Source organism: Gambusia affinis, linkage group LG10 (genome assembly GCF_019740435.1).
Source record: "Gambusia affinis linkage group LG10, SWU_Gaff_1.0, whole genome shotgun sequence".
In the NCBI taxonomy this organism is placed as follows: Eukaryota; Metazoa; Chordata; class Actinopteri; order Cyprinodontiformes; family Poeciliidae; genus Gambusia; species Gambusia affinis.
This window is the reverse complement of record NC_057877.1, coordinates 14,645,139-14,875,335: the sequence shown is the minus strand read 5'-3', so window position 1 is coordinate 14,875,335 and position 230,197 is coordinate 14,645,139. Positions and strand designations below refer to the sequence as shown.

Genomic DNA, 230,197 nt, shown 5'->3' with positions numbered 1-230,197 from the left:
CTTGGGAATATATGCGAGAGTTTTTCCTCTCTCCTCTTTTCTTAATCCTCTCTCTCATTCTTGTTGTGCTCTGGACTGAGAATTGTGACCACTTAACTAATTGTGTGGTGAAAGATGTTCTGAGGGTGATTATTAGGGTTCGGTTGCAGAAAGTTTCCAAAGCGATGAGACGGGTTTTCTGCAAGAGGAGCACTCCAGGCGCCTGTTAAAAACAAGAATCCACAGCCATCCCAGCAGCTGCCCGAGGCTTACGTGTTCTCATAATAACACACTGGTTTCAAGCAGTCGATGGTTATAAGACTGGAGTATTTCAACAAGAGGACAAATAACGTTTTTGACTCATATTCTAACGTCTTTTTTCTTGTATTTTGGAAAAAAATCGCAGAACCCAGGAGTCAGAAAACCAAACCTTTTCCTAAACTCAACCACGTTGTTTCCTGAGTGTAACAAGTTTTTAATGCCTGTCAACAAACCAATCCTGAATGATTTGTAACCTTTCCATCCTCACAAAAAAGCAAAGCACAAAAACTGGCAGAAAGTTTTATAGCATCCTTTCTTGTTTCATGGAGAAAACAGTTAGTCATGGTTTTCTATGATTTTATTTGTTGGGAAGGAGAAGCTGGATGATCAACTCCTGAAGAAATAAATATTCTAAATCAAATATAAGAGCTTTAAGTTAAGGTAAAAGCATTATTGTCATCTTGGCCAATTAGACATTGAGCTTACAAAGATGAAACAACTACACTTGGTGTGGAGATTAGTGGAGCTTTATACTAAATATTCAAAATGTTACCCTTTTTTTAAATTCAATAAGCAATTACAATGGAGCTAATATTGTGCAAATGTGACGACTATGCAGGTTTTGTAGAACTCAGTTGTTGTGAATCAATGTGATATTTATATATTAGAAGTAAAAAGTATTTGTTTCTCAAAACTAAAAATTAAAACTATGTTGTTTGTGTGGGTTTAGAACATGTCTCAAACCTACAACCCTACATATGAAGCCAATAAAGAGTATTTAATTTCACCGCCAGCTGAGTAATAAACCCTGCCCCAACTTCGCACATTTTCACCCCGCACTTCAAAGCGCTGTCACTCTTCTCCTCTCAGGGCTCAGATTGGTCTTGAGAGGATTTGGACCGGCAGGTTCTGAGGTTCTCGCTTCTCTCCATGAGGCCCAAGGAGTGGAAGGAGCTGCAGCTTTGTAAAACAGATGTTCCCGCTCAGCTCTAAACCAAATTACGCAGTAAGCTCGGAGCCACAGGCCACAACCACATGGATACTGATTGAACGGCAAAGAGGGGGCAAGAAAAGCAGATCCGGCTCAATAAAGCGGCCACATCACGAAATCTGGTCAGCCTTTGAGACGTGAAGATGAAAGGGATATTGATATCACTATGGAGACTAAAAGGAGAGCTGGAGGATTTGGCGTTGGTACCCCACTGCAGTTTTGTTTTCAATGTCGATGCATTAAAAATGTGACAAATGTGTCACAAAAATAAAGTGGAACCTCACAATTCTGATGATGCTGAGTTTCATTCCCCAGGTTTGCAGGGAAAATTACATTTTTTTACCAAATTCTATAACAAGCAGAAAAAAAACTGTCATTTCATGGTGTGGAAGCATTACTTTGAAAGGTGTAATACTGCTGAGCTGATTGTCTGTCTTGAGAATAAGTACCAACATAACGTTTCACCATCTCTCAATTCTGTTATGAAATATCAAGTTCCAGTAAGATATGTGGCTTAAAACGTTCTCAGAAAGGTGCAAATGAAGTTTCTATTACTTTATTTAATTTTCATGTACTTTCTAGTTTTAGCACATTTTGGACGACTGGCTTTGTATTTCCTTTTACATCAAATCACTGTTAGAGGGTTTGAGCTTACATGTACCGTCAAACAAGCGTTAGTGTAAAAATGGAAGGAATTAGCTTTAATGTAAGGTTTCTGTGAGGTCTTGATACTTGAGATTCAACAAAAGTTTTCCTTAAGAAGACCTGGCTAGCTTTGTTTCACATCTGTTGACCATTTATGTTTTATTAAGCTTGTTTCTTAATTCTGCATGCATTGTGTTGTGGCTTTTTTCCTCATAAGTATAGAAGGACATAAGTTGTATTGCGTACCAAAAAATCATCAAAATATGTTTAAACAGCAGTTTATCTTGAATAAATGTGGTCTGGATAGGGTTGATTTCTATTTTATCAATAGTAAACATTCATCCTGTCATCGTAGATATTTTTCTGCACAGATTATTTTCTGCTGATCTAAAGTGACCATTCTTTAGCTTTAACAGGGAAATCTAAAACAAACATGCTATGAGAAATTGGTCAAAATATTCAGTTAAAATACATAGAAAGTGCACAAACACTGCTGTTCAATATTTTGCCAGCACCAAAGTATAAATGCAGATTATTCTAGAAATTTAATAATGGAAGGATATAAACTGTTGTTTATTTTTATTTTGTGAAGGGAAGTTGTTGTTTTTTTTTTGGTACAGAATTTTAAAGATTCAAGAAAATATTTCTCAGACTTATTCAAACTTTATCAATTTAAATTATTACTGGACTAGACCTGGAATGAAAACATGGCTAGACCTTAAACTAAATCATGCATCAAATTGTTGAACTCTGTTGAAAGAGTCCTGACATTTAGAATAATAGACGTTATGCACCATTGTCTAAAGCGTTTTGTTAGACTGAACGCTTACAAAAATCACAGCTAACTTGTCAGTCGTGCCACCTAGTCTGAACAAAACTCTACAACCATCACCTCCCTCTGTCCTTTTTTACCTGATGATCTCCTTTAAGCTGAACAATTATCCTGTGAAATTAAGCGCAACAACAACAAAAAAATACTTTTACAGTCCCTGTCACGAACAGTGAAGCTACTGGATTAGAGAAGATTCATCAAGCTTAATGAGCTTCCATTTTCCTCTGGGCATAAAATGCACCATGATGTTCGCTTCCTTTAGTGACCACGGGAATCTGAAGAGCCGGCAGGAATCAGCTTTGCACACATTCCTCATCAGTGCAAATGGGAACTGCTGGGTGACATCGATTACCCAAGCATAACAGACTGGGATTACTCCAGTCTCAGTGGAAAGAGTGGGAAATAAAGATGAAAGTTGTGCAAAACAACAAGTTGTGGGACTTTGTGACAAAAACAGGGATAGACTTGCAAGTATAGGTAGCTAAATATGAATCATTCGTGTTTAGGTCAGAAGGTGCAGGCTGCTGATTGACAAGTTCAAGAGCTTGACTGTGATTTTCATGGCTGACTCAAAGCGAGCCTTCAGTCTGTTCGGAAAAGGGTGCGGCACCTTAACCCAACTGAAACACTGAACTTGGGTTGGGTTTACTTGCTGCATGCAGGACGTGTCCTTCAAGTTAGTGAGCTCCACTCCTGTTCCTGCTGAACTGAGCCAGTTTTCAGGTAAAACACTGATACCAGTTCAGTAGGCACAGGAGGGCACAGCCCGGCACTCTCTCACAGGGCAAACCTCAGCGTACGAAATTCTGCAGAAGTCAGATCAAACTTATTTATAAAGCACATTTAGAACAACAGGGTTGATTACGAAGGTGATGTACAATAAACCCCCTGAAACAGACAAAAGGATTTAAATGAAAACAGTTGTTTCTTTGCCTTATACATAGGTCTGAGTTTTATAGTTTGCTAAAAGCAATCCCACATCTATGCTTGAATGCCAAACTGTTTTAAAATACAGTGAAATAACACAATGCTGTTTCTAAATCATTGCACAAAAGCAACCGAGAATTTGATTTGTTTTTAACTTAGTCTACAGCATATTTAGAAACACTTTTAGTTAATTGTGTGCAAATAAAACTTACAGAAAAAAAAAATTCTCATGCTTCATGTACTTAGTGTTTGTTTTGAATGCTCTAAGACACAGGCATCAAACTCCAGTCCTGGAGGGCCGCTGCCCTGCAACTTTTACATGTGCCTCTGCTGCACCACACCTGAATACAATAATTAAGTCATTAGCAAGGCTCTGGAGAACTGATCTACACAAGAACAAGGCAATTAAGCCATTTCATTCCAGCGTTTTTTTGTACTTGTGGACATCTAAAAACTGCAGAACAGCGGCCCTTGAGGACTGGAGTTTGAGACCCCTGATCTAAGATGTAATAATTAGTGTTTTGGTTGCTGTCTGGACAAAGTTTCCAAAGCATGTTCAATGAAACAGAAAGACCAGAAGTGCTGAGACAAAACCCGCATTTCTTAGCTCAATCAAATATGCTTGGTGTACATTTCGCATGCCATGCAAGCAAATATATGTCATGCTTTTCATAAACTGTCTGCACAAATTGTATTTTCACAGCTCACTGCTGTTGCCACAAATATTAAATCCCAGACATTTTTCTAACAACAAATGGTCTCTGAAGTCAGAGTCTCCAGCAGCAATCATCGGAAACAATTCCCAGCATCATAACAGCGTAATTTCCTGCTTCAAGTTAAAACTTTTACTATCGTTTTTTTCCCCCGCATCTCATCTTGTTTTACTGCCATGTTTTTAAAAGCTGAGAAAATATCTATTGAAATAAGTCACTGATTTCCGTACGAGGAAAAATATTTCAAGCTTACACTTCTTATGTGTATGACAATATCTCTAACTTCAACTAGACTATGTGAAACCTTTACTTTGTGCAACTCAAAATAAGATTAAAATAAACTATTCATGTTAATGAAATTTTTTTTAAAGTAACATAGTCACAAAGGAAGGATACAAATGTTATATATTCTGAGTTTATCACTCTAGGAGTGTTAATATCACTAAAATTTACCTGTAGTTTCTATTCTTAAAGCAGAGCTGCACAGGAAGGACTATGACAAACTTCAACATATATTTAAGAATCTTTTTGTTTCACTCCTTTGCACCAACCCTGTAAAAAATGAGTTTAATACTGAGTTACACATACTGTGACATTCTCACAGATAAAGATTAATGGCGTCACTGTGAAATGGCTCCATTTCAGACTAAAGATGAATGTTACCATGAGTCAGAAAACACAAGTGCTCGTGTGTTGGCTCCAAAATACCTCAGACTCTGAAAGTGGTCAAATCATCAGCAAACTCAACTCTTGGATCCATTCGGTCACGATGTACAGCTTTGGGTTGTGTTAGTCAGCAGAGTGGGCTGGAGCGAGAATATTAGAAAATGCTGGAAACTATAATTCAAACTTTTGTGGTCAAGTGAATGTTGTGATTTCCATCATAACAGGAAAGTGTTGAGTCTAGTAAGTGGATAAAAGTACACCATGAACATACCATAGGCTAATAAAAATTTGATTTTTTTTTTATAAATTAAAAACTAAAACTGCCTTAAGTAAAATTACAACTTGTCCCTTTCTTGAACTGGGTTGGTATTTCCTTCTTTCCTTCCTTCCTTAAAACATCAGTAAAACAAATGCAGGCAAAAAATAGCAACAAATAAATGAACAATTTGTAAAATCAAAAACAAAATATGTCTGAAAATGAGCAGGAAGAAGCAGAAACTTATCCAGTCACAACAAACGTTTAAACTTTCAATCAATAATGACACTCTATTCCCTTTATGATGATATATATTTAAGATTTTTGAATTTTTTGCACAGTCTTGAATGCTGTTAATGCAGGGATAAAATTAGAGACGTCATGAGCTAGCTTAAATTTTTTTTCCAATTGCATAAAGTTCATATAGTATTTTAAATTATTGTACATGGGTCACATGGTCAGATTTTTGGGTCAATTTATGAGAATATACTGATCTAAATGACAAAAGTTTCTTTCATGCACAAGGAGAGCAGTACGAGTTCAGAAATCACACTTCAGGCCATAATCGTGACCTTCTTCTCCGTACACGTCATTTAATCTCCTCCTGACCTCTCACTTTTCCTTCCTTCCCTTGATCCCTCCTTCTTTCAGCTTATCCGAGATCATCAAGTTCAGTCCATCCACCGGAACAAATCCTCCACGTTGAATCAACTATTTCACCTCGGGCACTGAACTTAGCCACTGTGAACAACACATTGCAGGGATCAATGCTCACCAATTAGCTAAGCTCTGTGCCTTTAGCAAGTGGGTGGCTGGCTGAGATTTATGCAGACCTTTACGTGAGACGTCGGCAGTGAAGTCAGTGGTTTCAGATTCTGCGGAGTGTTCAGAGGCTGCAGTGGAGGCATCTCCACTTTTATCTTAGCTCTCCAAATAAATTCCTTGTTTATAAACCCTAAAATCCAACATCTGAAATATAAACCTTCTCCTGTGTGGCTCTGGCTTGCATTTACATCCATTTCCTGGCACATTAGAGCAGCGAGTGGTGAGGATAGTTTAAATTTCAAACAGCTGCAACCTTAAATACACACAGACACAACTTAACCTTTTAGAGGTCTGCAGAGATAGGTTGATAGCATTTCGGTTTAATTCCTTCAGCGCTCCAGAATCCGGCCTCAAAATGAGTCCCTGAGTGGAAATGTGAGGTCGGGACAGACGTCCTGCTGAGCTGTGAAGGAGTGGAAATCCCTGGCAATGTGATTTTTGTTTCTCTTTGTGCATCAAATCACGGTGCCAGGAACCCTCCCCTAAACAGCGAGACCAGCGGCCCGGTCTCCACCTCTCTGCCCTTTACCGCCCTCCGCAATATTACATTGTTTTTGGACTCCAGATGCTTCTTTTCCGCAGCAGCTGTGGAACACCTGTGATCTGGAGAAAAAAAAATAGAGAGAAAGAGAGAGAGAGGAGATTTTAGATCCATTATTTCTCTCTGTAAAACAAAACCTTCATATCAGACCTCACAGTGTTTTGATGACAATATATGATGCACTTATGAGCACTCATCCAAGCCCTGCATTGGAAGATGACGCAACGTAATGTGCGTAACAGAAAAATCGCATTTGTGAGATAAGATTTTAAAAAAAATAGAAAAAGCTCTGCGGACTTTTTGTTGCAGTGATCAGCAGGAAGCAGCAGATGTGGAGTCTAGCTGAAACATGCAGAGCCAGCTACCTGCTCAATTGTCTTAACGCAAACCAGGAAACTCTGGCAGTGCACTGCCAGTGGGTGTGTGTGCAGCCCCGGTTTCAGTTTAGACAGAAAGAGTTGGTTTGTTTTTCCACTGTTTAAGGCTTAATGTTGCTTGTTGAGGACACAGGAAAAAAAAAAAAAAAAACACTTTTGCCGTTTTCACAACTTCCTCCTTGCAGAATTGTAAATGTCGCGGTGTACATCTATTCCATCTTTTGTTGTTTTAGTTTTCGTTGTTGTTTTTGTTTGTGCTGTTTTGCAGAGAAATTTTCCGGCCCACCCGTGTGAGGAAGGAATAATGACAGGATTGTTGAGCGGTGAGGAGGAGGATGAGGTTAGGGCCGAGTCTCGGCGGTTTTTCCTTGATCACTTTTTGTGCATCATCTCTTCTCTTTCATTCTAGACTTTAAACCAGCTGGGCTGGCGCAGTTTCCTAACAACAGGGTGAAGATGCCGCTTGGAAAAGTCTGAAATGTTTTAAAACTTCATTCAAGTGTTTTCTATAACTAAATACAATAACTAAGAAGAAAAGTATGATGTTTTCTTCTGTTGCAGGAGAGACAGTCTGTTTTACTTATGCTTTAATTTATTTATGTAAATAGAAACATATTAGAAAACAATCAAAGTCACAGTCTTTAAAAATGAAAAACCTTAGATATGCTCTCTGAATAAAGATTCATATTTAAATTTTTTTCTCCATAAAGCCTTGGTATTCATGCACAGAGCCTCGGTACACGTTGTACAACCTTAAAAAAAGGCATGCAGACGTCTTCCAGACAGAGAAATATGCCTGTGCTGTCAAGCAGTGTGTTAACAGTCAGCCACTCCCTGCACAGGAATCATGAATAAAAATGTTTGTGTAGATTGTGGGATCTGGAACATAAAGTTGCGCATCAGTGAACAGCAAAGGCAGAGTGAGGGAATGCCTGCATGTGTATGCTTCATTTGCATGCACAACTTGTGGCGTGTTTGTCTGACAAAGGAAAACGAGAGAAAACGCTGAAGATGTGTGAATGATGGGAGTGGCCGCTGCCTGTGAGTCAGTGTTTGTTTGATGGGCGTGAAAGTCAAAACGGGAAACGAGTGACTAGTGAGGCTGTTGTCAGACTAAAATGAACAATTCGTCACACCTGGCATGAAATCCAGGGTAACGTGGCAAAGTTTTAAGTGATTCAAAGTTCCTGTTAGTAAAAAATAATAAAAAAAAGCATGTAGAAATGTATAGATATATGCTGTTATTTTTAGATATATTCATTCCTAATCCAGAGCCCACATGTGTGCAGGAGTTACTCATCACTTTAGTTGGTTTGTGAAATGCCAGATTTAATAAGTTATGTCTGTGTGTGTCCAGTGAAGAAGATTTATAGCCTGAAGGAACTTATTATTGCATAAAAGGCTGAAGATGTAAGCAAGTCATCAAATTTAGAAAGCACACGGTTTGCACGCTCAGCCAAACAAACTGACCCCATTCACGCTTGTTGGGAAAATCAGTCAACAAAAGGGAGTTAAGGCAGCGTAGCAAACTGAAAAATGCCATAAATACCTTTTAAGATCTAAACATCTTCATGTGTCTCACTTTTTAATGCTCTCTAGCTGCATTTCTTCCCTCAGAGGAAGACAAAAACTACAAACCGTTTACTGAAAAGCACTTTCTCATGTAGCTCAGCTCTGCAGTTGGCAATGTTTACACAGGAGATGTAGAGATAAATGTGGTGGTGACTGCGGGTGTAGCATTCACATCTGAATCTAGCTGCGCCGTGCTGATGTCACGCTGTGTTTCTCACTTTGGTGCCACTGTGATTTGTCACCTTTCTTAAAACAGAGCACAAGGAAAGTGTTTGGATGGAGATGGTGAAACAAGAAAATATCTGAAAAAGGTTTTTAGCCAATTGCTGCCATGAATACAACACCTGGTTGATGCATTTTTTAAGTTAACATTTGAGTTGCTGTCTGTTTTATGCATCTAAGCTTGACAGCTTGTAGCTTAGAACATTTCACTTTTTTAATTAATTGCTCAATGCCATATTTTGAGTTACTTAAAAACAAAATTATTAGAACAATGGACACCGTAAGCTTAGGAAACTTACAAAACCCAACCAGTAAACAAAATCATTTTTGTTTACCAGCTGTATAGAAATCACAAACCGTACATAAATCAAAAACATTTAAAATTGGAGATAATATAGTTTCTGATTTACTGGCTACAGTAAAAGAAAGTGATTTGTCAATGCAGAAGCACAATTTTAGAAAAATCCAACCTTTAATTTGCTGCAGATCTAACACACAAAAAATAATAGCTTGGAACTGAATACCGTAATTGTTGGTAGCCGCAGTAATCAATGTAACTGGGGCATTTGGATTTTATGCCTTTAATTATTTGCAAATAGACCTAAAAATTCAGGACATACTCTTTCTGAACATTTTCAAAGGACTTTTTAATGACTCTGAGACAGAGACATCTGGCTGTAGATGCTTTCCTGAATTAATTTTGAGAAACGTCTGTGTGTATCTGTGCCTGTGTTCTAATTTTTGTACCTTTTTCTACCTTAATTTGTGCCTGTTTTGCCCAGAATACACAGAAGTACACAACAATTTACTTGCTGTCTAGAAACTTTTAATTATTAACAATAAGCCGATTTCTAATAGCCACCCTTCAGACAAAAGAACATGTGATTCAAAAAAGACACATCTGCGATAATCTCTATAAATTAGAAAATAAATACTAAACCTCCCCACAGAAATATCAATACAGTCAGAGCGATTAGCGAAACGTTTAAGTCATCTGGAAATGTGATTTTAAAAAAGGTTGGACAAAGAAAAAACTCTCCGAGGTTCAGCGTTAGAATTGAGTGTACAGTGACAAATCAAAATGAGACATTTTCACCCCATTAAATATGTTCAGTAATTCTTAAACTAAAACTAATATTGAAGAAAAATATAAAAGGAAACTGAATGGGAATATAAATCGGTGGTGCAAATATTAAAGTTTTATTGGCAGTCTTGAGCTTAAATGTAAATAAGGCCAACATTAAAGTTCTGCTCAAATCTAAACTTTGATGTATTTTAAAATAAAAGTAATTAAAAATGAATGTTTTAAGTAGGTTTGCAAAAAGACCTATTTTTTCCAGAGTTTAGTTGTGATGAGATGCAGATTTAATACTTTTATTAGAGTTTGCATATATACTGTCTGCAGTAGCTAAGACTCTTCAAACCCGACCAGCCGATGACTCACTGCAGAAGGAACTTTAATAACGGGTGACTATAAATCACTGGTATCAAAGTATTGCCCTCAGCAACATCAGTATTCACCACTGAACAACTGAAATCACAAAGTAACAATAATTATCTATCATGGTATTAAACCTCACAGCTAACCATAAGAACTCCTGAGTTTCAGCAGCTGCTTTTCTAAGTTCCTGTAGCATGTAGTTGAGCTTTGTTATGTTAACAGGAACAATAGGTGGAGATCAACTGTCAGCTTAAATAATCAACTTGATTATTCCCTCAGCTTAAAAGAAAACACAAACTTTCTCTGCAATACCACAGCTCCGTCTGCGTCCATCGGTAGGGATTTCAAGTCAGTTTTAAAATTTGTCACAAGATGTTTGAATGAGACATTCAAACATCTCGTAAAATGACTTTACATGAGCTCAGATCTTAAATAAGATTTGAAAATGATTTTTATCCTGGCAGCATGGTGGTACAGATGTTAATACTGTACCACCAACCATATATATATATATATATATATATATATATATATATATATATATATATATATATATATATATATATATATATATATATATACATACAGTACAGACCAAACCAAAAGTTTGGACACACCTTCTAATTGAATTCAATTAGAAGGTGTGTCCAAACTTTTGGTCTGTACTGTATACGGATAGATGGTTTTTCATCTTAATAAAACTTAACTCTCCTTTTACAAAGGGTGAAGATCTTTGAGTCTAATGGAATAATATATTGTAAGATAAAAGCTGTAAAGTTTTCAATTTCCTTTATCATAACAGCCACAGCTGTCTTTTCCCCCACAGCAACAGGAATCGCCTTCGTAGCCTATTCCAATGCTCACTTTATTACAAAAAGTTCAATTTTCTCTTTTTGTGCGTCCTCTTGATACATTCTGTTGGGACTTTCAAGATGAGTAAAGCTAGTAGAGACGTCCTTTAAAACATTTGGGTCTGTAAGAGTGATACAAAAGTGCTGAACATACTGAATTCCTGCTTAGAAAACAGTCTGTGTGTCTTTTCAGCCCGACATTTAACACTTTTTAAAAGACTCCTAATAGACCAGCGGAGGTCAATCTTTACTGTTCAGAAAAGCATTTTCACTCTTTTGCTTATGACTACAGAGCAAAAATTGTTCAAAGCCACAAAACCAATACGTTCATATACGACTCATCACATTTTATAAACACCTCATGCAATAAAATCTGTCTTTAAAAAAAGAATAAAAAATTTTAATTAAGGAGTAATAATACACTCATAGGGTTTAGAGTGATACAAATATAACACAGAAAAAGAATCTGTATAAAAAAGCGAATTTAATCCTGTTCCTCATTTATGAAAAATAAATAAATGTATAACTACCAAGCCATTAGTATTATTTTGCTATGGATAATCTGTGTTGATATTACGCAAAAAAGGAAAGAAGGGCTGATAAATCCTTTCATGTGCCTAAATAAAAAATTTGGGTGACCAGCGCAGAAAGCCGAAAGAGCCACATGTGTCTCTGGAACCGCAGGTTGCTGAACCCTGACAGAGACAACATTGTGTACAAGCATTTCCTACACGATGGTCACAACTGACCAAGCACAAAGGCCTTATCTGAACCAATCGCACCTCTGTAGGTAACTAAAGAACCCACGAGCATTAAAAAGTCATTACCCGTGTTGGCTGGGGCTTGGCTTCATTATTTAGCTCATTAGATCACTCACTCTTGATAATCCAGCCCTCCCATGTGACTGATGATGGGGGCGAGCATAATGCGGGTGCTTTTTCACATGTCCCATTAACAATAATCCACTTTACATAGTTAATGCAATTCGGCGGAGATGTAATTTCATGAAAAAAAAAAATCAATCATTACCAACCTTTTCTTAGAAAAGACACAGAATAAGACACAAGAGAGCAAAAGAAAAGGAAAAAAAAACAGAATTGGAGAACATTATGCCACATAATAAAAACACCAGGTGTTAAATCACATGAATGTGATCTTTAAAGAGGCAACAAGTCACTGGTTAAAAGAGAGATTACAAAATGAAAAAAAAAAAAAAATGAAAAAACGATCCAGCCCTCCTCGTTGACAGGAACATGATCGGTTATAATGCATGAGGGGAAATGGCACAGCTGCATTAAAACCTGACGTTGGTTATCTCTGAATCTGATAGCTTTAGCTTTTGCAGCTATTAGCTAAAAGCTGCGGCCGCTCTGATAACATTTGCACTCTGAGGGGGACGACTGTTATCGAGGATCTGAGAGGAACCCAAGAAGAGAGAGGAGCGAGACGGCGAAAGCAATGCTGCGAGGAGGGTAAGACCCCGAAGATGCGACGAATGTGTGAGATCAGGTGACGTAGCTGTGGAGAAAATAAACCCAGACACAACAACGTGGGAATGCGAGGGAACACTATGTGGCATTGCTGCTATTAGTGGAGCCAAAGATAATAAAGTGTCTCCTGCTGCACGTAACTAATCCTTCCTAAATTTCCAACACACCTCCTCTGCTTTCAACGCCATGTTTGAAAACAAAAGCATGTTCTGACGAAGCTGAATAGGTAAAAAGAAAAAAAAAGAGGCTGATTCACCTTTTAAAATAACTTCAGATTAAGGCGCAGAGGGAGTGGAAGAGGTTTGGGAGGAACTATTGAGATGCATCCGTCAGCATGGCGTGTGAGAAGGGCCAAGAGGAGTTGGCGTGTTCGGCTTGTGACCTCTGTAACCAGCAGGCTCCCTCCCACTTCAAGCATGCGATCCCTCCACAAACTCGGGCCTGTTTTTCCACCACACATGGCTTCAATTGGAGTTTACCGCCACCGCTGCCGCTGCAGTTGTTGCTGCATCTGCAGCAGCCAGGCATAGCACAACAAACCCGATTATGAAATCAGAAACTGGCAAAGACTACGAAGCATCCAGCCAGTGGTGTCATTCGGTCACAGAGAGTTCTGTCTCTCCCAGATTCTATTTGTGTTTTGCTTTAATAATTCCTTTATTTTCACATGCTTACTTCCATTCAAATGTCGTGCATGTGTATATAAATGACCCTTCTTTTGGAATCCCGCAGCAGAGCCAACAAGGCAAGCTGTTTACTACTTCGTTGCTCGTAAAAAGAAAATATGCATCTGCCGGGGCCTGTATCAAAGGCTCCTTCATTTGGTTGCTGGCTAAGATGGTTTTGAATGTGTGCTGCCTGTGATTGCCTCGGTTCAGACGGAAATTCTCTGCGGTAGACGCAAGGCCGGGCAAAAAGGGCTGAGGGAAACCGCGCTGTCCCAGCCACTTTAACGCTCTGCATTTGATCTAAGCGAAACCCACCTACCTACTGAAAGGAAAATGCTGCATGCTTATCCATATTTCCTACAAATTAAAATGCATTTGTTGTAGTTAATTTACTGTGATAAAATAAAATGGCCTTTATGGAAAAGCAAGAAAAAGCAAGAAAAAGCCATAAGTGATTAACTTTAAGTCTAGTTCGTTGTTTGCCACACACCATGTTGGAGACACAACAAAACATGAGAACAATGTTCAGGAGACCAAAACTCAACTTTTTGTCCTCCACCAAAAAAACAAACACATTCTCACCACCTTGAAGGAGCAAACTACAAAACACATGAAACCGGAGTTAAGGTTCTCCTTCCAGGAGCATAAAGATCTCACACTACAGCCAGAGAACCAGTGGCCTAGTCAAAGACCAGAGTATTCATTCAGTATTGAATTTTTTTAATTTTTGTCACTTTAGAATAACAGACAAGGAGAAAATATGTGACAGACCAACAAAATGTAATCCATCCATCCATCTATCTATTGAACTCTAATAGAAAACATCTGTTCACTGTTGTCGAGCCAACGCCCATATCAGCATCTGTTAAAATGTAAATAGGCCCTTTTTCTAGATTAAATGTTGATTTTAACCCAAACTTAAAGGCACAGCACTGTTGTATTTTGTGTTAAATTGTAGCACAAATCACGGTGTTCTGTTCACTTCTGAAACTGAACCAGATATTTTTTTTATTGATCCAAGAAATATCCCTCACCTGGCTCGTCTAAATTCCTTGGTATCCAGCAGCATCACCCACGATCCATGCTTATTCTTTATACCCAACTGATGTAAATCTATTCATGCTGTCTGTGCAACTAAGTCTTGGTGTATTAGTTTTGTTCTGGTGGAACAAGTTCCCTCATACATGGGAACAGCTCACTGATCTAGCAGACACAGATAAAGGGTTGGAACATGCTCAACTATTTGAACTATTTGTCCAGAAATGTTCTAAACTTTTGACTTTAGGGTGAGTTTATCAAGCTCCTTTTCCAAACAGCAGTGAGATTATGGCGCTACACAAAACCCCCCATAGTCATGAGACTCGTGCAAGAAAGTGCTGGTACAGCAGCCTCAAGTCATGCAGGTGTGTGAAATGTCTCTTTTTCTCTGTTCAGGGAGATTTCAATCTAGTAAAAAGTTCTGTAGCTTTTGATTTGGTCTTGAAAAGTTCTAGAAAAAAAAGAAGGACAACAACCTCTTGTCGAAACAAGCAGATCCAATGCCTTCTTGTTTCTCACCATCCAAAGACCAAAGCCAGGCTGAGACGACTGCACAACACGTCTGAGGCTGAAGCTCTGATCGGATCTGTTGTCATGTGTTTGTGACAAGTCAGCAGCCGTGAAGAAAAAAACAAGAAAAGGCACAGCAGAAGTCAGCTAATAAGATTTGTGAAAAGAATGCTGCACCCATACTGAGAGGAAAGTGTGTGTGTGTGAGAGAGAGAGAGAGAGAGAGAGAGAGACAGAGAAGAGTGTTTGCCACTCACCGTACCCTCTGGCGGTCCTCTGGTGGTCCAGGACGGCGTCTGAGTCACATCAGAGTTCAGATGAGGATATTCACAGAGTGGAAGAGACCCCGGTGACTGATTTACTGGCTGACAAACTAAAAATCTGGCTAATAACTGACAAGAAACCCGCCCGGCTGTCTGAGTGACGGAGGCGGCTCCAGAACTCCTTCTGCAGTGGAAATCCTCAGAAGGCTCGACTGCCAGAGCTGTCTTGTCCTGTCATGTCCCGGTCTGTCCAGTGCCAGTTCTCTGAGCTCTATGGCCCAGCAAGAAGCGGAGAGAGGTGGGGAGGTGGTGGTGGTGTGGAGGGAGGGAGGATAAAGCTCTGTCCCCCCAGTTCCCACAGTCTGCTTGGAGAGGAGAGGAGGCAACTCTGCTCCCATAGAGGTCAGATGTGGAGTTAACACACCCAGCCAGCTGCCTGCCTGCCTGCTACCGGACTCGTCTCTCCTTCTCTTCCCTCCGTCTCTCCTCCCTGCAAGCCTGATCAATCACCCTGAAGACACAGCAAGTGAGCCACTCAGCCCAGAGTTACAGTACAGACTCAGAGAGACTTTCACCCATTGTCCCAGGAGATTCATATGAGAGTCTGAAGGCAGAGCTGCCGGTCCTCCCTTACCCTCCTCCCTAACCTAACGCGCCCTCCTCCCTCCTTCCCTGCCTCTCCTCTTACATTCCCCTCTCTAGTTCTTTTTACAGCCTCCGCTGAGACGCTCTTATTGTGTGGCAATTGCATTAGCCTTTAGCGAGCAAGGAATGGCTCTTAGTGTCTAATGCAATGTTGTGTCTCTTTGTCTTTATCTTTCTCCTTATCTTTCTTTCCTCTGTCACTTCGTTTTTCCTTGTCTATCATTTGCACTGCCAAGCGTCCACATGGACACTTCTTCTTCTTCTTCTTCTTCTTCTTTCCCTACAGTTACTCCATCTTGCTCTATGGATTACTTCTTAAAGTGACGCCCTGTCTCTCTGTTGCAGGTGCTTCTGTACTTTTAGTGAGTCAAGGGGGAGGATTGGGTTTCTGCAGGCTGAGAGGCATTGATTCTGTGTTTGCCTTATGATTATCTCAAATGTTTGCAGGCTGTTGCAGAGCTATGGGGCAATCCATCACTGCAAAAGATGCAGAAACTATGCAGAATGAAACAATGAGCAGAAAAACAAACTCCCAACGAAAGTTGCCACTATATAGCCTTGCAACAGTATTCAGCTTGACCTTTCTCACATTTTGTCAAATGCAAAAAGCTGAAAAGGCAAAGCAGTGTTGGGACTACACAAATCAGTAACTGGATTTATGATATTTGTAGCAAAATGTGTTCTCGTGAAAAAAAAAAACAGTTTGGGACAAGTTGGGGATCATTTCATCTCACCATTTTGTGTCATTTTTTAAGCCTTTTTATTTGCTGGAAAAAATTGCCATGCGTCAGTTTGTGTTCCCTTTTTGACAAGTGATGATTTGAGGTAGTTTTCTTTAAACTGCTCATAATAGGAAAATGTGGTTTTGTGAGTCAGATGAATAAGAGCTACCAGAATGAGGTTGCTCATAGTCATTTCGGTTTGATCGGGGTTTATAATCTGTCATATTTACAAAGAGTGAACTGGTCCAAAACAGGAATCAGAAATTTGAGCTAACATTAATTTGATGCCTTGAAATTGGACGTCTGTCTCTTTAAGAAGCCCCTTCTTTTTCTCTGCCCTCCATGCGTTATCACAACAATGCTCCTCCACTATGCCATGTTTAACCATTCCTACCAGACTGAAAAGTTGCTTGTATAATGAGCTCAGCAGATGAACAGTTTTATTAGGTGTTTGCTAATTGCTGCTGGCTAGTCTGAAGGAGTTGACTGCATTAGGGAGAAGCTTGGCTGGAGACAGCAGCTCAGAGGACCTTTGAGGAAATAAGGGACGCTTTATATGAGCAAATGTTTAGGTACACCCAATGGGTTTCAAGGATTCTACAAACATGCATGAAAGAATCAGATCAACACTCCAGGTATCTTTTTGGTGATGGAATAACAGTATGACGTGATATAAGGCTCAAAATGGTTTACATCTAATTTTACATAATTGTGTCCCTTTAAAGACCCAAATGCAGAACGAAACTCTGATGAAAATGAAGAAATTTAACAAAAGAAGAAGCCTGTAGGACATGGTGACAGATCCAGTGAGGATCACAGAAAAACTGAAGCGCTTAAATACAGAGACAGGGCGGAGATAGACAAAGAATCAGATGAGTTAATCAGGGTGAAATGCAGTCCAGCTGTAGCTCTGGGAAGACTGGGTTATTCAGGAAGAAGAACCCAATTCACACAGAAGGAGCTGAACTAAAAGTCTAAGGATCTTAAAGCCAAATTGGGAAAAGCATGTTGCTTTTCCCAATTTGGTTTTTGATGAAAATCAATTCAAACAAAAACACAAGCGTAAGCTAAGACGCTACGTACAAAGAAATAAACTGATACTGTGCTGTGATGAACTGAAATTGGATAGACTTGTTGAACACTAATAAGCCACAAGGAAAATAACAAGAAAACCAAAATCCAAACACTCAAGAATTGCTACATTTTCGTAATTATTTCCACAATTCATCAAAATATTTACCTACCATGACAAGTAAACTGATATGCAATGGTTAAGTTTACGGATATGAAAGTGCTTGCAGTAGGAAATAAAAGAAGTTTAGGACTAAATGCTGGTTTATGGGTGGATAATGGAAGAAAAGATCAGCAGAGAGACACCAAAGAACTGTGTTGCAGCTCAGAAAACATAGACCCTTGTCACAATAGCTCAGACATCAAACTGATCATCCCTGTAAACAACTCAGCCATCAAGTACAATAGAATAGGAGCGCTTCACAAAGCCACTGTCTAAAGACCCTTCAGGGTGACAAGAAGATCACTGGGTAAAAACACTGAATCTCAGTTTTATCTCCACTTTTATAACTCCCACGCGTCTGTGGGCAGTCTGTTTGAATGTAAACAGACTAGCAGCCTTTAATTTCATCCAACTAAACCATTTCTATTTTATGTCACAGAGGATTATGAAAACAATTAATTTTTAAGTGGATTTAAAGTTGGAAGTAATTCAATTAAGTATGAAAACGGTAAATTTTCCCAAAATAAAAGAGAAGTCATTTTGTCCAGTGAGGTCCCTGCAGCCCGACTGGTTCCTCTTGGCTGTAAATCCAAAATGTTTAAAGGGCAGCAGGAGAGATTAGACTCTATTTCAAACAGCACAGTGTGTCCAGACATATCATTCATTAATTAAACCCTCTTTGAAGTTAGATAATATCTTACACAAGCAGTTTCTAGGTCCAGAACAGCCACTGCAATGCTTACAGTAACTCAGTCACATAGTTTAGTGGTGTGATTTCATTTCACACTTTTAATTTCCTAGTTACTATCTATCTATCTATCTGTCTGTCTGTCTGTCTGTCTGTCTGTCTGTCTGTCTGTCTGTCTGTATCTGTTCACTGTTGTCAATCAACGCCCATATTAGCATCTAAAATGTAATGTTAAAATGTAAATAGGCCCTTTTTCTAGATTAAATGTTGACATGAACCCAAATTTAAAGGCACAGTACCATTATATTTTGTGTTAAATAGCAGCATAAATCTATCGAACTGGTCAACCTTTTCACTGAAACTTCAAATTTCCATCACTGTGGAGAAGCAGCAGAGACCATTTATATATATATATATGTATATATATATATATATATATATATATATATATATATATTTATCAGATTTGACAAACAAGCCATGACTGCTAGACGTTGCAGCCTGATGTGAAAACTAGAGGAAATTAATCATCACATACGGTGGAAAAAAAACAGACATCACGACAGCATCAGTCACAGATCACATAGGTGATACAATGTCAGCAGAAAACAAGCCAAGTTCTCAGGCTGAGATGTTCATTGCTCAGGCCAAGGTGCTAATATTTGGCTGTATTTATCTTTCCCCTCCCTCCTCCTGTTCTTGTTTGTTTGTTTAAAGTTGTCTGAAAGCGTTCAGACTTTCCAGGAGACCGAGCCAGGATAGAGGAGAAAAACCAGGGCGTCTGACTGGGATCGTACCCTCATTTTCAGTGACTAAAACCAAACATTCACTGAAATATCAAGCAGAGAGATTTTCCAGCCTGCAAACAGTTTCACTTAGTTAAACATGTCTGTGTTACTGTACACACACAGTGTCGCAAACTGTTTGTGTGATGTAGTCTCAATTTCAGGAAAAATATACATTCTCAAAGTCAAGGTCGGTACTCCGAGGTTACTCACATGTCTTTCTGGGATCATTTGAAGGGTTTCAAGAAAATGTTTAGACAGAGACTGTGGTTTAAGGTTTTTTGTCTTAACCTTTAACATAATGTCTACAAATAGAGAAACCGCACATTTAACTCTAGTCTGGCTTCAGTCTGGTCAGATGGAGCAAGCAATATTGATTTAAGAAAAAATGTTCTGTAAAGTTTGTTACAGGTGATTATTACCCATCCAATATTTTTTTAAAAAGCGTGATGTTACTAATATTTAACTTGGAAAAACTACAAAATAGCTTCTTGTTACAACACTAGGAGTCCTCCAGGGTTGCCTCAAGGTAAAACATTTTATTTCAGCAAATAAAAACAACATCGTCCTGAAATAATCTGATGAACAACTGAAACAAGATATCTCCACACTGTACAAAAATACACTTTTCCTTCATGTCTGAGATTATATAAGATTACATTTTATCTGTTTTAGGTCCAGATTATTAAGGCCCCGTCCAAATAGAGATCATTTTTGCTGCATCCACAAATGTTTCTTGTCACGTAAGCTGTGCATCTACACAGATATCATATTTGACTTTTTTTTATCATATTCTGCCAATCAAAATATCTCTCAGATCAGATAAAGAAGAATGATAAGTTGTCTCTATTCTGTGTGCACCTGCAGACAGAGCTGCTGCAACATCATCGCGTAAAGTTTATATAGTTCACTCTCATTAACTTTGAAATGCTTTTTCTTTAGCATAGAAAAAGTGTTTAACCTTTAACTAGTGACCCATAGCAAACTGAAACTGACTGCATTTTGTTATCACTAGGATTGAACTGAAACATATTTAGTTACATTTGTACTTGTTTTGATTATTTATATTTATGTATATAAAATGGATCTCAGATATTTTCACAAACATTTAATCTAACTCCTTACTATCAAATACGTTTTACTTTTTTCACAGCCATTCAGACTTGCACATGTTTTCTTTAAGAAAAAGGACACACAGCCATATTTGTGTACACATTTGTGTAAATATTGTGTCCCTTTTGCTGTATCGTCTCATTTTATATTTTCATTACAAACCGTGGACTGCTAGAGCGGAAAGATTGAGCTGATGACAGACTGAGAGCGAAATGCAACAGGGTGGGCCGATGACAGTGCCAGCGGGGATGCCACGGAGGCTGCTCTGCCAGGAAAAGAAGGCTAAGCTTGAGGCGAAGGAGGGAACATGCCACACACACACTGACAAACACACCGGCACACACACCCATACAGAGCTTTTATTTTTGGAAAAAGCTCTGTATGTGCACATGAAAAGAATGACAACAGATCTCCTTGGAGACAACCATTTACACTGGAAACACAACCACACAGCAGACACCAATAATACATGCAAATGAGCTCCAGTGGCACCGTAGCATGTGGCGGAGGTCCAAATCTTCTGCCCACATCCTGTTTCCAGACTGAACCGGAGCTCGCCTCTTCGCACAAGGCAGCAGCACATGAATAATGGCACAAAAAGAGATTTTTTTTTTTTTCTTTTAATTAAAATTGTTTCCAGTCATGTAGCAGGGCACATGTTTGGTGCATTTGCAGAAAATGAGAAAATAATATTCAGATGTGTTTTAATTTCCCTTTATTTTGCCCAGAGGAGGAAGGGGTGCCTGAGTTTTCAGAATTATATCCCCCAATCAGGCCCAGTATGGGGTACGAGTCTGTATCAGCGATAACTCCAGTGACCGTTAGAGCACCCTCTGTGCAGCTGTGCTCCATTGTTATCCAGATATAGAAAAGCAGCAACACATACACACTCAGATGATATGTCTTCGGTGAATATATACACATATGTTCCCCAAAGCTCCAGGACTTTTTGGTGTAAGTCCATAAAGAGAGGGATTGTGTGTGATGCATGCTGCCTGGAGGGTCTACTGTTGGACCTCTCACAGATTTTTTTCCACATCTTTCTAAGCCAGAAGGTCATCTGTAGCTCAAACACACATGCATGTGCGTGTGTGTGTCTGTCGGCGTGGACCGGTCAAATGCTTTCATTTTTCCACTGTGTCTGAAACATAAATATTCACAACCCTTGAAATTTTTCTGATTTTGCCACGTTTCAAATGCAAACTCCAGTGCGACTTATATGCATTTTACATAATAAACTTGCACATGGTGCATAATTGTGAAGCTCGGCACATCTAGAGAAAGATTTTTTTATTCGTTCTTAGATGTTACAGCAAAAAGTGTTTTGCATTTAAGATAAAAAGTAATATTTTGGTATAATCTGACAACAGCAGCTTCTTCACTATTCTGTTGTTTCACCTACATGGCAAAACATCTGTGGCCTTCACAGAACAACTAATTCATAACTGAGTTCAGAGTAAACGCAAACCATTTTCAAGACCATTTGGTTGCTCAAATTTTACAATTCTGCACAGATTTGTCCTGGTTCATCACTGGTTTTCATTAGCATTAAAATGAATATTTTGATTGTAATCATTTCAACTTCTAGGGTCTATGAACACTTGCTTTCTGTTTTGATCATTTCCCACAACAGATATTTTTGATTGTTCACAGCAGGAAAAGCCCAGGTGTGTCCAATGACATTCATAATGGCTCTGACTACATTCTGGTGTCTCTTTGAGCCGTGACAGCGAGTCTGCAGTAACAGGGCCCTGGGCTTCATATTATGAATCACACCTGGGCTTGTCTTGCTCCAGAAGACAAGCCTCTGCCCACATCCTGTTTCCAAACTGCAGGAGTGATGATATAAGGAAGCTACTTCAAATCAGGATCACAGGGAAACACATGGAATACTTTCAGCATATCCTTGAATCGAGACAGCAGGTCTTTGGGTAATAATTACCCCGGCGAACATGTCAAAAATCACAAGCAGCTGAAAACATTAAAGGCCTTCTAAACTGAGAGAAAAAAGATGAGATACCTGGTGACAGACTTGAAGGAGGACAATGCAGCGGTAAGAAGTCAACTGTGTGAAACAAGGAGAGGGATGTTGGAGGGGAGCACATATGTTGGCTGTATGTCTGTTCCCAGCAGCCCTGCTGGTGTGAGGGGCTCAACGGGGAAAATCCTCAGGGACTAACTGAACTCTTGGCTCTTCGACCGTCACATCTGGTGGACACACCGCTGGCCTGCATCAAAGGAGAGGACGCAGTGTTACAGCTGCACAGGTGGTGGGAGAAAACAACGGGACTCAAACGTGATCCACATAACTTACATACATTTACATACGCTGTATGACAAAAAATATTTTCTCTTCAGTGTCGTCTCACCTGACCAAACCTTTCCTGTTTTAGGTAAGACGTTGTGAGCACCTTTTCACAATAGTTTGCTGATAATTTGGCCCATTCCTCCTGACAGAACTGGTGTAACTGAGTCAGAGCTTTGTGATAGAAACTCCTAAACACCGACTTTGTTCTTCTGAAGCTTTTAACCCATCTGTGTCGAAGCTTTACCTTCCTGATGTTGTGCAATGTTATTTTAATATTTCCACATCGCGTTCATTAATTATAATCCCATTTATTATGCTGAGTGCACCATTAAGTCCCACAGCATAATTTTCCTAGAACATAATGCTGCCATCCCGATACTTCCAAGAAATTCTGCTTTTAGCCTCTTGCTTTTCCCTCCATATAGTCAGATAGTTATTTTGGCCAAATGATAAAATTTTAGGGTACATTCACACCTGCCATGTTTAGCTCAACTCCAATCTGTTTGCTTGGAAAGTCTACTTCATATGGGGAGGTGTGTGTGGACGCGCAATCAAACTGATACAATGGCTCTGAAATCAGGAAACGTGACACAGTGCAGAACATTCTGGGCAAACGCAACCAAAACAAATGTGTGAGTCTTGCACCGGAGAGAGAAATGGCTCCTGTTTTTGTTTTCTGTTTTTTTTACCAAAGAGAAAACCTACAACCGCTAAACTCTGACACCACCACATTTTCTTTCACATTTTGTTAGTGTAATGAAGGTCTTCATTACTTGTATGAAAACACTTAAAAGGTGTTGAATGATAAGAGACAGATACAGATTGAAGTATTTTATTGTTTGTGTGTTTTTATGCAGTGGCATCCCAGCTGGAACTGATGGCGTCCTGTTAAAATAAAACCAAAAAATGGATGGGTTTTGTAACTGTCTGAAACACACTGAAATGTTTGTGTAGATATGGTTTACCTCTGTCTCTTCCTCTGCAGGGTGTTCAGGCTAAAAGATTCCCTGAACACCTTATAAAGGTTCCGGAAGAGACCAAGTGCAGATGGAAGAGGAGAAGCGATGGAACTCTGCATTTTAGAAGTTTAATGATTGGATTTATATTTATAGGAAGGTATTTTAGAAATGAAATGGCTGCTTAAAAGTTAAGAGTGTTGCTATTATAATGCTGAAAATTTGGTTGTTTTGTCAAGATTATTTGTGTATAGGTATTTTGTCCTACCCTGTTTCTTGGTGGGGTTGTTAATTGGAGCAGCCAGGGACTATAAAAACCTGCATGTTGGCCACATTGCAGGTTGGTAGATGTGGTTGCTGCTGAGACCCATGGCCGTTGTAAGCAGGATTGTCTATGTGTTAAATGATGGAGAATTAACACCTGGTTGGTCTGCACTATTTCTCTACCTCAAGACTCCTCTGTAAACCAGCTGCTAAGGGCCATTTTAACAGTTAGGAAGGACGTTGAGAGAATTTCTTCAGTGGTCCTTAGTGCAGCACTACTACAGTTCTTCCTCATCTGTATGGTCTCTTTCCATTCCTGTTTTTCCTTGCTTTTAGTGGCATAAACAAATGAATGTCATAGCTTCAGGTTCTTGAAGATTGTACCCAGGGTTTATGGAAATCTGCAGTTTTCTCCCAGATATCTTACCTGATTTCTTTTATTTTTTCAATTTAATTGGGTGAAACATGGACAATGGAAACATGATATATATATATATATATATATATATATATATATATATATATATATATATATATATATATATATATATATATATATATAGACGGACAGAGAGAGAGAGAGAGAGAGAGATTTCATAGACTTTTACTGTTGTGTGAATGTTTCTATGTTGGTTTTTTTCCCCCTAACTTATTTTCTTTTTCACTTTATTATTGTCTAGAATAATAATAATATGACAATTATACTCATACAGTAAGTGTATATTTTCCATTACATATGCAGACAAAGGAAATAAAACAGGAACTAAACAGGTCTTGTTGACCCTCGAATATTTCTGAAAAACTGGAGTCATTGTCATGTTGCATTTTTTCAAGTTGAGATCATCTTTTTCAAGTGTTTGTGGTTGAAAACATTGACCAAAGATGAAGTAAAAGCTTTGTTGGAAGCAGACACTGTTCCTCCCCAAGGGTCAGACTCTTGATTACATGGAAAGCACTGTGGTTGCAATATTTTAGCTCCAAGATTAAAAAAAAACTGTAATTATTATTGAGTAAAACCTTAAAACTCGAGTGTCTTGGTCAATGAAAATCCCCGACTTTTCGTCCAGGTGAGTAGTTAGATTGTTTTAACAACACATATTATTTTCACTGTCTCCCATTTTCCTGTTTCTCCCCATCTATCTTGTGGAAGCTGTGGAGTGTGATCTAACCACGGTTCTGTTCTGCAGGAAACTCTCTGAAGCCCGTGTTGGACCAAAGCAGAGTGCTCTCCAGACCCTTCCCCTCCCTACAGCCTCTTCCTGCCGCCGGTGATGGATTGCCTGTGAGGAGTGATGAATCTTCTTCTGTCAGGTCCTCAACACTTCCTCATCTGGGATTCAGCCTTAAGCAGAGATGAGCATCAACATCACCCTGCAATGCACTCAGAGTACATCTCGCACGTCTTAGAGCAAGACAGTCATGGTCGAGGATTTCAAATTCAAATCAAACTGAAGCATGGTGGACCGCTGTTGAAATGAAAAATAAAAAACCATCCGTTGGGCAGACCATTTTAAAGCAAACAGAGCTAACACCAAATATATGATTGACAAACGAATCATCACTTCAGGTTCACAAGCAGAAATACAAAAACAGACATGATTAGAGCTCTGATTTGATGTCTTAGTCAAATTTATGGTTGATTTCTCTTTTGTTCTGCAAACTTTCCTCCTTTTGTCTACTTAGTTGTGCACTGTGCAACTGCTTCACACCTGTTTTATGTTTGTCATCACTCATCCTGGTATTTGCAATGTTCCTCTGGGTTTATTGCATTTTCGGGGTGATCTTTATAACTAGTGTCAAGCTTGTCAGTGTCGGTTCTGGTGTTCTGGTGTCATTTATGATCTTGTTGTTTGATCTCTGGTTGTTCTTGGTTTTCGTCATGGTCTTATTATATTCCACAATGATTTACCTTTGGTATGTTTGAATTTGTGTTTAAGTATTTTTTCCTCTTTGTTCTTTGTGATTATTAGCTGAACTTTGCGTGGTTCTATTCCAGTAACTCTCAAATGTTATCTATATAACAAGTACTGGCAGTCTAGGAAAAGGTTTCCAACAACCATCATATACAACATTTCTAACCGTAACATAGCATGATTTTTATGTTTGTGTGTGTGATTTTTTTTTTTTTAATGCCATAAAAGAAGACAAAAAATTACTGTTGCCATTGTTTGGTTAAAAGATGCCTGATTGTGCTTCAGTTTTTACTCAGAAGTCAAAATCTTCAAGAATGAAGTTGGATTAAAAGCAAAAAAGCTCCTTGAAGTCTCACCTATTGAAATAACAAAAATCTAACATGTTGCCAAGGAACTAATTTTGCTAAAGTATTCTGATAAATGAGTAATTTAAGCAGAGACAACACATCACGTCTATGATGAGTTTTCAAGTTTCTTATAGATCTGGGGAAGAACTTAATCTTTTAACAATTTGTTCACAGGTTCCAGGAGGGGAATAACACCAAAGTCTGCTTCATTGAAGTAAGTAGTGGTTTTGATTTGAATTCATTGGGCACTTGCCCAGGGTGACATTAGAAAAGGGACATAAATTCACAAAAAAACAACTATAACTTACCTGTGAAGTGATTCCTGATTAAATGTTAACATGCCGATACTGGGCAGGTGGAGTCCCTGCTTGCTGATGAGAATAGGGAGACTAAAGGTGTTTTAAGGAGTGGATTATTTATATTGGGAGCATGAACTTGATCCAGTGCAGCCACCAGGTGAGTGTGCAGCAAGCATAAGCCAGATGCCTTCCTGTGCATTGCATTGTGAGATACAATAGAGAAAACAAACTAAAGCTTATTGGCTGCTTATCTCTTCCTAAAGTATAAAACCTTGTGATACTTTCAAGACATGCATCTACTCAAAATCACTTCTTCTTAGATATGTTTGCCTGAAACAGAATCCAGAAACAAACAAATGATGTGATGAAATTCTTTACCTGCTCAGAACACAGCATCTACTTCCTGTATTTACGTTTACATTTCTTCCCCCAGACACATCTGACCAATCAACAGACTGAATGTTAGTCTCAGATTTGTACTGACAATTTTAATGATTCTCTGTTTGAAAACAAACCTAGACAAAAGGTTGCAAGTTAATAAAATCATCAGTGGATTCAAACCGCATTAAACAAACAAACAAGTGTAAAAACTCACTAAGAATTTCCCACCTGCTTGGTAGGAAACTGGACAGCACTTTATCCTGTCCCAGGATCTCAGACTACTTCCTGCATTTTAATTGGCTGAGAGGGCAGCACAAGAAGAGGCTTGCCCAGGGTGCCATTCATGCAAGAAAAACCACTTCTTCAGGGTTTTCACTTTTACATTGTGTAATGAACAAAACACTTTGCTTAGAGTTCAGACACCCGGGGAAACTACCACATTGTATCTACACTGTGATAATAACCCAGAACCAGGCGGAAAAAGTCAGAATCGTACTCTGTGATGGCACTCCCTTTTTGTCCCATTTGCACTTTACACTCACTCTCTTTCCTCACTCGTTTCATCACGTTTTCTTCATTTCCTGTGTGCTGTAAGCAAGTAAGTGGATAGATTTGAGTCTTGGCTAAGGCCCCGGTGTTATGTGTACTGAGTGAGAGAATGGCTTCCTGGTAGCTTCAAAGCCAGAAGATTTTGAGCTCCTTCAAACCAAAAAGCCTCTCTGCTACTCTGAGTGCTGTTTTTCACTGTGGTGGTCAGCTGGCTTTATGAGAGGCAGCGGCACAGATGTTTTGTGTTTGTGATGGGGAGTTCGGGCGAAAGGCCCCCACTGATATCATGGTAGCAGCCAAATCGATAAACTGCGGGTCAGTGCTGAGATATCCACTAAAAGAAATAAAGTGTGAACCATGTGGTGAAAAAGTCTCATATCTCAGAAATCTCAACATGAACGCAAACAGAAGCAGACGGAAACCTCTGTGCGCTCGGCCCAAATTACTTCCTGGAGCTTGACTAGAGTTTCAGTTTTGCCTTCCTCCCTCACGCTCTCAGACTCGAGCCAATTTCTGGACTCATAGCCAAACAATGAACCCAGGAGCAAAGGAGAAAATGATTCAGAATAACTTTTGGTTACAGCAATATCGTGAGTAATGGGATGCTCAGATCTTAATTCCCCACTGCAGGCTGGCTGGAGGACAACAAAACCCACAGCTGTTGCCTCAGCTGCAGCAACACACCCATGTGCACACTGGATGTAGTGAAATCCAGTGGATCAGGCCTTCCCGATTGAAGCAAATTAACGTCTCAAATTTTCTCTGCTTAGCTTAGCCAAGAAAGAAAAGTAAGAAAATAAATTCAGTCTCAATAAAATGGCTTTGGAGAATCCCAAATGATAACTTTGTTAAAATTTATGACAGTTTAGTCTACAACATTTGACTTATTTAGAGACCTGGATGTGGAAGGTGGATAGAGTAGTATTTTTACTTCAGTAAACATACCCTAAAAGTAAAAAGTGACCATCCACTGGATTATGAGTCCAATATTTCTAGTTTGAATAACAAAACAGTATTTTCTCTTATAATCTTGTACAGTATATTATTACAATTATTATTATTAATATTATCAAACAAACAAGTTGTGTGCAAATGTTGGTATTTTAAAAACAAAAATGAAAAACTTACACACACAAAAAAAATACAACATAACAGATTTTAAGCACAAGAAGCAAATTAGTGTTCTTAAAATAAAACTTATGTTAGCAATTTTGTTCTTCATTCAGTGAAGTTCAGAGTAGGTAGTATGTCCAGAAATTTTGATCAAGTAAGAGTAGCGATACTTCATAATAATATTTGCCAAGTAAAAGTAAAAAGTAAAACTATTCCTAAAAGTATTTTTCCCCAAAGGATTACTCAGGTAAATGTATCTGAGAAAAGGAAAGAAGATAATGAGGGAAAAGTGACCAGGAAACGTAAGCTTGGGCACAAATGGCTTGACCAAATGGACAAAAACCCAAAACCCTTGATTCAAATCTTACAGTTTAAAAATTGAATTTGACTAAAAATCATTTTATGTCCCACAGTATAGAAAAATTTTGTCTTTTATTCAAACTAGAAAACCTTTTCTTTGTTGTCATCATATTAATCAGAGTGCCAAATACAGACTTATATGTTTCTTAATGTGAGGGTAAATGGGAATATATTTAGAGGATTTTGAGACAATAACTTTTAATTACTTGTAAGGTATAATCAGTTACACTGTGTGTTTTAGTACATTTGCATAGCATAGTAAATACATTATTCCAAGGGTTTTACTATTAAGTGGTTCAGTGTTTTTGAGTTTATTTTCTCAATTACCTTAGTTTGTTTCTTGGAGCGAGGTTTGTTCAGCACCTGATATTTTTCACCAGACTGTCCATTAAAATATTCCTTTTAATGAATAAAAAAGTGCTCAGTTAGTGACATGTTTGTCTTTTGCTATTCACTAACGTGTCTCTGTTTGCGGGGAGAACCAAGTGTTGAGCTCCAGATTCGTGAAAACACATCCCTTCACTGACACCCACCCTCCGAATGAACCAAAGCCTTTCTGAAAACAGCTCTGCAATCAGTCCAATCATGCCAACAAATGACCAAAATAAACAGCAGGAGTGTGAGTGATGGGAGGACACTGCTCCTGCTGTCCTGATGTGACCTCTGGATGAGGCGGCCTCATGACTGATTGTCGTTTAAGCCCAAACCCACTCAACATACTTCCTACTCTTCCTGGCCTTCTCAATGTTCCACTTCTCTCTTCCAAGCTCCCTCTTTCTCCCACCGATGGGTCCCTCTAACGCCCTGACCCCGCCCTTTCAGTCTGACCGTCTGGGCCCTGAGGGAGGCATCGTGGGAGTTTAATTGCCTCGTACTTCCAAGAAGCCAAGTTCATTACATTAACAGCCCCGACCCACGCCGCATACTTCCAACCTGGCGCAATTTGTTTTTGTACTTATTAAGCTGGCTGAGAGGCCAGCTTACTCTCAGCTGGGTGAGGGAGAAGGTCAGAGGGAGCTCGGCGTGCACAGGCATCCATTGTGGAGAAAATATGAGCAGGGTCTCAGCCGTAGAGCGACTGGCTTACTCCGACTGGTAGAAAAAAAATGTAAATGAGGTCTCCCTGGTTGGGATGAAAAATCATGAGGCCTTGATGAAGCGATGAGAGGAAGGTTAACGGCAGCACTGACTGTAAGTGTAAACATCAATTTCTGAAGGGATGGGGGAAACTTTGAGAATAAATTTACACCAATGTAAATACATAAATAGAGGAAAGGAAGCTTGTACCAAACACATAGCCTTCCTTAGAAAGTCACCAAGAAAGAAAACATTGGTATCTTGTCTGTTCTTTGCTAAATTGCTCAAAGGACACTTATTCTGCTTCCCTGAACAGGCTAGGTCTCTGGTCTATACTGAACATGTTCATTATATATATATTTTTTTCACAAAGTTCCTCTTAGATAATGAAATTTTAGTCTGGTTGATTCTGCTTATTTTGATCTACTGTCAGAATCAGCCATTTTAGGGCCTCTTGTCACTTTAAGTCCAAATAAGCTGCTGCTGGTCCCCCAACTTAACACACTCGCATGAGAAAATATCTCCAAACAGATGAGCAATTCTTCCGTAAATAACAAGAAATTGACTAATAGGAGGCTGTTTCTCCCAGCTGTGAATTTCTGCAGCTCCTCCAGAGTTACCTGGAAGAACCAGAGTCTTGACTGTTCCTCAGTGTACTTGTGCAGCCTGTCAGATTTTTATGGACAGCCTATTTGATAAGCTTCCAGTTGTGTTATCCTCTTTCCTTATATAGATGACAGACTGAGAAATGTGTAAATGATGTTCAAAGACTGGGATATTGGTCTGCTTTGTCCTTCCTGTCATGTTATTTGGTCTTTATGATGCTTGATTGTTCTCTAATGTTTTCTAACAAATCTTTGTCATCTGAAAAGAATCCCTGAATTCAAACTGAGATAAAATTTCACACAGATGGACTCCGATTACCAGTTTGATGACTTCACAAAGGAAATTGTTGCACAAAATTTTATTAGGGGTATGAGACTGAAGGGAACTAAATATAGATTTTTACATAAACAGTGCATCATTTTCCTTTCACTTTACTTATGTGCTGCAAATCTGTCACATAAAATACCGTCAAAATGACATTTGTGGCCATGATGTGACAAATCTTCACAAAATTCAAGAGGCCTGTGAATATATTGCCAAGAGTGAAAAAGGCAGATGTAATATAATATAGTATACTTCACAAATTTCCTCATTAAAACAAAGAAAATAATAACTGAGACTCACCTGACCTGAGTAAAGTAATGCATGTGTTTTTTCTGTTTTAATATTTTAAGCAGCCCAGAATTAAAAAAGTGTAAAATGAAGAGAAAAAACAACAGGAGAATCGTTGACAATCAGTTGTGTCATGTTGCAATGACTTCTCACAAAAAGTTTGAGAAACGCTTTTCAGAGTGGAAATCCACTAAGGTGTGCTTTTTTTTTTCTTTTTTTTTTTTTTATGTCCTCAGATTTACACAGCAGTGGAGCACATTTCAGCGTGTAGTGTGTGTGATATGTTACAGCAATTGGCACCGTCTTCCCTTTTTTTCGCAGCAGCACCAGTGAGATCATGTTGGTAAGTACAGAGAAGTGATGAAACCATATACAGTACCGGTATATACTTTTCCCATCAGCATTTTTAGGTTCCCAGCATTATCCATTAAGCAATTGCCTCATACAGTTCATGTAAACACACAAGCATGTGTCTCCATTCATGAATTTTGCTCGTTCACACCCATTAAATGTACAGTTGAGAGAGTCCTGAATGACGGACATGACACATGCGGCTCTGTCTCAACTCTGGACTTCCTTCTCTGCCACATGTGCTAAACTCGCATGCATCTATTGCATCTGAAAAATCTAAGTTTAAAACCATGCTTCTAAGAATCCTGGGTTACAAAAGTGCAAATCTGCTGTCTCCGCAGTAATTCAGAGACAATATGTACGGTACTTAGCACTTGTGCAATTTCTGCTGATGTTGTAAGAAAACCACAGAAAATGGGGTCTGATCCATTTCTTCTGAGATTTATTGGAAATAGTGAAAGTAGTAAAGACAGAAGCAGCAAAAAAAAGAGTGAAAAAGCGAACAGGAGAGAAGAAACACTAAGACGTACACTGTAGGACTCAAAGGGAAGCATAAAGAAGGCAATAAGGAGAGAGAGACAGGCCAGGTCCAGTGGCCTGAATGAGTGAGCGTCTCTGAAAGTGGATATGAAGGCGGATGAGCCACGCCAGCCTCCTCTGACTGCATTAACAAAATCTAATGGAACGTCTGGCTCCAAGAGGCCTCGTCATCCATTATCTGACTGTTGCCCCATGCAACCAAAGAGGCTCGTCGTCTCAGAGGCTGCAAATCAGCCATCACACGTTTTGTTCTCGCTTTTCCTTAGTCTTATTTCCACGAGCTCAAACAAAAATGATACCTCAATCAGTTGTCCTGTACACGAAGAAGCCGTGATGTGGGGGCGGGGTGGGGGTGGGGGGGGGACAGAGAGGATGTTGTCTCCTCTGAGCCTGCGGCCACAAATCATGTTGAATTAAGAGGTGAAGAAAAGAAGATGATAGTCATGTGTCATACTTCGAGACATGAACTGAGGCCACACGTTGCTAAAAAGAACAGTTCGGTTTTAGAGTGACCTAAGAATCCAGAAAATAAGCACAGTGTTCTTCACACTGGCAGACATCACTGGAAAATATCATCATTAGAGATTTAATATCAATATGCCAGAAACCAAACCAATCTTTATAAAACAATAAATAAATAGACAACCTTTAATCTGAGAGCATGTACTCAGCAGAGAATCTTTTCTTGCAACATTTAGTTTTACCCATGACAATTCACATGAATGAAATGGAACCAAAACATTTCAAGAGTATCTTTGATGTTTTAATAAGCAATCTCTGACTTCCCTTTTCCCTGGGTGTAAATAAGACATGACGCAGAGGGCTATTTCTTTTGGCCAATTTGATTGGACAGAGACCCACATTTATTTTATTTTGTCCCCATGCAGAGGATGAAGGATAGTAGGGGGAGTTTAAGAAAACAGGACCCAAGACATTAAAGGAGCTATGCAAAGAGCTCTCTCTGTATGTTCTAACCATGTGTTTTGTTTTTGTTTTTTGTTTTTTTGTTTTTTTAATGTGTATTTCCCATTGGTTAGATCTGATCTTCATTTAGCGCAGCGAAATGTGTCGCAACTGTCCATTTTAGCTCATGTTTCCTGTCCAAGTTTAACCAAAACAAAGATGTTGAAAGTCAGGCTGAGTTATCGATTTAGAGCAGCCCCTTCTATCTTTAAACCAGATTCAGACATCCATAAATGTCTTTATGTGGACAACTTTTAACCTTTTAAATAAAATGTAATGTTGGTTAGGCAATACTGTGTTTTTTATGTCCAAACGTTTGGACACACCTTCTCACTGAGTTCAATGAGAAGCTGTGTCCAAACATTTGGTCTGTAATGTATATGTAGAATTTTCTTATATGGAAAAGTTCTGTCCTGTTGCCAAAATGGGTTTTTACAAAACATAATCTGCAGGGGTGCTAATACTCGCAGCAATGGAAATTTTGTCAACAATTATTTTTTTCCAACATATTTTTCTTCTGCTGAATAACTGTATTGAAGCTAAGTGGTTGATTTTTTTCCCAGAATGAGTGTCAGATTATTGCACTACAGTAAAATATTAATTTGTTTTAAGGGATTTAACACATATTGACCAGGATGCCTTGAAAAGTAGGTGATTCTATATTTATCTTTATAAAAATATAGATTTTACTTTTTTTCAGGCAGAGACCAAACATTAAGCAAGTTGTGACCATATCAGGGGAGTTCTTAGTGTTTTGGTTAAAGCGTAATGAGTTTGTGCCTCTAAATACTTTGGTGTTTTTTCTGAGCAAAATTCCAGTTTTAGTGACTACATATATCAACAAAATAAATTTGGATTATTTGTATTACATTTTTAACAGATTTTTTTTCCTCTTCCTGTTAGTTATTTTTGTAACTTTTGGGTCAGTTCTCTTTAGTAATGATTATTTTCCTAGTAATTGCTATTGAAACAGATCTGATTCCGCAGAGAAAATTACCATTTCACTGAAATAATTTATTAAACCCGTTTTTAATTAACAGTTTTTGGCTGCAAGACAACTTACGCTGAATTAATCTCTACACTTCAGGGACCTGAGCTCAATTTAGATAATTTTAGATTGATTCTAAGTGCAAGAGCTTCTGTATTTCATCACATTAAAATCTAATTTTTGGAGAAAGAAACATCTATAATGGTATAGGACTGCTTCAGTTTTCACTATGTGGGTAATTTACAGAAGGTTAATACTGCATTGTTGGTGATTAATGGGTGTCAGCCAAAATAAATGTTTCCATCTGAATTAACGTTCACACTTCACACCCAAACAAATCATCCAAAAGCCTGGAAGTCCTATAAACGTAGATTAATATTTTTTAATCTACTTTGATGGTATTTATAACCCAGATTTAATAAAGTTGGTCCAGCAATAAGGATTCCATCACCAGATATTCTTTTTGTAGAGCAACGCTACTCCTGTAACATGAAAGCAACAAACTTCTCGATTTCCCTGAAATGCTCAAAAAAACTGCAGAAAAAAATACTGCAGAGTTTTTAAATCATCAAGATTCTTCTTGTAAAAAAATAAATGTTAAAATCCTACTATTGTTCTAAAAAGCACTAGAGGGTTTTTGGCCCTAAATATTTCTCAAAGCTGCTTGTCAGGTATGAATTACCAATTCCCCTCAGGTGTGCTCAGGACCTGAATCTAACAAGGGGAAACAGTATAATTTTTTATCATCCTCAGCTCTTTAAAAAAGAAATGCTGAGATGTGCAAAATCAGTTGGCTCCCAGAAATCAGAAAGAAAAAATCAATATGTGCTGCAAATTTCTCAATAAGGCCATTTAATAAGCTTATTTAATCATTTTAGATCTAGCATGATGTTTACTTATTTTATTTTGAATTTCTGTTTTACTGTTTCTTAAATTTTAAGAAACAGTAAAACTTATCTCTTATCTATGAAGATAAGAGATACAGAATGTATCTTATTAAAAATCATAAGATCTATTATCTTCTATCTGCTCCTTTTTGATTGTGTAAAATTGCATGTCATGACTGTCTTATTTTCGTCATGACTGTTTGTCTTATTTTTTCAGTTTTTATCTTTTATTCAGTTCGAAATAAATAAATGTAAATTTTAAAAACTGTTTTCCCCTTACTTCAGTGACAGTGCCGTACAACAAACGTGCCCTGCAATAATTGTGATGTTTGAATGAAGGACCATGCTGCGTTCACTCTCACAGTGTATTTTTGGTATTGTGTGATTCTCACCCTGAAGCGAGTCAGTGTGGCCAGTGTTTGAGCGGGGGTGAGAAAATGACAGCATCCTCTGAGAATGAAAATGGGCAACAAACCAGGAGGCGAGTGGGTGGTTTGTGGACAGGTATATAATCTCTCATTAATCCATGGCACTTAACCCAACATGCACTGACTGCATCCTTTGTGTGCCAGCAGAGAGAGAAAGTGTTACAGGACCTGAGGCAGCTCTGATTCAGGACATTCCCAGGAACGCCGTGAGGAAATGAGGACACTGAGAAGCTGATGCATAGAAGTTCTGTGTCTATTTGTTCACCTTTGCAGGGTATGAGGGGGAAAAAATAACAGCACAAGGTGATAGCAGGTGGAAAATGCGGCCTTGCTTCTGCTGAGCCACCAAGTCCAAATGGTCATGTGACGACAGGATGATATGAATTTTAAGGAATTCAACTCATGTGATTTGGCTGCTCACGCACCAACCACACAGGGACATTTTTTCGCCTCTGAACAAATGTCCCTTTCTGCATTTGTCTTCAGCTAGCTTGTTTTCCTTCAAGCGAACAGTGGCTTATGTCAGTGGATCTCCAGATAATCATTTCTCCATCATTTTAATTCAACATCCACCCTCAATTGGCTTTGTGCTTTGTTTGCTTCTTGCAGTCTTCTCACCAGCTTGGGTACGGATTACTTGTAGTACAGGAAATAATCACGCCAAGGTCCATTAAGTGGGATGGCAGGACACCATATCAGCATTAATCTCCCACTTAGCAGAGCAGCCCCAGGAGGGAGAACAAGATGGAGGGGAGACAAGAGAGAAAATTGTTTGCAGCTCTTCTCTATTCCATTTTTTTTTATATCCTAATTTATTTATTTTTTTTACATTAGCACAGCTAAACCAAAGTTTCTATTTTTAATGCAGGTGTTATACAGTTTTGATGGGGATTTTACATACAGTCATATTTTGTAAGATTAATTTTACTTGTATTGACAAGTCATATTTGACAAGCAAAAATGACTCAGCAGAACATTTAATTGTTCTGTATAATCAATAAATTCTAACATTAGACATTTAAGGATTTTTAAATGTAAAAAGTGCCTTTACATTTTTGAGAAGCTGAAAAAAGCATTATGAGGCAGCTGGTTATGTAAATAAATTTGCTCTACTCTGAAAAGGGATGCTGGAGAACTCATCTTTTAAAATGGTACCTCAGGAAATAATTTGCACTACTCACTCAGTCTCTCACTGAAAGGTCAATTATGATCAGAAAGTCCAAATATGTGTTACCTTTTAGACACAAATCAAGTTAAGAAAGTTCAGTTCTCTTGCATATGGCTGTGACATCCTGGAGAAAATAAAACCAGTTTTTTTTTAATAGCATGAGAAGATATTTGTACTTTAGGAATAACTGACAAGTTAGTTTAGTTTAGTTCTTTTTGTATCTGTTGTTGGTTGTTTAACCAGTTAGAGGTTGGATGATTGGTTGGGTAGTTACATTGGTAGGTTAGGTAAAACTTTTTTTTTTTCAAATCATGTATCCTAAAACTTTTGGTACATGAATAAGATGAACATTTGCCTATTTCAATAAAACAAATAAATTGATTTCTAGTCATATTTTCTAACATTATATCAACACTGTTATTTGGGAAGTTAGTGGTGACATTTTACTTTTATAAAACTAGAAGAAAATAAAAGCCATCTGGAATAATAGGGATTTCTATGTATTTATAATTGTCAAAAAATGTGCAAAGTACTCCTTTCCATTTTTAATGCCAGTTTGAACTTTTCGTAGAAGGCAGTTTTTCACTAATGCTGTTTTTGACGAAATACTTTCTAAAAGGCAAGTTCATGTCAAATTTTGTCTGGGCTGACCTTTATAACAAGGTTAAACACAATTTTTCATCCAAAAACAGAGATTGGTTGATGTTATGGTGCCTTGCGCCATCTAGTGTCACTTACTACTTTTTAAGTATAGTTGCCCTTTAAGATCCCTGAAGAACCCAATGATCAACTAAGTTTTTAATCTTTTACGGATATTTTTCACAGATAATATTGTAAATCAAATTAATTTTTAAAGTTTGCTATGCATTTTGTTTTTTTTTTCTGTAAAATACCAAAAAGGATTTTTTTTTAATTGTCTGTGTATTTTTCACAGTGAAATGGGTCGTCGTGTTTGGTGCCTGATCACAATTCGCTGCTAGTAACCGTCAGTGGCTGAGAGTGGTGACAGCTGAACATTTAGTCATCTACTGTACCCCGACTACAATCGCCAAAATGTTCGAAGAAGCCAGTGAAGTGTTTGACAACATGTTCAAATCTTCATTTCCCCTAACCTTTATAGTGTTTATCCCCGCGGTGCTTATTCTGGTGTCTCCGCTCCCGGCCGAGGCGGCTCATGAGTTCACGGTGTACCGCATGCAGCAGTACGACCTCCAGGGACAGCCGTACGGTGAGCCTGCTGCTCTTCTCCTGTCTTATTTAAACTAAACGGATCTACTTGTTTGTTAACAGGTTACAACTAGTCATTCAGCTGAAGTGCTCCGTCAGTTTCAGACACCTTTAATGTAACGTTTCATTGACAGCTAACTAGCTGCTAATGTAGCCTAGCTTTCCGTTAAAGCAGGGTTGGTGTGTGACAGTACCTCCTTCCCTCTCCCATTGTACTACTCATGGTGTTAATTATTAATTAGCTAAGTTCATTTAAAATATGAGTTATTAATACTAACAGAACATGCTGAGAACTTTCCACTCTCTGTCAACTCATTAAAAAGCTGAAAGAAAATAGGAAGAGAGTTAAATGTAAACTTACCAGCCAATTAAAGATTTATTTACAAGAATTCACTTTTATTTCAAGGTTCAGATGTCATTTTCTGCTTTATCTTCCATTAAAATTCCTAAATTTTTGCAGAACATGTTGCTCTGCTGTGCTCAGATTTCCGTCACTAACCATGCACCCTGCTTTTTGAATACAGAGAATATGCTTTAAAAAGACAGAAATTAAGAAAATATATAAGCTAGAATTTGCTGTCTTGCCTCTTTTTTTTTTACAGAGATTGTTAGTAACAATGTGATTTGAATCTGACTTGAACTGTATTTGATTGGTTTTTAGTGGACTGAACTGGTCTGACTCAAATCAGTTTGGACTAGTGTGTTTTTAAAGTTTGTGATTTTGATCAAACCTGTTTGTCCTGTAAAGTGTCTTGAGATGTTGTGTGTGTAGGATGTGATTATTTGCATACCACCAGACGTGGTGCCTAGGTTAGGTTTATGTAAACTTTTTCACTAGGACAGGACAATATTGGAAGTGTACTTTATTGTAATTCAACACTACCTCAAAGATATAATGCTGAAAGAAATGATGTTGCATAAACCTACATAAAGACATAAAAAAATGTCAGAACAGTTGAAAAAAGAAACAAGTAAAGTAACTAATGTGCATTAAGTCGGATATATTAGACAGTAGAGAAATTTAATTATTTCACAATAGAAATGTGAGGTTTTAACAGACTTGTTGAGAACATTAATCAACATAATAGCAGCTCTTTCTGCATGTTTCAACAGTCTGATAGGATTTAGGACGAAACCTTTTCAATCTGCAGACTACAGTGTTTAACTGAATGAGAACAGACCATTTTTTCTCAAGGACAGCACAATATGGGTGTCCCAGTCACTCAGTTTTTTCTTTTGTCCCCATCCCAATACAATCAGTCAAGTAAGAACAGGCACAACCAGCTGATATTGCGTCCAGCCTTGATACTGGAATAAAGTGAATAGAATCAATGCCTTGAGTATCCTTGAAAAGCTATCACAGTAAAATAGCACATTATATTTCAGCAGTATCACACTTACTCATAAACTACTGACACTTTCGGCCTCAATAGGTTCTCCAAGAGGTTAGCCAGGAGAAGAAAGCTGCTATAATGTTGTGACCATGTCTTATGTTTGCTTACAGCGTCCTAATTTGTTTTTAAATGTGTATCTGGCTCAAAGATTCACCTACACATTTGTACGGTAGTTTGGCTGACGTGATCCCAATTAATCGTATGCAGGTAGAACGTTTTTTTTATTTCCGGCTTGCTGTGCTTTGAATGACTTCAGATTAATGATTAGTGTTTTACTTGTGCTGAGCGCTGCATCCTCTGCTACACTTCCGGCCGCTTCAGCCTCTCTCACTGTGAATCCCGTTTGAAAGGCTTCTGTGAAACAAACTATGACTGTCATTTGCAGTCACATAAGCTCAGAAACACTGAGAAAATGGTGGTAAAAGCCATTCAAATAATTTAAATGAGTAAGAAGATAAAACATAATGAAAACAACAGTTTTATTCAAAGCTGTTTTTTTTTTTTGTTGTTTTTTTCTTTTTATTGTCAGTTCCTATTTGACAAACATGACAAATGAATGACTGTTGCTTCTGTCAGAGTTTATCAGCTTGCCCTTTTCCTTTAGGTACCAGGAATGCCATCCTGAATACAGAGGCGCGTACTGTGGAGGCAGAGGTACTAAGTCGTCGCTGTGTCATCATGCGTTTGGCAGATTTCTCCTATGACAAGTACCAGAAAGCCCTGCGCCAGTCGGCGGGGGCCGTGGTCATCATCCTGCCCAAGAACATGTCCGCCATGCCGCAGGACATAGTGCAGGTATTGATGCGACTCACTATTCTTTGTTGTTGTTTTTTAAATATTCAGTCACTCTAATCTGTTTATCTGACTAATATATTTTAAGAGGATTCAAAAGTCATTTCTTGGTACACAATGCTCCGTCTGATCTCTTGATGGTTTCCAATCTGTCACAAGAGTCAGAAGCAAGTCAAAATTTTAAATGTGGAAAGCGTGACAAAGCCAAGCATTTGTTGTGTTTCTAAACCAGGGGTGGGCAACTCCAGGCCTCGAGGGCCGGTCTCCTGCAACGTTTAGATGTATCTCTACTTCAACACACCTGAGTCAAATAATGAGATCATTAGCAGGACTCTGGAGAACCTGACTGCACTTAGGAGGTGATTCAACTGTGTTGGATACGGGAGACATCTAAGAGTTGCAGGATACCGGCCCTCGAGGACCAGGATTGCCCACCCCTGTTCTAAACTCTTAAAAGAGATTATATTTGAAAAATCGAAAGCATTTCTTTCGTCCCCTAACTTATTATACCTCACACAACATGACTAGGCATCTTCTAGAATGTGAAAGATAAATTATGAATGAACTACTTTATTGGTCTATTGCTTGGGGGGGGGATAATTCCAGTAAATTTTCTTGAAAGTCATTTTTTGAAGATTAATTTCTAACTCATCTGTCAGGGAAAATTGAGATTAGATTTTCCTTGTCAGCTTATTTTTTTTTATTATTTTTTTATTTTATTTTTTATTTTTTTGCTGTCTGCGTCTTTCTCAAGGCATCTGTCTGATCTTATAAAGCCTGCAATTTTTCACTGTTTGCCCACTGTAGCAGTTCATGGAGCTGGAGCCAGAGATGCTGGCCATGGAGACCATCGTCCCCGTCTACTTTGCCGAGGAGGACGATGAGCTGCTGTCCATCTACACCCAGACCCTCACGTCCTCGTCCTCTCAGGGCTCCTTATCTGCAGCTGAAGGTAGAGACACCCGACGAGCAGAGGAGACTATGGCTTATGTTTTAAACATGGTTTGATTAGATATCGACTTACTTGTTCAACTTTTTTGTCTTACTGTAGTGCTGCTGCACACAGCCACAGCAAATGGCTTTCAAATGGTGACCAGTGGAGCTCAGAGCAAAGCCATCAGTGACTGGGCCATCACCAGTTTGGAGGTGAGACGCAGAAACATGAAAGCATAAATCGAGTAAAAATGCCTGTTCTGCAGTTTTTAAATATATTTGCTTTGGGCAATTCTGTCAGCTGCATTCAGAAGTATGAGGTTAAATGACAATACTTATATGTTGGGAGATAGTGAGAACATTTCTTGTATAGAATTCAAGTATAATTAGAAAAAGGGTTTGAGGTTCAATGAATATTGGAGTAGAGGGAGCTTTAGGGGAAAGGTTTCTAACCAGTCTCTGCTTTCTAGGGCCGTCTGACTGGAGTTGGAGGAGAGGACCTTCCCACCATCGTGGTGGTGGCTCATTATGATACTTTTGGTGTTGCTCCAGTATGTTGACCTTTTCTATTTCCTTACTTCATGGTCTATTGTAATTTTAGCACATTCAGCAAAACCCAGCAGCACAAATGTCTCCCTAAATGTTTCGCAACAACAACATTTTGCAACAAAAGGCCAGCAAACTAAACCCTGATCTTTTATTGCAGTGGCTGTCATATGGCGCAGACTCAAACGGCAGTGGTGTGTCCATGTTGCTGGAGCTAGCTCGCCTCTTTTCCAAGCTCTACACCTACAAGAGGACGCACGCTGCGTGAGTCAAACCATCATTAAGATGATTTTGATCAGATGTGATCAGAGCTAGCGGTTCTGTGCTGCTCCTCAGTGAAGCTCTGCAGATATGCTGATCTTGTTTTTAGGTACAACCTGCTCTTCTTTGTGTCTGGTGGAGGGAAGTTTAACTACCAGGGTACTAAGCGTTGGCTAGAGGACAACCTGGACCACACAGGTGATGTTTAGTTGTCCAAACTCTCACACCTGGGGAACTCCTTTCAGAACAAGTTTCTCCATTTGGATTTGACTTATTAGGCACATTTGTTTACAAATATTTGAAACTAATTCATTGAGATAGACTGGATGTATTTACAAATGTATTACTAGTTGGTCCCTCTTATTCACGCATTTGACTTTTTCTCTCTTTTTTTGATTACCATCTTCAGACTCCAGTTTGCTGCAGGACAACGTAGCGTTTGTGTTGTGTCTGGACACTCTGGGGAACGGCGACTCGCTCTACCTTCATGTGTCCAAACCTCCAAAAGAGGGAACCCCTCAGTACTCTCTGCTCAAAGAACTGGAGACTGTAAGAGTTCAAGTACCCATCATGCATCAGTCTTGTCAGAATAACCACATTTACCATTGAAAAAAAGCCCGTGATAAAATAAGCAGCGTCCTGTGCTGCAGCGACTTGCAGAGACATGTTCGGCGCTCACAGTTACAAAAATCACATTTATTTGATACTGTATGAGTGTCAAGAGTTTATTCATTTTACCTGAAGTCCTTTCTGCTAACAAGGCTCAGGATGCCTTTCACTACCTTTAACAGGCGACAAAGATTTGGTTTCAGTTTGTATTTTTGTTTCTTCTCCCTTCCCAGGTGGTTGCAAGTCAACACCCTGAAGTAAAGTTCTCCATGGTTCACAAGAAAATCAACCTGGCCGACGACATGCTGGCCTGGGAGCACGAGCGCTTCGGGATCCGCCGGCTGCCGGCCTTCACTCTGTCCCATCTTCCCTCGCACCGCTCGGCTCAGCGCTCCAGTATCATGGACGTGCGGTCAGTGTCCCCCTCCTCTCGCCATGGAGCGGGAGAGCCCCCTGCTGGGTGGGTTCATTACTGCAAGTTACATGAATTCCCTAAAAGAAAGAGTCTTGCGTTGCAGCTCCTAGTTTCTTCCATCGTCTGTATGTCGCTTTAAAATGACGTTTCATCTGTGTTGCCTCCAGATAGGTCTGACTGATCCGAATCTGAGCATTTCTGGGGTGATATATTTTATTTGTTAAAGGAAGGGTGATTTTTAAATATTTTGTCCAGTATAATAAACTGTTAAAGGGTCTGTTCTTCCTCCCAGCATTTCAAGGTACACATTTAAAACAAGAAATCCTGTCCAAAGAAGAAAGTTTATTGCCGTTATTTGGCAGAAATATCCAGCTCCTTCATTAGTGAGCCGCTCAGTCTGCTGGCTCAGTGTTTCAGTCCTTAAAAGTTTGGGGGGTTTTTTCTCCTAAAACCTGGCTTGGATGAGGTGCAATGTTTCAAATGTTCTTTTTATTTATGTAACTTTATTCTTTTAGCCATCAGAGAAGAGATAAACAAGCTTATTTCTAACCCCGCAATGTAGCGGCGCCTTAAAATCTCTTTGCTCCTCGTTTGTATTTCTTTCCTCATCTCTCAGTAGATTCTCAATATTTATATTCCAGTAAACACAGGGACCACCTTGATTTAAAGCAACATGTCACATCACAAAACTTCTTTTTTTTTCCACCTGTGAAGTAGCACAGAGTGGCTGCACAGATTTGCCTTTTGGTTTTGGCACCATGGAGAAGCTGATTTATAAAACATGGAAGTAAGGCTGCAGTATTTCTGATTCAAACTGTGATATGAGTTGTGATTAGTTTGCATTTTTCTTAACTGATTCTGTCCTTTCCATCATCACCATTTTTCTATCACTCTTCTTGACTGTGAACCTCTCAGCCACCAAAGGCTGCAAAAGTTTGGATCGGGTGTGTGTACCAAGGACCGTGCTTTTGACTAAATACATCATTTGCTTAAAATATATCAACTTACCAAATGTTGCAGGTCTTTTGGATTGTGATAAATACAATTTGACTTATTTTTCAGCTTCACTCAGAAACAACTATGCATGTTGAGTTGTGGCCCTGTTGGCCCTCGATGGCCCTACAGAACTTATCAGCTCCTGTTATTCTAAGTTGGCTGAGTATCTGTCTGCTTGGGCAGCGTGTCGAGCTCCTCTGCTTTAAAAACCCGTTTCTTCTTACAGCCCTCATGTAGATGTCAGCAAGCTCAGCAGGAACGCCAAGGTGGTAGCAGAGGCTCTGGCGAGGGTCATCTACAATCTCACAGAAAAGGTAAAAATCCACAGTGAATAATTTAAGTGTAATTCGTTCTGCTTATTTTCTGCATGTAATGCATTCTGTCCGTTTCTCTTCTGCAAAGGGAGCTTCTGGAGATCTCCAGATCTTCACAGAACAAATGGTGTGTAGCTACTGAGTCAACAAGAAAACGAGTTTAACCCTCTGTGTATAATTTGAGACACTGAATGGACTCTGTCCAGCGGTAGTGATGTACTTGGTGTCCCACGTCAGCAGGTGCAGGAGGAGCATCTGTCCGCCGTGGTGGACTGGCTTACAGCGCAGCCGCGAGCCGCTCAGCTGGTGGACAAAGACAGCAGCATCGTCTCCACGCTGGAGTATCACCTGGGCCGTTACCTCAAGGACGTCAAAAGGCACTACGTCAAAGCTGACAAAAGGTGACGGTGGAGCAAGGAACACTGATGAAGCACAGATGAAAATGGTGACGCTGTCAGTTAAACACGGCGCCTACAGTCTGGAATTTCACTTTGGTTTCCAGTTGTGGAGAAGTATGGACAAAGAAAATAAGAGTCTGGAAAAATATTTGTGCTTCCAGAGTTTTGATTGTGTAAATGTTGTACTTTTATCCTCTGTTGTATACTTTGAATGCTGTATGTTAATACTTTTATCCTTTCAGCATTTCTGATGATTTTTTCCTTCCTATTGTCTGTCATTGTCCCCTTTTTTTATCCTTCTGTTTTCACTCCTTCATCCCCTTCTGTCCATCTTGAAGTCTTTATTTCCTTCTCTCTCTCCTTTCCTTTTATCCTTATTTATTTTCTTTCTGCTGTCCTTCCATCCTCTCCTTCCTTGTTTTCATCTGTCCTTCTTTCATTTACTCTTCCTTCCATCCTTTGTTTTTGTGCCCTGTCTTTTTCAGATTGCCATGAATTCAAATTGACAGTTCTTGCTGTATAATTAACATAAAGGATCGACAAATCATCCTGGAAAATGTTTATCTGATCTATGGAAGCCAAATTAAACCACACAAAGTAAATGAACCACTTTCTGTATTACGCCAGCAGTAATGGGAATCGGGTTTCTTCAAGCTGCTAGAACATACTGTCAGACCTGTTGGTGATCTGTTTACTCTAAATATGATCTTAAAATAAAAGTTTCACTTTTCTCCTTTTCAGGGATCCAGAGTTTGTTTTCTACGATCAGCTGAAGCAGACTATGAATGCTTACAGGTACGGCATCATCTCCTCTGAGATGCTTCAGTTCGTCTAAAGCCACAGTGTTCGTCTCAGATGGTTTTATCAGCAGTTTGGCCCCCGGCTTCTCCAACCTCCATATTCACCATGTTGATTGAATACATTGGTAGAAGGAGGATTTCTGCTCCTTCTAGGTTGTTTTAAGAGATCAACCTTACTTTAAAGTTGTAAAAACTCTGCAGCTTCCAGCTAATTGTAACAAGCTCTGCAGTTTTAGTTTATCGCCGCTGATATAATTAATGTTCGGATCATTTTGAGATGAACTGCCTTCAGATGCCAGAACTGCTGATGCTCCTCTCTCAGTCTTTGCCATTTCCCCCCCCTTTTTTCTCAGAGTGAAGCCAGCTATTTTTGACCTGCTGCTGGCTCTCTGCATTGCAGCCTACTTAGGGATGATGTATCTGGCTATCCAGGTAAGTCACTACGTTGTCGCAGTAGCTTGTTTCTCCTTAGGGACCGCCATTGAGAAATATGTGGAGCATCGGTTTAATGGAAGGTCAAAAAAAGAAAATTTCAGCTTTTACTTTTAGAGCTGCTTATTAAAATGTAGGTCTTCAGTTATTTATTATTATTTTGTACTATTAAAGAAGATGTTTAATTAAATAACAGATGGATCATCATGAATTGAAACTAGAACAGAATTGCAATAGTGGAGTTTTATTTCTAGTTTATTTTACTTATTGGTGTTTAATGTCAGAGTGAGGGGGAAAAGCTTTTTGTAGTTTGTGAATTATCTGGTTTCTGCTGTGTGAACAGTAGCAGAACGTGCCGTCTGTAAGTCAGAGATTAATTTGTCTCCTTTCTCTTTCCGCAGAACTTTGGACTCCTTTACAGCGTTGTCCGGAGAATCACGCAGCCCAAAGCCAAGGTCCACTGAGGTTTCCTGTTCTCAAGATCTCACTGTACCTCCTTCCTCAAATCCAGACACTCTAGCCAGTAAGAACGCAGAAGCTGGACCGAACTGCTGTTCTGATCAGGCCCAGAAACGTCACTTCCATTTCCTTCGCCCGGATGCACAAACTATGATGTCAGATCCTGTCTTGCTGCCAACCTTTTCCTGGTCTCATGGACCTCGATATTCAGGAGTCGTGTTTTGAGATGTTAACAGTTGGGTTATGTTTTTCTGTGCTGATTCCTTGTTTATTTCCCCGTCTCTCTTTGAGCGGGACTGATGTGTCGTATTAGGCAGCTAGAAACTCAAGTCTGGAGTTTCTGTGATCACAGGCCTGTCGAAGGAAAGATGCAAAGTTTTCTAGTTTCTTTCAATATCCATTTTACGTGCTTATGAGATGTCCTGCAAAATGCGTAACTATTGTTCTTTGTGTTTCAAAAATTCCTCCAAAACAGAGGGTCAATTACCAAGCATTTAATGTCTCAAATCAATAATATCCAACGTGGAATAAATTGCCTTCAAAGTTTTTGTGCAAATTTAACCTTTATTTTTAGCTCGTGGCAGTCGGTCACTTCTCATTTCAACGCTGGATATTTGACAGCCTGGTTCTGCTGGAAAGGGAGCTGAATTTGAACAAGAAGAGCGATCAAAATTAATCGAACACATTCTGAAATTTGAGTAGGTGATTGTCAACACTTTGAAAACAAACAAAAAAACTCCCAAGAAACACTGTTTACAGAAAAGACGATCTGTGAAATGTGAAGATGCTTTTAGAACTTTCTTTTTTCTTACCACTTGATTTGTGAATCTTTCACCAAATAAACTGTTTGTGGATTTCTTCTTTATTCTACCATTAATTACTTTTTTCTTTCTTTCTTTCTTTTTTTTTTTACTTTTTCATGTTGCTGTGACTTTCTATGATTTATTTTTGATTCTTGAATATTTTCCTCCCTTGATTAAAAGAGATTGTTCAATCATGTGATGGCAAGTATTGGAAAAATCTTGTTTTCTTATATCAGAGCACGCCCAAATCACATTTCTCGGCAGAAAACGATTTGATTTTTGACTCCTCTTTTTTTTTTTTCTCTCTGAGCAACAATTTCAAACCTGGAGGGTATTTAAAACACTGGGCTTCTTAAAAATGGTTAGAAACCAGACAAATGAGGCAGAAATGTCCTGAATGGTTTTCTCTATGGTGTTTTTGGTGTTTATCTGCTTTGTTTTCTTGTATTCTTTTGCATCACTGCATGACCCATGGCAACAATTACCGAACTTCTTATTTACCGACGGAAAAAACTGGTACAAATAAAATCTAATTTATTGGAGTGGTTTGTTCTTGTCTGCGCACTGAGATGAACTTTCCTCTGCAGCCCGTTTCACGTCAACCGCGGCACTTGGATCTTTGCAATGAAAAATTGTGATTTTAAAAAATAAATGACAAAATGGGACTTGTCTTTTTTGTTTACTGACATTGTTTATTTCATGAGAACAAAATGAAACATTGGCTGAATGGCATTAAAACTGTATTACAAAAGAGCAAATACAGATCTCTAATCAAGTGTTTCAAAAAAGTGGTCAAATTCAGACTGGGAAAAAAAGTTGAGGGAATTCATTTTTTCTTAACTTTTGTAGTTTACAGTGTTCACCAGTGGTCCAAAAAAAAAAAATCAGTAAAATGCATTTCAATGCCTGATTTAGTCAATGACCCTTCAGTCATGGTAAAAAGTCTCAATTGCTCTCTTGTTCTTTGTTTTAATCTACTAATAAGCGATAAAAACAATACAATTAGAAATACCCACCGGGCTTCTGTGCCCGACGCTCAACCAGCTCCTCAGCTTCAATCACCAACTCCCACATTTTGCCTTTATTGTTTCAGTGGACATTTTTTGGCACAATTGAAGCACTGGTGGAGCTGACACATGCTCCATACAGTTTCTGCGCAAAATTTCATATTAAATGGTAACAAAATGTGGACTGGGCCTTGATTTCATCATTGCTAAATTATTTCAGCTCTTTTTACTTCAACAAAAGATTTTTCCTTCCAGCTTATTCCTGCAGAGCTGAACTTAAATCAAAAGAATGCCACTTCTTAAATCGTATTAATGCAGCGTTCACTGTTATGATAATGAGATTAGATCTGCAGATGCTACGTCATTCACAACGTGGTTTTGTTTGAGCGTACTTGAACATTTCTGTCCGATCCTGATGTTTTGGAAACATGCAAAACTCCACCACATCTCCTGTGGACATAAACATGTATTTGGTTTGTTATTACAATAAACCCCAAGGTCCTCTTTTATTAGTCTGACATTAGGCGTCGAATTCAGACTGTCCAATGTTCAATCTGTAAACTGAGCTGCACACGTGAATCATCTTGTTTTTAGTTGTTTCCTTTGTTTAGGATCATGGGAATCTCAATTCTTGGCTGTATTTTTAAAAATAGTTCTTGGCACCCCTTGTAAAGATGCATAAAAAGCCTTTAAATAAAGTAATATTTTATTACATATCACACTGAAAATATTCAGTCAGGAAAATAAAAACTTTTTATTTTGAACAAAGCCACAGGTGCCTGGTGTATTGATTCTCCTATTTTTCTTAAATGAATTTTTTTTATGCAGTTTTCTCTAAATAGGATATTGTGTCAACTTACAGTTTGCTAAACTGCATTTTGGTCAGAAAACTCCACATTGGTCTGACTTAAAACAAAGTCAAATTGTGAATCAGCCTCTGATTTCCACTGTAAAGCACGGTGGAGGATCTGTGATGCTTTGAGTCTGTTTCTCTTCTAAAAAGCCCAGTGGACTTTTTACAGCATGAGATCTTTAAAATATAAGATTTTCACTGCAAATCTGATAAACGGGAGTGGTTCACCAACAGATCTAGAAAAAATAATCTAGAACCACAGTTTCTGGTACAATTATTTCTACACATGGGTTTCCCCCTGCCCCCATCTGAATAAATATGCGATTACAACAAACTATTCATTTATTTCAAGGTTTTTTGCACATATTTACCGATGTCAGCATCTCAAAACCTCCAAAAGGGTAAAGGTTTTCAAAAAGCTCATTGATGAAAAACGTCCACCAAAGCCAACAAACCCTGAGGTGCAATAGTGACAGAAACCATCTAGACAGGTACTTCTAGAGAAAGTTTGTTGTTTGCTCCTCGCTTCGCAGCCCTCTGATGTAGTGAGACAATCCAGATCACAGATTTCAGGGTTTGTGACTCACACTGGGATTACTGCTGTCATTAAATGAGAAACAGATTAGAGTATCAGAGCTGAGAAGGTAGTTGAGCAACAGGCGGACCGCGTTGTTTACAGCACAGATGTACTACAGTAATAAGAGAGTGATCAACAGGAACGGGTCAAAGGCTGAATCCAGATGTTGGTCCAGATAGAGGTGAGTGATGGTCCCCTGATCACATGACTGTCACCGACATCAGCAGAAAACAAAACAAAACATCTGGAATACAAACAGTGCTCTCAGAGATAAAAACAGCAGCAATTAAACGAAAAAAATAAAATAAAATAAAATACAAACATCAAATTAACTACAGCAACAATAATCATAATTTAAAGTACAATTTCAAGATAAGCTTCAATTTTTCCTGAAACATTGGTTTGAGGATGATGGAAGACAGAAACGAAAGAGAACAGATTATCAAACATCTGCGGCCTGCTCCAGCAGCACAAGCATGCTGTCCCTCCAAACAAGAGCTGGAATTTGATCGAGAAGGTAGACAAAGTGGAAACGTTCCTTATTCTCTTCTACAGGCATGCAGTAAACCAGCAGGCACCTCAGGAAAATGGTTCCTTTGGGTTTTCAATTTGTGGTTCAAGTTTTGAAAAATATTTAAAATTCTAATTGCTTCTGGTTTCAAGATGTGCATCTTATACAGCTGGAAAAATAAGCATTGAACGCAGCAACGTTATTACGGCGCATTTATTTTTAAGGTGACTCAGCCCAGATGTCGGTAATAACATGTAAGGGAATAAAACCAACTTAGTGGAATGACACAGATAATAAACAGGAAACAGAAAATTCTGTTTTGGTGGAACACCTTCACAGAGTCTCCTTGATGGATAACCTACGTGGTTTCGATGCATTCTTTCAAACTAGTTAAAATCCTCAAGGTTCTGGTGAGATATTCTCTCTTGTTTATAACAAATGTCATTGTATAATTTGCTGTAAAAAGACTGCAGAGACCTTTCAACAATTTGTAAATGAGAAACATTTTTAGAGGCCATAAATTACGACTGAACCTTGAGCAACAGATTTCCCAAGTACTAACCGATTTCAGCATTTTTGCATTTTTACACCTCCTTTTTTTTCTTGTGTCACTCCACTTTATCACATATGACCTAACTAGCAGATTAATATGTGTTTATTTCTCTGTAAGTGTTTATTAGTTGGGATGTTACTGAAATCCGATGTGAATTACATGCTAACAACACCATTAAAAATACATTTACCGAGAACACTGACAACGCTTATTTTCTCCAGCGTATAGTTTGATCACATTTATCAAGAAGATGCGTTTAGGTGCCGCTGGGAGAATGTGTAAAATACTGACTTGTTTGTTAGGATTTCCAGGAGCAGTTTTAGTTGTTGGTGATACAGCTAAAAGATTTGTGAAAAATACGTCACACATTTCCAAAACTCATTTTGACTTCATGCATTCCTGAATAGTAGAGCGACTGCATACACTGTGTTTTTGATTTTCCACCACCGTCCGTCACCTGAACACATTGAATATCATTTAACAATATTAGAAATCTCTTTCGTAAGCAAATCAAATTGCGGTAAAGACTCTGTCAATCAATTCTAGCTGCTTGCCGTCATTAAACCAGCAGTGAGCTTGTGTGCCTTCATGTCAGTGCACCAACAGATGCTATGTAGCCTATACAGAGACAAAACAGCACAAGAAAAAGGAAAAGGAGCGCTTTCTGGAGAGGAATCCAAGGGAATATTCAAAGTTCATGTGGGTCAGAAGTCTCACGGAATAAATTATTCCTGTTACTTTAAAGGTTGCGGAATCTTGGCGTCCTAAAACATGCAAACGCTGCGTCTGGCCTCTCAGTTCAAATGAATGGTTGTAGGAAACTGGGAAGCAGATGAAGGATTAGCAGAGATAATCCATCATTTCTTCTCATACAATAAGTCGGAGCGGATGGATGGAAGTTAACGAAGTGGAAAGGGAAGAACGACTAAACAAATAACCTCAACCTGATGCTGCTGTTGCTTGTTCCCTTGGTTCCTACAGGTTATTCGAAGACAAGAGAACACATCTAGACTGGGTCCTATCCTCATCTCTCCCTCAAGAAGGTTCGCTTCCACTAGATCTATCACATGTTAATCCGACAACAGCAAGACAGGAAGTCAGCTGAAATGACATTCACAGTGCTCTAATAAAATAAAACTGAAAATAAAATGCTCTAAAACAAATACAAAATATAAACTGATTGCACCCTAACTTTCCCTTCTCTTCTTCTTGTTTTTTTCTTTTGTTTTGTGATTGTGATGCTCTTTCCCGTCCGGTCACGTTTTGAACGTCTGCTGTCCGAGGAGCGCCTGCAGGTGCAGTCCAGAGCCAGGAGGGGGCGCCCGAGAGCCTGTTATAGATGCTTGTCCTTGATAACGCCGTTCTGTACGTGCTTCCTGCGGGAAGAAAGGCACACACAGACAGAAGAGTGCGGGATAAGAAGGAGTGCACACGGCAGGAGGGCTGATGAGCAGATGTGCAACATTTGGTTCAGAGGATATCAGAACGTGTTCAAGGTCGCCCACATAAGGACGTAATCACATCTCAGTATGGTCTTAGGCTGTTTCAGACCCCCACCTGTGCAAGATTAGCTTGTTCAGCACCAGCCTTCCAAGAGGACAGGTAGGCCAAAACCAAACCGTTAGATTATCTCTCAATACATTATTCAGGGTTTTCCTGAAACTGCCCTGGGCAGTGAGATGGACTGGGTGAAGAGGAGACTTCAGGTTTGCAAGTGTCTGCAGAATAGTGATGTTACGTGATGAGCCGAGGCTTCGAGGCGTGTGTCGAGTAATGGAGGGGGCGTTTCCGTAAAGCGCGTGTCGAGGCTTGCTTCATTTAGGGGAGGAGCCGAAAACGATGACGTCCGAGGCCTCGCTGCCCGGCTGTACCACGTGACTGCTTCGGGAAATGGCTCAGATTTTGTCGCGCGGTGTGACAGCTTTATAAACCCCACAGGCTCCATTCAAAATGTGGGTTGTTGTAGGCGAGTTGCGGTCAGTTGAGAGAGTGGACAGAGTTTTGATAGTTTGGATAGCAGAGTTTGGATAATGGTTATTTAGTTTGAGACAGTTAGTTTGGTGTTTGGAGAGTTTAGGAGAGAGATAGATAGATAGGAGATTTAGGAGCGCGAAGACAGGATAGGAGTAGGATGGAGCCAGCGAGAGGTAAGGTGAACTGAACATTTGCAGATGCATTAGGTTTGCTTATGAGGAACTGTATTTTTCACTGTTTCTTATTTTCTGTAAAGGTGAGGTGTTTATTGTGCACCAAGGAGTTGGGGTACAATAATAACACCTCATCCATGCTAAGACACTACCGTGCCTTGCATGAGAATAGGGAGGAAACTGGAGCTTCACCCAGCCAAGGTATTTCATTACTATACTATATACTATACTATAATCATCGGTCACTGTACCCCAATCTGTACAAACTTGCACTTATTTATTTATGCACCCCGGCATTATCTGTGCCATGTGAGTGTGTCTTTTCAAAGGCTGGAGAAGTAGTGTCAAAAAAGAGAAATCGTTTGAAACCTAAAACTGTGGAGAAATTGTTGTTTCTTAATAAAAATGAATGAAATCATCCAAGTTACACAAGCATTAGCCTATTCACTACCCCCTCCCTACTTCCACAAGCACTTTCACTGTCCTCTGCCTGATTAAGCTCATGCCATTTTTCTAGTCACAGAAAAACATTATTACACAACATGCCATATCACATGACACTACTATTTTGGGAATAATTACACACAGAGAATACATTCAAACAATATTTTATTGTTCAAACAATATTTTATTGTACACATATGTACACCTTTTGTGAAGTCATTCCCAAGATCCATAATAGACAAAAATTCAATGCATCACATGTGTTAAGATACAGCTGGCTGTGATTGTACACCTGGCCAGTAGGTGGTGTCGTGTGCACATGAAGCCTCAAGAAATGAACCCTTTCTCGAACCATTTGGCTCAAGTGGTACAATGCCTCATGAGGCTTCATCTCACCATCACTACTGCAGAAGTCAAAGGCTACTCTGATAGCGATGCACGTGGCTGTCAGCGCCTAGGTTAAAGATAAAAACAGATGCACTTCGGCTTCTGTCAGCAGTTTGTTGCTTAAAGCTCACGATTGCAAAATAGCATATTTATGGCACTGTGTTTGTGTCACGGTTTTCTGTAAAGTATCAAAAGTTACAGAATAAAAAATATAAAAGCCTCACCACAACATTTGACATGACGCCTTAGAAACTACAGAGTGGCGCTCTGATCAAAGCTTGCCTACAGAAAGCTTTAAGTCATTTCCATATTTTTGATTAGAAAAACAAACTCAAAGTACTCCTTTCTGTGTTTTGACTATTCAGCACTTGGTATTAGAGCATTGGGGGTCATGGGATACACACTCTGGACTCAGTCCACCAGATGTGCGTAACATTGACACTCTTCCCCTAATTTAATCCAGGTTTTCTTTGGCAGTTTTACTAATATAATTTTAATTGAACAGCCTGAAAAAGTTACAACTTGCCTCAGTCTCATAATATGATATGATATGATATGATATGATATGATATGATATGATATGATATGCACAATTTGGAGGGGTGCTTCCCAGAAGCTGAAAGCTTTATTCAATGCATACTACTTACTTTGAGCTTGAAGTTTGATCATGGAGCTGTGTTTACTAGCATGCAGGTTGTGTATTGCTAATTTTAGTTTCTCCTTAAGGTTCTTTTGGTCTTCAGCCAGAGCAGAGAAGGACGCTGGTGTCAAGAGTGTTACATGAAATTAAATGGAGCCCTGCCAGGCAGGTGTGGGCAAGAACAGGCTGCCCGCTTGGGAGGAGAACTGCAGGATCAGACCTGCTTTGCATTTTCTGATAAGCAATTCAAGCCCATGCATGTGGTGGACACTTAATGGATAAACTACCACTGCTGCTGCCAGCGGCTAAACCCCCGCCGATGTTCTGTGCTTGATAAAAAAAAACAGTCGATGAACTCTCAGGCCTAATCATGCATAAGTTGAAGCGCTCTGTGTTTTATATTCAGATGAGAAGTTTATTTTGAAATGGGAGTGGCGCAGCTCACCTCAGGGCTGAGTTGTGATGTCCAGCATCATCATCATTGTTTTCTGCGTCTTTTAGCAGCTCCTCTGCTGCCTTCCTGGCGTCCTCGTCTTCGTACTCCCTGACGTCGTTCACCTCCTTCACCTTCAGCAGCTTCACCACAAAAATCACAATAAACTGCAGAGAGCGGAGGAGAAAAGCACCAAGCAAAGCGGTCAGGATGAGAGTGTGAACTGGAAAAACTCGGTTTCACAGTGCACTCACCAGGAACCAGTAGATATTCATGAGCAGTAGGGCGAAGAGCAGGGCGTTGAAGAAGAAGTAGAAGGGGATGGTGGGGACAGACTGGATGCTGGACACACACGTGGCGTACAGCACTTTAAGAGGGAACCAATAGAGTCGGAACCAGAACCTGAGAAAAACGAGGCGGGAACAAAACAGACGGCGGATATTTAGGGACTCTGTGGATGAATAAGACACCAGACAGCATAATGACAGAGCTGTCAAAACTTCAAATCATTTCTGCGAGACAGCCAAGCCGCGGAGGGGGAGAAATCAGAAAGCGAGTTGAAGATTTACAGCTCACCAAGTGACGCTGAAGCTGACGGAGCCCATGTTGGACAGAACGTCGTTGAGCACGTGGTAGCCGCCTCCTCTGGCCTTCAGGTAGACGTTGAGCTTGGTGAACTCCAGCAGGACGTCGTTGATGTCGTGCAGGAACAACACCAGGATGCCCACGTTGTGGTACCTGAGGGTGAGAAATCAAAGCGAGAGGCACTTTCAGAACACGGTCGGATGCCACGCTCTCCACGCCTTTCCCCTGTTTGTTTGGGGTTTTTTTAGTACCTGAAGGCGTAGGAGAAGCTAATGAGAGCCAGGGTGATGATGTGATGCACCACCATGACAGCAGAGTCCTTCCTCCACGTGTCCATGTTGACGGTGGCGTAGATGGAGTGGCCGTAGAAGCTACCCTGGATCAGGTAGGCTATGGCGATGTCTGTAGGCACTGTCATACCACTCTTCCAGTCTGAGGGAGCAGGAGGAGGTCAGGGGAAGATGCTGGGCTAAAAAGGCTGTGATGACTGCAGCAGCCAGAGATACACAAGAAGCCTTGGCTGAAATGTTTTACAAAGTAGGTCGCAAACCCTCTTTAAGTTTATTTAGATCATTTATAAATACAATCAACGATCCCCTGCCTGTAGGTGCCAGCAGGATGACACAACCCAATGCTATAGTAAACAAAGATCCAATTTTATGCACTTTATCCTGATTTTTGTCATGATATCAAAAAGTGAAGATACATAAACATGTTTTGCAGAGTTCATGATGCTGCGTAACAAGCACACAAGTAAAACCAGATTAAATGATTTGGAAAACATCTGCGAACCACTATAGGAAATTACAAATTCGACAAAGAAATCTGCATTCATTTACTAATATTTTATATGAATTTAATTATTTTTAACTTGATGTAACAATGGGATTGTTGCAGTATGTTACATTTATATATTTGTTTAATCTTCATGCTGCATGACTCCATGTACATGGATTGCTGATGCCTTTTTATTTTTATTCTTAATAATCTAAACTAAACTGCAATAAAAAAATGTACACGGTCCACATTGTGGTGCATTTCAACAAGAAAGTCCTGGGTTCAAATCCTGAAATTAGAACGAAATAAATATTCCCTCTTTACTTTAGTTTCTGCTTAAACTGTGTTACAAATATAGCAGGAAAATTTTCCGTCATTTAAACTCCTCCAGATGTAAAAGAGTCTCCAAGGCGTGGACAGTTTGTCGTGTCTTGATCATGCTCATGCATCTCTGTAAGCACAAGTCAGAGGCACGGCGTGGTAAATACAGCAGAGATCCTGGAGGAGAAGCTGTGGTGGTTGGCGCTGTACAGAAGGAGGAAGGATCAGGTGTCCAGCAGCATTAGGAAACGTTTCTGATGAAAACCCGTCTGAATGCAGGCTGAGACTGGCTCGGGTCTCTGAAGCCTATCGGATGTTGGACGGAAACTCTCTCCTCCGATGTTTGAATGAAGTTTGTCTCCACAGGGATGGGGTTTCCTTCAGGCGTCGTTTAATGTTGATCGATCAAAGCTTCCACCATTAAACATTGAGAAGAGGCTCGAAAAATGGATCCCAGCAGAAAAGCTGCCAAGGAGAGGAATGGGAAGCAGAGGTATTTCTTCCTGCTTAAAGGTGGAGAAATTTTGATTTCTCCAACTTTTTATTCCGAATAAATAATCCAGCACCTGGCAAAAGTATTCACAGAATTCAATTTATTCATTTGTTCACATTTTTCCGTCAGTTTTCATTGGTCAAATCCAGCAAAAACTAACTGGGAAGTGTAAAACAAAAGTTTATTTTTACATTCTATACAGACGATTTTTTATTTATACAGCACCTTTCACAGCTAAGAGAGCATAAATATTAAAACACTATTAGATCAATCAAAGGGTTAATTTAAATCAAGAATGGCCCAGTCAAAGTCCAGACCTAAATTCAATTTAAAATGCTGAAAATTGCTGCTCACAGATGCTATCCAACTAATTTAATTAAAACTCTGGTAATTCCCAAAGGAAATGCATGCCACACTTTTCAGTTTTTATCTGTAAAACTGTAAAAATTATCTTCATGACCATGTGGGGCTTTTTATCGGCCTATCCCAAAAAAAAAGGCAGAAGTTTGTGGTTGTGGCCTTAAACAATGTGACGGAAAAACCTTTTGCAAGGTTTTTCCGATTATGGTGCCGTTTTTACAGATTCTCTGATCGTCCCTCTCTCCAGCTTCCCTTTCAGCTTGATTCCTCCTCTCCCTCTCTAAAAGCCAGGCCCTATTACCCTCCGGCTCCACACATCACACACTGACGGCTATTAGCCGTGACGTGGCGATCAAAGATGAAGCTGATGCTGTCAGTTAGCCCTCGTGAGCCCCTCTCGCCTCCTCCTCCTCATCTTCTCCAGGAGCGCCGACACCTCAGTGTCTGATGGAGGAGGTCCAGGGACCGTAAAAGACATGAGTGGAATATACGCGAAGTCTGGGAGCACTTCCATCGTCCTTTAGCAACACACTGAAAACTGTAATGATTCTGGTTTCCATTAGGATACAATCATAAAGATCTCCTGTTATAAATGTTGTATGAAACCTAATGTGTTCTATAGTAGTAAAATATGTTAAATAAACATATAATGTTATTAATGGACAGACTCTGAAGCATTGAAATAGAGAGCAGCTATAGGGCCTTATTTTACCTTCTGATAAAAAAAAACTGCAGCTAGGGGCGTCCAAACGTTTTGCACCAAGGGTCAGAAAATGAGCCTTTTCTCTCCAATTAAAAATAGAAAAATAATATCACTGTGAATATTTCATCCTTTTCCTGCATGACAATAAATTAAAAAAATAATATTTTAGTGAAGCAAACAATATGACATTTACCTTAATGTTTGGAGTTATTTAACTTTTTTCTTGGTCTCTTAAATGTTCATTTCCAGCAAAAATGAGAATTTTCTTTTAAAACCTTTGCTGTGTTTAGCCAAGTGCAATGGATGTGTGTGTTCCTGTGTGTAAAAAAAAAAAAAAAATGAGTGAATTTTTGTGGCCCACCTTACTAAGAAATAAAAGCAAAAAAAATAATAATAATCTCTGCATTGCACTTAACGTTTTTAGTACAAAATAATAATAATAATAAAAAAAAATGCCTAAATTATCACCATTCTTGAACTGGTGCCAGAGACCACACAAAATTATTTCAAGAGCCACAAATGGCCCCCAGACCGCACTTTGGACACCATGGACCTTCACTCTTTCTCTGCGCTGAAAATCTAGGAAGGAAACCTCTCCTTAGGTCAGCATTTATCCATTTATCTGGCTGACTTTTACTGACTGGATCACCTTCACTGACTTTAATTTTAAGAAAAAAAAAACCCCACACAGACCCAGACTAAATGAACTGTAACCAACATAATGTATCTTACTGGAGAAGACGGAGGGCGGGTTGTTGAAGAAGGAGTAGGAGGAGAAGAACAGCAGGTAGGTGCTGTAGGACCATGACATGGTGTAGAAGACCAGCTTCCACGCACTCTCTGGCATCTTGGCAGCATCTTTGGGCATCAGCCTGCACCACTGTGCAAGGGGCTGCAGGAGAGAAATCAGTAATATATCACACTCCTTTTCTCATAAGGTAGAAAAAAAAAAATGTGTAAAAGAAAAATCAGCCAGAGGAAAGTTCAAAACCATGGCGTAAATATTTCAATCCCGTCGTACTTTTAGAGGCGTTAGCATAATTTGACCGGTCCTGATTTAAGTGAACGTGATTAAAAAGAAAAGCCATGACTCAGCTCAATGAAATAAATTTCGAATGCGCTGCAGGCCTCAGAAAGCTGAGTCAGCACCTCAGAAAATAAAACCCATTCATCCACATCTTCATAAATCTATGCTTTACTGCTGCACCGCCACATTAGACTACATTAACTTCAGTAAGATCTGCAGTTTTGTCCTGAAGTTTGATTTTTTTTTAAGGGTCAATTCAGAATGATTTGAAAGTTGGGATTCCCATTTTAAAAGTTAAAGTTCCTCTTAAACCAACGGCTGTTGCTAAGGTGTTTGAAGAAATGAAACACTGCCAGATTGTCTTATAGTTGGCATGGTGACTAAGCAAACCAAATGGCTAATTTTGGTTTGTAGACGTTCAAAGAGAAAACAGTGTGGTTGCGGGGTGATGGTGTTTTAACCACAGATGTAAAGAGCCTGCAGCTTTATTTACAACATATTTTTGGTGTCCAAAGAGTAAAAACGTGTCTAAAAGCTTCAGTTGTTACTCAAAAGAACAGTTTTGTTAAACAATTATTTCCTGGACACGAGCAGCAGAAATCAGCTTCTACCGGAGGTGGATGGACCTGTTGCCCTGACAACCTGATCTTGGATAAGCTGCAGACAATGGATGGATGGATGAAATAATTTCACAGTTTTGTGTTTTATTTAACTGTTTTACCTTCAAGTTCATAAGAGCGTCTAGGAACCTTTGATCAATTATCCACAATTTTCTGTTTCCCTTATTTCTTCTAGTCCGTCTTCAAAATGGGGAAGATGAGAGAGCATGCCAACCAAACAACACATGTTGAGCTACCAACCTAAATTTAATTAGCTAGTCTGATGCTTTCTTTGATAAGCGAAATTTTATATAGTTTGACGATTAAAAACATGAAGCTGAGCACCCAATGACTCAGATGGGTGATGACTTCCGTCTGTTTTTGCCTAAAAGGTGTCTACAGACTAAAATGTGCTCAATACAGTATAGCAAGAGAAAAAACATTTGGTATTAATAAAAATGCCGCAAAAATCTTTTTGCTTTTTTTTTTTTTACTTTTTCCACACAAAGCTAAATGTAATATTTAAACAAGAGTTGATGGCAATCTAAAATAAAATGTATTTCTTTCATAAATATCAATAGTTGCAGTGGAGCAGCTTAGAAAGTGAAGTGTTACGTTCCTTTCCGCAGCACGTGCAGCTCAGGCTGGGGTTTTAAACCAGGAAGTAGTGCCTAGGTTTCGCATAACCACAACTAGACGTGCTCTTTAGCAAAGAGAAACCCAACCAAGCATCACCCAGTGTGGGCAACATTGTGTAAATAAAATAAATAGAGTTAAAAATATCTCAAATGTGGGCAGGCTGTGGTGGCGTAGGGGATAGCGCGACCCACATTTGGAGGCCTTCAGTCCTCGACTTGGCCGTCACGGGTTCAATTCCCAGACCTGTTGTCATACAGGAGTTTTATACAACAGGGTCGCCCATAATTTTTTTTGATTTTATGAAGAATCCTTCTTTGCACCGTTATCTCTGGGTCGTTCAGAGCAGCCTCCAGAACAGAACCAGCCCTCTTTATCCGGTTGGGGTTTTTTTTGTCTTGTCTTGCTGCTACCCCAACACATGATGGCAGAAGAGATTAAACTGCTTTCCGGGTGAACAGCGATGCAATTTATCGCCTTTCTTTATGTCTCTTATCATTGCATAAAAGTTTGAAAATATTTTCGGAAAAGTAAAAAATATAAAATGAAGGATTCCAGTGTTTAAGCTTTCTTTGACTGTACAGAAACATTTGGACGTAATCACACAGTGTAAACGAGACACAAAGGAGGTGAAGCAGATACACAACCGGTATACGAGCATGGCAGGGACTCAGACGGGCTGCTTTTCAGTGCTTGATAGCTGTGGCAAGACCGGAAACCAGACCCTTCTCCCTCCCCCATTGTAAACAAAATTACCCACACATACACAGTGCTGTAGAAGCCAAAGAGTGTAACTGGAGGCAGCAAAGTGAAAGTAGCCTGTGTCAGTGATACAGCCCACTCAACCTGATGGGACTGGGCTCAATGACGGCCTGCATGACAAATTCATGAAGAGAGCGTTACTCCTGCTTAGCGTCAGGACATTATTCAGTTTCTGCTTTTCCTGTTTGCGTGATACGAAACAGAGCAGCCAGTTTCATCTTCACCTTGCCTCTTAATTCCCTGCCTTCCTTTGTTTATTTCCTGCTGTTTTCGCTAAATGATGGAGTCCGTGAGTCACACCAGAGATCCGAGGGAAAGGAAGCCGACTGGGGCCGGACAGATGTGAGATAAAAATGTTACGGCAACAGACTCATTAGCCAGGACACATGTACAGAGTCCAGGACAGCTGATTGGGTCAGCCGCAGGTGGTGTGTGTTAAGTGTTTGTTAAGTCCTGACCCGAGCAAAGTGGAGCACAGGACACTCCATCGCAATCTTTAAAGTCTCCCAGTGCATCTGCATCGGTCCCACCCATCCGTCTCATCCCCTCCTCATTTCTTCCTCATTCCCGCTGTCCATCCACCACTGAGTCCCACCCACCCGTCCTCCTCCCCTGCCTGTGACATTTATTTATAGAAGCCAGCTGTCAGCACACAGTGCAGCCCCCTGCAGTCCTTTAGCACATCACCCCCACCCTTCAACACAAAGCATTCGCAAAGGCTGAAATGTCCTAGAGCTGAAGCTGGTCGAAGCCAACAGTGACTCTGCACTTCATGCTCTTGCTAAAGCCGGCAAATCCACACATCACACTGACTGCATTGTCTCTTCAGCAGCACAAAATCATTCTTATTCTCCTGCGTTATTAACAGCAGCTACTGGCTGACATTAATGCCACAAACTAACAACAGAACACTCGAGTAACCATAACACATTTTGTGAGATTCGTCACATCCTGAGTCATCTTGATGTTCAGGCTTGGTTGAAAAGTGGAGTTCCTTGTGATGACAGGACGTCCATGGAGGTTTCTTTATGGCTATTTAAGGTCAGTGAGGCCTTGTCTTTATTTAGCTCAGAGAAATATGTCGAAAATGTGACTTTTTTACATCCTGTGCAAATGTGGCCTTAATAAACAGTGAAAGTCAGGCTTGGTTAGCCTGTTTGACAATTTTTTTAAGAATAGAAAGAATAGACGCCTTTTTGTAAACGTCTTTCATTTCTTCACTGTATTTCTGGCTTTTTTTAGATGGAAGGCAACATTGCTGAGTGAATAAAGTTGTGCTTGTGCGATGAAAGGGCTTTCCAAAGGTAAGCAAATTGCACAACAAAGCATCACTGCTGTGATCACAAGGTGTGCTTTGAATAATAGATACATGGAGTGGTTTATGGAAATTAGTGATGTCACTACAGATTGTTTGGACATAGATTTGATGCTTTTACAGTGTTTATTTCTTTAAGTGAAGGTTTGTCTATATTGTTGGTCTTTCAAATGTGCTTATAAGAAAATTGGAGTTAAGAGAAAGCTTCAGTCTGTCTATACATCTGCCTCTGCACAGTACCACTGCTTTAAATGTATTTGTTAGAAACTTTTGTCATGTTTTCAAAGGCAGCCCCTGGAGAAAAGCGACCTAGAATACTTTGGTGCATGGTTCCAACTTTCACAAAGCCTCTGTCGATGTACCATGACGTTGCTGTTCAAGGATCTATTTACAGACAACTTTATGCATAGTAGGTGATAGAAAATTAAAGAAGCAAAAATGACTCGACAGATAAAAATCTGCCAATTTTGTCTGAAACAACTGGGTCAGGTAATGAAAAATGCAGCAACACCAAGAACTCTCAAAGTTTTTTGATCTGCAAATGCCAACAAGACTTGAATTTCTGTTCGGTGAAAATCTAATAAAAAAATTAGGGGCATATGCCTTAATTTATAAATCAACCCAATGTTGATTTATCCAGCCATCCATTCATCCATCCATTCATCCCAACATAAGATCCTCACAGGGTCACAACGGTGTAGGTTCGCAAATACTATACCCATTTTTATTGTACAATATTTTCTGTCGTTATCTTAATATAACCCTATCATAGCCCTCTGTTTGGCATACTTTCTTTATCTTCACCAACCTTAGAAATGACATGGATTATGATCCATAGCTTGGTCTGAAATGTAGATTGATTGATTATTTACCATTTGGCCAAAAGTTAAGTTTTGTTTCTCTCTATATCAAGCCAACCCTCCGATTTCATTGTCCATAATCCATCAGTTTTCTATGTCAGCCCCCCAAGCAGAGGTACAGTGGGTCAAGGACAGTCATCCCTCATCATCTGTCAGTTGACTGATAAGGTCTTGAACTACACTCAGACTGGACCCACAGTCTTTCAACAGATCGCCCTGGCTCCTCTTCCCCACCGACAGAGACCCAGCCCCCTCAACTCGTCCCCTCGCCTGAGGCATCGCTGCCTCTCATCTCACTGTCCTTCCTGCCTCCCTGCCAAAGAGACTCTTAACTGGAAATCGGGGAAGAAGAAAAAAAAAGAAACGGTGGGTAACTTATCAAGAAGTTACAGAAGCTGATTGCAATTTAGCAATCGATTAATCGTTAACTGAAATTGTTTGCTGAAACTCCTCAAGTGACAAAGTTTTAACTTAACAAATATCCTATCAAGCATCTTTTGCTATCCGCTATCAATAGGTAAATACAAAAACAATCAACAGATCGAGCTTACGTTTACTGATGTTGTCAAGCAGAAAGGGTTAAACTTTTCACATGCTGATGTTAGAAGTTTTTATCTGATCGCTTCCTATAAATGATTATACTTTCGCTGAATGTTATTGCTAGCTTATCAGACTTGAGGCACAATTTGCATCTTTTAATGTATTTCTAATATTGCATAAGGGGGACCTATGTGGTTTTAAAAAAAATCTGCAGAATGTTCCAATTCTTTATCCGATTAATCCTCAGAATAGTCAATAGATTAATCGATTACTAAAATAATCATTAGTTGCTGCCCTATGTGAGACATCAATCTGCTTGATAATCTTTCTCTCATTCCAGTCGTCTCTTTTCTCCTTATTCACCCTCCTTCTGACCCGACTGCTAGTCTGTTCCAGAAGATCTCCACGTTCACTTTCTAGAAGCAGGCGACGAAAGAGGAAGAGGAAGGTGAATGGACTGCGCCTTGTTGGCCTGTTGCATAAGAAGATAAATTGGGCCAGTGAGTCAGGATGCTTGCTCATGTGTGGATCTGTTAAATCAGACCTGACCTCATTTGCTTTCTTTCACTTATTTTGGCTCGTTCTAGCTTCGATCTCTTTCTGGCCGCCTGACGACGTCACTCTAGTTATCTCGGAGTACCTTTAAACACAAACCTGTCACAGATGCCCTCTGGTTTTAGGGTAAATAGGATTTGCCGGCGCTAATCCAACAGATGACCAGTTTTAGACTATATATACGTGTGTGGGTGAAAATAGCCCATTCATCTGTGATTAACGATTCCAACAATCCAATCTGAAGTGCCTTCTAGAACTTCTTGACGCTTCAAATCCACTTTTTGTCTTCAAATATTATCAGCCACCCGATAATCCGTTTTAATACATTTGTTTTTTACTTTACACTGTGGATTATCGGCCTCTATAAAAAGAGAATGATGTCATTCGCCCTCCTGTCTTGTTCTTAACAAGGTGGAGAGCGGACAGCTGCCACTGAGGATAAAGATTGAGGGTTTTAACTTTTGCATTTCTGCTTGAAGTTGTTTGTAAAAATGGGATATTGGGCTTTGCTTTTCTTCTATGGTTTATATTTCTGTCATTTGTTTCACCATGTCAAGTTTACTTTATTTTTCTCTCTATCATACAACCAATCACTTGCAATTATGCCGTCTTGTTTACATTTCCCACTAAGTCATGTTGTTTATATATTGTTGGGCTTTTTTTGTGTTTTGTCTGGTCTCTTCTTAATTGTTTCAACTTATATGTTTATGTTTTGTCAGTGGTTTTGTGTGCTGTTCCCAACATTCATCTTCAATCCGTTTCCTCCGAGGAGTTAGTGCGGATCAGCTGTCGTCACGCTATCTATCCGCGCCCGGCTTATTTATGCTTTAATTAGAAGCAACAGGAAAGGTTTCCGACGAGAAACAGCAACAATAAAAGCAGCCTCGTTGTGGGAGGGAAGCTGCTTTGTTTTATAGCTGCGAACACAGCGTGCCACCTTAAGACCATTTCCCCCAGAGGGGTTTTCTGCATGTCTTGCCACATCTTTGCTGACCCACTGAAAACAAAAACGCTTCAAGCTCACGAAGGTTGAATCACACCAGCTTTTACTGACCTCCTTATTTCCCCTTCCTGCCTACATACTTGGTGGATTGCATGCTGGGGAATGAGTCAGCTGTTTATTTGTATATCTGTAAATAAAACAAAAAATAAGGGATAGGTGCCTTAAGGGTCTCAGATGAATCAGCCCTCCACGCAGACTGAAAAAGAAATGTGAGTGATACGGAGAATAGACAGCGACTCGATCAATAATTTATCCCACTGAGAGGAAAGTTTGCAGGTATGTTCACACAGACACCAAGAAGACAAATGCTTTGAAGCACACTTAGCATCTTTTCTGCTTCGGTTCTGTCACTTTTAGCTTGAAGAACTCAATTTGACATACATTACATTGCTAGATGTATTGAGACGCTTCATCAAAATATGAAATTCAGATGAGCAGCATAGAAATAAGCATTTAGACCGATTCTGCAAACATTCCTGAAGCCATCAATAGCCCTCGAGATCTGAGTAAATTCAAGTGAAATCAGTTCTGTAGTCAAGAGCTCCAGACTTTCACATTTTCAGCCTCATTGTGTTGAGTGAAGACTAAAGTTTGGTGGAGGAAGTAATTATGATGTGAGATTATTAGGTTTAGTAATCCCACATCATAGATGCTGCAGAGAACCAATAGGTTGAAATAGAGGCTAAATGAGGCCTGTTGGTCAAAGAAAAGGGATCAAAATGTCCTTATCAATGTCCACTGTTCATCTTCATTATCAGCAACTTCGTACCAAAGGCTTAAAAATAATTTCTGTAATCAATTTATTAATTTAGATAAGAGGATAAATGACATCTTTCTTACATGAAAGAAATTTTCTCTAGAAGAGAAGTAGACCTTTTTATCACAACATATTTGCATCACGAAAAAAGGAGGTAATGGATTACTAATTAAAAGTATGTAAGATCATTGTTCAAGCTAAAATAAGGTACATATATAGATAAAAAATATATTATCTACATGTATTTTAGAGATTATAAAATCAGGACTTGTCACTAATTGTCCAACAACTGATTTTTCTAAATATTTTTTGTGATAATGTGGGATTTAATAATAAATTATTTTAAGGCTTTTAATTATGCAAGCCAATAATTAAGGTGGCTGTTGCTGGCGAACAAATCAGTTACATCTGAGGAGAAACGGGATGCAGCAGCATGTGATCTTTGACTTTCCTAAAAGAAGGAAATAGATTGTGGCTGGCAGATGGAAAACTTTGTCCCCCCGTATAGTTCACACCTGCAGCTGAACATTTGGACTTAATTTGACTAAGAGCCCGTGATTAGATGAGTTCCTAATTTAGAACGGGTCTGAGTGAGTGCTGATGATTCACCGCTATATGCACATGTGTGCAGGAGCACCAAAATCTCACTGACAGGTGACGCTGTCGGACTGGAGCTGCAATACAGGAAACGCTTTTTTCTGTCTCTGCAGGGTGAAAAATTAATATTAACCCCCCGTCAGTGTCCCAGTATAACAACATGAAGTGACTTTGCATTTCTGAATTTGTTTGAAGCAACTGGTTCAGCTATTTTTTTCTCTTTTTGCATAAGATTTAGACCAGCAGTTTCAGTTCCTGGTCCATAATTGTGGTCCTAAGACTCTGATAAGCCCTTCTCACGCTTCACACTTCATACATGACAATTTGTCAAAAACAAAATAATACACCTGCTTGGGGGAGTTTCAGCACATCAGTGAGTCCCTGAGGAGAAATTAATGCCTCGCTTGTTTATCAAATTAACGCCAAGAGCATCAGAGCAACCGCACACAGGCTCGGCAGCAAGAAAATCCACAATATTAAGTCACATTGGGGACAAATTATTTGTAAAGTTGATTCGTCTGATGTAATATTACAGATTTTCAACCTCATTTTACAACAGCTTTAAGTAACACTGTTGAATCACATCTACTGAGCGCATCAGCATCAGCGTGATGTATGAAAAGCTAATGAAAACAAAATGTCTTGATGTGTAATCATCAAAAATTAAATGTATTTCACTGATCAATTTCAATAAAACCACATTCTACTTCTCAAAGCATCACTAACTTCAGCCGTCACATATAAAAAGTTGCGCAATAATCAGAAAAGATGAGTCTTTCAGAATGGTAAAAGATTATTCTGCCATCAAATTCAAAGTACAGATGTACAAGCAGTCATGCTGAAAATAAAATATGTCAGTCAAAAGAGGCATTTTCATGTTTATTTACTGACATTTTTTTGTAATTCCTCACTTTGTGTCTTAAGAGGAAACTTGCGCTTAAAAATGGCGAAATGATGTTCCCTTCAACACCATTTCAGACTTTTTAGGAAGCAGGAATGTGAAAGCCCGTCTCACTCTCATCTCTAAATCTGCTACAATTTCCTGTGAATTATCTGTTATATTTTAGAAGAGCTGCTTTCACTTTGCCACCGCTGCTGTCTCCAGCTGCACGTTCGTGCTTTCTTGTAACAAACTCCCTGTATTATTAAGTGGTGAAATAAAGCAATCTGTGAAGAGAAAACTATTTGGAAGCTGGTACACAGTCAGGTTTAGAAAAACTATGATCAATAAAAGCTATTGTTAAAAAAAAAAAAAAAAAATCCTTTCTTTATTAATTAAAGATTTTTTGTGTGTGGAAATATTTATGATTTCCACAGCAGCACAAAGTAAAGCAAATATGTCCCAAAAGGCCTGATTTCTTTCTTACTTTGCAAATTAGAAATGATTTAAATTTGCTTGTGTGGCTTTTATTTGTCTAATGGTTTCAGTTAACTGTGTTTGTGTCAATGTCAGGTCACAAACCAAAACTGACCAAAGCGATAATGCAGCTGAGGCTTATCGGGCGGCTATAGCTTCTTTTTGAGGACAAGTTTATTTGCAGCTCTGCGGAGAACGCGACATCACCGCCTTCAAATTGAATTAACCTTAAAACCATGTCGGCACCTTAAAATGCAAGGATTTTAAGCAAACTGGATGCGTCATGTTGCATGTGTGCGTCAGGCGGTTCTGAATTTGCACACAGACCTACTTGGCTCACGGTTCAAGCTGACAGCTGGAAGACATATGGTTGTCATTCATAATACAGTAGCCACACTTATGGCAACACGGCGAGAACAAGGGCTGACACTGGAGTGGGTGAGCTTAACTGTGAGAACCAGGTCGATTTAAACTGATGAGAAAAAACATCAGGACCAGTTAATTATCTCCTAACTGCAGCATGCATCACCGGTGTGTGTTGAGGTTTCAAAGTGTGTATTTTATGGTTCAGGAGTGCAGGTGTGTGTGTGTGTGTGTGCTGTTGTTTACACCACTTGACATTTTTCACTTGCTGCCACATTTGAGCCAAAATGATCCGTTTAATTTGTTGGGGTTTTATGTGAAAGACTAACACAAAGTAGCGCATAACTGTGACAAAGAAGAAAATTTATATTGTTTTTCAAAATGATTTTTTTAATCCAATCCAGGTCCTCTTACTTTGAGACCCCTAAAATGGTACTTGGCAATTTGGGTTACAAATAAAATCTCAAATTTTGTTTTAAACAAAATCCGATTTATAATTTTAATCAACTAAAAAACTTACAAATGACATAAGATATCTTTAAAATTTATCTTTATGTCAATAATTCCTTTTGTGAGTTGACCTGAAATTCAAAGTCGGAAAAGAAAGAAGTTATTAAAGACGTTTGTTAAAAATGATTGCAGTTCTTGACAAGCATCACTTGAAGTATGGAAATCGCAGATGTGCATTGGCGAAAAAAAACTCCAGATTTTTAAAAAAATTAAATCTTCAAAAACAGAAAATTTGATTAATTGATAAACTAGAATTATAGCCCATCCTTACCACTAAATAAAACGTATTGCTTTCAAATCTTATGTAATTCATAAAGCCGCCTGTTTAGGTTTTAATAATAATATAAGTCCAGTGTCCTACGCCCTGGCCCCCTTTTGAAAATTTTATAAGTTAATTTATCTCTGCAGTTGGGTCTTTTACAAACTGAATTATGGTTATGTTACATCCAACAAGGGCACAACATATCTATGGACACGTAGGCAAAACTGAGAGTTAAAAAAAATTATATTTTATTCTGAAACTCTCTTGAACTTTTCTTTTGGTTCAGCTGCTTTAATTTTCTGCGGAGGAAAAAAGAGAGAGAATTAAGTATCCTCAGTTCCCCGTGTCCCAAAAGGAGAAAGTAAAAAACAAAAATCCCAAAAATATTAACAGAAAGTTGGATCTGGTGAGCCGATCAAAAAGAATGGTACAGCAGGGGGCCAACCCTATATAGGGCGTCGAAGCCCCTACTAGTACCGGACTACTGCAAAGAAAGAATCGAAAACAGGACAACGGGTCCCACCAGGCCAAAATCACAACAAAAACAGCAAACAAACAAAGGCTAACAAAAATACGGCATGGCAGGTTGGAGATGTCAGCTGCGGCCTACAGCTACTAGAGACGTGCCGCACCTCGTCAGGACGCATCGTTGGTGGCGGTGGAGCGAGCAGAAGGGCGGTTGGGCCGATCCCAAACATGTCCAAACCCAGCTTATGTATAGGCGGTCCAACAACACCACAAATTAACGAGACCAAGTTATTTACATAAAGGAATTATCCAAACTCCGAAGTATATTAAACAAAAAATCATTCAACTAAAGTCATTACAAAACAATCTAGAAAGAAAAAAATAAACAAAAATAATTAGATTGAGCCCAAAGCACATAACTATTGAAAAAAGCAAACTACATCTAAATCTTGCAACAGCATAGGTTTTGTTTTGAACTTTATTCTTTTGACCTTTGAAATAAACCTTTGAAATAAACCTTTCCAAGGTTTTCTAACAAGTTTAAAGACTTTCTGTAGTCTCTGCCAGACTTGAAAGAATTAATCAAAAGGTCTTATTCTCAACCACTCGATTTGCACTAACTAAGCTTTGCGGTTATGCAAACCCCAAACTGCACAGAGGATGGGGACAGACAGGGAGGACAAGACACATGAGCAAGGGGGGAGGGGAGGTGCGATGAGTTGTATATTCAGAAAAGGACGGAGATGAGAGCAGGCTGTCCAGACACTGCACTCTGCATGAGAGGGATTCCATGCAAGTGTTGCAATTTCTTCCAAGGAGTAAGAGAAAGCCCATCTGTGATGGGGAAACTCATTTAATTGCTTCCAGGGAATAAAAGGCTGTTTAGATGTTACCCATAACTACAGTGGAAGAACAACAGATCCACACAATTATGGTGCGCAAGCTATAAAACATGATGCGGTCCTTACAGAAACATTCAGCTTCCTCTGACCACTTAGTTCTCACTTGATGATAAAAAGTATCCTTGATAGAGGAGATTCATCCACCAAGCAAGGCGCTCACAGTTACAGTGCCTTCTGGCCCAGTCAAAGGCTGAGGGTGGATAGATAGAAACAAACAGGGGAGCAAGAAGGAACAGAAGAGAAGAAAAAAGACTGGGAGGGAGACCACAGACTCAGAGCTTCATGTCGGATTCCTGCTGACCAGAGGAAAGTCTGACTGTCTGCAAACAGAGCTGATTCATCCTCATGCGTTGCAATGTATAAACATCCCTGTTGCAACTATAATTTAAGGAACGCAGAATTACTCCCTGTTAAATTATTAACCAAGAACATCACATTACAATCTGTGACCAAAGCTCCAGGCTGCGGTCAATCTACGGCAGAGGAATAAGGTCATCTATGATGCCAATTAACGAAGTTCTCAGCAAAGTTCCTAAGTGTGGTTGTCCAGACTCAAAATGACTGATTTTATAGACGTCATTTTTTCAATTCCCACAGTGAAGCAACAAACAATGTATTATATAAACCTGGGTGACAAGTTGTTAAGAGTTCAACATCACATCTTACTGAAAAACTAGAAAAACTATTCATAACAGTCCTTTTAAACCGAGAAAGGAAAAAAAAAACAGCGGCCATATTGAAAAAGTCTGTTTATTCATTCAAGCCACTTCAGCTCTGCTGAGTTCACATGTGGCTGGAGTTTGTGTTTATCAGCAGGTAGGAGGTGAGTGGGAGCATAGTGAGCTTTCACTTATGAAACAAAGCTCAAAAAACAACACTTTTAAAACTGGCTTTACAAACTTGAACAAAAAGGTCAGTTTATCAGCGGTCTTCATCATCTTTTCACGCAGTGTAGAAAGAAGATCCAAAAACATTGGGAAAAGTCGTTCACATGTTGTGGTTGGACACTGAAAGGATCATTCATCCTCAAAAGCTCTTCAATGTGGATGAATTAAAACGATTCTGCAAAGATGGGTGGGTCAAATTTCCTTCACAGTGATGTAAAACACTCATTTCCAGATATTAGAAAATCTTTCATAGTGTGTGTTGTCATTGAGGGTGCAACAACCAGTCATTAGTGGTCCACAACCTTTACAGTCCAATGAGCCAGTGAGTCAGTATAGCTGAAAAACCTCATTTAGAGTAGCAACGTTTTTGTTTTGTTTTTCCTGAAAAAGACAACTTCTCATTTTTGGTAATTTTCTACAATATTAAATTTTTTTGCAATTTTTAAAGAGTCAACATTTCATTTCTAATTTTAGGTATTAAAATGAATACTAATATAATATGTTAGCAAACATTCCACTCTGTGTTGATATGAAACACCTAATTTGTTACCTAATAACAAGAAAAAATTGCTTGTTTTAGAAAATGCAATATCTGAAGGCCATTGTTAACATATCTATATTTAAATGCAGTAGTTGATTTTTCATCATCTTCCACTTGCACTCTGGAGCTGCAGGCTGCAGCACCCTGGCGTAGGGATTTTCACACAAAACCGGGTCAACTTGGGCTCTGCTTTTTAAAACTCCTCATTATCTTTGATGCTTTGTATCTGACCAAAAATGCACAATGAAGGAACCTTGTAAGGAGAAAAATTATCTTTATTGCGCTGTGTAATTTTACTCTTTGCATGCATACACGTCTTCAGTCTGTGGTTGACACATATCAAGTGACTGATATGTGTCAGCTCTCTTCAGGTGACTGATTTGTCTCAACATGGCATATAAATGGAAGCCAAGATATCTCATGAGAACTTTCTAAAATTAATCAAGGTAAATCAGCTCACCTGTCAGTGGTTTTGACACTGAGGTTAATCAATATCTAGGATTGCTCCAGATCATTTATTATAGTAACAAGCTACAGTAACTTCAGCAAGCCTGTGAAGTGCAGGACAGTTTAGTGAAGCCATAAGTTCTGTGTATGAACTACAAATCGAAAGCCAAGGTGGAAATATATTGCATGTCAGGTGACGGCCTAAGTGCTGCTCGTACGCATGCGATGCAGCAAGAAATTAGATAGCTGGGCCACAGAAGAAGAGAGCTGACAACAAACTAATGTAATAAAAACTCACTATTGCTTGCAATCAGTGTCAAAACTACAAGCAAGAGTTATCTGCGTGGGCACTTTTGGAAGAATGGATATCACTCCCTGCTAACCACAAACCCCAGAATCAGGTTTCTGCCTGTGGCTCTAATGTGCATCAACTTAATGGAAAGTGATCTGGGAACTGTGGTTGGGAGAGCCGTGGAACCAGAGGATGCTTTCCGAACTAGGAGAACAACAGAGCGCCGGCCCATTCGCCATCAAGCTCGATGCAGGAGGATAAGATCTGCGACAAAGCTGAAGCTGCAAAATTACCGCTCTGAGAGGTACTTATGAGAATGGCTTCAAACTGCTGCCAGCTTGACTGCAGAGCACACAAAGCACAAGCAGAGTGATGCAGGACGCAAACATTTAGAAAGTGAGCAGACGTCAAAGAGCATATGTCCTTTCAGACGGCATATGGATGAGTATGGGTGAATATGCAACTAAGTTAATGATTGGCTGCTGGAACTGAATCAGCAAGCGAAGCCCCACAAGCTCACTTCTACTCTTCCTTCTTCTTTCTAACTCCTCTTCATTTGTTCATTTAGTCCCCCAGATTATTCCCCTCCACTTCTCTGAACTCTATTTTCTTCTCTAATTTTGTTTTTTTTCATGAACGTTTACACTTCCTGTTGAAGCAACGCGCGGCTTCTTACAAACTGCTTCTACACTCTCTAGAACGAGAAAGAGCATGCAGATACGATGAGCATTTTGTGCATCTGAAACCATCCTGCACCCTCAGCCTGTACACACAGATGCAAATGTTGGTGTAATAATGCAAGCAAATCTGAACACATTAAAAGTTGCGCGAGCTTTCTCAAAATTGTGCAGAACAGAGCTAAAAAAAAAAAGAAAAGAGGAAGGAGTCGAAGCTGGGAACTGTAAGTGTAGCATTTACATGCTTGTTTCTCAGAAGAGCTTTTCAGCTCTTATCTTAAAAGTCACATTTATTTTTTCTTTGAGCTGCCAGTGTTACAATCCTGCAAGCTAATGAGAAAGAGCATGGTGAGGTTATCTTACATAACAGTGGCTTGTAAAAGAAATTAATTCAACCTGGATGTGTGTTGCCATGCGTCATGCAGCCATGCACCAAAGCAAATGTGAAACACCTTTGTGGGCGACAGAGCCATAACAACCCCCAACGAGACTCAACAGAAAAGCTCGGTCACATGTGAAGCAATGACAACATATGGAAGTCCCTAATTCAATGGATTATCGCACACCATCCATGTTTGGGTCGAAGCTTTGCCACTTGAATTATCTTAAAATCCCCCATCATATAAGCCCAACGATTTAGTTTTAAATGTGTAGTTCCACTACAAACAAGTAAAGAGTTTTTGCTCTTTTAACTGTTTTGTTCGACTCCTGACTGAATGAAAAATCAAGACGAGTCGGTAACCCGCAGAAAAAAACCAGAAGCATTTTCTGAGCAGGGGAGAGTAATGATTACAGTACATGATGTGCGTCTTAAGTTAGTCAACTCATCAAACCAAACTCCGAGTCCTGTAAGTAACTGACCACGAAACAAATAAAGTTTTTATTGCCGCTTGGCGGACAGACTCTGTGGAGCAACAACCTCTGAAATTATGACATTAAAGCTGACTTACGGTTTTACTCAAAACTTCTAAAACAAACTTTGTTGTTGTAGGATAGACTCACACTGCTTACAATTACAGCTGTTTAAACACAGTATCAAGAGATAGATCAGGCAAGCTTTTCACTTTGTGCGCAGTCTGGCGGGAACCCACTGACCCTGCTTGCGCTTTTACTAGGTTTTTCTTGTGGAAATGAGGGTCTGATGGGACAACCCCCAGCTTCCCTGCTGTCCGTCCGTGACATCTGCCGTTCTCCTCCTGAACATTGTGCTAATACTAAAACTTTTTATGCATTGATTTGACTTCAAGCTATTTTCTTGTTGTTATGTTTTAGGTTCATTAAATGTTATGTTTTTCTGTTTGCTGTTTGGTTAGGTGTAGATAAATGAGATAGAAGCAGGTTTTCCTGCTAACATAAATCTTCCTCAAGTGCATGGCATGTTCTCTGGTCTTTCCCATTTTAACAAGTTGCACTCAAACTGTATTTTTTTTTAACTCAGTATAAAATAAAATTAAAATGTTGCTTTAAAATTTTAAAAACTTTGCTGTTATTAAACTGATCAATTGTCAACAAATGACATTCATAAGTTTCTGACCCCAACACACATTTGCTTTACTTAGCAACTTCCCTTATTTTTCCCATTTTGAAAAATGACTAAGAGAAATGAACATCTGACTCACATCATAAATTTACTGCAGGGACACTGGAAGTCATTTATTACTAATGAAACGTTTTCACAAATGGTCATCAGCTTAAGAGTGGCAATAAATGTGGAGCGCTCTGTAATTACGGTTAATATTTTAACAATATTCCCTGTTGTTTAAAATTCAGTTCACACTAGTGCAGAAGGCCTAGCAGGTTCAGTTTTGACAAAATGTCTAACAGAATTTTCTGTGAATCAGCTAGTAAATCTTTGCAAGTTTTAAGGTCTTAAAAAGTTGAAAGAACTTTGCCAACTAATGTCCAAGTTATCAGTCGGCAATTATAGGTTCTTATGAGCTCTAACGATGTGCATACATAATTATCTATGATGTAATTGACAGCACTCGCTTTATTCCATTTAAGAAAGCAACCGCACATGTCAGCACTGTAAAAACCACACCATCAATCTTTACTAGGCAGCTATGAAACACATGCTTATTTATCGGTCTCCTTAATGAGAAACAATCTGGTTTTGTTTCAGGCTGGTGGGATGTGTTCAGAAGAAATAAGAACACAAACAATCTACTTCTGCTTCCCTGACAACTCACTTTGGTTTTATAATGTATAACAATAATACTGTAACTGAATTAGCTCTGCATGGCTGACCTACTCTGAAACCACTCGCCTCATCCCTAACATTCGCCCTCTCCAGTTGGATTTGACATGAACTCAATAACAGGGAGTTTAGGAACTAATTACCAATCAGTCTGACAATATCATAAGGGTGCTGGTAAGACATGATTATATACTGTAAAAGATAAAGCAGGCCTCATTCAGAGTTTTTTCATCCTGGATTTGCCCTGAGATCCTGCATGATGCTCTCTACCATCCGTATCTCAGAATAAGGTGCCACATCCAGGACTTCTGTGCAGAGAGGAACCTTGCTTGGCATAAACTAACAGCAGAAAGAGGAGGGAGGGTCCAGGGGTCTTGGATGAGTGAGGAGGAGAATATAGAAGATCTGGGCAGAGGTCCAGTTCTGTCAGAGGACAGCTTGAGTGTCTGCTAGACAAAATGGGGTGACATTGCTGCTTTTAGAGTAGTTGCAGTTCTGTAAGTGCATATCTCCAACCACGCCATAGTTTTCCAGCAGCACCATGTGATTTCTCTAAAGACGGTGTTTGATCTTTTTATAGCATGAAGGGATACTTTGATTGCTGCAGTGGCTAATTTTCTGGTGACTGCTAAAATTCAGCAGATTTACCTCCAACAAATGACCACAAAAAGTGCCATACCAAATCGAAACTAAGTACAGGTGACAAGAAATTCCACTTCAAAATCAGTCTCTGTTTCTGACATTTTAAACTGACCTCATCATGCTTTCAGCACACGACGATCAAAATGCAAAGAGAGTAATATGAAAGAGTTCTTTTCACTTATCTTCATGATGATAATTACTGTGTCCTTCGACATAAAATAATATATATTTTTTTTTAATTTACTGAGACTATCGTTGATTGGTTGTAAAAGTGTGTGACAGAAGAAATAGTAAAAGAGTTGTTGGGATTCGCAAACATATTTAAACTCCTTGGAGTTTTTTCAGATTTTCTTTCAATGCACTTTGAAATTTTATGTAATAGCTTAAATGTGAGGACATGACCTGGTGGCTCGTCAAACCTCTCTCACTGGAAAGCAGAAGAGGACAATAGGTGAGTTTTAGTCCTTTGCTGAAGGAGATAAGATTGGGGGTTAAGATTGGCTTCACATGTAAGTATCGGCCGATCACCGATCTCCAGAAATTAAGGAGATAACCCTGCACAACCAAATGCCTTCTGAACTAACATAATGAGTAGCTGCAGAAATCCAAAGCTCAGGAGGACGTCTGTTGCCATGACAATTATTGTTTGTGCACTCAACAAATGTGGACTAATATTGGATTTTTCGGCGAGCATTCGAAATATTGTGTAACCTAACACAACACGTCTCCCTGAATACAGTGAACTATGGTGGTGGCAGCATTGTGCTGTGGGGAGGCTGGTCTTGTTGCAGATTCAGGGAAATGAAGATGGTTAAGATGGATGGAGTTAAATACAGAGCATTCCTTAAATAATAGATTAGAGGCTGCAAAAGATTTGACACTGGAGTGGAGGATCATCTTCCAGTTGTGATGTTTAGAGGTGCAGAGGTAGCACCTGCATACAGACAGGACATAGGCAGGAGCATGCTAAAAATTATATGTAATGAGAAATGTCAAAGACATTCCAAATTGCCAAATCCACATCAGGAGCACAACATCAAGGAAGAACAGCGGACATAGAAAGAACCAAGAGAGCAACATCGAAACAATGGCAAGCTAACGTGGCAAGAATCTGCCAGGGAGTGGAGGAAACGATGTAGCTGGTAAGTTAACCAGAGATGCGAGAACCAGGACAGTACAACCAACAGAATATGGTGCAGCTGAGAGGTGACAATCTGGGTCAACCGAGGGAAAATGGAAGACAAGGGATCAGAACAGGACCCACATGGATCTACTAAATCAAAAACTACAGACCAACACAAAAGAGTCCCAAAGCAAAAGAGCAAACTATCAGCAAAACACCATAAGCAGTAAAATGCTAAATTAAAACGAACAAAAGCTAGAAAATTAACAAAACACAAAGACCCATGGTTAATAACACCAGCAGAACCAGCACCCTGGACAGTCAAAGCTACAGTAGAAGTGTTTTAGATCAGTGTCTTCAGGACCAACTTTTAGATGTCCCCCCGCTGCCACACACCTGATGCATACAAATGGATAATTAACATTCTTGATAGCATGAACACTTGCTATCAATACATAATGCAGTCAGGTGAATCGGGTGTGAAAAGGACACGTCTAAAATATTATGAAGAACTTGAATCAAACAAACTGCTCTTGACCTCAACTGGGCCAGTCAAGCCCAGACCCAGATTCAACTCAAAGACCTTAAAACGTCTATTCACAGATGCTGTCCAGTCATTGTGACAGAGCTAAAGCTATTTTTCAAAGAAGAATATGGATTGCACTTATAACTGCAGCAAAATGTTGTTCCATATTACTTACACTGAAAGAAATAAAGATATTTTTGTATATATACAAATTATTTTCACACCATTTCACAATTATTCACTATTTAGACACATAAAACACTTTGTTGCAACATGACAAAATGGGGAAATTAAGTGTGAACCTTTGTGAACGTTATTGCACGGCGCACATAAAGCCTTTCAACTTCAATATGATTCACATTTGTGCAGCACAGGAATAAATATGACCAACATTTCCTGTAACAAGTGCGAGGCCTTTTTCTCACACATTCATGATCAGAGCATGTGCATCACAGCCACACGTGGGCACACACTTCCATGCCCAGCTTGAACCGACCATCTTGAATGACTCACATTACCCAAACTAGAGAGTAAGAGCAGACTGTGAATGCAGGAGCTGTGCTTTTGCTGCACAGTGTGTGAGTCAGGTTAATATTTTATGACATTATAGTTAAGCTCTCTGGAGAGAGGGTAAGCTCTGTCTTTCAGGCTGTGTGTGTGTGAACATATGTCCCATCTGTCCTACAAGCACTGCCTCCTCTCGTTCGTGTTTTTCTTGGCATCTTGGAAGCAATGCGCCTTAGAGGAAGGAGCAATGAGTAGCGGTGTGTGTGGGTGTGCGTGTGTGTGTGTGTGTGTGTATTTAGGGTGAGGGAAGTTTTCACCTACCTTAAACAGACTTTCTGTCAGTCTCTTCCTGATTATCGTCCACAAAAAGGCGCAAAAGAAAAAGAGGGCGATTTCGGTCCAGGTGATGTATGCGTTATCCAAGAGGGTCCGTTTGGAGAACTCCAGACCGCAGTGGCTACAGTCTGTCCATGCGCTCAGCAGGGCGCTGGAGCCTCTGGTGAGGAGCTCCCAGTACCCCGGCATGGGCTCGACTTCCACCGGCCCAGCGCTGCCCATCGCTGTGACGACAGAGAAGGTAAAAACCGGGAGAGGTGCCTCCAGGAGAGGAGCAGAGGGAGCCCAGACTGACCGCTCACTAGGCTTGTTGGCTCAATAAAGCACCCAGAGCAAGCTTATCTAACAAGCTTATCCCCTCTTTAGGCGCCTAATTTTTTCTTTCCCAAATTAAGACGTGGGCCCATTCTTTGCTCTTTTATTGGAAAAATCTTCGGGGTCAGATCAAACCAAAGGCGGTGATTAAATTTTAAATAGAAATTATAACCACGCCAAATTACAGGAAGGGTTTCTTGGAGTTAATCTGACCCATCTGCGACAGCTTGGTGGTTCATCCCGCTCATCATTCCGCTACGCACACGGCTCATCTGCGGCAGGTTAGCCGCCTAGCTTACAGTAAATCAAACGGACAGCGCAGTGGAGGGAGCAGCGTCCCCGGTGTTAGCGGGACCGTTAATGAATTAACCTTTAAAACCCAGCGCAGACACGGGAACACGCAGCACGGCCAGACTATTGTTGCTGCTATTCTGTCAGAGACGCGCTCTCATCTCATCTCGGACCGCTATCCGCCTTATATAACGATCCTGTGCCACTTCATAAGGGAGCGCGGCCGCTCGGATGCACGGACAAGTTATTCCGGTGAAAATAGAATCAGACCGACATATAACCCGGTATATGCGTCTTTTCTTCTTCTCCTTGTCTTTTTCCGACGCTGGTCAACGTGTCCGACGCTGCGTTTTGACGAGGCGCTCTCAGCTCCACAGCGGAGATCAACTGGTGCGTTCAAAGAAAGGAGGACAACTGCGTTTATGGCTCAGGTGCATTTATGACAGAAAAAAAAAAAAAAAAACTAGCGTAAGGGCGTGACGTATTACTGGCCCGCTATCTTCTTTATGAACTCTCTACTTAGACCACCGAGGAACCGAAAGGATGGTTTAAAGTGACAGAACAGAGAAAACCGTACAGCGCCACATACTACCGGGGTGTCCAAATTGCGGCCCGGGGCCATTTGCGGCCGTCTGCACGACTTTGGGCGGACCACTGACCTGCAAGTTTGAGGCAGACAGACACTTTTTCATCTTTTAGGGCAGCATTTTATATACAGATTAATAACATAATCTTAAAAAAATTAAAATATTCTCATTTCTTAGTTTTTTTGCATTTATATTAATCTTTGTGTAACTTGAATCACAGTTATTGATCTGCTATTAGTCAAAAGCAAATCTTCCAGTACAAATAAGAAAAATAAATCATACCCAAACATGTAGAAACTGTGGGATTGTCTTATCTTACAAGACCCTTTTTTGCCTCTACAATGATTTACTGAGCATTTTATTTTGTTGATTTAAATAAAATATATAGATATTTTTTGTTTACTGACATTGCCTTGGTAATGTCACCACCTTCACTCATGTCTTTATTTTATACTTTGTTTTATTTGAATGTTGCTATGTGCCCTAAAGTGTCTTTTCCTCTTTTTATTTGATTTTGTTAGAAACTGTGGCGTACTCACTTTCAACCCAGAAAAGAAATTAGAAGATAACTGGAGTCCACAGACTCTAGTTTATTAGTCACTCTTTAGCTTACTTTTTTAGAAACTGTATAGTCCTCTTGTTATACTTCTTAGATAAAATTTTAGATTATTATGCAGACTCCTATTATTACAACCCAGAAAAGGGATTAGAACAAATTTATAATCCAGAAATTTTCTTTTGCAGAACAGGAACATTTCGTTTTTATCACTTAGAAACTGAACTACTCATTACTTTTACAAATTTAGAGCATACTTAGAAAGTCCAGAGGATGCTTACTTGTACATATCCACCAACCCTGAATAGGAGAATCTAGTTTATATACTTTGGATAGATCAACATTAGATTATGTTCCTTTTCTCTTTCCTGTGGTTTATTTTGTTTGTATTTCCTTTTAATTTGTATAAAGCACTTTGTATTGCCTTGTTGCTGAAAATGTGTTATATAAATAAAATTACCTTCACCTTTTTACTTTTGTCTTGTGTATTTTGGATTTCATTTGAGATTCAAGGTCCAAGAATGTGAGGGAAGAGTGGAGAGGAACAGGATCAAAGCTGCTGGAAGTAAAGCTTGAGGTTTCCACAGATTTGATGACACATGTTATCTGCTAGTGATCCACTACGTTTTATAAAATCCACTCAGTGCATCTGAATAGCTGGACAAATGAAAGCACTCTAAAAATTGCAGGACTTTCCACCTGTCCACAGTATTAAATACCTGCTTTAATAACCCTGGTATCACTGTGCTTGAGTGGCCAACAAACCTGACTGAAGGTGAGACACCAGACCCAACAATGCAGATAATCTGAAGTAACTGATGTAAGGAGAACCCAACCAAGCACTGAGAGCTACCTTTCCAGTAGCTGTTATTTATTCATGGTTATATCCTCATCTTCTAAGAAACTTAATTGTGTCTTTATTTGCATAATTAAAATAAAACTCTTAAAATAAACATTCCTTATAAGAATGTTCACCCATCTTTGGTTTCAACAAGCTCTATCTGTACATCCAAAATGACAAATTAAATATTTCAGAGTTGATTTATTTAAGTAGATTTTTACCCAGATTAACACAACCCCTCAGTGTTTTTCCAATCATTTATTACCATTTCAAAGGAATGCTTGTATAACAAATGCGGCTGTCCCTACAATAAATGTAAATTTGTAGGGTCTGAGAAGAAAGGCAGATATATATATGAATTTCTAGTGCGGTTTAAATACAGCCAAGGTTTTAAAGGGAAAAAAATCCATCAAAACCAAACATATGACAGGGAGAAACAGGGTTATCTTCATGGTCATTTCCCCAAAGTCCACTATTGAGGGAGATTTGTAGGAAAGCAGAAGGTCTATGCTGTAACGGTGGGGGCGTACTGCATTGCTAGCCTGTCAAACTCATTCTCCTGCAAAAAAACAAACAAAACAAAATAGTTAGACACCAGAAACACCAAATTCTAGTTACTAAACTGGGTTGTCTGTTTCAGTCAGACTGTAAACCCGTTTTAGGCATGTTTATGTACATTTGTAGTCTAGTGTGATTGCAACACGAAGTGACAGCAAAGGTGAAGGTTTAATGCCCTGCTTGGCTTAGATCCAAGGATACTTGCTGCTAACTTAGCACTACAAACAGTTCTGTAACTATTGCAAAACAGGGAAGTTGAGAAAGCATGGCAGAGATTCTTACTTAGAGTATAAGTGGATAAGTATCTTTCTCTAAGCATATAATCCAGCTGTTACCTTGGCAAAATAATCTTTGAGGAAGGGGTGAGATTTGTGTGCATCTTTCAGCTGGGAGAGATACCGATTGGTGACCTGAGAAAACACAAACACATGATGCTTGGTGTCAGTACAAAGGATTATTAACCAGGAAGAGCCTTAAACAAATGATTACTTTTAGCCAAAGAGACATTTGCATGGATGTTTCTGCTCTTCTATAAGTCTGAAGCAGAAGAGGCTCTGCTGCTGACACTGCCCACTGAACACAATTTTGTAAAATTTAGGCTCTAAACCTAACACAAATGATAATCTAAATAAAATTTATATTTTGCAGCATCGTAGTTGCTTCTTGCAATTCTTTCAGACAAACTGTGTCCTAAATCTAATGCAAACTGTATAGCTGGTTATTACTTGGGATCTGTGTGACCACGCCAACAATTTTAACATCAAAACCTTGATAATCAGTAGACTTAACATATTTTTAAGATTATTCTCTAATTACCTTTCCCATTTCCTTCCAATTTACTAAGAAATTGTCTCCCAGTTAACCTTGAGGGAGGTGTAATTATCAGTTGTTATCGCAACTTCAGATATGTTAATGATGTCTCTGTGATAATGGTCACCATTCTAGTACACTGCAATCACACCCAGCAAAAGAAAGTCAGATTATTCTCCCTTTTATCTCATGAACTCTGACTCTCACGCCACTGCACAGCAGATGTGCCTAAGTGATTGGTACAAGATGTTAGCAGTAAGCAATGTACTGAGATTTAATCAAAGCAAACAGAAAATTGCTTAAATGTGCATGTTTCATTTAGGCGTAAAGGGTCACAGAACCGAGATATCTGAGTGTTCTTTATAGATTTGTCCCAGGGATAGTTATCCAGCTGACGGCCGTCATTGCAGAGACCTCTACGAACTTTGGTCTCACCTCAGGAGGTTTTCCCAGGTGCTGCGTCAGCACTATGAGGTTGATCAGCGTCTCAGGATGACTGCTGTCCTAAAAGAGATTAAATAAAATACAACGTGCGTTATCAAATCCAAATACATAAAAAGGATGCTACAAACGCAACTGTAAGTGGGACACAAAACATCTCTGAATTAATCAGTGAACTATAAAATGATAAAATGTTGTCTTTTTCGGCCATGCAAAACACAAGGGCTGAAAGCCACGTCACACCCTTGTTAAGTTCTGCCTGTTAGGTGAGAGATAACATCAATAAATAACTGTCGCTTGGTAAAAATTTTACCTTTTCACATCATTGAAATGTGAAAAATGCGAGGCTGACTAGTAAACATGAAACCCTTGATTAAGCTGCTCAGGTATGAATATTAAAAGAGGACAGATGCTTCAGCTTAAAATTATGAAACAGATTTTTGGTATGACCTAACACTTTTACAGATAAAGTAAGAAAAACTCAAAAATTACTGTACCAAATAGAGTAACCTTTTTTTTTTGCAGGATTGTTTAAAATAAATGTATTTGCTGCCATCTGCTGGTAAATGACAAAAATGCATTTTATTTATATTTATGAAACACTGACATAGTAATAGAAAAAAGCTAACAAATCTGACTGATAAGGGTTATTTAATGTTTACTTTAGATTTGTACAGATACACAGAAGGCAGACACAACACAGTTGTCATTATAGACGCTGCTTAGAGAAACACATTCTGCAATTCTCCCAAACACCAAATACTATTCTATCCAAGCTCACTACTTATTAAGTAAACTGACAAGTCTATGGGATCACAATAATTTGCATGTAATATTTTGTCTGTAGAGGTAATTTAAAGCAACCAAAACCTGCTGGATTATTGCACAGTATTACAGCCCCTGTCATTAAAACAATACCTGGAGGTAAAACTGCTGACTCTGCAGCCTCACTTGAAACATAAACACAATCTGATGCATGGATAGTTTTTAAATTTAGGAACACTTCATCTCACAGTATCAAGAGAAAATTACACTCTGTTCAGGGTGTCAGCACTTTGAGCTTGGAGAACAACATTTCTATTTTCACATTAGATTTTTTAAGAAAAAGAAACACAATGTGACATTTTAAAAAATGGTAACATGTTTCTGGAAGTTTGAGTGGGTTAAATTTGAGACATTTTAAAAGACCTTCATCTAACCTTTGGACTTATGTGAATTACCTAACTTCAGTACCTAACACCAAGTTCAGTCCTCCAGTGCTACAATCCAGCAACTTTCAGATAGTTAAGTATCAAATAGTTATAATAGGCAAGTAATAACACTCACATTCCCAATCTATTAACCCAATCAGCACTAAAAGATACATAAAAATTATAAAAAAAAATATGTGAACAAATGTGCAATTTAAGACCTACCTAGTTGCAATTATTTAAAATCAAGAATGATATAATTTTAAGATCTTGCAAAAATCCTGCAAAAGATCTTTACATAAGCTTAAAAAGTAAAGTTATCTATCTTGAAAGAATGAGACAGATATAAATAAAAAATATTGCTTCAATTAAAGTAGTAAAAGTGTGATTGCTCCTTTCTTCAGAAAAATTTTTGGTAAAATCTCCAGAAGGCTACACAATTCAAAATTAGATCCGATACGTTCCACAAAAGAAAACACAATTATAAAACAGATCAAAGACTATCAACGATTTTAACAAAGGGCAGCCGATGACACCTTCTGCTTCAGCAGGCTTTCACTGAATTTTTTTTCTCATTTTCTCATGTTCACGCAAGAATGTTCAGCACATAAAACATTCAGTTTGACTAGTAGAATATAGGGGCTGTCTGACCTTATCGAGAGCCTCCTGCAGCACTCCTTCTGCCTCCTCCCACTTGTTCTGAGCCATGTAGCAGGCAGCCTGGCCGTTCAGCAGCAACAGCGTAGATGAGTACTTATCAGACATCTCTTGGAAGATGTAATAGGCGTCCTGAAGCTTCTCTCCACCCTGAAATAACAAGCGAGTGTTTGCCAAACACTTAATCAGACACAACATTAAAGCTGACAGCTTATTAAAGAAGACTTCAAATGTTTTCAAATATGACTTTTGCCTATGTTGCTGATGTTATAAAATTAACTGGTGTTTTGTTTTTTTTTTCCCACCACGGCAATGTTAACCCAGGCTGTGGCCAGCTGGGTTAGTGTGGCGTCCTCATCCTGCTCCTGCATCTTCTTCAGTTCCTTCCTGTTGAGGAAATTTCATTGAGATTTAGAGAATATTCACAACCCATAATTACCAATAGCTGCTAGAAACTGAGATTTAAAATTAAAATACAAGATTATCTTTTTTTTTTTTTTTTTTAAAAGGTATTCTTTCAAGTCATCAAAACAAAGTTCATCTTCAACTTCATTGCAAGACCTTTTGTTTATATTTCTTTAAGTTTACAGGATGTCAAACTACAACTACGAACCTTGCCAGGTCAACACGGTCCAGACTGAGAAGCACCTGAATGGTCATGGCCATGCTGCAAATAAATTAAGATTTGGGTTCAGTTTGATCCATTTCATAAAAAAGAACAATGTAAACAAACTTCGGTGCACAAAACAAAACGACTCATTGATGCTAAAGTACATTTTCACATACAGTATTTATATTTATTATAACAACCTAAATGCCAACAAGAAACTGGCATGCATTTGCAGCAAATCTTATTACACAAATCCATAGAGTGGCCTTATAGAGAGAAACTCAATAATCTTTGTGGATAGTACTAAAGCCAAACTGGTACTGCTTGATATTTTCTGTGGAGATCAATTGTTATTTAGAAATGTTGAAACTGGACAACAAGTAAAGTGCTTCTTTTGATTTGCTCTCACCACTCCAGACTTTCTCCTTGGTGCAGAGTTCTGAGCGCAGCGTCCGTGTTCATCTCATGGTAATAGATGGAGGCAGCCATGAGCAGGAAGGTGGTGTTGGCAGCATCCACACTCTTCGCCATCTTCTTGTCCAAATCAGCAACAATAGCATCCCTGAGCAAAAGCAAAGAAGAGAAAGTTTTGATGGAAATCTTTGGTTTTGTTTTTTTTGCATCTGTTAGCATCAAACTGGGTATTAAGCTAAAGCTAACAATCACCACAATTTATTAGGCTTAAATAGAAAACTTGAATAGAAAATTTTGCAAAAACGAAGTCAAACGTATAATAGGTTAGTTTGATTCCTTATGAGAGAAAGCTCATTAGAGAGATAAAACACATTAAAAAAAGTGGAAAAATGTAGTAATTACTAGGAATTTGTGGTACATTAATAGTATCAAATTCCATCTGTAATCCTACCAGAAGCACTGCATATATATGGTGAATGGAAAGTCCAGAGCAAAAGTGTTATCTTGCACTAACAAAAAATACTAGTTTAACTTACTTCAGAAAAAAGAGGGGAAATAAAGCTTAGTACATTTAAATATGCAGAAAGCAATATTTCTGTATATTTTCTCAAAAAGTATTAGTGATACTAGTGCTTTATGAGAGACAAGCAATCGTCAACTGAGAAACGCACACACAACTACATAATTTATAACCACGAACTCGTTGACGTGAATGTCAAATGCAAGCTTTTACCTTTTACTCTCATTGGACAGAAACTCTGCAAACATCCTTACGGCTTGGAGCTCAGCTGAAGAGCTGACCTTGATATCGTCCAGAACAACACCATACTTCCTCTGGGAATACACAGAAAATCACAGTTCAGGGTGTGGATAAGGCTTATATTCACAAGAATAAACTCACGATAAGTCTATGAATGGCTAAAAAAAAAACAATGAGTAGCAGATTTCTACCCGTCACTTCTTACCTGAGCAATGTACGCTCTGTACAAAAACATGTCTCTTTCAATCTCCTTCTCAGGTGATGACGGCTTAAATAAAATTGGAGATTAAAGTGGCAAAGTCATTCAGGCAAATGTTTGGCGAAATCATAAATACCAATATTAGTTCGTTTATTAGCATAGCTGCTGTTAGCCAAACGAAAACGAGCACATAATAAAACAACAGATGCGAATATTTTAAATGATAAAATTAAGTACATACCTTCACCTTCTGCGCCTCGTTAATACACTGTTGATAACTGCCGATATAATAAGCATTTTTTACATCGAATAGCTCATCAACATCTCCCTGCTGAGCCGCCATGTTGACTCCTGAAACTTCCTGACACGTCGCAAAAACACGTCTCTTCCTGCGTTCGACCGAGGATTCTGGGAAATGTATTTTCCAGAAAATAAACACAGAATTCTTGCTTAAAACATCCCTTCCTTTTCCAAATGTGTGTTTTGACCAGTGTTATTACCTAAAATGGGTTCATTTATGTTAGCAAATCTCTCTAACTCTCTAAATACCCCAAATTAAGCTCCTCAACCAGAGGTTATTATAATTAATATAGCCTATATGCTGTATGTTATAGCATCCTATATAGATGTATAAATTATACCACCAGAGGACGCTCGAGCTCTTACATTTCACAAATTTGCTGTGGTGGTTCAGTATAATTTATGCTCTTCATGTTCTAGTGTTTCTGTTCAAACGAGTGTCTTACGTGTTTAAAATTAGACTAAATGGTAAAGTTTGTAAGGCATGTGAAAAAGGGGTTAAACGAGGATAACAACATTGGGTATTTCCTCAACCTCTTTAATGTGATGGGGGGAAAAAATCCTCTGTCTTGCAAACATCCGCTCATTACTTTTTTTTCTTCATCCGTATCAGTTGACAAGCATGTTCTCATTAGACATTGTGAATGAAAATCCCAAATGTTGATCTAACTTATTATGTCAAAGTGTGCCATAAAACTTAACGAGCCATAAATTTAGTGATGAGAGAACGGCTGCTCCCCACAGTTCCTGTTCATTGTTCCCTCAGTACTATTTCCTCTGGGAAATTTGGAGCCGTGGGACTGGGACCTGGACAAGGATAATTACTGGAAACGCTAATGGGAAGGAGGGGGGCGGACGCTGATTTTAAGTGGTGTTATTCTGTTTTGGCCTTACTGGGTTTGTCCACTCCTCTGGTAGCTCGTCTATTGGCCCAATCCAACATCAATCTGCTGAGTAACCAAGTCCCCCCTCAAGTTTGAAAGTTTTTTGTTTTTTTTTTTTACGAAGAGGAGAAGGACTCCGATTACGCGAACAGCAGCAAACTTGTAACTGATCTCACAGCCTGCGAGGGAAGAAAACACTATTTTAATAATTCACAAATCCGCGCCTGGTGGCTTTACGGTTACAGAACAGCAAAAGTGCAGTGAGAACTGGACGGGTTTTTTCTTTTTTATAGCGGACATCCAACAAAAATATGAGAAGCATGTTGTGAAGCAACAAGGATGAAGAGCTGAGCGACTCGGTTGAGAATAAAGCTTGTCAACTCCTGCGTCTGACCGAAGGTGAGTGCTGTCTGGCGGCTCCGCTGTGATCTTAACGCTCCGCAGGTTTTTAATGAAACATCTCCCACCAAACAGCAGCAACACTACCCGTAAAACTTCTGTCATCACAGGCCTGGCCTCTAACAACACAAGAATTGTGTAAATCGATTAAAGGAGGAGTTCAGTCTTTAGTGAGCAAAATCTAGTCTATCAGCGCGGTTAAGGGCTGCTGGGAACGTGACGAACGCCATGTTTAACGGAAGTAACGGTCAACACTTTTGATCCAGACATCATGTTGATAAAGACAGCCCGCAGCTGTCTTGGGTGGGAGTGTGTGAGCCATCATGTTTGCTCAGTTTACTTGGCTTCTGATGAAAACTGCACTGCTGTGTGGTAAATGTCAGTAATTGATGTTGAAAGTCAGCTCCATGTTTTACCCGTGTCCTTTAGTCTCAGAATCTTTGTCTTACAACTAAACTAATCAGCAACAAAAAGCTGCCAAACTTTGAGTTTCTGGGTCATGAATCTACAGTGCCTTTGAAAGCATGCATACCCTTTGAACCTGTTAAAAACTGAACTTAAACAAAACACTGTTAACTTGAAAGTTGAGCATTAAACTCTATAGTTTCTTCCTAAAAGTAAGCAGTGTGTTTAAATATTTTTAAATGTGGGGTGTGTTTTTTATATTGCAGTCCTGTTGTACTTGGAACTGGGAATTTTTTATTACTTACAAAGGCCGGCATTGCATTTCAGTATGGTCATTCCTTACATTATTGGTGTTAGGATGTGGTGGAAACATGCTTTGCAAGACACACATACATCAGTGGATCTAAAATCAATTTGTAGTCCCTGAAACTCTAAACTGAGCAAATTAAAAGTGGTCTTCCTATAGAAACTAGATCTTAAAATAATGTTTATTAGACGTACTGCAAACCATATGTATGGGCGCTGCCTAACCCTGACCCTACCCTTTAGCTGTAGAAGCTTCTTTAGCTGTAGAGGCTAAAGAAGCACAGGTGGCAAATTTGTCATGAACTCTTCTTGAAAGTAACATGCACGTGGTTCTGTCTTTAAGGACGAGAACAAAATGAAACTTTTTAGCAACAGTGAAACATGGAGGTGGCAGCATCGTGCTGAGGTCAGGCTTTTCTGTAGCACAACAATGTTGATCAAAGTTGATTTGATCAAGCAAACATAGGGCAATGCTACTGTGGAGTGAGAAACAGGCAAAAATGTCTTTTAGATGTGCAAGGCTGGTGGAGACGCACCCCAAAACATGTGCAGCTACAACTCCAGTGAAAGTCTACAGTGTACATTAGGCTGAATGTGAATACGCACACCACACTTTTCAGATTGCATGCATCATTTTTCCTTTCACTTCACAATTATGCACTACTCTGTGTTGGTCTGCTTCATAAACGCGCAATAAAACATATTGCAAGTTGTGGTTGTAACATGACAGCTTACTACTGTAAAGTGACTTCATTTGTAGTGATTTCATCGAGACCCATCCAACCGAGGGCAGATTACGAAATGTTTCGTCCCCACCAAAATAATCCTTATGCTTTTGGGGGCTAATCCAAAGTTTACTCCAGCCAATGCTGCAGACGGGGGCAAGACGTATGGCTGGCAAACAGTGATATGTTTTGTAACACATTACTGTTTACATTGTAAAAGGCTGTACTCAACAGAACAAGGCCTGTGTGTATATGAATGGCCCCTCTGTGCAGGCTGGGCTCTGGCAGGTAGCAGTGCACATTATCATGCACAACCCAGACAGACATGTCAAATGAATTACAACCTGGGATTTGGACCCTGGAGTTGGACTCGCTCTGTGCATTAGCTGTGTCGGTGGTGAAAATGATTTGGCGTTTTTCAGCCTGCTCTGTATTTCAGTTGCCAGGGCTTCCTTTGTGTCTGGCAGCCGCAGCTGTCAGTCGGCAGAGCTGAGAGAGAAGATGAGAGCAATTGGAGTATTGTTATATAATAGCAGGTATTTTGTGTTTTTAAGGTTTATATAATAGGAACAGACATAATTCATAGATGTGAAGAGTAACACGTTTCCAATGCAAATATCATCTCGTTTGAGGTCATCTGAATCAATTGGGTTATTATTGGTACAAATAAATTCCCACCACTCGCAGTCTGTGGATGCATGACATCACGGGTATGCACTTTGAAGCTTCTTTTTAGTTTAATAAAAATGAGATAAAGGTTAGAGACACGTGCTTTGATGTATGAATGAGGATAATCTTTTAATTTCTTCATTTCTTTGAGATTCAAATCTGTTGCCTCTGTCAAAGAACCTGCAGCACATATTTCATTTCCTCTTCTCTGTGGTGCAGTCTTCAGAAAAAATTTAACCATCAGGTCATACCTCAGTGACGGTCAGAAATAGGAATAGAAATAGCCTGATTAGTCAATCTCTACTTGGTACTGTAGAGACGTCTACAGTGTTTTCGAAGCTGTGAAGACAATAAAATGATGATAGAAACTAAAGGAAAATTACATTTCCAGGTGGAATTCATTGTCAATGCTATGAACCTAAAAGTTCAAACTTAGAATAGGAAAACTTGTCACAGAAATCAGATACAAGTAAAGTCTTAAGCATGAAAGAGAAAAAAAAAAAAAACAGAAGTTGAAATTGGAAACCTCATAGTTACAATGAATATATGTGCTGATGAAACTCAATGAATTCCTGTAAATGTTTAACCTTTATGTTATTAGTATGGTTAAGGGATTTTTACTGCCACATAGTAGCAGTGGTGGTTTTTGATATCAGCTATATAGTTTCCCATCAAGGGCACCATTTTGTTGGGCGGCAACACAAGCACTTTTAGTGCTGTTCAGTCTGTAGAGATTGGCGATCGTAAGAAAACATGGCCAAATGGCACTAATAACTCCAAAATGTTCATCTGATGCAGCATTTAATTTGCAAGTACTATAGGATGCATTTAATTTGACAATTTCTATTTCCAAAGCTACAGATTTAAAACACAAATTGTGATTTATTGAAACTTTTTATTCAGATTCTGAAATGAGGTATGTTTAATGCCTTCTTGGCATCAGTTTCAAGTTACATTGAGACAGTAATCTATTTTGTAGTTATTGAAACTGCTCAGATTTGTTTTATGTGTTTTATTAGAAGTGAAATGACTTCTCTTTGTTCTTAAACGCATAGTTCAAATTCATTAAGGCTCATTAAGATCAAATAATTTGAGACAGGACAAATTCCTTCCAACCTTTCGATGCTTAAATTGTTAGTGTGCTAAAGATGTGTCAGCAGGAATAATTTGCTTGGTAAAAATAGTTTCCTGTAGAGTGGGTGATATTATGAGCTTTTTGCAAGAAAACATGATGTCAGAAACTTAAATTATGATTCTATATAAACTTTGAAATATAAGAAAAAGGTTAAAGCAGTTTTTAGTGGTTCAGTGTCTTGAAATGTATTTGACATTTAAAGTGTTTCCAGCTGAAATTAGTGGGAAGTTGTTTACCGTGCAAGGAAGATAAATGATTTGAAAGCATGCCACTTTAATTTTTTTTTTTCAAAGAGGAAATGCATTTTATAAATAGCAGAAGTCATAGATTTCAGGTCCAGCTCTAATATTGCATAGGTTTTTAGATGGTAAAAAAAAAATCTCAGTGCTCTTTTGCACTCACTCAAATATTCCAACTAGGACTACAAAAGATGGCTAATAACAACAGATCTGAAACAATTCAAATGCTTTCTAATGGGGAAAAAAAACCTTCTTAATCTGATGACTCTGTAGGCAGAAAAGCATCAGATTTAAAATCTATTTACAGTAGATTTCAGCCAGAGCTGGTTTTAATGACTGCTTGCTTTTTCCTAATTAATGAAGGCTTTGTGCCTCACAACCGCTCTGCCACTGTTTCAGCACGGCATGACTGAGAAAGACGATAAATAAAACAACAATACTCGCACAGCAGGATTAAGCAGAGGCTTGTAAGCCTCATCTATGTATATTGCAGTGTAACTGTGTCCCGAGTAGATCCCCTCTGAGCATTTTTTTATTTTTGTTTTCAAAATGGGGCAATGCCGTCGCGTTGTGCAGCACTCCCTGTGCTGCGTTATTAAGAGCAAAGCTCGAAAACCTCCACAGTAATCCTGGAGACGCTGTCGTTCCTGCTGAGGAGAATCCATGGTAACTCGTTACCACGACAAGAAAGGTGTTTGACCTTCTTTTACAAGCCAATAAAGTTCAACTGGAGGCAGTGGTGGCCCCTGGAAACATGAAACACTCTTGAGTTTTTGGAGCCTCAGCTGATCTGAAAGCACACCGCGGCCCGACGGGCTAACACCGTGACATTGTTTGGTTTTATTAGCGGACTCCATCAGCGGCTCAATTATTTCAGACTCATTTTAGATTCCACTTGAGTCATCTGTTGACTCACAGTGTCCTTCTCAATTTTCCCTGATCGCTATCTGTGCTGCTACTGCAAACCCGAGCACACTTGTATTTGTCGGCCTATTAGGCGCCAAGATAGAAAATTATGCTCTCTGTGCTTGAGGTGAGGACAATTAGTCATAATGTGTCCCGCTCTTATGGTGGCCTTAATTAAAATGTCAAAGGCCTTGACATAAGTCGTAGCTCAAGCACTGGTTAGCCCCTTGATTATGTCTCCCATGATCTGCAGAGCTGTTAAGACGCTAATTATACCGCAAATAATATATCATTTAAAACATAGACATGCCAGTTAAAGTGAAGTTATCTAAGAGTGGGCAGCTCTGGTGATTTCTTGTTATTCTTTTTTTTTTTTATTTCATATGAGCTTGCTTGTACCCATTAATTAACAATCCACTTATGCATTTTAATACATGAACAAGTGTTGTGAGTGAGCACGGTGCTGGGCCTCCGGCTGTGCAGCAGCCACTGTATTCTCAGCCTTATTACACATGCCTAACACTGACTGATGCTCCCAAATTAATGCCAGCAGCTCATAGCCACTATCTCTTCCTATATGTGCTGAGCCCAGCTTTTATCCTGGTCTCTCATCTTTTTCCCCAACCTGTTGTGCAGTGGCAGCCCGCTCTCAGCCTCCAGTCTATTTTAGTTCAAATTGGCAGGCTGAATTATTAAAAGCAGATCCATTATGTGCCCGTGTGTTAATTATTAATTGTTCAGCGGGCTTCTGGCAGATCTGAGAAAACCGTTAAAGAGAAGGGCAAAGTATTTGAGCAGAAGACACTGATTGCCTACTGACTGCGAACGGTTACTGCATTTGGAAATAAAAATGACAGAGCCATAATTACAATGCAAAGATCCAAAGCCAGGGTTTGTTTTATGCACGCATGAGTGTGTTGCATCTGTTCCGACATTGCAGTTGCTCCTCACAAGTCAGGAGACTCACAAGGATGAGTTCAGACATATAGGCCTGCCGGAGACGGTTTGTTAACACATGCGATGCTTCGAGCCGCGAGTATCCATTAGCAGTCAGCACCGCCTCCGTTACGCAACATCTCAAGAGAAGAGAGGAGAAGAGTGAGACTGCAAAACTTGATGAGAGATGAAATTGCAGCATGTGCTGTGTGCTGAAATCCTGCAGCCCGAATCTCCAACAGCAAAGTGGTTTCAGTTGTGCAGCTCACTGAAGTGGTTACGTGTCCGCTCAGAACACAAAGCGCGGATGTACTTTATAGAACAACCAGGATTTTCTATTGTGTCTTTTAAGTGGAAAGAGATTATAAAGCCAAAGGGAGGGAGAGAATCTGTGGAGAAAGAGGAAAATAATTGAGAAGACATCTAATACCTTTGGTCATGATTAAACAAGTTGCTTTTTATTGCAGCTTGATTTGGAGTTTCTGTTGTCATGTTTGTTTGTTGTACATGCAGCTTTGCAATGCAAAAGGAGTCAGAGCAGGGGTCTAATAGTTTTTATCTTTTACTAAAAAGGACCTTTTTAGAGACTTTTGTGGACCTGAATCTGTTCTGTTGTAGGAGGAACATGTCTGGCCCATCCACCTGACCATGAGGACTTGATTTCTAATTCCAGATGTCAATTCTAATCTCACCTCTGAGTTTTTACAAAAGCTGCCAGTATTTGCAAATCCAGCAGTGTGTTTCATGTCAGACACCCGTTAAAATTCAAATGCACAAAACAGCTATTTGATGCTCTTTCTTTCAGCCTTTCTGTTGTCTGCTGAACATTTAGCTCTCTCCCAGTTTTCCTTGCTTACTCGCAGCCTGAATGAACCAAAGTAGTACCTTGATACGTAGAAGAAAATACATTTTGCTTTTAAATGGCCTCTTGCATATCTGTGCTTCGTAAGACTTCCTTTTAAATTAAATTAATTTAAATTTAAATTAAAAATGGTTGTCATCACTAATCAGGTAGCATTTCCAATGAGCTGGTCACTAGACAGGGCTAATTGAGCTTAAAATTGTCTGTTTTCCTATCATCAGCTTATATATTTATATTTTATCAGTTTGTGTGGACATTGTCATTATCCCAGGCCTGTTAGACCCAGGATGATGACAATAAGAGTTGGATATCTTACTTGAAACTTACTTGCAGCTTTTTGTTCGTTTGGTAGATGCGTTCTGTTTTGCAAGGCTTTTATTTTGCCTTGAATGTGTGAAGAGATGAGCGACACCTACAAATTTGAACCAATTCATAAATTTTCCACTAAAAGGTCAAGCATGAACTTTTGATTATGCACTAAAGCTATTCAGAAGCACTACTCTGGTCTCAGAAGACAACTTTCAGGAGCTATCCTCTAATTGTGAAGAAGTATTTAACAACCTTCCCCCATTGCATTTTTAAAATCTTGCATCTTCTTGTCTCCTGCCTGATTACAGGACATTTTCCACTGGCAGTTTGATGCTGTGTTTTTTTTTGTTTTTTTTTTTATGGCAGATTCAGTTGTTGGAAAAACTGTAGAAACATTTTTATGCGGTGGTGCATCTTCTTAACAGCAGGAAGATTACATTTGGTCTGGTCTTTTTTATTTATTTATTTATTTTTGGTTATGTTGTACCCTACTGTTTAGCTTCTTGAGTTTCTCCCCATTAAATCATGTTTTAATGGGCTTTTTGTACTTTGCTGGATTCATTGCTGTTTAAAGGATTTTAACTGGTAAATCTGTTGCTTTCAATTATCTTTCATTAAGAATGCAAGATCATTGACCACCAATAAAAGGAGCTGGGAAGTATGGGCGCACTGATCGGTCAGCTGGTCAATCAACCCCATTTTCCTAAATTTTGGGTGATTGGCGAGCGCCTGATGCCTACATGTGAAACCGATCTTATCCATCAATCTGATTTAGATTTAAATACCCACAAAGCTGCTGCACACTTTATTGCACACTTTATTGGAGGTTTAAGGTTTTCAGTTACCTCAAGCCTTGTGATTTTGTAATGTAAAACATGAGAATCTAAAGAAACTGATTTTTCTACTTTAGTTAAATTAGTAGTTTGGACACAAGTGCTCTAAACTTTTCATTTATATTTGCGAGCACTACCTCATGTTCAGCTAAAACAAGTTTGCATTGTTTTACATGTACTGATCAATATTCGATAAAATAAGATTGGAGGTGTATTGTGACCTCATAACAACCCAGCAGTGTCAGTTTAAAAAGAATTGGTATCTGGCAAAATCACGAGTCAGCAGTTCAGACTTTTTTATTCAAGTATTCTCCTCTCTATCAAACTTCATCACTTCTAGCCAGGTTGCGTGCCAGCACTGGGAAAAGGAGCTGACCCTTTGTTTTAAGGACTGCTATTGTTGTAAGGTAATATGTTTTCTGTTATGCCAGACTGGAAACAGGATATCTGTTCATATGCGGACATCTTAGCCTGTGCATTATTCTGTTCTGTAATTAATGGTGAGCTGACTTCCGCTGCTGAATGAGCAACATCCGACCCAACGCTTAGTCCATTCAGAGTCCGCATGGAACAAGTTATATTTCAAGGTAGATGGTGTAAAAAATGGGATTTCCCAATCATCTATCCACTGAAAACAATCAGGAATTTAAGGGACTTCCCCCAAGCAGTCTCTTTTTTTTAACTGGATTAAATGAGTTAAAATGAAAAATAGACTGAATGCTGCCAAAGTCTTCAGCAGATTTACATTTTGCTCTAACATCAGCATGTTTTTTTGTTGTTGTTGATAAAACTCATTGATAATTTGACATAAAATTCAAAATTTTATCTAAAATTTGAGTTAATTGGAGAAAGATATTACAGTAAATAAATACAAAATGCTGTTTTTAAAGGTTACTATTGATATTTAAAATGGCTAAAATTAGTGTGACAGGAAACAACAAAATCTATAAGGAGGTAAATATATTCATAATGCTGTCCTCTTCTTATTACATCATCGCTGCACTCTTCCATCTCTACTTACTAAGCATCTTTGCTTGTTTAAATGACTTTAAATGTCATGTATACATTTCTCCCAGTTTAAAGTAGCTCTCATTAATCACTTTGATCATCTCAGCCTAAACTCAGATTCTCCTGCTTTATGTTACTGCTGTAAAAATGCTGTTGTGTAAATACACGTTTCTCCACCAAGTTTTCAAATAATTTGCTCCTGTTCAAGTGATTAAATATACTGATAAATTATATGAACTCTTTTTATGTACCTACCCACCAAGTCTTTCATTGTGTGTGTTTGACATTTGCTGGTTCAGAAACGGTTAACACCAGGAGAGAAAAGATGCTGATGGGTAAATGGAGGCAGACGCACCGTAAAGGTCACTGGCCCGGCTCAAACTGCTAACCTGTTAGACCGTACTTGAGTTAGACAACCACGTTAACCACTGCTTTTGAAATGTCAACGACTGAAACCGTGAGGGGATTACAAAGCTTTTCTGTTTGTTGTTGCGTGTTCTGGTTCTGTGATCTCCTCCATCCTAAAGAAGGGAGGATTTGCTCTGATGGAGTTGTCTCTCCCGGGGTCGCAGCGCTCCAGTCCACATGACCACTAAATCCCTGAAGAATGTGAAAGTCGTGACATTTTCTGCTGCCATCAACCAATCAATTGGTATTCTGTCATGGGAAGTTCCACAGTCCCAGCAGAAGCTCCCCCTCCCCCCCTCAACCTCCCAAAGTTGTGGTGGCCCAAGCACTTTTATATTTTTGTGTTGCCGTCCTGTTAATGCTGACTCTTATCGGCATCCCTCAAGCTGTCTGTTTCCAGCTTCCTGTCATTTCTCACCTGTCACTTCTCAGCTTTATCGTTTCTGACAGCAGAGTTGAGGTGAGAGGATTTATCTGTGACTGCTCAATGCTCCCCGTTTGTAAACAAATGCTACGCAGCCTACCTAAAATATCAGACATCGCTGTTGTGATGAATCAGTCTTATCAAACGTCTGAAACTGAAAGGAAACATTTGAAATAAACCAAAATGGCATCATATTTTTTAAAGTAAATGTTAGATGCATCGATGAGGCTTTTAGTTGGCCGATACAGATTTCCTTTTTCGTTGGTTTTACCTGCTAATTCCAATTTGCATTGCACTTTTATTTTTTTTCCTAGGACTACAGCACTTAAAAGGAAATAATATTTGTGCCTCCATTTAATTAAAATATTGTGAAATAATCAGAAAATTAGAAAGCTTCCTGGGCTTTCTCAAATTATTTAAAAGGAAATAAATGTTGACATATGTAAACTTATGGATTTGAGAAAAGGAATAAAACTTAAAAAAAAAAAGTTATTTCTCATTAATTAGCTAGTAGAAAAAAATCCTTTACTTGCCTAAAGCAGCAATAGTTAAGTCTGATTGTCAGAAAGCGAGGCAAAAAAAAAAGCCGGCAAAACCTGGTTTATATTGTAAATCCCAAACATTTATCTCATTCTTACTGAATATAGATGAAAAGTGCATCCAAACACAAGCTGCTGTTCGATGCATTTTGAGATCCAAGATGGAGGACGGCGTAATTAGTGTTGATACATTTAATGTATATAACTGGGGGACATTTTTATAGTATATTTTATCTGCCAATTACTCATCAGAAGCAATTTAAGCAAACTTGGCAGATTCCTTGACTTGGACTCATTGATTGGTGCATCTTTATTCAAAACCTTCATTGCTGGTTAAAAATGGAAATACTCAAAGATGTAATGCAACTGGATCAATGCATTAATAAGGATGGACAAAAAAAACCAACTTGTCTTGTGATTTGTCTTTCCAATATCTTCAGTATCTACCTCTGGAGTAGGTAGGGATTCAGTTTAGATGAAGAAACTTGGTTCTCATTGATTGACCAACTAACCATTAAAGACCCTAGAACCTCTAATGCTCAATTGTTCTGCTTCACATTGTTAAACAGAAGAAAAATCAGAATACAACTAACCCAACATGCCACCCAGCTCGTCGTTCAGTCAACGTTTATCTCCCGCCTTGAATACTACTACATATTTTAAATATTAGCCTTCAAAGTTGCTGATGGAACAGCTCCCACCTACTTGAATGCTCCAGCAAAGGCTTATGTCACAACTTGGCCTCCCAGGTCACCAAGGGATTGTCGGCTCGCGCTGCCTACACCACACTCAAGACAATCCAGGCTTTTTTTTTAGATGTCGTTCCAAGATTGTGGAATGAGCTAGTAAGCACTACCAGAACAGGGGCGACCTTGTTTACTGTCAAGAAGCTGTTGAAGACCCAGTTCTTCAGATAGCATTTCCTTCGCTGTACTTCCCTACCATCTCTACTGTCGGGTTCAGACATATACATATACATGGCCTTTCTACTAAGCATCATATTGGTAGCTTTGATATTAACTATGTTTTTAGATTTGTAATTTGCTTTGAATAAAAAGCGTCTGCCAAATGGATAAACGTAAATATAAACTGCACTTTTTCATTGCAAAAACACAAAATCTTACCCAAGTATTTCTGGTCTGGTCTCTAGTGCACATATCTTAGGACACTTCAAATATGACAAAACCTACTTTCAAGTAACTTTTTAGTAGTTTGTAGGAGCTTGTTTTAAGTAAATAATTAATTAATTAATATTGATGATCAAGTGCTTGTCATAAGTAAAATAATCTGCCACTGGATCAAGACATTTTTCCAGTGGCAGCCTCTTTCACTTAACTAGTGCTTTTTCTTTAATTTTAAGGATTTATGGAATTAAAACAAGCTCCTATTTCTCGTTGAAAAGTTACTTGTAAGTTATGTTTGCTTTACTTTAAGTGTATTTAGATATTTGCACTTGAACCTAGACCTTCAGATTTTGTGTTTTTGCAGTTTTGAAGTGAGGTTTGTGTGAATTTTAGTTTCTTAGTCCTGCTTTCAGCGTTTCTTTGTAACTGCTCTCACACTAATAAATGAAGTGGGGTTTGGAGTAGTGAAAGAAAAGTTCATATACATAAAACCTGCATTAGGTGTGGTCCCTAATGTGTTCTTAAAGTTTGGTTAAAATGTATTATTACTTAAGCCAATTCATAATTTAGAGGATTAGTCTCAGAGTGATGGGATTAGTTCTACATTCACTTCTTAATGGACCCTTGCACTTTTCCTGGGAATCTCTGAAATAACAGTGTATCCCCCTCATCTACAGCCTTTATTAAGCCCTGGATGGTGATGATGAACATGTGGCAATCAAGGCCTCAAACTGTCATAATTAAAGCCCTAATTGTTATGCCACAAGCTGTGGCTTTCTGTGTAATTGCAAATTATATAATGTTGGTCTCTGGGCTATTTGGCAAAATAACCGAAGAAAACCTCAAAATCACGTAAAGATCTCGTTCATGGGTGCGTTTCCGTGTCGGAATGTTTTAGTTTAAAAAAAATGTTTGAAACATTTTCTCAGCATCTGAGGACAATAAGTACGTTTTAAAACTATTTACACTGGGTAATGCTACGTTCCTTTTATAATTTGTTGAGTGTCCGTTCACTTCACTGCTCTCAAGGACCTTCTGGATGCGACAGCTGATGGATTCCATATGAATACATTGAAATGACATCCAAAGTGTCCCTCTACAAACAGCTGCTTTATCTGCTCTGAAACTCAGACGCCTCAAATTAATTATGGATATTTCAGTTTCTTTTCATCTCGCTTGAAAATCCTCCCAGACACGCTGAGGAAGGCCAGATAAGTTATTTTATTGTCTTCGCAGTCTGTTTTAAGCTCCATCCCTCAGTTGGGCTGTCACACTGACTTGACAGGGCTGTCTGTACCTGCAGCAGGGCAACAGAGTCCCTGCTTCCATTACCTGAGCTCATGCACTGTCACAAGACATCCATCACACGTCGTGTGACGTCTGGCTTCATTTCCATGAGTCACCTCTGCCGAGCCGCTGTCTCTTTTTGAGCGAGGCGTCGTCAGCCGGTCCGAGGCGACCGTGTGAGTTTGCGGCTCGTCTAATTGCTCTCATTAGAAGTGCCGAGCTCCCGGCAGCCAGGCTGTAAGTGCAGATGTTTGGTTTTTGTGCTGATCAGCATGCCTTGTATATTCTGCCACATTGCTGAGCAGCGCTTTCCCCTGTCACGTCTTGTTTTGCTTCAGATCTGGTAAAGTCTTGCCTCTCTAAATACCATGGAGACACAGTGTCAGGGTTTGCCGTCTGCAGCCACTGCACTTCACAGACCATTTAAGATTAGGTGCTCACTACCTTCATGCTTCGCAGCCACGCATGCACCATGTTTACATGGAGCATTAAGCGTTCTTTCCTTGGGGGCAGCAGGAGTGGGACTGGTCTTTGCAGTGGCATGCAGAAGGGACAACTTTAGTGAATAAAATATGATTTTCAGAGGACATTAATTTAACAGGTGAGTGTATAACCCGATGGGCTACGTGTGTAAGATCTTCTGGTTTGCCTGTAATAAATGTAAAAAAGGATCTAATGTTTTGTTGCAGCGTTAACTGGGATAATGGACTTGACTCGGGTTCAATTTACCCCTTCACTAATCAGGTCTCCCATTTTGTACTCACACTTTATCTATACAACCAACCCGTTTCGTTGGTTGTATATTCTACCACATTGCTGAGCAGCGCAATGTGGTAAATACAGGGTATCTATGCAGTCTGAAGAAGAATGTAATTTGTGCCGTTTTCCAGGTGCAAAAAAAATGAAGAAGGAAAAAATATTGGTGTTTTCAGACTTTAATCCCCATTTCATTATTCATTCGTTCCTTCCTTCTTCCTTGTGTTTAAGGATTGAGAACTCTGAAAAGTTGAATCAGGAAAAGCACAGAAATGTGTTGGAGCAGATCTGGAAGGTGGTTAACATGCAGCAAGAAGCAAAAGTGAATGGAAATTATATAAAGATGTTGATGGGGACAGATACAGAAGCATTCCCCTGCATAAATGGAGACACTAAATAAAGTCATGCAAACATTTTTACCAACCTTTTTGAAATACTCTAAATTATTTCAAGAAAGATTTCACACATATTTCAAGACTTTTATCACATCACAGTGTAATGACTCACACAATACAACAGTATTCTTATTTTTCATATGTACAGACTTGTCTTATGCTGCATATCAACATCTGGATCTTACCCTGATTGGTGATGATCCATTATGTCTTTATTTGTAGTTTGTGTTGATCCCAATTGGTTGGTTTCAACTAATTCACCTGCATTTTGGAAAGTGACCCCAAAATGCACTAGGACCCCAAGTCCTAGGTACATGATAACATAATGTTATTATGATGACATCATAATGTATAATGTAATACATTATAAATGCCAATGTAATAAATTTTTTTAGCTACTTTTTAACTTTTTCCTTTTCACACAATGCATCATTTTTGCTCAGAAATGTAGACGATGACCAAGTCTTGCTGGCAGGTTTTGGAGGAAGCTGCTTTTGGAGGAGGTTTTTATACACCTGCTTATTCCTGGCAGCGTTCTGGCGGTGAGCAAGCCCCGCTCCCTCTGGATGAGAAACAACCGCACACATGGATCATATCAGGACGCTTCTCTGTTGGCAGGACACAGGGCTCAAGGCAGCGCTCACCCTTTCAGCTCTGGATAAATGATTTCCAGATGTCCCAAGCAAATGGACAAAGGATTCATTGGCGATTTTAACCTTGCCCAGTTCTCTTGCATTTCGTGTGGAATTTCAGTCTCTTTGTTATTATTGAATAAAAGTGTTGTTCTTTGCTGCACATCTCGGGAAAAGACCGTGCAAATGTCTTGGTGTCACTTCTGATACACCTTCTGCAATTGTGGTGAAAAATACTCCACAAATCTCCTCTTCTAACCTGGTAGTAAAAGAAATGCAATGACTTGTGAGTTTGTACCAATTAAATTCAGGACTGTAACTAATTATTATATAAGTAATCTTTTATTGATTTTTTTTTTTTGACAGTTAATCGATTAATTGGATAAGAAAAATTGACACTTCTGCAAATTTTCATTTAACTACTTCAGTATTTTATATACAGCCTTAGAAATACATAAAACATGCAAACAATTCATTTTTTCAAATAAGAAAAACATATTATTGCCTAAAATGCAATAATATAGAATTCCTGTAGCATATATGCTTGATCATATGTAGCAAAGGATGCATGAGCAGCTAAAAAATACTTCTGACACCATCATGTGAGAAGCTTTCTGCTGGACTTGACATCAGTACAGAGTAGTGCTAATCTTTTTACTAGTTTTCAGGCTAACCGATTAATAATTGGACAGCAAATGGTGGTCAGTAGGAGATTTTTTTTCTTTTTATAAAGAATTTGAACTGAGTAAAGTTTTATTTTTATTTTAAATGTAAAATTATCTATTTTTTGTACAGTTGTGACTTGATTTCTGCATGGTTTATTTCACCAAATGGCCTTTTTTAAGTCTCTATACTCCAGTTTAATGATTGTTTGCTAAATTAGTTGACGATTATTTCAATAATCGACTCACCATGATCAATCTGATTAATCGTCTCAGCCTTATATCTTCATAAATGACTAGATGTTTTGTGTTGCAGTGGGATCATTTTTTGTAGAACACAATCCCTACAAAAGAGATTCCTTTTAGCTTTTTCTCTAAAACCTTCACCTCCACCTTTCAGGTTACTTTTTTTAAAAACTAAATGGAAACCCTCTTGCTGCCGATCATTCACAAGCTTTTAGAGGGCATCAACATTTTGTCCTTTTTGGAAGCTGCTTCAGGTATCACATTACGGATTGTCGAGATGAAGTTGGAGGAGTCTGGTTTTATAAACCTTCAAATTAAATGTGTCCCGGCTTTCTCCTAAAAGAAATGGCTATGAAACGAGGCAAAGCCCATAGAAGCTAATTAAGATTTTAGAGCTTAGTAAAACCCATTTGAAAGCTGAAATCTCTCGGGTTGGCTGAGCGTTTGCGCAGCTCTTCTATTCTCCTCTTTAGTGCAAGAATGTTAAAAGTGTGTTTCTTCTTTGGAGATCACTGAATTTTCTTCTGTACTACGAATAATAACAGGAAGGTTAGCAAAACTTTGACGTGCCCTCTCAGTGTTTCTCTCGAGTTGCCCCACCTGCACACAAGCCTCCATATTTGAACTGTTTGTATACACAAACCCTGACAGGCAAACACTCCACCTCCCTCTGCTCCCGTCCTCCTCATCCCTTGTTTTCTGTAGCTCTCTGGCTACACAGCTGACAGCATATGATGGCTCAGGTCCCTGACGAGAGTGGAATTTAATGAGCACTGTGAAATCTCTCTTCAATCTAAGAAAGTGGTCTATTATCCATCAGCACTTCTCAAAACTGATGCACGTCCATCATAGGGAGAGAAACGGGGAGGTGTAAGTCCAGATTTTTTTTTTTTTTTTTTTTTTTATTGAATTCTCTAAAATGTGATTCTGCTCTCAGAGTTGACCAGACCAGCCAAACACCTATCACTTAAATAGCAACAGATTTCAAACTCATCTTTTTTCTCTCGGCCCAGTCATTATACATCTCTTTTTCCTTTGTTTTACATTTCACACGCATTGCATCAGAGGACGTCTGCGGCTCAGTAAGTTAGTTAGGACTCCGCTGAAGCGGCGGATGAGGGATCTGCCGCCGCTCCTTCTTCATCAGCTGAACCAGAGACACGACTACGTGTCCGGCAGCCGCCTCAAGACGAGGCTGACGTTATATCCTGCTTTGGGACGCTCTGTAAACGAGCTCTCGTTCGACGCCTACGTTTTCTCAACGCGTCAGTATTGACTTGTAACACACCTCCACCCTCTTATTTTCTCTCCCATCTCCCCACCTTCACTCGCCCTCTCCTCGTGGGTCTCCTCTCTGGGAGGCGTCCTGCTGACGCTCTCCAAGGAGTCTTATTGATATGCTTAGAGAGGCATTGCAGACGGAGGGAAAGAGAGGAATGAAAGTCACACACTGCAGCAGGAGATCCACTGCCTCCTTTCTGCTTCCATCAACATTGAAAAAAGAAGAAGAAGAAAAATATCACAACTGACTCAGCAGGGAAATCTGGTAGCTCCTTCTTTTTTTTTTCCTGCTTTGGATTTGTAATTACGGCCCTGCGAGAGGATCGACAGTTGGCCTTTGGGGCATGTGCTCAATTAATCTTTAGGGCTCCTTTCATGCTGAGACATAAAGATTAACTCTTTATCATAGTGTCAATGGGACACTTAGTTAAATGCAACTTCTTCAGGGTTTTTTTTTTTTTTTTGCAGTTACATTTTGCAATAATTCACATGTCTGCGACTCTGAAAGGAAGGAAATCTGATCTGACTGTCGAGTCTGCTTTATTTGTCTTTTTTCCCCCTGAGGTGTAGAAGTGTTTCCTTTATTTCTGTGTGCATTTCGTCACTTCCCCAAGTTTCTCACTCTTGGGCTAGGCATTATTTATTTAACAAAGGAACGGCTGTACTTTAAAGTGCAGATGCAATTACGAACCAAGATTTACACATTTTTAGCCAAATGATTGTTCATCGAATATAAAAAAAAAAACATTTCCCCTCGACTAATACTTTTAATTTTCAGCTTGTGCTTAGAGGGCTTTAACGTTTTTTCTTTGTTTGTTTGGGGCTTTTTTTGCTTTTAATTACATGAAATTATTTGCAAAAACTTGTCAGTTTTTCCTCTGGGAAATCATAGCATGCTAATTTTACAAGTTACTTCAGTCGTATTGACAAGTCTGCCAGTTTTACAGACTGACAGATGCCAGTTTTATATCAGGAAAGCTCAGGATGAGAAGTTCTTTTCGGATGAAGATTTATTTTTCTGAAACCGAAGCATACAAATCTTTATACTCTTCTCAGCGACACAGCCGGCTTCAGCAGTGTTCTTTTAATTGATGATCCGGGTTTGGCATTTTTCCACTTCTATTTTGATGATTCGTCTTTGGTGATGAGCTCCAAGTCTTTGAGTTTGGACGGTTTCTCTGCCGTCAGCATCATCTTTAACTCCCTCTTCAAATTTTCTGTCCCATTCTGGTTGTGGATAAAACTTCAGGCAATAGAAGCATGTTTCAAAAAGTAAAATATTACTTCAACCCTAAATTTGGTGATAGAAGCCCAGCATAAACAAAGGATAACTATATATCCTCTATTGAAAATGTGCAAAACACTAGTTTGTCTTAAACCTAAGCATTTATTTAATTATTCACTTATTTGTTTTTTGAAGGGGGAAGAATTTAGTTTCATATTTAGTATCTTTGAACCGATGGGTTGGGCTGTTTAATACATTCTGAAAGTTTTTGGGTTCAGTTTGTGCTCCTCGTTTCTATGTTGTAAAAATAATAAAATATGTTAAATAAAAACTATCGCTTTGTTCCTATGAGATGGTTATAATGTTGCTGGCTAGAGCTGCGTAATATATTATTATAATATCATCTTACACAGTTTGCATTTTTCTGTTATACATTCAGGGGTACTACTTTTATAATGCAGCATAAAAAGTTTTAGGACATAAAAAAGGACTAACAGCAAAGCATAGAAGTTGAGAGGAGCTGCTGAACGCTATAATACAAACCCAGTGAAGCGCTGGTATCCCGGCGTAATAGACTGTCAGGTCGTGTCCTTGTCCCTTTCCACTCTGGGAAGGAATACTTTAGCAGTCAGGCAGTGACGGCAGCATAACACTGTTTGGATCAGCAGCACGAGGTAGATTGCATTCTCTCTTGAGTTTCCTCAGCAGCATAGTGTCTCCATCTGCCCTCCTTTCTGCAGAGCTCTCTCTCTGTAAATCATATCAGCCAGACTGATACAATCAGTATCCTCTGCAGCCAAGTGACACAGACTTTGTTCAGGTTGAGGAAACTGTGACAAACTAAACAATGCTCTCACACCATAGAGTAGAAAGTGTTTATCTGATAATAGTGTTGGATATTTTTCTCTTTTTTTTTTTTTTTAGTTAGTGTGATATGAGTTTGCAAAAATCCTTCCTATCAGGAACCCCAAACTGACTGTTAGCCTTCCTTTGGTATGTGAATGTATCTCTCTCCCCAAACTCCCCTTGATAAAACTTCTGTTTGCCACAGATAAGGTACCCAGCACTGATAAGTACAGAAACCTCATTTATAAAATCTGATTCATCCCTATAAATAACTCCACAGCACATTGCTGATGTTTCTTATGAAGTGGTTCCTAATGCCATGCACTCAACCATAAATGAACATGAGTAAAGCTTGTAGCAACAAAATGTAGTAGTAGTTGTGAAGCTACATGCAAGCAGACTGAACTTGCTGAATATTTGCATTCAGTTTCTGGGTTGCTGGAGTTCGCTAAAGATGAAATATCCTTTCTATATCATCCCAGTAGTGGTGAGGTAATAATGCAGTAGGAGAGGACTAACACATTTACTATAACATTTATAGTGGTTCCATAAAGACAAGAACAGAAAACTGACAAGGCATATGCTGTTTAGTTTAGCCATTTTAGCTGCGTCTTGATAAATCATAATACCATTAAAAAGTTTGTTTCAGTAATTCAATTCAAAAACTGAAACTCGTATACATTATATGTGTTTCTGACACATATACAGTGTATGTGTCAGAATATTTAAAGCTCTGGTTTCTGTTTTGCTAGCTTATAGCTAGTGGAAATGTCAGCCTAATAAAAAGTAAACCCGATATTTGGGTTTACTTTTTGCTGGACTGAATAGCCTTATCAGCAAATAGCTGAAACCTATTTACCTATAACTGTCTATTTTAATAGTTGGAGCAGTGAATATATCTTAAAATGCATTAGTAAACAATGGAAACTGTCTCAGAGGCTTAAGAACGCTTCCTTATCTCGGCTTTTGGACGTACAGCCAATCAGTGATGAGGAAAATGTATGACACTCCTGGATTGGCTACTTTGCAAATGCCAACCAATGGCATTGCACTTTTTCTTTTGAATATTTAACATGCTGTACAAAAAATGTTTGTGAATAGGTACATTTTCTGTAAATAATTTTGGATTCCACTGAAAACTTGGCGGGTGTCCTCTGTAATCGCTCTGGTTCTGCTGGAGTGCTAAGGAGGCTCGGGTTGCTTTAATTGCAGCTTCCTCCTTGTTGACATTATTCAGTTGCTTTCTCTCATTTTCTTCTTCACAAGGCTCTAGTTTGCCTGCTAAAAAAGAACAGGAGGTTACCAAGCCCTGCAAGAAAATCAAATCCCCAACTCCATTCAGAAGGAAGGAGGATGTTCTCTAGAAGTTTGGCAGGTCAGTACCGCCAAAGTCTTCTGCTGGTGTTGGTCAGTTATCTGCGGACCAACACCAGCAGATAACGTGGATCTTTAAATCTTCACTGACTGTGGAAGCTTCACACTCAACCCCAGTGACTCGTCAGTCCAGGTGTTCTTATCTTAACTTCTAAATAAAATGCAAAATGTCCTTTTATCTGAAAAGAGGACTTTGAATCTCCGAGCAGCAGTCCAATCTTTTTTTCTCCCCAGCCCAGGATACAGACCACTTCTGAGGTCTGGCTTAAGAGTTGCTTAAGACATAAAATGCAACAGTCCGTGGCCTGGATGCTACCAGGTGTGGTGGCTCAGTCCGTGCTTTGTGATTCTCTCCCAAACTCTTGAAATTCTTGGATGAAGTATACTGTAGTGTGAACGTTTTGTGGCTTATGCTCCTGGTGGAGGAAGTCCAGTCAGCAATCTTCCCCTTGATTGAGTAAACCATAACATAAACATATCGTTTGTATGATGAAATCATTTTTATTGGTTTTATGTGCCACAAAATTTTTATATGAGGATTTAAGCCATAATCATAAAAATAAATTCTTGAACAGAATTTGTGACATGAATCTGTATATGTCCCCCTGTTTATTTGACTCATTTGCAGAGTTTAAATGAAAATAAATGTTTTATGTCAATTTAAAGCTCCAGTTTTCAAAGGGTAGGTAGATCCTGTTTATATATAGTAAATCTGTAGACAAGCCTGTGTAAAATTAAGCTCATGGTACACCTGTTCATTCACTCTCCTGTGCTGCTAATGGACTGTTACAGAAAAAAAAAAAAAAACTTTTTTATTTTTCCACATACTCCCAGGTGATGCTGGGCGATTCGCAAAGGTTAGAGAGGAAAATAGATTCTCTTTATTTTATTCCTTTGAAAAGAGGAATGTGTAAACCTGCTGTGAAAGCCGGCAGCCCCCGTGACCTCCCACTATTCACGGGCTTTTATCATGCGTGCAGCCTGTCACTGAGTCACCTCACTTGGCACGCAAACACAAAGATTCACACATAAAGTCAAGCCACCCGTATGCGGCAACCGAACGGCTTCTGTGTGTCTGCAGCTCACCTCCATGCACACGCGTCCGCCTTGTTCCCTGGACGGCTTTAGGCTAACTAGATGTCCAGATTACACCAGCTGCTTTGCGTGGTTGTACTTTGAGCGACTTCACTCCCACACTCACGGCGACACATTCTCCTCCAACTACCAAGCCAGAGGGGTGCCGGCACTAATTTGACAGCTGCCACGGCTCATTATCTGATAAAAAGACAGTTCTTGGCCCTGCAGTTAAAACACTATCAGTGTAAATGTTATTTGCAATAACCTCACGCATTGCAGACTGCCAAGGTAATGCGCTGTCAAACAGGATGTCTAAGGAAAGGTTGCTTTAGTTTCTAATTTTGTGCCGACGGTGGAGCACCAGTGAACAAACATCGTCTTTATAGGCATGTCCTGTAAGATGAGCCATTTCCTGTTGGATATAACCATTAACCAGGCTGCTGTCCTCTCTGTGCTCCATCCTGACCCAGACTCGACCATGGACTCCTTCAGCACCAAGAGCCTGGCCCTCCAGGCACAGAAGAAGCTGATGAGCAAGATGGCCACCAAGAGCATGGCCAACCTCTTCATAGACGACACCAGCAGCGAAGTGCTGGACGAGCTGTACCGCGTCACCAAGGAGTACACACGCAACCGCAAAGAGTCCCAGAAGATCATCAAAAACCTAATCAAGATGGTGGTGAAACTGGGCGTGCTTTACAGAAACAACCAGTTCAACAGCGAGGAGCTGATCCTGGTGGAAAACTTCAGGTGAGGTGGAAGGAACCATCAAGTCTCTTTTATTTAATGTGAAACATCACATATTGTTTCGTTTTTGATTTGGCTAAGGGTATGTCCACCAGCTTTGCACATTTAGAAATTGCTAAATTTTCATATTTTTTATTGCAAAACAGCTCCAGTTCTGTCCAATTTGATGGAGAGTATCTATTAAAAGCAGTTTTCAATTCTTGCAGCATGTTTTGAATGTGATTTAGGCCCATTTTACCAAAGTTAACACGCTTCAACATAAATTATGTCATTGTAGCTGGTGTTATACGTTTCCTGCCATATACAGTGTTTTGCATGTAGGCCAAAAAGTTTACATCTGGTTTCATTTCATCAGAACACACTCTTGAATGTGTTGAAGAGTGTTTTACAAACAGGACTCTTTAAGGCTCTTCATTAGTCAGACTTTTATGTAACATTTTACTTTCAATTCCCAGTTATGCACTGCCTTGCTATGATCTGTCATATGAAATGTTGATGAAACACCTTGATTTTTGTGTGCACAAAATATGGAAAGAGCTATGAATATTTTTCTTAGGCACTATATATTATATGCTGTTAAAAAAAACTTTATTTTAAAACAGTTGGCTGGTTTCTAAACATTTTTGTCTTTACTTTGTTTCTCAAACAAGCAGTGCAACCCAATATTCAATCTCTGTTGCTGTTGCACCATGGAACAAAGCCGTTTAGTTAAAAACAATGCCATTATTTAATGTTAATATTAGCATTGTGCTGATCAGCATATTGACTTTATCAGGTCTGAACAGGAAGCACAGCAGGCCTGCAAACCTTCCTGCAGTGCTGTAGATCCAGCTTGATGATTTGCTTGTATTCTGCACAGAGGGAAGGCAGGTAGTGTTAGATTTCTACCAGAATATTTCTGGCTTTTAGCTTACTCTGCTTTCTTGCTTTCTTCTCCTTCTGCCTCAGCTTTGGTGGTGTCTGCTGTGTGAGGAAAGTTTGCAGGGTTTGCAGGGTTTTGACTTTTGTAGCATGGAAACTAATCAATTATACACTTGTAGGCCATTTGTGAGGCTAATAACAGAATTACTCAGCACTGGTGATGTTGCAAGAGAGATCCAGTTAACAGGACCTTATCCACCTTATTCCTAACATCCACTGCTCAAAGTAACATGGTTCCAAGTTTGGAGTTCCCTCAAATACAGTATGTTTAGGCATTGCTAAATCGTATTTGTCGAAAACATTTTATTTGCTTTCTTTTTGAGCGTCTTGGATTACATAAACCTTTAAATATCCTTCACCCCCTCAGCCTGTTCCTCATTCACATGAGCTGTTCTCTGTTTTTGTTTTCAGCTCTGGTTTAATGTTCAGATTTATGTGTACTTGGCTGTTTAAGTCAAGCATCTGACTGTAAACAATGTATGTCAGGAGTTGACAAACCTTGAGAAGTAACCAGGATGGACCTTTTTGTTTCTCAGAAAAATAAAACCTGCAGTACGAGGCATTTTTTTATGTGCTGATGGAAGCAGCTTAATGAAATTGACTTTTACATCACTTTGTATATTTTCCACTAAAACAGTAAAAGTCGGAGGACTGTGAAGACGACATAAGTGCAGAGTCTGGAGAACAGGGCTTGTGTTAGCGTGGAGATGTGTGGCTGTGCAGGACAGCGCTGTAACTAGTGCAGGGGGGGAGCCGTGAAAGTTTCCTCCTGAAAATCACGAGACAGCACTTTCTATTTTTTACTCCCCTCTTGCTGCTGCTCTGGTGTAGAAACTGACGGCCTCTCACTCGCTCTCCTCCTCGCAGGAAGAAAGTCCACACTCTGGCCATGACCGCCGTCAGCTTCCACCAGATCGAGTTCACCTTCGACCGCCGCGTCATGAGCGGCATCTTGAACGAGTGCCGCGAGCTGCTGCATCAGGCCATCCGCCGCCACCTGACCGCCAAGAGCCACTCGCGGGTCAATCATGTCTTCAATCACTTCGCCGACTGCGACTTCCTGGCGGCTCTGTACGGGCCCGCCGAGGTTTACCGGACCCACCTGCAGAGGATCTGCAGCGGGGTCAACAAGATGCTCGACGATGGGAACCTCTGACCTCCAGTCGCTGTACCTTTGCCTCAGCGCTTATTGTTGGATTTTGCTTTTTTTGTTTTTCATTATTGTAAAGGTGACAATCATAAACATTTGTACTCTACATGTGTTGGCTTCCAGATGTTGCTGTACTGACATTCCCTCATTACGTTTGTCCAAAGACTGCTTCTGCATTTATATACATATATATAAATGAATGTAAAACTTTACACTTTTGTTAGTATATGTGACAACTGTGCCTGTAAACTTCCTCTCCCCCCATTATATTATTGTTTTCACATTAAAAACTCATAAACATTGGCACAGGCCTAACCTCTGCTAGGTGCCTATAAGGGACGTGCACTTAAAGAGAAACAAATAACGTAAAGGAATGATTGATTTTGTTTTTCCTTGTAAGGGTAGTGTTGCACTCATTTCTGAACAAGCGCTGTATCGCTTTCTCATCTGCCGTTGTGACGCCGTGTGAAGCTCAGCAGCCGGGTAATCCTGCTTAGCCTGCATTTTCCCCACCTTTAGAGGAGAAGCCAGGCGTTTGTTTCCAAAGGCTGCCGTTGGACTGTAATGGTCTGGTTTCTGGCCATCGCAACAGATGTAAAATATGTGAGTCACAGGAAGAACTGTAAACAAGAAGGAATGCGTTGGTGCTGCACACTGTTGATTGTTTAGAACGTCTCTCTGGATGCACAATCATCCGGTCGGGGAGAATCCCAGTAAGGCCCCAGCTGCAAAGTTTGACCAGCGGGGGAAACCCAGATGTTGCAGCCCGAGTCTGCTGGTCATTCAGATCCAGCCTCGTCTGAGCTGAAGTGGCTCCTCATAAGCAGTCGGATGAAAGACTGGCTGCTTGGAGGACCGGGCCAGGTACAGAAATTATCACAGAGACGAACACGGCGCCTGATTGTGCTCTCCTGCCGCAATTACAGCTCCTCGCTCCAGGGTGGCGTAATGGCCTGGAGCTCGCCTCTGTCGAGCAGCCACTCCATTCCCCCTAATGTGATGGAGGCAGCCACCTCTGCTAGCGCAGAGCGAGGAGTCCTTTAATGGACTGAAACATGTTGTTTCTTCCCCCTTTAAGCAGCATATGAATAGTTACACCTATCCCTCTCTAAGCTCACATAATAATGGATGTCTTTCTTTTTTGTCCACCTTGTTTTGTATCAGCGCCTCTGTCTGGGAGATTGTTTTGTGCTGCGGCCTCATTTAGTATTCTGACTGTGTGTGTGTGTGTGTGTTTGTACCTGTGAGAGAATTGGAAATTGAGCTGTGTAATGAGTGCTGTGCTTTCCCAGATAGGACTGCTGAAACTTTAACTTCTTCTGCAGCAGCCCGGCCAAAGAAAACAGCGCTGATGAAACTCCAAATGCTTCCTTTTCTTAGACCAACACTCAGTAAAACTGAATGCACTTGATTATTTGACAATAAGGGACACAAAGAACATGACTGTTGTGGTTTGAGGCTATTTTTAATAAACCGTTTTTCAACCTTACGTGACTTGCTTCACACTGTCTCTCACTTTTGACCACATCATTTTGGAAGGCTTTGAAGTAAATCCCTTCTCCCTAAAGGGTTGACTCTAATTGTCTCTTTATGGCATTTTTTAAAGTCCGTCCACATCTCAGGGATAGTTTAAATCTGCTAGCTTAAAATCACCACCGCAGGCCGTTTGAGCAGCCTCATTTATATTTACAAAGCTCACGTTTAATATTCTTTTCATGTTTTTTTTTTTTCTTTTTACTTCAGTGAATTTTTGTATTTGCTGATTGTTTCGTGTCTTTGTACTGTATCCTTACGCAACTAATATAATACAGATTACTTTTTGAAGGAAAAGAATAAACTCTCCCTTGTCTCTTTTTATCTTTAATCACACACAGCGTCATCTCATCAGCGTGTTGGATGTTCTGCGTTTTTCCTGCCCGGATCGGGTCTGACTAATCTGTGTGCGTGTGTGTGTGCGTGTGTGTGTGTGCGTGCGTGCGTGTGTGTGTGTGTGTGTGTGACCTGAATTTCGTCAACTAAATCCCTAACTGTTGCTCGGGAGGGAGGGAAAATAAAAACACAAACCCATCTGACTTGATAAGCAACTCGAGTCGGGGTCACTTTTTTCCGCTTCTCCCAAGCGGACGCCTCGGTCAAAGGTAGGGCAGGAAATGAGTAATGCAGAAAGACTCTTTTTGGGCATTTAAACACTGAGCTCAGCTTCAGTTTGATTAAACTCTTCTGCGTGCGTGTATGTCCACTCTTAATGCGCCGTCTACTCTGCAAGGTTTTAGACTGAAAAGATAATTTGCCTTGAAACGTGTTCGACGGTCCTCCCTGTAGCACACTTGAAAATCTGCTGCAGAACTAAGTGGCCATTTATCCTCTAATGTGCTCATTAACTCAACATGAGGGTTTTTTTTGTGTGTGTGTGTGCGTGTGTGTGTGTGTGTGCAAGTTCAGAGCACGTTGTGACTGAGGGGCTTAAAAGCATCTGTACTTTGTTTTACACAGTCTTTCCTGCTTTTCTCCTGTGATGTTAAATAAAGCAAAAACATTAATCTGAAATATTTCTTTCTTCTTCGTCTCAGGGGAAAGTTGCGTAAGAAATGTTCAGCAGGGGTGCCAAGAGTTTTAATAATTTGCCTCTTTTTTTTTTTTTATTGTTTCCTATCTTGCCAAAGATGAAATGGCTTGCAGGAGTGTTTTGTCATGTCAAACTCAGAAACTCCATTACACTTTCAATGGAGTACAATGAAAGTACTCCGCTGAAAGTGCGTTGGTCTATCAGCGCAACTACTTTGCGTTGCTAGACCGACGCAGAGTAGTAATAATAGTTAACTGACGCATAGAATAAAAAATCCGAAACAAGGTGTATGTTTATATTTACCAACTTTGTATGTCTAACAGTTTTGAACCCCTTGAGAGTAGATTTTTGGCCTTATCTCTTTGTAAAATTGCTCAAGATCAGTCAGATTGGATGGAAACTGGCCATAAACATAAATGCTCAAGTCTTACCACAGATTTACAATTTGATTTAGGTCTGGATTTGATTAGGCCATTCTAACATAAAATTATGCCTTCATCTGAACTATTATAGCTCTGACTGTGTTTATGCCTATTATCCTGCTGCAGGGTGAAGTTCTTCTCCAGACTCTAATCTTCTGCAGCCTATTACTGGATTTTGTTTTCAGCATTGCTTTGTGTTTATCTTCCATGTCCGTGCTGAACAAAAGCACATCCACATAATGATCATGTTAGAACTGTGTCTCACAGTCCAGCTATTGTTTTTATTTAATCTAAAGTGTTTGTTTTCTAGCCCACATAGCGATTTGCATTTAAAGAAAAAAAAAAAAAAAGAGAAAACTTTGCCCTCATCTGATTAAATTACTTTCTTTAACATGTTAGCTGTATTGTTTATATGGCTTCTGACTTCATTAGGTTTCTTTCAAAAGTGTTATTTCTTGCTACTTTCTCATAGAGATTTGCATAGTGCATGACAAAAAAAAAAATAAATACCATGTTCTCCTCCCTGAGCTTTGGATCTCTGCTGCTCTCAGTGTTACCATTTTGTTATGGTTACAGTTGCATGATTTTCTTCTTCGTCTTCCATTTTTACAACTGCAAACCAAAACTATCCTATTCACTATTTTGTACTGGTTTGTCTTGATCTATCACATACAACTAAAATACAGCATTTTTTGTGGTTGCCACATCATGAAATGTGGGGGAAAAAAAGGTGTGAATACTTTTACGAGGCCCTTTCTGTGCCTTAAATATTGTTTTCTGAACTAAAACTGCTTTTAATTTCTGCAAAACTCTCCTTGAGCTGAGCTAATTGATAGCCATGATGTTGGTTCACTAATATTCTCAAGCAAACATCTAAAGCCTACTGAAGGTTACTGCAGTGCATTTTAATTGGGAGCTTAAGAATACCAGCAGTGAAATAGGAATGCATGCCACACTTTTCAGATATTAGTCCGTAAAGAAACTTGAAAGCCATAAAATCCACATATCTTTACCCTTGCACTATACACTACTTTGTGTTAGTCTTCAGCATAAAATGTAAGTACAATCTATTAAGATTGTAACATAAAACATAAATGCTTCAGCAAGGCACCATGAATACATTGTGTTGAGAGTCGTAGTCAGCCAGCTTCCACTGGAGGCATAATTATCATTTCTACATAATAAAGTCACTACAAAGGAGCTGGTCTGCATTTTAAAAAGGGAGCATGCAGATGACCCCATTACTCTTCCTGCTCAGGCTTGGTCACTGATTACCATGTTATGATCAACAGAGCAGACACCTAGAAGTCTAACGAAAGAAAAAGTTGAGTTCAGCTGCTCACTGATCATTCCTGGCTGCTAAAAAAATAACAAATTATGTTTTGAGTTTCTCTACTGTGGGCAGATATGTGAGGAAAGGACAAACCAAGCTAGACTTTTTTTTCTACACTCCATCCCTGCGAGGATAGAGTTAGTTTTGGCAACAAAAAAAAAAGAAGTCTGGCTGCATGTCAATGTGGACTCAAATACCCCAATGTTTGAACTCTGGGTGGTGCAACAAAGCAAACCACGGGACGTTGTGTTCAAACAGCAGCGTGCTTCTAGATTTTCCTTTAGCATCAAGGCCACAATAATAATAATAAAAAAGGCTCTTGGGTTTAATAAGGGTAGAGAGCAAAAAGAAAAAACAGCAATGTGATTCCACTGCTTGTTTCTGTGATCTTCGCTTCGCAAACAGAAACATGTGTTTGCTTATCCGCGCTGCAGCTTTATATTTAGTCATCACTCGTCTGTTTTTTTGTTCCTCATCTCTATGGAAATCCATGTGTCAAGGCGATCATCCCGAACCAACGACTGCATGCACTCCGTCTAAATCTCATTACAGCGTGCCATAAAGGCGAAGCCCCTTTCAGGCGAGGGCCTTTGCTGACATTTTAAGCGCTTCCAAAATTTCTGCTCCACACCAATCTCATGTAGGTTAGCTGGCAGAGCACTGCAGACTCTGTGCTGCTTATTATGTATTACTTTGCTTTTGTAGTCCCTCCACATCGTTACTCATCCGGTATGCTTAAAGGTGCTCTCCCCTCTGGCAAGCACAACTATGACAGTCAGCTTGGAAGTTAGAAGTCTTTCAAAACTCCATCTCCCTCCCTTTTTATTCTGTCTGTCTTTCTCTCTCTCCTTCTCCTTCCCATTGTCCCCACTCCTCTCTCTTCCTTCCTCGCTCTGTAGTCCTCAGAGAGCACCTGACTGACGTGTTGTTCAAGGATGAAAAGCACAGCGGAGGGGGATCCAAAAAGCAAACAACTCAAAATATATATATATATATATATGAGAAGATGTGAAAGACACAGCCGCACGCACGCGCGACTGCATTCACAGATTCCTGCACCTGAACCCCTCAGGAGTATCAGCAGCAGCGAGCTGGACACTTGAGGGACGACAGCATCTGCTCGCTTCCATTTTTAATACCGCAAAACAGAACAATATGCCCTGAAAAAAAAACTTTTCATATTCACTTTGTGTCAACGCGGAGCTAAATAGGAGCACATAATTCTCCTTGGTGTGCGCTGTTCTGCCGTCCAGGCGGCTATTGAAAGTCCCCATGTGCCCAGAGGCGTCCTCACTGTGACTAAAAACCATTTTGCACAGCACATTTCGACAGACTCCAGAGGTGTGGGGGGGGTTGGGTTTCAAAGCATTTCTTTTACATCTGACTTTTCCACCGACTTATGTAAGGGCTTCCGTGGAAGATATTCAACCTGAAAACTGTCCCTGCAGTGACAGTAAAGTTCAGCAAACACATGTAAGCAGAGGAGTGGCCCAGCGCACGCTCTGCTGCTTCTCGACGGGCAGTCGGTTTGTTGCAGCCACTCAAAACAAGAAAAGGGAGCACCGCAGGAGGCAGTGGAAAAGGTTAGAGGGAGACCATATGCTGTGTCTGCTCTCTAGCCGCTCTCAGTCGGCACATGATGGTGACAAAAAGGCCACCTGGTTGAAAAGCAGAGTCGGGACACTGCAGGTCTAAAGCTTTAAAAAGGAAAAGGTTCACTAGCTTATTTTGTTTTTGCTTTTGTCCTTCACACACACACACACACACACGCACACACACACGCACACACACGCATTCAGCTTATTAATATAATGAATGGAGAGGCCAGTCGGCATGACACAGACAGAGGCTGTGACAGCTACTTTACTTTTTATTCCACATTGACTTTAAAATGAGCAGCTATTGTGTGTTTCGCTGCCATCTCATTTACAAGCGTCGTACATGGTGGGTGGCTGATTGGGGGAAAACTGTGAATTTTAACAAGTTCAATGCCTTTAAACACCCTCTCTCACACACAAGCACAGGGTTACTAAAGTCCATTAGTCTATTATATAAAAGTAAATAAAATAAATCCATTTAATCATGTTTACTCTGGCAACTTTTTATGTTGTAAGCACATTTGCCCAGTTTTAGCCCTGTGGCATTGCTGTCATTATGTTGAAAGTCTGCAAAATTTCAATGTTGCCATTCTATTCATACAAAGGTTTGAGCTCCAAAAACAAAAAGACCTGCAAATATGAAACTGTAGCATTTTCTCCATGTCCCTCTTTAGTCTTGAACTTTACACTGGATTTCTCAAATACGTTTTTTTTTTTTTTTTTTACTTATCTGTCTACTTTACTATTAGTACCTTCTTTCCAACACTATTACAGAAACAACTAGCTAAGATTGCAGATATTAGGGTGGAAGTAAATCGTGCCATCATCGGGCTCCTTGCTCTGTGCTCCCCTTTGAATTGGGCTTCCAGGTAGAAAGTAGCACACACCCCTCCAAACTGCACATACAGCTGAAATCAGAAGCTCACACATGCTGCACAAAAGAGACATAACCTTTATACTCTGATATTAAATCAGATTACACCTTTTCTGATTTGGTCATTTATTATTATTATTATTATTATTATTATTATTATTATTATTATTATTATTATTATTATTATTATTATTATTATTATTATTATTATGTTTCTCAATTTACCAGTTTATATGAATTTCTATAGAATATTACAGGATTAATTTTTAAACCATGTGACCTTGGTCCAACATTTGCTGTTTGCTTCCACCAGCTTCATTCTAACAATAGTTTGTTTTAATTTTGGCCCATTTGCCCATACAGAAGTGGAGTACCTAAGTCAGGTGTGTAAGTTGTTATCCTCTCTCACACACACACACGCATGCACCTTATGGCTCAACACTTAAATTTAAGTTCCACCAGACAACAAGACATGTCTCCAAATAAGAACTTTTGTCTTTCTGTGTGTTTTTCTACTGTAATCTGACTTTGTATGTTACTTCTGGAGTAATGAGGTCTTCTTTATTGGGTGGCCTTTCGGCCCGTGTTGATACAGGATTTGTTTCACTGTGAATGATGACTCTGTTACCAGTGTAAACCAGCATTTTCACAAGACCTTATGCTTTGTTTTGAGGTGTATCTACAAACATATGGTTTCAACTGTAACCTGGGTGCTGAAACCGCAGGAAGTTCCAAGTCCTTCCTGTTGCCGTTTAAATGTATTCGTCTTGCACTCAAAGAGAAGTCCTGCTAAGTTGTTTCACAGTAAGAAGGGGGCAAAGGACAAAAGAAGAACACCTTGTAGTGGTTTATAATATAATTGTACACATGTTGCTTCTTGTTTGCTAGGTTTTTAAAGCCTTGGTGTGATCAGCTCACAGGGGTCAGTGAAAAAAGTGTGCATAAAGCTCTGTCCCAGTTTCAAATTGTTGCACAGCAGTGGTTAGAAATGCACTGCATCTTTCTCACCTACATCTATTCATGTTGCTGAAAATAGAATGAATTTACTGGTAGTGATTCAGCAAGCCTGAAAGGCTGAAACTGATGGAGATGCAGGAACCTACCGTATTTAAAAGGAAATTTCACAGATTCTGAGAAAACATCCTGGTCCAGATGTCATACCAGGGGATGGTGATGAAAGCAACAGGTGAAAATGTTTGTTATTAATAAAAACAAACCAGAAACGCTTCCACATTTGCATTTGAAGCATCCTCAAGATCCCAGAGACCGAAAAGTGGTCTTAATAAGGAGAGTGGAGAACTTCAAGTCAATCAAATCAGTTTTGATTTTGAAACACATTAAAAAACCTGGATTGAGTCTGTACCAAATACAGGCTTAAACTGGAAGCAAATTTTATCAGCCTAGATGCTACATAAATAAGTGCTGGATGTCATATTGTTTAAATAATATTCAGAGATTCAAACACAAAAGCAGCAGAAAGGTCCAGGACAGGTCACTAACTCTAAATACAGCAAATGATCAGAGGTGTTCACTGATCCATTATCCAAGTTCACATCAAGTTTGAACGGTTTTATTTTGTGACTTAAGATTAACCACAATTGAACTCTCAAACTCAAGTTGAGACTTCAACTTCAACAAAAATAATGAGTCAAACAATGTATGTAACAGCTAATTTGACAGATGTAAACTCATTTTAAGCTGCAGAGAAATAATCCAGTGTGTGTTGGGAGTCAGAGCCTCAGCCAGTGAGGTTTGTTGCAAACAAACTCTCTTTTGCAGCGTAGTTAAAAGGCAATTTTCACCAAGTGTGCAAAGGTACAAGATTTGAATTTCAGTTGTTGCCACATTTGAATTGCAAACAAGAAAACAACTTTTACCTGTGTTATGCTTTTAAGTGGTTGATGAGTCAAATGTCTGCTTGGATCCCAATCACTGCAGCTGGCTGCCAACATTTAGGGATTGCATGGGGTTTTTTTTAGCCTTAGAAACAGAAGCTTTTTTCTCCGTTGACTCAGTGAGTAACAATTCAGTTCAGATATTTGAAAGCCTTTCAAAACACCAAATGTAAAGAGACATTTTTTTCAGACATCATGGGCTCCTTTCATCTTCTTTTATATTAATTTGGACACTATTAATTCATCAAAGGAAAAATTAAATAAATATGTGAGCCAGAGAGAGACTGAAAAAAACTCAGTTTCTGAAATCATGAAGCACTGGGGTTATTGGCTTAATGCTTACATAAATATAAGCTAAATTAATTATGTATGCAAATAAAAACAACCGGTTTTCAGTTCAGTATTTTTTTAAGTGAAGAAAACTTCCTGCCGTTTCTAAGTGGCAGGTGTTGAAAATAGATGGTGTGGCTCGCTGCCCAGGGTGTCATTCTACTGGGGGGCAGCAGAGGTATGTAGGGGAAAAACAGGTTGGTGCGTAGAAAGGAATTTTTGCCTCTTTTTGTCCAGTGCACTATTTTAATGGACAAAAAAAATACCTTTAGAAGTTACGTTTGAGTTCTCATTAGGCTTTTGCTCATACTTTATTTTCCAAAATGCGAGACATGAAAGTCTGTCACAATCTAAAATTTTGCTGGACAATAAATTGTCCCAGAACTTATTGCGATAAACGATAACATTGTTGTTTTGAAAACATTTTCAAGAAATATAACAGCAATAATGGCATAAAAATGCAAGAACACTTTATTAAAGTTCAATAAGTTTTGAATTCTAATGAACATTCAAAGTTTGGATCCGTAAGCCATTTGGAATATCTAAGATAAAGAAAACAACAACAACAACAAAAATTAGGAAGTCTCTGTAAACAGAATTATCATTCAAAAAGGGATAGTTGAGACCAAAACACCAGACTGAAGACTTTTGTCATTCAGTTTTTGGCAAATTAAATCAAATTATTAAGTTTCTTTTAATTTATCATGAAATTAATTGATTTATTGTTTATTGGGACAGGCTTAGAGACATGGTCTCCAAAGCTGATCTAGAGGAAATTATTCATGGTTTTGTGTCATTGTGCTTAGATTACTGTAATGCTGCTTGTACCATTCTAGACAGGTGATCAGTCTTACGTCTGAAATCTATTCGGAAAGCAGCAAACACAAATACACTCACACCACCCTGGTCCTGTACTTTCTACTGTGGCTCCCAGTGGATTTCCTGTTGCCACCTACAGGGCTACGAATGGTCAGGCTCCTGATTATTTCTGTCGGGTTTTAACAAAACACTGTACTGCTCGTGGCCTTCAATCCCAATCCAAATTTTCCGTTTTTTTCCTTATTTAAAAACTGCAGGGTACATGGCCTTTCAGTCTGTGGCTTCTAAACTATGGAACAGTTTACTAACCGCAGCTTTGTTTTGCTGACTCACTGGAGGTTTTTGAAAATTGAAACCTGTTTTGTTCTCCCAGATTTTTTTTTTTCTCCAGAGTTTTTGCGGCGCTAGTGACTTGTATTTTTTGCGACAGTAGGCAGACAGGAAAGGGGGCGAGGAGAGGAGGGAGGACATGTGGCAAAGATTGCCGGGACTGGGAGATGTACCCGCAACGTCCGGGTCGAGGACTAAGGCCTCCAAACATGGGGCGTGCTAACCCCCTGCGCCATCCAGATTTCTATGTCATCATTATACTGCTTTTTTTTTTTTATATATATATATATATATTTTGTATAGAATAACTGTACTGTGGTTTGTGACTTGAGTGTTTGTGAAAAGCGCTTTATTAAAACTTTACTCACTTCTGCTGGCGATTTCTCCTCCTTAAAGGGAAGTTTTTTCTCTCCACCGTTGCTACATTCATGCTCAGTATGAGTGATTGCTCTAAAGTCAACAACTCAAGCGACTGCCTACTGTCACAATATTCCAGTCTAGAAGGAGTGAAGGCTGCAAGTCAACTATTTGATGCAATCTGCTGGGCTTCATTATAAGGAGGGATTTTTTTGGCTAATTTTAATAGTAAACTTGACTGCATTGTTTAGGATCAACTAGATAGTACTTAACTTTAAATCTGTATGTGTCATGAAGTGCAGGTGTGAGGTGGTGAGGCAAACGCTATGAGATCCAGGTGAGAAGATGATGGTTGTTTAATGAAGCTTATCCGGAATAACACAGTCCAATAATGTCCAGAATATTGGGGCAGCACAGCCGAGCAGAAAACAGGGCTCAACACCGGTAGCAACTGGTTACACAGAGGAGGAGACAACAGACTGGGAGACTTGAAGCCAAATGAGACGAGGACCCGACAGACACAGAGACACAGGTGACACTAAATACACAGAAGGTAATTGGGGAATGAGACACACCTGGGAAACAATCAAGGAGAGGACATGACAACACAGAGACACAGAGACACAGGAAACTTGAAATAAATACACAGATCAACACAGAAAAACCCAAATCCTCACAGTATGATTGAATTCAACTGACCTTTTTAAGTGCATAAAGAGGCACATGTTCTAAAGTGGTGCTATAAGCTGAATTGAAAGGAATTGTGTTTCTTAAGCTATATGGACTGCATTTGATCATCTCACTTTGGAAAAAATAAAACACCAACGCCGGCTAAAATCTGAACCATAGTTACAATGTTAAAATCATATTAGGTCACTTTGGATAACTATGTGGATCCTGAAGCATTTTCACCAGTCAGGCGACTGCAAGGGTTTCAGCCTTACATGTGTGACTTTTAATGTGACTCTGAAGTCCAGGAGCTGTGGCGAATGCTAACGAGAAGCAAAACAAGCAGCGACAAGGACGTTTAGCCACTTGTAAAGCCATATTCTCATCTGTACCGCTGTTCAGAAGCACCGGTACAGATGAGACCAAAATCCACTGATATTTATTTTAAAAAACCATTACATAATCAAAGAAGAACCTGAATTTGGATTTGGACTTAAATTGATTCTGTCTTTCCAAAAATGTGCCACGCTCATAGTTAGCTTTTTATCTTGGCGGATGATGCAGTTGGTTTGCAGGACTCACTGGACGTTTGACTCACTGAGTCACTGGTCAGACACATAGCTGGTACTTAAAAATAAAATCTGGCCTGGTATTCTTCATGGCCCCTTCCATACATTTTTCATAACCAAATTATCTGGAAACTTTGCTGGGCTCTCTATATATGCTCCAGGGTTTTTTCTGCAGCTGTACGAGATTCATGTAAATACCTCGGGAGAACAAACATAAATTAAATATATAGAGAAAATCCAAAGCAGTTCTAGCTCTACTTACAAACATGTAGCAAATTAACAACTGTTGAAAAGTGGTTTGTTTAAGGGAAGATTTTATTGAGTTAAATCATTAATTAAAATAAAACTAGCAAAAGATACTGTAAAACATTTTATTTTATTGCTGGTGAACTACATGATAAATTAATTTGATCGATTTTCAGTTCAAGAATGCGCAGCTTGCTTAAAACAGGATCCATAAATTATTTTTATTCAGCTTTTCATTTCGTATCAAAGTACGTTTTTTCACAAGTTATTATGCATCTTTGTTTTTATTTGAATGCCCACTTGTTTTCTTCACACTGGCAGACAATGTATCATGAATGTAATGGCATTGCAATCAGTGTATGCAGCAGTAAAATCGTGTAGGACTATTTGAAATGCAGGAATTGTTGACTAATACATTCCATATATTTCCATAAAAACAACTTTTGCATGCCTACACGATTCAGCCTGATGGAGTTTCCTGCTGTAGACGTACAAGACGCTACCGGTCACATAAGATGTTTTAAAAAAAGAAATGATTTAATTTTACTATAATAATATTTACCTATAATACCACCTTCATATGACTGTGATATTTTGCAATTCTAAACTGGAATTGTTTTTTTTTTTACTGAAAGCAGGGAGAATCATGCACCTCTTGGCCTAGAGATTCACTAAAGCTACAATATATTACTTATAAAAATATACATACATATATATACATACATATATACATATATATATATATATATATATATATATATATATATATATATATATATATATATATATATATATATATATATATATATATATATATATTTGCAAAAACTGACACTATGCCATGACAGTTTGGTATGAGACAAATAACGTGAAAAGATCAAACATATCAATCTCCTCCCTCTGGTCCTGCTGTCATCTAAAACGTCAGAAACAACCAATCAGAGCCAGGAGGGTCTTCGCCAAGTCAATCATCTTGGTGTACACAAACCTCCCCCTTGCTTTCTGCTGAGGTACAGCTGATTCACCATGAATTAAATTAGCCACCGATGACGAAGGATTCATGGTTTTTCAGAAATGGTAAGTTGTTTCTCTGTCATTAGCACATTTAGTAGTGCATATACAGCACTGAGACTTCCTCCTGGCTCTGACTGGTTATTTTCAGTCGGGCTATTGACCTTTTGCAAACCACTCAGTTAATCATTCAATCAAAGCGCCATGATGGACGTCGGAAGTGAAGATCGGGAGTGTTGAACAGAGCGACTGAAATTGTTTTCCCAAAATGTTTTTGTCAGTTTAAACATGGTTTCAACTTGTTAGAGCTAATTAGTCTGTGAGTATAACCAGTGATTTTGTTTTACTAGTTTTGAACGTGAAGTTACTCATTTGGGCTTGAAAATGAGCAGAGACTCATAATAAATCCCAGAATTTGTCCGTCATTAATGTAGTTTTAGTCAGTCTCTCCCTGTCCATCATTTCCCGGTTGATCCGTCCCGCTGTATCTTTGTTAATGTCAAGTTAAAGTATTACCTCCGAATGACGTCGAGCTTCGCGTTGCGCTCCAGAAAACTGCAAACATCGAGACTAATTTGAACAGCGCAATAAACTGAAAACAGCCACGAATAAACGTGTCCGTAGTTGCCAATAATTATAATGGCAACCTAACGCCATTATAATTATTAATATTAAGATAAGTGTCACAAATCTGTGGAGCTGCAGGAGGAGCTCTGTGCGCTGCGCTTTGACACCAAACGCAGGGCCGTAACGCAGAACCTGGAGGTTTGGGGGCGGGGGGGACTTCTTAGAGTTTTCCAGACAACAGTGGACCACACAAATTGCTCACGTTTTTTTGTTTGTTTTTTGTTTGTACTGTTGTAACCATTAAACAATCTCCTCTTCAGTTCAACCTTATCAGTGGAGACACATTGTTGATGTTACCATTATAAAATAGCTTACAATTAAGTATTGGCAAAGCTCAATGTGATTTTCACAGGAAGCAGAGTGTTGTTGTTAACAGCTGCTGAAAGTAAGGAGCGCATAGGTTGTTTTCACGTCCATCATGGCGGAGCAGGCAGAGTTTCAAAGAGAGTGACGTCACGTGCAAAGGGCCAATAGTAGCACGAGGAGGAAGTGGAGGAACTCGTCGATGTTTTCTTTTTGTTGTTCTTCTTTAGATCTTAAAGACAGCTTGCATCCATTATTGTTGCACTACTGCCATCCGTTGGATCCTAATATCTATACCTCAAATTCTCATAATGAGCCCAGTATTTTTATCCATCCATCCATTTTCTATTCACCCTTTGTCCCTAATGGGGTCGGGAGGGTTGCTGGTGTCTATCTCCAGCTACGTTCCGGGCAAGAGGCGGGGAACACCCTGGACAGGTCGCCAGTCTGTTGCAGGGCCTAGTATTTTATTTTTTTTTAAAGAAAAATCTTTTCTTTTTTCCCCTCATTACTATTTAACTGATCAACTACAATCTCAAATTGTAATTCTCTATTAAAACCTAATTCCGTTCAAACTCGATGTTTTCACTGATTATCTGTTTGATATATTGTAGTCTGGACACAGTGACAGTTTTAACAAATATGTACTAAAGATTCTTTTTAAAGTTACACACTGGAGTTTTACGCTTATAAAATTTGCTTGTAACAACACAAGAAAACTACATTCAACTAACAGAAGGTGGAATATTGTAGGTAGAAGGAGGGATTAGCATAGTTTGTTGACATCCATGCCAGACCAGCCACAGTATTTGGCCGTGTGCCGTGGAAGAGTTCAGAAGGATTAACAACAGCTGCTCCATTGCTTTCACTTTTTAATGCTTTTTTTTTTTTTTTTTTTAATCCATCGTAATGGTCACTACAGACTGACAGCAATCTGTCAACATGCAGACAGATTACACCGAGTATGTACAGTATTCCTATGTGTTGCATGTCAGGAGATGAAGTCGTTTTTTAACAGGGCGCTACCTCAGCAGCACGCTGCTGTGTGACTACCAGCATGGCAGATGCTTTGAGCGTCTCAGTGCTGAGTGACAGCAAACTGTCAGGGCTTTTGTGTGTCTCTGCTGGTGTTTTTCATTTAAGATGCTGCCAGAGAGGGAGGTTCCCACCAATGCAGCAGCAGCTGAGTGGAAAAAGCCCCTCAGGAGAGATATTTGAGCTTGTCAGACACAAGAAATTTGATTCAGACAACCTCCCCCCCCCAAAAGAAAAAAAAATGAATATTGAGTAGGAGTCCAGTAAATAGCAGCTGCCTCTGTTTAATTAGAACAAATCGAAGTTGGACATGGAAAACAGGGGAAAACAACAGGGAGGTAATGTGACACTGTTTGCTGACAGTTATTATAAGCTGGGAGAGAGCTGTCCCACAGGCAGGCTGCTGTTTGCGGAGGGGCAGTTTCTTCTTCTTCTCCTTCTGTCAGGCTGGCGCTGATCCCTCATCTTACAGGTCACACTTATGTTCTTCAACCCTTCCTGCTGCTATCCGCCCCCCATCCCTCTGTAAGCAGCATTTAATTGTAATGGGCTGAGCTGGGGAAAGGAGTAATCAGATGAGAAGAGTCACATGGTTACGCACTTTCTAACAGGGTGGGGGATTAATAATGCTGCCGCCTTGATTGAACTTCGGCTGCTTTCTCTGGTAAATTGGGAGGTGGGGCTGAGTGCAAAAAAACAAAAAAACAAAAACAGTGACACGGAGGAGAGGGAAAGAAAAGAGAGTTGCAAAAGGGTGATAAGGGGTTCTGTGATAAGAACAGAGAGGAGGCAGGGATGGCGAGGGAGGAGGCAGAGAGAGAAAGGGAGTGGGAGGAAGAAAGAACGAGGATAGGAGGCAGCGCAGTGCAGTGAGGGAGGGGGTGAGGAAAGAGAGAGAGAGAGATGTAGAGACAGGAAGCCTCTGCTGCTACAGAGCCAGTGAGACGCAGGCAGGCAGAGGGGAAAGACGAAGAGAGAGAGGGAGAGGGGGCCTCCTGGTTTCTCTGAGACAGGCCCAGAGTGAGGGGGGAGAGGGGCTCCAGGAGCACCACAACGGAGAGCGAGACGAGTGGGTGGAGAAGCAGGATCGGAGGGGAGGGGGGGAGAAAGAGGCAGGGCGATAAAATCAGAACCAGGCTTTGGCAGGAGCAGAGGCAGGGGGTGGGACTTGAGCTGTGGAGGGAAAACGGCACAGGAGGAAACAAAGTTTTGAAAACTGAGGAAACAGAGCAGATGCTGATGGCCAAAGCAGGAAGAGATCCATGGAAGAAGGTCATCGTCTGTCAGCATGTTCTCTGACAGCCGGGCCACTGCCACCACGCCTGGGGAGCAGAGGGGCTTCAAGGCTCATGCCCCCCACTTCATCCCATGGCTGCGCAACAGCCTGAAGGCTCATCACAGCAGCAGCAGTGGCGACGGCGGCGACCTGGGGCTCAACGGGGCGTACAGGTCCAGCTCGGAGGGCCGCGGCGCCCTGACCACGTTGGAGAGGGCCAAGGGGATCGGTTTCTTCTCTAGCCGGGCCAAGAAGGGGGAGCTCCGGTGTAATGGGATAGGGATGCTGCCGGTGGTGCTGAGGGGGCATCACATCCTGCCAGGCAGCTTGGGGAAGCAGAGAGAGGACGGTCCTGCCATGTGGAGCAAGACTAAAGAGCTGGAGGTGGAGCCCAGCACCAACGCTCAACTCAGCCCAGAGGAAGGACTGGCCGACAGCTGCTCCTCGCCGCCACAGAGCCACAACGTGGGATACACAAGCAGCCCCTCAATGAGGAAATATGGGCCTCTGGTGGGGCCTCATCCCACCCCTGTGCCTGTGTTGCTGGCTGAGAAGCCCGACTACGATCTGCCTGTCGTGGTGTGCATGGAAGACAGCGAGGGGAAGATGTGGGACTACACCAGTCACACCACCTACCGCCAGAGAGACGTCCACTCCTCCAGCTGGCTGAGCTCAGGAACTCAGCAGCTGATTGAGAGGGAGCGCGGGTTCAGCTCCAGCTTCAGCTGCGTCAACAAACACGGCAGGAGTTCTCAGAGTCAGAGGGACCTGACGGCCCTCAACGGGCTCGTCTTCTCCAGCCAGACCCCTCCTGGAGCCCTGGGCTGCACCGCCACCCTGAGAGGCCCCAGAAGGCCCCAGCCGAACTCGGAGCGGATTGCGATCCTGGGTCAGAACCAGACCTGGGTACCGCATAGACCAAATAGAGAGCAGGAGCCACAGAGGAAAGGAGCCGAGTGCAGCAGAAAGGTGGTCCGAAACCAGATCAAACGGGTGGTGGACAACCTGGAGCAGGTCCTCACTTCCCTCAGGGACATCCAGCAGGAAATCAAAGAGGTACACACACACACACACACACAGTTGTTTGTTGATTTATGTATCATGTGTCTGAAACTTTGCCATGAGAGCTGCAGATTTGTCTCTTTTCTTTCCAAGGCTGAAGGGTGGGAACATAAACAAATCAGGGCCTTACTGCATCCTCTCTCATTAATTTAGACATTTTCCTCATGCAGAAAATCTTTGAGCTTTTGCAGAAAAAAAACCCCAAAACAAACCTTGAGGGCATTTAGAGATAACAAGGCAGACTACAAATGCACTTTCTCAGCAGAATTAAACAAGCAGAAAAGCATCTGCAGCGGGGATGGATGGACCCAAAACATGTTGTTGTTTCTCAGGCTCTCCTTTCTACTCCCCAGACACTCTAGAGTCTGGCACTTTGTGCTCAAGTCGGGCGTGCGCTTTCATAAAGGTGGATGAGATGGTAGTTATGGCCCATTTGCCAGATGCATTCAGAGGATGTTAAGACGATGCGGAGTGACATTAGTAAAAAACCTTGCCTCTAACATCCTCTCTTTTCCACCACTTTTCCCTCTCATGGACAGCTGCTGCTCCAGGCACAGCTGGACGGTGGCCGGCGCTCTTTTATAATCCATTTATGTCTGAATATCCGTGCCTCGTCCAGTAAAAGTGACACGCAAATCTTTCCTCTTGGCGTCCGATCTGCGAGGTCACAGCCAAATCCCAGAGGTTGTAACTTCATCATCGTGACTTTAAAGACTTCTCTCTGACAGAATTGATATTCCTGTGATGAAAGTTTATAGAGAATACAGCAAGAAATGCGAAAAAAAGTGATTTATAAGGCTGCATGTATAAACAGAGGTGGCAAATGAAAAGAGAATAAGTCACTGTGGAAGTAGTGCAGGCCATTTGTGTTTGTTGCATTAAGCAGTGAGCACTAAAAAGAAATGGAGTGAGGCAAGGACAGAGATCATTTACTGGCATGGAAAAGTAATCACACTGCTTTTACTATCTCACATCACAACCACAATCTTGAAAGACATGAATTTTATTGGAGTTTTATGTGACAAACCAACACCGACCTGTAAGCTGGAAGGAAGACAATGCGAGAGTCATCAAGGTTTTCTTTGGTGCTATTGTGAGAGCAATAAAAGTGAACTATTTACTACTTCTGTTAACAGCATGGCCGTGTCTCCATGACACAACGATCTCGGCACCCACAAACACAAATACCGCTCTTGAAAAGCATTCCCCTTTGTAATGCGCTCCCTTAGGACACCAGTCACATAAAGAAGCTTGATTTGTCTCACTACACTGCACAAATGTTTTCAAATGTTTTGATATTTACTTAAACTCTCGTTGAACAAACACGAAGTGGAGAAATGAGTAAAACTAACAATCCTGACAATATGGACAGATTTGGGGAGGTTTAAACGTCGTTAATTGTAATTTGTCGCAACAACAATAAATCACAATTCTTATAATGATAAGAAATTTATCACTACAGATGATAAACCAGTGGGAAGATCTGGGGAGGACAACTAATGACTGTGCCTTTATGGCAGAGTGGGAAGAACAAAACCATTGTTGATAGAAAGTCATTATTAGTCTCATTTAAAGTTGGATTAAGTCAGGAACTCCACTCTAGAGCCTTCCTTCAACTTTTAGACACATTTCTGCTGCAACACGTGAATCAAACATCCAAATTCGTTCATCAGCAGTCGTTTAGCTCTGCAGGGGCCTCGGGAGGAGCCATTCATTTGATTCAGGTGTGTCAGAGAAGACATGCATCATAATGTTACAGGAGGGTAGCTCTCAATCACTAGACTTGAACTTTCAGCTCTGCATGCAAAATTGTACATGTTGCAAAAAACCAACACTTACACTTCAGCCTGAACACAGTGAAACATGGTGGTGGCAGCATCATGATGTGGCGATGCCTTCCTGCTGAAGATAATGAGGATGGATAGAGTTAAATGCAAAACAATCCTGGAAGGAAACCTGTTAGAGGGTGGAGGTTCAACTTCCAGCATGGCAAACATCCTGAAGGTCTAAGCCTCAATGGGATGGTTTAAGTGGTCTAGTCAAAGTCCAATCACTACATTCAGTTAAGAATATGTGGCCGTGCTTTGATGTTCAAATGCACTCAACTGTCGATTTAAGTTTAAAATATTTGGCAAATAAAAGTTGAAATTAATTTCATTCTATGGATGAACAAACCTGGAAGAGACGTAACCCAAAAGACTTTCAGCAGAACGGCACCTGCAAAGCCTGACTCAGGGGGATTCACATTTTTAATTACAAAAAAAAAAAAATGAACCTGTAATTTTCTTCCATCTCTCTATTTTCTGGTGTCACTGTGCATAAAATTCCCAAACATACATAGCAGTGTGTGGTTGCAACACGATCAGCATCTTTGCTCAATGCAAATTAGAGGAAAATTTGCATCGATCGTCAGTCTGACGGCCATAGTCTGCTGATGTTTCAGGTGTAAAGACAAAAAAAAAAAAAAAAAAAAGAGCTGCACCATGACTCAGAACCTGAAGAGAAGAAAGAACCGCGTCAAGCTCGAAGAGCGGAGTGAAACTTTAATGACGGAGCTCAACAATAAACATCTCTCAGCGCTAACAGCGGAGCATGTGTGTAGACCCGAGGGGTCAAAGACTTTGTTTTTTTTAACAAACGTCCTCGAAAGCAGCAGATGAAAAGCAGCCCTTTTATCTCCTCCGATTTCTGACATTAACAAGCAGTACCTGCCCGGAGTCACTGCATGTGCATATACTACATGCACCACTTCAAAGCAAAATGAAAGGCTTCACTCAAAACCTGCCGCAGCTTTAACAGAAAAAAAAAACAAACCAAAAAACTGGCAAACAAATCAGGTCATCCTTTGACATCAGCAAGGATGTTGTTGAACACAGAGGACAAAACTCATCCGGCATGGGCAGAGGATTTATCTGTGCACACAGAGCAGGTGGTGAGCTGGGTCAAACATTTTCCCCAGCGTAATTTTCTCCAATCTCTCCAGCCTCTGTCATCACACAGCTGCCTGTGTATCTGTGTGTTCGTGTGTCTTTGTGTTGAGCTTTTATTAGTGCACGTCTGCAGAGCATATACTTATTCTCTGTACCCATTTTGCATTTGGACATGTGTGTCTTTTTTTTTGATACATTAAGGAGCAGGCTTTTTACTATCTGGCTAAGAAGCATTAGATGGGAGGGCTGACTAAATTTAGCCTTCACACAACTGTAATAGTACTCTCATTCTGTCTTGGCTGATTTTAACGTCTTTGCGATGTGAAAAATAAAGACGAGACGAAGGCCTCCAGAAGTATTCATCGTAACTTTTATTATTTATTTAACCTTAAAGAAGCTTCAGGGCTGTAATTATTTCTATGTTATCAAACATTGACTCAGTCTGGAAGAAATCTCCCGGTGATTTCTCTGAAAATGGTCCGGAGATTGATCCGGAGTTTGATCTCTGACTAGGTGAGTTTTGACTTGAGGCGTTTTCTTTTTTCAAAATACATGATGTGCTGCTATCTGTAGGAAGGGAGGGTTTAATTAATTTGACGAAGCTAAACTTAAATGGTGTAAATTGCACGCATTTCCAGTTTTCCAACTGACTGAAACAAAGGAACATTGAAGGTTTTTACTGTCTGGGGCCGTGTAGAAAACAAAACAAAACAAAATGACCTGTTATCTTTTACACGGCTGATTTATCCACAGCAGCACTTTGTTGACAAAAAGAAGGTTTAGATCTTAAATAACCTTAAGTGCCTCAATGTTGTGGTGTACTTCAGGGGTTCATTCTTGGTCTCGTAAATTTCTATTTTCCCCGTTTAGGTTTAATTTTGTCAATAATTTGACATTCCATTTCCCCGCTATGCTGATGACAATTAAATGTCTGGTTAAGTAAAGAAAAAATGGAAAGTGAGGTTTGACTCAAGGCTGGTACCACGCTATGTGGAATTTATATATTCTTGCATTTTTTCTGTGTATTAAATCATTCATTCACAGTTAAATGAAATGCATATTAGGGTAATTAGCCACTAAATTTCTCTTAAGTCTGCAGGGATGGAAATTATGTGCTTTTTTTTAACCAATTACCTTGAAGCTGTCTTAGAAGTCTGGAAGCTGCTTGAAACTTTAGCAAAAAGATGGTGTGAAAAAGTTAACTTTTCTCAAAATCTTTTCTTAGGACTTCTAAAATGTAACTAGGTCTTCATTTTGTCCCCTCAGGCTGTTGCAACAGTCATCCCAGTGAAATAGGCAATAATCAACTGTTCTTAGCATCTTTTGCTAACGTGCACAAGTGAAACCATCTGTGTTTGTTTTAAAATCTTAACCCAGACTGGCATCTCAGCACCTAAGCGGTCCTTTAACTCTGCACACTTAAACCGGATCACTGAGATCTGCTGAACAAATGCTGCTTGTTGTTTCCTCTTTCGGTCCGTTGTGGGATGGACTTTCTCTGCCCTCCAGGATCAGCTTTTGTTCATTGACTATATGTTAATTTCGCCTGTGGGATCGTAAAGTCATCGTCTTATTGACTGGTCCTCATTGTGTCTTTCTTCTAGAATCATTAAATTAACAAGAAAAGAACAAAAAATAAATAAATAAATGGTCCAAACTGAAGCAAGACAGAGTCAGATTTAAATGCAGATTGTTGCATTATTAATAAAAGCCTGTCAGTTTGGTAATGAAAGTTGAAGGTTAAATTGTTGAAGCCTCGGAGCTCAGACGTCCTGATTTGAAATCTTTTTAAAAGCTTTTTATCTAGGGGAACAAAATGGATCTTCAGATGTAAAAGCAGTGAGGTGTATTAAACATTAATCACACTGAACAAAGGTGGACTTTCAGTCAGGGCATGTGAACATCTGCCTCACTGCTTCCTGTAATTAAGGGACCCCCCCCAAGCAGCAGGTTTATTTATTATTTCTCTACTACTTCTCCTCTATACAGTAGTTCTTCATAACTTCCTAAATGTTAGTTCTCCTGAATCACAGTACCTTGGCAACTCCTCCACCTTATATTAAAGTCTCAGAAATATATAGACCTATTTGATATGAGGAAGGGCAAAAAAAAATCTCCATTTTCTGTCCACATGAGTCAGCTGCTCACCCACTACTCCTCTAAGTGGCTTTTGCAAAAAAATAAAAAATATATCAAAGCACCAATATGGGGTTGTGATTAATCTGTGACTAAACCTTATGCATCCACCACCTCCTCAACACAATTCAAACCCGAGATTAACTGTAAGTCATGGCCCATCAGTACAATGCAGAGCTGAATGATGAAAGTATTTCTTCTTTTTCTGAAAAGGTTAAAAATGTTTATGTCCAGATTGGAATTTTATGATCCAAGTTATCTTGTATCTACTCCTGAAAACAACTCTGAAAATGGTCTTATTTGCGTAACTTTGAACTGTGGCGTGATGCATACAGCAATGTTGATCTATGAACCTGTCGGACGAGCCAGAACAATTAACAGTGATCCCCTCTGTTTTAGTAAAAACAGCTGGTAAGTTCCTGAGGTCAGTCGCTGCACACAGTCAGAAGCCTGTTCCTGGTCCTCTGCAGTCTGGCTAAAAAGCAGAGCTGATGATGTACAGCCGGGAACCTGCCAGGTATATGTTTGCCTCAGACTTGCTAAGCCACCCTTCATCTTTAGTTTATGAAGCCGCAATAAAATATTTAGGGTTTTTTTCTGTTGCAATTTTTGGCTCTAACATATGCAAAGGTTCCTGATGAGAGATCAACTAGCATCTGAAAAGAGTTCCCAAACCCCAAAAATGAGAAGTTTGATATTCCAACTGATGCTACTTGAAATATGAAGAAAAAGTGTCAGTGCAGCATGTAAAATCAATATAATAATATAAGATAACATTATATCGTGCAAAAGTGTGAATACTCTTTGAATGTTTTTATGTCACGACTGCAAACCTCCATCCATTTTTATGATCATTGTCACAACAAATCACAATTAAAAACCCAAAACTGGCAGCATTGTCAGAATTATTTTTTTTATTACTTTCTCCTCTGCTTGTTCCATAAGATAAATATCCAAAAATTGGAAACAGGATTAAATGCTGTTACTGTGTGCACTTTAGTGATAAGAATCATTCTTTATGTGACTGGTGTCCTCGAGGAGCGCATTTGAAATGGGAATGTTTTTCAAGAGTAGTTTTCGTGTTTATGGGGCTGTAACAAATGTGCCATGCAATCACAGTTACACACTTAGCTAAAAATAGAAGTAATGAATAGTTTTTTATTGTCACTTTTTTTTCATTACCATGATCACACCACAAGATAAGATAACCTAATACAACTTTAAGTCTAATGGTCCACCCCTGGCCTTTATTTGTATTCAGCAGACAGACACAATGTCCAAAACATGATTGTCCATCTGAACTTTCAGGCCAGGTAATGAATTCCCTGTTGACAACTAGCTGGAAAGAAGTCCTGCTTAGTGTTTGTCTAAAGTTATGTATTGAACACAGAAAGCATGTAGAAGAAGGTTTTTCATTCAGACGGGAACTAAATTTGACTTTTTAGAAAGCAAACTGTGTTCTGTTGAAACATAGTAGTGGCTACATTATACTATAAAGTGCTTTTCTTCTGGACTCGGCTGTACTGAACACAAAACATGACCACATTTTGTTGACTATTATGTCCAGGACAATTTTAGTACCGTTTCCTTTCACTCTGCAGTTATACACCACTTTATACACTTTATGGTGTTCAGTTCCATAAGATAAGATCCACTGAGGTTTGTGCTTGCAGTTTGACAAAATCTGAAAATATCCCACCTACAACTACAAAAGTCTTTCTGCTTTAAGTTAATTGTTTTTATTCTTTGTAACAGTTAAGGCAAAAATAAACCAATAGCAGTAAGCGGTGTGATTTGATGTGATGACCCGAACTTAAGTAGGAATCCAAAAGCAATTTCTTCGAATACAAAAGGGACGATCTGCAGCTACACACATTTAAAGATGTGCATGATTTCATAATTTAATTTACTTATTTGTTAACAGAAACCAGCTATAAATGCTATCTGATTTTTCAAAACATATCGACTTTGGGAACTTTACAGTACAGCAACAAAATCTGCTTGCAACAGATTCTAATTATTCCCTCTGGGAGAGTGTCGTGGATAATTTGTGTTTTTATTTATAAATCACTCTGTGTGTTTTCTAGGTCGTGCAGCAGATTGACTATCTAACCTCCTCCATTGATCTGGATGATGAGGAGCAGCAGAGGCCTGGAGGAGAAGCTCAGCCTCCCAGCGACAGCAGCTACAGTTCGGGCTCCAGCTCCAGTGAAGTGACAGTTCGCAGCGCCCAGCAGAGGGCTCCGGGAGCTGAAAACCAGCCAGGAACTGCAGACTCCTACAGAACCCCCAGCAGAGAGGATCACAGCAGAAGTCAGCCTTCGCAGAACGGGCAGCTGCGCTCCATTACCGCGGGCTTTCTGTCAGAAAGGAGCGTTCAATTAACTTGCGGGCGATTCCCTAGAAAAACTTTGTCTCGGGTGAACACAAGCAGCCTCCCTCCATCCAGAAACCCGACCACCCAGGATCACGTTTCGTCTCCTAAAAGAAGCCTCCCTGCTCGGCCTCCCACTCCCGGGTTGTCTCCACTAACGGTGAACCTCCATCACCCTGGATCACAGCCTTCCTCCCCTCTGTCTCCAAAGTCTTATCCGCCCCCCGCTCTCAGCCCTTCTGTCATCATTGAGACCAAAGTCGGGTCACTACAGACCCCACAAAGCGATCTCCCATCTGCTGGTCCATTTCCACCGTTTCTATCTCACCCTCAGTCTGCCAGCTGCCCACCCACCAACTTTGAAACCAAAAGTTTGCCCCTCCTGCACGACAAAGAGCGGCGAGCGGCCTCAGCGGGACCCTCGAACACCTGCGCAGCCAAACCACCCACAGGACAGGGCCGCAGGGCCCGCAAGCCCCCACCGTACCCGCACCACAGACTGTCTGAGCCCACAAAGAAAGTGAAAGAGCCCCGCAAAGCTCCTCCATACCCTGAGAAAAGAAGGCTGCTCTCAACCACCGTGTGAGACAATGCAGCAGGAGGGGGGCGGCCGATCGAACAGAGGCACAAACACAGCACCAGCCACATGTCTGCAGGAGTGGGGAGTGATTTAAGGCCGCTTACGGCTCGCCGAGATCAAGTTTCCAGGGCAACGGGATGCAGACGCAACTCAGGGTGAGTAAGTCCAAAACAACTGCGTCACTACAGAAACAAAATCTTATCAAGTATTTTTGGTCTAGTTTCTAGTGTAAATATCTTAGGATACTTGGAACTAGCTTAGAAGTAACTTTTCAGCAAGAAATGGGAGCTTGTTTAAAGTCAATGATACCTTAATATTGATGAAAAAGGACTAGTTATAAGTGAAATAATCAGCCACTTGAACAAAACTTTTTCCCATATTATAAAATATGACATAGGACACTAATTAGTATAATTAAGTAACTATTGACTTAAAACAAGCTCCTATTTCCAGCCAGGAGATTTGATTACATGAAGCAAAAAGGGCGGAACTTGACTGCAAAAACACAAAGTCTTATCAAGTATTTTTGGTCTAGATTTTAGTGTAAATATCCTAGAATTCTTGAAATAACACAAAACTAACTTAGAAGTAACAATAGTACATTACAAAATGGGACACTAACTAGTACTTCAGAAGCTTTACTTCTTCCAAGGAAGTAGGATGAAGCTCCTACTTCCTGCCAAGAGATTTCATAACATGAAGTAAAAAGGGCAGAACTAGACTGCAAAAACACAAAATGTTGCAAAGTATTTTTGGTCTAGTTTCTGAAATAAATTAAAACTAACTTAGAAAGAACTTTTCAGCAAGAAATGGGAGATTGTTTTATGTCAATAATATATATTTTTAATATTGATGAAAATGCTAAAGGTGAAATAATTTGACAGGGGGAACAAGACATTTTCCCCATAAATTAAAATTTGGGAAACCAGCCACTTTTAAAAAAATCAATATTAAAGTATTTATTGACTCAAAACAAGCTCGTGTTTCTTGCTGAAAAGTTACTTATAAGTTAGTTTTGTCTCATTTCAAGTGTTCTGAGATACTTGCTCTTGAAACTAGATCCGAAATACTTGGTAAGAGTTTGTGTTTTTGCAGTGCTGGTTCAACCCTTTTCCCTCTCTGCTCTCAAATCTCCTGGGTGCATGCACGGGTCCGTAATGACATCTGGCCGGCTTACCGCTCAGGTAACAAGAGCCTTTGTGCAGATGTTCAATTTGCACCCCGGCTTTGCGAACTCCCACGGACTGCACAGCTAAAGGGCAGAGGGGAAGGCATTATTAGCCAGAAATCCGAAGGCAACAGCAATTACCTCAGGATGGCGAGACAAAGATAGAGGTGATTACTTTATTGCACCTCACCCCAATGCATCCCAGCATAGTCACTCATACATATCAGCATCGCCTGCAGTCGGTAATTGCTGTCAGGAGTCGTGACGCTATGATGAGAAGTCGGCGGCGGCTCAAGCTGCTTTGGCTCGGCGGTGTGAGAACGCACACAGGAGAGGCAAGGTCAGGGATCTGTGGTGCATCTAGAGGCAAGAAAGGCTCTCATAAAAGGAGAAGCTTGGCAAGGCCACAGAGGAAACATTGAGGCCAGCATTGGGGTGCATGTCAAGGGAGACAGGGGGCAGCTGGCCATACGTTGTACCCTTCACCCGGCCCCACGGTGTTACAAAAATCCCATCTCCTTTGCTGCCTCTGGCTCGACCCACCTGGCCTCCGTCTCCATCTGTTCCCCTCTAAATGTCAAGGGGATGCAACAGGAAAGAAATAAGGAGCTGGTGTGTTGGAGAGGAATGCCAGCCAGATTGATTACATAAATACAACACAGGAAATCAATAGCTGTTTCATTTAGGACATAAATGCTGCTTTATTGGATGCTTTTCTCTTTGTGCCGACCTTTTTGAACAGAATAAAGCTGCTGCTAGTTTGCAATTTACTCCATTGTGAACAAATTCAATGAAACGATCAAAATCAGCGGTTAAGCTCATTATATTTACGCTGCCTGACTGCGACACACATTCTCATATCAGTATCAGTTCTTCTAACGCCAGAGACATTTCACTAGTCATGGGCATTATCGGGTTTAAACAGAGTTTCTGGAATGAGTGAGCGATGCTTTTATGTGAAACTATTTTCAGATAGGGATTAGCTGTCGGATTTTCCAGAACCAGGATGTGAGACCGACTCGAGTAAATTAGACTTCTCAGATTTCTATGTAAATCCTTTAAAATTCTGCATGCACCCTGAATGCAAAATCTTTCTTTTTACAAGTCTTGATTAAACACAGAACAAATCATCACAAGAATCTCTGAAGGAAAAAGAAGGAGCGTTTTTTTTTCTTTGCATCTCACAAACACGCATACTGAAGGAGACATTGCCTTACATCAGATGGTACCAGGATCACTGATTCGCAATGAGGCCAACAGGACTGAATTACTGCTGCACTGTAAAAGAATTACCAAAAAAAACTGTCCACTGTTACCACATGCTTGTTGAGCCATATGAAATTGGACGGATTTATTTTGAACTGAATATCAGTGAATTATTTTACACTTGGACTTATTTAGAATGGATGTAACTCACTTTGAATTTAACTGAATTCAATTAGAAGGTGTGTCCAGACTTTTGGTCTGTGCTGTATATAGTGAGTTGGCGCTGTGTAAATAAACTGATTCGAGTGACTTAAATGGATTTAAGTAATTCTAAGAAATTATATAAAGTGGATGAAGTGACTAATCTGCAACCTGGACAAAAACCCGTAAAATTAAATCAGTTAAATGAATTTTTATTGAATAAAATTTGTCAGTTAAAATCTGCAACATTGTAGTCTAATATTTGCTAAATTAATGACATACGTGACTAGCTACAGTGTCTTGTAAAAGATTTTCTTCTTTTTGAAGAATTTTGTCATTTTAAAACCAAAGATCTCCATGTATTATGATAAACTTTGGTCTGGACTTTTACTAGGCCATCCAGACAAATAAATATGCTTTGATCTAAACCATTTGCTCCTAGCTCCGAGTCTGTTAAACGCTGAAAGTGATGTTTTTCTCTCATTTATTTTTTTTTTACTTTCACAAACAGAATAAATGCATAACAGATCACATCAAAGACCTCTGGCTGTGCATGTAATTCACTCCAAAGATCCAAATACTGTTATAAATGTTAAACAGGGCTGATTAAAGTTCCCCGAAAATCCCTAAAACTAAATACAACACAGTATTTTGGAAAGTATTCAAACCGTTTTTCAGATTTTGTCAGCTTATAGCCACAAACTTTAGTTTATAAATGATCACATTCTAGGTAAGAATTGTGTGGGAGGAAAAAAATATGTGGTTTCCAAAATACAAATTTGCAAAGTCTTCATCAATATTCAATCTTTCCAGCTGCAAATCTTTGGGGATGTGAATCTACCAGTTTTACACATCAGGTCACAGGCATTTTGCTCATTCTTCTCTGCTAAACACCTCTAACTCAGTCAAAGTTGGTGAATAGAAACAATAAACACCCGTTTTCAAACTTTCAGATTTCAGTTGAATTAGGTGTGGAATTTCACAAGGCGTTTAGGAACCAACACCGATCCGTCTCAAGTTCCATTCATCTTCCCAGCTTCCATGTCCCTGCTGAAAGTGATGCTCCCAACATTGTGTTTCATCAGTACAGTGTTCATCTGACACCAAGTCACAGTGGGGAGGCTTTCTGCAGAGTGAAGTGCATTGTTGGTTTTCCTTTCACATATTATATTTTGCATTCAGGCTAAAATGTTCAATGTTGGCTTCGTCTGACCTCAGCATCTTCCTCCACATGTCTGCTCTGTCCTTTGCGATACTTGGGTCAAACATAAACCAGGATTTCTTTTAGGTCCCTCTCTTCAGATGAGACATTTAAGCTCTTCATGAGGTTTCTTAAAACCTGAGACCTTCACAGCTGGGGAACTTGCAAAGTTGGAGAAATTGTAAAGGCAATCGGATCCACTCAATCTACATTCAAACGCATGCCATTTACATCACTTGAGATTTATGTGGTTGTGTTGGTCCCAATATAACAAATGCACAAATGTAGCACAAAGCGGTATGAATACCTTTGCATGGGAATATATAAAGTCTGCGTTCACATAGCCCATTCTTTTAGCCAGGATCTAACTAGAACAATAACAACATCCATCTTTTATTTATAACTTGTACTTCCATCAAGCTGCGCAGGAGCTCTGTGTAATACACCTCTGCTCCACAACATCCTGCATGTTCCTCCTGATGGTTTTTCCTGTGATGTAAGGAACTTTTTCTGCTGGTGTCAGACAGTACGCCGAGGTGCTGATATGTGCTCAGGATCTGGATGACAGAATCGAGGCAGCTCTGGGCCCTGCAGACGGAGAGAGCTGATGGGCAAACAAAGAGCTGTTGAGAAGCAGAGATTTACAACTCAAAGGAACAAACAGCTCAACAGAAACGGGCCAGAAGTTGGCCGCCAAACCGCAGCAGAAATCACAGGCTCTGCTTTGCTGCAAAGGTGCGGGTTGGTTCTGCACAGGATGTCAGGAAATCATTAACACCTCGCTGTTCCTGGGAGTTTTCATCAGGTGAAAAGCAGCGATTTCCAGGCTTAAAAACACTCCTGAATGGAGAGTTTTCAGCTCCGACGTGCGACTCTTGCATTAAGCAAGCAGACGCCGGTTTGCAGACGATCTAGATTTTCTCTGGATTTAACATAATAGATAAATCCCTCCTGACTTTCTATCTCGGTAAGCCCACAAAGATCAGCAGTCCATACATTCCCATATGTGCGTCTGGATTTAATAGATCCTCCCAGCAAAGCCTCTTCCTCCCCCCAGAAATTACGTGGAAACAATAGAGGCTCTCTATCTCTTAGAAACATTTATTTGAGCACAATATATGTTAATTGACTACGCTTACGGAATACATTTTAAGGCTAATTTTTCATTACTCTAGCAGAAAGGGTCTCATAAGTCTCATTTGGAGGCTCCGACACTGGCTGCTTCCCTAAACTGGTCCAAATTAGGAATGCATTAGTGGCGCTTCTAAAAATTACGGTTATTGGGCAGATAAGATGGGAGGTAAAAATGCAAGCCTCGCCGAGGCCCGGCCCTGACAGCGCTCAGAAAATTTAACGCCTCGACAGGCAATCAAATTCCTCCTCTCTTTTCATGTTTACCCTTCTGACAAGGCTACGGCAGCTTCAATCAGACCGCGACTGATGTAACCCGACAAAAACACAAGAGTTATCTCCACCGAGGTGACAACGTGCCTTTATTCAAACACCCATCAAGTTTCATCATGATTCACAGCAATCAACAGGTAGAAAAGGAAAGGACGCATGTACAAAGTTAATAATGCAAGTTGTGTTTTTGTTGTTTTGTTTTTTTGTTTTTTTTTCTCAGAGCCAGGTCGAGGTCCAGGTGTGATCTGTTCCTGTTCTGACCCCCCCTGAGAGAGAAAGAGAGCCTGGATGGTGACAAAGGGACCCGGCGTTTCCTCCACTCCGGGGGATCGCCTCGACAACAGATGAAAGACACCGAAGGTACGCCGCCTATCCCAGCTAATCCAAGAGCAGAGTCAAATCAGAGAAATCCTCCAATCTGAATTCAAGCCTTGGACACTTGTGCTGTTTGAGGCTTTGGATCAATGCCAGTAAGATAAAGAGAACAGAGAAAGGGGAGAGCAGAGAAGAAGAAGAAGAAGAAGAAGGGGAGAGAAAGAGAGAGAGAGAGGGAGATGAGGGGCATGTGATAATGAAGCACTTCAGAAACCTGCACAATATTCTCACTGATCCCCACATGTGGCACAGAGAGATGAAAGCCAGAGGTTCGAGAGGGAGCGAGTGCTGGCATTTTTATTCCTCATCTAGAAACCTCCAAATGTCTGAGCATGATTTACATTTTATTACTTTTGAGTTAAACATCTGCACTAATGTTCCAGACTTCAATTTCTAGATTTTTCTCCCCACAACTGCTCTTATAGCATTTAACTACAAAACTTTGATCTGGTTGGGGATTATTACAACCAGAAAACTTAAAGCAACTCTGAGATTTCTTTTCTGTTCAGCTCAGTGGGTAAAGGGCTGTTTCAACACTTCTGGCATTTGAATAAAGTGATATTGGATATCTATAGTCCTACATTAAATATACTCTATATCTTCCAGATCTTATTCTTGTAAAGTCACACCATCTGTTGTAAAAATAAATGGGTTTGTTTGGCAAAATTTAAGAACTAGCAGTTTTAAGAGTTCGTACTGTTAGAGGCTAATAAAGTAGTGGAATGGTGACCCTTTTTGGATTTTTAAATGAATTTATTTCCAGTCAGAGAGTTGAACAACAAAGAAATATGTGATAAAGGAACTTATCTCAATATTTATGTAACAAAAAAAAAAAGCTTTTATTTTTGAGACATTTGAATTTTTAGCACTTAGTCAGTGGAATAGGGAGTACATACAATATTTTTCTATATTCCTCCAGACCTTTCAGGACTCTATATCTTACTAGGCATGGGCTGGCTGAAGGTTTAAAAAGTCCTGGTTTCAAAACTACAAGAATGTGCTGTTATACTTCTTAAAAAACATATTATAACCGATTCCATCAATATGTCCTACTAGTCAGAGCAGTGAGGACAAATTATTTTCTGTTTAAGCAATTAGGTCATGTGAATAGCATTAATACTAATCTCATCATACAGTGAGTTTCATATATAGACTCAAACAAGTCAATAGTTTGCATTACCTAAAAAAAAAAATCTATTTCATTTTGATTCTCTTTTGTGACATATTTTTTGAAGTGGTATAGTTTCATCAGAGAGAAATAGCAGGAAACAAACAACTGGCTGATGTTTGGAGGAATCAGACGTGATGCTTTGAGTTATCTGCAGCAGATGTAGATAAACGGAGACACTGAAGTGCTTCTTTCATCAGCAGTGCGGCTCGCAGCGAGACAGAGCAATTTCAATTGGATGTGTGCTGCTTCACAATAGCAGGGATTACTCACTCTCCTCTCAGGACTACACAACATGCATAAATCTCCTGCTAATCTAAAAATTTATCTAAACTGGACACACCCCATCCCAACACCAATCTATGCATTCCCACACCCACTGGATCAAACCAGAATCGCTTTACATTACAAACTAAGAAACAACTACAGAAGCATGTAATCTTATGGCCGATTTTGATCCTGAAAAGTCTGGATAATCAGTTGGTTCCTTCATCTTTCGTAGAACAAATCCAAAAATGAGTGAAAATGGCTGGATATGTTCCCCATGTCCCCTCAAACCAAGATTAGCTTCATCCTGCTTCAGTTTTCGGTCGTTTCTCAGGAATCCACTGATACCAACAAGCAGAAGCACAGTTCACCGAGATGCTGTGATTGGTCACGGCAGAGCGAGACTTCTGTCCAATCAGAGCTCGTCGTGTCTCGTCCGTCCAATGACGGTCAGTTTGGAAAGCTGAGCGCTGAACTTTCCATCTCTTTGGGTCACTGGAATTAGGAAAGGAGAGTGGATTACTGCTGGAGACTGTCACTTAACATTAGATTAACATTAGATTGATGTAGGTATATATATATATATATATATATATATATAATATATATATATATATATATATATATATATATATATATATATATATAATATCTACTTTAGCTGTGACTCCCACACTCAGCTAAATATCACACGTCAAAGCTATGATGAGGTTCAGAAGAGAAATGCTTTTGTAGAGAAAAATATGGGACACAATTTTAAAAATGAGACCAAGATTATGTCTGTGATAATGTACAAACTTGGTTTTTATCTTCTTATCCGTCTTATGTTTTTGTTTTTTTTATTTTGCTTTATTTTTGCTGTTTGATATTTAGAGGTGGTTTTTATCTAACAACTCGATTTTTTTTGTTTGTTTGTCTTTGTTTTGCAAGAAATCGTAAATATTTTTTGAAGACCTGACTTTTATTGGTATCTGCTTTTTAATCTCCCACGATGCATCTGTCATCTTGCAAACATATTTATGACAAAAAATATAAATACCAATACCAAAAATATCAATATTTTGAGTTATGGATGTTTAACTGAGCTTTTATAAATATATATATATGTATATTTAAAAGAACAACTTAATTATTCTTCATACAATTAATAGTAGAAAGTATTTGTTGCCATAGAAACAACTACAGAAGCAGTTAATTTAGTGATGCTTGTATGAGCAGACATTTTTGGATACTGCAACAAAATCGATTTGATGGGAATATTATTATTTCTTCTGACCTTTTCATACATAAAAAAGTGTAAAGATTTTCCAGTGTCTATTATTTTGTTTCTATGAATACAGGTGATTTCAGTGAGACATAAAGTCTTAATTTGAAGGCAGAGAGTATCGTCATAAACAGAATGACGCAAAGGAAATATTCTGTTAAGTACTTTTGTCTTAGTAATATCAATGGTCACATAACCCAACACAATGAGGTTAATAACACCATTGTAGCAATAATTTCAACACATTTTAACAATATTTATAATCATAACTGTAAAGCTCAGTAATACTGATTAATGTGATAGATTTTCAAACACAAATTGTGATTAGATTGTGGCTGTTTGATCAGATGTTTTGGAATAACAAAACATCTGTTCAAAGTTGTCTTGTAACAGGTCTCGGCTGTGTTATTTGTCTGTGCTCAGTATGTTAAGATTAGAACAACTTGTATAAATTAAGGTTCATTTTTGCTTTCCATAATTTATTTGTGTATTTTTTGTTTTGTTCTGTTGCAAAATCTTTTCTCACGGTAAAAAGATGGCCTCTATTAATATGGAATATACTCTAAAATGAACCAGTTAACTAAATTATTTGCACCTAGCTTTCAGGAAAAAAAAATAAATAAAAAAAATCCTAACAAAAGAGCATTATAATTATAGCTGCCACTAGATGGAGAATGAAAACTCAAGAGTGCAGAAATAAATGAGTCACACAGACAATTAAGGGCCAACAACTGAGGCAAAATGTTTGGTTTTGGACAAATTATTCAGCGTAAGAACAGAGATGCATGCAGTGCCGATGAAAACCAGAAAATAAAAACATAAATATTTTAAAGCTGAAAGAAAACAAGGAATGGCTTGTATAGGTTTAAATTAAGTCAATACTTTCAGCGTATCCTTACATGTAGTTACTATTTTTTCCAACAGGTGTCTCTGTTTGGGTTACCGAAACTTGAACATGCCTTCATGTGTTGCAGCAGGAGCTTTAGGGCTGTAGTAATTAAAACGCCCCTTACATACTGTACTACACGCCGATCAGCAATCTATGCCTGGAATTCGTCGCTCCCGCTGTTTCTCAGTGATGGGATTATCCTAAAGTCTGTCATCGGCGCTGAGTTCGGAGCCTGTAAGCCTCTGTACTTTAGCGTCAAATCTGCTGAAAATGACAGCTGAAGTAAATTGCCAGTCGGGGTGACTAGTCAAATCCTGCTAATCACAAGCTGGAACTGAAGCCCCAGTTGGGGATTTCTGCAGGAGCCCAAGAACAACAAATAATGCTACGGGGACCACTGTGAAAACCCACTCGCAGCTGGAGCGCACGCTTCGCAGGGGAATCTGAAGGGAGCTTGCAACGTGATAATGGGAGGGCTGGGTGTGTGAGTGTGTGTGTGTGTGTGTGTGTGGAGGCAGAGAAAGAGACTGATGTGACAGGCAGAGGGAGTTGATTGAACACTTGGAGACACAATCAATTCCTCACCTGTTGATTCTCCTACGGTAAATTCGTCTGGCTTCAGAGGTACGTCACGCTGGCCTGTCACGGCTGTTTCTGACTGGAGACGCATCCGCAACGACGAGGAGGAAACGGTGGAAAACAAAAACAAGAGATTAAAATAAATAAAAAACAGGCGGCACAAAGAACAATGTCATTTGCACAGGAAGGAAGAAAAAGAAAAGAAAAAAAACAGGAAAGAATTGCGATTCAGCATCAAGGTCGAAGAGAAGCGTTTGTGTGTGCAATGTTTTTTCAGTCTCCTCACTGAAGTTATTTTCTCTGTTTGTCTTTTGGGCACAGGGCACACAGCCAGAGCAGGAGGAGGAAACATGTTCTCTCTCTCTCTTTCTAATGACGCGAGTGTCAGGAATGCCCTTGCTGGGGGAAAGGAGGCGTGTCAAGGTGTGCCTCGCATCGCCTCGCAGACCACGACCGCAACAGATACAGCAGACCGCTGCGTAGTGACCGTCCAGACATTAACCTTCCACTGACAACATTACGTGCAGAGATACAACTCCAAGTCGGACTCCAGAAACTAATAAAAAAATCTGTCTTTCTGACTTGCGTTAAGTTGTAAAAAGTTGGGATGGTGCTGAGGCCATTGTTAGAGGATGAAAGCTGTAAACATGCAGAGGAGTGGAGCTCATAATGGGTTTAATGGATGAGAGGAAGAAAGACATTTAGAAAACTAATTAAAATCAGGTGACAAGATTAGACTGTTGGCAGAGATTCTGGTAGTCAGATAAAAACATGAGATTAATCCAAAAATCCCCCCGTTAAAAAAATTAAAAATACTACTAATAACTTAATAGTGTGAAAATGCTATGTTAGCATTTAAACCTCCACTCTGACTAAAAAATATTTACCAAATGCAGCTGAAGAACCGATATTAATTTCCCTTCTTTTTTTTTTTTGGCTACTTTAAGAAGTTTCTTAGAGGAGACTTTTGAGGACTTCCAAGCAGATAAGGCTCAACCCTTTCCTGAACTTTTCCAGATTTTTGGAAAGTTTACAACAGTGTTCATCATCTAAACCAGAACCAGGCTAAGAACCACAGGTGCAGTGGAAAATCCTCATCTTAGAAGCTTCAGAGGGCAGTGAAATTGTTTTTTATAAGAATTTATCTGCACATTCTCAGTCGGTGCTTAGTCCAGAGATAAGGTTATAATGTGGAAATTTTAAAAAGAACAGATTCCATTAAATGCTGAATAAATTAATAATAAAGCACTTTAAAAACAATCCCAGTTCTTTCAACTAGATAACAAATAAATAACCTTAGACATTTATCCAGAGCTGGAACATGAAAAAAGGATTTTCCGTACAGATTGAGATGAGGTGGATGAATATTAAGACTGCCTTTGTGACTCAGATATACAATAAGTCCCTTCACTAATGCTATTCGTTAGAAGATTTCATGCTGATCTAGGAAAGTCATGGCTTTGTTGACAAATTCTGCCATTAAATGTCTATTTTGTCACAGAAAACGAGATCAAAGCATCAATGGTGACATCTGCTTTCCCCTCCCTCATCTGATACCAAACGTGTTGCTTAGAAGAAGAAATATGAAGCTGCAGAACATGAAAGTAGCCTTGAGTTTGACATGCGTGTTGCTGGCTGAAATGTTCATTATTTGCCGGCTGCGCAAAAAAGACGTTCAGCAGGAATTCGCCTTGATTTTCTGACATTTGTGCAGATACTGAGTAATGAAAAGCTTTTATCTCTCTACTGACAGCGTGCATGAGGCAGAATGGAAACATCAAGCAGCAATTCTTTAATGCTGTTCGTTAGTTTGCCTCGGCTTGAGAGGGTTTGTGGCAGCAGGTTGTCAAGAAATAAGATTTTTTTTATCTCTAAATCCTACAAAACCAAGCAGGATGGAGGTTTCATGCCCCAATTTCATGTGGCTTAATGCCACTATTGATTCTTGATCAACTTATCGTTTGGCTCTCATCAGTATTCAGCTGGTGAGGTGGCCATCGCTGCTTGGGATCAAGATCAGCTGACAATATCGGTTCATGTAAACAAAGCCACAAAAGCAAAAAAGAAATTAACAGCCTGGTTTCATACTTACAAAAGCGTTGGCATACTCAATTTTGGCTCCTTTCAGCTCAGCTTTGAACTGGGTGAAAAACAGGTATGATTTTCCCTGAGGCCTGAAAAAAAAAAATTAAAAACAGAAATATTTAAACGATAATGATCCCAACACACAGTCTCTTCAGTATTCACTGCTCCCTGACAGATCCCTTTCTTTCTTTTTTTTTTTTGTTACGTTCCACCACACTCTAATGTTTCAGATCAAACATCATTTTATATCAACGGTAACAGAAATAGTCAAACAGCCGTTAACCAATTTAACAGAGTTACTCTTATTTGACTGTGGAGGAGCTTTGGCCCTCTGTTCTCCACAGAAATGTTTTATTCTGACCACAACGATCATTTACAGCATCCCAATGCCGGTGAAGTCCATACTTTGACTAGGCCACTCCAGTACCTTCATTTTGTTTTGAGCCGTTCATATGAGTCTTGCTTCATCACACCAGGTGACATTTGTCATACTGTACAATTTCAAGGATTTTTCATAGCAATATATTTGTAAGGTTAGACGAGAAGCATGTCAATCAGAAATGTCCAAAGATTTCAAGATTTTCCTTGGAAAAACACTTTACATCTGTAATGTCAAACTGAATGTCGGCCACTGATGCAGCAAAGCGTCATGTGACGGTGTGTTTCTGACACTCTGGATCCCTTTTACAAGACACCTAAAGGAATCCAATCCTTTTTAGGTTTAGGGGTCAATAACAGTTTTACATAGGGTAATACCAACCTGACCCTGCATGAAGGTAAATCCAACCTGGGTTTTGTTCTCTTGACAAATCATTAATAAGAATCGTTTAAAGCTTTTCTATATTTCCAGGTTATCTTTGTGTGATATTAGAACTTCTCTCATCATCTTACACATTTAAATCTACCAGAAAGACATTTTAGTTGATTTTTTTTTTCCTGTCATAAATGAATAAAAAAATAAATCAATCAGGTGAATCAGGAGCCGCAGATGGGACACGTTTGCGACGATGAGGACGGGGTCGGCCAAGTGAAGAGGAGGAACCACCAGAGACAGTTTGGTACAGTGAGTGGGCAGGTATTACTCATGTTGAGAGGAGGACACACATCTGTTCACACAGTCACATTATGGGAATGAGCCTTCCTCACCGGGACGGACCTAAAGCATTCATTTCGGGGGAAGACATGTTTTGAATGCAAATCGATGAAGTGTCTGCAAGTTGTGCCCGTCTCACCTCCACACGGAGCAAGAAAACAGCTGCTCGTCTTCGCTCAGGCCCACACTCATCAGCCATTGCTGTTTTAAAGCAGAACAATATTTCACTGTCAGGCCAGCTGGGATTAATATTCAATAAAACTTTAGGGTCCGAGTGATTGAGACAACACATACCTCATTAGTTCCTCCTTGTGAAGCATAGGTGAAGATGCACTCATACTCGCTCTGAAACAAGACGGTAAGAGGTTTAGTGCCAGCTGGTACAAAGTCTGAACAACTTAATTTAATAAAACATGTATTTATTTTTATTTAACAACGAATGAATGAGATTTGTTAACTGAACATGAGAACATAAAAAAGGTCATTCAAACCAGATTAATATTAAATAAAAGTGGTGTTCAAAAAACAGTCAGAGTCTCAGATATTATTTTCTGTCACTCAAACAGCTTTGGTGTTTTTAATAGATAACCTAAATAAATGGGAAGCATTTGTAACTTTATCACAGGGCGTTGGTAACAATGTCCAAGTTCATTGTTACACGAAGAAACACCAGGGGCTCGTTCTATGAGTTTAAAAATTAGTTTTCTCCTTCCAAATTATTTATAAGTCCTCCAAGGCTGAAAAGTCTGAATACATTTCTTAAAATACTTTTTGAAAGCCCGAAGAGCTTTTCTGATCAAGATCACTTTAGGATTACATGGAAACCTGAAAAGGAATGAGGAAAGGAAGAGTCTTTTAAATGACCGGTTCTTGAAACGAAAATATTTGCAATAAAAATCACCCCATCAAACGTTTTGTAATGTAATGTTTGACTGGAAATTCATTGGAAAAGCACTCAAAGTATTAAATAATCTTATTCGTGTCAATTGTGCTGTAACTGCCATGATGAGGCTTTTTCCAAACATGAGGAAATAGCTTCAAATAATCAACATGAACAACCATTTTACTTGCAAAATTATAAACAGAAATGTAAATGTTTTATTAAGTATTCCATGTAACACTCTTCGATGTTTGTACATCAAACATTCAACAATTGTAGGCTTATTCTCATGAAAACCAGTTCAGCGCTATTAAAAAAAATAAATAAAAAATCTCATCCAATCAATGAAGCCCTTGTGGCAGATGAGCATAGACGTGTCAGCGTTTCACAGGCTGTGTCGTCATCACTCAGCGACTGCAACTGACCGATGGAATGTAGTTTTTCTGCTTTTATTGTTAAAAATGCCAAACTAGACATATTCAGCATGTATATCTTAAAGATAAAAAATGGGTTATATTATGTTTTTTATTTTGTACAGTTTTAAATCGATAACAGTGTCAGTGAAGTGCACAGACCTACATAATGAATATGACTTCCTGTAAAGCTGAAGAATAAAGGAACGCTCACGTTAAAAATAATGGCAGGTTTTTCTTTTCATGGCAACTCAATTTAAATGAGCAGTCGATGGCTTCAGAAAACAAGAAAAGCAACTTACGATTCTCTCAGAGAAAGTATGCACAACTCCTCCCGGCTTGACGTTGAACTCCACTACCTTTGTCTGCTCAGCCGAGACACACAGGGGCATTGAAATCCCCAGAAGCAGAAGAAACATTTTACAGAAGAGCTGCATTTTCTAGCCCGGTCTTCCTTGATGTATGGTGTTACACTCCGATCAGTCAATGCGAATAAGAAGATGTCCCGTCGACTGTTAATGACGTCAGAGCCGTCGTCACGCTGCGAATCACTGCCAGCAACAGCAAACACCTGAAGGGAAACACAAAAAAATATATTTAAAAACAATATAAAAAGCACTTAATTAAAATTTTACTTCACATGTTTTGGAAGTCCGTGCCATGAGAAATGGACACACTCACTGTGGCCTGTTTTTCACCACACGGTGACGCTCTTTTTCAATTTATACAGTGTCCATCCAATAGTCAGTCACCTGTGACTAAAATTTGAAATATACGTGTATTATATTTTAGAATACTTATTATGTTGTCTCTATTTATTGGCAACGGGTTATTGTTTTTTTTTTTTTTTGTATTTAGGTAATGTTAAGGTATCTCATTAATTAATATTAAATTTATTTTCATTTAAAAAATATTTACAGAAATAAGTTTACTTTTTTCTTCAATATTTTTGCAAGGATTTTTGTGGTTTGCTTTTCTTTTTGTTGTTGCCTTTTCAATTTCTGATATTTATTTTAAATATATGTACATTTTAATTTCTCTAAACATCACAAAGAATTTATATGATTTAGTTTACAATTATTTTCAAATTATACAATAGAACAGAGTAGAATAGAAAAGCAGCAAAGTGACAGGAAAAATAGAAGCATGCATAGAGGTATAAATATAAAAAGAAAAAAATAATGTACAGAAATGGCACATTTACAGGATAAAACATACAGTAGAGGTAACAGAAACTCTCCAAATAGTATTTTATTTTATTGATATAATATACATCTATTTCCATCTAATTTTTATATTAATCTGTCTCTGAGTTTATTTTTTTCCCTTCTGTTTCTGCAACAATTTCTTTCAAGGGTATACTCAGTTATACCTCACAAATTGGTGCCAGACAAGCGCTTAAATCCGAAAACATGCAACATGTCACAAATCCTGTAACTGATGTGATTGTGTCTCACAGGAGACCATTTTCCTGAGCTCTGCTTCTGCATGTCTCCTCTTATGTGTGCTTTATGTCTCTGGAGCCATTAAACATCCACAGGTGAACATGTTTCCTTCGAGAGCAGACATCCTAACATTGTCTGGCACTCACATGCAAAGTCCACAAAACACTGTAAGCATTTGGACCAAATATTTAAACAAAAAACAACTAGAGAGTTTCAGCTTGTCAACCTTTTCACCCAAATCTGCCTTCTCTGCACTCTGCCTGACATCTCCTCCTCATCAGAAGAAAAACTTCTCTGCCAAGTTAAACTAGTCGGCCCAAGAAATTTTAAAAACAGGATGCATTCACTCAGTTAGCCAGCTAAGCATTTTGATATTTATACAGCAGCTGCATAATTCAAAACACCACCATCATCAGACAGGAAAGCTCCTGTTAGAGGCAATGATGTGCGACTGGTCAAACTCACACACGGTACTACTTGTTCTTCCGGGCAAATATTGTCCACTCTACATCAGACACAAGACTATGTCAGACGAGAGAAAATGATTTCCTCATTTAATTTCCCCTCTGCTTGCACAAATAGCTTTCACTCCTTGGTGCCGACAAACAATTCCCTGGAAGGTAAACACGAGCCACAGACAGGGAAACAGAACGTCAGCATCAAGAAGGCGCCAAATTATTTCACTAATGATGCGAACTCAGTGCTTCAGACTCGGCACACAGTGGACAGCACTAAAACCCAACACATTTCTGTGCCTTCAGTGGCATGTTACGTTTGTATTTTAAATTGTTTTAATCAGCTGCATTTGAACTGATAAGTTTAGAGAGTTCGTGTCATGCACACTGGAAAGGTTTTTCATCATGCGATCACTTCCCTCTTTTTTTAAAATCTCTATTCATTGAATTTTGTTAAATCCAGTTTTTAGATATACTTAAATGTTTTCTGGTACTTCTAAGATGCTCACTTTTTCAGTCTTGCAAAAGCATTCACACTGTTTTGACTTTTATAAAGTAGAGCATAAGAAGTGGAAGAAAAAAAAACTTTAAACCTTTCCACAAATAAAAATCTGTAAATGGTACCATGCACTTGTATTTCATCCTTTTAAGAATGACACCCTTAAAAATCTAATGAAACTGTTTTCAAAACTCACCAAAGTTGTAAATATAAACCATCTGTTTGTGATTTATCCTCAGTATAAGTCCAAATGTTTTGCTCTACCTCAGAGGAAGGTTACAGATAGTCTTTGTACAAACACCATCATGAAGACCAGGAAGCACCGCAGACATGTAAGGAAAGACGTTTTTGAGAATTTTAAAGCAGCGTGAAGTTACTGAACAGTACCAAATAATACTTTTTTACTGAACATCTCGCAGAGAACATCGATGAATATAGTAAGGCAAGAATGTCCACGAAAGCTGAAGATTTGTGCAAACCAAGTATTAATGAGGAGCAGCCTAAGAGAGACCTGGAACAACAATGAACAAATCTCTTGGCTGGATAACTTTAGTTGTGCGCTCCATTAATCTGGTCTTTATGGAAGAGTGGCAAGAAGAAAAACAGAGCATCTTTTGCTCATTTATCTCAGTGTCATCATTATTACTTCATTCATGATTTCTTATAAATTGTCTGACTAGTGGCATCAAGAGGATAAATCAGATCTTTCACTGGTATTTTAGTTTTTTTTGTTGGTACTACACACACCTTATTGTCATGAAACTGCCAGTCAGCTGTGAATATCCACCTTTGCTATCTCCACTAACAAACTAAGAATTGGTCTCTTGTGAAGAACAAGCTCATAAGACACATTAGAAATAAACTTTTCTTAATTCAGGTCCTCCTTTTGGTTTGTTTAAAAAACATCTCTTTAGCATCCCTGCAGTCTGCCCTGTTGGCTCTGGACGCAGCCTTGCAGACGGTCAGCCCATGATAAGAATGACAGAGTTGAGGAGACACTGAGGTCAGCAGTTTGCAGACGGGCTTTCCTGGCCGTCACCGGATCTGTGGAATTTCTCTTCTCCTTGCCATCTCTCACAGGATCGGCCTGCAGGCTCGGCACGCCACCCTGCCCTGAGCAAACAGCACCTGGAGACTCTCCATCACACTCAGACCCACTGCAGCGGCTCGGCTCTTTGGGGCCAAAGAAGGCGTGAGCTCCACACAGAGGCAATGTTTGGGTAAGAGGATGAATGAAATGGGTTTCAATCTCGAGTAATGTGATTATATGTTTTAAAAAGAAACAGCAAAGCACCTTAGAAAAGTGAGCCAAAAATACCTTTGAATGGAAAACTCCATGAGCTCACTTCTAAACCTCCTGCATATTTCTTGCATAAACATCCTGAGCTACTTTTAGATGACTTTACATTAATCAAGATTTTGAACACTGCTGAAATATAAACCTTGCTGCAATGAATGTGTATTCAGTTTAAAGAGTCTAAAAGCATATCTGCTTATAGAGGAAATGTGGCTTGTGGTAGGATATAAAAATACTAAAAACAATCTCTGTATTTAAGTCTGGGGTGTTTTCTTTTTTTTTTTTTTGGATGACAAAATTAAAAAGAGGCAAAAAGGAAGCATTGTTCAACAAAAACAAAAACTTCATTAAGTATTTATACCCTTTGACATGCCAGCTTCTAAACAGCGTGCCACCAAAACCTGGTGACAAAGTGCAAATAAACCGAGACATTCCCAGGAGACTGACATGGAGCTATTGCCAGATGAATGTTTTCCCAATCAGTCACCCGCTGCAACGCAGCACAACAGATACACACAAACAGGCACCTGGTGTGATGCAGTGTTTATTTTCCTGCTATTTCCCAGACATGAACATGCAAAGTGCAATAATTGCAGCTATTTCTCGGAGAAGTCAAGCAATGAACCACCCAACATTAAAATGCTCCTCAGTTTTCGGTGATTGCATGCTTTCATCAGCAGGAATAATTCTGCTTCAAAATTGGTCATGAATGGATTCCCTGTGTTTAAACAGAAACCCAGAAAAACATCTAGTGTAAGACAGAAAAAAAATTCAAAGAAATTGTTCTATCAGCTCAATCTCACAGTGGAAAAGACTGGGCAATGTCTATTAAAACTCAATTCAACTTTATTTATGAAGCCCTTTATAAAACTCTAGTGAAAATCAAAGTGCCAAACAATGTCAAACCAAAACACAAAAAGCAAACACTGCAATAAAATACATTAAAATAGACAGAAGGAAAAAAGTCACACAACTTGAAATACAGAAATAAAGCAAAATTGGCCTTTTACTTCATAGTTGACACTTATGTAAATCTAGGAAACACATTTTCTTGCATGTAAGGCAGGCATACATTTATTAGTTAACTTCTGTCTTGTATTGCTTATATATACTGAGCTATTTTTGTTCGTATAAATAACGCTATATTAGGCTTATCTATCATTAGGTACAACATATCATTTAAAGCCTCTTTCACACATATGAATAAGTCTGGTATAGATTCATAAAACATGTTTAAATACATTCTTCTTTTGTTACTGTAGCAAAATGAGGATAAATCCAGCTGTTGGAATGAGAATACTTTTTAAGAAGGGGGGCAGGATTACCAAGGATTATCATTGTTTGCTACTACAGAGTAGCAAACAATGAAACAGCATCAAAACAGTAGCAGCTTTACTTTAAGAACAACTAAAGGTTATTAAGCACATGTCTGTGTCTTCTGCAGGTCAGCTCCTGGAAAACAGGGACAACACTGATTAACTTTAAGTTGTCTCTGGTTGAGTCACGTTGGAAAAAACAGGCGCTACTCGTCAGACTTACACAACAATCCTGCAGTTTCTTGCCTGGACGTAGCTTCCCGTGTATCTGATGTCACACCAGAGCTCGTTGTTGGAGAAGTCGGACTCCTGGACCAGCTGGGAGGGGTTCACCATCACCTGGCAAACAGAAAACGGTAACGTACAAGATAGATTCTGGTTAAATTCAAATCTACTGTAAATCAATGAAATGTGAAAGTAGTTGATTTGATCTGCAGTTCTACCTTGAGAACGTAATTTCCAGGTGACACATCAGTGATATCGATCCACTGGCAGTCAATGTTAGCATGATATGTATCATAGCATCCAGGACCAAGCCCCTTAAAACAAACCAAGATCATTTTACTCATGTTTTCTGTTTAAATGCTGGGTTAATACATTTTATATGTTCAGAAAGTGGGGTTTAAACACCAGTAAATTATCTAAAACCAACAATAAGATGAAATTATAAAGTAGAAATGAAAAAAACTGTGTGCATTAGTGCAGACTAACCTGTGTGTGAGCAGTGCAGGCAAAGCGTCGCCGTACTCCCGGGTCACATGAGGTGTCCTCCAGACAGAAGCTGGCTTTGTGCCCCTCAGCAACCTTCTGTCCAGTGGCGACGTCCAGAAGGTCGTAGTTACTGAAGGCCTCCATGCTGTGGTAATGTCTGCAGAGAGTCGGACATGCAAACAAACACACTCAGAAAGGGGGACTGCTTTGAGCCGAACACGCTGTGGAAACTCAGGTTTCTGTAAGTCGTCGCAAAGGGGACTGTACTGTACTGTGCAAAGGTCTTGAGGCATCCCTAATCACTATGTTTTACTTTCAAGAAGCCAGACTTTTCTAAATCATTTATTGTTTGCTACTCAGATCAAAGAATAATTCAGTCATTAAAAACATACACAAACAGAATGTCGACATGCACACTTCAAATATAATATTTCAAGCTTTAAACAGCTGCCCAAAAGCGTTTAACAGACACAAAAATCACTCTGGTCAGATTAGACCAAAATTGAAAGGTCGTTGACCAGAGTGTGGAAAAAACAGTCTATCTTCCCTCATTGGTTGTTCCACTTCCCAATCACATTTAACATCACTTACTTAGACATTTTGTATTCTGGGACAAAGCAAACAAAACCTGAGTTGCTTATATGTGTGCATGTGTTATTATTACCTGGCACTGTTTCCAAGTGGCTGTTTAAGGTTTGGTGCACTAAATGATTAGCAGATTTTCTTAAATATATATTTTTTATTTTTACCTTTTCTATTTCAAAAACGGAGACTAAACAGAAAATGATTTACATAAAAATTGAAAACGATCATATATCAAAATAAAATCCAACTGAGAATCTGTGTCCAGACGTCTGCTTCGACTGATTTGGATGGATTGATTTTCTGCTCTTTACCTTTATGAGCTGATGCTGTTAGATGTTTTTATGAGGGAACTCACTGGTGACAGCTGTGCCATTCCCACTCATGTCTGGGTTTGACAGGGAGGAAGTCTGCAGTTCCCTGGTTCTTCACTCTTTGTGGGAAGCGCAGTAAGACTCTGTACTCCAGGTCACTCACACTCGGACCATATGCAGACCTGCAGAGAAAGGAAATCCAAGACAGCTACTTACAGCACATGCAGGATTGAATGACCTCATCTTTACAAAACGTCGTCCACCTGACATACACTTCGCTGCACTTTAAATTCCCTCTGATCGCCCTGCACAGCAGATTTACTGCAGTGGTGGGTTTGAGTCATGAATTGGTGGCTTATATTTTCAGCTCTGAAATCCTTTGCCTTTCCTTTCAGGGTTTGTTTCCCTGGGCAGCGCGGCTCCTCAGATCCTCCGCAGATCATAGGAGAGAAATCCTGAGCAGTGGCCAGGTTTGTGCCCAGCCGCTCTGCCACTGAGCTGCTACATCCAAGTAGCCAACAAGCATGAGGACAGCCAACTATCCTCATGTTGCAGCCCAAGTCCTAATGACTGTCTTCATCAATTCTTCAAATGGCAGCCAATCAAATGGACAAATTCAAACATATTAACTCCAATTTAATCCCATTTGCTGAACAAGTCCGTGTGAGCAGCTTGGCACACACTGCATTGAGAACGTGTTCCTACAGCTTGAACCTTTACACATATTGGGGTATTACAGATTATAATTGTGAGCTTGAAGGATAATGACATGCTTTCATTTTTTTTTTTTTTACAATAAAAACTTGCAAACATTTGTATCAACCCCTTTTAATCTGATGACCATAAGTTAAGAAAGACAGTGTTGAAAGAAAGCCATGAAAAGTCCTGTCTGTCATTTTCCATAACATGTTGTGGAGGAAAAAGGTCTGATTAGATACATCTGCATAAATCATCCCCACTGTAAAGCATGGTGGTGGCAGCATCATGCTGTGAAGATGCTAGATGTTCAGTTTCCAAGAGAACAGTGACCCAAAATATTCAGCCAGAGCAACAATGGTGTAGTTTTTTTAAATTACCGTATGTTACTGCCATGCATGCCACATTTTTAGATTTTCCTTTGCAAGACATCTAGAAAATAATGCTTCACAGCACAGCTGTGCCCTACCTATGTCATGTTATCTCCCACATAAATCCCAATAAAATATCTCACTGTTTGTGGTTGCAACATGATTACATGCAAAAAAACAAAAACAAAAAACCCCAAAAAACTGTATGTGGTCCTCAGAACAACAAAAATGGTGAATTTTTGTTGTTGAACATAACAGTACCTGGAAAGGCAGTTTTCTTCAGCTGCACAGCGAAGTGCATACATCTGTACTCTCTGGATGTACAAGGCTGCTTGGATGTAGTACGGGTCAGGGATCAGGTCTGGGAGACCTGCCAATAATAAAATATAAGTTACTCAAAGATAAAATAGGTCATTTTGTATGACTGGTCTTGTGATTTAATGCATAGTTGCAAACAGGATATCAGACCTAACCAGCTGGTGTGATGGATGGTGACTGAAAACCAGAAAACTCTTAATAACCCATTTATTCTACCTAATACTATTATTAGAGTGGTGGAATAAGATGCCCCTACAATATGTTTCAATGCTTTTTCTACACAAATTAAACTACTTGTTGTATAACTTTAATGCAATAGACTGTAAGCCAGTCTATTGAAACAAACAAAAGATGTTTCTATAGGTGGCATATTTTGCTGTTGAGCAGATTTGACATACTTTACATTTTTACATAAAACAATCAATGAAACAGCAGAAGTAACAACAAAGTACTCAGAAAAAATACATCTATTTTCCAGCCATTGGTCTAAAGCCATGTCTTTGAGGACTGATTTGAAGCATTCTGTTAAATGACTTAAAACTGAAAAACAGCCAAAACAGAATATCCATAGGAATAAAAATTATTTATGAATTTTCAAACATTCAGAAATATTATGCGCACACTATCGAAATATTTGTGAGAACATTGAGCACATAAAAATATAACATGCAATAAAATTGGCTCAAGCAGTGCAGAACTTGGTGCTATTAGCAACTTATTTTGTCAGATTGAATGTGAATTGGGCAATGACTGTTGCTAAATTGAAACTGATTCCAATGTTTTGAACACATTTTTTATTTTTCAGCTGTAAACATAGTAACAATGCTAGATGTATGACGCAGACACATTTAGATTATATTAAAGGATTGAACTGTGAGGCCTGGTGGTTTTAGAAGATTCTGCTTAGGGTCCCATAAAGCTTTTGACCGGCTCTGGATCATGATTTACGGTTGATGTCAGACAAATAAACTAATTACTATCTAGTCTGCTGTTTGTCTCACCGTTGTGGAAGAACCTGGTGCCGTGGCCGGTGCCCGGTGGGTTGCGCGCGTTCAGCCGGTTCCTGCGGTCTGCTGGGTAAATATTATAGAAAACCGAATTCCTGTGGTGGATGCTGTGTGGATCCCGAGGATCACCTGCACCTGTTGTATCTGGACTCCTAGGAGGGAACTGAGTCTCAACAGTGTTGCTGGAATCATCCACCTCTGGAGTGACTCTGGTCAGGGATTGCGTTCTGATCTGCGGGGTGACTCGACCGTCACTAACCAGGTTGACCCAAGATGATGTGTGGACTGAATCCGAGCCCTCAGGGGAGCTTCTATCGACTTGGCTGTGCGTCAAATGCTGCGCTCTTGTTGGTGGCGCAGTGGTCTGTTGCGCGCCGCTGTCCTCCGCAGCAGTACCCCGGCCTCCTCTGGGGATTCCGCTGCCGGAAAACTCCTGGATGAAAACAGAAGCGCTACTGTTAGCCGGAGCCTGGCTTGAGTGATAATCCACAGCCACATTGGACTGACTCTGTGTGCCGGTCCGAACCGCGGACAGGAGGTACTGCACATCTGCTCCAAGAAGCGACGTGTCTATTTGGTCATTTTGCTCAGAGTGATCCGAGTCTTGGAGGCTCATAGACCTGGTTCTGGTGACTCTCATGAGCGCAACAGGAGGGTTGACTTGGTTTAAATTGTTTTTTGTTGTTAGTAACATCTGGGTGCGTCTCCTGTTCTGGGAAGGCAAGCGATACTGAGTCCCAGTGCTGAGCAAACTGTACACCTGACCGTTATTCTCCCACTGAATGCGCTGTCTCCAGGGGCCAACAGGCGCGCGTAAATGGTCCTGACCGGCGCCTAAACGCACCAGGACAACGAGAAGGCAAGTAAGAAGACACCAGATCTTCTCCATGGCTTACTGAGATTTTAGTCTCTCTCCCTCAAAAGTCCTGCAACTGAATGAGTGTGGAGGGATACTTGAGTTAGACCAGGAGGAGAGGTTGCAAATCCACTTGACTTCGTCACGCACTTGCGCACAGCATCACTGGCAAGAGGAGAGAGCGTGAGGGAAGTCTCACCCATGTGGGCAAACAGTTTTATTTTAGATTTAAATAAATAAAATCCTGAAAGTTGTGAAAGTAATTACATTAACTGTACTAATTAATGTACAATTAATGTAAGCGGAATTCTACTAATAACATATTAGTTCAAATCTTCTTGGTCAAAATTGCTTTTAAAGTGTGTGTCAGTGATGAAGTGACCAAAGAGGCACAATTTAAAAATAAAAAAATCTAAAAAAGTGTGGCATGCATTTTATTAAGACCCCTTTATACTGATACTCATAAACTTGTTCTTTTCAGTAATCATCTAGTAAGCAAATATATTTTTTTCTGTAAGGTCAAAGTTTTGTTTTAACATTAGAGAACAAAAATTTAATAAAGACCAAGGAACACATTAGACAGGTTAAACTAGTGGTATAAAATGTGGTATAAAATTGTTTAGGGGAAACAGTAAACGTGGAATAAAGTGTTTTAGTCACGTTCGACAAAATGAATCCTTTTTGGCCTATACATACAAAACTTGAAATGAATCTAACTCACACTGCCCCATGTCAAAACATGGTGGTGACAACATTATGCTGTTCCTTTAGCAGGCTCAGTGAAACTGCATAGAGAGAGTTGACTGGAGTCTTGATGAATCTCAGTAAAGTGCAATTCTGGAAGAAAATCTAAAATCAGGACTTCAGATGAACCCATAATGTCCTAATTAAAGTCCAGATCTAAATACATTTCAGTATTTGTGACAATACTTGGAAATTACCATTCACAGGTGCTCTCTTTTCAGATTTTTAATTGGGAAAACATTATGTATCATATTTCTTCCAAAGCCTTTTTATCTGCAACGTTATGTTTGTCTAGGGGTGGGGGGAAACACAGGGATGTGAATTCAGCATAAAATGTTAAAATCAATAAAGTCAGTGTCAGACAATCAATAAAGTCAGTGTCAGACAAAACAACACAACTTAAGTTCAGACAGCCCAAAACCTAAAAATGTAATTAAAGTGAGTTGTTGTTTTTTTTTTGTTTGTTTGTTTGTGTTTTTTACCTACTTAGCGTGTTAAAAATAAAATATAGTGTCCGGTGATCACAGTTCCAATTTACCTTTCTGCCACATGGGGGCGCTGAGTCCCCACAGAAAGACTGGCATTTCCTTTGTGTGACTCAATGTTTCTTGAGATCTTCATCAGATATGAGGCCTTTTCACTGTTCCAAAACAAAGATGAGGCGAAAAATGTTTAATATACAATATTAATGAATTACTAAGAATAAATTCAAACCATAAACCATCCAATAACGTTTCCTAGATAAAGGTTACATAATACACAATTAGGTCTCTTTTCATGTAGAGGTTACTTTAAGGTCAGGTTTATTTACAGCCCTCTCACACGTAACAGTGGAGTTTAATTTAGCTGGCATCCTAGACTGTTAAGCAACAGACCGCTCTTTAAAATCTACACAGATATGTGACACTGTTTGCATTTCATAATGCCAATTTTCCAGCTCTTAGAAACTCAGGGAACTCAAAAAGATGTTGCTGTCAGCAACATTGGAGTGTGACTGGGCCAACTGTGGAACTCAGATTAAATTAAATCATTTTTCCTTAATGTATCCCGTCTCTAGAAATGTGACCAGGATCTAACCAGAGGATTGGATTCTTGCTAAATCTTGGTCCAAATAAGTAAGCTGATGTGTTTTATTTGCCAAACCCCTATACATTTCCTGCAATAATATAATTTAAAATAATTGCTTCTTGTAAAACTTTCTTGGTTCCAGTGGAATTTAAACAATCACAGACTAAAACTAAATTGATAGATTATGGACTTCTTCAAGCCAGAAGATCCATTGCATTATGCTGGAGGAGGATGGATGCCCCATGCCTGGGATTGTGGAAGAAAGAAATGGTAAATTCACTCGGACTGGAAAGACTAACATACATCGCCAAGGGCAAACACCGGGACTTTGAGAACCTCTGGGAGCCATATATGAGGATCATAGGGACTGAAGGCAGAGCTCATTAATGGGTGTCTTAAATGGATATCTTGACTACAGTTTTTATTTTCATATTGTCTTGTTATTTTTTATTTTTTTTTCTGTCATAATCTAAAGTGTTTTATATATATTATAACAAATGCAGGTTTGAAGGGTGAATGCGTGAGTGAATGCAAGTGTGTATAAGTACATGTTTACAATGTTAAGTTTGTTTGTAAATGTCCTAAAAGAGAAAATTCAATAAAATATATTGGAAAAAAAAACAAAAAACTTTCTTGGTCTCTTTCTAAGAGGCTAAGAGGGGATCTAGGCCTGGCTATTCCCTTTAAACACATTGTTTCAATTCATTTAGGTTCACAAGCTTTTTTAACGCATTGTTCTCAATTATCCTTAGTCTTCAACAATTATGTGTGACTGTTGAAGGTTTCTTCTTCAACAGTCACACATGCTTACCCAAACACTGGATCACACACAAACTTCGCATTGTGCAAAATGTCCTTACAATGTTCTGTGTTCAATATAATAGCATGAGCTGCAAAAACTCTGGGTTGTTGACTTTAAAAGAACAGCGTGAAAATACCAGAAAGAACTGCTTTTTGGGTAATTGTGCAATGTTTCATGAAATTATTTATCATAAATAACCCCTACTGTTTTGTGTTAAAAATCTTTGCAAAAACATTAACCACTTGTATGAGAACAGTTTCAGATCCTACTTTACTTAATTCATATTTCAGATCCTTTCTCTTTGAATGAGCCCTACATAAAGCAAAAAAAACCCCAAAACAACAAAAGAACAAAAACAAAAACAAACCACCAGCTCTAATTGCTGCCAGATCGTGGTAATAAACAGTCTCTACCCTGAAGGAACGCGAGAATCTTTCACCTTTGCCTTTGTTTCCTTCTATTTTGTCCTCAGTCATGCTGGCTGCCGAGACGTGCAGACAGACAGGTAGCCGCAGTCGGAGGGAACAGTGAAAAAAGACAGTAGCACACTCTGCAATCAACATGATGTAATGTTGTTTAGGGTGAAGTCTGCTTCACCTTCGTTTAAGGTGAAGCAGACTTCCTTCACCCTAAACGGCATAAATATATATATGTATACATGCATGAATGTGACAAACAGAAGGAAAGCATTGTGCATGTGTGCCCGCGGTGGGACATAATTACAGGGCAGAGGTTCAGTTGACACTGTGAGCAGATTATTATTATTACTACAGTCTGCCACTTTCATTTATATCTCATTAATTACACCACTAAGAGAGACACTTTTCATGCACCAAACAATCCACATGATCATATTCTGAATCTGTATCATTTTAGATCAAATACACAAAGTACACAAAACTGTTTTCTGCAGACAGAAAAACAGTTGGACCTTTTGTTCTAATCAAGCTTGTTTCCAGTGTTCCTCTCCATGTGGCGTACGGCACGTTATGCACATTGTCTCATTGTGATGCAGCGTAGTGTAAAACCACCCAGCACAGCACTCTGTTCCAAAAAAGGCGTGTAACGCCCACAAAAACAGGAAGTAGTTCAACAGTGTTCTACATATGTAATTGAGGACACCGAGTACCAGCAATAAAGCAGAAATAGCTGTCCTCAGAGTTGTGGTTTGCTCTTGGGTAGAAATTGTGAAAGGGTTTCTGTCTTATGCTGGAGGAAAGATGAAATCAGCTCACGTTTTTGCAGGGAACTTTCTGCACCGAGGCTGCTCTTTACTCAGTTTGGGACAATAGAGCTACCTTTTCACACTGGGCCTCTTCTGATGGGGAAGGAATATTATTCCAACAGTGTACCGCAGAAATATGATCCTCTATTATGTGAGACGCGTCTTTATTTGTGTTTGTCCTGGCAGGCATCCTCTGTGCTGGTGTCACTTTTAGCACGGTGAGTCCAAGCCAAAGGGGGTTTTGTGTGCCACCACCTGCTAGGATGATACAATAATCACCTTTCCATCCCGCATCCATATGACACCCACATGACAGATCGCATATACCTACAGCTGATGTCAGAATGGCTGCTGTTGCAAAAAGGTGCCAACAAATGGCCAGAATCCTTGAGTCGCAACAGATTCTTTCAGACAGATTCATCAGGAGAAGCAGTCAGAGAGAAATACCTGCTGGGAGACTTTATCAAGCTATTTTCAATCACTAAAACAAGCTGAAAACGTTAATGGAGAGGGGGGGAAAAAAATGATCTGTCATTGAACTTCCAGTGCAGAAACATATATAGCAGATACTGGCAGCACGTGCTTAGAGAACCATGAGCCGTAAGTGAGTGCAATCTTGTGCTAATAGCCTAAATCTTTTGGGTAGTTTGTGACCTACTCCAGCATCTACTTGAGATGAGTGAGGACAGTTATTTTGGGGTTGTAAATCTGGAAACACCCACGAGGACAGACGTACAGTAGTGATTTGACTGAGCGCTTCCTGTTTCTAAAATAGATGCCAAGGGTCTCAGTTAAGTGACTTCCCCTAGATTGTGTGGTAGAGGTGTCCGGGACATTAAATTATACTCCAACCAAATTTTGCAGGTTCATCAAGATAGTAGCTTAATAAAATTCACAGAAGCCAAGTTTCTCATTGAGCAGCTCCTGTAACAATCTTTCAGTTTCATTACATTCTACAAACTTATCAGAAACTGTTGTTCCACTTTATTTTATGCATTTTCAGGACCAAAGTGCATAGTTTGATTTGTTTCCACTAACTTACTAATTGTCATTTTAGCATGAAAGGTATTTACCCCCTTTCAGATTTGTTTCTGCCAGACCAAATAAAAAGCAAATGAAGTTTTTGAATGATTTAATTTAATAAAAAAACAAAGAACTTTCAAACTAATTTCGCTGAGATAATATAATTCCCACACTTGTTAAATCATTAATGTTTTGTCAACTTAAAAAAAAAAAAGCTGACATCAATTCTAAAATAAACTCCATAAATCTCCCTTTGAGAGTTTATTTCCCTTTTTTTTATCTTGGTGTCAAAAACATTTCCAAAGTGAGTTTTAGGCATGTAGAGGAATATGTTGCACTTCATGGTACAAAGACAGCTAATCAGTATGACTTAATGGCAAACAAAAAGAAAATCAAAAACTCTGCAAAAGATGGGAAAGTTTTTCACCTCAGTTTTGACCTCAGAATTACAGAAAATGAAAACTATTTTCTACCCTAATTCAGGTAGTAGAAATGTTGACAGTAAAACAGACAACAAAAAAACACTAAGATGTTTTGATGATCTGTATTTAACAGAAACTTGTGAGTTTATTGGAAGGAAGGAGACGCTGGTAGAGACCAGTAGTCCAACAATGGTCAACTGCATGACAAAAATAATGATGACCAGTCAACTTTTAATAAAAAAAAAAACCCAACATTTTGTTCATGAGAAGTAGGTGAAAACATCATAAGTTAACATGGCAAAAAAAAGGTTAACATGTACAAAAAATAAAATAAAAATTACACATAAAAAAGAATCATTGGCTATTTACAAAATCTGTACAGGTGTGAAGAAGTCCTCCTGCTGCAAAACAAAAAATAAAATGCACGTTAGATAAGGCCTCACATTTTACATGCAAAATGTTACAAATATTTAAATAAATTTTCCATTACAACTTCAAGTCCTTCCTTCTTACCTATAAACGATTGAGCAGGTTGTTCTGAATGTCCTCATACACCTGGTCGTAGATTTCTTCTTTGGATTTCAAACCATCAAGGTACTCTGCAACAAAACACAAAACATATTTTTACACCAAAAACTGATAAAAACTCCAACCACAGACAGGTGGAACACTACAATGAGATTTGGTTTACAAATACGGACGGTGATCGCATCGTACCAATATTCAACCCGAGGTCTTCCATCTGCTTTCTGTGCTTCAGGTACATGGGCCACACATGACCGTCAAAGAGGCCAGGAGGATCAGGGACAGTGTACTGTCTGGTACTAAAATCATAATAAAAAATAAAGTAAGTTAATAAGCTAATAAGATTAATGCAGAACAATGTGAGAGCACAAAATTAGCTCACCTCCTCCTTCTTTTGCACTCCTCATAGGGGATTGCGATGTAATAGCACTTGTTGAAAACATCCAGCAGGGGCCTGAAGGGGAGAAGCAAAGGTGTTGACCACATGCCACATAACATTCTCCATGTACAAGAGCAGAGTTATACAACTGTTCATGCTGTCCTTTATCTACGTCTCTGCAGCGTGATTGACACTCATCAGTAGCACACCGAGTATCCCCACACCCCCTGCTGTGACTGCAAACGACCACTCAGAGCCTCCTTCTGCTGAAAACCTTATCTCTCTACCTGCAGACCAAACTCAAATCTGCTTGCTAGTGAGCGTGAGCCAATGGGAGCATGCAAACTTAGCACGTGACCCGACAGAACTAACGACGCCCTTACAACACCTGCAATCATGAATCTTTGGGGTTTCAGAGAACCAAGATGGCTCAATCTCTGGCACTTCTTTTAGTTTGCATCATAGAAGCTGGAGCCTAGCCAAAATGGCTGCTGCATTCAAACCAGATCTACATCCCTAACTCGATTCAAATAAACAGTCAGCCATGCAAAAATAAACAATCAGTCAACCCACGGGTAGTTGTAGAGCAGGAAGCCTTCAACAATCAAGATGTGGATCTGTTTGTCAGGGTTGGCCACGTCAGGAACGGGAGCCAGGGCGACGCCGTGGGAGCGGGCAAACTTTGCCGGGTTCTCGATCCAGCCTTTTATCGTGTTGGTCATGGCTTCCATGTCCATAGCTGTGATCACTGTGGAGCAAGAGACAGGCAGAGAAAGAGAGAGAAAAAGAGAAAATAATAGAAACAGTTAGAAAAAAATCCCAACAACAGCTGTAATGATTTATGAATGTGTTTGCTGCTTGGATGTTACTACAAATGAATGTTTTAGCTCTAACTGATGCAACTGCAGAGGATGGGGTCTACTACATTAGATATGAAGTCAAATATGAGTCACTGGCAGTCTTCAGAGAAGTCTTACCATCCCACTGCCTAAAGCCGTCCTCCCCGACTTCTATTTGATCGGGTTTCTGAAATAACAGTCACCAATAAAACATTGCTGGAACCTCACGGCTCTGAACACTTGCAGATCTCACTCACATGCCACAAAGGTTAGGCTAAACGAGTGAGGAAGAAAAGGCAGAAACAGAAGGCACAAAGCAGATGACATGCATAAAACTAAGCAAGAGTTAGTATGCAAATATAATATTGTGGAGGACAGATAAAAAGAAGAAAAGCTTTATATTTAGTTTCAAGTTAGATGATTAGAAGAGGCTAAGAATGAAAGCAAATAATAAGAAACTTAAAGACAAAGAAAATGTGATCAACATAGAAAAGGAACTGCATGGGAATGAAGGAAATGGGGGGAAGGGAAGGTTTCCAAAGGTCAGACCTCCAACACTGATTAAAGACAAAGCTCAGGCTGTAGTAATGAATGGAAAAGATGCCAAATTATCACTATAAACTTAACCAATCACTTGTTGAGACTCACCTTGAAAAAGTCATCCTGGTGCACAACACAGCAGTTGGGCAAAGTCTGGATCAGTTTATTAGTCAGAGTGGTTTTACCACCATTAGTAACTCTGTAAAAACAAAGAAAATTACACAAAATGAATATCGCCTCACTTCTAAAGGTCAGATTGTGGTTAAAAGTGGTTGAAATAGTTGATAAATAACAGTTATGTTGTGTGTGTGAGTTGTTTAGATTCTATTTTAGGTTTCAATCTCAAAAATGTAACTTTTCCTAAAATATCTGTTAATTCTGCTAATTAATATGGGTTCAAGCTTAGGAGTTACAATTGTATAAAAAAAAACATTTCTCAGTAAAGAGCTCAAAATAAAAATGTTCTATTTATGTAAAAATCAAACAAAAAGCTTTCTCTATAATCCAATAAAAACCTACAACTTCGTGACTAAAAAGCCTAAATAAAAGGTAACTGATAACGCAATAAAGTTAAATAATGTAGAGGTTGTAGGTGAAATAGATCTCCCTCCACTGGAAGAAAATCACGCGGTGAATTTTCAAAAGTCCCGCTCGATTTATGACAACAAACCAAACCGGATGTGATTTTATTTTTTTCCGGCGGGCGGCTGATAAAACATGTGGACAATAAGATGACATCAACCACAAACTTACAAAAACCTTAATTAGAGACAGATTAAATGTTAAATATACAAACAGTTGTTGTTGTTTTTGAATAACTACATATGTTCCTTTAAATAAATACAAACGCACTGAATGGTTTGTTTCAGCATTACTGCAAGCAAATTTTAACTTTTCTGCAACTTTTACAGCAGGAAACACAAATAATGTATAGTTATAATTTAAAAAAACCCTCCTTATTTGTAAAGTACTTACCCGCCAATTCCTATAATGTATTTCATATTTTCTTCTTCTTTCGACAGTCTTCCCAGACGTCAGTTGATATAAAGATCTGAAACACCAAACTTTGGACAAAACTCCAATTGATATAAAGATTTTAAAAGTATTTAAAGTTGTAGTCCTGATGCTGTTCTCTCCTCTTGTCTCTTTACTGAATTGTACCTCGAGGCATTTCACTTTATATCCAGCCTGCCTCCTTCTGCGTCACAGCTTACGCACGGAAGGGGCGTTCTCGTGCTACAGCTTGGCACTGCATACTTTCCCCTCGCGCTACGTGCCTCCTCAAGACAGCCAATCAGATCCCACGCAGTCACTCAACGACAGCGAATCAGCGCGCGAGAACCACCACCTATTTACATATTTTCCCCACACCTGCTGCGGTCCGTACTCTTCCATTCAGCAGTTAATCCTCCTCCTTATGCTACATCTGTGGAAAACTACCATTGATGGTGTCGAATGGCTGCACTAAAATAACAACTGTGTGATGTGTCATTTTTAGGGAGATGTCTGCTGATGTGCTCACAGTTAAGGTCACATTACAGCAAATGGCAGCTACCTAAACAAACTTGGCCTTGGAAATAGGTATATTAGAAGCAGAACCAAAAATAGATACAGCTGAAACCAGACGTTTACATACACGAATAAAAACACTTTTTTCTCTCTCTTTTGTGTTTAGGTCAGTTAGAATTACCAAAATCAAACACCTAAAACCTAATGGAATTGTTTATGTATATAGTAGTCTGATTTGCCTGTTTTTAATATATATATAAAAAATTTATAAATTCAGATATGTATATAAATTACATGCACATCAAGAAAAAATGCATTTAATATTGCATTACTTTGTGAGTGTCAGTTCTTGTGGCACAATTATTTCACATATGTGTGTCAGGTATTTGAGGACAGTGAGCTTTTTTATTAGACAACAAGTTAAATGGAAACCCAGTAATTGGGCCACATGTCAATAATTCAAATGGGAATTAGGGCAATAATATGCTGCCTGCTGAATGATTTTCTCTCTGCCATAAATGTTTTATTTAAATCAAAATAAATAACGTGTTCATGTCTGTAAAGTCGGGTTACATGCAGGAATGTGAACGGTTTTCAAGAAATTTAACTCGATATACAATCATAAAATGTTGCCCTGTGCTTACTAATGTATCTACGTGTCTGGACTTTGAATACTTGTCTGGAGATTGATTCTTCTAGATTAATGTGTCCCAGGGAGGGCTGTAGTGAATTGTGGCAAATCTCTAGATCTGATGCCGTTACAAAACTCCTCCAGACCAAGATAAGACACTTCACGTTTGTCTTATCTCGACTGTCACACAGCCCAGTACATACATGGAGGTTACACTCTCACCAGTTGAAATGGTGAAAGGTTATTGATTTTGAGCTACTTTACAACACATGCACACACTATGTTTTCTGTAAGGAAAAATTGTCCACCTTCATTCTCTAAGCCTGTTGTTGAGGTAAAAATCCCAGTAGCTGTTTTCATAACACAGTGGTTTACAGTTGACACAGGAGCACGTTTTAGGGTCCAACAGGTCAAACGGACGAGAACATTTTACAAACAAAAACATGCCAGGACCTTGAGGGATTTATTTTTATTTTTGCCATATTTACAGCCAGTTTTAGACCATGACAAGTGAGAGTTCACATGATCATTTTAATCTGAGCAAACAATTTACAGTAAAATGATAGACTTATGTTTGTGTTGTGCTTTTACAGTGAAAATTTGGATTTTTATTTCAGAAGAACTATAGGGCAGGTTTATGCTAGTTTTTCTCATGGCATTGGTACATCATAAATAAAAAAGAAAATACAAAATGCTTCACTTTACATTCTGGTATCTATTTAGACTTCATTCGAGTTCAACAAGAGGCACTCCGTTCAGCCACAAAACCAGCCTATTTGGAAACAATGTAAAAACATGATACAAAGAAAAAGGAATATTCAACCTTTTATGCAGAATTCCTGGTTAAAAAAGTTAACAGAATGTGCACTGATTTTTTTAAAAGCTGTTTACTTTATGCAACATGCCTCTATACATGGGTTAAGTTCACAACACAATTAAAAACAGTCATTGAACATAAAACAGTAATGTCCTGTAAGGAACCAAATGCAGTAGTGCAAATCAACATCAAAAACACAAACGTTACCGGGCATGTGGTTGCAATGTTCTCGTCCCCTATTTCAAGAGACTGTAAACACAGAAAACATAACAACAAAATGGATTTTCTAGTTGTTTAATCTTGTTTCAATATTGCTGCTTTTTATAAAAACAAGTTGAAGTTGATACTCTCCAAATGGGCAAAATCCAAGCTGCATAAATCATACTTATCTAAGATTAAATAAAAATACTAAATATTGCAAACAGAGTTTGCTCACCCCATCAAATCCTGGCAGTTGGGTGATTCAGCCACTTTTACAGCTACAGGTGAACACAATCCCGGACCCAAGCCTGCAGACTGCTTCTTTCAACATTTGTGAAAGAATAGGTCACTGCAAGGCATACAGTCAATCAGAGTGTGATATTTTCTCTCTACTAAATACTCACCAGTCAGCTGTTATTGGTGTACAAAAATGGCCATGATGTAGGAAGTCTTGTAATCAAAGAGAGGGGATAGCAGACGCTGAAGTTCATAGTTTCTGCAGAGACAGTCACCACAGACCTCCAAATATCATGTGGCCTAAAGATTAGCTCATAAACTAGAGAGCTTTGTGAAGTGGGTCTCCATGAACAAGCAGCTGCACCCATGTGTTACAGAACCAAAGATGATTAAAAACCTCAGTAGTGGTGGTGTGAAGCAAGCCAACACTGGACTAGAGCACTGAAGACCCGTGTTCTTGATTTATGAATCAACTCAATCCACCAGAACAGCTCTGATATGAATTAAGCCAGGTATCTGACCTCAGTAATGCAATATTGGAAGAATGGTCTAAAATACCATAAAACTATACCTAAACCTTATGTAAAGTCTTTACAGATGATCCGAAGCTGCTACAGATGTAAAGGGTGCTCTGAAATCCTTTTATAGCCTATGTATTAGGAATAGGAAGACAATTTCAAATGTCTGCAAATGGAGGTGAGCAAATACTTTTTGCAACATAGAGTTTTGAAGTCTAAGCAGAAAACTAACATCTTAAAAGAAATGCATTAGAGAGAAATTTGATGTATTTTATTTCCCATGTCCAATCTAAAGTGGAATCTCTGCATGTATTGTGTTAGTATCTGTTCAGTCTATAAAAACATGAATGTGGAAGGAAGCAAAATGAAAATTTTACTTAAAGGTTGGCCTGCCTGCTGACTGCAATTTGCTCTCACCTACAAACTAACTACGGTACTGTTAATTTGTCTTATAGATCTTTTTCAAATGTGGGTATTCTAGATTTGAAAATGCAGATGTGTAGTTATCAGTACAATGCAGGCACATGATAGTACACGATACAGTACAAGTAATAGTTCACATTAGCAACTGAGGCCAGAAAGATAAAAGACTGACGTAAAGAAATGTTAGTATGTTTGGACCTTTTAAAAATACCAGAACAATTAAGACAGAGCTTGGAAAAGCCTTAAAGATACAGCAGCTATGAGGTAAGAAGAAAGAGAGATGAAGGCATCTTTCACTTTGCTACATCTGACACAATTAAATCTTCAAAAACCTGCAGCAAGAGAGAACAGTTTGTTTCAGTGGTGCTCTCACATAAAATCTCTCCTCCCAACATGTTGCATCTTAAAAATGTTCATATTTTTGCCACTAAAGTTGTAGATGCACTCTACATTTTGAGCTTTAAGAAGTGCATTTTTTCAGTTACTCTGATTTATGCTTTATTATCAAATCAGACAGAGTGCTAATCTTTCTTAACATAAATTACATCACTGAAAAAATAACAAAGTCAATTAAATGCCTCATCATGGTCCAACAATTCAATATGAATCCCAAATCAGGTCCTGTAACAGGCAGCAACAACTTCCAATGAAAACAGCTTCTGCAACAGAACAGCCACTTGTACATTTTCAAGCTGGGAGAGTATCCCACTTTGAATATCATATGACTGAGTTGTTCTCCTGTTGACTGGGGAACAACATGAATCAAATCAGCTGGTTATAATAAGGGAAGAAGTGTCGACTTGCTAGATGTCTCTCTCTGTCACCCCCTGTATGCACACAAACAAATGTTGGAAAGTAAATCATAGATTTTAAAGATGTATATAAAATCTGCTTGATCCTTTCCATGCAAGAAATAAGCAATAATTGACTCCATTAATCTATTTATTTCATCTTTCTAAAAAATAACTAAGTCCTTTTAAACAACTCTGACTGTACAAATGACTGTACAAATACAGACGAGGGAGTAATTGCGAGCCTTACACATCCTGCTATGAAGTTAAAGTGGATTTTTATATCAATATTTGTTCTCCACAATAAACAGGACATTTTTGCTAAAGCCCGTGCAGGACTCTCCAACAACAAAAATATGCTGTCATTGTGGTAACAATGGTAATGCCTGGGTTTTTGTGTGTTTTTGTGCAGTGCTGAGGTCTGTGGATTTGTTGGGTGGGGAAGGCTTTTCATTTTCAAAGCTTTGCAGCATTTAAAGAAACGGGGAACAATAAAACATAAAGGCTCACGCTATAACTGTGTTTAGGACAGCAGTGGCTCTTTGTTGGTTGCATTGCTGGTTGTCACAGTTCTGGGGATCAAAGATAAATCGTTGTTTGAGGTAAAATAACAGCTAGTTGAAGCTTTAACACTACCCCAATATTTTTTTACATTGGTGGAGACAGGGCTGAAGAGTTGTGCATGATCTGTTTCATTCTGTTACAGTTTACTGTTCACCAATCTCTGCATAGAATAGCAGATGTTGTTCGAAAATGAATCATTTTCTTTGGCAACATTTTGACACTCCTCATTCGTCTTTGTATGACATTTTGAAAGTTGCATCTTGCTGTTTTGTTTACAGTCTATCTCTCAGGCTGCTGGTTAAAACCAGTTCAAACTGTCTGAAGCCAGTGTGAGCCAGTGAAATGCTCCTGTTGTGTGTTATATTACCATTCAGTCCAATAATTTGGGTTTTAGGCAACATTCATCAGAGCTATTTAAATATGCAATAGTAAATTTTTCTTATTCTAAAAATGTAAAGATTCTTTAAGGTGCATCTAAAAAACACAAATAGCTCTGATGAATGTTCATGAGCTAGAATGTTTGACTTTGAACCGTTTTATTGAAACACAAATTTGCAAAAAGTATTCATACCATCTGAACTTTTTACATGTTGTATCTTACAACCACAAGCTGTATGGTGTGTACTGACAGTGGATATTATTTATTGTGTAAATTGCGTTCAATCTCTAAGTCATTGTTACTAGCTGCAGTTGCATGGGTAGTATTGTCCCGATCAGTTTAGCATATCTGAAATTGTTTGCCCTTCCTTCTGTTCAAAATAAATCCAGCTCACTCACACTGGATGTAGAGCATCCATGGACATAAAGTTTACCAATGCTCAGTGGGATCTAGGTTTTGAACTTTGACCCATCAACACCATTCCTGCTGAAGAAAATTATCCCCACAGCATAACATTGCCACCACCATGTATACCTTCAATGTATAGCTACATTGAAGGTATACATACATACAGGTTGCTGTAGTGCGTAGCTGTAAAATGCAATCCGCAGGCTGGGGTTTAATATTTGAGTGGAAATGTATATGATAAACTTATTACAGAACAGAGTCACCTTGTGGCTAAAACAGGAAAAACAACATGGGGCTCATTTTACCTGCACATTCAAAGTCTTGTCCTTCTCATAATCATTGCTCCACAATCATTGATTTTGGCCTGAAAAATAGAAAAACAAAGACAGTGAGAGCTTCTAAAAACAGGGCAATGCACCAGAAACCTGAGCCAGGTGTGTATTCACACTGTAACATATGCCAGGATTCAGAAGCCTATGGTCCTGTACCTCACAGAGTTTTTAATTGGCCCCTGTGGGACTGACTGCTGCTCTTGCTGTCGCCGCTCCTGCTCCATCCTGCTCATCCACACGAACACATAAAAAAAGCTTTTATAAGCGTTTCTCATGGTGCCCACTTTTGTAAGAATCCAGAGACAATTGTGTGCAACAGATAAATAAATGTAAAATCCTTAAGCAAAGGTTTGAATGCTATCAAGTTTGATTATTATGCATGAGGGTTATTACGTTGTCATTTAAATCACATAAAATGAATCTGTATTTTTACCTTTCTCTCCGGGCTTTAATCCTTTCTTCGTCATATCTAAAACAAGAAGAGCACAGATACAACCTTTAAATCTAAGAATAGGAGTAAGCCTATTAAACCTATCATTTAAACAGATCAGCGGGGAGTTTCTTTTAGGTACATTTACATCAATCATTATTTTACAGCTGCAGTAACTGCTGTTTATTTTCCTTCATCTCCATCTAGTGGTCATATGTACTTACTGCATCACACACTCGGGAACATGGACGTGCTCCATGGGAACAATCTCTGCAAGTTCATCCAAATTGTGGACGTACTGGATCTTATTCATGAACTTCACACTGCAGAGAGTGACAGAAGGGAACAGAAGAGTTACAGCAAATAACAGCCATACGACACATTGCTTACCACTTGTGTTTTTGTAAAGGATCGCTTTTATTTATCCTGATAGTCCTTAAGTTGGTTTTAATTTGGTCTAGCTTCAGCAGAGGACCTGAACTAAATCAGAATTAAAGCTTGATTTAGTTTCAGCATTTACACTAAAGTCAGTGTGTGGATTTGCAGACCAGTTGATGCTTCTTCCTTATAACAACCTTTATCTAAACCTAACTTTCCAGTGTTTAAGATAAATCCACATATTCATCAGCTTGTGTAAATGAATCTCAATTGATGCAGAACAACATCAAAAACATATTCAATGCCCATATCAAACCATAAAGCACCCCTGTAAAATATGCCCGCCATTTTTGGCCAAACAATAAATTACAGGTGCTTTTTGAAGCGTCAGTGGACCAGGGTCTTAAAAAGGAAAATAGACCAAATATGCAGGTAGAAATAGCCTGACATGCACTGAAGGTTTCCAAAGAGGATCCAGAAACCTGTATCCTATGTTATGCTAATTTGTTTAACATAATTGAGATGGAGAACAAGCATTGGATAATCTGTAGTTCAAAATCAATACATAGACTGGTCAAAATTTGGTTTGAGGTTTATGAAACCATTTTCTATTTTTGAAATACTGAGTGGAAAAGAAGAAACTCGCCCAGAGCAGCATGTGCTAGACCTGCCAGCAGTGTGCAGTAGGTATAGAGAAGAACATCTACGTATTAGAGCCACAGATACAGAAATATGTCCTATCCACAGAGCAGCCTGAAGTTTGCAAGCTTCCAAACACATAATACTGAATGCTTAAAGCTGCAGGGTGAAAAATGAAACCACTAGCAAAGGGAGACACTGCAGGATTTTCTAAACCTCAAATAAACTTTCGATTGAGCACTGATGATATAAATAAGCCTAATGTTGTCTTTCAGGATGGAGGCATTCAGAGATTGCCTTGTTGCTATTACCTGATGAAAGGCCTGGATATCGCCAAAACTGTGCGTATAAACCATGTAGGATGAGCGATAACCAGAGACTTGAGGTTCTTCCTCAACCTGCCATTGTAAAAATTAAAACAGAGTGAATTAAAGGTTGTGTTTTCCAAATATAAATGAACATTCAACCAAAAGTAGTAGACACAGAAGACACTGAACACTAATAACTGGATTTCCAACCCCTTCCTGTCATAAATGCTGCTGTGAGTCACCTTCAGCTTACTGATGGACAACATGACAGCTTCTATTGCTCTCTCTGTCAAATGTGTAATTATCAACATCACACATTTCTCTCTGACCTTGGAGAAAAATATTCATTGGTTTTAAAGAGCAGAGCATCCGTAATGCAGCTTTCAGGATAAGAATTAAAAACCCAAGTCACTAATGAATGATTAATCTTTTTACTATATTTCTCATTTGCTTACCTTCTGTCAATCATTTGGTAGCATTTTTTCAGCCAGCTGATTCCAGGCATCTTACTCCGAGGGGTGGCTCCATTCATGTAAATGATCAAGTAGTCTTCAGCCACCAGCATCTCAAGACTGCTGACCACATATCTGCCGGTGGAAAGGGTGAGAATTTACTTTATGGTTACAAGTTTACAATATTAAAAAATCTGATCTGATCTAACGAACAGACGCACAGAAAGAGGTTTTCCATGATGTAGTGGTAGTCTGGACAGCTGCTGGCAGGCAGGTAACAAGCAGAGAAAACAATGATGGCATTCAGGCCTTCTCCATAATAACCTGATGAGAGAAGCAAAGAATAATTCTTCTGAGTTTTCTAAAGTAGACATAATATCTTTAAATCAAATGTCCAAACATTGTCCAGCTGACAGTGACCTCCATGTGTGATGACCCGGAGGTACGGTTTGATGATCTGCATATCGATACGGTGCTCCTGCTCTCCGATAATCACAGTTCTCCACAGTCGCCCATTGTTTGCGTTCCCATCCTCAACCGGCGCTCCGGAGCCTCCACCCGGACCCGCCTTGGCTGAAGCCACTGGCGTGTCATCTGGACAGGAGACAGTCTGGGGTTTGAGTGAATTGCTTTGGCCAAAGTCAAAATCTGAAGCATTATGTCCCTTTTATTTGGCTTTCTAGATACCAGCTAATTTAGGATGACCCAGCTCTTAAAAAAAAGGATATTTACTTTAAATTCACATAAGGACAAAAACAACTGCATATGTAGAAGTCTTAAAGAATTTGTCTTTTTACATTTTTTTTCATTCTAACAGAATGAAGAGTGACAACCAAAACACAATGGGGTAGTTATGTGTAGATTTTTTGTGTAGGATTTCAACAAAAACAAAGCTTTTCAGAAGTGTTCTGAAAAAATTTGTATGTATTTGGGTCCATAAAATACATAAACTGAGATGATCAGCTTCCATTAATAAACACAATTGCTGATGGAGGATTTTGTCATGGATGTAAAATTTGACTAAAATTATAGAAATAAAGACTAAAAAAATGAAAAGTACAAATAGATGGACTCAAAATAAAATCTGCTTAGTTGTCTTCTGTTTGCACAAAGTCACCAGAAGAATATTTACATGGAAGGTAATTTTTAGGAGAGTAGTTATAGATTAAACAATTTTTTAAAAAACTATAACATGTTCTCTAGGTGTGGTTTTGCTGAAAGGTGTGGGTAGCGGCTTTAAATTTGTAGCATATTAAATTGGACAAAGATTTAGAGCCACTTTATTAATCATATCTGACTCCAGAATGGTAGATCCAGGGTTTTTGATCAAGAAGTCAGCATATAACAAAATGCCTTTCATTTGTTCACTTTGAAAGGATTTAGTTTTTAGATAAATTGGTTGCAAAACATAGTTCACAATATGGAAATAATTTTCTGAAAAGATGTGGTTTTGTTTTCTAAACCACTGACCTTCCTTTTTCTCATTAAAAACTATACAAATTTACTACCTACCTTCCCACTCCAGGTCATTGCCGTTGGTTATAAACTCCAGTGAATCTGTCTCATCTGGTGTATCAATGTCATCCACATTGATGTCCAGGTCGTCTGGGGTGTCCAGGAAATCATCTGACAGCAGAGAACCTTCACTTTGATCCAAGGACAGATTCATCTCAGGGGCCACCAGGGTGCGGCGTTTGCGGTGAGACGAACCCACGCCACCTCCTCCTCCAGGTGGGCTCATGTGTAAGGAATTAGGAGGAGCTTCAGCAATAAATTAAAAAGCAAGACTCCTTTTATGGCAGATTCAAGCAGTATTAAGTCAATATTAGCCAGTGATAGTTCTGTACTTACAGACTCTGTTGTCTGTGAGTCCACAGGAGGGGTCCATATCTTCGTACTCAGGGAGAGGTCTGGAGGGAAAACAGAACTTATTAAGTTTGGCACACCAGTCTTAATATATAACAGGACTCATTACAACAGGAACTGTTGTGTTTAGAGTGATGTTTAATGAACTAGTCAAAGTGGGGATCTTGCTACTAATCTGGGAAAAGAGGAGTAAGCAAATGGGCAAAAGTGCTTATTAAAGTCTTGCTTTGGAGACTAGAAGATTACAGAGCTGCCATGGATTTCAGAGGACAAAAGAGAGGGAGCAGAGGTAAAGAAGATAAGAGAGGGAAGATGGAAAAAAAAACATATTTGCATACGAAAAAGGCCCATCTTTATTTCCCTTCAAGGTATTTACTGTAAAAACAGAGAAGCACCTCATTTTAAAATCTGCTTGTTTTTGTTGCACATGCCTATTGTTGGTGTTAAACAAGCAAAATAATGCAAACTTTCTCGTATTTTGTCACACTAAAACCACAAGCTTTTATGCATACCATTGGGATTTTTATACAACAGCTGAAAGCAAAGTAGCGCATAATGTTGCAAATCGAATGTTAATGGATACATGGCTGTCTTAATATTTTATCAACAAATAAACATTCTAAAAATGTTGCCTGCCTTTGTATTCAGTCACTTTTAGTGTGGTACCACAAAACACAATCTAATTTAATCAAATTAATTCAGAATTCAAATAATTTGTGATTTAATCACACCATAAATGCATCTGTTTCTCCAGCAGAACATCAACAATACGTAACCAGAGGTCAATTCAATTAGGAACCTGTGGTAAGACTTGATGTCGACGGATACTTTCCATACAATCTGAGGATTAGCAATTTTATAAAGAAGAATGGAAAAAATGTTAGAGTGTAGCTGTATTAAGTTAGTAAACATAACTTGTAGGTGCAATGCAATACAAGCAGGTTCCTCTTTGAAGCCTTTGACTCAGAAGGACAGAAAACAAATGCACAGTTTTATTTGCAAATACTTTTGAAAACAACATATATTCTTTCTTCATTTTCACAATTATGTACTACTTTGTGTTGGTCAGTTATTTCAGATCTCAATAAAAATAAAAATTAGGCTTTATGGTTATAACATGACAGCACGTGAAAAAGTTTCGTTTTGCAAGGTGCAGCATAAAGATGTGTCTTTATAATACCTGCTGGGCTGTTCTACAGATTTGATTTTAGTGCATTATCATGAAAAAGAGTTCTTATGTACATTGTGTGACTGCATGTGGTTCCCACAAGCCGAAAACACACAGACTGCAGTTCAGAGAAGCAGGCTTGAGGCTGACTCCATACTCCCTGAGGACTCATGCAGCGATTACTGGTGCAATGCCTCCTTTATCCAAAATAAAGTCTTTCTGCACAAATGAGGGCTCACTCCAGGATATTTTATCATTTTTAACAAAAGGAACAATTTTCTCTTTTCTTCTATTTTTGAGGCTGCATCATCACCAGTCTATGAACTCAAATAATAAATGAAGCTTACCTGCAAGAGAGAGAACGATGCAGCTTTTGTCAGAGCCGATTCAGTTAAGCTTTTTGACCTCAAACACATCTATATTAGGTTTGCTTGCTCATTCCCCTTCCGACCAGCTTGTGGGAAAAAACATTAAAGCAGAGCATCTATCTGTGCCATCTAACTGCTGTCAATGCCTGTGTCTCTGGCCAAAAGCTGCAGCCATTTTCCTAGGGTGGTGTTGTTGATCATTCACTGCTGATGCATCACATGACGTAGGCTCAGACCATTTACAGACGAAGCTGCACCTGCTCCCCTGCTTCCTGCCTTCCTATTTGATGAGGAATAAGGAAGGAGGGAGGAGGAGGGAGCCCAGGATTGATTTCCACCACAGACACCCTGCTACTTCATCTTCTCCCAAAAAGCTCCGCATTCCAGCCTGCACACATTGACTAACCATTTCTTTTCTACTTCTATGTTATTGTAGCTAACAGGAAATTACAAAAGACTTTTTGCTGTTGGATCATTTATGTCTTGAGTATATAACTATATATCTTTGTTTTATACACTCCTTTGTATCATCCCATAAAGAAAACTGTACGTTCACAATTTTCTACTCTCATCTCTTTCTTTCGCTTGAAATAATTTCCTCCACCTATCCACTATTGGTCAAGAGTGCAAGACCAATAAATTCTCATAGCTATTGAGCAGTACTTATCCACAGCTCCTCCAGAGTTACCAAGGGAGTCTTGGCAGCTTGTCTCATTCAAGTCCTCCAAGCCCAGCTTTTTAGTTCAGGTGGATGACCTTGTCTTGGTAAGGTTGCAGTGTTGCCATGCCTTTTCTATTATATGGATATTTTGGAAGATATTGTTCCAAAACATCTATATAATAGAATATAATGTAATATAATGTATTCAAATATTGTTTTATACTCTAAATGATTTACTGTTGTCTAAAGTTTTATTCCTAAACTCTCTGCTGTGTTTATGATGCTGTTTGTTTGCTAATGTTCTCCAACAAAACTGTAGAGCCTTCACAGAGCAGCAGTATTCAAAATGAGATTAAATTACATGTAGATTCAATTTATGAGTTGAATAACTTGGCAGAGCATTTGGTTATTTCATGTAGCAGTGTCAGGGAAAGGGGGTTTAAATACAAATGCATGCCACACTTTTCAAATTTATATTTGGAAAAAAGGTTTTTACCTCAAAATTGAGTTGCATTGCTTTGTCTCATAAAATGGCAATAAAATACATTGAAGTTTGTAGTATCAACATGTGAAAATGTGAGGGAAGCAGTTAGAGGGATTTGAACCCCATTTCAAGTCACTTATGGATCACTAAACATAACTGGACACAGGACAACTAAATCTACACAAGCAAAGTGAAATTATTTTAAAAAAAGAGTATGTTTGCAAAAAATGATGACAGATCTTTACATATTGTCCAGACATGGTCATCTTGAAATAAAAATATTGTTACATAGCTTGAATCTGTCAATGTAAATCTTTGTGTATATTTCTCACATCAGTATAAGTTTTCTAAAATAATATTAAATAATAGGCACAAGGATCGAACCTGGGGAAGTCTTCATCCTGCCACTCGTCTTTTACTTCCATGTGCTCCATTCGTAGAGTTGCTTCTGTTGTGCCCATCCCTCAGAGGGAAGAACACGGATCTGGACAAGTGTGGAAAAACGTCTATTAATCAACAACATTTATGTTTCATGTTAAGATAAAAATTACTGCAAGGCTAGAGTAACATCTTGTCCTAAACTTTGCCATAAAGGAGGGATTTTGATAAAATAATGAACCGTCTTTCACCACAATTTAAAGACTGAAACCACTAATTATCACATGGTTTTCAAATCCTTGCCCACAAAGCGCATGTGAGACCCATGTGACAGACTGGGAAAGCTGAGCCCCGTTTTCTGGGCTCAGCTCTCCTCAAAGTCAAACATTACGGACAAATTTCCTTCAATGTGGAATTTAAGAGGCCAGTGTGGAGCACCATGTTCTGGCTTAATCCTCCCTCTTTGCTCCCTAATCCTTCCACACTCCTACCTTTTGATCTCCATTAACACTGGAGGCTTTATACTACAGAAATAACATTCATTCATCCGTCCACTAAAGGTTGAACATATGTGACATTGTGATGAAGTGCAAAGGGAAATATAGAGCGTAATAACTGACTGCACAATAGGCAATGACAACAATAGGTCTTCTACTGCTTTGAATTTACTAAATCCAACAATGATATCAAGAAATATGAAAGTGACACACCAGACTTCTATGTAAAATCAGTCTGTATATCAGGTGGAAGTTATATAACCTTGTGTTAATGGATTTTGCAGAAATATGTCCTGCAAATCACATTAGTTCTCGCAGCTAGCTGCGTTCTTCATCGACGCACGAGCCGAGTGATCCACCGCTAAGAGTTGTCTTTTTGAGTTTTGGGTTTGACAAGTTCGGGAAAATGTTGCAACAATTAAACACAGAGAAATATTGCCGCAGACTGAAATGAAAAATCAAATGCTCCCGAATGTGTGTTAAAATCTGTCAAAAGTGGCTCATCTGCTGAAGTATTTATTAATACCAGTTTCATTCTTGCACCTCTTGTCATCTCATCAGCCAAATTATAAAAAAGGCTGAATTTGTTATTTTATTTCCCTTCCTTGTGGTTTTGTGAAATCTTGCAATAAATGCACACTTTATTTTCCACAGTTTCTTTATTGTCAGTGCAGTTTAATTTAATGCAAAACATACATCACTGGATAGTTTTTAAAGCACTGCTTACTAATAACCCTTTAATGCATTTTTCTGGGTGCACTGGAGCCAAATGATATCATGTTCTCTTGATATTAAATCCATTATTTCTGAGGAGTTTCTGCAGTTCGGCAGATCATTTTAAATCCTGAGTTAAGGTAATATTTAGGAACAGAGAGCTTGAGTGTAGTGAAGGTTAGCAAAGACATAAGCCACATGTAGGAACTGTACCATGAGCTGACCAGAGCAGATGAGTGCATTCCCCTCAATAGTTCATTTCACTATTGTTAGTCAAGACAATTGCAACACATAGGATTCAATCTACAAGAGAGATCGACATCCCTTTAAATGTATATATTTTTTAAAAAATCCACAACTATATACATTAAAAAAGACATAACAAAGACACTTCTCAAAAATACACAGTAAGGTTGGATATGCATTTTTAATATGAATATGATCATGGTGTTTTTGGCACCAGCACTTGTGAATAAAGGTAATCTGCATGTCCACAGATCTTTAATCACAAAGAATGAAGCAAACAATTATAGGATGCATCATTAAATCCCATTTGGAAGTAACATAGATATAATATTTAATCATATTGACTATTTAAAAAACACAGTAAATATAAATTGATGTTTATCTTAAGACAATGAAAAAATATTTGCTTGTACAATTATGCACAAAATGTATGTGTTAGTTAAAGATGCAACACTTCAGTCATTTCTTTCATCGAAATCCAATACAATCATAGTTGCTATGCATCAACTTTACAATAAAATGGCTCCACTCCCTTTGTAGGTCACCCCAAACCGAACATCCCATGAAAAAAATATTTAAATAATTTTGGATATTAATAAAAAATCTACTATTTGTATTATCAGTACCAGAAGTCTGACCTGTGCAGCAAGCAGAATTTAAAAATGTTAAATAAAGCGTGTGTATTTGAGTAATGTATTTACTCACGTGAACGGTGAGAGATCCAAATCTCCCTCAGGTCTATGTCTGAGTGTCTTTTTCCTCCTTGGTCACAGATGCAAGGATTTCAGGCAAGAATCTCCCATATCAACTGAGAAGCATGGGTCAGTCTGTCTTTCATTAATTTATATGCATATACACTCATGCAAAGTAGACACAGTCCTACAGTGTCCCAAGTGTCAGCAACTAGCAGGCAGCAGGTGTCTGAAGACAGGGGAGACCTCTGTTGTGGATCACCCCTCCTCTCCTCCTGCTCCGGCCACCTTTGTTGGAGAGAGATTGGCCGTGACGAATGAGCCCACAGCCCGCTTCTCAACCCACCAAGACACAAAATTCCTTTAATGAAAATGCATCTGCTCTGGCACCATGGTCTTTCCCTTTAGCTTCCATTTTTGTCCTCATGTGTATTCATGCACAACCTCACAAATTTTATCAGTTCCAAATCGTTTCCTTTTAAACAAAATCCTCCACGGCACCAGTGTAATTGTTCCTACAGTAACTTGGGGGAAATGAGCTTTGGTCTCCGTATCCTTTACTCTTCTGGATAATCCTGCAGTTGTTTTCTGTCGTCCTCTATGTGGCTGCTGTTCCCAGGCAACAGCATCTCTCTCTCTATCTCTCTCAACCCAAACCCTCTCCCCTCCCTTCCTGTCTCCTTGCCCCAATCTCTTTCACACAGCACACCGGGTTCTTCATACAACATGTAATATGCTGTACATTACCTCACTTTTAGCCAGCCAATCATCTCACAGTTTCAGTTGTCCCGCATTGTGACTTTTCCATTTCGAATTTGGGAAAAATGTAGAAGAGGTAGTGTCTTCCATGTTTTCATTATATGCTGTTTCATAGTAAATTGAAATGAAAAAAACACCTCTAATAACATGTTATTACCAAATAACCATAACCATAATCATAATGATTAGCTGTGCTTTTTATCTTTGTGGATTGACATGACATGTCATATGTCAAATAATAATAATTATTATGATTAGGATATTCGTAATCATAATACATAGCGTCCCCTTTTGTCTTTGTGTACTGACATGACATGCCATATGTCAAATAATGACAAAAACATCAACAATTATATAATAATAATAATAATAATAATAATAATAATAATAATAATAATGATAATGATAATAATAATAATAATAATAATAATAATAATAATAATAATAATAATTATTATTATTATTATTATTATTATTATTATTATTATTATCATTATCATGATAATAATAATAATCATGATAAGGATATTTATCATGATTATAAATATCCTTATCATGATAAGGATATTTATCATGATAAGGATAAATCAAATCAAATAATAATTATTATTATTTGATTATTTGATAATAATAATAATAATAATAATAATAATAATAATAATAATTATTATTATTATTATTATTATTATTATTATTATTATTATTATTATTATTAAGCATTTTCTATGAAAGAATGCAGAACATAAATGCTAAAAAAAATCTAAAATAATGAACATGCAATTGATTTTTATTTTTAGCTCATTCGTATTCTAAGAATGCTACTTGCTTGAATAAATTTAAATAAATAAATAAATAAATAAATAAACCCCCAAAATGTACCGCATTTATTCCGTTCATATTTACCAACTGGGGCAAGTGCACTTCAAAGTACTTCCGTCTTTGCTCAATTACCAGTAGAAGAGCACTTAAACGTCGAAAACAATCTTTTAAAACCACTTGCTAATTATTTTTCTTTAAATTATCCGTATTTGTTTCTCTGTAATGTGTTAACCGTGTATATGTCAGAGATGTATCTATTTTTAGGTCCTTTTTGAACGTCATTCTTGCAGGAGCCGAGTGGGTGGGAAACTATCTTGATGTTGAGTTCCTTCGCTTCGCTGCTGTTTGTCCCAGTCTGTGGTACTGTACTGTACCGGGGAGCTCGGCTAAAATGGCTGCAAGCAACTATTTCGGGTTCACACATGGTGCCAGTCCGCAGTACAGGTATTTCACACCACATACGTCGTTGTCATTGTTCGAGTTAAGTCAAGGTTACCTGTTTCTGGAGGATAATCGGAGAAGACAGGGTCGTCAGAGGGCTATTCGACCCTCTGGTTCGGTAACGGTTAGCTAGCGTTAGCTAACCGAATTGGCAGGCCAGCGTTTAACCGACTTGCAGCTTGACATTAGATGAACCCCACATTGCGGACATCCTCTGTGGAGAAGGAGCTTTAGACAGTCCGGCTGTTTTGTTTTATGCCGAAATGTGACATAACAGGGACAGACAGGCATAGCAGGCTTTGTGCGACTCGACAATGGAGTTGGTCGCGGCGGCAGGTAAGATTTTTGTCCGGTGTTTGGGATTATGGAGGCTCACACTGACCCAGTAAAGCCGAGCTCTCTCAGCAGTCAAAGTTTTTAGCATGAACAGAATCAATTGGATTCTTGTGGGGAGGCAGAAAACCAGCTAATTGGTGAAAAACCACCCAGGTCTGACTTTTGTAAACTCGAGTCATTAATAAATATCCTGTAAACCTGACAGGTATTGTTGTAAATTGAATTATAATCATTCTGCGGTCAATGTGGTGCGAAGGTTTCCTGTTCTGACCTGGATTCCAGCCAACAAATTTTGGCAAACAGGAATAGCTTTATAGCTCTGTCTGTGCATCATTAAAGTTTGCACTACCCCATGATTAACTTAACACAAGACATTTCTTTACATACATTTGCGTAAAAAAGTATGTTAAACTCTTATCACATACCAGTAAAACATAAAAAAACAAAACAGAAAAAACACCTTTGCCTGATTTATTTGTCTATAAATTTTAATTTACAGGGGGTGGAAAAAGTAGTCTAGATCTATAATGCATAGTACTATTTTAGAATGTAGGTTTTGTTTTATTTTTTTTATACCGTTTCATTTAAAAGAAAATCCAAACATGGAAAAAAGCTGTAAAACAAAAAGTAAGATTGTATTTTCCTTAACATTTTAAAGTACTGTCAAATGTTATTTGATTTGTACCGTTTTCTCAATAATGATACATAATCCTGGCATATTTACATTTAAAATATTTTTTGATTCAACAAAGATGTATCAAACATTTCAATAAAAACTGGTACTTTGAAAATATGTATGTCCTCAATAATTAGAGGGAAGATCTTTACAGTAATCAAACCTTATAATTGCTGACCAGCTTTTTGCTTGTTTGTACTGGTATTTTGTTTATGAAGCTTACCTGGTTAAGCTCCAAGTCTTTAAAGACTCTGACTGTGCTGCTCTGAAGCAGTAATATTACTTTCAATCAGAGATAACACGTTGGTAAAATTAAATTACTTTAAGCCAAAAACCTTTTATGGGTATGAATCATTTTAGGTGTAACTATGAACATGTCACAGTTATAGTCTTGTTGTCTGGACTAGTTCAATGAGTGTATTCTAGTTCAAGCAATTGGAATATTGTTGTGGAACATTCTGATGATATGGTTGCGTTTAACACACATTTCCCTCATTCCTCTTTCTGTTTTCCATTGTCTTTATGTCCCCATCACTCTCAGTTAGCTTTAGTGTCTGTATTATTAAAATGTATCTTGGCAAACTATTTGGATGCCAGTTGCAGAGCAATTGAAGTATGAAAATCAACCACATATTGCATCCAGGCAGTCGTTTTGCAGTTGCAATATCGCAAGCCTTTATATGGCAGTGGCTATTGTGATACAGTTTTGCATAGATTCATATTATGGTAAAGCAAAAATAAATCTATAATTTTATCAATATTTATGCTGATACTTAATTACAAATATGAGAATAAAAATGTAAGCGTTTATCATAGTTGTTTTGGATGCAAGTTTTTCAATGCATAAATATTGCTCTAAGAATAAAGTTACAGAAAACACCGCACTATACCTGCTAAACACTACACAGTAATAACAATGTTCAATCATATTTTCAAACTTTAATTAGTTTTTTTATATGTGAACCAACAGTGGAAGAATAACAACTACTATTTCGATGATTTACGTTTCGATTTAGGTAATGTGTTTATAATTTACAGTAGGGCAGTGAAATGAAAATGTTTCATGAAGGAACAGAGAATTTCAATGACAGCCGTGAAGGTGCACTGTAAAATTTAATCAGTCAATACATGTGGCCTATCAGGCATTTCTTATAGTAGTCACCCTTATTTAAGAGTTTTTCCCAGAAGAGCTTGAAACTTATGTAAACTTGAACGTTATTACTTTATGTTTGTACTAAACATATTTGTCCTATTGCAAATGGGTTTAGTTCATCGGTATATTGTTAGTTGAGTAATTGTTTTTTTTTTTACTGTGTTGGTATCCATAACAATTACCACTTTAGGTAATTGTGTGTTTAGTTTTTGGGGTTTAAATAAATAAATGGCATTAGTTATTCATTTTTTATTAAAATTAGTTTTATCAGTCTTTATTGAAACACATGTTGTCTAAGAAATTATGCTGCTAATTTGGAACCACATGATGAAGTTGATCAAAATTGCTTAAAGCAGTAAAAATATTGTGCTTTTTTTTCTTTTTGTGTGTCAATATTGCCTAGTTCTAGTTTAGAGAGATAACAATTTATGATACAATATGTGTAATATAATATAATGTGATATTGCCCATCCCTGTTGACAAGGTCACATATTCAACCTTGCAGACATCTTCTAAATTTATAATTCCACTTTTAGACAGATATTTGTTTATTTGTAAGCAAGTAAACAAATGCTTCCTCAAGGGCACATGGGAAGCCTTTTTTAACTAGATATTTTAATAAAGTTAAAATTTAGAGTAACAAGGAGATTCTATGTAAGGTTATATTCTTGTGCAAAAATATACTTAAGAAAACCATTTTCAGAAAATGTAGGAAGTTATGTAGTTGAAATAACCATTTACGTTTACATGTCCACATAAAAAGTTACACTACCGGACCATGCTACAGTCTTTATATAAAATCAATACTACACATGTTATGTTTATAAAATGAAAGCACCCTGGTCCAAAACAAATTCCTGCATGTGTCTGGATGCACTGATAAAGTCTTACTTTAAAGTCGAGATTTACTGAGTTGAAGGATTTGCAGGAAAACTGGCTCTATCAAGGTAGCTGCAAGATGATTTATGGCTTGAGGCTCGTCTTTGTGAAAGAATTACAGAACTGTTTTGGGAAAGAGGCTTGAGTCATCAGCTGAAGCCAAAAGGGCCTGCAGGAAAGCTGGACACAAAAAAGTTATTAACATTGAAATGAAAGAAAGCAAAAATGAGATCTATAGATAAGTTATCAGTTTGGATTAGATAAGAACATTATTGATAAACTTTAATATGTTTAATGTGCTGTTGGTCTTTTGATTGACTGAAGAAACAAGGACATTTGACGAGATTTCATTGAAACAGGTAAATGATCAAGGTAGACAGTTGGATTCACCTGGACATTGAGATTTTTGATTTTCTCATCCAGCAAAAAAAAGAAAAGGGTCCTGATTACGAAGTTTTTTTTTTTTTTTAACAAATAGTAATGTATTATGTCAAAGGGGTATTTCTTATTGTGTCTTATTGCAAACTTATGATGAAAATGAAAGACATTGGCCTTAAAAATATCTACAAAGTTGGAATCTGTTAATTGTTTTTCATGTGTCAAAAAACTAATGGAGATGATTGGAAGTTCATAAAATGATCCCTTCCAATGTAGGGATAAACCTTTGAAGTAAGTTTAGTTGTATTTGTGACCCATTTTGAACCAGCATCAGCGATTATGTACCGGTACATGATCTACGGTACAAAATATTTAGAAGCAGCATGTCATATGATCTTATTTTGTGAAAAAAGCTTAACTTTTAGCCAATTACTAAATATCGTGCTGGTGTTAAAGTTGACCCAGTTCTTTGCTTTTTTTTTCTCCCTTTGTTTAGTACCCAGCCTCCCACGGCTTACTCCCACCCCTCTACAGCCAGCTATAGTGTCCAGCAGGCTCCAGCAGTGGCCCATGCAGTGACTGCCTCCTACTCCCCAGCTCCGGTCCAGGCAGCCAGGCCAGTGGCCTCTTCCCCTTACCCCGCCTACCAGAGCCACCAGGCACCTCCAGAATACACCTACAGGCAGCCCGATCCTCCACAGCCCACCACCACCCCACAGACGTACCAGGTATACTCAGACATGGTCAGTTTCCCTTTGCTTCTATTATCACTTTTGCTCCTTTCTTTTGAATTACATGTTACAATTTTCTTTTATTTACTAGCTCTAGTTCTTTTGTCGCACATAATGTAATTTAAAGCTTTCTAGCATAATTTGCTGTAACTTTCTTCCTGAATGTTTTGTGTTTCATTAAAAATTGAGAAAAATTGTATGCGTTTTATGATGTTCCTTAAATTATTTTAACAGCAGCAGGAAAACTACAGCTACGTGCGTCCTGCTGCAGTTACGACTTATGACAACAAACAGTATTACCAGACGAGTGTAGCGTCAGCTCAGAGGACGCCCACAGATAACTATTACCAGACTGGTAAGAAACATTTGTTTTTCTCATATTAGGTTTTATATATTTTAATGTTGATCAGATGTTTTTAATTTTGTCAGATTATTTCATAAGAATGAAATAATCAGATTTTTATTATTATAAAAATTAATTATTCATTTATTTCTCTCAATAACTCACAGATCAGCAACTCTTTGAAACTGGGCTTCCTGCATGACCCAACCCTTCTTTCACACTGGCTCTTTCTTCATCTTGTTGCTTTGTTTCAGTCTCTGTAGGAGTGAAGAGCGCCTACAGCCCAGCTCCCTCCACTGCATACAGCCAGCCCCCTCTGCCCCAGAGACAGGTGACTGCCCTCAAACCTCTGGTCCCCGCCAGTGCTGTGTCAACCAGCTACAACATCTACCCAGTGTCCACTAGCGTCCAACAGCCTCCAACACCCATTTCATCATACACACCAGGCTCCTCATACAGCTCCACCGTTTCCGCTTCCTCCTACTCAGGTGAGAGAAAACAGATGAAACTTTCTTTTTGTCAATTTTTGCACTGAAGATTCAGATCTTTTTTTATTTACCAAAAAGCGGTATTTATTTAATAATGCATTGTAATGAGCGAACTATTACAATGTTACAATCTGTTCAATAATTTTATAATGCACTCAAAAAAAGATCAAAAGAGCTACACCTATTGTTGAAATACAGCCAGTTCAGAAGGAAGAGTGAATTCATCTGTTATTTAATACAGCTGCAGTGAAAACTGATGCTGAATCTGCACTGACTGCCCAATAGTCCTTCTTAAGAATAAGAAGAATATCCTTATAGTTGATATTCTTCAAAGCCCACTCAAATACAAACTCATCAGAAGTTAAAAGAGGAAGCTAATTTTCCTACTACATGTTTGTTGTAGATATCTTAAAGCTGTCTGCGGCTGAAATTACAGGACATCTTGTTTTGTTTTCCTTTTTGTAACAGCTAATTGTTTATGATGACCCACATTCTGCTTGCTTTCATTTCATCATAAGTCCTCAGTGTCTTCTTTATCATCTCCCCTTAGGCATCAGCTACCCCAGTTACGATTCTATTGGCTACACATCTGCATCCACCCCCTCCTATTACCAGCCAGCTCAGCAAACTCTGTCCCAACCCCAGCCTCCACCGCAGCAGCCGCAACAACCCCAGCCCTCCATTCAGCCACCACCAAAACAGTTGACAAGTTCCTCATGGAGTACCTCAGGGAGCAACATGGTGACGACTCCGACCGTCAACTCCTACAAAAAGCCGGCCTTCCTCCAGAACAAGCTGCAACGGCCCAAAGGGCCCCCTAAGCAGTCTCAGCTTCATTACTGTGACATTTGCAAGATCAGCTGTGCAGGCCCTCAGGTAAGCAGAGATGAAATATGTAAAAATCAGTTTTGTAGTGAAATGTTTGAGATTTTAACTGTTTTATAGCGCTTCAGATTGCTGCTTATCAAAGCTAGAACACAAATATGACAGCTTTTTATCTGATTAGAATGATGCTTTTTTTCCCTCTCTTTTTCCCCCACTTTTAGACGTACCGGGAACACAACGAGGGTCAGAAACATAAAAAAAAGGAAGCAGCCCTGAAGGCAGGGGGGCAGACTGGGACCACTAATGGACCCAGAGGAGTCCAGACCCAGTTACTTTGTGAACTGTGCGATGTATCGTGTACTGGGGTTGACGCTTATGCCGCTCATATCCGGGGAGCCAAACACCAGAAGGTTTGTTAAGTCTATCTGTAACCTTCTAACAAGTTATATCTCTGAGGGTCCTGGAAGCTGCCATGTGTCCTCTTGTGGTTTGTGTCATTTTAGGTCTTTCAAATTGACATTTTCAAACATTCCTCTGTTTCTTTGTCATTCATGCAAAGGTGGTAAAACTTCACACCAAGCTTGGCAAACCTATTCCCTCCACTGAACCAGTGTTGGTGAATTCTGCCCCAGTTACAACAAACTCCACAAGTGGGAAACCTGCAGCATCAACCTCCGTGTCTGCCTCGGTTTCGACCGTTTCAACCCCGGTTGTAACACCCAAACAGTTGGCTGTGACCACCACGGCCAAAACAGCCCCACCAATCAAGAAACCAGCTCCCACCAAAATAACTCTCACTTGTAAGTTTGATTTAAATCAATGATAATATAAAACTGTTTGTCTCAACATTACACACTGTTGCATAGTTCTGCTTTTCTCTACATCATTTTCGCAGGTTTTTAAAATTGTTTGCTGTAGTGTTGCAGAAACACAAGATTTTGTGAATAATGAGCCCACCCACATTGTTATTATTAATATAACATGTAGTAATACAGTGTCTTTTATTGAGCTCTGTAAAATATTGGCTTTTCTTCACAGCCAACAAGCCGGCCAGCTCTCCTGCAGCAGCACCTGTGATGACTGTGGTGACTAAGGAGGAGCCAGTTCAGCTGTCAGTCCATAAGATGGAGCCACAGACTGAAGATGAGCGATCTGACCAGGCTGGAAGCCAGGGAGACATTCAGCCTGTGGGACATGACTATGTGGAGGAGGTAAGAGGAAAATATTAATGATCACATTACACTATCCTATGTTTGACTCCTGGTGGTTTTGACAACCATTGCTGATGCATCATTGTGAAGTAATAATTAAGTAAAATGTTTGATCTAATTGAGCTTACATACTAAATTAAGCTGCTCTCAACATTATTGGAATCCCTTGTAAATATGTCTTCAGAAAATTTTAATTGGTTTGAACAATTGGTACTAACAGCAAAACTGTTGAGATTTTTTTTTTACTTTCTATGCCATCAGTATGTGTTTGGTGCCAGTACATTCTTGTTTGTCCCAGTTCTAGTCATTTAAAACTTTTTAGTTATGTTCTGTCTGTGTATCTAGACAATATCAGATGAGCTGTAATTTCCCAGTTAATAAGATTAGTGCATGTCTTCCTTATATGTACATGCTCCTCCATTTTGAGGAGTAGCTAAAAGAAAGGGGCCTGTATGTTATGTCATATTTGTACCCCAGAATAATAGAAAAGTATAAAGTATAAAATGGTTAAGTAACATCTGCTGTAAATAAATTGATTGGGATATTAATATTCACAGGATCTAAGCTTCATCAAAAACAATCGTTTCCCAACATAAGATTGATTTGCTTTATTTCTTGGTATCATTAAGTTATTGCAATAGAATCTAAAATTATTTTAAAAATGTTTGCAGAATCAGTTATTTATGTATTTTTAGCCCCTTGTGGGTATCGACATCATCACAAGTGGAAAAGACAACCATAAACATATGTAGCTTCAACATTCTTTCAGAATGATGTAAGGGACTGATGATAAATACTCAACTATGATAAATACGTCAGGCTGTTGTTGTTCTACTAAGTGTTTGTTTTGTTTTCAGACTAAAATTTGGTGTAGTTCATTATGTGCTGCTGTTATTTTTCTTTTAAATCATTAACACCTCTTAAGACCAAATAGTTTTTGAAATATGCTTTAAACTAAATAATTACAATATGATTTTTTTATGTTGTTCACTGGAGTCTTGTGCTTTCAGGTACGCAACGAGGACGGGAAGGTGATTCGATTTCACTGTAAACTATGTGAGTGCAGCTTCAATGACCCCAATGCTAAAGACATGCATCTAAAGGGACGAAGGCACAGGCTGCAATACAAAGTAAGATCTTGTAATGTGGTTAAGCTGTTTCCTGCTTGAATGACCCTTTCAGATACATCTGTACTACAATGCTATAACTGAAAGTATACTTTTTTTTTATATATGAAAAACGGTGTACAGATAGTTTAACTGAGTTGAAAGAAAGAAATTTAAGAAATACTTTTAACTTATGTTACACAAATTTCCTCAAAGAGTTGTAGATGATTGGTGGCTGCCCACAAAATGCCTGGATGTTTGCATGATCTGGTTTAGTCTTGTGTTTTCTGTGATCAAGTCATAATTTAAATCTCATGAGCTGCTTGTGTTTCTACTTCCTCTTAAGTTGCCCACCTTACTTTCAGAAAGAATCATAATGCCTTATGATTCTTTCTGAATGATAAATGTAACATAAACATTATCAACCTAGTATAACAATTATGCTCTGTAAATTTAAATATGAGATTTGGCAATAGAAAAACCTGTGTCTGTCTTCATTTGCTCTACCAACTTCTGTTTTTCTGCAGAAAAAAGTGAACCCAGAGCTGCCTGTGGAGATCAAGCCGAGCAATCGGGCCAGAAAGCTTCAAGAGAGCAAACTGAAGAAGCAGAAACAGAAGGCTGTGCTGAAGAGACAGAGAGAGGATGAGCAGCGCTGGCACATGGAGATGAGGTCAGGCTTGACTCTTTGTCACAGGCCTAAACTTCTTCCCATTTTGACGTCAGGTTTGAAAGATGTTATTGTTGCTACAGAAGTGACTAAAAAAGCCAGAATGAGTAACTTGCATCCACGCTGGTAACGGCAGTAAAAGGGAAGTGGGTGAAGTTGACCACTTGACACTAAGACTCACATGAATAGACTGCGTGTGATGCCTCTCACGCACATGGTTTTCCTTGTTTATCAAAAGATTTTTTTACTGGTTTTCTAGAGGGTAGTTCAGAACAAAATATTTTACAACAGAATATTTTTTTAAAGTTGACTTTATTTACATGGGTAAATTGTCCCTCTTTCATACAGACGGTATGAAGAGGACATGTACTGGAGAAGGATGGAGGAGGAGCAAATGTACTGGGGGGAGCAGAGGCGCAGAATGCCTCCTCCACCTCCTCCTCCTCTAATGAGTCGCCCTGGCATGCCAGTGCCCCCTCTACTGGTGAGCATCTTGTTCTTCATTTGGTGTGTATGGTGTAAAGAAATGCAAAGAAAAATTGAACACTTATCTCATTTAATGAGATTAGACTTTAGTAATCAATTTTATCACTCTTCATAGCATTGTCATCATTGAAGCAAAAGATTAAAGATTTTAATGATCTACTTTGACATGCTGACCCTGAGGATAATGCTGCCTTATCGGTTTTAGACCTGTCCACCATCAGTGCCTCCACCATATCTTGAACTGTGTGCAGACACTGCTCTTAAATTGTACATCTCTTGTTCTGTGAGCTTTCTATGTCAGCCTTGAACACTATTATTCTGCAGCAATTCAATATGGCGTCCCTCAGGGTTCTATGCTGGGCCCTGCTTATGTTCCATCTTTTTTATTTTTTTATTTTGTCTTTGATAAGCAGGATATTACTTTTCATTCTCTTGTGGATGAAATTCAAATCTGCCTCGTTCTGTAAATAAAAAAAGTTGCTTCTCCACATTGTCCTAAAAAAACTAAAAAAATATCATAAATAGAAATAAATTCTAAGCCAAAATGAAAACAAAACTGAAAATATTACTATGAATAAAACATGGAGTTAATGCTGTTCTTTGGTCTGCTAAACTCAAACTTTTACCCATTGTTGGAAATGTATGTAAAATAGCTCTGTTGCGTAATAAAACATGCAAAATGCATCAACTTGCCCGTTGACTTGAAAGAGAAAGCATGAGCATAATATATCTCAATGTAGCTTTCTGGCATGTAGCACCGTTATGCTCCAGTCAGCCCACTGAGATTCACCGTTTAATTTACGGCTTCTAAATTAAAATAAGAGAACAGTTAGTTTGCTTGGTGCTGCTCTTAAAAAATGTATTTATGCACATTTTAATAATACTTATGTGCCATGTTTATTTCACTCTAATGCTATTTGATTTCACTGTATGTACAGCACTGTGGGACAGCAAGGAGTTGATTGTTAATGGGCGATTTAAAGAATATTCGCATTGACCATGAGTGTGTCTCTGCTTTAAGAATTGTGTCCGGCGCCCTGACTCTGCTGATGATCGTCACATCATGGCCAAGCATTCGACTATTTACCCGGTGGAAGAGGAGCTTCAAGCTGTTCAGAGGATCGTCTCTCATTCCGAAAGAGCTCTGAAACTGGTGTCAGACTCTCTGCTCGACAAGGAGGAACCAGCAATCCCCTCTACTGTTACTGGGGGAGAGGTTACGAGGCAAGTTATCGCAGTGTTTTGAGTAAAATGACAATGTCTAAAGTGACTGTAGGTTTTCTAACATAGACGTTCTTATACTTAGATATCACAACCCTGGAATGTGCTGCATCGGATGTCAAAATGTTAAAATTAAACCTAGAAAATATGAAAAATAATTGAATGAATCACACAACTTTGATTTTAGATTTTAACCTTTTTGACAAATAGAGTGATATTGTTTGTGACAGTATCATTATCATTTCAGAGAAAAATATGGAAAACCCATAAAAGCTTTTTATTTTTCAAAATCAAGTCCTATTTGTCCTATAAGTCCTATTTGCTTTTAGAGACAACATGTTTTACATCAAGATGTTACAAAATGTTAGTCCACTTTCAGTAGAGCAGAAGTAACAGTACTGTGTGTGGCTGGCTATTGCTTATTGTGTATCGTTAGTAGCAGTGAACTGAGAGTGGAGAGGTCACAGTATCTAGATACACTTTCTGTAACATGTTGGGCTGCACAGTTTCAGCAATACCTGTGGTTAAAGAAGGTAACCCAAGTCATGATTGTTATAACTGAAGAGTTCACATTCCCATTCATAAAATAAAGTCAGTACGTCATATTTAAAAGTCCAATGAGCTGACGATATTTAATTTGCTTCTTTAATTTTAGTCCCCTGTTTTGAGTCTGTGGACATTTGGAAATATATTTCAAGTTGAGCCTTGAACCTTTATGTGCTGTTTTTCTTGTCAGTGCCGAGAACCTGGCCCGGCTGTTAAAAGGTGTGATGAGAGTGGGGATCCTAGCCAAAGGCTTGCTGCTTCGTGGGGACAGGAATGTGGAGCTCATACTGCTAACAGCTAAGAAACCCACTGTGTCATTACTGAAGAGCATTGCCAAGCAGCTGCCAAAGGAACTATCGGTAAACGCTCAATTGATCATTTGAAAGATGGGTTTTATATTCCAAATATGTATTTTCTGTGTTTTTTGGGTGAGGTACTTCCTCTTTTATATGATCTTGAGAGATTCAAAAAGGTACAATAAGGATATTATTCAAAGGCAGTTTCAAAATTGTGTCATTAGTTCATTGCTTAAAGAGGAAGCAACATCATTTCTTGTCATTTACAGACCTGGCTGAAAGAGAGGTAGTTGTGAAACAGGTCACATGAGAACCACAGGCTTCCTCTCCTGATGTTTGTACCACGGGAGAGGAAAAGCATCTCTAAAATTTGACTTTTCGTAAGGTATATATTACCTTACGAAAAGTATTAAAGTTAATTTTTCAAGTTGACTCAGACATAAATAAGAACAGTTTATCCTCACAAAAGGTACACGCCTATGAAATATTACTTAAAAGTTCAATCAGTCAAAACTTTACCTCAATACAGTGGACAGTAGTATTTACAGTGCTTCGTTTTTCTTTATTTCATGTTTTTTTATATTATATTTATAACTGTAACGGCATAATTTAGAGCAGAGCACATTCATTTTATAATGGCCTAGTCAAAGTTCAGACCAGAATCCAATTAAGAAGTTGTGTCAAAGCTTGAATATTGGTCACAGAGGACCTCCTTCCAATCTGGTGTTTTGCAAAGAAAACCAGTTATGAATTTTAATCTGTTGATGTGCAAAGCTGCTAGAGACGCGAGAGAAGATTGGCTTTTGTTGGTGAATTGTAATAACAAAACATAAAAACAATCAAGGAAAGTCTTGGTTGGCTCCTGGCTTTAATTCTGTTTCCACATTTTAATTGGTATCCGCTAGAATAGTCTTGTACCGCAAAACCTTAAAGTGACACTCGGCCTGTTTTCAGTTCATTGCTTTTAGTCTAGACTCTCTTCATGTGACATCATCTGGGTTCTCGAGCTTTGGGAGAAATACTTCCACATCTGTTTTGTTATATTTAACCCAAGTGTGTTTTTTTTTTTGTGTGCGGCTACGAGACAACTTTATAGAACATTATCATGTGATGCTTACTATTTTCCCTCCTGCTGTGGCAGTATGAATGTTTTATTGAAGGAGCTTTCCACTGATCTTTAGATTTACTGCCTGGTTATGACACCTGAATCCTACAGAGTGAGATGAGACTTATGGTATTATCCTCCCAGTTTATTTTCTAAATTTTACATCTTTAAATAAATTTTTCATGACCTATCAGAGAAATCACTCACAGTGACCCTTATGTTTCTTAATGAGGAGACTCAATCCCAATGGCCTTTAACAGAGGCTACAAACACAGCGGTATTGCCTCATAACCTAACCAAACAAGGCTATTTTTACCCCTACACCCTTCCTCCTCTGTAGTGAGTAATCCAAGTGTCCTTTTAACCGGCAGACATTTTCTGAAGATCAGTATGAGGTGCAGGCTCATCCCGACGAGGCGAACATCGTGATATGTTCAAGCCAGGAGCCCAAAATGCAGGTGACCATTTCTCTCACCTCGCCGCTGATGAGGGAGGACACTGCTACTGAGAAGGACAAGCAGGCAGAAGGAAAAGCGGCCGAGAAAGGTTAGAGAAGCCAAAGCTTTCAGTACCAAGCAACCAAATGTGTAGTACACATCTATAATACACCTAATATACCCATATTTTCCCTCTTACTTCACCGTCTAGGGACTTAAATGTAATCCACAGAATTAAGTAATGTTGGGATTTTTACAAAGCCCAAATTTAAGATTTCTTTTAACCTTTAACAATTTAATCACCTTTTTATTTGTCCCACTTTTTTATCTGCCCATTTTCTTGCAGCTACACTAGTCAACCATTTATTTTCTAATGGGAATCAAAAGCCGGGCTCTCCGACCTTTCTGTGCCAACAGGGTGTGTCTTTATTTTATGAATGCATGCTCATGCAGAATTTCCAGAACCTTATCTTAGACGACAGTCATTGTTCTGATAATGCCCAGGGATGAACATCTTTCCAGTAGACTTTTTGTTTATAAACACCACCATTCATATGTAGAAGATTTACATTGAAGTAAATGGTAAGTCTGTCATTCCTGCATCATCTTGAGGCATTATCTATGTTAAGCTACTGGAGTGTTCTTTACGTGCACCACAATGATCTGATTTCAATAATTGAAAGCGACTCTGTTGTTCTGACAGTTTCCCTTTAGGCTTACGTCTTTTTGAAGAGGCAGATGGGAGGACACCAAAACAAACACTGAAAAGACTTGTTGCGTTCATGTTGGTTCAGTCTGCTTTCCTACCACAACTGCTTGTTAGCGAAGTGTATATATTTCAAAATACTGCTCTACAACCTAAAGCATGCCATACGATTGACGCTTAACAATCTGAAACAGAAAGGACAGCAAATGTTTCTCTACAACAATTTGTGGTTGTATTTAACCACAACAATTTACCATTTACTTCAATTGAATACAACAACTTGTTGTATTCAACAACAAATTGAAATTGAATAAATGTCCTAACTATTTATTTAAAAAATAAATGTTTAGGACATTTATTTGTAACTTCTGTTTTGAGACATGGACATATAATGAGAGCAAGCGAACACTGTCGCTCTGTCTAAAATCAGCTGCTTCATATACAGCGGAGCCCCGATATTCATGGAGTTCAGAAACTACAAATAGCTAAAATCTATGAATACTTAAGAGCCCCTCTATAACTTGCTTTTTTCATATTTCAAACACTAAATATACCTTATTATATTTAGTGTCAATTTGCCAATACTGAAGTTCAAATAGATGGTGGTCCACTGTGTTCATAAGAAGGATTGTAGGATAATTACAGAGTTATGAAAAAAGTCACAAATTAATTTTACCTCAGTCAGACTTTCTTAAAAATCATGTACATTAAATGTGCTAATTACACAAAATATAGTTTTGTGTTGTGTTCTTTATATATTGAGAGTCTGAAAAAACTGATTAGCTATTTAATCAGCTGCCCACTGACTGACCCAGTGCAGCTGACTGGGTGCACTGGCCTGCAGTCTGCTGCTTGACATACCTGCCACTAGCCTCTTAGAAATCCAGCTATAATTGGAAAAAAGTGTCAGCATAGCGCCAGTTGTAAGTGGCTCTCTTTTAGTTTCCACTCCATGACATTCAAAATGGAAAACTCTGCCTTGTAAACAAACAAAAATAATATGTTAGAAACCAATAAAGAGCTGAAAAAATAAGGAATGTGTGGGCAGAGAGACACTCTGCTCTTGCAGTCTTAAAGTTCTGCTCTTTGGGAAGTTCTGAGGAAGTTCTGCTCTCTGTGGAATTTGATCCCAGCTCTTATTAAAGGAACTTAAATAAACAATAACATTATGCTTGTTCCCATTAACAGTGAAGAGAAAAGGACCAGAATCATTGTGATGCAATCACTGCTTTTCCTGCTTTAGTAACTGTAATTATTTCAGTATATTGATTTGTATTATTATTAATTTTTTTATATATATTTTATTTTTTGAAGTAATTTTTGAAAACATGGTGCAGATGTTTTCAGTCGGTCTTGTATTTTATTTGGGTTTGTTGATCAGGGTTTTCATTCTGTATCAGCAAATCCCTAGCAGGCCAAAGTCATGTGAAGACGACACTGATGCACATACCACTGAGAAGAAACGTTGGTAAATCAAGTTGACCCATTTTTAGGGCTTTTTTTTTCTTAAAAGAATAATAAAATCTTCATGTTCACTGACATCAGAGCGTCTGAACCGCTCCTGAATTAAACCTTTGAAAATTATAATGAATGTTGGATGTTTGATTCTTAGTGGTATGATAGTGTAGGCTTCAAAACAGATGTTTGTTTTTTGTTTTCCCATGTAAGACAACTAATGTCTATAGTTCTCTTCAATGTGGGAATGTGGAAACCCCATGGCTGACTAGTGCAGACATCACAAACCACTTTTACTTTTGCAAATAAAAGCTACACATCTAGATGAGCAGCTGCATTGACAGTCTACACTGTTGAACCATGTTTTTGTCTAATAGGTTTTGGATTATTTCTGTAGTATTTGCTTATGTTATCATTACACCTATTATAAATTTCATCAGTCTTATTTTTATCTGGTTGCTTTTGATGTGTTGGAATACATTTGCAGAAGGGTGCAAGATGGTCTCTACAGGTTTGAGATTTGTTCTCTAGAGAGAGTCACATTTGTTGTTTCAAAGCAGATTTTTGTTCTATGGTTTGCAGGCTTGTTGGGAAGAGAAACAAAAACAAGAAGTCTACAACACACGGAATGGAAAAATTACATAAATGAGAATAAACTCTGTTTCAACAGCTTGGAGACACTTTACATAAATGGTCGTGTTTCTATTTGAGGAGCAAATAGATGCCAGTTTAAATTTTGGAGAATAATGACTCAATTTTTATTTTTCTGGGTAAAAACCACAAAAATAGAATATCTTGATCTAAGATTACCAGAGAAAGCAGAAGGAAATGCACTGATCAGCCACAAAGCGAACTCCTGTCATTGTTTATGTTCCTTCCAGCCTTTAAAACAAAACTCTGGGGATTCCCTGGAGTCCTGCACCAGGAAAGCAGCTGATCCTTTGATTCGTTTTTGGGTGGGGAAAATACAGAGCAGGACCAGTAACAGTTTGGTCTTTATAGTTTTATTGATGCAGTTGCACGCTATGCTGTGATAGAGAGAAAGGTGGCTGAGTGCTACGTGAATGTCAAGACCAAAGCTTTTTTAGTAGAACTTTGTCTTTACTTTTAAATAATTCTGGTTGCTCTTAGTAACTGTATTTGTCTCAAAAGTTGTGGCTGATCAGTGCTCATGTTGGAAAATAGAAACGGTCTTTTATGGCTCATTTTCATTTCCTTTTTATTTGTCAGAGACAGTTTTATTTACCATCATTGAATGTCACAAATAATATCATTACCACTGTTTGCTTTGGTTTTCAAGCTGGTGGACATCAGCAGAAACTTTTGAGGGAAATGTATTTTGTTTCATAAGTTGCGTCTATTTTTGACAGACCAACCAGAACTGTACTTGTGTAAAAGGTGGAGATTGGACTCAAACATGACCTCTTTTCTCTAAACGTGGGATTTCTTGTTTTTGTTTTCATTCCTGAATACTCATTTGTATTTTTTTCTTACTACTTGTCTCATTTAGAAACTGTCTTCCAGACTGGTTTTGTTTCTCCTTTTATTGGTGCCTGTTTTGTATCCTCTTGAATGCTGACTAAAACAGATTACCTGACTGCTGAATCTAATGTTTCTTTCATTATTATTATTATTATTATTATTATACTTGCACGAACTAAGAGAAATTCCTATTCTCGACCAAACGTAGCAACAACTTGAGCTACATACTGCTGTCATGTGAAGTTTGCAAGATGTCGAGTAAAACTGCTTTTTATTTTCAACAGATATGTCAGAGAAGGATCCTCCTGACGTTTTAAACGTGAAGAAATGTTTGGATAACCTGGCTTCCCTCCGACATGCCAAATGGTTTCAGGTAAAGTCTAGAGGGGAAATCCTTTTGTTCATGTTACAAATGTTCTCTTTTATTCTTAGATGTACTGTAAGAAATGTTTCCATGATACAGATAAATGTTACAGTGCAGTAGTTATATGGAAGATGAAGGATATATCTAAACAGTAGAATATATGTCATAATATTAGATTGTTTAAATATAGGATAAAATTGTTTTCTATGTAAGATCGAATGCAGAATGTTTTATTCTCAAGGCTATGTAACCAAATGGCTGATTCTTATGTTGAAAACATCGTTTTGTATTCTTGTGTACGACTACATGTGTGTACATTTGAATATGCATTCTTGATTTTTAAAAAATTATTATTATTCAGTATGTTAAAAGTAAATAAAATTTCTGTAACATTCTGTGTGCTTACATTGTAATGTTGACGCAACAGAAGTCCATATTCTCAGAAATAAATGCTCCCTTTTGACGAGGCTTTTTCTTCTTTTTCTCTTCTTCTTCTCTAAAGGCTCGTGCAAATGGATTGCAGTCCTGTGTGATTGTCATTCGGGTGCTGAGAGATTTATGTCAGCGTGTTCCTACCTGGGGGAAGCTGCCCAGCTGGGTAAGTGCTGTTCAGTTCTCTGGGAGTTATAAATTAAAAATGAATATCATCACTGCAGGAATAATAGCTGTGGAGGTTTCAACCAAACATGAAAAGGTTCAGATTTGGTGGTTTTAGAAAGACTGTGCAAGCATAAGTTAGAGTTTGTTCACCTTTCCCCTGTCAGGCAATGGAGCTGCTGGTGGAGAAGGTGATCAGCAGCGCTTCAGGCCCGCTCAGCCCCGGGGAGGCCTTGCGGCGGGTCCTGGAGTGCATCTCCACAGGCATCCTGCTTCCAGGTCACAAATTAGCACAACCATAACAAATAACTTTATCATGGGAACTGTTTTTGCTCCACAGTGATGCAGCAAACACAACTGAACTTGACTGCACAGTGGTTCTGTTCGTTACCGTTCTCTCTTGTCGTACAGACGGCCCTGGCCTGATGGATCCCTGTGAGAAGGAGCCAACAGATGTGTTGGAGAGCATGAAGCTTCAAGCCCGGGAGGATATAACTGCCAGCACACAGGTACTTACCTGCAGCTTTTACAGCGCCCTGCCAAAGCATTTATGTCACATCAATTTTTCATGCTTTTTGTCATTTTAAAAACGCCAAATTTCAGTGCAGTTCAATGGGATTTTATGCGACAGAATGACACAAATTAAGTAATTAATAATTGTGGAATGGAAGTGAACAATGTGTAGATTTTTTTACAAACAAAATTTGAAAAGTGTGATGTGTATTTTGTATTCAGCCTTTCTTTGAGTTAATTCTTTGCAACACAAAGGCTATTTCTCTAACAGCTTTTCACATCTACAGGTTGATTTATGTATTTTTTTGTCTCTACCTTTTTGAAAAAAAAGTTTTTAACACAGATTTCTTTAGTGGATTTAGGCCTGGATTGAGATTAATTCTAAGCCAACAATATAGATAACATTATTTAGTTATTGATCTACTGAAAGTCCTGTGCCCTGGTCTTAAGTCATTTGCAAACTTAACAGTTTTTTTTTTTCCATTTCACTGAAGAAAAGCCACCTCATGACAGTGTTACTACCACGTGTTACCATGAGCGTGCTGTGTTCGGTTAGATGTGAGATGTTCAGTATTAGTTTTCCATTACACAGGTTTTTACATGCAAGGAAAAAAGTTGAATTCGGTCTCATGTGACTAGAACTCCTTGTTCCACCGGTATCCTGTTTCCTACGTGGCTCATAGCGAACTGCAAACCAGACAGGAAAGGCTTCTGCCACTCTTCTACAATAAATATTTGTAGAGTACGTCACTAATAGTTGTTCTGTTGACAGATTCTCCAGCCTGAACTGTGGATCTCTGCTGCTCCTCTAGAGTTTCCATGGAGCTCTTGGCTGCTTCTTTGATTATTACCCTCCTGCCTTGCCTGTCAGTTTAAGTGGGCGGCAGGGCTGGGTTTAAAAACTAGCCACTTAGGAAAATGTATTTTGTTAATCCAAATTACTGTATGTGAATAAATAAATAGTCCTACAAATCAGCAGGTATGAACTGCTGATTTGTAGGATTCACACCCCAACGGGTGTGAATGCTTTTCAAAGCCACTGTTATTGAACTGAATGCTACAAAGTGTTAGATGCAGCCCATAAATCTCCACATTCTGACCTTTTGTGTTTTTGTTTTTTTTTTGGTCCCAGCATGCTTTGCGGCTTCTTGCTTTCCGTCAGATCCACAAGGTTTTGGGCATGGAGTCACTTCCAGCGTCTAAGGCCAACGCACGGAACCGCAAACGCCGACGGGATGTCAACGACACAGGGGAAGGAGAGGGAGAGGGCAAAAAAGACAAAAAGGAAGAAGCTTGACCTCTGCCCCTACAGCAGAGGTGTTTACTAGTTTAGAGACTGGTAGAATGTCACTTTTTTTTTTTTATCTCAAAAAAAACTTTAACCCACAGATGTACACGTATAAATATAACCTATGACTCTACATGTTACATGTCTACCGTTAAATCAAGAGGAATTATGTGTTTGGAGAAGGTTTTGGGCTGATGGTTGAAGACCAGATCTAATGCAGTTTATTTTGAAGCTGCAGTTATTTTAGTTTATTTAAAAATAATAATAATTATTATTATGTTAAAGATGTATCATTCCAATTCGGTTTTGTGTCACACTATTAAACCGGACCCTCTGTTTTTTTATCTTAAGCAATCACCACTTTTATTTTCTGTCTCCTTAAAGTCTCAAGTACACTAAGACACCTTCACCTCAAGTTTTATTTGTAGCGCTTACCTCCGCTGTTCTTCAGGCCAGCTCACTCTCACTCCTGATCTCACCGAGTTAACTTTGCTGCTTAAAAATACTTCATTATGAAATATAGGAAGCTTTGCAACGTTGGAGGAGTAAGAGCCACATAAAATACTGTGATGTTTTCCGGTGCCTACAGAAATAAAATAGTAAAAAAAGGGTGTATAAATATTCAGGTTACTTTTGCACCAGTTAAAGCTCCTCTGGTTTTATAAACATCTTTAGGAGACTTTAGGGTTGAGCTCAACCCCCTTTATGAAAGCTACAAAACAAATAAAGCTAATCTAAGTTATGAAACCTACATAGACAGGAACTAACCTCTGAGGTTTTGTCTTTAGGGGCTCACTTGAAAATATGCTTGTCTCTGCAAATGGAGATCTTTCCTTGCACAGTTTTATTCAGAGGAAACAAAGCACTTAAGAGATGACAATGTGTGCAGCCATAGTTCTATCTTTTTAGATGTTATGCCTAGAAATCCTGTTTTTCTTCCAAAGAAGGTTTAGGGGAGGGGAGGCTCTTTAGTCAGACAAATAAGACTGAAAATCTGCTGTACGGATCAAAAGGTTACAGTCCCTTGACTTTCTTCCTTGTGCCTGCGTCATGTGTATTACAAAAGACTGAGTAAGGGGAACATTTATAAGTTTTGCGTGGTTATTGTTGTCTCGGTAAATAGTAGAGGAAGGGATGGTTGCACAACATAAAAACCGATATGAGAGAGTACTTGACATGTTTTAGTTTGGTGTTTATTTACAAAGAGCCTCATATGAGTCCTGCTTATTTTATTTACAAAGGACGTCGCAGTCTGTTTTTGTATTGTTTCAACGGGAAGAGTGAACGTCGCTGTCCTATTATTTGAATGTATTTGTAGTGATGCGTAAAATTCAGAGGTAATAAAACACCCTTCAGACGTTCTGTCTCCTGTTTTTATTTCTGGACAGGGAAGATTAAATAAAGGAGGAAAACAGTTGTATTAAAGGCAGGCGTAGAAGTTGCAGAGTGCGTCACTTCTTGCGCCGCCTTTTCTGAATTAGCGGCACGTTTTTTCCCAGTGTTGAGGAAGTGGTCCGCACTAGAAGACGTCCAGGATGTCGGGCTGCAACACATACGGATCCAGCTGCGATGTCAGCGCCGTGGGAGCTAACTGGATCTGGATTTAGGAGGAAATCGGGCTCTTTCTGCTGACGATTTAAAGTCTCGGCGTGTTTTTGTTTGTTTTCTCTGATCTCCGGCTGTCCTGAAAGCGGTTGTCAGTGTTTTCAGAGAGCTGCAGGTAGTGAAATATTTATACCGAGCGGACGGTGCAAGCCGTCAGCGCTTCCGTGCTCAGTTTGTCCGACACCTCCAGCTGCATCATTACGGGATTACCTTTTGAGTTTGTCACTCCAGTTTTCCGCAGGATTTCTGAACAAAGTCATCAAAATTCTGATGCAAGGTGGGTTCAGTTCTTTAATCATCCCATTTTGTCCCATTTAAGGCTTGGAAAAGTTGATGTGTTTGTGGCCAGGGACGTTACAAACCGTCAACCAACTCAAATTGATGTGTAAACAGTGTCTCCTGAAAGATATCTTGTTTTTTTGTGTTTTTTGTTTGTTTGTTTTTTTAATTTCTTTTTAATGCATAAAATGCATGAATTTACCACACTCTCATCTAAATTGGATTGTAAGTCCATACTTTGAGTAGGCCACTCCAAACCCTTCTCTACTCTGAGCCATTTAAAAGGTGGGATTGTATGTTGAGTTTACGTTTGGTGGGACATGGTCTGTCAGGATTTTCTGCTGTGAGGGAGAATAATGTCAGCTTGCTCCTCGAGAAACACAACAGATCCTTTTGTAAAAGCTGTGTTCAGTTTACACCAGATGCAGAAGGTCGCACACCTTGCAGAAAGCTCCATTGCTGCCATTTTAATGCACAGTCTACACACCAGTTATTTTCCAAAAAAACATGGAGATCATGAAGATGTTTTTCAACAATTATGAAAAGGTTCTTTTCACCTTGAAGCTCTCCAATGAAATCTCCATTCTTCCCAGTGTCTCTTTTTTTATTATTAAAACATAAACAATGACCTTAACTCAGGAAAGCGACATGTTCTTGATTCTTCTGGAGTATTTTGTGACCTCCTGGATGAGTCATGGGGGTAATTTTTTGCTGGATCCAAAGCTAAATAGCTTCTCATAAACTTCAATAAGTTTAGAAACAAATAATGCTCTATGCACTCTGCTTTTAAAACGATATTGTTTAACAGAAGGGAATTGTTCAAGGAGTGGTCAGTGGAATAAATGAATAGTCTTTGCAAGAAGCCATAAAATGGTCTGGTGAAAAGGTCTCAATATATTTTAAATTATTTTGTGTGTGACAACCAAACCAGGCTGATCTACTGATAAACACTTTCACATAGTTACCAGAAGGTTTCTGTTTACGAGTAAAAGTTTAAATATCAGACCAACCTTCAACTTTTTATTGACTGCCAAAGTCACAAAGTGTTATGTTGGTGACGATGTAACAATTCATGCTCTGGTTTTGAGGGACAGTCAACAGATACACACAAACAAACATATATATATATGTTTAGTGCATATATAATAGTAATGACTCTATAATCACTTTCCAAATAGTTTTTTTTTCACAGTTTTCTTGCATAAAATAGAACAGATTTGCAGTTTTGTCAACTTGTTTCCTAAAAATACAAGCTTTAAAATTCACTCTCGATGTTTTTCCCAACTCAACAAACTCATTTTTCAATGTATGAACTGTGTGTGATTTAGTTTTAGTGGAATCCTAATACAAGCATGGCTCCAATTCAGTTTATTCAGCTAAATTCACAGTATATCAAACTGTTTTTATGAGAATTGTGAGGTTCTGTTTATCACAGAAGATGGTCGGATAGATTGAAAGGATGTGAGCGTTACTCAACATGTTTTACATTGACAGTCTTTTACAAAAAGGTTCTATTCATTTACTTCCACTAAACTGTAAAATAAGCTTGGGTACACTTTTAGTTTTGATACTTAAGTGACATAAATGTAAGAATATGGTTGCATGTAGTTGGAGACTAATTTTCCTCAAGATGGAACCTGTGAAGTGCACCAGTCCCTCCGGCTGTAAAAAAAAAATCCCACAACATGATAAAACTTTATTAAGATTAGGTTTTCATAGCAAGCTTCCTCCTTTTCCCCCCAAATGTAATCATTGTTCATTACGTCCAAACATTTGCATTTTACAATAATTAGACCACAGGACATGTCTTCAAAAACTAAAGTGTTTGTCTCTGTATGCATGTTGTCCAAATTGTAATCTATCTTTTTATTATTGGTTCTTCTTCTTTCCTGAGTCTGTATAGGTATCACTCATTCCACTCATATAATAGGACTTTGTCCTCCAGGTCAAAGGTCATTCAGATAATAAGACAGTCTTACTAGCTTCAACCAGAATCTCCTGGAGGTGTTTTTGCTTTAGTTCTGGGGTTGATGTTTGCTTTTCATACCAAAATGTTCCTTTCCCAGCTGGGCATTTCCATAGCATTTATGCATAAATATAATAATAATAGTCGGCCATCTACATGACGATGCCCAGGGTCCTGTGGTCAATGAATTTTTAGACTGGTGTGATATTTTTTTTTCTCATTTTAAGTGCACAGAAAACTAAGAACATGTGTATTGATTTTAGACAGAAGCAAATAACACAAAGAAAATGACAATGATTAAAGGCCAGACAGAAAATTACAAACATCTTGGACTGTTTTTGATTAGTTAAAATTTACTTGTCAGAGAACTTGCAAATAAAGGGCCAGCAGTGACTGTTTTGCCTAAGAAAACTTTCAAAGTTTCAGATTTGATAAGTCCATGATGATATAATTTTTTATCTGTGCTGACCTTTTCCCTTCTCTATTGGTTTCTCAACATTAGGTCAAAAAATGCACTTAGAGTAACAAGCAACAAGATCTTAAGAGTTGAACAAGATGATGATGATGATGATGTGCACTGCTGGCTCTCTTCCTGTCCTGTATGGAGTTATATTTGATGCTGTTTGGCACATTGTATTGCCCCTCTGTTTTACTTCAATTGCATGTTTCTTAGTTTTATGTTTTTTTTATAGCCTTTGACACATGAATAAATTGAACTGAACTGTTTGAACCGATGAGTGTGCCACTTCCAGGCATCTGGTCTTGGATGCCAGACATGTGGGGAATCACAATTGTGGTATATCAGCTGATATATATATATATATATAAAAAAAAAAAAAAAAAAACCTCCATGATGTCAAACAAGGAAGCAGTGTGTTTGAGAGGTGGCTTTACTGACATCCACAGTTATCAAAGTAACTTCATCGTTTCATATTAACCTACCAGAAGCTCAGAAAGAATTGGCATCATCATTTGAGCGAAGATACGGCTGATGTTACTATTATTATCTCTCCTCTCCCCCGGCAGATGAACTGGGCTCCTGGTACTCAGTGTGTAGCCAAGTGTGACAACAGGAAAGCTAAACCTGGAGAGCTGCTCTACCACAAAGGAGACATTCTCACTATAGTTGATACAAGCACGGTACTACCTCACCAAAAATCTTTAAAAGTTCACAGAATCTGTAAAACCAATGAGATGCTAGTTTGAAACGACTAACACATTTTTTTATTTGATGAGAAAACTTTGCTTGTTGTTCAGAGGAAAGGTTTCTATGCTGCCAGACACAACACCACTGCAGAGGAGGGGCTCATAAACTCCAGCAATGTGCGTGAGAGAGAGGCGCTACGAGTCGACCCCGGCCTCAGCCTCATGCCGTAAGTCTCATCATCCTCCTCGATTCTCACGAAATCATTTTACTGATCATCCAGTCAAGTCTCAAGTCAGACCCTTGAGCTCTGCGACTGTAGGTGGTTCTGTCATCGTGTCTTTGAAGCTTATCTGGTGACCACATTGTGTGGGCTGATTCTTGAGATGCAAGCAAACACCAACTACAAGATTAAGTTCTCAAACTTCCTGTTTTTTTGGTACATAAATGTTTAAAATAATAGTTCGATTTATTTTTTTAAACAATGTTCTTTATAAGTAAGTGATCAGTATCGTACCACAGACCAACTTACTTTTTTTTTAGCCTAGTTCTTATTGTTAAATTGATCTTTGTTTCAGTAACAACATGATGGTACCACCTCTGTACAAGCAAGGCCCAATTTAAAACAGGGCACAATATTACCAATATTGGTAATATTGCCTTAATGCGTTCTCTTTCTTTTTCTTGTTGGAGTTACTTGAGCAGAGTCTCAAACACAACTCTGACAGTTTGTCCTCAGTGGGCACAGAGTTTCATTTACACTTGCAAACAACAACTTCAAATAAAGCTGCTACTTCAATTATAAAAGTGCATAAAACCGCAACGTGTCTTTCAAAGAATCGTCTCTTTTTCACAGCCTCAGAATATCACCCTCAGTCTAACACTGGAAAAGATACACAAACCTGATGGATTGGGAACTGGATTAAATATGTCAAGTGTGGTGAAACAAAATCAGTTCTTCCTATAACAAGTAATTTTCTCAAGGTCATTCAGTCTCATTGCAGGTGGTGCTGCTGTGTGTCGAAGTGTGTTTGTATTGCGTTTGTATTGTGTGAAAGCTGCAGCGAAGCGTTTTGTTTTGGTGGCTGTGTTTTTGAATTAGGTGGTTAGTAGTTTAGCTAAGTTTCCTTTTTAAGAATGTGACCTTTTGGAGTTTAGTCATTTATGAATGACCATGCTTGTTTCTCTGGTTGTGGCTTGACCTTTATTAAGAAGAAGCTTAGCCTCTGGCTTCAACCAGTGGATGCTAAAGATGGATTTTTCCTGCGATCCGTGGATTATTTTCTACAAGGTACAGACAGAAAAGGAGTGGAGATGATTGTGGCTGAAGAATGTAAATTTAAGGAGACCACCAAAAATCTGGCAGGTGTGCTCTTTTTGTTTGTAAACTAAGATCCAGGGCTGATTCAAACATTGCCTCTCTGCTTGTGCCACATTACATCACCGAAGAAGAAACGTTGCCATCTAAAATGCTTTCAGAAACAACAAAGTCCCTTTTAGATCAGCAATAATTAATTCATGCGTTGCAGGCCAGTCTTGTACATCTACGAATTACGACAGAAAACTGTCATGAAAAAATAAGCAACTACCCGACTTACCGTATGTGCTCTCAGTGATTTTAAAGTACTGAAAATCAAGTTAACGCCAACCATGTCTGTAGCAGCCGAGGTGTGGAGGCAGATAGATATGTTGGTGTACAGAATCGGTCTTTCTCCACTTTTATCTGCAAGTCCTCGAGAGACGGAGGCATTTTTAACTCGTTTTTACTCTGCAGGAGACCTCCTACTTGCATGTAAATTCACATGTTTTTATTTCTGAGGTGAGAGAATAAGGTGAATATTACTTCAACTTCCTTATTACTGTGTTTATGCCAGGCGTTTTGAGGTGTTGCTTTTTAAGATTTGACATGTGTCATATGCACAATGAACAGACTATGCAAAGGAAGTGAAAGATCTATTTTTGTTGTTCTGCTGTATTAGGGCTGTTTCTGATTCCCTCTCGTCTCGCTTTGTGCTGTGCATCTTGTTTTTAGTGGGTTTGTGAGTGTAGGTTTTTTTTTTCCACATGTATCAACGCAAATAATTTCCAACTGAAACGATTAATCGAATTAACCGTGATCAATCGATTATTGAAATAACTAATTTAGTAATAAATTAATTGCTAACTGAAGGATGCAAACTCTAAAAATTGCCATTTGTTCAAAGAACAACACAGTCAGAAAAACAATTAAGCCAAAAATGAACAAAAAATTTACATTTTGCATATAAGATGAAAGAAATAATCAACAGATTGGCTGAAAGTATTTTTATTTTTTATTGCTATTGGATTTTTGACAAAGTGTTGTTTTCTTAATCAAAAAAATTATTGAATTGTTTGCTCATTGGCATTATTAGTGTATTTCAAATAACGTTTAAAAAAAGTACTGCAAAATGTGCCAATTTCTTTTTAATCCAATTAATCAGCAAATTGATCGCTAAAATAATCGATCACAGTCATTAGTTTCAGCCCTCTCATGTCTGTCCTCAGCTGGTTTCACGGGAAGATCTCCGGACCGGCTGCGGTGGGAAAGCTGCAGCCGCCTCAGGATGGCCTCTTCCTGGTGCGAGAGAGCATACGCCACCCAGGCGACTACGTCCTGTGTGTCAGCTTCTCGAAAGAGGTCTTCCATTACCGAGTGATTTACCAAGACAACAAGCTGACCATCGACAACCAGCAGTACTTCTACAACCTCATCGATATGATCGAAGTAAGTGAAACACTCCGGACGGCTCAGTCACCTTCAGAGAGAAAGAAATATTTTATCCCAGTTTAAACATAAGATGTTTCACTAAATCTCTGTTTTCTGCATTAAAGTGTCTACACTAAAGCCAGACATTGATATAAATTATCGTCCATTTAACTGATCTAACATAGCAATATGTGGAGCATGAATTCATGACAGTTGAACTAAATGCACTAACTTACCAAATATTGGGTCACAGCATAAATCCTCATCCCGTTTTACCCTTTTATGGTTTATCATGTCTGTGGCCGTATGGCGAGTCACACTGCAGCGTCCTTATCGGTGGGCCGAGTCACTCTGTAACTCACTCCTGCTGAGGAAACAGAGGGAGGGAGTGATACAGCTACTGGACTAACCCAGTGTGTCACAAACTATTGCCAGGCGATTTTTATTTTAGTTAAATTCAGGTGAATTTTGCTTTGTGGTAACACATGTGTATTCAACCAAACCAGCTCCACGGAAACAGACTACAGATATTCACCATCGGTGACTAATTTGGTTTTCTTTGATGCAGTTTTACTCAAAGAACAAAGGCTCCCTCGTCACGACTCTGGTGACGCCCAGGAAGAAACAAGGAGCCAAGTCAGCTGAGCAGGAGCTGTCTAAAAGTGAGCTCAGAGTCAAGCTGTGCCTTCATATTTTTGTGCAAAAACACAACATCGTGCACTTAGAAACAAGATGTCGCAAATGCTTACGCTTTTTGATATATTTGCAGTTGTTATAATGTTTGTTTTGGTTTTTATAGCTGGGTGGCTTTTGGACATTACGAAGCTCATTCTGGGAGAAAACATTGGAGAAGGAGAATTTGGTGGTGAGTTTTGTTTCTTCACACCGTGACAAAACCTGCAGGGTGCGGGGAGGAGTCAGGAAATGACAACAGGAAATATGTAATCTTTTTATGGTATCTCTGGTCGAGAAGTATTACTGAAACTGCCTGACATGAAACAAGCCCCACACATTATAGTAAAGCCCTTGGTAAATATGTTATTTATAGATTTGTGTCTTAAAAGTTTTCTATCACACCTCCCAAAAAGAATCTAAACTTTATCTTACCTTAAAATACATACAGCCAAAATCAGATATTTACGTACACGGTGTAAAACATTTTAATTTGATCTTTTTAATGTCAGTTAGGACTACAAAAAATTACTTTTAATCTCCAAATGTTGACATCATTTTCAACTCTACTCACATATCTCATATGTAATTGGTAGAATTGACTTTAATCCTGACTTCAGACTCCAAAATGTTGTGCATCTTTCTTCAAGCTTCTCAGGAAACTTTGCTCCATTATCAAAACATTCCCACAACATGATGGTACCACCTCCGTACAAGCAAGCTTCTTCTTTTTTTTCTCCCAATGTACGGACGGTCATTATGTCCAAACACTTGTCATTTCAGTTAACTCAGACCACAGGGCATGTCTTTGTCTCTGTGTGCATTTTGTGGAAATAGTAATCAGCCTTTTTGAGATATGAGTTCTTCTCTCCTGGAATCTGGAACTGTATCCAGAGACGAACTAGCGCTTCCACGAACTGTGGTAGATTTTCTCTAATCCACTAAGGGCTGAAACTTTATTATAGACACATATTTGCTTAAATATCCACAAGCAGTTTGCTCCTAAACCTCAGAGAATTGTCTCGTTGAATATAATCGAGAACATTTAGAGACCAGAGGAAGTCAGATTAAAACAAAATGTCTTAGTAGATATTAACTCTGTTATTTCCAACCCTCAGCTGTTTATCGGGGGGAGTACATGGGCCAGATGGTGGCTGTGAAGATCATAAAATGTGACGTCACAGCTCAGGCATTCATGCAGGAAACGGCTGTAATGACGTAAGTCCTCAAGCGTTTACCGTTTGAATTATCTTGGGATGCCATCAGGCGTTATCTATCACTTGTTTACTGCATAAAGCACACAAAGTTCTGGAGAATTTTACATATACTCATCATGGTCAAAAGCTTTGTGGTATTTCCTGGCTTTTAATGATTTAGCTGAATATATTTTTAACACCAAAACTTTGGGTGCAACTTTCAATTTGTGGTAGATTTCCTCTAATCCACTCGGGGTTGAAAATATATTATAGACAAATATTTGCGTAAATTTCCATGAGGAATTTGATCCTAAATCACATGCTTTTAATAACCATCAACAAACCTTTGCCAAACAAATAAATCTATTTAAAATCAGCCTGTTTTATCTATTCACGTCCAGTTTTGAAGCACATTTCGGCTCATTTGTGTCCAAGTTGTTCATTTGAATTGAAGAATTTATACCTAACTCTCCTCTGTTATCCTATTCACAATGTGCACCGGTATAAATGGCAGCAACACCTCAGCATGACGGTGCCACCGCCAGTGCTGCATGGCTGTTACAGTGTTCCTATATCAAACCAAAAGGAGTTTGGTGGTGAGATTTGAAGGTGTTGACTTTGGATCTGTGTTTTGGCCTCATTTGGTGGTGATGTTAAGCTTCCTTCACTGCACACAGGGACACTGGTGCCCCAGAATATTTCAGTTTATGATTAGCTTGAGCTTTGGTTGATTTTGGTTTGTTCCTTAACATCCTCACCAATTTCCTTTCTGCTGAGGAAAATTATTTGACTCAGATGGACACAACCTTGAAACACACTGCTGTTCCATCTGGATGTGTCTGAAAAACTGTTTACCAAAAATTACTGGGGTTTATTTTTTTAACCTGTGTGGATGAGAGAAAATCTAAAATTGAGTGAAGGTTTCGCAGCCACTTGTTTTTTGTTTGTTTTTTTTTTAAATCATAGAAGTCATTTCCTGCATTATCTTTAGAAAAGTTTGTATTAACATGAGATTAATACAGATGATAGATGTATATAAACGTTGTGCATCCATGCAGTTTGGTTCAGGGTTGAAGTTGGTTTCACTTCTCCCTGTGTGGTTTCCTTGTTTCAGGAAGCTGCAGCATAAGAACCTGGTGCGGCTGCTGGGAGTCATCCTTCACAAGGGGCTCCAGATCGTCACTGAGCTCATGACCAAGGTACGCTTAACGAACACAGTTAAACACCAAAAATGATTCCTTCCCCCTGTGGATTAAGATTATTCCTTTGTTTTGAGCGACTGGTGCCTTTGTGTGAGATTTAAACCTAATTGTGCCAGAGGTATGAATGAGTATTAATTATAATAAATCATTAAATAAATTGTTATTCTGGTAAATATTAAATTAAATCTTATCATCATTGCATCACCACATATAAAAGCGACATGTTCTGCTGGTTTATTTTTATTATGTAAGTAAACTACTTGTAAAAAAAGAAAGAAACTATTATTTATCATTAAACTTCTTCTTCTTTAATATAATTTTTTTTCTTTTACTATTTTTGTGCATTTTGTATTTGATAAAGTAGTTTTCCCTTCTATGTTGAAGACATTTATCACCGATCATTAAAAAAAAAATGGCATGTTTTTTTCCTGCCAGTTGAGGGCGCTAAAATGCAGGTCCAATTCAAACCCGTCCGTTAGTCTTATTTTCTCTTTAATTATCGACATGTTATGCTTAAAGGTTTGTGTTTACCTTTAAACTTTAGGTTTATGATGTGTTTGCATGTCGCAGGGAAACCTTGTGAATTTTCTCAGGACCAGAGGACGATCAGTCGTTGGCTCCCCTCAGCTGCTGCGCTTTTCCCTGTGAGTCTCATCAAACTGATCTTTTTATGTCACTTCTGTTTAGAGGGGACTTTCTAAGCAGATACCGATTTCCTCCACGTTGTGTTTTTTTCTCTGCACGTTCTGTGGTCAGTGATGTGTGTGAAGGGATGGAGTACCTGGAGTCGAAGAAACTTGTTCACAGAGATCTGGCAGCGCGAAACGTCCTGATCTCTGACGACGGCGTGGCGAAGGTCAGCGACTTCGGCCTGGCTAAGGTGGACTCCAAAGAGACGGACAAAGCCAAGCTGCCTATCAAATGGACGGCTCCTGAAGCTCTGAAGAAAGAGGTAGGCTATATTAATTCTGTTATCAAAAAGAACAATCTCCTCGTTTTACTGTTCAGCTCGCTTTATCTTGCTGACTGAAGGCCTGTCAGTGCATAAAGAGAAGACAGTAATTTGAAACATTCTCTGATAAATATATTGTCATTAATCAAGAACTGCAGACCTTTCTCTCACATGTTTTAGTCTTAAAATATCCCAACTAGAAAAAGGGGAATTCCAGCAGGGAGGGGCAGATCATAAATACCTCCACGCACTTTTACTGGGTCATAAGTCATAATTAGGAGGAACAACATTTTGTGTGAAATTTACCCCTTATTTTTTTCTTCATTTATATTTTGATTAACCGAAATCATCATTTAATTTCCTTTCAAATCTGTCCTCAATTTTTATCTGCAGAAGTTCTCCACAAAGTCAGATGTTTGGAGTTACGGCGTTCTCCTGTGGGAGATCTTCGCTTACGGCCGCCAGCCCTACCCTAAGATGGTACGTAGCATCTCTCTGCAGCGATGTTTGTGAATGTTTGTGATTTCACAGGGACTCCTTCAGCACACTACCGTAGAGCGCAGTAGCTGTTGGCACTCATTTGTTTTCATGCCAATAAATGTTGGTTACTAATTTGCAACTATCTGTAATCGTGTTTATGTAAAAAAGTCATTTGACGATTTCAGCAAATAGCCATCGGTTTAGATGAAGTACATAAAAATATAAAATAGGAACAAGCATCATGATGTGTTTCTGAGTAGTTTAAGTGAAGTGAAAACTGCTCTTCAGCTGCCTGAAGTATTTTTAGTCTATTTTTTTTCTTTCTTAATGACATAATCATAAATTACAGTTGTTGTTTTAAACTTAATAAACAATTCAAGAAAGTTGTGACTAGCATTCATAAACTCTGTCTCTCTTATGGCAGCAAGAATTGTCTCAGCTTTATTCTGCATAAGCTAAATTCTTGCTGATTCAATCGATCCTCTCTGTTTCTGTGCTTTAGTCTCTGAAGGAAGTGAAGGAGAACGTGGAAGCAGGTTATCGCATGGAGGCTCCAGAGGACTGTCCTCCTGGTGTTTACGCCATAATGAAGCTCTGCTGGGACCAGGAGCCACGGAAAAGACCTGGCTTCTCCAAACTGAGAGAAAAACTTGAACAAGAACTGAGTAAAATGAGCCCAAGCTCTGCAGCCGGGTGTCAAGAAGCAGCCAAGACTGGACTGAGGAGCTGAGTTTAAGTCAGTACCCAGCAGCTGTGAAGAACCAGCTCTCGTTTGGTGAAGACACTTGGGATAAAGACTCTTGAACTAATTTAATTCATGGATTGGTGAAATGTCAAAGAGATGATGAGGAGGAGCAAACCTACGTGGTTCTGATGAATTCATAAAAATATTTATTTCCTGTGTTTGAGGTTGACACCGTTTGGTCCAAACTGAGTCGTCTCAAAAGCTTCGATATAGATTCTCACTAAAAAAAAGTTAAAAACTTCTCGCTCAGTAGATGAAAATAGATTTTTCTTTATTTATAAAGCAGATTTTAAATAGCAGGTTTTGACCAAAGCGTAGGTCATAAAATTAACAAAAAGAAAGTTTTATACTGCTTTATAGTGTTTACTTATTTACACTGATAAGAAAATACATTTTATTTGCCTTTTAATGTGAGTGATGCATGGGACCAGATTATAGCAAAAAATGCTAATTTCCACCTGCAGTCAATGGAGAGATGGATGTAATCAAGTATGATTGAACAGATTATGAATTAGAGAAAAACCAGTGCAGTAATTACATCCATGTCTGATAATTTAGTATTCATATCTCACTAAAACCAAACAAACCAAGCTGCAAACCAAAAAGACAATTCCTAAAATATTTTCAGTACCTTCAACGATGAGCACAAAGCTTTAAAATCATTCTTAGAGTTTTCCAGACAACACTTGGACCACACAAATTACTCACGTTTTTTATTTTTTTGTACAATCTCCTCTTCAGTTCAACCTTATCAGTGAAGACACATTGTTGATGTTACCATTATAAAATAGCTTACAATTAAGTTTTGGCAAAGATCAATGTTATTTTCACACGAGGCGGAGCGTTGTTGTTAGCAGCTGCTGAAAGTAACTAAAAAGTTACTTTTAATGTAACTTAGTTACTTTCCAAATCAAGTAGTCAGTAATATAACTAAGTTACTTTTTCAAGGAGTAATCAGTAGTCCGATTAAAGTTACTTTTTCAAAGTAACTATGCCAACACTGAATGTAACACAAGACAACACAGATGGTCCAAACACTTCAAAAACAATTACTACACCAAGCAACTTTACTCCTTATCTCTCACTAATAATCTCTAGTGCCTTATTTTCAGTCCAAGCTGAACCTATTTTTTGTTCAGTTGCTGATTAAGTCGCTGCAGGGTTTTAATTCACTGCCATACCTCACTCTGTCTGAGAAGATTAGGTAAATGACAGCGATCCGGCAGCTGGGATGATGTGTATGAATTACTCTGTGCATTTGTAATTTAAAATAAAAGGTAATCTTCAGGTCTGAAACCCAGTATTTCCTAGTGAGGTGGTCCTTTAGAGCCACTGCTACACACCAAATCTTCAAGGAGAACAGCAGTCAGTCCAAGGCTATTCAAACCTCTTCTCCAACGTCTTGGTGCAAATTTTCCTCTTGACAAAACAACGTAGATCCACATAAACTGTAACGACAAAAATTATCACACAACGCCTCAATGTGGGTGTTCCTGTTTTATCAGAAGCATTTTGCTTTTGCTGTTTAGTGACTACATGTAAATAGTTTGTGTACAAATGCAACCAAATCATGTTGCTGTCTCGATTTATTTACACTGTTATGATTTTATTGCCACAAATTAAAGGATGTAATGTGTGGGTTTCAAACGTTGATAAATCTAAATCTTATTTTGTGCCTGAACTTAAATGATTGCAGCACTGGAGGGAATAAAATGCAAAATAAATGCAAAACAAAAAGAAAGCAGAAAGGATCAAATACCATTTCTGAACATGTGACACCAAAACCCCAATGGTGATAAGGGAACCTTCATGATGCACATGTGTTTTTATTTTTTGGTTTTATATTTGGATTCTTTTTTTGTTGTTTTGTGTCATTTGGATCATCTCTGTGTTCATTTCAGTGTTTCCCTTCAGCTCCTCTATTCTCTCCCAGGTTCAGTGTTTTCTGCTAAGCAGTCTAAACTCCCAGCACTTTAGAAGCCAATCAGTTTCATTTCCTCCTTGCCAGATCCTTGTTCACCTCCTCTCTTGTGTGTTCGTCACCTTATTCACTGGTAGGGGAACCCAAATGAAACGTTAAAACTGAACAACTGAGGTTCTCAAATCCAGATGTTTTTGGCCTTGATGCTAATTCTGGCATTTTTGCCAATATAAAGCAGCTACCGATTAAAAACTGAATAAAATGGGGCGTGCTGTGGTGGCGTAGGGGATAGCGCGACCCACTGGAGGCCTTCAGTCCTCGACGCGGTTGTCGTGGGTTCGATTCCCGGACCCGGCGACATTTGCTGCATGTCTTCCTCCCTCCCCCTTTCCTGTCAGCCTACTGTCATATAAGGGACACTAGAGCCCACAAAAAAAACCTGAATAAAATCAATGCATTGCTTACGTTTGAACAGTACGGCATTGTGGTTGTTACGTTTCTAATTTACACGCCAGTGATGTTCTGGGATGTTTCACATTAGGACCACATGATCAGTGCATAATTACTCAGCATTTTGAGGGATGTTTAACCTTCTTCAAACCTTTTAACATTTAGTTTGTCACACTCCTTACTGTTGAATTGAGAGGGAACGCTATGATGAGAGAGAAAGATCCTCAGAAATTAGATTGCAACAGCTTTCAAGTCTGAAAAGAGGCTTAAAAAGATCTTTAACAGTTTCACTGTGCTGAAAACTGTGTACAAGTGGAGGACATTTAGGACAGGAGTGACTGTCCAAATTCACACGGAAAGCAGACCGCAAGATGCTAAAAGAAGTCTCCAATAACCCCAAAATATGATCAAGGGAACTACAACAGGCTCTTGATAATGCTGATTGAAAGTCCTTGTCTTTACAGTTGATGCAGGACAGAGCTGCTGCAGCCAAGACAGTCATTTTTCACTGAAAGCGTCATTATAAGGATGGAAAAACACATAGGTTTCAGGTAAGATAGACTGAGACCAATAAAACAACACGCTCAATCTAGAACACATATTTACAGGACAAGCACAAGAGAACCGGCTGTAAAACCGGCTTTTTGAAAAAGCCACGATTAAAACTTGTCTGGCTTTTTATGGGTTGAACTGACGTACAGTCACAGACAGTAGACCGACATCAGTTTAGTTAGTTACATGGAAGGAAAACAAAGGTTTAGTGTTAACAATATGAGCATGAAATGATTATTAGAGGGAATGTAGTCACCAAAGATTATTTTGGGATGTTGATTTTACATAGAAATTCATCAGACTGTGTGTAAACATTTTCTGGAATAGAGCATAATTTTTCTTCAAGAGCCCAGTTAGTCCTGGTTCCTCCTATGAATTTATGTGTATTTATTTTAAATTAAATGACTGATTTTCGTCCACCAGTCTTCAGATACATGGGGCACTTTGATTCAATTCGTTCAAATGTAATTTCTTTCATGAGACTAAGTCTAAAGGAAATGAACATGTATTCCTGTTTTCTGTCCCCTCTCTGAATATTGAGATTAGATTCGTGTTATCCACTGTCCTCCAGGGACATCTTTGGCTTTTGTAGATACTCAATATTTTTCTGCTTCACTAATCTTGGGGGAAACATTTTTAATGATCCGTACGTTTCGTGTACTGCAGGCCACATATGTCTTGTTTGCTTTTTTTTCATTATTTAAGAAAAACATAGAGCAAGATGTTAATTTTCCCAGTAGCGCTAAAATATTTCCACTTAAAATCTCACCACAGAATAAAGCCTTCTTTGTGGGATTGTTGTCATGTCACAAGACCAAATTAAAGATGTCATTTGACATAAGTCTGCGTAAGCCTGGTGTTTATCAGTATCCCAGAGGACGGAGCACAAATTGCAGCTTGATCCTCTAACTCTTGTTATCATATGGTGAGAGTGGGGGTCCTCCACGATTTGTTCAATCTGCTCTGTGTTTTTTCTAAAGCCTCTAATGGGATGAGCAGCAATTTTCTGCTCAGGGATTTATAAGAAATCAAACAAATAATAATAAAGATGGAAAAAAAAAAAAAAAAAAAGATGGTGCAAGCTTCTGGTGTTGAAATATTGCCGGACGTTTCTTCGCTCCTGCCTGTGTCCTGGTGTAGATGGATAATGGGACACAAAGCCTTCACCCATATGCCGAGGAGTGTGCTGAGATGCTTTTCTCGGAGGCTCTAAGTCCTTAAGTTGCGCTTTCTACAAAGACTTAGAAAACAGCTAATCTGCTGAAGCAGCAGCAGCAGGCCTGAGCAGACAATGACCGATCACCTGTTGCTTTCACCTGATCCTAGAGAGTGGATGGAAGACCCTGATAAACAAGCTGTCACTGTGTGATTTCTGGCTTTGTCTGCAAAACATGCAGGATTTTAGTTTTTCTTAACTTCTGTTCTGTGTGTTTTGGCTCCAAGCTGGTCTAAAACAAAAACATGTAAGCTGAAATCTAAACTGAGTTAAATTCAATTAGTGATGCAGAGTCAAAGCAACAAACATTCAAACTCTGTTTCTGAAGCAAAATGCCTCAAATGATCTACTGCTGCTCTACTGTTGCTGCACCTGGCTGCGTGTGCAGCAGTGTGTAAATGAATGGTTTGGCCTAACCTAAAGGGTTTATCTTGGTATGGTTTAAGTAGATTTTGGTGGGTTCAAATCAGGTCAGAAACTAGTTGTCTGAGCCAAATGAAGTACCAGAACCAAGATGCTCTTCCTCGAAGGCGGCATCTTCCAGGAATCAACTCCTCGGGATGATGAGGTTTTTCTTTGCAGAAGGATTTAGCCCGTTAAAAGCAAAAATCCCAACAGTGCATAACCAGATGTTTTTGTGTACTTGAGTGTTACATGGATTAGAAAATATTGGTTATAATACCCATCCATTTCTTAATGGGCTTGCAAACCTAAAGCCCCACTGGGAGTATCTTAAAAGCAATTTACATTTCTGTTTGTTTTATTCACATTTGTAGATATTCAAAAAAATACATAAATAAACGTGATGACTGTTAATTCTCAGTGATTGAAATAATTTCTGCATTTAAAAAAAAATTTAATCAAAACACACACAGCAGTTGTCAGAGGTTTACATGCACTTTTCACTTCAATAATTTATCTTTTTACTTCTTTTATGGGTTTGTTGGTTGTAGTGGGGAAAAATAAAAATCACTGTTTTTTTTTAAGCAAAGTGTATAAATGTGAATTTTTTGGTAATTTTCTGCTATACAAAATAGAAATTTACATACACTGTTTAAAAAGATAAGACCTTTTTTTCCTTCCTGTCTGACATTAGATCACTTAATGCAAACCTGCAGCATGTTGGTAGGTCAAATCCAGCAGAGTTCAAAGTTAGATTTACAACTTTACGTTATAACTTTGGAAGGATGTCAGAGTTTCTTTGCCAAAATAAATCCATAGCAGAATTTCTCCACTTGAAATAACACAAATAGGCTCTTTTTTTTTAAAGTTCTCTGGTACAAAGTTGTGGAGTGTTTTAAATGTTTTCAAGATGGAAACACAAAAAGCACTAGATGTTATCCAGAGCTCAAAATTGCAGTCATTAAACATGGTGTTGTGTTTTGTCCATTTGCTCTCATTGATGTCTCATTCAGTTGATTAAAGAGGGATAACTTTAATGAATGCTATCAGGGGTTCCAAGGCAATTGGAAAACGCTTTGGACGTCAAGAACAGACACCATTTTAGAAGCCTTGAAGAAATGGAAAAAATCAAACGTTACCGTTTTACTTTTTGCCAAACAAGAAGTACAATTATCTGAGCCAAAAATGACAGATAAGTTCTGAAAGAAATTGACTTTTCGTGATAGAAAAGTGAGCCGGCCCTTTTCTGCGTGACAGCGATCATATCAGTTTACACAACAAAGGAGAGTTAGTGTGAAGGTTTACCTGCTGATAGGTAGGTGTAATTCAATTATCAAAATTAGCTTAAGAGCTGCAGTCTGTTTCTCAGGTCCTATCAGACAGTGGAAGCGCTTGTTTGACAAAGGTGCTGATTGTCTTAATTATCAAAATAATGAAGGCTGTAGTGGACGCGCTTCGATTCCAGGACAGGTCCAGAGGTGCCCAAAGTTGTTCCTGTAGTTTTAGTTCTCCAACAACCTTTTCAGCATGCCAATGTTCTTCTGAGGCCCTCTAACGAGCCATCATTTGATCCAGGTGAGTTAAACCAGGGAGAGAACTAAAGCCTGCAGGATGCTGACCCTGCAGGACCGACCTTGGGCACCTCTCTGTGGTTACAGATAATTGAGTAGTTCTGCATTGAGAGAAGCAAGTTTAAATCGCAAACAAAATTTCTATGGAAAGATTTTTCATCACTTAATTTTCTCTGAGAATGCAAATACATTTCAATGAAATTCAACGTGTTTTAAAAAGGCCGAAGAAGCATTAAAAAGACTTGAAAACACCCAAAGGACGACATTAAACTTTTGCCTTTGACGAAAGAAGCAGTAAATTGCTAATCTAACGCCTCAAATAAACGGATCAACCTTTAGTCTTAAATGAAATTTAGCAATGATTTTGTAGTTTTAATTATGATTTGAAGAAGCCAGCTGAACATCGACCAGAAAAGAAGACACAAGAGGAGAAGAAGAAAACATGTGAGAGGTAATCTGTACTGTAATCCAGATTGTTTTAACTGAACTGAAGTTTGAAGTGAGATAACGATAGAATAATATTAAGAACAGAAAAGAAGATTTCTTAAAAGTAATATTTTACTTTTACCATTTTCTCCTGACTGGAAGTAAGATCAGTTTTTTGAGTGGCTCTGCCAGAGTCCCCAGTTGAGGAAACTGAGGATTAGGGTGATGGTAAGGAGACCTTCCAACTGCAAAACCTTTGAGTTCATCACATGAAATGATCAAAATACAAATGGAAACATGGAAACATTAGAAAGACTAATTGTCTCTGGACCTTAAATCCACACCCTTCGCCATCACAAATAAAAATAATTTTTAATCTAAAAATGCCAGAGGCACGAATAGTTTAGGACTTAACCATATTTCAAAAAAAAAAAAAAAAAAAAAAACTAACAAAAAAAATGTATTACTGTGATGGGGTTGAAAACTCTAACTAAATGCAATCAAGAGATTATTCTGAATAAAAACAAGTATTTCTTAATAAACTGAACTATATATATATACATATATATAGAGATATATATATAGATATGCTTACAACATGGACATTTTTGAGTCATCCTCATTGCTTTCCCTTTGAGGAAGGAGAATCTCAGGAATGAAAATCAGATTGTGAAGCAGTTTGATCAGAAACGAGGCAAAACATAGCAAAGTCTCCTGAGAGATCCTTGCATCTTTCTGAGAGCATCTTTCCAGCTGGCAGCATTTCAGACACAACAGACGATGCAACTGAAGAAGACATAGGACAATATAAGAAACTGCGTTTCTTAATGTTTAGATATAAAAATGTTGATACGAATATCAGTTTATTTGATAGATGTGCAGGAGCGAGTTTTAACGAGGCTGACTTCCAAGCAAGATGTCACCATGTAAAGCATCCTAAACAGTTTGTGGAAAACTGAGTCTAAGAGCCAATCAATACAGAGCTATGTGTGCGTGCGTGTGTGTGTGTGTGTGTAAGTCAATGACAGACATCTTACGGTCACATGAATAACCCTCCCTAACTCTGCTCCCTCCCCACTAAGCTGACACTGCGCATTTACACGTTAGCTGCTTTTACCTCTAATAGGATCAGCAGGACTTAACTTTGTCATCTGATAAAACTAAGCAGCTTGACAACTACACTGCTCCTTCTTAACCAATTTATGCTCAATTAAGATAACTGGGAAACCTTGGAAGGACAAAAATGTTTTCAAGAAAAATATGAGCGGTGAGCATCATGATGCTCCACAGGCTTGTTGAAAAATAAGAGGAATTTTTTCAATAAATGAGAGATTTAAATGGGAAACATCTTTATATACGTTCATTCTTATATTCACTTGGCATATTTCAAAGAGCAATTTCAGGCATATGATAAGCAGTGTAATGTCACAGTTTCAATCCTTGCTCTTTTGTTGGAACAACTTCCCCTCACAATATATATAAAAAACACATTTTAGATTAATCTTAAGCTATAAATTGACAGCATTAGTGTATGAATATGATATATTTCAATAATTCAATGGCTTCAACAATGATTAAACATTTGATTTTGGAGCTTGTTTGCAGTAGTTTCCTTGTACCTGTTTTTGTTTTTCTTTGCGTGAGCTTCTCATGAACACACTGGTCTCCTCTTTATCAAAATCTGCAGGCTAAAATTAACCACAAAGCTCCACCACTGTTTGGGTGAGAGATTTTAGGTGTGTTATCCGTGCCGGGGGGGCAAATTTAGAGTTGACCTGCCTAAGCATCCTGCAGAGAGGACTAAGGAGGTCTGAAACTCTCCCTTCTTTCCAGCTCCATGGGTGTTTTTATTCCTCACAGTAGCTTCACAGTAAGCAATTCACCAAACTTTGTGCAGTGTATGATTTTTTTTTATATGTATGATGTCTATCCAAAATGATTTCTCATCAGCCTGACAAACATTTGAAAAGGTCAGAGGTGTGGATCCACAGTGACACTATGGTAGCGCTCAACTGGGAGCTATTTTTGTTCTAATTCACTGGAAAAGTTCCCACCTATTCAGAGTTATGACAACAATTATATTATATTAATCTTTCAATTAATTGCACAAATAAAAAGTGTTTTGGTGCTTCTCTTTGTAGTTCTGCAGATTTTTTTGTATTATGTGCACAAATTGTTGGTTATTGGACTTCAGGACATTTTGTTTAAAATTTTACAGCTGGTATTTTTCTTAAACAAAATTGAAATGCCAGGTCTGGTTGCTTTGTAGTGTCACAGTTGAGTTGAACAGTGGACTGAAAACTTTACAGAAAACTCTTCTAGCTTCTGCATGCACCTTGTGTTTGCATGTATTGCACCTGCTTATGTGCAGAAATGTGCTGTGAGTGTCTGGACATGTTTGCATGTTAATGAGCGCAGAAGTGAAGGATGATTTGTCTCCAGTTCACTCCTCGGACAGGAAGTTGCTCCTCAGCTTTGGCTGCTGATTTGCTGGTACAGAGATGAAAATGGGCTGGAAGATAACTGGAAATGAATGAGTGAAAAATGAGAGTATGAATTTATGAGGAGACAAACTGGTCTGGAGGCAAAATCAGACATACACCGTATTTATTTTGAATAACTTCCCTTTTTCATGGTAAATATGTCATGTCCTGTGTATCTATTTTTACATCAACCTGTGTTTCTCCATTCCTGTGAATCTCCTATGCTGCTGACAAGTGAGGTCAACTTTAAAGTATAACTAGAGTAATATGGATCTACATTCCAACTTGGAGGCTATTTTCAAAGGAGAGATGCAACAAGGAATCACTCTATCATGAGAGATCACTCTCTTCCAGACAATAAGCTGTTTAACCGCCTGCTATCTGGAAGTTGATACCTTTCCATTGACTCAATAACAACCTGCTTGTGCAATCAATTTATTCCCCAGGCGCTACACCTGCAGGACCTCCATTGACCCAGATATGGAAGGACGTAATTATTTTTTTAGTAAATATCTTTACTAAAGTTTATCGTCAGCATTATTCAGATGACAGCTGATCCTCAAATCCACACTGCGACCTTCAGTGGAAGAGAGAGTCTGTGAAGAACGCTACAAATCAGACACCTTACAAGTACAAAAAAAAAAAAAAAACTCTCCTGTGTCAGAATCACCTGGTTTGCATGAATTAAACCTTCACAATAAAATAATTAACAGTGAAACTTCAGGGCTGCACAGTGGAACACCGGAGTAGAGCATCAGGGGTTTGGGTTCCCTCTTAGGCAAAGAGTTTGCATGTTCTTCCCATACATGTACTGGTTCTCTCCCTGTGCACTGCAGTTTCCCCCCACAGTGCAAAAACATGACTGCTTCATTGCTTAACATAAGCAGTGCAACTCTGTGGATGGACAGACGGTTAACGTAAAGAGTGATGCAGGGGTCGTCTCTTAAAAGTTTCAACAGTTTTAGAGGCTGTGAAACTGTGTCATGTAATAATATTTCAAAAACTAAATAAATAAAAGCACACATTGGCTGTCACTTGCTTTATTTAACAAATTGAATTATTACAACACGTAGATGTTCATCCACTTTGACAAAAACAATTCATTTGCACTTTGTAGAAATGTGTGAGAAGCTTTAACCCAGTGGACAGCTATCTAAAAGCCATTTTCTTGTTTGTCTAGATTTTTGTGTTATAAATGCAAACAGACTACTGACGTGGACACTAGTGCATCATACAATACACTACCAACTACTGGCCATCCATTGAAATTGCAAGAAATCTTTTGCTAAATCCAACACAGCAGACAGACAAGAAACATGCCAACCAATCCAGACAGTCCATCCTTCTACTATCGAGGTACAAAAAAATTATTGTAACCCCTAAAGACCAACCCTACTGATCTATTTTCCAAATAACAACTTTGCCTTTGGAAAAAATTACAACTGATTACCTAGAAAATAAAATCTAGAATTTCTTTCTTTTTTTTTTTGCTTTTACAAATTATTTTCCCGACCCTTTTTATGCCTTCAGAAAATCAAAAACGCTTTGGAAAAAATCCTGACACAAAGGATCATAATTCATGATGGATGAAAGGGTTGGACTTGAATTTGCAGTAGCTCAAATAAATAAAATAAAATAAAATTTGTCCAACATCTGGAGATTTTCCGACCTCCCCCTTCAGTCCTGCTAAATGGTGGCAGAAAAAAACTTACGTCTTCGTCCAACATAATTTGTCAGAGTTCAAGTTGTTTTTATCTCTTTTTATCATTACTCTGACTGTTGATATGGGCAAATGTAGGAGCAAAGGCAAAGGTCAACACACATACATGACTTACTTAATGGCATGTTTTCTTGTCTTTTCCATTTTGAGGAGCGGGTAATGGATTCCTTCTAAATTAATACGGCAGAAAAACAGGAAGTCATTAACTACTAATTAAACATTCTTCATGACACTCACAAAGCAGAACACACTTATAAAATCCTTCAATAACAATGTTTTTATAAACGTTGTTCAAGGGGAAACAATTAGTTTGTCTAGAAAAATGTTTCTTGTCGTGGAATATTTTTACTAAACAACTTGTGATAAAATTAACTTCTTTTTTTTTTCCAAAAAAAGTTCTAGCTTGACATCATTGACTGCATTATTGACTGCAATAAAAGATGGTTTTAATGCTGAATTTTCACCCACCTCAGTAATTGTAATCAGCATATTCATAAACTTCCAAATTAATTTGCATGGTTAAATTTTGCTTTAACATCTTGCTAAATTGAACAATAAGCACAATTTTTTGTCACACTTTTGTTTACCTTTTTATCAGATACAATGTGAAAGAAGAGGAATTACATGCAATTATGAACATTATAAGATTTTAAA

General features: G+C 38.9%; 11 protein-coding genes and 2 long non-coding RNA genes across 21 annotated transcripts; 5 read left to right on the top strand and 8 right to left on the bottom strand.

Annotated features, from left to right (window-relative positions):
• Positions 1–5,448: 5,448 nt before the first annotated feature.
• On the bottom strand, positions 5,449–16,012 carry LOC122838626. The gene is made up of 2 exons (XR_006371929.1): positions 15,063–16,012; positions 5,449–6,698 (listed from the first exon to the last, which is right to left on the bottom strand). It is a non-coding gene; the product is annotated as an uncharacterized LOC122838626 (long non-coding RNA).
• Positions 16,013–37,300: 21,288 nt separating this feature from the next.
• Positions 37,301–47,414, top strand: ncln (nicalin). 4 transcript variants are annotated; one of them, XM_044129384.1, is made up of 15 exons: positions 37,301–37,593; positions 39,591–39,781; positions 40,586–40,730; positions 40,830–40,924; positions 41,182–41,262; positions 41,418–41,521; positions 41,628–41,716; positions 41,928–42,067; positions 42,361–42,539; positions 43,765–43,852; positions 43,941–43,979; positions 44,093–44,253; positions 44,992–45,045; positions 45,404–45,482; positions 45,884–47,414. In XM_044129384.1, exons 1-15 carry the CDS (start codon positions 37,419–37,421, stop codon positions 45,944–45,946), a joined length of 1,683 nt encoding a protein of 560 aa, XP_043985319.1. In that variant the 5' UTR covers positions 37,301–37,418; the 3' UTR covers positions 45,947–47,414. The 4 variants fall into 4 exon arrangements, with proteins under 4 accessions (XP_043985319.1, XP_043985318.1, XP_043985317.1 ...); XM_044129383.1 differs by having other exon boundaries at positions 37,304–37,593; positions 44,090–44,253; XM_044129382.1 differs by having other exon boundaries at positions 37,319–37,593; positions 42,361–42,587.
• Positions 47,415–48,931: 1,517 nt separating this feature from the next.
• Positions 48,932–79,774, bottom strand: cers1 (ceramide synthase 1). Its single transcript, XM_044129385.1, has 7 exons — positions 78,209–79,774; positions 58,268–58,427; positions 55,133–55,313; positions 54,873–55,034; positions 54,551–54,698; positions 54,309–54,463; positions 48,932–51,621 (listed from the first exon to the last, which is right to left on the bottom strand). Exons 1-7 carry the CDS (start codon positions 78,443–78,445, stop codon positions 51,579–51,581), a joined length of 1,086 nt encoding a protein of 361 aa, XP_043985320.1. The 5' UTR covers positions 78,446–79,774; the 3' UTR covers positions 48,932–51,578.
• A 1,282-nt stretch (positions 79,775–81,056) lies between these two features.
• Positions 81,057–86,854, bottom strand: cope (COPI coat complex subunit epsilon). The gene is made up of 10 exons (XM_044129380.1): positions 86,694–86,854; positions 86,459–86,521; positions 86,227–86,327; positions 85,489–85,641; positions 85,083–85,136; positions 84,775–84,856; positions 84,464–84,619; positions 82,617–82,685; positions 81,707–81,781; positions 81,057–81,372 (listed from the first exon to the last, which is right to left on the bottom strand). The coding sequence occupies exons 1-10, from the start codon at positions 86,793–86,795 to the stop codon at positions 81,319–81,321; spliced, it is 909 nt and encodes a 302-aa protein (XP_043985315.1). The 5' UTR covers positions 86,796–86,854; the 3' UTR covers positions 81,057–81,318.
• A 725-nt stretch (positions 86,855–87,579) lies between these two features.
• tnfaip8l1 (tumor necrosis factor, alpha-induced protein 8-like 1) lies at positions 87,580–112,951 on the top strand. The gene is made up of 4 exons (XM_044129379.1): positions 87,580–88,035; positions 107,460–107,568; positions 109,115–109,394; positions 111,180–112,951. The coding sequence occupies exons 2-4, from the start codon at positions 107,547–107,549 to the stop codon at positions 111,466–111,468; spliced, it is 591 nt and encodes a 196-aa protein (XP_043985314.1). The 5' UTR covers positions 87,580–88,035; positions 107,460–107,546; the 3' UTR covers positions 111,469–112,951.
• Positions 112,952–127,399: 14,448 nt separating this feature from the next.
• On the top strand, positions 127,400–147,107 carry LOC122838619. The gene is made up of 4 exons (XM_044129377.1): positions 127,400–128,778; positions 135,938–136,959; positions 142,205–142,344; positions 146,848–147,107. The coding sequence occupies exons 1-2, from the start codon at positions 127,735–127,737 to the stop codon at positions 136,808–136,810; spliced, it is 1,917 nt and encodes a 638-aa protein (XP_043985312.1). The 5' UTR covers positions 127,400–127,734; the 3' UTR covers positions 136,811–136,959; positions 142,205–142,344; positions 146,848–147,107.
• On the bottom strand, positions 142,051–151,542 carry mydgf (myeloid-derived growth factor). The gene is made up of 6 exons (XM_044129378.1): positions 151,300–151,542; positions 149,999–150,049; positions 149,844–149,905; positions 148,619–148,700; positions 146,533–146,605; positions 142,051–144,289 (listed from the first exon to the last, which is right to left on the bottom strand). The coding sequence occupies exons 1-6, from the start codon at positions 151,432–151,434 to the stop codon at positions 144,210–144,212; spliced, it is 483 nt and encodes a 160-aa protein (XP_043985313.1). The 5' UTR covers positions 151,435–151,542; the 3' UTR covers positions 142,051–144,209.
• A 3,682-nt stretch (positions 151,543–155,224) lies between these two features.
• On the bottom strand, positions 155,225–162,199 carry loxl5a (lysyl oxidase-like 5a). Its single transcript, XM_044129375.1, has 8 exons — positions 162,147–162,199; positions 160,003–161,029; positions 158,945–159,053; positions 157,661–157,798; positions 156,721–156,877; positions 156,453–156,548; positions 156,233–156,348; positions 155,225–156,145 (listed from the first exon to the last, which is right to left on the bottom strand). The coding sequence occupies exons 2-8, from the start codon at positions 160,895–160,897 to the stop codon at positions 156,139–156,141; spliced, it is 1,518 nt and encodes a 505-aa protein (XP_043985310.1). The 5' UTR covers positions 160,898–161,029; positions 162,147–162,199; the 3' UTR covers positions 155,225–156,138.
• Positions 162,200–166,258: 4,059 nt separating this feature from the next.
• On the bottom strand, positions 166,259–169,595 carry LOC122838617 (muscle-specific beta 1 integrin binding protein). Of its 2 annotated transcripts, XM_044129373.1 has the most exons (8): positions 169,407–169,595; positions 168,540–168,630; positions 168,030–168,078; positions 167,626–167,800; positions 167,056–167,127; positions 166,866–166,972; positions 166,662–166,747; positions 166,259–166,549 (listed from the first exon to the last, which is right to left on the bottom strand). In XM_044129373.1, the coding sequence occupies exons 1-7, from the start codon at positions 169,430–169,432 to the stop codon at positions 166,662–166,664; spliced, it is 606 nt and encodes a 201-aa protein (XP_043985308.1). In that variant the 5' UTR covers positions 169,433–169,595; the 3' UTR covers positions 166,259–166,549. The 2 variants fall into 2 exon arrangements, with proteins under 2 accessions (XP_043985308.1, XP_043985309.1); XM_044129374.1 differs by lacking the exons at positions 168,030–168,078; positions 169,407–169,595.
• Positions 169,596–171,025: 1,430 nt separating this feature from the next.
• Positions 171,026–185,160, bottom strand: atcaya (ATCAY kinesin light chain interacting caytaxin a). 2 transcript variants are annotated; one of them, XM_044129371.1, is made up of 13 exons: positions 184,536–185,160; positions 182,380–182,479; positions 179,300–179,358; positions 178,961–179,209; positions 177,869–178,042; positions 177,670–177,772; positions 177,452–177,583; positions 177,000–177,086; positions 175,896–175,994; positions 175,675–175,710; positions 175,398–175,466; positions 175,215–175,273; positions 171,026–173,594 (listed from the first exon to the last, which is right to left on the bottom strand). In XM_044129371.1, the coding sequence occupies exons 2-12, from the start codon at positions 182,454–182,456 to the stop codon at positions 175,246–175,248; spliced, it is 1,113 nt and encodes a 370-aa protein (XP_043985306.1). In that variant the 5' UTR covers positions 182,457–182,479; positions 184,536–185,160; the 3' UTR covers positions 171,026–173,594; positions 175,215–175,245. The 2 variants fall into 2 exon arrangements, with proteins under 2 accessions (XP_043985306.1, XP_043985307.1); XM_044129372.1 differs by lacking the exons at positions 182,380–182,479; positions 184,536–185,160 and adding an exon at positions 180,830–181,289.
• A 1,231-nt stretch (positions 185,161–186,391) lies between these two features.
• Positions 186,392–207,191, top strand: zfr2 (zinc finger RNA binding protein 2). Of its 4 annotated transcripts, none has more exons than XM_044129370.1 (19): positions 186,392–186,544; positions 190,460–190,691; positions 190,932–191,049; positions 191,292–191,525; positions 192,076–192,401; positions 192,572–192,760; positions 192,910–193,150; positions 193,389–193,561; positions 194,572–194,691; positions 195,195–195,340; positions 195,686–195,821; positions 196,845–197,047; positions 197,781–197,949; positions 199,363–199,537; positions 203,356–203,444; positions 203,938–204,033; positions 204,200–204,311; positions 204,444–204,541; positions 205,678–207,191. In XM_044129370.1, exons 1-19 carry the CDS (start codon positions 186,492–186,494, stop codon positions 205,840–205,842), a joined length of 3,075 nt encoding a protein of 1,024 aa, XP_043985305.1. In that variant the 5' UTR covers positions 186,392–186,491; the 3' UTR covers positions 205,843–207,191. The 4 variants fall into 4 exon arrangements, with proteins under 4 accessions (XP_043985305.1, XP_043985303.1, XP_043985304.1 ...); XM_044129368.1 differs by having other exon boundaries at positions 190,460–190,706; XM_044129369.1 differs by having other exon boundaries at positions 186,393–186,544; positions 190,929–191,049.
• A 108-nt stretch (positions 207,192–207,299) lies between these two features.
• matk (megakaryocyte-associated tyrosine kinase) lies at positions 207,300–220,470 on the top strand. The gene is made up of 12 exons (XM_044129366.1): positions 207,300–207,715; positions 210,710–210,823; positions 210,941–211,056; positions 213,354–213,573; positions 214,124–214,217; positions 214,355–214,420; positions 215,346–215,445; positions 216,538–216,622; positions 217,196–217,269; positions 217,382–217,577; positions 217,971–218,057; positions 218,560–220,470. Exons 2-12 carry the CDS (start codon positions 210,710–210,712, stop codon positions 218,785–218,787), a joined length of 1,380 nt encoding a protein of 459 aa, XP_043985301.1. The 5' UTR covers positions 207,300–207,715; the 3' UTR covers positions 218,788–220,470.
• On the bottom strand, positions 213,122–214,040 carry LOC122838613. The gene is made up of 2 exons (XR_006371927.1): positions 213,792–214,040; positions 213,122–213,604 (listed from the first exon to the last, which is right to left on the bottom strand). It is a non-coding gene; the product is annotated as an uncharacterized LOC122838613 (long non-coding RNA).
• Positions 220,471–230,197: the final 9,727 nt, after the last annotated feature.

Bases quoted from the DNA above. Each gene is read 5' to 3' on its own strand.
- ncln (XM_044129381.1), top strand. From the start codon at position 37,419: ATGTTCGAAGAAGCCAGTGAAGTGTTTGACAACATGTTCAAATCTTCA. The intron at 41,263-41,417 runs GTATGTTGACCT...CTTTTATTGCAG, and splicing joins ATACTTTTGGTGTTGCTCCA to TGGCTGTCATATGGCGCAGA. The intron at 45,483-45,883 runs GTAAGTCACTAC...CTCTTTCCGCAG, and splicing joins TGATGTATCTGGCTATCCAG to AACTTTGGACTCCTTTACAG.
- cers1 (XM_044129385.1), bottom strand. From the start codon at position 78,445: ATGGGCAGCGCTGGGCCGGTGGAAGTCGAGCCCATGCCGGGGTACTGG. The intron at 54,699-54,872 runs GTGAGCTGTAAA...CGTTTTTCTCAG, and splicing joins GTCAGCTTCAGCGTCACTTG to GTTCTGGTTCCGACTCTATT. The intron at 54,464-54,550 runs GTGAGTGCACTG...CGCTCTCTGCAG, and splicing joins TGAATATCTACTGGTTCCTG to TTTATTGTGATTTTTGTGGT.
- cope (XM_044129380.1), bottom strand. From the start codon at position 86,795: ATGGCGGCTCAGCAGGGAGATGTTGATGAGCTATTCGATGTAAAAAAT. The intron at 86,522-86,693 runs GTATGTACTTAA...ATTTTATTTAAG, and splicing joins ACGAGGCGCAGAAGGTGAAG to CCGTCATCACCTGAGAAGGA. The intron at 85,642-86,226 runs GTAAAAGCTTGC...GCTTTTGCTCAG, and splicing joins CTGTCCAATGAGAGTAAAAG to GGATGCTATTGTTGCTGATT.
- tnfaip8l1 (XM_044129379.1), top strand. From the start codon at position 107,547: ATGTTCTCTAGAAGTTTGGCAG. The intron at 107,569-109,114 runs GTCAGTACCGCC...ATCCTGACCCAG, and splicing joins GTTCTCTAGAAGTTTGGCAG to ACTCGACCATGGACTCCTTC. The intron at 109,395-111,179 runs GTGAGGTGGAAG...TCCTCCTCGCAG, and splicing joins ATCCTGGTGGAAAACTTCAG to GAAGAAAGTCCACACTCTGG.
- LOC122838619 (XM_044129377.1), top strand. From the start codon at position 127,735: ATGTTCTCTGACAGCCGGGCCACTGCCACCACGCCTGGGGAGCAGAGG. The intron at 128,779-135,937 runs GTACACACACAC...TGTGTTTTCTAG, and splicing joins TCCAGCAGGAAATCAAAGAG to GTCGTGCAGCAGATTGACTA.
- mydgf (XM_044129378.1), bottom strand. From the start codon at position 151,434: ATGCAGCTCTTCTGTAAAATGTTTCTTCTGCTTCTGGGGATTTCAATG. The intron at 146,606-148,618 runs GTAAGTATGAAA...ATGCGTCTCCAG, and splicing joins TTGAGTATGCCAACGCTTTT to TCAGAAACAGCCGTGACAGG. The intron at 144,290-146,532 runs GTGAGGAATTGA...TCCTAATTCCAG, and splicing joins TACCGTAGGAGAATCAACAG to TGACCCAAAGAGATGGAAAG.
- loxl5a (XM_044129375.1), bottom strand. From the start codon at position 160,897: ATGGAGAAGATCTGGTGTCTTCTTACTTGCCTTCTCGTTGTCCTGGTG. The intron at 156,878-157,660 runs GTGAGTTCCCTC...GACTCTCTGCAG, and splicing joins GAATGGCACAGCTGTCACCA to ACATTACCACAGCATGGAGG. The intron at 156,349-156,452 runs GTAGAACTGCAG...TCTGTTTGCCAG, and splicing joins CTGGAAATTACGTTCTCAAG to GTGATGGTGAACCCCTCCCA.
- LOC122838617 (XM_044129373.1), bottom strand. From the start codon at position 169,432: ATGAAATACATTATAGGAATTGGCGG. The intron at 167,128-167,625 runs GTGGGTTGACTG...TCTCCCCTTCAG, and splicing joins TTCCTGCTCTACAACTACCC to GCCCCTGCTGGATGTTTTCA. The intron at 166,973-167,055 runs GTGAGCTAATTT...TTATGATTTTAG, and splicing joins GAGTGCAAAAGAAGGAGGAG to TACCAGACAGTACACTGTCC.
- atcaya (XM_044129371.1), bottom strand. From the start codon at position 182,456: ATGGGCACAACAGAAGCAACTCTACGAATGGAGCACATGGAAGTAAAA. The intron at 177,087-177,451 runs GTAAGCAAATGA...TTACAATGGCAG, and splicing joins TACCAAATGATTGACAGAAG to GTTGAGGAAGAACCTCAAGT. The intron at 175,995-176,999 runs GTAATAGCAACA...CACTCTCTGCAG, and splicing joins ATATCCAGGCCTTTCATCAG to TGTGAAGTTCATGAATAAGA.
- zfr2 (XM_044129367.1), top strand. From the start codon at position 186,492: ATGGCTGCAAGCAACTATTTCGGGTTCACACATGGTGCCAGTCCGCAG. The intron at 191,526-192,075 runs GTGAGAGAAAAC...ATCTCCCCTTAG, and splicing joins TTCCGCTTCCTCCTACTCAG to GCATCAGCTACCCCAGTTAC. The intron at 199,538-203,355 runs GTTAGAGAAGCC...TATTTTCAACAG, and splicing joins AGGAAAAGCGGCCGAGAAAG to ATATGTCAGAGAAGGATCCT.
- matk (XM_044129366.1), top strand. From the start codon at position 210,710: ATGAACTGGGCTCCTGGTACTCAGTGTGTAGCCAAGTGTGACAACAGG. The intron at 214,218-214,354 runs GTGAGCTCAGAG...TGGTTTTTATAG, and splicing joins TGAGCAGGAGCTGTCTAAAA to CTGGGTGGCTTTTGGACATT. The intron at 215,446-216,537 runs GTAAGTCCTCAA...TCCTTGTTTCAG, and splicing joins CAGGAAACGGCTGTAATGAC to GAAGCTGCAGCATAAGAACC.